The sequence below is a fragment of the Mus musculus genome, chromosome 12 (assembly GCF_000001635.26).
Source record: "Mus musculus strain C57BL/6J chromosome 12, GRCm38.p6 C57BL/6J".
NCBI classification, from domain to species: domain Eukaryota; kingdom Metazoa; phylum Chordata; class Mammalia; order Rodentia; family Muridae; genus Mus; species Mus musculus.
Genome location: NC_000078.6, coordinates 44,839,257 through 45,127,614, shown reverse-complemented (window position 1 = coordinate 45,127,614; position 288,358 = coordinate 44,839,257). Strand labels below are relative to the sequence as shown.

General features: G+C 40.1%; 1 protein-coding gene, 2 long non-coding RNA genes, 1 other non-coding gene and 1 pseudogene across 8 annotated transcripts; 2 read left to right on the top strand and 3 right to left on the bottom strand.

Moving 5' to 3' along the window:
- Window positions 1-18,477: 18,477 nt before the first annotated feature.
- Gm24731 lies at window positions 18,478-18,608 on the bottom strand. The gene has a single exon (XR_003950365.1). It is a non-coding gene; the product is annotated as a small nucleolar RNA SNORA17 (small nucleolar RNA).
- A 33,888-nt stretch (window positions 18,609-52,496) lies between these two features.
- Stxbp6 (syntaxin binding protein 6 (amisyn)) lies at window positions 52,497-275,131 on the top strand. Of its 3 annotated transcripts, none has more exons than NM_144552.3 (6): window positions 53,132-53,420; window positions 107,960-108,148; window positions 224,625-224,755; window positions 225,576-225,741; window positions 266,233-266,390; window positions 271,738-275,129. In NM_144552.3, exons 2-6 carry the CDS (start codon window positions 107,995-107,997, stop codon window positions 271,759-271,761), a joined length of 633 nt encoding a protein of 210 aa, NP_653135.2. In that variant the 5' UTR covers window positions 53,132-53,420; window positions 107,960-107,994; the 3' UTR covers window positions 271,762-275,129. The 3 variants fall into 3 exon arrangements, with proteins under 3 accessions (XP_030102505.1, NP_653135.2, XP_006515730.1); XM_006515667.4 differs by lacking the exon at window positions 53,132-53,420 and adding an exon at window positions 53,491-53,677 and having other exon boundaries at window positions 271,738-275,131; XM_030246645.1 differs by lacking the exon at window positions 107,960-108,148 and having other exon boundaries at window positions 52,497-53,420; window positions 271,738-275,131.
- On the top strand, window positions 108,155-116,789 carry Gm38487. The gene is made up of 2 exons (XR_381564.3): window positions 108,155-113,951; window positions 114,632-116,789. It is a non-coding gene; the product is annotated as a predicted gene, 38487 (long non-coding RNA).
- Gm33548 lies at window positions 194,689-201,053 on the bottom strand. Of its 3 annotated transcripts, none has more exons than XR_381565.4 (3): window positions 198,716-201,053; window positions 195,127-195,222; window positions 194,689-195,009 (listed from the first exon to the last, which is right to left on the bottom strand). It is a non-coding gene; the product is annotated as a predicted gene, 33548 (long non-coding RNA). The 3 variants fall into 3 exon arrangements; XR_872730.2 differs by lacking the exon at window positions 198,716-201,053 and adding an exon at window positions 197,023-197,094; XR_381566.3 differs by lacking the exon at window positions 198,716-201,053 and adding an exon at window positions 195,527-195,567.
- Window positions 203,272-204,418, bottom strand: Gm15901 (predicted gene 15901; annotated as a pseudogene).
- Window positions 275,132-288,358: the final 13,227 nt, after the last annotated feature.

Sequence of the window (288,358 nt, the reverse complement as noted above, 5' to 3'; positions counted from 1 at the left end):
AGAGATTGTACCTTTATTCCCTCTAAGATCTTTTTTCCTTAGCGTCAGAAATCTTTTATTGTCTCCAACTGTCCCTTTGAGCCAAGCCCTAAAATAGAGCCTGGGAGGAAGAAAATAGAATCTTGGAGAAGGAAAAAAATAACTCAGAAGAAAATCACATATATAACAGACTGTTACTATTTAAGGAAAGAAAGAAAATTCCCTCTAGGTTTTATAAATGAATTAATCTGGGTAGCTAAAGGTTTAATCAACATCAGTTCACTAATGGCATTCAATACTCAACGAAGTAAAATAACTTGTTCTTGAGAATCATGTGTAAGACAATGGACAGAGAGAAGATTCAGATAGACCTAGAAATGGACCCCAGAAACATTTTCAATGTCTAAATTATACCACACATCACTGTGACTACAAGGAGACCACACATAGTCCCTGCTTCTGAAGAACACAGGATAATTAAATTGTACAAAACAAAATGGTAGGATGAAAATGTCCCGTGAAACCACAGAAACAGCCCTATCCACGTGAAGAAATGAGAAAAGCATTCGAGAGGAAGCCAACTTTCATCTTGAAGAGGAAGGATAAGCAACACTTGCCCAAGGAAGGTTAATCATCACCTGCGACATTTGTTGGCTGTGAAGGAAAACAATGTTCAGAGGACAAACAAAATGATCTAAATTCCAAAGCAGTGAACTTCAGGAAAGTTTGAGACTCCCTGAGACGACAGCTCAAAAGCAGTTATACCCTGCATAATATGATAGAAGAAGAAGAAGAAGAAGAAGAAGAAGAAGAAGAAGAAGAAGAAGAAGAAGAAGAAGAAGAAGAAGAAGAAGAAGAAGAAGAAGAAGAAGAAGAAGAAGTTAACAGAAACAGACTGATACAGTCCTTCAGCACTTCAAGAGAGTGGAGCTAGAAGAAAACATGTTCACTCTTTACCAGTTGATAAACTTCTTTACATAAAAGTTCAATTTGGGATCAGGATCCCGACTCCATACGGAGAAGCACATACTGTCCAGGCAGAGGTTCTCAGCTCCTGGGGCAGGTCCCTCACAACTGCATGTAACTCCGGCTATGGAGATCTGCAGCCTTCTCCCCTCCATGGGCATGTGCCCACCTGTGTACACTCATGGACATGCACAAGTACATTTAATTAAAAGTAAAGGAAATCTTTTCTTTAAAGCTCAGGATGAGCTTACTTCGAATTCTTGCCCAAGAGATCTTTCATTTTTGAATTCTGGTGCAAAACTCAATTTTATTGACAATCATAAATGAAATACAAAGTAAAACAGGATAAAGATACTCTGAAGCCAAGTTTTAACACTGTAAGAACAAAAGACTTCAGCACCAGTCTTCCTCATGTGCAATTAACCAGCAGCCAACAGATCACACACATATAAGAATATTTATCCTAGTTTATGAATACTAGGAAGAAACAAACATTATTTAACCGGATTATTTTGACATCCCTTGAGAGAGCGTGCATAGAAAATGACTCTGTAACACTTGATAAGCACTTGGCCACTCTTTCCATGTTAGCAAAGGCAGGAAGCTTTGTTTGGGGTCTGGGTCATTTTGCAGTGAAAGCAGCCTCTTACCTTATAACAGGCTGCACTAGCACGGGACAGTTCTTGGCATGATCTCTTCTACCCACTCCAAGTTCCCAGCAACACCCACTCCTGGAGCATAAACTTGAACCTCAACACTTTAGCCTCCAGCTATCATTAAACATGGTATGATGCAGGTACTAGCAGCTTAGCTATATTTTGTTTAATAAATGAAGCCCAGAAGATATCACAATAAATGAGCCTGAGCCAATAATAACTAGCAACACTATCAGCCCACATGATTGGAATACATATGTGGAAGTCCCCAGCAGGCATGAATTTCAGAAGGAATTTCTTATAGGTATTCTCTATTTTTTTTTTAAAGCGTGTGTCTCAAAAGTTCCAACCCAGAATTTTGAAAAATAACCTGGATGGTCAATTTGGTTTATAATAACCCCTGATGCTACAGTTAAACTTACTGAACAAAAAGATCCCTCTTTGTGTCCTGAAGCTTCTATTTTGAGTTTCTTGGCACTATCTTAGCATGCATTAAAACTGGAATTTTTTTTTTAAAGCTTGGATGAGATGTGGAATAATTTTCCATTATGCATGCCTGGGAGGCAGAAAATATTTCAGAGAAAGAAGACTATAGGGAGGATTTGAAATAAGACTGATAGAGAATTAATTTTAGTGTTATTAATCTATAGAACAAAATTCCAAACTGCTGCTCCCGGACCTCATCGTGTTATTGGTAAACATACACAGCATGTGTGATCTCTGCATATTTTGGTTGCACCTAAAGAATTCTCCCCTATATTCATGCATAGTTATAAAATATAAGTCTAGAGCATTTGATAGTGATACTATTTTGTCCCCTCTCAGATACCAACAAAATCAAGGAAGAATTCTTTTTGAATGCACTCTGATAAGTACTATATACAAAATGGCCATAATTATTTTTCTGGATAATTTCTTTATTCATTCATGACCAGAAAATACAGGGCCTCCACTAAAAACATAAAAAAAATAAAAATAAAAACAAACAAAAACAAAACAACAGGGAAGGGAAAAACACTTCCTCATTTGAAGATGCTATTCCCTTGAGCTTCTGGTCAGCCTTTCTCCAGCTGAATCTGCCTCTCAGCAAAATATGCCAAGATAGTCTCAGAGCAGAGAACATTACACTAAAAATATTGCATATATATATATATATATATATATATATATATATATATATATTGTATATATATATTGGCATTGGCATGATGCATTGTTTGGGGAAAATATCCTCTTATCCAGGAAGCCTACAGAAACTGTTCAGTGAAAAATGATGAGGTAAACCCAGCATGGCAAACAAAGGTGTTGATGGGAAAAGTGTGGTTTACAGAGGTCAGGGAGCAAATCTGACGTTTCGTTTCGTTTTGAAAACATTTGGCTCCTGTGGAGAATCAATTCTTTAAGGAGTAAGAGTAGTCTTGTCCTTCACAGGAAAATTGGAGCAGTAAAAAAAATATGGGATGCTCCATTTTTAAGCGAATTGTGAAAGCAGGGCCATAATTTAAAAGGAAACCTCATCTGACAGCGATCTGGCTATCCATGGAATTTAGATACTTCTTGTTCTTTCTTTTTAACCCCTTTGTGCAACTCAATAAGGGGGATCTTTGCCCCATTCTCCTCTTGTTTAAGCATTTGCTTTGTTCTATACAAGACCTCCTTTGCTGCTTTGATTGTTAGCTCCAAGAATCTCTTAAAACTTCCCACATAAAACCATATACATCAGCATGGGATGGTGCCACACATCTTTAAATCTAATGCTTCGGAGACAGAGTAGAAGCAGGTGGAGTTCCTTGAGTTCAAGGTCAGCTAGATCTACGTACAAAATCAAGAAAGCCTGGAACTATACAGTGAGATTCCCATCTCAGAAAAATAAAAGAAAAATAAAATCATACACACGTAAGTGGGTTTTGTTTTTTCAAAATTCCAATATCCTTCCTGGCTTCTATTGGACAAAATAATTTAATCACTAGGTTGGTTTAATCACTAGATCTCAAACCTATCAGCTTCTTAGCTCGGCCTTCTGCCTCATGTCTATTTAGACAGCAGTCCCACTAGATGCTTCCATTGTAATTTCTTGAAATGTCCGTTTTTGTTATGGATTTTCTAATAAGCATATATCAATTACTTGGATGGACACAGACTGCATCTCTAAAACACAGATAATAGCACACACTACACATTTTTCTATATGTCCCTATATTGTATATTGTGTCTGTACCTTTCTTATCTCAGTGATAATCGTTGTCTTTACCTTACTTACCTACTTTGTGAGGAGTGTGGATCTTTCCAATTTCCACTTCCATTATTAAAAACTTCAAAATTTCTCAGATTCCCCAGACATTCTTCCCTTAATTTTTTTTCTGCCTTGATTGAGAATTCATCTTTCTATCTGTCTTGGATTTTCATCATAAATCAATTATATTCTCTCTCTCTCTCTCTCTCTCTCTCTCTCTCTCTCTCTCACTCACACACACACACACATCGCTACTGTGTTTGTGTGTGTGTGTGTGTGTGTGTGTGTGTGTGTGTGTGTTTTCTAACTCTAGAAAAGGGCACTGGATGAACTACATCACACCCACAGCATTCTTGAAATCCATTTGAGAATAAAGGCTCTTTCAGTCCTCATGTTGTGCAAGGCCAAGGTCCCCACCCCATACGCCTTCCCATCTTCCCAATGACATCACAGAAATCTGTACCATTTTCAGTCTTGAACACTTTTATCACATATACGTGTGTGTGTGTGTGTGTGTATAATGTGATATATATACATATGCATGTATACACACATAAACACACACACATTTTTATCACATAACAGAGTGATTTCCCATATGAACACTAGTTGGCGTAGGTGAATGCTCTAGGTAGAAAGCAAGTCACCTTTCCGAGTTCAGTGAGTTGTATGGGTGTTGTCTCTAGCAGTGAGGCCTTACCATCAGTTTGTAGAGAACACCAATAGCCCTGATAATAGCCTCGGTTGTTTGGGGTTTTTTGTGAGACCCCTTTGGCTAAAAACTAGTTTAGATGTCACCCATTTCTGGCACTAGAGGTTTCATTTAGTGGCAAGAGATGTCTGTCTAGCTAAGGCTTTGTCTCTCTCCTTATTTGCTGTTACCAGTTTAAATTTCTTTCATATATATATGTATTTTAAGAAGCTTCAACTATATTAGGTTTCCATACAATCCCTCAGAGGGCCCTTAATTTTGACCATCCTCTCCACACTTCCTCTTTTACCCCTTTTCCCTCACCCTACCCATTTCATCCTGCCATTCCAGCCACACCAACTCCCACCATTCATCCATAACTATCTATTCAGCAATCTTGAGGGTCATCAGGCAACTGATTTGCAAACCCAGAGGCTGGCTTTCAAGTCTTAGTCCTTTCAGCATCTCTGTTATTTGCTGCTTCCAAGAGCCCCCAGAATTGTAAGATTTCCTTCCTACTTTGCTCTTGAGATTCTAATCTCCAAGACCTCATCCTGTTTTCTAGATAACTAAAAGTTTCAGGCTTAGGAATGTTTTTGCCTTTATCCCTTAAATGTGAATCCCCATTAAATCTAATTATTAGCCATTCCCTTCTCTCCGCATACCTGCCTTCTGGTTGCTTTCATTTCTTTACATCTGCTTGGCTAGAAGCACATGTATCTTGTCTTTCTCTCAGATATTCAGGTCATAATACTAACCAATTACAAAGAGCTCCTGTTGGTGTTTTGCCAGAACCTCAGACTCATATTTAGAGCACAATGTATCACCTTCTCCTTAAACTCCTTTCCTTGCCTGTGTTTTCTATTTTATCAATTTCATAAACTGTCGCCAAACATTTCAACTGTCATTTCACACATATTTAATACAATCTTCGTTAGTGTACAAGCTCTTTCTTTGCTTCCAGCCATGCGAATGATACATAATTTTTTCAGGCTTGAGGGCAAAGTCCACATCTGCCCAGGACAGAATTATTTCCTTCCCTTTTCTGCCGCCTACATCACTGACCTGAGCACCTCAGGTTCACTCAGTGCTAGAAAGCTATACTCATGCTAGGTTACTAGGTAAAAGAGCTCTACCACTCAGCTATAGCGCAAGATTATTCTAGTGATTAGTAGATTAGTATTAACAATTTTACTTCTGTTTCATTTGTAGTTGCATTAGATTTTCATTTATCTTCTTATATGTTTGTAATTACTTTACTCAACTACAAGCTTATGAAATCTCAGAGGCTACATTTCTTCAGTCTATCTAATTCATTCATATACTGAGAACATATCTATACTATCTTAGATTTATTCTTTTAAAGGTGCCATAACAAAATATTATATACTTTGTAACTTTAACAAAACTTTTATTTCTCATTTATTTAGATGCTTCAAAGTCCAAGGTCAAAATACTGGTAGATATCCAGCAAAATGGCTCAGTAGATAAAAGTGACGAATCCCAAGCCTGGTGACCTGAGTTTATTCTCTGGGCTCACATAATAGGAGAGAACCATCCTGTGCATGTACCCACACCCTCCATACACAGACAGTAAATAAATACATGAATGATAAATAAATGTTTCCAGTTGGTGTGGTATCTGATGAGAGCCACTGTACAGTTCAGTGATGAGTACTTTTGAATGTATCTTTTCCTGGCAGAAAATATACAGGAGCTCAGGAGTCTTTTATAAAAGGATGCTAAATCTTATTCAGGAGGGTTTAAGGAATCTACTAACCACTTCACAAAAGCCTCACCTCCTAAACTATCACCTCTTTCAATTATGATTTCAACATATGAATCTGGCAGAGAGGTGCTACAAACCCATAATGATATAGTCATGCATGGCTTAGCAGTGGACACATGTTCTGAGACACCTTTGTGCATGTGCCATGGGATAATGTCACAAAATATTCTTAACACAAAGCAAGGTAGCCACTATATCACTAGACTAGTAATTTTATGAGGACACCATACCATGACACATGGCCCATCATCATCTAGAGTGTCAGGCATGACAATATGTAGGGCATGACAATACTTACATGCCCAATAACAAAAGATAATAGGGAACGAAGCAAATGATATGTCCCTGGATATAATCAGAAATGGTGTAACAATAGAAACAAGTGTTATGTTAGATTGATTTATGGCATGCTTTGGGTCAAAAGTTCTACAAAAAGATGTCACTTCAAATGTTCCTTAAAGAGATAGTCAAAGTTGAAAGTCAAACAATGGCAGGGGGCATTTCAGACAGAGAAAATGTGAATAGTCCAGAAAATACAGTTAGTTTGCAGAAGACAAGTAGCTATGCCTGGGTCGATTAGATAGTAACTGGAATAGGAAAAGACAAGAAACACAAACTTTAATGAGTTTTCATAAAGCAAATACACCCATGTAACCAACGCTTGGAGAAACTTTCTCTGCAGAAATCCACAACTAGAAAATGTGCAGAGAATGAGAAACTTTGGAGCACTCAGTCCTACATGAGAGGTTTCCATCAAACCCTACCCTGCAGAGCTCAGGGATCTATGTAGCAGAGGAGGCAGAAAGAGCATGAGAGCCAGAGGAGGTTTTCAACTTCAAGGAAATAATGTCTTCCAGATACAACAAGACTTACATAGTTATGAACTCACAGATGTGGTGGCTACACACACAGGGCCTGCACAAATTCAAGCTACATGGGGTCCCAGCACTGAAGGGGGAAAATGGGTACAGGCTCCTGTTTCTAACCAACAATCTATCTGTCACTGATACTTATCAGCAAAAGAAAAACTAGTTTTGTCCAACCGAGTCTCACTGTTTATTTTAACGACACTTCAGGGTAGACCCTATGCCCAAGAGTAGTTGGGCAACATGAGAGAAATTCAACAGTATTTGTATACCCGTTTTGCTTGGTTAGAGCATTATTCATCTGATTAGCCTTTCATTTATATATTTTGGCTTCTGATTTGGGGGTTTATGATGGTTTTTTGTTTTGTTTTGTTGGGTTTTGTTTTTAGCATATGCTTCTTTTTTGTCTGCTTTTCAAGGAGAGAAAAAATATAAAGTATCGAAAAGCATCTGTAAGAAAGAGTCAGGGGGAGAAAAAAAAGACATGATGAATTTTTTTCAATTACAGGAATAAAAGGAGACAAGAAGCAAAGCCAGGGCAGAGCAGTGGTGGCACATGCCTGTAATCCCAACACTTGGGAGGCAGAGGCAGGCAGATTTCTGAGTTCGAGGCCAGCCTGGTCTACAGAGTGAGTTCCAGGACAGCCAGGGCTACACAGAGAAACCCTGTCTTGAAAAACAAAACAACAACAAAACAAAACAAAACAAAAAAAGAAAGAGAGAGAGAGAGAAAGAGAGACAGAAAGAAAGAAAGAAAGAAAGAAAGAAAGAAAGAAAGAAAGAAAGAAAGAAAGAAAGAAAGAAAGAAAGAAGCAAAGCTAGTGGAAAGGACAGGCAAATGTGCAGAGATGTTAACAAAAGTGCCCGTGAGTTTGTATAAAGCAGTGGATTAGGGAATAATTAAGAAAGCAGTGTGCTTTAATTAATGAGCAAGTCTGCCTTGAGATAGAGAGAACTATTTATATGCACCCAGCTGGACTTCCAAAATTACTGCAGCTTAGGTCTTGCTCTTTGTGTTTGAGCATTCTTCTACCTTCTAAATGGGTGTACTATTGCAATACTCTCATAGGAGCAATGAGTATAGACAACGTAGTATGCTTAATTCACAAGTCTTTGGAACAGGATTTGTGTGCAAGATACTTAACATGTCTGGCTGAAGTGATATAATTTATTTTGAACTAGAACTAGATTTTAATATGGGAGAATGAACACATTTTTGCACATAGAAAGGCTACAATGTAATGCAGCCATAGGGCAAGCTGAGAGAACTGGGAGTTTGTGTATGAAACTCTGGTTCCTCTCACCGAGTGGTGGATTCTGTTACTTCAGTTTTTTAATCCAGGCTTTACTTTAACATAGTGTATCAAGCATATTGCCAACAGTGAAGCATGAGTTTTGGAAGTCAGCTTCTAGAGGCAAATTTCCATTCTTGCTTTCTTGGAGTGTCACCAGATAAGAAAGCAACACTGTTTACTATAAGATAGAACATGTGGTGAAGAAGAAAGGCTCATAAATATTTTAGACAGGCCTTTGTGGTTTGGGTAATTGTCCATCATATGTCCTTGTGTTAAAGGCCTGCTTCTCAGTCTTTGGATCTTCTGGGAGGTGATAGAAACTTTCATGTGAAGTCTTGAGGCCATTGGTAGGAGTGGGGGTGTGTACAATAGATTGAAATAGTATAACCTTGACTTCTTTCTTTCTTTCTTTCTTTCTTTCTTTCTTTCTTTCTTTCTTTCTCTTTCTTTCTTTCTTTCTTTCTTTCCTTCTTTCCTTCTTTCTTCCCTCCTTTCTATCACTCTTTCTTGCGCAGTAGTTTCTTCTGAATTGAAACATTCACTCCTGGAGGAAAGAGGGGTCACATAAAACTTAGGAAGTAACTAAAACTTACAAGACTCAGAAAGGGAAATGGCTTCACAGCCAGCTCCACTGCCACTTCAGCAGCAGATATTTGACTCTGACAGTTCTGTGTGGTGCAACTATTCAAATGTAACTTCCTTACTGCTACCTACCTAGCAACACCAGCATCCAATACAGGGCCAGTTTGCTCAGGTCACTTACATCTGGCTCAAGTCTTTTATGGGTATGTTTGATTTGGAAGAATGTGGGTCACTTGCAGGAATATCAGCTGCAAGGGCTACTGAGGAATTGGATTTCTGTCTTCAGGATGTCTATATTAGGAAAGTGAGGATTTTAATTGGAAAATTTCCCAAATATATAAAGTATTTAAACTATGACAGTCATTTCTACTCATAATGTTCATAGCTTCACTCATTTTGTGATCCAGCAAAGAATTAATTTGAATTACTATTTTTTTAATGCATACAAAGGAGGGAGTCAGAAATGCAAAATGGGAAGTCTTTATCTTTAAGCACACAGAAGCAAAGGTCCCTTTAAAAACTGTGCTATCCTTTTGCAGTAGTTTGAATGAAAGTGGCCACTCAGGCTCATTAATTTGGATTTTTGGTCATTACTTGGTAGAGCTGTTTGAAAAGAATTAGATAAGGGGCCTTTCTGGAGGAGATGTGTCACTTGGTACAGACTTTGAGGTTATAAAATCCCATGCCATTCTCAGTTCTCTCTCCCTCTCTCCCTCTCCCTCTCCCTCTCCCTCTCCCTCTCCCTCTCCCTCTCCCTCTCCCTCTCCCTCTCCCTCTCCCTCTCCCTCTCCCTCTCCCTCTCCCTCTCCCTCTCTCTCCCCATGCCCCTTTAACTAACACATGTCATTGTCTTCAAACAACAGTTAGGTCCATATTATACAAAGTGTTTTTTTTTTTTTCTCCAAACTGACCAACTTGGATAATGACTTCTCCAGTTAATGGACATTATGTATTTATTTTGAATTGGAAAATCATCTGCCCTTGCCCCTTCATCCCTTCATACAAAATAGCTTAGGAGTGCTGTGCATCATTTTGTCAGCTCTCACTGTGGGTTCCTGTATAAAATTAACTCAAATGCTTTCTTGTCTAATCTAGTGTTTCTGAGAAGATAGAAATGTGTCCTATTGTGCCTGGCAAGAAGCCCCTGATGACATGGACTGCAGGGCCCTTGAAATGTGGCTGATGGCCACCAAGAGAATAAGTTATTTTGTTTATTTTAATTGCAGTAATATAAATGTATATGGCAACATACATATTATGGCTAGTCAATTAGACAGTGTAAGTATAGTACCTTAGTATTGAAGAAATGACTCTAGACCTTTAAATCCCAAACATTCTTTTATACATCTCTCATCATTTAAAATATTATTGCAACAGAAAACTCAAGGAACCACACGTCACTCAGGCCAGAAGACCAGAGAGAAAACAGAAACGAAGGGAAAAATAACTATCTAACAAAGACAAACTCAGAAATCTGCACCCAAACCTATGATCACCACAAACCCAGATGCGCAGAGACCATAACAAGGACACAATCAACAATAGCCTAGGAAAACCAAAAGAAGGAAAATGCACATAGACACACACATACACCACCAGCACCACTACCACCACCATCAACAACACAATAACATGGGCTCAACTTCCACGCCCCCCCCCCAAAAAGACACAGATTAACAGAATGGATGCGAAAACCATGATCCACCTTTCTATTGCAGATGAGAGGCACAGCTCAATATCAAAGATAAACATTACCTCAGAACAGACGGTTCAAAAAAGATTTTCCAAGCAAGTGGACCTGGGAAACAATCTGGTGCAGCCAGAAAGAGGTGGGGAACATACTGGGAAGAGTAAAAGGAGGAGAAACTGTGGTAGGATGTAAAGTATGAGAGAAGAATAAAAGTTTTCTTTTTTTATTTTGAGGAGAAAGGGGGATATACAACCATTCAAACACACAGAGACAGACAATTCTGATGACAATTGTATTTAAAGCTCAGTTACAGGGAAATAAAATGGCCACAGTATTGTTTTTACAAATTTGAGGTTAAGCAGATTAGTTTAAATGAAATGAATGAATGATGTTGCTAATCACAGTCCATATCCTTTATTTTATATTATATATTTGGTGTGTGTGTGTGTGTGTGTGTGTGTGTGTGTGTGTGTGTGTGTGGTGTGTTTAGGTCAGAAGCCAGAAGCCAACTTGGGAGGGCTGGTTCTTTCCTTCCATCATATAGGTCCTGGGGATTAAACTCCAGTATTGGGCTTGGTGGCAGGTGACTTTATAGCCAAACCAACTCATGGACCCAGTTTACATATTTTGAAGATAATAGTGATAAATCAAAGCAAATCAAACCTTACAGTGATATACAAAGCAACTGTTGTTCACACCTGTACTCCATAGGAACCTAATACTTTGCCAGTCTGTAACATGCAGACAATAGATTGAATTTTAGGCTGTAAGCATAAAATTCAAGACCTCATCTGAGAGGACAGTTAAACTGTATACAGATTTACTATCCACAGAAGTTGAGCATCACTCATTGGAAAAACATAGGAAGAACACTCTTTGCCTTAGATAGATCCACATATCAAACAGAGCACTGGCAGGCTTTGAGAATGCCTGCCTTAATGAAGAACTTAATTAATTTTGACTCTGATTTTGAGTTCTTCACAGAATCAAACAGATAAACATAAGACAGACAGAAGAAATTTAATGGGGTTGAACATGAAAGAGAAGTTGTGTCTGCAGTTAACTAGGCCTTCTCATTCTTTCCACATATAATTTTGTATATCATGAAATGCATTTTATTGCTACAAAAAGGGGGGGGGGATTGATGAAAGTGTATATGTCAGAGTATCATCAAACATATCAGAAAGCCACAGAGAACACACTTCAGTCTTACTCTGATCTGGGACACCATTTGTGGAAGTCAAGTCTTCCAGATAGAAAGCCACAGAGGTATTCACCCATTCAACAATAAGCACCGGCCTCTTGCTTGGCAGCCTCATGCAAAGCATATGGATTTAGACAAGAGCACTCTTTTTATCTCCTGTTGATTACAAACCAGTCAATGACACAGTTCTGAGCCTGAAGTATCAGCATCAAGTTCATTTCAGCATTAGGTGACACCCTTAGTTTTTAGGGTGACCATGACATCAGAGTGGTCCAGTTCAGATTCACTTAACATTTTTCTATTATTACTATACTAAAAGTCATGAAATAACCAAGAAGGCATTTATCCATAGTAACAGAAGTTATGAGAATAAACTAGATAAAAATGTTCCCATTATAAACACAAGTAAAGGTAAACTCTAAACATCTAGAAAGTTCTAAATTCATGTAGAGATTCTTTAAGATTGATTTGTTTTTAAAGTTTGATGTAAAAATTCAATGAATCAAGACTTTGTCCACAGCCAGAGATGTAAAAACTCTAGGAAACCAGAATACTGATCTAATTTTAAATTTTTTATAGTGAAAAAGGCAATGTCCTAGATGAAACATTAATAAAAGATTTCCTCAATCCTCCCGAATCTTGCTTCCTCCTCACAGTTCAATAATATGGATGGTTTGCAAGAATTTTTATCAAGTACTTCCTTCCAACACCTGGAGGCAAAAGATAGCAAATACACAAATTATGTTAATATATCACTTTATCCTTGCGAAAATCTTTAGAACTTGTTTTTTTTTTTTTAACCCATTGGTGATAGATGCCACAATATAAAATTCTGATCAGCCAGAAGGATACTTTTCATATTCGTATACATTCTAACCTCTAGCTTTGGAAGCTGACTGATCAGTCTTTTAAGCTCCTCTTTCATACACATGCTCACACCTTGGCAGGGATCTCCAGTACAATGGGCACATGTTTCTAGAGCCATTACTGCATTGGAATCCGATAGTAAAATAGTACAACCACATTCAGTTGTATTAAAAATAATAGGTTAATGCTATCATATTTTCAAAATGCAGATTCTTACTTTGTCAACATGTTAGATGGTCATACATGTGTAAGCACAGGAGGTCTCCAAAGAGAAACGGAGCAGTCCCATGACATCAAAGCACTGGTACTCCTGACTTGATCTTTTCTTCTAGCATGTTGCAGTAACGCTTGTTGAAATACATGGATAACTATACTGGATTATTATTTTTACCTTCATCGGTAAATTAAAGACAACAAGTCTTGTTCTTAAATGGCAGTCAGTAAGTCAAGTGGGTTTGGCCAAATACTACAAGATTTCTGTTACAGTTTCATTTCTGCTGCTGTGGTAAGATAGCCTAACAGCAAGACACTTATTGGAGAAATGGTTTATTTCAGGCTGCAACTCCATTTTAACCTCCCCTTACTATGATGTAGGGAGTTAAGACAGACAGGAAGTTCAAACAGCTAGTCACATTCTTTCCACAGTTAAGAGCAGAAAGAAAGGAATGCATGTATGTTTGCTTCCTTACTTGCTCAGCACTTTCATACATATTTCAGTAGCCCTGCCTAGGGAATGATGCCTCCCTGCAGTGATATTGGACTTCTAACATCAATAAACTTTATTAAGACAATCCTTCACAGACATGCCCAAAGGCCAACCCAGTGTAGACGATCCTTCATGGAGCCTCTCTTGGACTGTGATTCTAGGTTGTGTCAAGTTGATAATTGAAGCTAACTACCACAACTTGTAGCATAACGTCTTACTTAACTTCTCTTTATTTTAGTTATCTCACTCGTAAAATGAAAATTAAACAACTTCAATAAACTTGTGAAATTAAATTAGTTGATATTTACAAGATGCTTCACACAGTACTTGACAAACAGTATGCACCTCTGGTAAATATATATTACCCTAATGACTAGATATCATTCCTAAAAATAATTTGTACTGAGCAAATGTTCAATGGCTGTTTAATGGCAAAGTATTTTGAACTCCTCTTGAAATGATATAAATAGTCTTCACATATGAATTCTACAAAATAAAATTATATAAAAAGAAACTGCACTTTATATTTTTGCCTTAATCGAAAATGTTAACATTTTATGTACATGCTGTTAGTCTAAAAGGAGTATGTCTATAACTTATTTTAGCATTACCAAAAGAAATAAGTAAAGGCTCTATGATAAAAAAGTATTCTTTGTGTTTTTAATGATTTTTTTCTTACATTTTTAATGACCCTATTTTCATGTACAGAAATAGGAAATAGTCGTTAGTGAGTTTGTCCTTTGCTTATCTTAAATGATCTTTTTAATTGTCATGTTACCTTTAAGAGACAGAAATTCATATTATGCATAGGTCACTGATTAGCAAACCTAAGTTAAACTAGTTAAAATATTTCACCATAGATATTAGTGACCAAATGAGAGCACAGTCCTGCTGGTCTCCAAAGGCACCATTCTGCCCATGCTGGGTTACCATTTCCATGTCAAATGAAATACATGGGAGACAAATATTTTTACTTATATAGAGTAGTTTCTCAAGGATTTTATAAATACAAAGTGATTTTATATTTTTCTTGTAATATCTTCTAATTTTCATGGACTTTTAGAGTTGATGGCATGAGTTCTTTAAAATGCGTATTTTGAGCTAGACAGTGGTGGCACACACCTGTAGCTCCAGCCAACGGGAGACAAAGGCAGGCAGATCTCTGAGTCTGAGGCCACCCTGTTCTACTACAGAGTGAGTTCCAAGACAGCCAGAGCTATGTAGAGAAACCCTGACTTGAAAATGGAGAAACAAAAACAAACAACAACAATGTATTTATAGCACTCAGGAGAACAAGTACTGCACCTCAATTGGACAGCAGAGTAGAGCTAGCTTGAGAGGGTTGTGGGTAAGCTGACCATGAGGGCATGATCACACAGGAGAGCTGCCCCTGCCAGTTGTCTGCTGTGAGGTGGCATTGGCTAAGGAGAAATGCTCTCGCCTGCCCTCACCACCCTTATCACCTATAGCAGTAAGGAGAGCTGGCCCTGGAGCCATGAGAGCAGGAGAGCTGGACCTACTCCTCACAGGCTGCAGCATTTAAGAGAGTGGGCCCTGCACTTTGCCTGGGCAGGAGACTAGAGCTGGCTCTGTTTGCAAGGGGTGGCAGATAAGCCGGGCCCAAGGACATAAGATTGGGAGAGCTGGCTTGACTACCTTGCCTTCTGCAGCATTCTAGAGAGTGGGCCCAGCACCTTGCCTGTCAGGGTCCTGTCAGCAAAATCTTTCTGGCTTATGCAATAGTGTCTGGGTTTGGAAGGAGTTACAGAGATAAAGTTCGGAGCTTAGGTGGAAGGAAGAACCATTCAGAAAGCTGGCAATTGATTAACTCAGATACCATCCAGGCCCCTTCCAGGGCTTAGTGTTGGCCCACCCCAACATCTAGCCCATCTGTAAACTGTGAGAGCACATGTAAGGGCTGGTCCTATGGATACAAGCTGCAGGCTCTCCATGCCACGAGGCAACAACAGGACCTCCAAGAGGATCGAGTATTAATAGTGTAGTAGAAGCCAATGACTCACTGCAAGGAATATTTGTAAGTAAAGAAATGTGGACAGATGGCATACTATGGGACACACTGTGACACACTACAGCTTCCACAATGATATTTTTTTTCTTTTGGGGGAAAGATTTCAAGAACAGAGCGTAGGTACAAAGGGATAGGGCAGTGAGTGGGATTAGGAGCATGATGTAATATTAACAAGGAATCCAAAGTTTTTAAAAAGAAAGAATTTATAAAGAAAATCATATTTATTAAAAATGTTTAATTTACTTTCAAAGTATATAGATTTTCTTGGTAGAAGGATATTATTGATGTTATTTTAATAACAGTGGGTTAAGGCTGGTTCTTAAGCCAAGGGAACATACAAAAGAAGTCATAGAAAGAGAAAGTGACTGAGAATTAGATTTAGAAAAAAGAGAAGAGAGGATAACTTAATAAACAATAATATTTTATGTTGGTAAAACCAAAGCATTGCCGGGAGTGGTGGTCCATGCCTTTAATCCCAGCACTTGGGAGGCAGAGGCAGGTGGATTTCTGAGTTCAAGGCCAGCCTGGTCTAGAAAGTGAGTTCCAGGACAGCCAGGGCTATAAAGAGAAACCCTGTCACAAAAAACCAAAAAAAAAAAAAAAAAAAAAAAAGCATTGGTTTCAGTAAAACTGTATGATGTGATGAGTAGAAGAGACATGACAGGTACTGTAGTTCTGCTATTGGCTATTGCCTCTATATATTGTCATCTTATTTCATGTGTTTGTGTGATGTAGTGTCCCCGTGCATATCCCGGTATCAACAGATGTGCGGTTCTAGGACAGTTAAGTTGATGGCTACAGAGACAAGTGGGGAGTAGGTACTGAGTCACAATGCCAGGTGTCTCTGATGCTAGAATAGCATTAAGGTGGCTTTAAGAGCAGGTGTGACCAACATCAAATTATGAAGGGTTTTAAATTCAGGAAACACCTAACATGCAGCATTGTTATTTCAGAAGTAAATTCCATGTGCAGTGTCCACTGAGAGAACAATTTGATAAACCATTCTTTAAAATCACCCAGTCTTCCCTAGCCCCAAAGAAGAACATTTAGAAACATCTTTCAGAATCAGGTCACTCCCTTCATCTTTAAGAGAAACATACTTGATTTTATTTTCTATGTCTCATCCCCAGATTGCTGGATTTTAAATTCTATTAGCCACACCTGTTTTTTTTTTTTCAACTTTTTACTCATTCTTTGTGACTTTCATGTTATGCACCCCAATCCCACTAATCTTTCCCTCTCCTCATACCTGTCCTTAACCCTTGCAACCTATCCTCCAATATAAAAAAGAAATCTTATTGTGGAAGCTGTAGTGTGTCACAGTGTGCCCCATAGTATATTCTTTTTTGTCCACATTTCTTTGCTTGCAAATGTTCATTGCAATGAGTTGCTACTCTGGTACAAAGCCTCAGGCTTGCACTATTCTATCAATACTGGAAGCTCACTGGGACTCCTCTCAAATATCCCATTGTTACCCTGTGTCATGAAGATCCTATAGTATTGGATTTGTAGAACTGGCTCCTATATGCATTCCAACAGTTCATTGATGGGATAGATGTTGGGGTTGGCTAATTCAAAGCCCTGGATCTAGGTCTGAGAGGGATCTGAGCTCATCAGCCCATTGGCTCTCCTACTCTCCTGCTTTCGGGACTGACTCACAGGCAACACCTATAACTAGGGCTAACTCTACTTGGCTGCCTAGGCAAGGCACAGGCATCTGTTCTCCCAAGGGTTTCAGCTGTGAGTGACAAGGCCAGTTCTCCCACTCTCATGACCCCAGGGCTAGCTTACCTTCCCGACATAGGTAGCAAGGAAAAGAGTTGGGGAACACACATCTCCCACATCCTTGACATGACACTGCAGACAAGAGGGATGGCTGGCTCTCCTGTGCTTATACCCTCAGACCTAGCTCACCTGCAACACCCACATCCAGGGACAGCTGAACTATGGCTACCCACATGAGGCACAGGGACTGCTCTCCTGAGTGCTGCAGCATGTGGGGGGTTAGGGGCAGCTTTCCTGCCTGCCACGGGAGGCAAGGGACACTGAGTGGGATATCTCTCCCTTTCCCATGTCAATAAATCGCAGACATGTGGCCAGCTCTACCATCCTTAAGCCCTCAGGGCCAGCTCACTGGCACCCCTGCCACCAGGATCAGTTCTACTGTGTTCCCAGAAGAGGGGCAGGGCCAGTTGTTCTGCTTTCATGACCTCAGAGCCAGGTCTCCCACCTTCTGCAGGTGCTAGGGGGAGGGGAAAGGAGGGGATCTCTCTCTCATCTATGCCACCTCATAGGAGATGAGTGGCAGGGCCTGCTCTCCCATGCTCATACCCTCATACCCTCAGGCAGGTTCATCTGCAACTCTTGCAATGTGTGGGCCCACTTCCCAAACCCCACTACCCCAACAAGGTGGCAGCCCAAACCACAGACATCCATATAGACTTTGGTGGTAACAGACCCCTGCTGTAGGGTCATAGACCCAGACATGAACACCCAATGGCACCACAGGGCAGGACCCCACCATGTTCCTTTGTGACATCTCTGGCTACTCACAGCAGACTGTTCCTCACTATCCTCGAGTCTCCAGTTCTTCCTTTCTTCATTGTGCCCACATTGTTCTGCTTCTCTTTCTCTTCCATTTCTCCACCACTTTCTCGCTCCTCTTAGTGGTGCCTGAGGTCTCTGCGTATCTGGTTTTATCTCATAGTGCAATGCTCCATCTCTGCATTATGGCACCAGGCAGGGGTCATCTCAGGCATGGTCTGCCCTGTTCCCAGGTCTGCACAGCACAGAACTGGTGGCCATATCAGGTTAGCTTCCTGTCTGGGGCCACATAGTGCCAGTCTGATGGTCATCTCAGTCTCACTCTTCACTTGGCCCATCTGCTGGACTGGTAGTTGTCCCAGGCTCGCTTTTTTTCAGAGAGTATTGGGCTACTAACCATTCTGTGTACACAAGTCAGAACACTAAGCATAAACATGGCATCTCTTGTCTCTGCCACCTACTAATGCACAGGCAACACAGCAGGCAAATCCCCAAAGCCTCTAAGGGCAGGGGATTCACATCTTTTTTTTAGAAAACAAAACACATTTAAATGTATTTAATTTCCTTGTTCTAGCTAACCTTAATATAGGGCATAGATTATCTCCTTCTGCCTCTAAATTTAAACAACTTTTAACATTCTTCCTTCAGCTCTATATCTTCCTAATAATGTTACTTGGGATATCACCCAATACAATTTGAATGATCACCACTACTGCATAACTTCCTAATGGACATCTATCTGTGTCTCCTATTTATAACTTGTAACCTCTAAAATGCAAAGACCTTTCATCTAAACCAGGTAATAAGCTAGCTTCCTAAGTCCAGCAGGTCATATCTTCTCAGTGATTTTCCTACACAGTCTCTTTATCCATGTATACTGTGATCTCAGCTATTGGGAGCTAATGATTATTTCAATCCTGGGCTACACACAAATATAATGTGTCTTTTTCTGGATTTTCTGAGATTGGAGTTCAAGGAATCTTTTCACTCAACTACCTTTTTGTAAAGTGTGTGTGTGTGTGTGTGTGTGTGTTTGTGTGTGTGTGTGTGTGTGTTGCTATTATTGTGGTAATCAAACCTAGGACTTTATATATGTTATGCATGCACTCTACTACTGAGCTAGATTCCCCGATCATCTGCAAGCATTTTCTGAGAATACTACATCCTATTTTAAAATGGTTTGACCTATCTATTTGCTAAGTACTAAGAGAAACAAGTTTCCATTCTTTTTGCTATACCATTTTCTCCACCCTATGTCAATAGCCTAAACATAAAATGAGCAGTTTAGTGTGTCCTTGGTGTTTGAAACCTAATTTACTGGTTAGTACCTATGATACACACACACACGTGATTAGTACACACAATTCTACCATGATGCCTAGCTCCTGGTGCACACATATCTTCTCCCACTAGTAGGAAGGTGGAGTCAGGCGTGGTGGAGTATAATCATATCCCTAGCACTGGCTGGGAGTGCACTCTGGGCTCAGTGAGAGACCATATCTCAAAAATGAAAGTAGAGAGGGATAAAGACACTTGTGATGTTTATCTCAGCTCTCCACACATAATGCGTGCACACACACACACACACACACACACACACACACACACTCACACTATATGCACATACTCACATACATAAAACACAAACACACACATACAACTAATAGTGTTATCTGGTAGTTGAAAGGAAAGTCAGAGATTCAAAACATTAAAAATATGCAGCCTGCTAACAATTGCTTTGAAGATAGAAAAGGCAATACGGCCAGGAATGCCAGGACTGTAAGGTAGTCTGTAGAGGTGAGAGCAGTTTCTAACCAATAGGAAACAAGGAAACTGGGACCTCAGATTTAGAGCTATAGAGATTCCAGCTCCCAGAGGAGATCCTGAAGCCTGACAATCCTGTTAAGAATGAGACTCAGAGCTTATGTTCCTTGCACTCTCTGGTTAGGAACTACTCGTCCCTACACCATAGTTTCAACCATGTGATACCCTGAGAACTGGCCATGACACACTTGACTTCTGACCTACAGAACTATGAGCTAATAAATGGGTGCTGTTTTAGACTCTAATTGAGTAGGACTTGATGGGACTGGAGTGAAAGATTAACACAGCCGTGCGTGGTGGCACATGCCTTTAATCCCAACACTCAGGAGGCAGAGGCAGGCAGATTTCTGAGTTTGAGGCCAGCCTGGTCTACAGAGTGAGTTCCAGGACAGCCAGGGCTACACAGAGAAACCCTGTGTCGACAAACAAAAACAAAAAACAAAAAAAAATAAAAGAAAGAAAGAAAGAGAGAGAGAGAGAGAGAGAGAGAGGGAGGGAGAGAGAGAGAGAGAGGAGAGGAGAGGAGAGGAGAGGAGAGGAGAGGAGAGGAGAGGAGAGGAGAGGAGAGGAGAGGAGAGGAGAGGAGAGGAGAGGAGAGGAGAGGAGAGGAAAGGAAAGGAAAGAAAAGGAAATGAGGAAACCAACGTACAGATGTAATGTGCATAAGTTCATGGCTGTCCTGGCTTTACTGTATGCCAATTTTGAAATATTAACGCAAAACCTGAGGTTATAGTTACTACTCTAGTTTTAGTAATGTATTCAAAAATATGTTTCACGATAAAATGCATAAACAAGATAATAAAATGCTGAATAATGAAAACAAAATGTGACAGAGTGAAGTCACAATCAGTTTAATGACCATTCCCAAAGAGGAATGGCAAGTGAATAATTCAGTGTGCCTGCAAGGAAACATATAGTAGTTTGCCTAAAATTTTTATTACCTATAACTTTCTCTGAAACAATCTATCAATGCTTTGAACACTGATATCTGATACATAGTTACCAAATTAATGGATTGCAATGAATTGGTAAAGCAGTGTGTATAACAGATGACAGGATTAAGATTCTCATAATAGATGTCAATAAGTCAAGTGTAGCACAATGAAAATTTGGATTTTGGATTTGGTTTCATTTTTGAAACAGAGTCGCACTATTTATTCACCTGATTAAGGCCTGGAACTCATAAGCCCTCTGCTTCTGCTTTCCAAGTGCTAGTGTTAAAGATGTGGCTCACATGTTTTAGTGATAGACTTAGACATTCAGCAATGGAGTCAGACTGAATTTGGACGAAGAGATTTAACATTAATTCTTACAGCAACAAAAAAGCAGAAGGCGAGTTGACCTTAAGCTTAACATTTGTCAACTATAATTATTGGAACCTTGAATAAAACTTCTGGTTATATCTGAAGCAGAATGATTGAAAGCTAGTTAGTCTAAACCTAGAGGAACACATTTAATGCTGGTTGGTATATTGAACTAGAGTTGCAAAGGTTAACCATGCCAGGCTAGAAGATGTCCTTTCCAAGAGACTCAGTTGCTCTAAATTCTTTCTGGCAGCTCAGTTGGTTTTACTTTTCCGAACAGCTGCTCTGGTCTTTTTGCAGCTTCTCTTGTTGACTCTTGGGAAGAAGGGGCCCTACAGAGTCTACTCAATTTCAGGGACTTCCTAAAGCTAATTTGAATTATTTACTTTCTGTCTAAAGAAGCTTCCCTGCAGGATAGAAGGTATCAAGGTTGGAGGAAATGGATACAAGACAAACAAAAGAAGTTTCTTTAATCTCAGATGACCTTAGTTTCTGTCAAGTTGAAAAAAATTAAATCCAGCACAATAGTCATAAATACAAACCAGGAATGAGCTCCCAACTGTACTTTGGAATAATTTTTGTTTTGTTTTGTTTTTAACTCTGTGCCTGTGTGCATGCGTGCAGGCAGAGGCTGATATTGAAAGTCTTCCTCGGAGTCACTTCTTCACTTTATTTTTTGAAACAGGATCTCTCATTAATCCTAAAACTCACCGTTTGACTAGACTAGCTGGCCAGCAAGTCCCTTGGATGCACCTGCCTGTACCTATTAGGGCTGAAGCTGCACACATGCACTGTGACATCTGACTTCTTTCTATCTGTGGTCTGGGGATGCTCACTCAGGTTGCTGTGCCTATACAGCAAACACTTGACCCACTAAGCCATCTATCTCCCCAGCCCCAGAAAATATTTCAAATTCTACTTTTCTTCCAACTATGTATGGTGACTAGATGATGAAATGATATCATAGTAATTATTCTTGAAGCAATATTAGATGTTCTGTACCTTTCCCATTTTCATAGTATTTTTATAAGTAATTTTTAGTGGATATTTTATTTATTTACATTTCAAATGTTATCCCCTTTCTGATTTCCCCTCTGGAAAACCCCCATCCCATTTCTCTCCTCTGATTCTCTGAGGGTGCTCCTCCACCCACTTGCCCACTCCCGACTCACTGCTCTAGCATTCCTCTACACTGGGGCAACAAGCCTTCATAGGACCAAGGACTTTTCTTCCCATTGATGCTAGATAAGGCCACCCTCTGCTACATATGCAACTGGAGCCCTGGGTCCCTCCATGTGTACTCTCTGGTTGGTGGTTTAGCCCCTGGGATCTCTGGGGGTCTGGTTGGTTGATATTGTTGTTCTTCCTATGGGGTTACAAACCCCTTCAGCTCCTGCAGTCTTTCCCCTGACTCCTCCACTGGGGTCTCTGTGCTGAGTCCAGTGGGTGGATGAAAACATCTGCATCTGTATTGGCCAGGCTCGGACAGAGCCTCTCAGTAGACAGCTAGAGCAGACTTCCGTCAATATTAAAATATCATTTCTGATTTCACTATCCTAAAATAAAGCCATTCAATTAAGGGTGGCTTCTACTTTACCTTTTTTAAAGATTTATAGAGATTCAAGAAGGCAAAGGAATCCCCTGACTGCTTACCTTGTGCCCCAACTTGAGTTCTGGAACTGTTTTATAATCCCATCCATCAGCAGTTGAAAATGCCTCAATTTGGCTCATACAGTATTCCTTTATTAACATTTATTTCCTTTCCTCCATGGTATCTTTGGTGCCTTTATGACCTTGTTTCTCAATCCTCTTACTAAAAGATCTACTGCTTTGTGCCTTAGTTTCTCTACTTACAAAATTAGTCCTGTGGTTCATGCCACTTACGAAATTGTGTATTTTTGCTGTTCCAAGCTAAGTACTTGACCAAGGGGAGTTTTCTAAAGTATAATGTTGTGCAAATGAGAATTTAAGTTAATTAAATTCAGTGACATTAAACTAACCATAAAACTCCCAATGTGTACAAAATGACTCATTTCCAGCAAGCCCTACTTAATAACACTAAATTGTAAGGGGTTATGATTTAGTTAGCTTCTGTGCCAAACAACCTTAAGACTACAGTTTAAAGGAAATCTTTAGAAAGAAAACTGCATTGCAAAAGTGATTATTTTTGATTATTATTCCCAGAAAATAACTCTTAAAGTATTGGATCTTGCTCCTGTATTACAGGAAAACAGAATGAAAGAATTTATCAAATTGGTGTAGAGTTTGAGGTGAAGAAGAACAGGTATTGATATTAAGATAGGGAACCGGTCACGAGATAGATGCCTTGCTGCACAAGATGTAACTTGATCTTACCTGTTATGGATACATCAAGGTTTCAAACATGCAAACACATTTTTCATAGCAAGCTCACTTGTAGAATTAATATTAAGGAAATTATTGATAAGGGGCTGACAAGATGGTTCAGCGGTTAAGATCACTGCCTGCTTGCAGAGGTCTTGAGTTCAATTCTCAACTACCACATGGTGGCTCACAACCATCTGTAATGAGATCCAATGCCTTCTTCTGGTGTGTCTGAAGACAGCTACAGTACATATATACATACATACATACATATGTGTGTGTCTAAGTAATAAATTAATAAATCTCTTTTAAAAAGGAAATAATAAAGTATCAAAATATATAAACAATATGGTTCATTTTCTGCTGTTTTTCTTATTAAGACAAAGTGACCCGGATTCCCGATTCTCCTGCTATATGAGCCAAAGTTAATCAATAAGCCCCCACCTGTCTAAGGCAAGGTAACCTCCTGAAATACTGAGAGTTGTGGTTCTTAGAAAATAACAGAGCCACATGGGAAATATGATGACCAAATGGTTTTGTCCTTAAAAACCTCTACAATACTTGTAGAATCCAAAATAAATTCAAGACCACCCAGCCCCTTCCCCTCTGAAGGGACTTTCAGGAACATAGTGGTCAAAATGATTAAGTCTACAGCTACCAAAACAAAATGAGCTGTTCTCAGAAAAATAACCATAACAAGATTAGCAGTTCCCAGAGAAATTCCCCTACCCCGTCCCACACTGAATTCTGAGAAAAACCACAAACTGCCCTGACATTGTTAGAATTCCCTGTGACTTTAATAGCTGTGATGTTAATAGATGACCCATAAGTTCACAATGTACTGCTGCTTTGCTGATAACCGACCATAAGGGCAGGCAAAGTGAATCACTAGGCCAAAGGTAATGACCCTATGCAAACCAACCAATGCCTGAAAAGGTTACTTGCTACACCAATGAGAATAAGCCAGCTAGCCCTGTTGCCTAAATATGCCCCTTACAAGGTATAAAAAGTGTATTCTTTGTTTGTTCTGGGTCTCTCCTCTTGCCTGTGTGCTGAGGAGGGTCCCCAATGCATTGGATCAATAAAAATCCTCTTGCCGTCTGCAGCAATGGCAGTCTCTGTGGTCTTTGTGGTCTTTGTGAGTGAGGGTCTTTTGGCAGACTCCAACATACTTATCTCTGTAAATGTAACATTTCTTTCATCAGACTAAGTAATGAGATAAGAGCTTGTCTTAGTCAAGGTTTCTATTCCTGCACAAACATCATGACCAAGAAACAAGTTGGGGAGGAAAGGGTTTATTCAGCTTACACTTCCATACTGCTGTTCATCACCAAAGGATGTCAGGACTGGAACTCAAGCAGGTTAGGCAGCAGGAGCTGATGCAAAGGCCATGGAGGGATGTTACTTATTTGCCTGCTTTCCCTGGCTTGCTCAGCTTGCTTTCTTATAGAACCCAAGACTACCAGCACAGAGATGGTACCACCCACAAGGGGCCTTCCCCCCTTGATCATTAATTGAGAAAATGCCCCACAGCTGGATCTCATGGAGGCACTTTCCTAACTGAAGCTCCTTTCTCTATGATAACTGCAGCCTGTGTCAAGTTGACATACAAAACCAGCCAGTACAGAGCTATACCCAAGTTTTACAAAAACATGGCTGCAGCTGAGCCCAGAGTATTTCTATCTCTGTATCAACTATCTCTAGGCCTAATTCTAGAAGCTTCTAGCTTCTGTATAATCTAGTCTTTGGTAAGCGTGATCCTTGAAGGTTTCAGCTTTCAGTATCTGCTAACCTAGGCCTAGAATGTTAATAAACTCACCCATCTAGCTCTTTTCTGAACTCTCAGTGACTGGTCAAACTCAGCTCTTCTGGCCCAAATTTCTCTCCAAGCTGACTGAACTGATAAAACTTCTCTGGTAAAAACTTCTTCCTTTCTGCACTGCTCTTAAGCAGTCTCTCCTGTCCTCATGACAGTTGGACGTCTCCTATCTCTGACTCCTTCTGTCAAATCTTTCTCTGATTTGGCACTTTGTCTACCCCTCAACTAGACATCACTTCCCAACATAGCTGCTTCCTTCTACAAAACCACTTTACCTTCAATAGTTTGGATTAAAGTTGTATATTAAGGGCATGACTGTTCCAGAGAGAGGAATTAAAAGTGTGTCTGAATTCCAGCTAGATCACACAGACCTAGAAGGTCTTTGGATGTGATCCCTTGCTGGAGTAGACATGTTGCTAGATTACAATTCCTCTACATGTCTCAGTACCTCTCAGAGAGCCTGACCATGGTCCATCCTGGTCAGTACCTAATTAAAAGTTGCTTCAAATTTGGCTCAAAATTGTGAAACTGTTTTTTCTCTTGCTAATCTCAAAATTAACATTTGGAAACCTACAGTGAGATTAAAAAACAAAAACAAAACAAAACAAAACAAAACAAAAACAAAAAATAAACCACAATGTCCTCACCCCCACACCCAGCTAGATTCTGGAGCTAGCTAGGCTCTTTACTCCAGGACTGGTAGGCTGCTCCATGGGAATGCACTTTGGAATATTAATCCAAAGCGCTGAGACATGACTTCAGATCTGCCCCTACAGTGAACAGTCATGTGGTAGAAACTTTTTTTAAAGCTTCCTGTGCCATTTTCTGCCTGGTTTCTGGATTATAGATACAGAGTACCCAGATCTGGGGATGGGGGAGGATCTGATAAGGTCTATAAACCCTGTTCAGGCCGAAGAAAGATAACCTATTTTGATACTGCACGAGCACACAATTGAGAGATTTTTGAACTTTTTTTTTTTACAGAAATTTTAAATTTAAAAAGTGGATATGTTTAAGAAATAGCTTTTAAAAATATTTGTTCATAAGTCTATGGGACATTTTAAAGTTTATAAGATATCTTATTATATTGCCTTTATTAATATATGATTTTGATAAATAGATAGATAAATGCTAACAAATAGGGCCACAGCTATGAGCACCAAACATTAAACTCCAGAGATTGGGGCATTCCTATTTTTGATACAAGACAATGACTTAAGCATTCTGGCAAAGGGTTTATAGCAGTGGTTCTCAACTGATGGGTGGTGACCTTTTGGAAGTCAAAAGACCCTTTCATGAGGGTAGCCCAGAGTCACCTACATGTCAACTGTTTGCATTACAATTTATTTATTTATTTATTTATTTATTTATTTATTTATTTTGGGTTTTTGAGACAGGGTTTCTCTGTATAGCCCTGGCTGTCCTGGAATTCACTATGTAGACCAGGCTGGCCTATAACTCAGAAATTCACCTGCCTCTGCCTCCCAGGTGCTGGGATTAAAGGCATGCACCACCACTGCCAGGCTGTAGACTGTTTTTATGAGTTAAAAGTCTTATCATAATTCCAAAAGACCTTCAATTAAGAAATTTATTATTTTTTAAGACTAAACTTAATAGGGATAAAGCTAGAATATCCTAATTTTATAAAAGCTATTAACTTATTGTAAACTGTTAGAGATAATTAAAACATTCAAGTAAATAGTCACCTCATAAAAGATTAAATTCTTTAATATGTTCAGAACTGTACTTGTAGTCATGCTAAGTACTAATGAATTAATTACATGAAACGGCTTTTGTTAGCCTCCCTTATACTATTTCAAGGTATAGCCTAAAGCAAGTTAAAACAAGCAAGTGTTGTTTAGTGTAGATATACTTAATAGATAATGCTCCTCAAACAAGTCAGAGATATGGTAAATATAGCATTTAAGATATTTAAGCTTGCTGTTACAGAGATGCCTGCTCCCAGCAGTGACCCTGCAAGATCTCCAAGAAGATTTCAGTGCCAGTAGTTCCACCTGGATTGTGGTAATGCTAATCACTGCACATGATTGCCCCAATGCCTTGCCTGCCACTAGGACACCTCCCCGACATGGCTCAAATTGCAGACAAGCAAGACATTGAAGAGTTGATTGCCCCACTTTGTCTAGACAAATGTTCCTCTCCCAACCACCCCCCTACCCCCCACCCCCGCACACCACACCATGTTCCTCCTCCACTGGAAAGCCTTTTATCTTCTAGGCCTGGCAACCCAGGACTGGTGCTGTCTAATGAGCCTTAATTGCCAGGGACCCCCTGCCCCCTGCCCCCTCCAGTGAACAATGCTAATCCGGTGATTGGTGGAAAAGCAAGAAGAATTTATTGTTCCAGCATGCTAGGGTCATCCCAGACCCGAAGGAGAGGTGCTGACTCCAGGCAGCTTGTTCAGTGAGTTTTTATACAGTTTTCAGGAGTAGATTAGAGCAACAGCCACTAGGCACAATGTGATTGGCATAACAGTTTGACTTTTAAACTGATTGGTCCTTAGGGAATGAGGTAGCAAAGGGTTTCCATATCCCATAACAGTTGGCTGCCCTGAGGAATGTGTGTATGTGCTCTGGGCTTCCCTCATCTGCAGGGGGCCAACTGTTGGTCTCCCCTGTGGTCTGAGGAATGTAATTAGCCTCTCGCTTCTGGAGGGGAGAGGTGTCTATGTGCTCTATGACCTTTCTCTTCTAGGAGGGGAGGAGTCTGGTGGAATTTCCCAAAGTTCCTGAGCTGTCCTCTTCATTGATACTGCTGCTCCCAACACCATGGAGATGACAGGAGCCAGAGATGACCATCTAGGTAATGTACTAGTTTCTGTCATTTTAGTTGATACATAGGCCATTTGCATTATATTTCCTGATAATAATTTATCCTTCTCAGATCTCTGATGGCATTGACGACTAGGCTAACTGTAGATTTACCACCTTGCCAACAGCAGGCTATCAGCTTCTTCTTCCAAGGCTGTAACCACCTTGTTATTTTATCTAAAGCCACTAGGTCCCTTGTTAAGAAAATGCAGATAGGTTTGTCTTGTTAACAGGCTTCATATTAAAGGATAAACAGGGCTGAGGTGTAACTGTTCACTAAAGAAACCTGCCTTGCAATGACTGTTCTCAATAATAACTACTCATGTCTCTCAGAAATGAATAGATGGAAAGAAAAAGTTAAAGTCTGTGCAAGTTATAAAGCATTAAAAATAATTTAAGGTATATGAATAATGGAAAATGCTTCAGATTCCTCTTCCCCTTTTATGCTATTGTTACACTAACATTTCAAAGGTTTAGAATTTTAACACTGATCAATGGAATACTGATATGTTGGTTGAGCACTGACTACTTACTATTCAGTCACAAGCTACTTACTATTCAATCACAAGATTTTAAATTTCCTTTGGTTGTCTTCTAAATATAGACTTAAAGATATTTCTCATTGAACTAAAAAACATATATCTGGTTCCCTGGACAGAGAAAAAAAATGTTCATGCTTTTTAACCCAAAGCTATATTTTTTACTAGGATTCAAAGGAATCTACTCCAGCTATTTTTCAGTGTGGATTTAAAGACAGATTAGTGCTACTGTATCTAGAACTCTTTTCTCCTTTTGTTAACTAAAAATTCACAAAAGCTTTAGAGTCAAAGAAGTCATAAGACTTCGATCCACCTCTCATGGGTCAAACCAACTCCAGATTAGTACAGTTCAAGTTTCCTCACCTGTCTATTGCTGAGAATATGATCTCTTTCCCTGGTTTTGGAACCCCACCCCTTCCCCAACTACTAGGACTATGGGCCTGAAAGTTCCATTTTAACTTCTTTCCCTAGTCTATATTTGTCCCAGTAGATTTTCCCTTGGCTGACAAACACCATCCAGGAATCACCTGTGGACTGCAAACTGCAGTACTCTGGTCTTACTGAAAGCTGATGTAAACCAATCCAGCCTGTGTGATTACTTCCTGTCTCTTCTTCAGCTGGGTCAGCTAACTAGATGCTTCTGATGAGTGCAAAGTTCATTGTCCAGCCTTGGAGGAGCCTTTCAGCTTTCCTGGGTCCTGACAATGACACTCTAGTTTAAGTTGGAAGTAGTTACAAAAGAGAACAGGTCCCTTGACCCTTAACAAGCTGAAATGCTAAGTCAAAAGATAATGCCTTGGCATAGGGGACAAAGTAGTTACCTGCAATGCTAATTGGCAAACTAGAAAAATAGAACTAGATTTATCAATGAGTAGATTTGTTAATTGAAATTGTTCTATAATATGATAGGGTGCTTGGCCTGCTTTATGAAGAAAAAAAGAGGTGTTATATGGGTTTAAGAGAAAAATTATTACTTCTATATGAACCATTAGAGATTATAATCATACTGTACTAAAAAATACTACAAAAGGAAGACCTAATGCAGTATCTGGCATGGCCTTGGTGAGGAAAGAATGACATGGTTTCTGACCCTGGAACAGGGCCAGCAACATAGGCCACCATGAGTATCAATTACTACTGTGGGCATGAGGCTTCTTTGTGTAATGTACATATTATTATATTCCTCCAAGGAATGTCTTCCCTACTAACTCCATGGTAATCAGAGACAACATGAGTCCTGGAGACAAAGGTGTGGCAAATATCTTAACAAAACAGTAAACACTGAGACCTTCAGGACAGCCCTTAAGGAAAAGACCTCTAAAAATATGGGTTCAAAATATATAATTTCTCAAAAGATTGGGGATGGAATATTAATTATAGGGGGGATTTCTCAAATCTAAAGGACTAGAGGCAGCTACATTATGAGCCAACTGGTCAGAAAGATGCTAAGGAAGGAGATAAGGAGATTTAGGGAGTGGTGATCATATGAGATCATGCCCAGCTGAGTTTTTTTGTTGTTGTTGTTTATGCTTACAAATGCAGACAAATTCCTGAGTTCAGGGTTGGCCTGGGACAAAGCTAATTCAGCTCCAGGTGTGGTAGAAATGATAATTTCAGGTTGGGATCCCGCCCACCTAGCTCACTGTCTGTGTTTAACAGAGGCAAACAGATCTCTGAATTCTTGTGCAATGTTAAAAGAAAATGTGTGCCTGCTATCTCCTAAGAATTAAGGGGCTGGGATCATGGGATGCCGATTCATAAACAAATCAAAAGGAAACCTGAAGTAAAGGACTAGACGGATACGTAAAATAAAAGACTGAGTTTATGATCTCCAGAGAATTTTGTAGAATATTAAGGGAGAACTGCTACGAGAACAATCTCTAGCAGAAGCTGTCTGGAGCAGAGCATAGGCTACCAGCTTCCATCCCAAGATTTTACTTCAAGTCCTTTGTTTTTCGTTCCCAGACACTACTTTCTCAGAACTCCTCTCCAAGCTGAGGCTGGTCCTTGGCAGGAGTTGAAATAAATGACCACTGTCCCACCCATTTCCAGGCTCCTTAGAAGAGTAACTCTGATGTCAGCCATCATAAGGCCCTTCTGCTTCTGGTAATTATTACTATTGGCTTCCACATCATTTATGTCTCAACTAGATGATAATTCCCATCTGGGTACCATTCAGCTGACCATTATTAGATCCCAAAATAAATAGGTACCCATCATGGAATCAAGGATTTAACTTAGGATACAACTCAAGTGGAGAATGTACTAAAAGATCCTGACAGAGAGTAAAAAATTATTTAGGCCCCTAGACCTGTGTCCAAAATAGCCTCATTGTTCCAGGATGTCAGGTGTTGGCAGTTTTTGCCTTTCTATAAGCCCAATGCCAGGTGTTTGTGGTTTGTGGGTCTATATAAACCCCTTACCCCTTGAGCTCATTGTCTACTCCTCTACCCCTGCGTGGGATACGAGTCGTCCCCAGTGCACTGGTCTTCCCCAATAAACCTCTTGCGATTTGCATCAAGACCATTTCTCATGAGTGATTTGGGATGTCACCTATCCTGAGTCAGAACGTGGGGGAGTCCGCATGTTGTGGGTCTTTCAGAACGAGTCAAAGTTAATATGTAAGCTCTACCTGCCCAAGGACAAGGTAACTTACTCCAATGCTGGGAGTTGTAGTTCTTGGAAAATAATAAAGCCATATGGAAAATAGGGTGGCCATATGGTTTTGTCCTTTAAAAGTACCCACAACACATGTCTCACTTGCTAGGAATTCCAGAGTATAAACCTGACCAGATTCTAGCCTGATCAGTATTTAGTTAAAGCATCGTTCAAATTTGGCTCAAAATTGTGGAACTTGTTTTTCTATTGTGAATCTCAGGATTAACTCTGCCCCAGTGCTACCAACAGTATTCATCGGAGTAGTTACCCATAATAGGAAAGAAATAAAACTAGAAATAGACTGAATGTTCTCATAAAGGGGATAAAATCTGAGAAAGGTTGAAGATGATGATACAACTTCAAATAACCACTACTGAGACAGGTTGAGACATAATGCTAAGTAATGAAAGCCATTTACAGAACAATATGTTGTGCCAATTTTTACACAGTGCTACACATTAACTTGATGATGAAAAGCTTTGCACACAGAAATAATGAAATTCTAGTATATTACAGCTAATACATTTATAGGGGATTTTTTTCATTGGATGATCTGCAGTCTCTGAATTTTTGCAAAGTTCAAGGATTATTTTTTATGTAACTTGACTGTGAAATTTTCAGTTTGTTCATAATTCTAAATTCTTGTGAGAATTACATAAAAACCTAAACATTTTCTAAGTGGTTATAATCATTGAAAAAATAATAAATAAATGGGCAGATATTATGGAGAACTGTTTCAATAATAGAGTGTCAACGCTCTGCTAGTTATACATATTCCTTTAAGAACATTTACACTAGAAACTCTAACTAAAATATTTGAAAATGAAATTATCCAACTGATTTCAAAAGATGGCTTATTTTTAATAAATATAATTTTATAAGTTCATTTCATAAGAATTAACATATAGTAACCCCCTTTTAGTTTGTTTTGACTATATGTCTATTAAGATTATTACTGTGTCTGTTAAGGTTATCATGTGATTTTTGTTCTTATACGGATTTGCCACAATATATTTTTAAATTTACATATGCTTAATCAACTTTGTATCCATGGGATGAAATTTTGTTACTATATGTAACAAAATTGTGTGCTACTGTCTGTTTGTTATAACAGTTGTACACCTGGGTCTTCAGTTGGGACTCCTTACTGGGGAGCAGGATTGTCTCTGACTGTATTGTCTGCCTTTGGATCGCCTTCTCCTCACGGGCCTGCCTTGTCTAGCCCCAGTAGAAGAAGATGCAGTTGAGCCTAGCCTTACTGCAATTTGATAGCCAAGGCTGGTTGATATCCATGGGAGGTCACTCCTTTTCTGAGAAGGGGAAAGAGGGGTGGAAGAGGTGAGGGGAGGTGAAAGGGAGAGACTGAGACGAGAGCCTGTCAGTCTTTCAAAGAACCAACTCTTTGATCAATTCTTTGTATTGTTGTTTTGATCTTCTTTCATTACTTTTGACCCTAATCTTTATTATTTCTTGGAACTTACTACAATTGGATTTGGTTTTCTCTGTCTCTGTTTCTTTCTCTGTCTGTCTCTCTCTGTGTGTCTCTGTGTCTATGTCTCTCTCTCTCTCTCTCTCTCTCTCTCTCTCTCCATAAGTCTTAAGCATTTAAGCTGTTAAGTTTCTTCTTAGAATTGCCTTAGCTGCACCCTAGATATTTTAGGTTGAAATACAGGTCAATAGTAGTGTCTGGGGGAGGGAGTCAGGCAATGACTAGAGTCTTAGAAGGGTAGTTGACATGGTGACAATTATCTATCTCAATTTGATCCCCAAGCAGAACAGGAGACTTGACAGAGAGCAATGTCAATGAATCACAATTGAGAGGTGTCCATTTTCATTCAACAGGCACCTCCTAAGGTGAAAGAAACTGTCTGATACACTGTAGCCAGTGTGACATTTATAGCAAGTGTGTAGCAGTGTGACTGCTCCAGAAGAGAGTGATAGAAACAAAGATACAGAGAAACTCCAGTAAGTCAAGGAGAGAGAAGAGACTAAGCAGACAGCTCAGAGGTAGCACTTACCAGAATAGAGATGGAGAGAACAGGGTTTAAAGCAGGCAGAAGAGAAGCAGCCAGAGAGGTGGACTCCGAAATTTGGAGTTGAATATGATGGGTGACAGAAGCCAGAATTAACAAATGATCCATACCTTAGGGCCGAATCAGCAGCTTAGTTAGTTCTGTTAGGAGCAGCCTGGCCTCTTGGGAACAAGGACTTATTGTTTCCCTCCTGGGTTTTTGGCACCAGATGTAAGCAAGAGCACAATAAAGAAATGGATGCTCCCTGGTTGGGGGAGGGTGGTTGAAGAGAGAGAGAGAGAACAACTAGAGGCATCTAGAACAGCCCAGAGCAGAGAAAAAAACAACAAACAAAAGAAGCAGCCTGGACAATATCAGGACTATCTGTGAGAGAAGCCAGAATAGCAGAGCTGGTGGGGATGGGGTAAAACCTGATGTAAAAGAATAAATCTGAGAGAGGGTAGCCTGTGAACTGCAATAGCCTGGGAGCTAGCATAGTGGAGAAGAAATGGGGAAGGGGAGACGGGCCAGAAGAATAGTCTGGGCTTTGAACACAATGTTGAGTAGGGTCTGAAGGAGCGTAGAAGCCAACAAAGGCTTTGATATGCAACCATAGGTATACCCAACAGAAATATATCCCAGGGAAGGGGCTCTTTTGGTAGGCAAGGGACCTGCCTTTTTAGGTTCCTGAGAAATGCCAACCATAGGATTTTAACTATATTCGAGAAATCTTTCTAAAGTCCAGCTTGAACTGAGCCTAGACTGCCACTTGTGGACATGGGCACTACCCTTTGGATTTAGGGAGCTGGAGTTTCCTTTGGAACTGAGAGGTGTGTTATCAGTTTTGTTTAACCATATGAAAATTTTAGATTCCTAAATTGTCCTTCTTGATTTATTCAGTGATGAACTGTTCATTCAAAAACATATTGCTCATTATTCAAACATTTGTGTAGTTCCCATTGTTGGCAATTTTTGTTTTTATTTCACTATGTTAAGTGTTATGTACTATGTTAAGTTCTATGTTTTAAGACATAGATGTACTTTGATTCTTTTGTATTTGTTAAAGCACATTTAGTGGTCTACAGTGTGATCTTTTATGTTCTGTGGACTGCTGCTAAGAAAGTTTTATATTCCCTTTCTGTTTGGTGCAATATTCTATAGCTAGCAAATAATTGATCCTCTTTACTATAGCTTATGTCTGAGGTATAGTTGATTTTTAACTATAGTATGTTTCTAACAATAAGAGAGCTAGCACATATTCTTGAGATTATTAAATTGTGCTCAATGATAAAGAGAAGACATAAAGAAAAAATACTAGTGAATGACGAGAAGATACTCTATCTTATGACATCATCATGGCAGAAACGTTGGGAGGGTTTTGGTAAACATTACAGAGTTAGAAATTGTTACAGGAGACAATCCGCATGAATCTAAATTCTTGCCGATTTTTTTTTGTTTGTTTAAGAAGAGAGCACCAGATAAGAATATAATTAAAGCCTGATGAACATATAAGGGGAAGTCAGTGAACCCCTAACAATTCTGTTGAGACCAGTCCTTTTAAAGGCTCCTTCCTCTTTCCTGTTTTCAATTCATGACCAGTTTAGGGTGGTGGTAGTATGAGTCATGAAAAAAAGCATATAGCTCAGATATTTAAGCAGAGGACAGAAATAAGGAGTTAGCAGGTTTACCCCATCACACCCTTCCCAAAACTATTAAGAAAAGACAGTTTCTGTTCAAACCATCCTCCACCAATCCTATCCCACTTTCTTTCCTTGGTTTTTCAATATCAGAACATTAAATATATATCTGTTTCTGATACTTTCAGTCATCTTTCCCTCATGCACATTTATCAAACAGAGAGAATTCCTCTGAGTAGGGTAGGTTATGGTTAGAAAGAGCCACCTTGGGCAACATTTTATGAATAAAGGAATAAATGAACAATGTAACAAATATTATTCAAATTCTCTTTTAATTAGCAAACTGCCTTCTATGGGGTCTCTATTTCATCCAAAGCAGGATTCTGTGTATTTAAAAGCAATGTTCTTAGGCTAGATAACTTGCCAGGTTTAAAACTGTGGCCACTTCATCGTAAGCTGGAGAGAATTATATTTAATATATATGACGAGTAAACAGAGAGATGCAAGAAGTGATTGGCACAAGGAGTTATATGAAGTTTATGGAAGACATTATTGTAGAATTAGACCTCGCTCATGACCCCAAAAGGTCAAGCCCTATGTCATCATCAGTCATTGAAAGTTTCAGGTCTCCAAACTGAAGCTGAGATGTTTATCTGTCATTATGTTCTTTATCTTTATAAGAGTTAAATTAGCAGAGAAACCAAAGCCAAATCCACAAGTAGGCCAATCACAATAAGGAAGTCTACTCTGCTTTCACTCTCTGAGGGAAAGTAAACTGAAGCCACCAGATACCAACCAATTTGAAATTTGTATTGTACTGTGTCCTTGTCCCTGTGCCAACCACTTCTCGAAGTATTCTGCCACGAAAAGTGGGATGTGTTTTCCACATCTGGAGATGAGACCCTGCCCAGTTAGGAAGCTTTCCATTAGGTGAAATTGATGGGGTGTTGAGGTAACCAATTCGTCTCTATTCAAATCGACCTGCATTCTCTCTTCTGTAGCTCTCATGCCTCGCAGCCCCAAATCATCAAAGGTATAGATTGATTCAAATTAGCAGCCTCCTTTCTCTTTAGGCCTGTTCCATTTTGACACCTTGCACAGAAGATTTTTAATACCATAAGCACCAAACTTATAACCGCCGGCATTTTGATAATTAAAACAATTCAAAGCAATTAAAGCAATCTAAACAATTATTATTATCCATTCAAACAGTGCTTCTTCACTATCCCCTGCCTTGTCCTGACACAAGATCAAGGCCTAACTTTTGACTATCTCTCTGAGATAAGGCTTTCCTCTCTAACACCTGCACTGACCTTTATGAGATCAGAGGCCTCAATTTATTTATTCATCTATGTACACTTAAAAATCTCCTTTTTGTGGAGATTGATATCTACCATCTATCTATCTATCTATCTATCTATCTATCTATCTATCTATCTATCTGTGTGTGTGTGTATATATATATATATATATATATGTATATATATATATATATATATATATATATATATATATTACCTTTATCTTCATAAGAGTTAAATTGATACCCTTTCTTTTTTCAATTTCAATTAAATTCCCTTCTGCTTACAATATACGCATATTTCCAGGCTATTAATTTGTCACACCAGGCTAAGCAATTCAATAATTCCCATGAAGCCCATGTTCAAGGAACCCAGTTGCCTGCAATGCATAGACTTTTTGAACTTCCTTTAAACCATTTACATTATGTCTCTTCTCTATCCTTAAAAATAATAAAATCAATTTTCATTAATTCTCCCTTCTATGGATATTAGCATCTCTGTGGTTACATATATTATGTCACCTTTCTCTTTATATAACTTGAATTAACATCCTTTCCTATGTATTTAACTTCAATTAAATTCTCTTCTATATTTCTGTATGAGCCTACTCTCAGACTTATCCTTCTATCCTTAAAACAATTAAAGTTTCCTTTATTCCTATCTTATTCAGGCCACATCGCTTCAGCTTGCCTTATCCCAGCAGGAGCTCTCAGCATCCATGGTTTAAGCTCTTCACAGCAGCCCAGAACAGGAAAGTGTCCAGCTGAATTCTTAGCTGCATATCCCTGGGTCAGCCTAGGTGTGTACTAGCCTTAGCCACAAACCCTGAGTTATACGTGCCCATTCAGCATGCCCTTTGTCCTAGTCCCAAACCCACGTGGTCTGGGTAAAAACTGCGCAGCTCTGCTAAGAAACAAATTCTCCTCACCTCTTTTTATTTTTTTAATTTATTTTTTTTATTACGTATTTTTCTCAATTACATTTCCAATGCTATCCCTAAAGTCCCCCCCCCCCATTCCCCTACCCACCCATTCCCATTTTTTGGCCCTGGCGAAACGATGACACCATTGCATACACTAGCAAGCCTTTGTTGCAAGGACCTTGATATAGCTGTCCCTTGTGAGACTAGGCCGGGGCCTAGCAAACACAGAAGTGGATGCTCACAGTCAACTATTGGATGGATCACAAGGCCCCCAATGGAGGAGCTAGAGAAAGTATCCAAGGAGCTAAAGAAATCTGCAACCCTATCGGTGGAACAACATTATGAACTAACCAGTACCCCAGAGCTCTTGACTCTAGCTGCATATGTATCAAAAGATGGCCTAGTCGGTCATCACTGGAAAGAGGCCCATTGGTCAGGCAAACTTTATCTCCTCACCTCTTAATCTGACATCACAGCACATGTTTTCCATTTGGGAAATGAGTGAGTTTGAGCCTAACACAGTGGGTGCTACTTCTTTCCTTGCAATTGCCTTGCTCTACCTTTCTTCCTCTCTCTCGCAGTCCCTTGCCCAGGAATCCTGAAAGTCCTGCCTCCATCTCCCTGCCCATTGGCCACTGGAAACTTTGTTTACCAATCAAAATGAACTTGAGGCAGGAACCCTCAGTGTCTTAGACTGGGGACCCAAATTAACATAATACAAGTGTTAGACCAAATCCACAACAGTGAGGGGGGGTGTAATTTTTAAATGTCTGATAACATCCTACCTGTAAGTAATGTACTGTGATCACATTCACACACACGCACACACACACACACACACACACACACACACACACACACACACATCACACCACCACCACCATTCCCATTTCTCCCACGGACCTTTTTCTCCCAGCTAGCCATATCCTACCCTCATGTCCCTTTGGTCTTTTCTTCTATTTATTCTTGACTTTTTCTTTCTTTCTTTTATTTTATTTTTTTGTCCATTTTGCAGGGTTATAGCCTTATACGTATGGTCACTGCTTCTGTGTGTTCATAATTGTAAAGGTAATGCAATGTCCAGGTGACAGCACTCCACAACAGTGCTCCTCATCCTTTGGTTTCTGAAGTCCCTAGGAGGTAGACCTAATTGTAAAAGTATCTTTTATTCTCCTGTAGTAATTGTTGTCTCTGAGGCTTACTGCCTCAGTCTGCTGACCTAGGTCTAGTCCTACAAACTCTGGGCCTCCATACAGTCTAATCTAGGCCTAGAATGTTTTCAGCCTCTGAGACATGCTGCTGAATACACTCACCGTTTCTAGTTCTTTCTGATCTATGGCTGGGTGGTCAACTCAACTGTTCTGGCTCAAACTCTTTTTCAAGCTGACTGATTCAATCTGGCTCCTTTCTTTCTCAGCCTCTCCTGAGTTTCTCTGCTTGGTTTCAAACTAACTCTGGCAATCTGTTCTAGTCTTCTGGCTCCTTTTCATTCTCTGACTCGATCTATCTTCACCCATGTCTAACCTGTTTTCTCTTTAACCTGTCTCTGTAAAACTCTCCCTGTAAAACTGCCTCCTTTCTCTTTTTCCTGTCTGCACTGCTCTTAAGTAGCTTCCCTTTCCTCTCTCTGCTCATGAGAGTTGGGCATATCCTATTCTGTCAAATCTCTCTGATTCATCACTTTTTCTTCCACTCAATTAGACATCACTTTTAAGCATGGGTGCCTTCTTCTACAAACTAACTTTACCTTCATTGTTTGGGATTAAAGGTGTCTAGTTAGGGCATGTCTGTATTCCAGCCAGAGGGATTAAAAGTGTGTGCTAAGCACTGAGCCACACTATCTCTGGTTTTCACAGTGTGATCAAATATCATGTAACGTGTAGTAGTCTCATTTGGGGCCAGACACTCAGCAGTTATTCTGAATGCTTTGGCCAATTATGGTTCCCTCTTTGAATGTCACCTACTGCCATAAGAGGTTTCTCTGACCAAATCTGGGAGCTGCACTACTCTATGATGATAAATACAAATATTTAGAAAGCAGATTAACTATGTGTTCCTTTGGCATAAAAATAAATTGCCCTTTAGGGTCCATGACATCCTTAGCTGTAGACTTTGAACCAGAGTAACAGTGTTAGACATGTGTTCATCATGCAGAGTTGACCTCAAATCTGACCTGAAAACTGTTGTTTACCTCGGAACATTCCTACCACTACTGCAGCAGTGGGTATTTTACTAGGGTCTGGATTACCTAGGGTCTATAGCTGGGTGAGATGTTTGATAACCTTTTGAATCCCAAATATCCTGGGTAGAACCTTCTAGCACTATGAATGTTAGTCTGCAGGAAGAAAGCTTTCAGCTCAACAGCACCTTGGCTTCTCTGTGTGCAGTCTTCAGGAGGAGACACTTGCTGCCTACTTATGCTGAGCACCAAGGGCAATGACAATAGCTATATTATTTTGAGAGCTTCTACAGACTCCCTGGCAACAACCCATGAGGAAGTATCTTTTACTTGGCACGGGCACTTTGATTTTGTTTTGAAACCTATAACTTCTGGCGTTTACCACCCATTAAGTGTATTTCCAATAATACTCATTTAAAAGAAAACCGCCATTGTTTCAGTTAGTTATGAAATGGTAGATTTCTAATTTTTTTTTATACATCCTCAGAGTTAGTTGATTCTCTACACACACTCCCATTTTTCTCCTCTCCTACCCCCATCAGCTTAAAACCTTTTCTTACCCAGAATCCATTTCTACTTTCTTACTATACTGTCTTCCACTAACCATTTCACTCAGACTTCTGATTAAGAAAAGGGATCACAGGTATTATCTTGCTGTAATTAAACAATCAAAAATTATCACATACTAGGGGTCTTAAAACAAACAAACAAAATATAGACTCACTCTGTAGTTCAGATTGGCCTGGAAATCACTGTGTAGCACAGACTGGCCTTGAACTTAGAGTGATACTTCTGTCTCAGTCTCCTGACTTCTGTCATTACAAGTGTGAGCTAGAATGTCTGGCTAAATTTTCATTGTTAAATAGAACTTAAACATTATACAACTATTTCTAAAGATATCATTCTAATGTGGAGGGGGGAAAAGTCTACTTTTTTTTTTTTTTTTTTTACCATGGGAGAATATCACCTCTTATATACATCACCTTCTTTTCTGTAATTCTAGTGACTTTTTTTTGTTTATTTGTTTGTCTTGTTGTGTTCTAGAACACTTAATCCTTTTATTACACAGAAATTATCTTTGAATGCTGCTCCTTCTCAACAAGTCCACTTAAAGCTATAATACCTTGGGGATGAAAAAATGGGCCCTTTTCTTAATCATTCTATAGTCATTACTCTACTGTTGATATCATTTCTTTTTTTTTTTTTTTTTTTTGGTTTTTTGAGACAGGGTTTCTCTCTGTATAGCCCTGGCTATGCTGGAACTCACTTTGTAGACCAGGCTGGCCTCGAACTCAGAAATCTGCCTGCCTCTGCCTCCTGAGTGCTGGGATTAAAGGCATGCGCCACCACTCCCGGCTGATACCATTTCTAAAGGAATCTACTTCTCAGTCCTGTACTTGGACATTAAACAGTCTGTTTCACTTTTCCATTTGGTTCTCTGATATCTCAACTGCATGATCAAAGTGTGTTTTTCAATAACTTTCTGAACTAAATTTCTAAGCTTACTAAAGTGGAGGATCATCTATCTAGAGATTTAAAGAAGAGAGGGCATCTATTAGTAAATTTTACCTGTCTTACCCCCTGGATATATCTCAGATTTCTTTCTTCCTTTATCAGATTTCAAACCATGTCTAAACCAGTTACACCAGCCTCACCTGGACTACAGTGTTCTTCAAATGTGGTTCCTTCTTTGCCCTTCTCTTATTTAATCCATTTAACCACATATCCTAAGAGTGACCTTCAATATAGACAGGTCCTCAGCAATCTTTTGCTGATAAAATTTCTGTGGCTTCTTAGGCCAATAGAAAACTACCTCCTGAAAACCCAGGATCTGTACCCCTTCCCCTTGGCACAGAGCTTCATCATACTCTTCACTGTGCTTCAATCTCTCTGTTCCTTCTCTTGCTTTGTGATAGTTAAAAACCCTCTGTGATGGTTTGTATATTCTTGGGCCTGGGAGTTGCACCATTTGGAGGTGTGGCCTTGTTGGAATAGGTGTGACCTGGTTGGAGTAGGTGTGTCACTGTGGGTATGGGCTTAAGATCCTCACCCTAATTTCCTGAATGTCAGTCTTCCACTAGCAGCATGTGGATGAAGACCTACATAGAACTCTCAGCTTTGCCTGCTCCATGCCTGCCTGGATACTGCCATGCTCCCACCTTGATGATAATGGACTGAACCTCTGAACCTGTAAGCCAGCCCCAAGTAAATGTTTTTTTATAAGACTTGCCTTGGTCATGGTGTCTGTTCACAGCAGTAAAACCCTGACCAAGATACCCTCTCTCTCCTCTGTGTTTCTGTTCCTGCTGTCCCCACCTGGAAGACTCCTTTCCCAGTCTTCCCTCAACTGATTCTTTCTTTACTTCTTGAAAAGGGTTTAAATGACAAACACTCAGGGGCTGGAGAGATGGCTCAGTGGTTAAGAGTGCCTGACTGCTCTTCTAGAGGTCCTGAGTTCAAATCCCAGCACCCACATGGTGGCTCACAACCATCTGTAATGAGATCTGACACCTTTTTTTCTGGTATATCTGAAGACAGCTATAGTGTACTTACATATAATAATAAATAAATGTTTTTTTTTAAAATTACAAACACTCCCTCCCCCACCAGCTAAGGTTTTTCCACTACATATTAATGTTCATATTGTACAATGTGAGACACAGTCTGTAGCTATGTACTTGCTTTCTTACTGTCTTCTCTTTCATGAGACCATGCAGCTCATATATGATGACTTACACTTGTTAAGGTTCATAGGGCAAGAATTACACTCATTGATGTTCCTATATCAGGACTATATTCACACATGAGGTCTTGGGTTTCACTGCAATATTCCCATTATTTAGCACAGTCCCTACACTAGAGTAAAGCTTCTACTATCCGATATATGATTAGTTGCAATCATGCCTTCATAGGGCTTCAAGTTCTGAATATTCTCAGGCTGGCTTTGAACCAGCCTGAAAAATTAGTTACTTCGTTTACTTTTTAATAGTGTATGTTGTTGGGAGCAACCCTGATTGAATGTTAACTGCCTTGTCAGCCATAAGTGCTTACTTACAAAGTCTTGGCCTTAGTGGAAAAGTACTAGCTTAGTTGAGATTTCTGTGGGAGAAAGTTGAGGCCTCTATGGGAAAGTACTACCCCCAGTTAAGAACAAATAGCTATAGATCTTGTGGACAGGTACCTAGCAGCCCATTCTGTTCTGTTTCTCCTGCTGAACTTTTTACCTAGCCAATATCCTGCTTTTGGGAACAGGTGTTTTCTTCCAGAAACAAAGCGATTTTGCATCATCCCCCTCCCCATTCCCTGCTTCTGTGGGCATAATACCAGCCTGGGAATGATAAAAATTGGACAGCTTGATCAATCAGCCTTGGTGTCAGTCCTTGTGTTTCTCGCCTCTCCTTCTCTCCACAGGAGGTTCCTCAGACCCTGTTCGACTGTCCCGAGGGCTGGGACAGTATGTATATAATACTGCATTAAACTAGTGGTACAAAATACTAATTATGTGCCCATTTTCTGAAAAATGTCACCTGTTTTTTGCTATTATAATTAACGTTCCCATAACACAACTTTCTCATTGAAGGGAGCGCACAGAGGTAGGAATGATGGGATGGTGGCTGTACTCTCCCATGGGAGCACCTTGCTTTCTTGAAAAATATAGCAGCATAGTAACTGCACAATAACTAATCTTAGATAAATTAGTCAGACCTTTTCATTATTTATTGTATTTCTTTACTTTTGAGCTAAAGTCTCCCTCTGTTTCCAAAGCTAGATTCAAGTGATCCCCTTGCCTCCGCCTCCAATACAAAGACATAAAGACACAGGACACAGACACTGGCTGGGCCATACTTCTTAAATGCCTAGGAAAGAAAATATATCTACTCTCGTGAAGCCAAGTTTCCATCCTGAAGTTCATCTCTGGCCTCATAGACTCTTTTTATGATTTGCAATAGTGTTGACTCTATTGAAGTCTAATTTTTCATTTACACTTTCCACATTATTTTATATGCATTGAGATTACAGTGACCCCAAGATGTCAGTTAAAAGATGTTTATTGTAAGTATGACGTCTTAAATCTGATCTAGGGTCAAAATTTTTAATTGACTCATTTATCAATGAAAGTAATAAAGTGAAGAGTTTTTTTTCAACTTATGAGTGACAGCCAGAAACTCACTTTCTTTACGAAAAGATGCATTACCAGTAAGTGGATTACGAATTTCAAGGAGTTTTTTTTTTTTAAATAACTTTATGAAAATGCCAGACTCTGAAAAGAGGATTGCTTTTAAAGTATATTCTTGTTTAGAAAAATAAGTAACTCTCAGTGGGGAATAGACATTAACAAAGAGGCAATCATTTTAGAGCCTACAGCATGCTCAAATCAGGGTCAAGGCCTTAGCAAACAGACTTAATTCAGTTTCTAGAAAGAAGTTAGCTTTGAGCAAGATCTTGTTCTGTGGGTGTGATAGGGTGATTTGAATTGTCAGTTTCAGGTAGCCTCCGGAAAGCTGAAGTGGCCCCTGCCCTCAAGTGTGCCAGGGCTCTTCTGGAACCAACATGACGTGGTGCTTCAGGGCCTATATCCAGCAGGCTCCAGTCTGCTGTAGGACTAAACTTTCCAGAGTTATTTTCTCATCTGTGAAGTTCTTCCTCTTCTCTCTTTCTTCTTTCTGATGAATAATTCTTTCTTCCAGTCTGCCTCTGCCCACTGCTAACCACTGCTGAGAACACTGGAAGGTTCCTGGAAGGTCTCAGCAATCTTTGCTCTAAGCATACATGGATAATATTAGCCAAAGAAGAGACAGATACAGGTGTGGGAGTGAACAGGGACTCTGGCTGATGTAATCAGTACAGATTCTCACAGCGGAGACATTGCAGACAGCTCAAAGGAAGACAGGGTAGGATTTAGATATACATAGTTGGGGCCTGGAGATTAGAGTCAGACAGGACATCAAGAGCAAAGAAAATTGATTTCACCTTTAAAGTGCTTTTTGTTTTTCTCCAGCCCTCCTCTACTAGATTTTACAGGGCAGTGCTTTTTAAACTTTCATGTGTAAATGAATTACCTGGAGAGCTTGTTGAAGCACAGGTTCTGGTCTAGCAGATCTGCAGTGGGCAGAAAAGTACATTCCTAACAAGCCCCCAGACTATGCTGAAGTTACCAGTCCCAGAAGAGAATTGCATACTTGTGTACAATGGAGTGTGATTGCATCCACCCCTTCTTTCTGCTTCTCCTCAGCCCACCCACCCACCACCCACCCCCAAACATCCAATTCCTCTTTTCTAAGAAGTATGTTAACACCCTCTTCAAAAACCGCAAAACCAAAAAACCTATGTCCTAGGCCCTACATTTCCAAGACTTGGCAAGAGCACTGTGAGGTGGGGGTTCAGGGTGTCTGCTTGCAGTCCCTGTGAGGTGGGGGTTCAGGGTGTCTGCTTGCAGTCCCTGTGAGGTGGGGGTTCAGGGTGTCTGCTTGCAGTCCCTGTGAGGTGGGGGTTCAGGGTGTCTGCTTGCAGTCCCTGCCAGCCTGAGAAGCATCTGTGCTGGCAGCATGGGTTCCGTTCACTGTCAGTCCCTTGCCAGGCTCAAGGATCATAATGAAGAAGAAGTTGCTGCACTGAGCAGCATGAAGACCTCTTCCTCCATCTCTGAGCATGGATTGCCTTGTTCTGTCATTCCTAAACCTATAGCATCGAAATGCTGAGGGAGACAGTAGCTTTGTGTGGCTAGTGACTCTGGGTTTCCTGGCAGAATAGGAGAGTCTTTGTTAGCTCGTAGTCTACTAGCTTTTCTGCACCATGATGGAGACAGGACAGATTTATACTAAAAAAAAAAAAGGAATCAGTAACTAGCATGGTTTGTTTACCCAACTGAAGTTTCTTTACAAGCCATGCCCATGCTAAGGTGGCTAGTTCATGTAATTTTTATGTATTTTATTTTTTTCTGCTATATATTACTTCCTAAGTCTTCCTGTCCAAATAATAATAATAATAATAATAATAATAATAATAATAAAATTAGGTGAGAGATAGATAACTCAGTGACTGAGCATTTGCTCAACATGTGTGAAGCCCTGATGTTAGTGGAGACATGCTTTTGGAGAGAGCCACATTTAGCTATTTGTTTTTAAAATGTCAAAGATGCCACTCTTTCAGGCCACCTTATTTCTTCTAAATCTTAATTAAGTCAAAGCCTAATAAGTACACTGAAACCACTCTAACCAGAATCTATATGTTTTGGTCTTGTCTTTGTCACTATGGCAACTGGAAGAGACTCTGGGACATCTGGACAGGAAAAGGTGGAGTATGTAAAGAACACTTTCTGTTCTGTGTATGTAAACTTCTTCTTGTTACGTCACAATTGCATCTGGCTGATACAACAGATTGCAAGTGGCCAAGCCAGTGCTTCCTAAAAACATCTTGGCTGAGAGAGTCAGAATACATCACTGATTTCCTCCTGTCTTTTCTCATCAAAAAATGGTTAGGAAATTGAGGTCACAATAGTCATGTAGAATTTTGTGTGTGAAAACTACTATGCTAAGTACACTGTATATATTCTCCCCCTTAACCATTAAGGCTACATGTGGATAATAATATGCATATTTTAGAGGTAAGGAAGCCCAAGGAGAATAAAATTTGCCCAAGATTCTAAATTACAGACCTGAGCCAAGTCTCAAACCCAAATCTGTCTGATATAAAATCTATGCCTTTTTCCATGAGGGCAGGCCCTGGACATCTCTTATAAAGTGAAGGAAGGACAGTGGGCTTGCATATGGCAGCTGCTCCTAAGCCAACTCCAGGAAGAAAGCACTTTTTCTTGGCCCACGGTACGAAGGACTCACCCACTGTGGCAGGGAAGCCATGGTGACAAGAATGGGAACGGGCCAATCACATTGCACCTGTGGCCAGGAGGCAGCAAGGGATGGATGTTAGTGTCCAGTTTACTTTCACTATTTTTTTTTTGTTTTTATGGAAATCAATTCCTTTCTCTTATGATATACCCAACCACGGTTCCTCCCCCCTTCACTTCTCCCAGGTTTATTTTACCCAGTCTGGGACTACTGCCCGCATTCAGCCTGGGTCTTTCAACCTCCATTACAGTAATCTCGAAACTCCCCTGCAGACGGACATTCCCAGGATTTGACAACCGAGGTTAATCATCACGGGTAGTAATATAAACAAAGACCTTGAAGCTCTTACCCAACCTTTCCATATACTTTCTGTTTTAAGAGTCCTGTTGCCATGGTGAAACACAGAAAGCTACTTGGGGAAGAAAGGGTTTGTTTGGCTTATGTTCCCACAGCCCTGGTCATCATCAAAGCAAATCAGGAGAGAAGCTCAAGCAAGGCCTTGGAGCTGGGAGCTGGGAGCTGATGGGGAGGCCATAAAAGCCATGCTTACTGGCTTGCTCCTCATGGCTTGCTCAGCCTGCTTTCTTAAAGAACACAGGGCCATATTATATGAGAAAAGAACCCAGGAATGGCACCACCTATAATGGGCTGGATCCTCCTCCATCAATCATTAGTTGAGAAAACCTCCAAGCTTGCCTGCAGCCTCATCTAATGGAGGCTTTTTTTTTTTCTTTCCAGTTAAGGCTCCCTCCTCTATGATGACTGTAGCTTGTGTAAAGACATAAAACTCGTCAGTACACCTTCCCAGGAAGTGCACGCTACTTTCTATGCCTGAGATTCTTTCTTTGCTATTTTTTGGATCCGCTCCACTATACTCTCAACTTTTTCTCTTTTGCTTACCATTCCTACTCTAGACATAACCCAGAGTACTTTTTGATTGCAAGGCTTACTGCAGATAATTTTACATTTACATATGAATTTAAATACCAGATTGCTTATCTCTGGAATTAACTGCCTCTGGCTTTTGATGACTCACCCGAAAGCTGTCATTTGTTGACGGTTTTCTGGCCTAGGCTGTGGGTGGGGACAACCTAAGACTACAAAGGCTTGTTCCCAGCACTTGAGGAACTTCAAGTCTATTTGCAAAGACATAGCTAAAATACTTACAATTATAGAAAAACCAAGCTCAAAGTGCAAATGAGTATTTTTACAAGATAAAATTTTGCTTTGCTTTCATCTTCTCCCAAAGGACCTGTTTCTCCCTTTAGTTAACTTTGGTCTTAACTGTACACTGGCTTATGAACTCTTTGATGCAGATTAGAACATAAAGTAATATAGTCAGAGAAGTAGGAAGAAGTTTGAAGAATAGTGGAAGACCTACTACGGTGTGAGAGAACAAACTGCAGAGCTGAAATACACCAGGTCTTTCAGAAATTGTCCCGCATGGTGAACTGAAGTTCATAAAATTTGATGTTAGGAACCAATATTGTCCCCTGAAATTCTTGAATGCGCAGAAGAACATAAAACCATACAGTTAGTACATTAGAATCAATTGTATCATGGAAATTAAGTCAAAAAGATGGTGGGGAACAAATTATAAGCCAACTAGAATACGCATGGTTAGATAAAACTACAAGCTAAGATTAAGTACTCTGTGGACAGAGCAAACTCTGAAGTTCTATCTGAACTCTGAACTTTTCCCAGACTCAAGCAAATAGATGTCACTAGATGTGGCAGTTTCTCCCTCCCCCGCCTCCCAATTTACTGGTAAAATGTACCTACAACAGCCACCACCAGCCTGTAACAAGCATGAGAGGCTCCTGCAACTTCTGAGACAGCCATTGTGAAGATAAAATAGTACCTAAAACTTTAGGAGAAGACACAGTTTTGGGAAAAAAAAATAGAAAAGAATTATAAAGTGCAAAATGACAGGCAAAATTTTCTTTCCTTAATGTGTTCTATCTTCATCTTACAGAATTCTCTCTTATCATGTGTGTGTATATATGTATGTGTGTATGTGTATGTATGTATGTGTATGTATGTATGTATGTGTGTGGATGTGTGTATGTATGTGTAGGTGTGTGTGTAAAGTGTGTATATGTGTGTGTATGTATGTATGTGTAGGTGTGTGTGTATGTGTGTATGTGTGTATTATGTATGTGCAGGTGTGTGTGTATGTGTGTGTGTATGTATGTGTAGATGTATGTGTGTATGTGTATGTATGTATGTGTGTGTATTTCCTATTTTATGCATCAGAGGCGCAATGTTAGGGCTTTGTGCATGCTAAACAATCATTCTTCCATTGGCCTTCAAGCTACAGTTTCTTCTCACTTTCCATCCTCCGAGTACTTGTTATGGGAGTGTTTCTTTGAAATAATAAGTTGGCCTTTCACCCTTAGATCACTTCAGAAAGTGGTCAGTTGTCCACACATAAACATAAGTTCTTTAACAAAGTTATTCTATTCAGTTCTCACCTGGAGTACACTAAAGACTCATGGATTATTAGAGAGAAGGAAAAACAAACAAACTGAGTGAGATGGGAAAAACTAAGGCCTGATGAGGAAGATGGGTCATTCCCAGGGGAATGGTAGGGGCATGTCTTAGTCAGGGTTTCTATTCTTGCACAAATATCATGACCAAGAAGCAGTTGGGGAGGAAAGGGTTTATTCAGCTTACACTTCCATACTGCTGTTCATCACCAAGGAAGTCAGGACTGGAACTCAAGTAGGTCAGGAAGCAGGAGCTGATGCAGAGGCCATGGAGGGATGTTCCTTACTAGCTTGCTTCCCCTGGCTTGCTCAGTCTGCTCTCTTATAGAACCCAAGACTACCAGCCCAGAGATGATCCCACCCACAAGGGGCCTTTCCCCCTTGATCACTAATTGAGAAAATGCCTTACAGTTGGATCTCGTGGAGGCATTTCCTCAATTGAAGCTCCTTTTTCTGTGATAACTCCAGCTGTGTCAAGTTGACACAAAACTAGCCAGTACAGGACGCAAAGTGCAGAAGAAGCAGAACAGGACAGCATTCTTCTCACCTACTGAAGGACCAACTGAGGTCCTGCTGCTGCTCTCACTGGTGGGGGAAGAGGGGTGTTTTCCTCCTCGGTGTTGCCCTCACGTACACCTGCTATCACTATAAAGCTCAGACATTTAATAGATCTCTTGGGACTAGGTTATTGACATTTCTTTTATATGAAAAAGGAGCCTTATTCTAAGAAGCTTGGAAGCTTAAAAAATAGACTCTTCTAGCTTTAAAAACAATAACTAATTTGGAGGGTTATAAACAAGATTGAAATGTGAGATTTCAAATATTCAAGAGTTTATGTTAACAAAAGTGCTATTTGATATTTTCCACTAAAAAGTTGGTAAATTGATAAATTCCTAAATTGTTGTTGCTTAATATAAATTCACATCCTCGGAATGAAAATGTGAGGAGGTACTAGCTATGCTATATAGCTGGTCTGAGGCCCCCAGCACATATATAGCAGAAGATTGCCTAGTCTATCCTCAGTGGGAGAGGACATGCCTAATCCTAGAAAAACTTGAGGCCCCAGGGAGGCAGGAGGCATGGTAAGGGGAACATCCTCTTGGAGAAAGGGGGAAGGAGGAATGGGATGAGGAACTGAGGTAGTGGGGACCAAGAAGTTGCTGGGAGGAGAGGCAACAGCTGGATTGTAATAAATAAAATAATAATAATAAAGAAAAAATAATATCAACATTAAAAATGTAGAGGTGAATCTAGTCCCATATGCATAGATGGCACTATTATATCTTAAGGGAATCTATTAAAATGCTGTCCTATGACATCAGTGCCCTGCAACAAACCATATCACTTAATCAGGTTGGTTTATTTATTGGCTTTTGAGATATGGTCTTGTTATATAACCCTTGAACTCATGGCAATTCCCCTGTCTCTGCTTTTCTAGTGCTGGTATTGAAGATATAAGCCACAAGGCTCAAATTCATTTGTTATTTAGATAGCATTTCCTCCCATTTGGCTTAGACAACCTAAGGCATCTAAATCCACAAGAGTTTTAGGTTGAGGTTTCACAGTGAGTTAGGACACTATTGTTTTTATATAATTTAATACCCACAAAGGTCGTGTCCTTGTAACCATGAGATTACTTATGCCACAAAGGAAGAAGGAAATATCACTTTTATGTTTTTCTTCTTTCTCAAAATAATAAGTTAAAAGTACTTAACTTGGCAGCTGGATGAAATACTGTGTCTTTTTCGTTTCTATCATTACAAGATTAAACTTCAAAGACAGACCATTTCTGTAACTATATGCAAGAAACAGACAATGCTAGCTTTTTACGGGGTGGGAACAGGCTTCACTCTGTAAGAAGCTCTTTTGCACTATGTTCTTTAAAAAAAAAATCACTATTTGTTGTTTACTCATATAAACTTTAAATGTGATTATTTTAATATCGAAACAGAGAGACAAAAGGCAAGAGGTCGTCGAATCCCTAATGTGCAGGAACACACACATACACAATATGAAACACTAGCAAAATATTTTTCTTGTAAGCCCCTCCCTATATAAATGTTTATTTCCTGTTCTTGATGACATCATCATCATTATTTTTTTTTTAAAACAACAATTCTTAGGAACTAGGGGAGGTACAATACAGGCCTGGGAGATTTTGATGATTGAAATTTTTATTTATTTTGCAAATATTTGTAACTACCTGTTATGTGATAGGCCCTGCTCTAGGTACTTCCTCCTCATCAAAACTTCTGGAAACCTTCTGTGTAAACACTCAAGCATTTTTTTTCCCTCCTTGAGAGTTCTGCGGGCTTAAAATACTTCCAATAGATAAAGGGTAGTTTGTTCTGAAGCAGACACTAGCAAACTGTTCGTTAAAGGGCACTTTGTACAGAGGGCAGCCATCTTGTCTAGACCTTCAGTACTGAGGGGGGATAGGGGAAAGATAAACATTAAGGTGGTGAGGAAGAAGAGTGAAGGTGACAATAGAAACTAATACCAGAGGATCTTATTAACTGATTTGTTGAAATAGTCAAAAATTTATTCCAATGTTTTATTAGCAATATCCCAAAATTAAAAAAGCTGCTCTAATGGATGAAGTTTGCTACCTTGGATAACCTTTGTAATGTATGTCAAGTCTAATTTGATAGGTGATGATCAAGGATAGTGCGTTCTTATTGCCTAAACTCTCACTATTAAAAAAACCCACAACCACACACCACTTCTAAACCTCTCATAAATAATGAGAACTGTCTTCTAATTCAAAGCTGAGGAAAATACAGCTGTGGAGAGAAGCCATTTGCTCTCCTTAACTGATGGAGGAATGGCTGAGAGTGACAGAAAACCCGATTATTATTTTTCGGTAAAAAAGATAACCCAACCACACGTCTTTCCAGAGATAAGCAGAACGCAGACAGCCTTATCAGTGAAATGCTTCGGATTTTCATAAAACAGCGATCATATCACGAGCAACCCTTTCTTCTCCTCCGAACTACTTTCCTAACTACTGCTCAACATGTCTTCCCTGAAGAGGTATCTTTGGATGATACTGATTTTCTTTTTTTCCTCTCCCGCGTCTCAGCTGGTTCCAACACATTCTACCAAATAAAAAGCAGGCATCACAGACTAGCAATCAGGAGCTCGGGGTCCCACCTTGCTCTCTTCATGTACCAAATCTTGCAGCTTTCTCTTCCGCCAGGGAGGATCAGGCCAGAATGAGGTGGGACACAAAGTGGAAAGGTTGGCCAAAGAACTCGGTGATCAAATTAAAGTTTTAATGCAGTATGAAACGGAAAGAAATCAATACAAAAATTAAGGATAAAAATATCAAAATTTTAAATAAAGGCAGGGCCGGTACTACGGGGGCGGGGGGGGGGGGCTTCCTTTTGTTTCAGAATGTAATATGCCTTTCAGGGACTCTTGAGCAGCTAGGCTGAGTCTAGTTTACCTTGCAGTGAGCCCAGGTGCTTAGACTTCGGAAGCGTCCTCAAAGTTTGTTCTCAAAGCCACTTTCCGCATTAGTTAACTCCGAATGATCCAGCGTTTATCACTAGCTCGCTTCTGTCAGGAAAACCTATTTCCCCTTGCACTTTGAAGGCAGTCTGAATCATCCTGGATCCTTGCCAGCGCCTTGCTAAGCCACCGTGGGCAGGCGCTCAGCACCTCTCCTCTCCACAAAACTCCTTGGTTCAGATTGGCTGAGCAGCCACTGGACCCAGCAATGGGTTTTTGGTCTAAACTCTAGTTTCTTTTTTTCTTTCTTCTTTTGTTTTTCCTCTGGCAAGACTCAATTACCGGAATATTCTGAACGAACAAAACCCTATATGTTAACCACTTATTTATTTATAAAATAAAATCCAGCAAAACCAGGTCTGATTTCCTTCACGATAGCCTTGGGCGCTTAGAGCACAGCAGTTGCTCTGCCTGCGGAGCTCCCTCAAGCTGGCTTCCTCCTTCCCGCTTCACTCATTTACTGGGCTTGCCAGGCCCCATTAGCTCTTGGATTTTGTCACCCCAAGTAAGCTTGCGACTGAATAAAACCCCACCTGCTGGGCCCACATTCCTGTAGCATGTTGTTTTTTAAATACTTGCTTGCAAAGGCTCCCAGAAGCAGCCCATCTTTCCAGCCCACAAACTTCCCACAACCCATGGGACTCTCACCGCTTTGCACTTGCTAACCCGCGCCCCAAGGGCTCGCCCCCACTTGTCCCCCGGGCTCTGGGCCTGTGGCGGGGCCCCGGAGCCCTGGGCTACCGATCTTTGCCCCAGGCCAGGTCGTTGTGGCTCGCCCACAGCAGCACTGGGCATGCTCACAGGCAGCGGCGGGGGCAGGTTGGTTTTGCTAGCTCGCACTCGGCGGCAGCGGGCCGGCGCGAGGCTGCAGCTGGAGCTCTGGCGCCCGGAGTTGGAGTTGCCAGGAGTTTCCCCGACCCCTCCCTCCTCGCGCACAGCGGCAGGAGCCCGCGCGGGAGCGGCGAGCCGCGATCAGCCAGAAGCCGAGCCGGCCCAGCTTAGTCTGCAGCCCCGATCTCCGCGCGGGGCAGCCGCGGGGGAGCCCTGTCTTCGGTTGGGACGCGTGCCGCGCACTAGGCACCGCCCGAGCACGAGCCAGGCTGCACGGTAGGTTCCTGGCGTGGGGAGGCCAGGCTACCCGGCGTACAGTTGCAGCTATCGCGGCTGCGGGCTGGGATGCGCGGCGCGGGGCAGGCGGAGAGGGTAGGCGCGCGGAGAGCCGCGCGGGCAAGTTGGAGGGCGGCAGGAGAAGGGGCTGGACACAGGGCTCAGCTGCTTTGTGCGCGCGGAACGGGGTCGGGGTAGCTGATTCTCCCTCCAACCCCGGACCAGGAGTGGGAGCTACATTGGCCAGAACCTAGCAGGTCAGATTCCCGTGAGAAAGTTGGTGGTGGAGCCCTTAGGTCCGCACTGCCTGCTCGGCAGAACGATCCCCCTGGGCTGCCTCCTGGAGAACTCAGTGGGTCGCAGCGCCCCTAGCCAGAGCTCTCTCCGCTGAAATTAGCGAAATCACCCCATCTATGAATGCTGGCATCTTCCAGGAAGATCATCGATGCCAAAACTGAGGCTGGTACTTCTTACGGGGTTAGCTTCCGGGCCCCTTAGCTTTTGCCCCTTCCCCCAACCTAAGAAGTGGTCAGGGGCTCAGCCAAGGCCTCCCTCGGGGCTCCGAATTCTCTTTCAGAGCGCGCCAGAATCCGGCTCACCCATATGGCGGGTCAGAGAAGCTGGAGTAGATGGATGGCTTGTTTTTTCTTTCTGACTTTCCCCAGGTTTACATTATCACAGACCCCAGGACCCAAAGGTCAGTTAGAGAGTTTAGAATGGCACACCGTTCTTTAGGAGGAGTGCATGCGAGCTTGTTTGCTTTGGACTTCGTTAACAACCATCTCCTGTTTCTATCATTCTTCAACCCGGACTTTGTGGGAAGGAGCAGGGACCGAGGAATGCCTTCTTCATTTCATAGTCTCCTAAGGTCTTCTGGGAGACTCCGAGGCCCTGAAAACGGCAGTATGCATATTGCACGGATGTTCAGGATGGCCACGGTCCTTCTGGGTCCACCCCCCCCCCCCCGCTTGTTGTTTTGAGTTTTAGAATTGTGCCTGCACATCAGTCAGAGCAGTGCTGTCCTAACAGGGTGTGGTGGAGGGGAAAAGGGTTGAGGTGTGTGGAGGAGTTCAGCCCAGGCTGTGAATAGCTGTTTGCCTTGATGAGGAGGCTGCATTGGGAAGAAATACAGAATAATTATGCAGGCACCTCACTCTTTTAAATCCCCCCTTCTCCTTTTCTTTCATCTCTTGGCTGAACACCTTGGTTGTTGGTTATGTGTGTTAAGTTTTTAAAGGAGAACTCACTCTGACAAAGTGGCAGGGTTTTGGGAGTTAACCATTTTGGTGTACGTTTTTCTCTTGGGGATTGTAACATCTTGGGGAAGGTTTTCAGATGTGGGGGTCCCATGGTGTGGCTACACAACACAGGTTCTCGAGTCACACAGACCTGAGGGCAAGTTTTCCCTGATGGACAAGTTATTTACCACTTTGAACTTCAGCTCTTGTTTGTGTTGTTTGTTTTGTTTCTGACAAAGTGGGAGATAACGGTGACCCTATCTCTTTCTGTTGTGAGACCTGAGTGAATGACGTAAAGGGAGATGAAGATTGCTAAGAAAACACAAAGATGGTATCTAGGCCTTAGGTTTTGTTTCTGTGCACTGTGCCCAGCTTTAAAAACTCTGCTTATTCTTGATTATAACAATCAAGTCTCCCCGGACTGTGCAGTCTTCACTACAAGGTTTAGTTGCTGAGGTCTGTGGAAGAAGCCATTGACACACACCTGCACGGCTTCTCTTGATTTTTATGGGTGGGAAATCCCACTTTCCTGTCTGAGGGAGGCAGTGTGGTATAATGGAGGAGACCATGGGACCTGCCCTAGCACCATTCACAGTCCTGGCCCCCGCAGAACTGTCTGTGTCAGCAGGGCTTCTTTTGTGATCCTAGGATGATGAAGAAATCAGCAAGTCCTGGGATGGAGCTCTGACTTGGCTTTTCATAGTGACCTTGAATTAAGGACTCAAGTCTCCTTGCTGAAATCAGTCTGTGAGATTAAAAACCAACTTAAGTGGCAAGGACAGGAGAGATTGCATGCCACCCAGTTAACAAGGATTTAATGAGGCTCCCGAGCTTCCCCAGAAGTATACCCTGAGCCTAGCTAGAGCAGAGATTCCCAAATATGAGTGTTAGTTCTTGATAACTCATGAATTGCTGGCTTTCACTTCCAGTCTCTTGACTCTCTAGGTTTAGAGCAGAGGTATGGCAGTTTGTATTGCTAACTAGCTTCCGATGACACTAAGGCTGCTCCCCAGCCATGCCTACATAGAATCACTAATTTCTATAGGGGGAGAAAGAGAGGGGGCTGCTCCAAATTAGTTCTCTGTAGTGGAGACAGGGTTTCTTCCAGGAGCTTTTGGAAGTTGCTTTAAGCACTTTGAACTTCAAGACATGTGTCAGCTTCTATTGCCTCATTTTAATGATTCTAGTTGCTTTTCTAATGAGTAATTTTACAAAAAGATAAGATTGCTCTTTCTTACTGTGTAGTACTTCTTCTCCAGTCTGTAGAGATTTGGTGATCCTTAGACGTGTGTGGGCTGGTTGCCAACCTGAGAAGAAGGACCCTTAACTAAGGAGTTACTTCTGTTGTCCTATAGGCAAGTCTGTGGGACATTCTCTTGCTTATGATTGATGTGGGAGGGCTCAGCCCTCTGTGGGTGGTGGCACCCTGAGTAGGTGGTCCTGGCTTCTTTAAGCAAGTTAAGCAAGCCCTGGTGAGCAAGCCAGTAAGCAGTGTCCCTCCATGTATCCTGTTTGAGTTCCTGCCTAGATTTCTCTCAGTGATGCACTGTGATTGGAACATGTAAGCCAAAGAAATCCTTTCTTTTCCAAGTTGCCTTTGGTCATGATGTTTATCGCAGCAACATAACACATGCCAATACAACTAAAAGAAACCATACAAAGTTCAACAAGTATTCTAGCTCCTTTTTTGAGGCTCTTGGATATTTGTGGAAAGTTTGCACCCAGACTTGACGGCTGAAAATGTGTGGTTATGGGACAGCACATCTTGAAAGCACATTTAAGAAGGATTTTTAAAGAAATGTTTTCTTTGAATAGACAGGTTGCTCTGGCCTTTTGGAAGTGTGAAGTGCATCCCATGCCAGTTGACCCATGGTGATGAGACTTAGCCAAAGCCATTCATGCATTCTGGAAGGTGGTAGCCTTGACAGTGACCTATAGCTTCCAGGGTGCAGCTATATGCACTACCAGCAGGGTGCCAGGATGAATTAGCTTTTTAGCATTGTTTAGATTCAACTACTCTTTCCCTTGCTGCCCACACCACTGAGGGACCTGTGCAAAGAGATCTTACTATAACTTGCTATGAGCTGGATGGTGGTCTTGCGTTTTAACTACTTTGCATGAGAGAAGCACTAGGAGTCTGCCTGAGACGTGGGAGTTTATAATGTTTATATAATGAGCACCCCAAATCTGGATATATGAGGTCAGTCAGCACTTTCACTACTTCTTATGTTGCTATGCCAAATGGCATCCTGGCTCACCCATGGGCTTTATCTTAGCCTTCCATTTGTGCTTTGTTTAAGCATTAAAGTGATTAACAGTGGGGGAAACTTAGCAGTAAATCAGAAGCCTATTCAAAACTCAAGTATACCACTTAATGTGGCCCAAGCCTGCCTTCCTGACTGCAATCAACGCTCGGGGAAGGGACGGTTGTCATTCTTCAGATCCAGTAGCTCCTTTGGATGGTTCCTCCCACTTAGCACAAGCAGGAACTCGGCTGCCTTAAAGCTCCTCCCCATAACCTGGTGTGTACACTGTGGGTGTTTCCCTTACTTTCTGCTGCTGTGTCGTGGCCCCCCGCCCCTTTCATGTGTGAGGTTTTCTTGTCACTGTTGTTGACTTTTCTCAGCGGCAACTCCCTGGTGTCTTTGCTCCTTTACGGAGTCTATTGTAAGACAATCATTATCGTATTTCATGTCTCTGTGGTTGGCACTGTTGGTGTTGAGTTACAGAGAGTCAAAGTCCAGAAGTGCCATTCTCAGCCTTCCTGAGAGTGCTCTTAAACAAAAACTCCGGGTTACACCGCAGTAGCTCAATTTAAAAAATACATTTGTTTGTTTTTCATTTCAACATTTTCCAGTTTGAGAAAACCAGGCAGCTTAAAAGTATTATGAGCCCGTGCGTACTTTTTTCCTTTTCTTTTTTTCTTTTCTTATTTATTTATTTATTTATTTATTTATTTATTTATTTATTTATTGTTGCCTGCTGCTAGTGGATGGCATTAGAAAACAAAGCAAACGTACCTTGTTACCCCATACAATCTGGTTTCTTCTCATTGCTCGCTAGCTGATAGAATTGAGTAGCAGTTGGATTGGCTCAGAATTTCTGAATGTGTTGGGAAAATGCTGTTGGGGTGGATGCCAATAGGTTTGCTCTTCTAAAGGACAAGTCAGTTTGGGGAGCAGCACCCGTTACTTTCCTCTCACACAGAGACTCTAAACATGTGCACCACCTTATCAAAGGAACCGAGATGTATTCCACTGAATACTGTCGACAAGTACTCATTCATAATTATCCAAGTCAGAATTTCCCAGAACACACCATTGTTGAGGTTTGTGTATCTTTGGGGATGAATTACTAAATTAGGATGTGCCAACCATTCTAATATGATCTCTAATACTATTTTGGATGAAATGGTTTGTTAGGGGCATCTTCTGGGTATTGATTGAATAATGAACTCTGTAAGGGATGACTGGTTGGTTTGCAAAGGAAGAACTTTAAGCTGTGGCTAGGAAAGTCTCCACGGAGGGACTGAGATACGTTCTTGTGAATAATGGAGCCCTACTCTCCTGCAGACGCAGAACATTTCATGTTGATGGTATGATACCGAAGGACTGTGGGCACTAGCACTTGTTTCTTTGTAGATGATTTTCGAGGCACACAAGACAAAAGGGGTGCCTTGAACAGAGTGAGCCGAAGAGATTCTATGGTGGTGGTTCAAAAACCAGTGGCACGCTTTCTCAAGTCTTAAGATTACAAGTAGGTTCTGACAATGGCAGGAAAGATATTTGTGGGTAGGAGGAGGTACAGCACTCAGAGGGATTTCCAAGGGGAGGACTGTTTCAGTGAGGGATAGCTGAGAGTAGACCAAAGTCATCCTTGCACAGCGAAGCTCCCGTAAGAGCTCCATCGAAGAATGCTGGGTAATGAGAAGGACTTTCCAGGAAGAAGGTTCCTCAGTAGAGTTTCAAAAATAGCCAGGAAGAAGAACTCTTGCAATAAGATGACAATAAAGAGGCTAATAACCCAATTTAAAAGTAGAAAGAGGATTTGCATAGCTATTTCTTTGAAAAAGAATGTGAAAATTTGCTCAGTGCCATTAGTCAGCAAGGAAATGTAAATTCAAACCATACGGAGATGCTTCCCATCCATGGGGGGTGGGGGGAGGGCTGTGATGGAAGAGACATGTGTGGAGAAATTGGTCCTGTTTGTGGAGTATCGGTAGAAGGTTAATAGCAGGCAGTCTGGAAAACAGCTAGATGGTCCCTCACATATTAAATACTGGTCGCATAGAGAAGAGTCCCTCCCCAAGGGATTCCCAAAGGAAGTGCAAGCATGTTGGAATAAACACTTGAGAGTGAATATTCATAGCAGCGTTAGTCATAGAGCTGAAAGATGGAAAGGAGCCCTCCTCCATCAACTCATGGATATATGAGACATAGTGGATCCACATGATGCGAAACAGTTTTAGCCAGAAAGGGGAGTTGCATGCTACAATATGGATGAGCCTTGAGCCTACTGTGTGAAGAAAAGCAGGGCACAAAAGTCACATGTTGCATGATTCCTTAATGAAACACCCAGAAAAGCCAGGGTGTTGGAAATGAGACCGAGAACCAGCAAGTGACTTGGGGTTTCCTTTGGGGGTGATGTAATGTTTTGGAATTAAATGGTGGTTACATAACTCTTGAAAAATATTGCATTGCATACTTTAAATGGGTAATTTTAAAAAAATAGTATATGAGCTACAGTGCAATAAAAATTAAAAGTGTATGGTGGGCTGAGAATTTTCAAAGTCGCCTAAACAGTCACTAATAGTCTCAGGTCAGCTTCTGCTACTAAAACCACATCTGGTTTATTCATTTCTCCTTGTCTGTGGGCTCTAAGGTTCTCTGTCATTTTTTATTACACCCCCTTTCCCTCCCTCCTGAATTGAAAGGATTTTGCCCCTTCACCCCTGGGTGGCCAGGGCCTTGTGGTCTTCAGATGCCAATGTTTTTATTAGATTCCCCTTCTGAAATAAATTCTGTAATTGGGCTTCCTGATCCCGAGCCAGCAGAAGGTCTGATGACCTGGCAGCTTGTGCTAAGCTTCTCCTGTTGGATTTGACTGTGGTAGACATTTAGTGTCATTTACTGCTTCCTGGAATTCTCTCAAGATTGCCCTCTTTGTGGTAAACCTAACTGTATTCAGACCTCCATGTGCTGATTGTTATTGTGTGAGCATCAGTGTGTCTGGGCCGAATCCTGACGCTAAATATGTATAACCCTACTGGGGCTGAGGCAGTTGCCCTGTGGGTAGAAGGAACATTTTCCTCCCTTTCCTGGTGTGTCGTAGCAGTGCTCAGCCACATACTGGATGTGCCAGGGGATCTTGCTTGAATGCTGTCTCCCTCTCAGCCAGCTGCTATGGCACTTGAGATTCTGCAGTTCTCACTAACCCGGGCTTGATGCAGATGCTGTTATCCCACGTGTCACACATAAAGTGAAGCTGATACACTCACGGCGGAGAAGGCAGCGTCGGGATGGGGCGGAGCTGGGTGGGAAATGTGGCTCCACCATGTGTTTGCTGTGGGACCTTGGCAAGTTAATTACCACATGGGCCAGTTTTCTTTCCACATCAGGTTAAGACTGAGCTCACAAAACCCTGCTTAGCATAATGTCTCAGAATAGCAATGCTGTTTGCCTTTCCCACTCCCCAAGCGCCCAGAATTCCATGGTGAAAGCAAAGTCCAAACAAAACAAACTATGTATATGAAAGAGGGTTCTAACTTGTGTGCGCGGGTTGCTATGGAGAGAATGATGTATGAGATCAAATCAGAGTCCTCTGGGAAGAATTTTCTGTTAATATTACCATTGTTTTGGTGAGGTTTCTATGTTACACTCAAGTGAGTCTGGGTCACTTTAAGTCACAGGGATGAGTCCTGTCTACTTTTTGTGTGTAGTCTTTCTCTGATCAGAAGACCTTCATCCCAGAGCTGTCAGTTGGTGCCACAGTTCCTTGGAAAGGTAGAGTCTTCCCATCCTTGTCTAGCTTCTTACTGACATTCATCTCTGATGCAAGTAAGACAAACTAAAGGGAAGAAAATGCACAGAGCAGTGCAACCCCGGGAGCAATCTCTGGGGGGTTAAGATTGCAAATATTTGCTTCCTGGTGGCCTTGAGAAAAATCTGGCCATTTTGCTGCCTTCTCTGAGTCTGTCAGCGGTGGGTAGGCTAATAGGGGTGGATTAGGCTAATAGGGAGCACCTGAAGAGGAAGGGGGAACTAAAGCCCAGCAGGGACCATGGTTGTCCTACCAGGAGTCTGTGCTGGGTGCTGTCTCCGCTTCCGTATGGTTAATTGATTAGAAATAATCCCTCCTGGCTGCTCACATGGGTTAACCCAACAACTACCAGGTGAGCTGATGACTGTTGATTTTCTGTCACCTTTATTATGGGCAACAGAAGAGAATAGGAAATTATGTTTATGTTTCGATTCACAGAGCCTTCTTATTTTCTTTTGGGAAATAAGACATATATGATATATATATATTATATGTCTTACACAAACATAAGACATATAAGACAAAGAAATCGAGTCACTCATCGATAATTCTAACCAGTTTCCAGTTGTCACAGCCTGAGAGTCACTGCTTTAGTGAGGGTGATAAATGGATCTCATGGCACACTGTCACACACTCTCGTTGAAAGTGGGAAGTATCTGATTTCTAGGGCAGGTGATGTGTGTGCTCAAGTCCCTTCCCATAACTATTGATATCTGTGGCTGGTATGGCAGGGTACAACTCTTCGAGGCTTTATTTTTAGACTGCTTAGAAGAGGTGCCTCACATAATCTAAGGTGAATGCTCACAGTACCTAGTGATTGTGAAGTCAATATTATTCTTGAAGAATTTAGTCTACCCTATCATTAAATAGCAGTGAGGAAGCTGTCCTGCTGCTGAGGGGTGTTTCTGAAGTCGGTCCTTTTAAAATTAAATCTGTAGCCATCTATAACAGTAATTAAAAAAAAAAAACCAACCTCTACTTTGATGCTAGGATGTTGTGCTTACATAAGGAGCTCAGTGCCATTTCCTCTCATTTTTTTTTTTTTTTCTGGGAAGTGACAATATCGATTTCTGATATTGCCAGTCACACAATGGTCTATCTTGTACTTATTTATTTTTCTTTTTTAAAAGAAAGAACCAAGAATTCTGATCCCTTTTCACGAACAGTCCTTGCTCTCAGACTCCACTGAGCTGAACTCCTTCAGAAGCTGGGAACATGAATCTTCATGTGTACTTTGTATCCCTGTAGATTCTGTGCACACCTGCTAGATAGAAAAGAATCAATAGTTGTGTTGAGCCAGACAGCTTCTTCCTCTGGGATTCCTATTCACTGTCTAGTCTATTAATGTTTCTGTCAGTGTTGCTTTTATTATGTAACACTTGCCTACAGATTATATACTTCGTGGTTTTGAGTACTTTACAATTGATTCCCCTTACAATACACAGCAAGCAACTAGAAGTTTGTAGAAACACATCATGCTTGAATATCCTATGCCTTTTGTTTTGTGTTTATTTTCATAAACGAGTAAAATCATAGGTATCTACTGTATATACTGTGTTTTGATATGAGTGTGCTTTGTAGAATGACTAAGTCTAGCTCATGATGCATTCATTGCTTCACATCTACTTGTGTGAGAACAACCGAAAATTCTCAAGCAGTTTTTAAGTATACAACACACTAGTATGGATGGCTGTCATCTTGTTGTTCAATGAATCTCTTCTGTTTTTGTCTCCTAGCTGAAAATTGGTATCCTTTGTCCAACATTCTCCATATCTCTTCACCCTATCCCTTTGTAACCATGATTACGCACTGCACTTCTAGGAGTTTGAAAACTCTGACTTAACTCTTGGGTTTGTTTGTGGGATTTATCTATGCTGTATGTGTTACAGTACTTTATTCCTTTTCATTGGTAGGTATATTCCTTTGCATAACTATACAGTAACTGTGTATGATACACATTTGAATGGTTTTCAGCACTGGTAAGAACAATGCTGCTACGATATTCATCTTGGTGATCATGGTTTGCATTTCTGATTGTGCACATGCACACTGCTGAGTCCTAAGACATTGTGCGAGCTAGTTTTCTGCTAATTTGATGTAAACTGTAGTTATCTGAAAAGAGGGAACCTCAATTGAGAAAATGCCTTCATATGCTCTAGATGTAGGGCATTGTCTTAATTAGTGATTGATGGGGGTGGGCCTAGCCCACTGTGGGTGGTGCCATTCTTGGGCAGGTGGTCCTGGTTTCTATAAGAAAGCAGGCTGAGCAAGCCATGGGGAACAGGACAGTAAGAAGTAATCCTTCATGGCCTCTGCATCAGCCTCTGCCGCCAGATTCCTGCCCTATTTTGAGTTCCTACTCTGACTTCCTTCAGTGATGGTGTAGAAGCATACGTCACCCCTCCCCAACTTGCTTTTGGTCATGGCGTTTGATCATAGCAATAGAAACACTAACCAAGCCAAGTTCGGACCAGGATAGTTGGGTATTTCTGTGACAGACTTACTGTTTGGGGGAAGATAATGGAAGGACTATGGCATTTTGAGCTACAAAAACCATTGAGTGTTGAGAGTTCAGTGAGCTGTTCTGGAGAACTTGGAAGATAATGTTGAGTAGTTCAGATAATGAAGGCCAAGCTTGTAAAGTTTTGGGGGAAAGAAACAAAGGCTCTACTTGGGTTTTTGTGGTGTCTGGTCAGCTGGAGCTGAACAATTGGCTGTGACTAACAAGAGACCAGAACCACTAAAGTAAAACCTTTGCTTTGCTGGGACAGTAGATGCTGGTCAGCTGGGGCTGAAAGATAGGCTGTGATTAAGAGGAGTCTAGCATCATTAAGATGAAAATTTCTGGGGAGTGTTTTCTCAGAGTCAGCACATATAAGTTGTGTTCCAGAAGTGGCCAGCCTTGTTTCTTGTGCTGGCAGCTGAACTTGGTAGAGAGTGTCACCCATGTGGTATTAGTTTTGAAGGTGTGAAGGGGTCATGAAAAGCAGCTGAGGCCTGCTGTGTGGCAGGGCCGGAGTCCCTGAAGAAAGCCAAGGAGCTATTGGTGAAAGTGAAGCCCAGCTACAGCAGAGACGATAGCAGTTTGGGGGATGCCAGTACTGTGAGATGCACACCAAGAACAGCAGCAGTGATGGAGCGCAGCCAGCTGGAGCCTAGAAGACAAGCTGTGTACTCTGCAGAGGGTGGAGCCGCAGAAGTGACGCAAGACATTTGGAGGAGCCCAGGAGATTCTGAGTGAATCCCAGATAATTGTAAATTGAGTTATTTACACTTTTCAGCATTTGGTTTTACTTTGTTCCTATTGTGATTGGGCCCTGCTTCATCTCTCTTGAAGTAAGACATTATTTAATTTATTTTTGATTTCATAGGAGCCCAGAGTTGAGAGACATTGGATTTTAAAATCTTTGGACATTTAAGTGAGACTGACTACTTTAAAAAGACTGAGTTTTTAAGGGTTTGAATTTAAGACTGTGGAACTTTTAAACCTTGGAATGTGTTTATTGTTGATATTAATATGTGATCTTGAGAAAGAGCAAGAAAGAAAAGGTTACAGCTTTCCATGGTTGTGTGTCAAGTTGACAACGGGTCAATTGGGATGGTTAGTTTCATCTCAACTTGATGCAAACTGGAGTTATCTAAAAGTAAGGAACTTCAATTGAGAAAATGCCTGGATAAGATCTGGCTGTAGGCCATTTTTTTGATTAGTGATTGCAGCAGAGGGCCCAGCCCATTGTGGATGGTGCTATTCCTGGGTGGTGGTCCTGGGTGCTATAGGAAAGCAGTCTGAGTAAACCATGAGGAGCAAGCCACTAGGCAGCATCCCTTCATGTTTTGTTTTGTTTTGTTTTGTTTTGTTTTGATTGAGTTTCTATCCTGATTGAGTTTCTATCCTGACTCCTTCAGTGATGGACTTCAATGTGGAAGTGTAAGCCCAATAAACCCCTTCTTCCTCACTTGCTTTTGGCCGTGGTGTTTGAACACAGCACTAAGACTCTAACTAAGAAAGACATGAACAGTTTTCTGTTGTAATGATACTTTATTAGACTTGAGTTTAAGCTCCATAATCTTACCGACACATAGTTTGATAAGTTATTTTGACTTAGTCATTCTGATGTCTGTACAGGGCTTTATCATTATGGTATTTTTTTAAAAAAGACTTATTTATTTATTATATATAAGTACACTGTAGCTGTCTTCAGACACTCCAGAAGAGGGAGTCAGATTACAGTACGGATGGTTGTGAGCCACCATGTGGTTGCTGAGATTTGAACTCAGGATCTTCAGAAGAGCAGTCAGTGCTCTTAACTCTGAGTCATCTCTCCAGCCCCATCATTATGGTATTAAATTACATTTAAATTTATATGTGTGTATTAGCAATTGGATATCTCCCGTGGAATACCTGCCAGAGCTTCTTGAAGCTCTGTGCTTACTTTTCAGTCTGGACTCCTCAAATCCCCAACAAATTAATGAGAACAACCTCAACATGAGAATTCAATGTCTATACCCCAGGAGAGTAACACAGAGCTTTTAATGCATGAACCTTTTTTGGAACACTTAAAATGTTTTTTCCTTTGTTATTGTTACTGTTCTTTTGTTTTGGAGATAGAGTTTTGCTGTGTATTTCAAGACATGTATAAACTACCAACCCTTCTGCTTCAGCTTCCCAAGTCTGGGGATTACTGATGTCTGCCACCATGCTTGGCCCATTGAGGAACACTTAAAATCCAGGGCATAATACTGGTCCTCTTATGACAAATGATAATGAAATTACCAAAACCTTCTATAGCTATGGTGAAATCTGTCCTTGCCCGTCCTATAGGACCACAGGATTAGGGTGGGACTGTGTGGTGAGAAGCATCCTACTGGCACTCTGGCTTCAGGACAAACTGATGGTTGCCAGATCGGATTCCTCAGGCCCCGTTGTTTGTATACGTCCTTCAAGGCCTTTCCATGTACTGTCAGACCTGATTGGCTGGTCTGGAAGTGTCTTATCTATATCTGTTCAAAACTGGCAAATACTACTCAGAAAATACTTCGATCATGTTGGTGAACAATTTCACTGTTGAAAACTAAGCTCCTTGTAGAAAATAGTATTTTTCTACATGGATATTTATATAAAAGCTAACCACAGAGTCAGGTTTTAATTCTTTGATGTTTATTTAATACTGAACTTGGAAGCAAATCACCCATTTCTCTATCCCCAGGACAGGGTGGGTTAATGTTTTTGCTGTGGAGTAAAGACTTGCAGAAATTAGGACTGTAAAGAATGCTTTGGGTCACTTGCGTTCTTATTGACAGTCAGCTGCCTTTAGATAAGAAGGGTCGGAGATGAGAGAAGGCACGTGACTATTGCCGAGGGTGGCTCTCACCATTCCTGTGCTCCAGAGAGCAAGGTCTAGCTGGAACACTGCAGGTAGTGAGGGAAGTCTCCTGCTTCCAGCTGCTTCGTGGGAGCTCAGGAGCCTGCAGAGTCCTTTGGAGGCTCCTCAGCAGCAAGGCAGAAGCCTGGATGTTCTTTTCCTTGCCACAGCTTTAATCTCAGTAGCCCTTGTTTCTCAGAGGTGACTTGACTAACCAGGTACTCACACTTTCTGTAACGATTAGGACTTTATTCCATTCATTTCCCGTGAATAGAGCAAGGGACATGAAAAACAAAAGGGGAAGACGTTTTTATGAAAACTTATCCCAGAAGTACTCTGGCTGTCCTGGAACTGCCTCTGCAGACCAGGCTACCCTCAAACTCAGAGGTTCTCCTGTCTCGAAAGTGATGGATGAAAGGATCTTCCACTATCACCTGGCTAAGAGATTTGTTTTCATCACAAATCCCATGGCGGGTTCTGGAGGTGCAGCGTGGTAGGTGTGACTAACACATAGCTGTCTTGTTCCCTGTGGCTGTGAATACCTGGCATTGGTATCTAAAGCACTTCCTTCACGATTACATTATCTTATACGTATGTAGATATGTACACAGCAGAACTGGAAAGGCTGGCAGCTGGCTTAAATGATTACTTACCTCCTGCCAGAAGAAAAATGTGCAAGTAGCATTTTGTATTTTGAATGTTGCAGTGCACCAAGGAAACACAGCATATATATTGCGGTAGGTATAGTAAGGCTCTCCCACATCCTTATTCTCTGAGAGAGGGATGTAGATCCGGTCCTACTGATGGTCTTGGATGAGTACAGTACAATCTGTTTCTCTATAGATTGACTGTGTTAACCTCACCATGCAGTTCTCTGACAACGGTTGAAGCCCGTGGTTTAAGAATGAGCACCTCACTTCAGTCAGTCCAATATTGCAGATAAGTGCTAAGGACATTTTATGAATTCCTTGAATTCTCTTATTTATATACTTTACAGAATTGGAAAACAAGACAAAAGCGTTTGTCCTTTTGTTCTTGGTTCATGAAGCTATTAGGGTGACTGCTGAATCGCTTGACCTCTGTAATGAGCAGTCGTAGTGAGCAACCGCAGAGTGACCTGTGTTACTCTTGCCCCACACAGCTCGTCCTCAGGCATGGCTATATGCTTACATGTCCAGACTGAAAGCTTGGGAATGAGACAATAACCTGTACATTTCGGTCTTCAGCACTCCTGTCATACCTTCGGTATGTAGAGGGGGTTGGGTGAGTATAGTATACGGAAGGGACAAAGAGAATACATTTTTAGCGTAGACAAGGGAGTTGTTTTTGCCTCATGCTTCCTGAAAAAGATGTACAGCGAAGTATAGAATTGTGTGTTTTGGGGAATGAGCATGCGACATGGCATTCTTTTTCAGAGTAGAAACTAAACGGTTGACAAGTGGTGACATCATAGTTACTTGGCATCTTTTCTGAAGCGGCAAATTTCTTACGTGTAAAATAGGATGATAGCCTTATGAGACAGGTTATGATTAATGTGAGGATTAACTGAGCTTTCCAAGGTAATAATCTCCCCGCCTTGCATTCGATGATGTCTCTCTGGAGTAAATCATAGATCGCTATTAATGCTATTGGCCTCTAGTGGGTGATAGAATCAGATGACTCCTGCTGTAAAGACCCAAGACAACGTTTGCCTCATCTCAGAAATAAAAGTCCTTACGTTCTCTTGGTAACCATGGAGTGGGTGCCCAGGTGTTAGGATTTATCCCAAACAAAGTCACGCATCCTCTTCCCCCTTCTTCTTAATACAGCAGGGTCGTTACTGGGAAGAAAAGTACCTGCTGCTTTCCTGGGCAAGCTCCACTCTTGTCAGCACCTGGCTCTACAAGAAATTTGTCACATGAGCTATTACACAGGAGTCCTTCTGGTAGTTCCAGAGAACATCGGCTGACATAAGCTCTACTTGTATGTTTCTGGTTTTGTTTTGATATGGAGACAAGTCCAGTTGGTCTGGGACATTTTACTTTTTTGGCTTAAGGATGCTCTTGTTTGTATGCATGTATTTCTTTGCTCATTTAATTGGAGATATATTTTAGAAGCAGTGATAAGAGTCAGTTCTTAACAGTATTTGCATATGCATGTGTGTGTGTATTCAGCCAGTCACTCATTCATTTCTGGGCTGTGTGTCACGGTTTTCCTCTCCTGGTCCTTTAGTGAGGAATCTTAGCATTCCCTTAATTTTTCTAGTGTTCAATGAAGTTAATGAAATTGCCAGTGGTAATGAGAGTCTGTATATAGCTCTGAATCTTGTCTTTACAGAGTACTTTTGACTCATCTTTTAACTAAGACTTATAACCTGTCTATTGCTATTTGAGTGTATGCTGTTTTTATTTGTATCTAAATACAGGCCTATTCTGTCACAACAAATTTTGAGCAAAGGGGAGAAGGGATGTGAAAAACTATGTACATGAAAAAAAAAAATAGAGACTCACCATTCTGTTCCTGATTTCCAAATCCAAAAGGTGCTAAAGGTCTTTATAACCCATGGCCTGGTCAAGTCTGATTGACTGACAGAGAGCTCTTTCTTTATCTCATTTAGTGGGATCATGTGCAGGCTATTGTGTGTGATCCTACGATGCTGACCATGACGCTTCTGAGAACATAAGGGTTGCAGACGACATTACTTTCCTAAAATGCCAAAAGTTATGAATTCCAAACACAACTAGACATGTGGGATTGGAGAAGGGATGTTTACCAACCATATTTTAACTAGGACCATTAAGTCTTTTCTTTATTTGACAGCCTTCCCCCCATTACTTGGTACTATGCAAATATAGATCACCCTATATTGTCATTCAGGGAATATATATTGAACTGCCATACTTTGGACCCTGGACTAAATATGGCAACGACTAAGACTAAGCCTTTGTCTTTCATTGCATTGCAGAAGTTCAGAGTCAGAGGATAACGAGGAAGATGCTTTAAAAGCAGCCTGTGGAGTCCTGAGTTTGAAAGGGCAATCACAGCCTGAAGCCCTATCAAGAATTCAGAAGCTAATTGAGGAAGAGAGTATGATTGGGGAGCAACTGTATATTTGTTGTGGTTGAAAAGCAAACCTGGAGATAGGATACAGAGGAGCCAGATTCTGCAGGCTCACCCTCTAGCAATAAGGTGTCTATAAGCCTGTGAATGGAATGGTTAGATTCACATTTTAAGAGAGTTCTCTGACTTCACCAAAAGAGACTCTCAGAGGAAGCCATTGCAGCATTCAGGGAAGTATCTCTAGAGACACCTTAAATTGTGTTCAGCTTTGGGGTTTCAAAATAATCTTCTCTTCCTGTAATTTCCTTTGTAGTAGCCACGAGGGGTGGGTAGGCAATAAATGAGGATGTAGCTTCTGAGACCTCACTTGCCTTAGGTCACATCGGCAAACTCAGTGTAATGGGTCTTATATTGAACAATCTTGGGTTGATGTCAAAACATTTAATGAAGATGCTAAGAATGCTTGAAGGCATTCGACCACCTGTCTGTCTTTTATGCTCTTACCTTTGATGAGATACTAACGCCCACAACCCCACTTAACTTTCATAAACCTTTGATAAATGCCAGATGTACAGGAGGCATCACCAGAACCTCGCTAGCCCGTTTCTTATTCAGCATCATCGCAGGCCTAGGAAAAGGAGAAATTTCCCAAAAAAAGTTCTCTTATCATCATTGGTATGTTTCTCACACGTTCCTGTTGTACAACTTCTGTGTTCAGAATACTGCTCAAGGAATGGTGGACAGTCTAAATGGAAACAAATTTATTTAAAAGGAATTTTGTCGTGAATCAAGGCTGTCGTATTCAGATCTGATGCAATATGTTTCATGGCTTTTGCAAGAGTTCTCTCCCCGCCTCCCCCCCCCCCCCCCTTTAATGAGTGTTGGGTGATAAAATCAAAGGCCCCTTGCTCAGGATGATGAGGTGGATTGAGCCTGCACATTTGCCTTGCATTATTTTGTGCAGTAACTAGGTGTAAATTGGTCCCTTTCCAAATGGGTATTTTTAAAATAAACAAAACAAAACAAAACAAAACAAAACAAAACAAAAAAGGCATTAAAGGATCCTGTGTATTTATTACAGAAGAAACTTCAGTTTGATTAGAGGCCCAACAATGACTCTTTATAAGTAACAGTTGCTTTGGGGATTGCATTAAAAATAGTCAGATGTGAGTTTTGTGTTAACCTGTCCCTACTGAGTTAGCAGTGAGGATAGTAATGTAGTGGCTGTCTGCCACACCGGCCAGAACGGTCATGGCTGAACACTTATGGCGGCAGTATTCCTGGTCTGCCTAGGAGAAAAAGGTAAAAGTTTTCATTTCTTGTACTTTTTAAAAACTTGATTTATATCTTTTTATTTTATGTACACTGATATTTTGCCGGCAGGTACATCTGAGGGTTTCGGGTCCCTGGAATTGAAGTTACAGACAGTTCTGAGCTGCCATGTGGGTGCTGGAAATTGAACCCATTCTTGAGTCATATTGGCCCTAATCCAAGGCGTACAAAAATCTGTGAAATAGTGACGTATTTATAGTAGACATAATTTCCACTTGATATTATACTTAGTAAGGTACAATCTTTCCAAGTTGAAACATTAGTTATTAATTATAAAAGGATCTTTTCATGGTCCTGACTTATAATTTACATGGTCTTATTGAGGTGCTTTGGGGAGACTTGTGGTACCAGTATTCAGTTTAGCACCGAATGATAACTCCCTATGTAAAACCACTTTTTCCAGAGGTAATTTAATGCTCCAGTAACAAGTTGTCCCTTTGTATTTCTTTTTCATCTCGTGGGAAGAGCTTGAAGGAAGGCCACTTTTAGGTAGGTGATGAGGTGGGATGGTCAGAAGGTCATGAATTTTATTTTGGATAATGTTGAGAGGAGTTTGAGGCATCCAAGTAAAGATGTTGAGTAGGCGTTGAGTTTGTGAGTCAGAAATAAAATAAAAATGTGGCATTTCGGTGCAGAGATGGTAGATAAAGGCTCAGTATTGGGTGAGATCACCTAGGAAACAGGGAACATTATAGAGGAGGTTGACAAGCCTCCTTCATCCAGCAAACCTGTTTAATTTTGAGCATGGAATGTTTTAAAAATATTTGAATGAGTTTCTGCAGTGCATGTTTATAGTTTTTGTGGCTGCCCAGAATATATTTTCTTTGTTGTTTGCAGCAAATGCTCTTTTGAGACAGTCTTTGTCATTTGGTTTCAGGATTTGGGCTTTAGACAAAGTTCTGGCTTTGGTTCTAAATAAAGTAGGTGACCCAGGGTGGATGACAGGGACAGTGATAGGATCTGTAATAAAATAGAGCCAGCACTCTTGTTTAGTGTTACTTGATATAAGGCCAAATTTCCAGCTTCTGTTAATATGTGAAAAACCACAAGCTTGGAATGCTGGCATTGCATTAATTAAAATTCTGTCTAATGCAAGTAAACGAACTCAAATTTGGTTCAAAGTGGGTTACACCCAAAGGAGAATTTACTGGCTTGTTTAACTAAAAGGCTGAGCACTTCGGCATATCATTGGGTTTATTCGGAGTTATCAGCCCTAGCTTCCTATCTGGAGTCCACTTCTTTGTTGTCTCCTTGCTTAAGTAAGCTCTGTCTACCCGATAGTATCAAAGTATTTACTTGCTGGTCTATGTTCTGCCAGAGTCAGGCAAAATATAAGTCTCTTTATAGAGCGTCCACAGCCTCAACATTCTCTCTATTTGGGCTAACTTAGATTACACACCTACTTTTCAAATGGCCTTTGTGCCAGAGCAGGTTGAGTCAGATTGCTTTAGAGCAGGATTTGGTATGTGTATTAGGGTTCTTTTATAAGGGAATAAAACTGATAGAATTAATATATGTATATTTTGTACGTGTGTCTGTGTGTGATTATTTGTGGCCTATTAAAAGGGAATTTATTAGAGTGGTCTGACTTGGCTTTCCCTCAGTGGAAAGGCCAAGATGCAGGTAGTTGTTTAGTGTACAAGCCTGGATGTCTCAGTAGTCTCATTCTGGTGCTGGAGTCCCAGAGGATTCCTAGAGAGCTGCTGGTGTTTAGTCTATGTTGGAGTCCCAGAAAGGTAGTTTCTAATGCCAGGGAAGCAATGCCTCAGTAGCAGGAGAGATGAACTTGCTGTGAAGAGTGAGAACACCCGGACAGAAAGCGAAAGCTTCCTTCTTCCATGTCCTAGGCCACACCAGAAAGTGGGGCCCAGCTTTGGGGTGGGCCTTCTTACCTCAAATGATCAAATCCAGAAAGTCTTTCAGAGGTGTATGCAGCTGCTTGGGGTTTAGTTGATTCTAGATATAGTCAAGTTGACACCCGAGAGTCGCCACCATGGTACTTTAAAATACTGACTGGAGGGGTATGGCTGACAACTTAAATAAAAAGAAGAACAAGAAGATATTTGATAGTAATATGAAGTGGACTCTCAAGCCCACATGGAGTTGTTGTTGGCCTTTGATGAGAAAACGGAGCAGAATGCAACCGAAGGGCAGGCACTGTCGATTGTGTCTAGTGGCTCAGCTATATCTAATGGGAACAACGAAAGTCATAAAGCCAGAAAATCTGCTTGACAAAGATCCAGAAAGGCTGAGCCCAGTGATAGAATCGCTGTCATGCCATCTTCCTCTTTTTGTTATGATCTCCATGTGTTGTATGCTTGGGGGGGGGCTTTTAATATTTGTACAACTTGGGATATTGGATTGATGGACATTTTCTTATGAACCATTTACACCTTCTTCCAGGATTACTGCTTCCCCAGGAAAGTCCTGAGCATACTACCCTTCCTGCTTTTATCTGGCCTACTTAAAGGTCTTCTTTATGCCTTGGAGTTCGTGGCTCAAATAAAGACTCTAGAGACTTCCTTATGAGGCTCTGACTCCAAGATATTCCTGGAACATCTGCCCCTGTACTCAGGAACAAGATAATCAGAACAAAAGTTTACTCTGGTAAACTTACGGTAAACAAAATTCAGAGGGCTAGAGGAGTTGGCAGCAGATCAGATTAAAAGCCTCCTCTTACTATAGACTCTGAGCATTCAGAGTTAATAATGTACTGCATGGGATATGACTGCCTAGGTTGGCTTGGAGATTTCTTTCTCTCTAATGCTCTTGAAACCACAAGATTCTTAAATATTGGGTTATGGGGTTGATGAAGGAAAGAGATTATAAAAGATAACTCTGTTCTGTCATTATCAATGAGGACTAAACTTATGACCAAGAATACATGTCCAGGGACAAAGGTGATATGATCTATGTTTTGGAACAACATGAATCTTTCCCTGCCTACTGAGTTCTGAATAAATAAAAAAGCATTCTGACTGTTAGTTAGTCAGGCTGCAAGATCCCCCTGAACTCTGCTGACTACTTAATCTCCACTGTGGGACTGGGTCTTCCAGGGTCTGGCCTTCCGACAGTACTAGATGTACCTTCGCCTACTAACAGTGGGAAGCTTGGAAAGATGGGTTTCTTTCTAGGTGGCTGTCCTAGGAGCAGATCAGTTTATCTGTCAAAGAGAGAGGTTTGACAGCAGTGGGATTTTCTAACACTACTGCTGTTCCTCATGCATGTTGAGTGATTGTCATACTGTGTGTGTCTTCCTCTAGTGCCCAGACATAGAGCTATTGCAGACATCATCTGATGCTAGAGTTGGACAGAAAGTGAGCGAAGTAAGTTTAGGACATTTGCTGCTAGTGTTATGGGGAATGTGCTGTCAGAGAGATGGCCTTTGGAGAGTAAGCTGGTAAGAGTGGACATGAAATTAAACTTCCAGTGAGAGAGAAATTGTCAATCACAGGGAGAGAGGGCTTTGCATAAGGAAACAGAAGCTGAGGGTGTTACGGTTGGGACTGAGGCTATTTAGGTTGTAGTGGTCTGCGACTTGGAAGACAGGGTTGTTGACTGGGAGGCAGTAAGAGAATAGAGAGCAATGTCAGTGGACTTGCATGTTGAAACTGTGAGTTCTGATGTCAAGATTAGGAAAAAAAAAGATTCTGGCTAGGATTCAAATGAGGCAATTGGATGGCTGATCGCTAAGTACTTCCTTTCCATTTCCTCTAAACATCCTGAGTCTTGTTGTTAATGAAGAGTCACTTGGAGGAGCACATATAAGTGATTTTGTGTCTACCTGTTTGTCTGTTTTTGATGGCTATAGTAGGAGCAATGTTTTCGAATGTGCCTTTAATCATTTTATGTTTTGCCACGAAACGCTGTATTGTTATCTTGAGCTTAGTTAACTGGGTCAGTTTGCTCCTTGATTTTGCCTTATGTGGTCACGCTGCTGCAGAAGGTGACAGAACATCAGAACCTCCAGCAACAGGCCGATTTTAGCTGAGTCTCCCAGTGGCTCTCACTTGATAACACTTTGAAGGGAAAGTAAGTAGGAAGACATGCTGGAGACATCTGTTGTCATGTGTAAAGTGTATCAGGCTTGCCAGTAGCTGATGCCAAGTAAGCCCACCACTCTGTAATTTCACTGAGCTCAAAATACTCCTCTGATTGACAAAGCACCCCCGCCAGCACTGCTTATACTTGAAAGGAGTTTGAAAAGAAAAGAGGAAATTAAAAAAAAAAAAAAAAGAACTTGGATGTTGAGCTTGATAATATGATTCTAAGTCTGATCGTCTGAAATCATCTACCGGGTGTGATGTTACTCCTCAAAAAGTGGTTAGGATGCCAGAGCCTACCATGGGAAAAATTGATAGAAGAATTTGCAGATGCAGTCTTTTAGATACTGTTCAACATTCATTACTGAGTCTGGAAGGATTCATGAGTAACAAAGCACAGACAGACGTGTCCACTTGTTCAGGTTGGGGTTGCTAAAGAAGATGCAGGGGTGATGGTGGTGGTGCTGGTGATGGTGATGGTGATGGTGGTGGTGCTGGTGGTGTACTACTTAGTACTCAAGGTGTCTGTTAGAGAATATAGTGTCTTGATGCCTTAGTCAAGCTGTGCTGCCAGCAGGCAGTTCAGTTTAACCTGCTCTTGCTAAAGCTCTTTTTACTCTTCCTCGAGAGTCTTACATGTCCACACTTGGTTTGCTCTTGTTCATCTCTGTCCTCGTACATCTTTTTGTTCCCTCCATGTCTCATTATCTCATCCCTTAAAAAAAGACTCAACCAAGAAAAGCACAGACCCACAAACACAAGACAAATGGAATCCCAAAGAAGTCTGGATGGTGTTGGATCTTTCCTTTCTCAGATTTTCTTGCATTTGTAGTTTATGGGATTCACTGTTGTATTTTTAGTTAGAGCCATAGCTTGTTAGGGTTGTGAGAAACTATACTTTTCTCTTTTCCACACACTAAGATGTGAGTCACTTCTCTAAACAACTCAGGACTTAATATACTTTTTAAAAAAGATTTTTAAAATTATATTTAATTTTGTTCATTTGTATGTGTTTCAGTATGGGCATGTGCACATGAGTTTAGGTGCTTGCATAGGCTGGGAAATCTGGATTTCCCTAGAGTCATAGGCTGTTGTGAGCTGCCTGATATAGGTGCTGAGTACCAAACTTGGGTTCCCTGCATGAGTGTGTTTCTACCCACTGTGTTACCACCTAGAAAGCAATCCTACCTTTTAAAGATCTCTTAGAAAGTCTTAGTTAAGATTAAGATTGAGGAGATTGGCATAGTGTCAAACACCTTTAATTTTGGCACTTGTAAGGCAGAGGTAGGGAGACCTCTGTGAGTTCAAGGCCAGTCCGGACTTACATAGTGAGTTTCAGGACAACTAGAGCTACACAATGAGACTCTCTCTTAATTTATGGTAGCAATTCTTATGAGGACTATTTGGCTGACCAGAAATGGAAATTTAATATTTATTTTATTTATAACATTATGTTTAAGGGTAGAAAAATTCTCTGTTATGTCTCATGAAAAGATACTGGGACCTGGAGAGATTTGTGATTATACTCCAAACCAAGCCAATCCATTTACACTGGCAGATTATAAGCAGGACTCAACTTTCTGTAATCTTGCGAGAGGATTTTCCTACCACATCACAGCATAGAAGTAGAAGTCTTTGCTACTGTAGGGCTGTGGAAAGATAGAAGCAAAGAGCCCGAAGGTGACTGTACTGGCTAGTTTTGTGTCAACTTGACACAGCTGGATTTACCACAGAGAAAGGAGCTTCAGTTGAGGAAATGCCTCCATGAGATACAACTGTAAGGCATTTTCTCAATTAGTGATCAAGGGGGGAGGCCCCTTGTGGGTTGTGCCATCTCTGGGCTGTTAGTCTTGGGTTCTATAAGAGAGCAGGCTGAGCAAGCCAGGGGAGGCAAGCCAATAAAGAACATCTCTCCATGGCCTCTGCATCAGCTCCTGCTTCCTGACCTGCTTGAGTTTCAGTCCTGACTTCTTTGGTGATGAACAGCAGCATGGAAGTGTAAGCCAAATAAACCCTTTCCTCCCCAACTTGCTTCTTGGTCGTGATGTTTGTGCAGGAATAGAAAACCTGACTAAGACAGTGACTGTGTCAGGAGAGATGCAGCTCTGGTTGGTGATGCCAATGAAGAGCCTTCTGGTTGGTGATACCAATGAAGAGCCTCAAATCTGTGGTCAGGTAACCTAGTATTTTGTCACATTACTCTCTGGTGGTTGCCTTCTATACCTGGCACTTCTTAGGAAACTTTGTGTCAGTAACTTGGAGAGTTTGAAGAACTCCCAAGGCTTGGAGAGGATCTACCCTGTCACTCTCTGCAAGATGCTCATACACGAAGATACTTTTCAAATAAATTGATGGGAACATTGGATAGATTGGTTAAAGCAAAACAGAGCACATTCCTGTCATAGTCCTAGTGTGTCTACTAGTATTCTTAGCTTATTGATTAGTTGGAAAAGCTAGTGGTAGACTATACATTCCACTTGGTTTACCCTAAGGGCCACAAAGCTATTAGTTCAGTTACAGAGGAAGGCAATAAACTCTGTATAGGGATAAAGGTAGCCCAAGATAACTTAGTTATAGACTTGTAACATCCCAAATTGTGTACAACTCTGAAGCTCTCACCAGTTAACCAGGCTTGCAGAAGATTCAGTGGAAGTGACAATTCTTCCTGTGAATATTCAGTCACACAGAGACTGGCCAAAATGTGTTTTCTGGATATGCTGAGTTGGAGGCAGTATATAATTATATTGTTGTTATAGAAAAGTCCACTGCAGTTCTTTACCCAGAGAGATCTAGAGTGATGTATGACCACAAACATTTGGACAGAGAAAAAAAAATCAGGGTGGATGTAGAAGCAGTAAGAAAAGGTGTTGAATTTGAACAAATGGGTCGCTAGCTTGGAATCAGTCCTTGATGGGTTTGATTCATGTTCGAGCACTCAGTCCCCTGCTACCAGTCTGCCCTGTGCAACTGCCTGCTGAGACCCATGGCCTGGGAAACACAGCCAGTCCACGGAGTAGTTACTGTTCTACAGCTGCTGCTGTTCTCGGAGTCAGAAGTTCCTTCCTTGGACGTGCTGTTCTTTGGCGTCCCAGGAGATCTCTAATAGGGAAGGACATCAGAGGAAGAACTTCTAGCCAGCGAGCATGTATTGCTGCTTCACACAGAAGCTCTAATCTTTGAATAGAGTGCTTACATGATGACCCAGCCTTCCATCCCCGCGACCATCCACTTCTTCTGACACCCCCACCATTTCTGGTCCCAACCCCCTCCCCACTAACTCACTAAGCCTAATCTTATTAAACACTAATTTTTAAAATGTCTTTTCTCCCTAAAGAATAAGAGAGGGGATTTAATCTAATAAGAAAAGATAGTCTCCAAAGGATTTTGGAGGTTAGGTCCCTAATTGTTAGGATTTCCTAGGAGAGCAGAAAAGGGATGTTATTCTAGATTCAGAAAGTTGGGAAACAATAGCCGTTCATGGTGAGGAGAAAGCACACTAAAATCTAACATTGTTTTTATTTTCTTCTAGAGAAGAAATAATTTTACAGTGAAGGAAATGAAGTATTGACATTTAGACAGCATTCACTGATAAAGCTAAACAATTAGACTGTTGTAACATTTTATCCCTTAAACGAAAAAGAGAAAAAGGAAACAAGAGGGGCTTCATAGCATAGAAGAGCAAAATATGAAGTGGACTTTACTGATGATGCTGGACTAGGCACCTTCAAACCCCGTTACCACAACAACCACATTATACCTCTGTATCTTTTGTGGTGTAGGCAAGGAACACATGAAGGCCTTCAGTTTCCCAAGGTCACATACATTTAATAAATGGCCAATCAGCAACTCCGGCCTTGACAGTCTAGCCCAAAGCTCACACTGTAACAAAGTCAAACTGCCACATAGTAAGTCATTTTGACTTTGCTCTTCATTGTGGGCAGCCTCCGCTGTGTATCTCAGTCACAGGAAGAATGGCAGTTTCAGATTTTCTTCTTTTTCTTGTTTCTTCATTTAGTTGCAGAATTTAAAAAATAAAGAACATGAAGAAAGGAAGAAAGAAAAGAAGGAAAAGCACTGTGTGGTTTAAATCAATTTTAATTAGAACTAATATGGGAAACATAATAGTTGCCCATGCTAAATTTCTAACATTCTTTTTCATGCTTATTATTAATGAAGAGGATAGTATGTTCCTAAGTAGAATAATCGGGGCATGTATATTACTTAAAGCTAATAAGTAGGTCTTTATCAACACTTACCTAGAAGGAACATTTCCTCTAAAACATGGCAAGCCCATTTCTATAAGTGTGGTGCATCTTCCTTAGGAATATATAGTGTTTTCAGGTGTTCAATCTTGGCAAGAAACTAAAGCTCTCTTTCCTTCTGGAGCTGATGGAAGAAGCAGCCTGGGGGAGGTAAGTAGAGAAAGCCTGTTCATAGATGCAGGTGTGCAGGGCCCTGAAGCTCCCCCTTCATTATCCACCCCCTCAGCTTCCTGTCTGACTGACACACTGGGGGGCCCAGAAGAACCCAGAAAATCAACTGAGTCTTTAAATCTAGTTTATTTGTTAAACAGATCTTAGTTTTGTACAGTATGAGATAATGGCTATCATCTACTTCCACCAAACAAAACAAAGCTTTTAAAAATCTTTTTATAATTCAGTTTTCAAGTGTATGAGGATAAATTTTTTTTTTCCTTTTCTGTTTGTTCTTTTGTTCTTTTTTGAACAAAATAGCCTGTAGCCTGGGCTGTTTCCATACTTACAGTCCCCCTGCCTGAGCAGTGTGTGACCACACTTGCCTTATATTTTTTTTTCTCCCTTAGGGAATTTGAAGTTAGATGTTTTTGAACTGCTCCCCCCCGCCCCCCCCCCCCCCTTATAAACTAGGATCACCATTATCCCAAAGTTTATGATAAATCATGGCTGAGATGCTTTCAACACTGCTCGCTTGGCTACACGGGAACCTTTTGCAGGGTCCACCGAATCAAGTGAGACCTTCCTTTTCTTAAATAGCGTGCCACTTAAAGGAGGAGAACAAACCCCGGAGGAGGGGCACACGCTGAAGCTTCCTGGGATGAGAGAAAACAGTTCCCAATAATCGGTTTTCCTAATCACGGCAGGAAATCAAACCCGGTAGCAGAAGCTCATTTGTGCTCCTGTCTGAAGATTTCAGCCCTCCAAGGGAAAGCCTGCATCGGCCTTGGGATGTGGGGTAATGGATTTTCCACTTCCGCACCCAGGATCCCACTGACTGCTCAACTGTGGAGCTTATAACTACTTTATTTTTAAGTTTTACAGTTAATTGATCAAAACCCTGTAAGAAAAAAAACAACCCGAGATTCTAAATGCCTGCCCCCACTCAAGTCCCCCAGAGCGATTTAAACTTTGGCTTGTCATTTCCCCAGCACCCTATGTCTCTAACATGTGAATACTAAAAGCTCCTAGATTTTGCAGTTCCTGGAGCCTCAGGAATCTTTGTCTTACTCTGTTCCACCAAGTTCAGTAGCCTGTTGTTTCACTACCCTTCGAATTAACAGTAGCTTATCTTGGCTAGTGGACATTAATTTCTGTTTTCCAGGGTCATGGGACAGTTTTCATGGTCAGCACAGAAATCGCACTTCCATAACAGCTGGCGGGGCTCTGTGAAGCCATACATGTCCAGGAGAGGTGTGGTCTCACACAGCATCCTTAGTACTTTTCCACCTCAATGAAACAGGAAGTGGATGCATGCACACAGATACTCATATTCATACTAAGCTTGTTGAACATGCCATAACCATTTGGAGAACATGCGGTATGTAATGACTGGTGTCTTTATAGAGTCATAACGTTAGCTGGGGAATGCCAGGAATTTGGGGCACTGGTATTGCCAAGTAAAGTGACTCACCTTTGTACAGTTTGGTATCCTGCTGAGAAAGTTCTTCCAGAGAGCCTAAAAGTTCTGAAAGGAAAGGAAGTGTGTGTGTGTGTGTGTGTGTGTGTGTGTGTGTGTATGTGTGTGTGTGTATATGTGTGTGTATATGTGTGTGTGTGTTTTGTCCCCATGAAGTGAAGTCCCTACATATTAGGCTATACTAAAAGTAGTTAAATCCTTTATTTAAAAAGAAAAATAAGCGCAGGCAGTGGTTGGTGCATGCCTTTAGTCCATAATCCCAGCCCAGGGTATACACAGGCGGGTCTCTGTGAGGTTTAGGCTATGTAGTGAGTGCCAGGACACTCACACAGACAAGGCTATATGGAGAGAGAGAGACGCTTTCTCCATAAACCCCTTCCATTTCCCCAAAAGATTATAAATATATGTGAAGCATTTTTTTTCTTTAGCATTCAGTGTGTAGTACTCCTAAGCAATTTGAATTAAGATTTAAAATTTGCTTTTCTCCTGAGAAGAGAGAATATAATCGGGACTAATTTTAATGATAAGTTTCCTGGAGTTTAATGGAAACAATGAAGGCCATTGTCTGTTTATTTTGGGGGCAGTTGTTTTGTTTTGTTTCTGTTTTTGTCGTCGTTGTTGTTGTTCTTGCCTGTTAGAGTCAGTTTGGAGTAGCTCAGAAATCTGTTTTGAAGTGGGAGAGCCCATCATAAAGGGAGCCATAATTAACAGCTTTCGTTCCCATTCCCGCCTTGGTTGAGATTCCTTAAGGTGTGGAAGCCGCTATGGCAGTGATTCCCACTGGCCTGAGGCATGTGTGTCCACGTGTGTTTCTGGAACAGGAAAGGGCTCTTTCTCAGCCTTTCTCCTGAGTGTCTTTAGGCATCTCGACGTTATCCAATAGCCCGCATCCACTCTTCTGTGGAACTTGTACTAGGTGAGAAAATGCAAATGAAAGGCAGAAAGTGTTGTAAAAATGACTTGCAGTGACAAGTTGTAAGAGTCTCCAAACACACTGAAGTTTGGTTTGTACATTTGATCTTATTTGAAGACAGGGTTGAGCTTTGTCATCCATGCTGGCTTCAAATGCACAGGGACGCTCCTGCCCTGCCTTCACAGCACTGGAAGGAAGGACTGTGGGACAGCTTACCCAGGGGCTGGTACTCTTTCAGAGGGTGAACAGCACTTCTCTCTGGAGAGCATCACTCTTTCTACAGAGTATGGGAAGGGGAGGGAGTCTGTGTTCCTTCCTCAGAGTCTAGGAGAATGTCCCACACAGCATGCCCATGTGTGTCATGGTGATATTATAACTTGGTTCTAAACAGACATTTGTGTAAGGTCTCATTGGGAATGAAGAGAGTGTGTTTGGGATCCATACCAGGAACCAGTGGAGGCAAACCTGCGCCTCTTAGGAGAGGGTCAGTATTGTGATAGAGTGTCTCTCGCTGTAGCACGGGCTGTGGGGTATTTCCTATGTATTCCAAGTTATCCTCAGATTCCACAAAATTCTCCTGCCTCAGTCTCCTCAGAACTGGAATTACAGATGGGTACCTCCACACGTGGATTTAGAATTTGTTCTTTTCTTTTTTTAAATTTTAAATACTTTATTTAATATTCCTACAGACAAATAATGTGTTTTGAAAAAAAACCCGTCCTTTCAGATTCTGAGAGCTCAGGAGTGGGGCTTTCAGGCCATTCCTGTAGGATAGCATTCAACAACATAAACAAATGAGATTTAGAGAGAAAGTCACTCTGAAATGGAATGAAACCAGAAGCAGTGTGTTTAAATTTTAGGATAGAAACACTGAGGTGGCAAGGATTCTCCATTTTAGCCAGCTGGGATGGTGCACGCCTTTGATCCCAGCACTTGGGTGGCAGAGGCAGGAGAATCTCTGTGAGTTCCAGGCCAGACTAGTCTACAGAGTGAGTTCTAGGACAGCCAGGGCTACACAGAGAAGCCCTGTATAGAAAAAAAATATTTTCTACTTCAAAATTTCATTTGCTGACTTGCCTAACTTCATGTCTTGTATATACTTGTTAAGCCGTGAGCTACTTCTGAAGTCAGTCACCACAAACCACCTAGAAATGATGCTACCTATCACCTGTGCTGGTTTTTAAATTTTTCCTGTTGAGTCCATTAACTCCTGATAGATGCTGTATATTAGTCTTGGTGTTTTCTATACTATCTGTGGGTTTAGGACATAAGATGTACAGGCTGGCAAGTGGACTATGCTGGGAGCAAAACTTTTGATCAGAGCGTATTGAAGCCTTAAAAACAGAAAAGTAAGAAAGAAGATGTTAGAATAGCATTTTTATTTGGCAGTTAAAAACCATTCTGTGACTTACCAGACAATATTTACTATCCTAAGGACTAATGGAAGTTTAAAGTGTTCTGCATATGTGAAAACCTTTGACATGTACAAAGTGTTTTGTGTAATGTATTTTAAAGCTGTAGTCTTTAATTACTATTTTGGGAGAATTATTTAAACCATATTTGAGAGAGAACAGAAGAGTAAGTAAATAGGATCATTGTTGGCAAAAGATACTCTTCTTCATATGCCAAAAATCTAACAAAGAGACAGCTCTACAAACAACAGCTTGTTGAATAATAACATTCCATGATTCTGAAACACTCCAGAGTAATTTATCTTATCAAGTTCACGGTCAATTTTGGACAGCTGAACTTTTTACTGAGACTACATTTTTTTTCTTCTTTAAATAAATTCTGATTATTTACTATGTGTAGGGTTAGGCCTAATGTCTGAAATACCTGTTTATCTGCGACTCAGATTTGTTCCTAATGTAAAGTAATTTTCCATCTTTCTATGGCTTCACATGGTGGGTGCTGGAATGGGCTCGGGGAAGTCTACAGAGGCCCTAGGGAGGACTCCTGGGGCAGATTCCTGGAGATGACACCTTGGGAGGGCTTACTGAAGTGAGCCACACCTCCTGTGCTTGTTGGTTCTTGTTTAGTGAAAAGCTACAAAATAAAAAATAATAATAAAAAAAAAAAGAGCATCCTCTCCTGAGATTCTGTCTATTCTTGATTTCTGTGAGGGCATTAAGACAATAAGCTGGGTTTCTGCAAACCCTGTTTGAGGTACAAAATGCAACTTTATTCTTCTGAGATGCTCAAGGGAGTGAAGTGAAAGATGCTGGGATGTTGTGATGCACCGTGCACTGTTTTCAGTATTGTATGCTTGAGGTGGGAGGGGATGGACCTTCAGTCTTGCACTGATTATGGTTTCTAATTAGACCGACAGGCATGAGGTAACAAAGCCCTTCCATCACACGCTGAGGCTGTTTATGCTCTTAGAGTGTCTGCCCCTGTTGTCAACAGCACAGCTAGCATTTACTCCACACCTACAATTATAAAAGTTGTCTACACAATGACTCATGTAGCTAAATGTCTATCTTCAAGACTGACAGCTTTCTCATGGATACATGGAAAGGACTTACTAAGAATAAAATAATCAAGTGGCAGTATTTATTCAGCATATGGTTAATAAATGATAATAGATACCAAAGGCATTATGAGGAAGAGCAAAGTAAGTCTCATGTCAAAGGATCATGGAGGCTAGTATATTTCATAGAACAGACCATTCAGCACGGGTAGTTTAACATCTGAGAGATAGTAAGAGTCTATGACCTGTGTTGATTCCTCATTTTGCAAAGGATGAGTTTACGTTGGTTATGTTTGGAGATTCATGTGGGTAGGTAATGAATCTAGGAGTGCTTAGCCAGTTGCCTAGGTGTCTACATTTTAATTGTGTGTTTTTTTCCTCATTGTTCAATATGTAAAATACCTTTGCAGAGAAATATTCTTTTTTGTGAATTATAACTCCGAGGAAAACTACTTTCTACTGCTGAAGTGCCAAGCCTAAAATATGAGAGATTTAACTAAGATGAAAAGTGCTGAGCCTAAGATCTTGGGCAGAAACAGAATCGCGTAAAGCCTCCAGGCAAAACTTAGCACTTTGTTGTCCTTTAGAAGAGAGCTGTTACAGCTTACTAACACTTGAGCTGGGATGTGAGCATGCTGTATACGTGGGCCTGTTAATGACCTCAAGGATGCTCATGCTGCAAGCAGAGTTTCTTGCATAGCTCTTTTGTATGGCTCCTAATTCCAGATTTTTCAATTTCCTTCAGAAGCAGGGTATCAACTGTATTGGTATCAAAGTCTCAGGCATTTATTATACAGTTGTGATCCAAGTTTTCTCTACAGAAGCATAACTATGCACACATGAACACATGCACACACATGCATGGCAAGGAGAAGCTTCTATGTGGAAGGAAAAGCTGTGAAGTATGAGCTATCTGGAGGAGGGGAGGAGGGGCGGGAGAAAGCCTGTGTCCGGCCAAAGCTCCTGTGCTCTGGGCAGGCAGATGCGGGAGGGTTGCCAGACATTTTCCACTCAGTCCCAGTGGGCATCTAAGCCACTGACCCCACTCGATGGGGGGTGGACAAGGGGCATTGCCCCCCCCCCCCATACCAGAGGCTGAGGGGCTACATCCTCGGCCGTGGAGTTACAGGAGAGAGGGCAGAGGGAGAGAGGTTCCCACGCAGGCGAGAGTCTTTAGTCTGGGCCTTGACTGGAGCACAGGAAGTCTTCCATCGGGAGATTAGAAATAGCTCATTAGAAGAAAGCCTATCCCATTGTCCAAGCACAGCGGGCCTTGATGAACAGAGACAGTCTATGGTTTTAGAGCTTTATTGTAGAATGGCAAGGCAAAGAGAGAAGGTAAAAGAGAGAGGGAGACTGGCCCTGGCCAAGAGGAGAGAAAGGGGAAAAGGAGAAAGAGAAAGGAGAGAGAGTAAGAGAGAAAAAGGAGAGCATGAGGAGAGAGTGAGGTTGGGCTAAGCAGCCCCTCTTATGGTGGGCTGTTATCTTGTTGTTGCTAGGTAACTGGGAGGAGTCTAGCCTGAAGGTCAGAAGCTTGGGACATTGTGTAAGTGACTATTAGCCACAGCTTCTCTTGTGAAGGATGTAGGGGTGGTAACTTCGACAGGAGCCAGGGTTCTAGGAGACATGAGGGAATGCCTACTGTCCCATGTAGGTGAATTATCACCACCAGGTTCTATCGGGGTTCAGACCTCAGCTTGACTGGTGACTAGGCCGTCTGTGTATAGCCCATTGCCCCACAGTGAAGTACAGTGACAGAGGCTGTGAGCTTCTCACTAAAATCCAGGTTTTCCTGAAGCCTTTGCAGTCATGTATAGCAATATGGCTGAGCAAATTATTATGGTGCACGCTATAAGCCTGAAGCTGTGGCTCCATGAGAGGAAGAGGCAGGTCTCCTTCATCCTATTCATGAATTTTTTTTATTAATCATTTTATTCCTTTACATTTCAAATGATGTCCCTCCTTCTCTGTTTCTCTTCCCTTCCCCTGTCCCCTTTGCCTCTATGAGGGTGCTCCTCCACCTACTCCTTCCTCAGCACTCTAGCATCCTCCTATGCTGGGGCATCAAACCTCCACAGGAGCAAGGGCCTCCCCTGCCATTGTTGCCAGATGAGGCTATTCTCTGCTACATATGCAGCTGGCATCATGGATCCCCCCATGTATACTCTTTGGTTGGGGGTTTAGTCCCTGGGAGCTCTGAGTGGTTCTGATAGTTGATATTGTTCTTCCTATGGGTTTGCAATCCCCTTCAGCCCCTCCAGTCTTTCCCCTAGCTCTTCTGTTGGGGTCCCTGGGCTCAGTCTGATGGGTGTCTGTGAGTATCTGCATCCATAGGAGCCTGGTATGGCTGTGCCCTGAGAGGTTCTGCCAGCATCCCACCCATGTTTTAAGAGTGATAGTAGACATTTCTGGGTTTATTTTGGCAGTGATTTCTTTTTCCCAATACCATGATGATGGGATGTCAGTGAGAGAAGCAAAAATGGCATTTCAGTAACGGAGCCTCATGCCGGATTACTAAAGGTAGTGGTTTCAGTGTGAACGACATAGTGCCTTGCAAGACAGAGATGGTTGTAGGCTCAGGCTGTGCAAGCATGTGAATGAAACTCAACATTGACCACCTCTCTGCTTCTTGCTGTGCTTACCGCCTTACCCACAGGCCCAGGGTAGATCCCAAGGGACAGAATCTGATGATTGATTATCCCTCCTTTCACTCAGTTGTTCTACTGTTAACCTTGCACTGGGTGCTACCAGGGGCCTAGAAATGACAGCAATGTGGCTTCTCCTCTTAAAGAGCTAACTACACTATGAGCAAGTGAGACCCTTAGCTTGGGGTAATGAATACTCAATTCAAATTACTTAAACGATACATGGTTTATTAGGGGCTAAGTGATACCTTAGCTTCAGGTGGTTACTTCTTGAGTCCTAATCTAATCAGGCTTGTTCCTTACTGACTTTAAAATGTCCAACCACAAAGTTCAATAAACAGCTCCACTCAGCATTGCCTTTCCCTTCCCCTGTGGTCATGTTGCAGGTGTGGCAGTCTCTGGAGCCAGGTGATTAAGAGCCCATTTCTCCTTGGATTCCATTGAGCTGGGCCTAAGATGAATCAGTTGTGACTTTGCTGAGTCTATGAAGAGTGAGAAGAGAGGGAGGAGGGCACTAGCATATCTGGTCTAAGGAAGTCCTAGCCAGTTGTGGTAGCAGTGGACATTCGTCTCCTTTGATTTGACACATCACGAGATTGCCAGTGATAATTCAGAGATCAGCCGCTTTCTTCTCGTTTAGCTTACTATCAGTTGGCACTTACGGCCGCACTGATGTATTACTGCTAAGTTGCTTACCTTTCCCCTGAGGTCCTGAGACGGCACATTCATTCTTTATCTCTCTCCCAGTACTGTGCTTTATGTGTGGCTCAGCAAGCATTTGCTACATCAACTGATTACTTACATTTCTTATACTGGTGGAGCTTCTTGCACCAGTTTCATGCTTGGTGAATTGTTCTTTCTATGTTGAAAATTATGTCCTTTGTCATTTGCTTTTATAACACTGACCTGGCCTTGGTCACTAACAGGACTCACACAAAAATGATGTTGAAGAAAGGAAATTGATGGCACTGTGGTAAATATCTTCTCTTTTTATAGATTTATTTTCTTTGGGTCTGAGTGTATGTCTATATACCACATGTGATTCTGGTACCCTCTGAGGTCAGAAAAATGCCTCAGGTCTCCTAGAACTGCAATTCTAGGTGGTTGTGAGCTACCATTTTGGGTGTTAGGAACTGAACCTGGGTCTCCTGCAAGAGCACTAATTGCTTTTAACCATTGAGCCCTGTCTCCATTTCCTGGTAGATGTGTCTCAATCTTGTCTAACCCATGATGCTAGCTGGATGCATGTTTTGGACGACTCTTGACTGCAGCGCTTTGCTTTTCTTGGCAGAGAATGATCTCATGTTATATGTACCATGTTATCCATCATCCAACTTAATAAAACAAACAACTGGTGTTTTCCTGCCTGGTAGTAAGGTTTGTTTGTATCTTAGATCCAATGTCTTGAGTGTGCTGGTGGTTCTTGAGGTGGTTCTGTGCAAAAGAACTCATGCACATCCGTAATTAGGCCTTTTTCCCTAATAAAATTACAAAAGAAATCCTTCCCTTGGGGGCTTGTTAGGCTTCCTCTGAAAGGCACATTTTAATTGTGATAATAGAAACGAGTACTAACTTAATAGGACTTAAGACAGTAAGGGGAGGGGAGGGGGTGTCTTCCAGGAAGAGCTGCCCCTTTCCTTTATAATTAACAGTCAGTCTCCCCAGCACTCCTGTTCCTCTGGGCGACAGTGGAGCTATCATCCACACGCTTAGCAGTTGACCTTCCTTTCCACTCCAAATGAGAGATGACATTAAAGAAACTAGCCAGACCTTTTCGTGTGATCCTGTTCTTGTTTCTTTTCTTTCTTTCTTTCTTTTTTTTTTTTTTTTTTTAAGTTTAAGGATCTGTCCCCAGATGACAATGAAGCAGAAGATTATGTTCACTTCTCTGATTTCTCAAACTTGACATTTAGGAATCTGCAAGCTGAGTATCTCCGTGCTGACTTGTTTAACTCGGATTAGCTTTGTGAAGACAGGGTATGATCTTTTCTTTAACAGGACATCCAAAGCCAGGGCTCAGTGGCATGGCATCCTCTAACATAAGTTAACTTCAGAATAGCTAAACATTTTTTGTTAATAGCAGGGAGATTGTTGTCCTGTCTTATCAGAATCTGTATGGTCACCTGTGGTGGAATTAAACACTCTCTCTATCTCACTGTATTAGTGATGTGACAGCAGGCTGGATCACCTACTTACAGGAAACAGTTTGAAAGAATAACCTCTTACAGTATCAGTATGCTGGGTTAAAAGAAAAGTGAACTTGAAATATACATAGATTATTAGTGCTATCTTTTAACCATAACAGATGGTATGAATTCATCTTTCATAATAGTTTAAATTATACCACAGATGGCCAAGTGAGAAGCTAACCTACTATCCCACCTGAACCCACCTGATCTTGTCTTCTCTTGGAAGCTAAGCAAGGTCAGGCATTGTTAATACTTGGATGGGAGAAGCTGGTCTACTGATTGCATAAGTATATTTTACACCACAAACCTAGTAGGAAATACATATGTGGACAGAATAATCATGTTTAAGTTGAAGAATATACTTCATGGTAGAGGATAATGTCACTTTTTGTCTTCATTGAAATTATTGTGAGGAAAAAATAGTAAGCATAGATAAATTCAGGAGTATGTTTAATTATAAAAAGTAGTGCTATGCCAGGCATGGTGGTACACACCTTTAATCCCAGCACTTGGGAGGCAGAGGCAGGCGATTTCTGAGTTCGAGGCCAGCCTCGTCTACAAAGTGAGTTCCAGGACAGCCAGGGCTATACAGAGAAACCCTGTCTTGAAAAACAAAACAAAACAAAACAAAACAAAACAAAACAAAACAAAAATAGTGCTACCCTCTGTCTTAATTATGAAGAAAATAACTTGTCACACTAGTAGTATAGTTAGTTACTTTACTTCCTATTACCATGTATCACATTCAAGGAAAAAAATGTAAGCTATGCCAAAAGTTAAGAAAAAACACTCACAGGAAGGACAAATAATAGCATAAAACCAGACTGTGTCCTGATGTAGATGTTGGGATTACCAATAAAGAATTTAAAAGACGGTGATCTATTAAAGGCTCTAATGCACACTGGAGACAACAAGCAGGGGCAAATGGGTAATGTACGCAAGGAGATGAAATTGGAAGAGAAGTTGGAAGGAAAGTGCTAGAAATAAAAAAATGTGCTAACAGAAATAAGGAATCCTTGAGAATGGAAGTGAAAGTCCTGTCCCTCTAAACATGCCCTGGTCATTCTGTTCACAACCCTGTCCTGAAACCATCCAGGGCCTTGGGAAGAGTCACATATTAGTTAGTATAAACTTGGGCATGGTTGCAAGGATTTAGACCCATTAAGTTCAAAGTTTATGCTATAGACAACCGGGGAGGAATGTGAAGGCACAGGCTCTTCTTCTGCCACAGCATTTGAATATGTATCTCTGGGCCTTTGCCTTCAATGACTGGTATGTTCTCCAGAAGCTAATGTGCAGGGCAGACTACCAAGAAACCTAAGATCTCCACCCCCTGACACACAAGGCAAGCAACAATCCTTCATTACAGGGCATTTTGGCTCTGTATCAATTATAAAAATAACCAACCTTCTTCCAACTAATAATTAACTAAAAGGGGGTTTATGTTCACTACTGTGAGAGCAAGGAACATTTATAGCCAAAGCTAAAAGGCTGCATATTCTCCACAGACAACTCTGTCTTTGTCCATTTGACAAATGTCTTAAGTTGAGCTTTTTAACCTGTTAAATATTACAGGCAACATTGCTGTTTTGAAGACAATTCTTTGAAGCATTTCTATATGGCAAGAGTAATTCCATCTCCAAATAACTTTCTGTTTTACACAGAAAAAAAAAATGGAGCAACTGCTCAAGGTCAGGGGCAGGACCGGGGAGCAACGTTTATGTCTTCGGTGTCTGCCAAGCCTGCAGTAGCTGTCTGGTAAATTCAGGCTGATTTGTAGGAATGTGTGAGTCTTAACAAATAGGCTAAAGTAGCTTAGCTCAGCCTTGTTCATTTTCAGAGTTCTGTGTTAGAGATCAGTCTGTGCCTACTCACCAGTCCTCCTATAATGACAGAGAGCTCACTTAACACACGCTTTGGTTTTTCTTTAGATTAAGTAGAATTAGGGTTTCTATAGCAACCAATGAGCAATTTCTCTTTTATTTCTAAAGTTTGTATGATTTTTAACCCAGTAACTAAACAAAAAGACTTTGCTCTCATTTTTTATCTCTAACTTATACATAAGAATAGATGACTTGAACATTATTGAACGGTGTTTTTTGTATCACCTTATAACTTAAGAAATGAAAATTTTAATATTAGTTTATCTTTCACTTACTAGGTTAGTAAAAAATAGAAAGATTAAAATATATTGAACTGGAAAAGAACAATTGGAAACACCAGGGGTGGACGTTAATTAAAATTTGCATTATATCAGGCAGTAGTGGCACATGCCTTTAATCCCAGTACTCAGGAGGCAAAGGCAGGTGGATCTCTTTCAATTCTAGGCCAGCCTGGTCTACAGAGCTAGTTCCAGGATAGCTAAGGCTATGCAGAGAAACCCTACCTCAAAACAAAAAAACCCAAACAAACAAAAAAAATCAAAACCCAAAAACCAGCGCCCCAATTGTAGAGACACTCAAAAAGTATGTATCATCTTTTCCATAAATGCATAGAAGTTGTCTTGTATTTTTATCATCAAAAAGCTAATTAGTATATATATATATATATACACACTAATAGAAAGACATATTTGTATAAAGAAATAACTTAAAAATGTGATAAATTCTTTCTTCTCCATTTGCAAATAAAAGTTTATATCTATTGTACATACACCTGCATAAACATGTTATATATACACATTTAATGGTAAAGCTAGTTGTGGTTCTTCCTATATATCATGGAAACTGTATATTTCTCGGTATGTGAATTATATATTTATAGAGAGCGGTTTAGAAGATTGTACAGTGTGCTGGCTAACAATTATCTATGAAGGGTGGTTCTTAATTTGGCCTCTTGTTTCTCATTATCCATTTTATATTGCTTTTACAGTGTAAAGAGTTCTACATATTTAGAAATATATGTGCTTTGTTTCTAAGGTACTCAGGTTGGGTGATAGAGGTGATGGATGCATAAGCTTGGTGACCTGAGTTGGATCCGTATCCTCGGAACTCTACATGGACACCGTTGTACACATCCTCACACAAACATCATGCATGTACACACACACACACACACACACACACACACACACACACACACACACATTTGATAACAAAGAAACATTTGGACTTGATGCAGAAGTAAAGGAGTTTATCATTTAGTCTATGAACTCAAGAAAATGAAGATGAGCAGAGCTAACAGTGGGCACAAGGCAGAATCCAGGAGCTTTAAGAATTTGGTTGGTTGAGGGGGAGGGGGTTTGAAATAGAAGAGAATAATAAAGCAGCTATAGAAGGAATCTCAATATGTGCTATTTATATATTTTAGGTAAACTTTTATATAATAATATAATATATTTTATATAATAAATATAAATATAACAATGATAAATATAATAATGTTTATAATAATGTACATAACTACTTTTCCTCTCTGGGCCTTAGTGCCCTAACCTGTGAAAGGCTGGACTGCAGAAGTCACTTCCTGATTCTTTGTTTTCTCCCCTTTCTCTGTAGTATGTCTTGCAAAGGGGAGTTTACTTAAAATTGGGAGGAGGCAAAAATAAAGATGGCATTGTTGCACTCAGTGCCTTGTAGCTGACAGAGGTGTCCCCATCTGTGTTCTGCTGTGGCCCTTTGGCATCTCCAGGGATCCAGGAGTATACCAATATGCAGCTTGTTCACCAAGGGTTTCCTACTTCATGTTGCTACTATGTGTGTGTGTTGGGGGATGATATATATATATATATATATGTATATATATATATATATATATATATATATATATATATATGATCTTTCTAACTTTCTTATTTTTGCTTGTTCATTGGGATTTTTTTTTTATTATTTTTTGTGTTCTTTGTTTGCTTATTTGAGAGGGAACATGAATTTGAATATTTATGGAGGTGGGAAGAGCTAGGCAGAACCAGGTGAGAAAAAGGAATATGATAAAAATATATTATATGAAAAAATTAAAAATACTTTGTTATTGTATGTATTTATTCAGTGTCTGTCCTCATGCATGTCTGTACATCATATATGTCTCATGTTTGGAGGCCAGAAGAGGGCTTAGATCCACCAAAACTGGATTTACAGGTAGTTGTAAGCTCTCATGTGGGTTCTGGGAATTGAACCCTATTCTCTGAAAGAGCAGCCATCCTCTTTACTGCAGAGCCATCCTGCCAGCCCATTTTCATTGGAAAAACATACTTACTGTGGTTTGGGTTTGTGAGAATTGCATCCTTGAATTGGTTGGTTTTCTCTAACAAAAAGTACCAAGTCGTCTCGCATTAATACCTCTTTCGACTAGATTTATCTTGCCTTTGGGGATGATGAAAGCAAGGCGAGCTGAGCATCTGACAGACAGTGAAAGCTCTGAGCTGGCTGTCAGTATGTTATATTTACCCCTTAAATATAATATTCATATTAACCTGTGTTCTCACAGTGACTTGGAGGAGCTAACTTGGGCAGCTTGTAGGCCTCTCCTCTGTAAACACAGAGAGTGAGACACACACTTGCAAATTTTATCTTGTGTACCCTTCAGTGTTCATGTCTTATACATACATTCAGTTACATGTAAGCAACAGTTCTGTCCCCCCCACTTAATGCCCCCTCTGTATATCTGCCACACTGTTTTCAATGTGTAGGTGAGCTGTGTCTGTAACTTTGCGTGTGTGTAATTAATCTCCTCCCAGTCTTTCCCTGCACTGTAATCCCCAGCACATCTTCAGCTCCTACCCCTGATGTGTGGTGGGTGACACTAATGTGATGTGTTTTTAGCCTGTGGGTGGGATTAGTTATGTTTTCTTGCAGTGTGATTTCAGCATATGACTGGCCTGACTTATTTTTTTCAAGTGATGTCATATTGTAGACAGAGTGACTCTTCTTGGTTCAAGGACTTATTTGTCTGCTATTCAGTTTAGACCTGAGAGTTGTACCCATGTGCTTCATCAAACAGGTCAGCAGGTTCTGCAGAACCACAGAGTGAGAGCTGAGGTCTCCTGAAGCATCACATTTCTCTACCTATGGCATAACTTATTTCCTATATACAGTTCCCTAAATCTTCTCTAATATACTCTGTCCCCATAGTAACCCCACATGCTTACTGCTCTTTATAAGAAGCAGCCATTGGTGGTGCAGGCCAGTAAATGCAGCTATTAACATTTGGGTGGCTGAGACGGGGGACCATAAGGTCCTATAAAGTGAATCAAGGCTTGCCTGAGCTAAACAATAACTTCAAGGCCAGCTTGGGCAACTTAGTGAGACCCTGTCTCAACTGCCACTGTCCTTCCCGCTGCCACTGTCTCCACCACCTCCTCTTTTTCTAGACACTAGAGATTGAACATAGCCCACAGAATAATGACACATGTGTCTGTCGTTCCTGCCTCATGTGCTGTAGTGAAGGCTCTTAATGCTTATTTAACAAACATGAGGAAACGTCACCTCTCAATCCGGCTATGTGAAAGGTGTGCTATACATTGATTACTGGCTTAGCTTATGCTGTGTGTAGAAAGGCAGCCAGTGCCTGGCAATGAGCAGCCTTTTTCGGGGATTCTGAGGTCAAATGCTTGGAAGCAGTTGGCTCTCCTGGAAGAGGCCGAGCTTCTAGTCCCCTGCTCATTGCCTGCCTCTTCCATGAGGTGAGTTTGCTGCTATGTTAAGAGCCCCTTCTGAGTTACTCTTTTAGTAACTGTATTATGGTTGTTTACACATCTGGAACTTTGGGAACACTTTGGTATTTTTTCCTTTCTTCTTATGCTTTTTCATTAGTTTCTTCTTTTGTGTCTTTTCCTTGCCAAAATCTGGTTATGGAGTTGTTTTGTGTTTGTAGTGTTTTCCAGATGAATTTCTTAGTAATTTAAAAGCATGACATAGAGTAAGATGGAATCTCAGTAGTTGTGGTGTATCAAACCAGATCCCATCCCCACCCATCTCATTAAGGAATTAGAGCATCTCCATTTTGTCTTGGACAGAATAAGTATCTATCGGACTTCGATTTTGTGATTGCGCTTATTTATTTCTGAGCTGTTTTATCTTGGCTAATTTCCAGGTGGTTTCTAAGTTAATTGCTCAGAAAAAGGATGAAACATTTCACTGTCCGCATGGCATTGCCACTATTTCACAGTTAATCACTTGCTTTCTCTAGTTCTCCAAGTGCAGCAAGAGGTTTGTATGTTTACATACCATTGAGGAGATTAGGATAGAAGGTCAGAATTGGAATAGTAGAAAGTAGCATCACCATTTCTCAAACAACTGAGTATCAACTCAATGTGAAGCCAGGAAGCATCCAGGCCGGGAGCAAATACCATATGACTTCACATTAATTAAGTCATCGATCCTTTGCAGAGATGTGGCAGGGAGGGGATTTATCAACCTTAATTGGTTCTAAGTTGTTTATCTTAATTTGGTGAATAAAAATACCTGATTTGCAACCCTGGGCTCCTGCTCCTCATAGCTTCTCAGCTCTGCCAGGTTAGTTAGCCTCACCCTGTGGAACCCTTCCCAAACCATGGAGATGTTTCTATTTTATGGAAAGACACATAGAAAACAATCAGACTTTGTACCAATGTGTAATTGAAAGTAGTTTACACGGGGAATTAAGCACACGGTGGTTGTCTTAACTGATCCTTTGGCATCGTTTAATTCATCTTCCTACAGATATTTTGCAGATAACCACCGAAGTCCAGGGCATTTGCTTCCCAGGACTTTCAAAGAATGGCTAGGCACAAATAAAAAATATCAAGAGTTAAGAGAATGCCACTCGCCTGTAACTGAGCCACGGGCTTTAAGCCAGTGGTCCCTGTGATGGAAGTGGCTGTGTAGAACCACCCCGTAGGCTCAGTGCTCCATCACCACAGTATCCTGATGTGTGGTACTACTGAGCCTTTCCACGTGCTACTGAGGAAATGGGGCTCTGCTTTTAGGCTTCTTAGCTTCATTAATAAAATTTTAAAAAAATTGAGAAGGAACTTAAGCAGAAGCTCAAGGATAATTTTATTAGACTTTAAAAGAAACAGCTCAGGGCAGGCAAGCTATGAGAGAAGGGTGATAGAGAAGAGAAGGGGCAGGGGGAAGCCATGACGTTTTAGATTGTCAACATGACAGAAATGGGGCGGTTTAGAGGAGCGAAGCCCTAAGTGGTAGGGAAAGTCTGTGTGGAGAAGGGATAGAAAGAAGAAAAAAAGGAAAAGCTGCCCTTTTTGGAATAATCCAGAAAAGCACCCATTATATATGCCATAGCATAACTGAGTTATGTAAGCAATGGGTCCAAGGGCAGGAATTCTGGGAATAGACTATCTCATTAAAGTGATACTTACTCAGCATGCCTTAAGGTGAACCTGTCTTCCGAGGGAGTGAGCACTTAGCCAAGGCACTGAGAACCCCAGCTGGAATGTTAAGTGTCCACCCAGGCCAGCGGTTTCAGTGTCCAGCCAGAAGGAGACAGTTTTACCTTAATGGGCCTTTGCTGCCACGGTGACACATGCAGTGGCTGTCCTATTTATTTCTGAGATTCCTAGCACAGACTTGGCACATAGTAGATCCACAATGACACACTTGACTGGAAGCAAGAAAGCATAACCAAGTCATATTTGCCATGAAGTTCCGTGGAATGTCAGCATTTATTTGAGACTTCAACTAGGATATCAGAGGAAGACAACCACCAGGCAGGTATTTCTTTTTTTCTTTTTAAAAAATTTTTATTTTATTTATTTTTTTTTTTACTTATTCACTTTATATCATACTCACTTCCCCTCTCCTTCTCAACCCCTTACACAATCTCCCCCCTTCTCTTCTGAGTAGGCCCCCCTCCCCCATAGCTATCCCCCAACCCTGGCACTTCAAGTCTCTGCAAGGCTCGGCATCTCCTACTGAGGCCAGACAAAGCAGCCCAGCTATTAGAACATATCCCACGGACAGGCAAGAGATTTTGGGATAGCTGTTCCCAGTTGTTTGCTACCCACGTGAAGGCCAAGCTACACATCTGAGTGGGGAGGCCTACGTCAAGCCCATGTATGTTTTTTGGTTGTTGCTTCAACTTGACTCTGTTGGTCTTCCTGTGGAGTTCCTAGCCCCTTCAGAATCCGCCATCCTTCCTCAAATTCTTCAGTAAGAGTTCCCAATTTCTATTCACCATTTGGCTGTGGGTGTCTCAATCTGTCTGTGTCAGCTGCTGGGTTGCACCCCTCAGAGGAAAACTCAGGCAGTTATTTCTAATGCCCATGAAGTAGAGACACATTCTAGAGTATGCATCTTTTTCTACTCATTCGGTGATCTACTCAGGAAAAAATCTTTTTGAGCAGGCTTGCTGTTGTGCTGTGTGTGCCAATTTCAAAAGTTTTTCTTGTCTTATAAATAGAACTGAAATGTCCTCCACAAGTTTATTCCAGTTGGCCACACATGTGTCTGCTAATACCCACATTCCTCTCGCCTCCATGACATAGTTCATGGTGTTCATGTTTGTTTCTCATGTTTGTCTTCTGCATGTTACTAGTACAACAGACATGTTGGAAGAGGGCAAGCCACAGTATTGAAGATGTTTATGTTATAAAAATAGTTGATCTTTTTGATACCTATTCTTTGCTGGTGAAATGAACCAATTCAAGCCAAGTTAAAGTATATATAAAGGTAGTTTTATTGATGAATTCACTGGTCCCAAGGAACTAGGCCAGAAAAGTCACCATAGGGAAGGAAACAGAGGAGGCTGGGGAGAGAAAAAACATGAGTGCAAACATAGGGAGAGAGAAACAGGCAGAGAGGGGAATAGAGAAGAGAGACCAAAATGTTTGGATAATACAAGGAAGAATGCCTTGGTTAGGGGAAGCCCAGCCCCTGGGCTGGAAAGTGTAGCATTGAGGGCAGGTATACCATCCATGCCTTGTAACATGTAGGGACTGAGGCATGCTGGGGGAACCTGGAGACCAGGTTTGCTTTGGTATGTAAAATAATGCACTTCAGCCCTTTGATCCAGGTCAAAATCTCAGTTTATTTGTTTTGATGTTCTTGGTCCCTCCTATCCACCTGGAGGTAATGGTTTCTTATCTCAGCTTCTATCTGTCATTAATCAGTATTTTAGATTCTGTTTGTTTGTTTAGATTCAGTCCTAATCTACTTTTCTGAAACTGTATGTTTTAGCTGTTCTGCCTACTGTTTACTTTGGTGAGTATACCAGGCTCCACATCCTCAGTGACTAATGAGTTGGCCAGTTATTAAAGGACTAGCAGGATTCAAACACGGATGGAAGACAAGGATGTTCACATCACTGGGAACCAGGAGACTGGAAGTAGTGGTGACTTATCCATTTAAGACTGTAGGGATGGTGAAAGATCCAAGTCTCGGGCTGCCAAATTCTCTTAAAGTGCAAGAGAAATGGAAAAATGTGTTTTACTTAAAAAATATTTATTTTACCATGTGCACAAACCAATACACTTTATTCATTCGGTCGGCCCTGTGCCTCTTCAGTGAACTTAGTCATAAGTGGAGATGAGTTATTTATTGGTTTGCTTGGTACTGGAAAATAAACCTAGTAACTCATACTGTTAATATAATGGTTTTTAAACATATTTTTTCACCAACCCCCTCAAATGATCTTTAGTACCAACCAGACATTTAAGAATGACTGACACCATGTTTGTCTGACACTTCACTTTTCCCCATGATGCTTCTTTTCTCTTGTGCTTTCTGTGGAGTCTGTTCCAAAACATACCTATAGAGTAGTCCCTGCGTTCTCCCTGAGGATGGGATCTGCCTCTCAGAGCAGATTTATTGCACCAACTGTGCAAACAGATCACAGGTAGAGGCACTGACAGGAAATGACCTACTAGGTCTCTCCCACAGAGCCAACAGCTTCCCAAGGCTGGCTTTCAACAGAAGTGGAGCTGCCTGCACAATCCTTGTAAATGTACCTGATTAACATCTTTAATTACATTTCAAGGATCTACTTAATAGAGTAAGTATCTCCTGACCACAGGTCTCTGAAGGATTAAGCTGTACCTGCCTCCTTTCCCAGAAAACAACACATTCTCTTTGTTAATTTAATCTTGTTGCTTGTCTCTTTTTTTCCTGGTCTTTCTCCTTGAATATGTCTAGTTTGTCTATGATCTCTAAACTTTACAAAGAATCCAGACTATAGTAATTCCTCAGAAAATGTTGAGTAAAGATGGATATATAGATAGTTATCTTGTATCCCAGCTTAAAAAGGAGTCCTATATTCTAGGAACAAAAATATTCAATAAGGCTTAGTAGATACCTTGCTAGAAGATCTAGGCTCCCCATTATTTGATTTTACAACCTGATGGTTAGTGGCAAAGGGCAATAACTCTGTTTTTTATTTCTTTGCCCAGCTAGCTTCTTTTCAGCTACTGTGTTAATTTATGGGCTTGTTAGTTATTCCTATGAAAGTCAAGTTCTGAGAAGATGCGCTGTCTGCAGAGATTGCTTGATTAAAATCTCAGTAGTGTGGAGAGGCTAGCTACCTTATTTTGGACTAGCTTTAGTTCCAGCCTTTCCTTGCTCACCTCTGTGTCAGAAATAACATTCTATGACCAATAGATAAAAACCATTGGAATCTATTGACTTTGCAGACACACTGGCTTTCACCAACCCAAAGCTACGAATGTTGTCAGATAGCATAATGAGCCTATAGAAAAGCTTTTCCCATCTTGCTGTAACTGTCTCTCTGAAGTACCCAAAAAAAGTATTTTAAACTTGCCTTGCTTTAGGGCTTGGTTTTGTCAAACTATAAAATGTAAATTGCTTCCACATTGGAACATGAAGTTAGAGGTAACTTAAATCTGTGTTCCTGGGCTCTGGTCATTCAGAATACTCCAAAATAAACTATTTATTACCTTTAGGATGAGAGCCATGTGTTTAGTCTTGACATTCTTCATAGCCACGAGAATGCAAGCTCTCTGGAGGAGAAAAGACTTTGTTGCTTATTCTCTTCAGAATCTTGAGTTTCTAGGAAGGGCTACCATATTGAATTTTGATCTGTGTGTGTATTTTCTCTCCCCCCCTCCTCTTCTTCTATCGCTTCCTCCTCTTCCTCTTCCTCTTCCTCTTCCTCTTTCTCTTCTTCCTCCTCCTCCTCTTCTAAATACCCCAACCATTCTGTGTCTTCCCAGGTCACAATGTTATTCACAGTGCAGTAGACTTCAGCTTCATCTTGTCTTTATTTTCTCTTTAGTTTGGCAATTTATATGCCCAGTCAAGGGGTGGTAGCCAAAGAGGGAGGGCAGGATTGCTGAGGCAGGACCTGTTGTTTCCAATTTTCTATCTGGGAGAGATGAGGACATGTCTTCTTTTTCATCATAGATTTGGAAGATGAAGCAGGGTGCCATTTGGCAACAGCTTTTATCAGATACATTGTGTGGGACATGTGTTGCCAAATGCTATAAGATATTCTGATATTCTTAGCTTTGTCAGTCAAGGGCAAGGCACCTCAAGTGGTAGCTGATTTCCATGCAGTGCTTTAGGGAGACTTGTGACGTGGGTACAGTGTCCTCTTTCAAAGATGCAGACACAGGTTTAGATCAGTGACCTTGACTAGCTTAGATCAATGATGACAAATGTAGACTTCTGTTCACCCTCCATCAACTCTCAAATTGGGGTAGGAGAAAAGTAACCATTATGCCTTGACCCCAGCTTCTTGATCACATAGACTCGAATGTCCCTCTAATTTGTCAATGTGAGCCATTATTAAATTTCTACTAGTGTTGAGTTCATTTTAGATAGTATTCCATTGACAGATTTCCCAGCCCCCCTCATCTCTATCAAATTGTTATGGCTAGTTAGGTCAGAAGTTAGTTATTTTCTGGACCATGTTGATTGAAAGGGATTGACATTGAATGACAGAATGGCTGATTGTATAGGGCAGAGTCTGCATTTGCATGTGAGTCTTGAGTCTGACCTGGATTTATAGGTTATTCTGTAACAATCTGAGACATAAACTATGGATCTCTACCCACCTATGTATGACAACTACATAGAAATTTCACAGTCTTTTGACACTGGATCCTAACCTCAGTATTCCAGCTCATTGCTTCTGGGGAGTCTTTAGTGAACCTGTAAAAGATTCTGCAGTTACCCAGCAGGACCTCGTGCAGCTGCCTGCAGAAATCAGGGTAATCCTGCCTTTTCTGAAAGCATTTTAATAGAGCACTGATTACAGATTGCAGGCACCTGGTGCTGTTTTTGTATTGTGGCTGAAGGGTACCGTTTCAAAGACAAGCATTGGGCTTGACGGATTCCTATTTCCTGTCTTATTGCTTGCCAGGAATAGGTACTAAGGAGCCCATACAACAGCTGATCTTGTTCTGAGTGTGGAGACTACTAATTCCAAAGTGGTAATTTGCACAATGATAATGTCCATGTGAATTGCCCTGGATGTATTCACCTGATGGGGCTCAGAGCTCCAAGGTTGTAGAAGGGCTTCTGCAAACTGGAGTCAGCACAGAGATCTATGGGTTGGGACTAGGCCAAAGTTATTCTGTGCTTCTTGGACTCCCCAGCCTGTTCCACTTGGACCTGTTCCACTTTTGGCCTCAACCAATGGAAAAAAAAAAAAAAAACAACACAAACTGTGAAAATTCAAGAGGAGAAGTGTTGGCCTGATATCAAGGTTTAGAAATCTATGGGTTTGGGGTGATGGGGGCTAGGACTTAATTTTGTGCCAGTGCTCGGGTTTGGGGTGATGGGGGCTAGGACTTAATTTTGTGCCAGTGCTCAAGAAAAGGACTGAGTCTGAGAAGCACCCCTACTGTGAGGAATTGTGCTTTCTTTTTGTCTTTACTCTGCCAGTATATGCCTGCTCTCTTCATCTATAATCATGGGACTAGTGTAATATTTTATATCCTCATATCATGATTCTCTAAGTTTGGTTGGAAAGAACATTGCAGTGAAGCAGAGACCAGTGTTGAGTCTAATGTTTGACTTGCTTTCTCTTTGGATGTATGACTTTGGACCTCAGCTTCTGAATTAGAACTGAATGAGATAGGCAGTCACCAGGATGATTCTGCTGGTGAATGTGAAGTATACAAATGCTCAAAGAGTGGCTGAGAATCTACATCTTAGTTGTTGCTGGGCAGGAACCAGAAAAATAAACCAAGTGGTTGTGTATGGTGAAAGTCTTTCTGAGAGCCGTCTCAGTAAAGCAGAATGTATGGAATACCCCTGTGGAGTCGCTTTTGAAGCTTGGGGCATTGCTACTGGCAAGCTACAGTTGCTTGAAGCACCAGAGAAGAAAATAGACGTTATAGAATATGTGAGGGATGACAACCAACAGGGTCAAAGTTGTGCCTTTGAAATGGTAGAGTTGGGCAGTACCACAAAGGAGTGGAAAGCAGAGTGCCTCTTGAGAGCCAGAAGAGACCTTTGAAAGAAGTGTCTTTCAACTGCCTCAAGGCAACCATCCAAGCTCTTCTCAGGAACTGACTCCTGGTTGGAGTCAAAAGGAGGGTGGCAGATAGCTTTGCTATGAGGCTCCCTAGGCATTGGCTTCTGTTGCCACTCTCGCCGGTAGCAAGAACCTGGGAGAGCAGGACCTAAAAATGAGAGGGCCAACTTTATTCAGAGCTTCAGACAATTTATGCTTGGAGGGTTAAGAAGAGTCACCTGAGAAAAGTATATAATCATAAGGACAAGCCACACAAACGGCAAAAATGTTTTTCCATAGAGACAAATGAAAATAACAACAGCTGAAGTAAACGCACTCCTGTCCACTACACCTGGGAGGAGCTAAGGAATAGGCTGTGGTTTGAAGAAACAGGTCACAAGACTCTTGCCTTGTTTGCTTGGAGTTTTTTCACAAGTATTCAGAATTCCCACCCATCTCCAGTCTTGGGCTGCTCTTCCAGTCTTGTTTCTGCAGATGGACATCTATTGCCGTCTTGCTCGATGTACCAAATCCGCAGTTTAACTTGTGGAAAGAAAATAGGTTATGTTAATGACACAATGTGATGGTCTTTGCCAATAAAGCTGCAAAGCCGTGTGCTGTACACACACAGGACTAATTGATAGCATCCAGGGATGACGGTAGCACAATTTGTTATTTTTCTTGTTGCTGGGCAAGAGAAACAATAGGATCTTTTCCATCAGAGAGCAAACCGATCAAAGGGAAATGAAGAACTACTGAAGTTTGATTTTGTTTACTTAGGACACATTTTTGCCTCCCCTTTCCCTTTCCTTTCTTCAATATAAGATGGCACCAAGGAGCAGATAGTCTTCTGGAGTTGTATTTCCTAGGTTCAGAACCCTGTTTGCTATTGAGAAGCTTTGGGACCTACAATAGTTTACTTAACCTTTTCTCATCTGTAACACAGTTTCTTTTTCCCATGTGTAAACATATCTATAAGGCTTTTTGAATACGAAATTCTCATTTGTGCCTCTCATGTTAAACTTTGAGGCAGTGTCCTGGGGAACTGCTTGTGGGAGCTGGAACATTTCTCTTGGCATTCTCATTGAACTACATGGGCAAAACCATGAAGCTGACCTCTGGAGTTAATTCCAATTGAGTCTGGAATTAAATACTTGGTCAGAGGATGAGATCAAAAGTGTTAAGGGACCTAACTTTAAGTTTCAATTATGAAACGGTACAGGTATTGAAAGCTGTAGAACATGGCCTTTCAAACCACCATGTTAGGTGTGCATAAAATGGGCCCATGAAGTATCATTGTTTATGTGTTGCCCTCTGCCACGGAAGATTTCAGGGCAGAAGGTACCATTGATGTCATAGCAACTACATCAAGCATACTGCAGGTCTTGACCAAACGTAATTTGGGGGCATTCTCCAAATCAGATATTCACATAGGGAGTACTGATTTAAAACTGATAGTGGAATTAAAGACTATTTAGAAGACCTTTTATAGTAATTTAAAAGTAGTTGAGAACATACTGGTTTCATCTATATTTTAAGTATTTAGAGATCTCATATACTTAAAAACTGAAAGTTCAATCTACAGGTTTAGCTTTTTAGTGTTATAACTCAGCTGTTTTAAAATTGAATTTGCTTAGTTGAGAAAACTTAAAATTTATCTAAGATTCAAGTCAGTATGGCTTGCTATAGATCCTTTTCTCTTTGAGAGAGTGTCTGTGTTTAATGTATACTTCTAGCACTTTTTCCTCTTCAACTTGAGTAAAGAGCAGTAATTCAACTAGAATGCTGAATATAGCAAATAATTAAGATTTTTGTGCGTAAAATCCACCTTGTGTGGTTTTGTCTGTACTTGAACACGATAGGAATAGGCTTGGGCCACTTCCATGGCTTCCTCCTGTAGGTGATGGTTTCAAACCAAAGGCATTGTTGTTATTGTTGTTGTTGTTATTGTTATTATTATTATTATATTTTGGATTTACATATTGGTTTGCCATTCTGTTTGTTAATGTTGAGATGTGGTGAATTACAAATACAAGGACAATGTAAGTAAACTTGTAAACCAGGTCTGTGGCAGCGCAGAATTTGTTTTTGAATATCAAACCTATACAAAGGATAGCCTTAGCAAACAAACAGGGAAAGAGGAGATGAAAGGAGTGTACTTCTGTAGCTGAAGTAGAATGGGCCACAGGCACAAAGAATCCCGTGTACATAATACCTCCTACACAGGAGAGTCTATGAGTCCTTTTTCATTTTCTTCCCATTTCATGTGTATGTGGTATGCAGGTGTACTATGTAGCATGTGTAGTATGTGTGGATGCATGTGAACATGGGTGGGTTTGCATATAGGGATTTATCTTGCACCTTATTTAATGAGTCAGGAACTCTCAGCTCGTTGATATGGCTAGCCTCATAAGCCAGCTTGCTCTGGGAATCCCCCGTCTCAGCATTCTGAGGCTGGAATTCTAAGGGGGGCTGACACCCTTACTTTTAACAGTTCCAAGGATCTGAATTCCTGTCCTATATGCATGGCCCTGATTTTTAAAATTATGTAATATTCCATGGACTAGATGGGCTCTAGCTCTTCTGTATTTTAGCAATGAAAATTTATGATTGTTATGGTATTCATGTGTTGCTTTTGAAATGAACCTCGGGTAAGCATGCATCTTATCTGTATTACATTACATACATTTCTCTAGTAGTCAAGCTTCTAGTTCAAAGGGTTTTTCCACTTAAATACTATGTCCATGAGAGGAAATTTTAACACTTTCCCATAATCTATAGCCCAAAAGGAATTGGATAAAATGGGAATAATTTGCTGTTATAAAAAGACATTATCTAATGATTCTTATTTGCAGCCTTGAGAGGATTCATTCAGCTGCTATCCTGACCTTCATTTGGGATTGAATGTAGAAAGTGCTTTGTAAATTCATGAAGGGCTATAGACACTTAGGAATTCCTTACTAGTGCTGTGCAGAGCACCAGCCATGGGCTTCTGCTCATGAAATAATTTTACTAATTTGCTTAACAAGTGAGCCATTAAATACAGAGGCCATCATATACACTAAAAACAATGATTCCAAACCCCCTTTGTGTAGCAGAATAAGCTGAAGATAGGCACAGGTGAACAAGTCTCAGACCTTGACCCTTGGGCCCCTCGATCCCTGTGATCAAGGCCCAGAGATGGCAGATATAAAGTCTGGCTGGAACCTCCCCTCCATGTCCTATCAAATACTTTTCCTGACAGGCGAGAGAAAGCTTTTTTTAAAATCTTTTTATTTATTATTATTTTTTTAATTCTTATATCTTTATTTGTTTTTCTCCTTATAGAAGTGCGTGGCTCCTTTAAGAGTGCTGCTCAAATACTTGATATATCTGATTAACTCAGTCTTACGTTTGTAAACCTCATGAGGCCTCAAGTGTGGATTCTTGATATTCAGTGCCGGTGCCACGCCCCTACCCCCCACCCCCCACCCCAAGCCAAGATTCTTCTAGGCTTGTTGGTACCATTGAGCTTGTAGTGGCTGTACTTTAAAACCTGGAATGTTATCGCATTCATCTGTCTTAACTGGTTTCTTTCAGTTCCTACCAACGAGAAATACTAGTTGAAAGTATTCGTTGAGTTACGAGGAAGAATTTGCTAACAGATGTAATGTGTTCATGCAACCTGTTCTTTACCCACGTGCATATGTTCCCTCTCCCAAAATGATCTGTTTTCTAACACTTGCTAACTTTCTGATCAGGGTTTCAGTGTTGGATAAGGCAATGGCTTTTAAACCTGGTGGCCAGACAATTGCATGGCAACCCGAGAATAAGTTAGAGAGTTGTTTAAACTACTGTCTAGAAGATTCTGAATTAGTGAATTCAGATGTGCAACTGGATTTAAGACAGCAACGCAGTACCCCATTTACGCCCTGAAGTTCTCCATTGTACATTAACATTCCCAGTATGACACTGAAAACATACACCTTCAAGTACATTAGAAAGTGCTGGAAAGAAAAAAAAAAGAATAAAGGGGAAAAAAAAATGACACTTGACCCTAGAATGAAAACGATCCTCTCTCCCAGTTGTGATTTTCAAGGAAGAATAACTCCTGATGCCTCAATCTTGTGCCTGTATCTTTATAGATGAGACTGCGTATTTGTGTGTATCTATACATGAAAATAAGTGAGACTTCGCTAAGTAAAGCTGAATATTATTCTTCCAAATATCTTCTGCTCTGCCTGCGTACATTTATTCAATTTTTACAGTTCAAAGACTATCTCATTATTCATATCATCATAGGAGTTAATAAGAATCTGCCACGTTTAAGATTAGTGAAGCCTATTGAGGCATTGGAATGCATGATCTGAACATATTAACCTATTTAACAATCAGAACTGATTGTGCTCACTGAACCACCTCACTGGCCTGTCGGTGAAACATGTGATGTGGTCTGTAATCAACCCTTGCAGGACTGAGACCGTGTCTTAATTACCAAACACAAGGTAGCACATAGTGGGGACTTCTCTATCAGCCGGTCAGTTTCAGGGCACTCTGACGAAGCCTTTGAGCTACTGAGATGGCATATACCGTGCTGCCAGGCTGTATGCAGGACCTCAGAGTACTCTAAACAACCTGTGAGAGAAGGACAGCGGCATTCCCTGCACCTTCAGTTCTGGCTGGGACATGTGATGTTCATATGTGTATAGGTATGCATGCATGCACGTATGTGTGTGAAAGTGTGGAGGCCAAAGGTCAACCTTGGATGCCTTTTCTCAGTCATTGTACTCCTGTTTTATTTTTCAGCTCCATTGATTGGCCTGGCACTCACTGAGTAGAACAGGAGAATAGGCTGGCAGGCCAGGGAACTTGAGTTACCCCCCTGCCTCATCCTCAGAGCACCGGGTTGACAAATGCATGCCACCACAGCTAGCCTCCTCTTCTGGCAATGGAACTGGGGTTCTTGTGCTTTCGTGAGCTTTCTCCTTGAGCCTAATTGTGAATTTTTCAGTTGCCTGAATGAATATTGGTTAGCTGTGAATCACAGGTTATGTGTGACTTCAGTGGTGGACTGTAGTAGATTTGCCTAATATTCTTGAGCTGGACTCACTTTTAGATTGATCTTGAACACACACACACACACACACAAAAACCAAAAACAAAAAAAAAAAAACCCAAAAAAACAAAAAACAGAAACAGAACTTAGATCATCCTGGAAATATATCTTTGGGAAACCAAATACCTAGTCAGAGCTGTGACTGCGTTAGTACGTGTATTGTGGTGGAAACTGACTGCTTCATTTCTTTCATCCTTGGTCACCTGCTACCTGTTAACCACGGTGCCACCAAGTCAGAACTGCTGGGTGGCACTTCCAAAAACTTGGCACTAGTCAGACATGGATTTAAAATTCCATGTCCCCCAGGAGCTGAAGGAAACTGGGGAAGATTGGGCAAGTGTCCAGATGGTGACAAGTCTGTGCATTGGAACACCGGACAATAGTGCACCACAGGAGACCAATAACCAAGAGCTCTTTAGCTGATGAATGGAGGTGAGCAGTGTTAAAATGAATGGTCTTCCTTTTCTTGAATGGCTATTATGTAGAAGATGACATACTCATTTCCACCATGAATGCAGTTAGGAAAGTGTATTTACGTTTAAGGAGATTTGGTAGAGGCACAGAGAACTCAATTTAAGGGTTGTTAGACAGTGGAAAGACTTCTCCACTGCAAGTGTGAATTGTTTCTGGCAAAGGAGGAAGGGGACGGATACTGTTGTCAGGTACGGGAAGGCACAGCTGTGGTAGACACTAGCAACCCCTCTAGAGCCTCTTGCTTGCTGTTCATGTGACCTTGTGTTGGACATTTCGGGGAGTAGAAACCCACTCCCTTTTTCTTTGCATCTCTGTAGACAGTGCAACATGAAGAGCTGGCTATGAACGATTCTGGAACTCAGAGGTTAACCTGCAAACTGAACTGTAAACACTGGCTGCTCATTCCCGTAAGATCTACCATATCGTCAGTTCCAACTTTCCTTTTCTTTTTCTTCAGAAAATTCCCTGCGTGCCCTCCTGGGTGGCTCTACAATGAGTGCCAAGTCTGCCATCAGCAAGGAAATTTTTGCACCTCTTGATGAAAGAATGCTGGGAGCCATCCAAGTCAAGAGAAGGACAAAGAAAAAGATTCCTTTCTTGGCAACTGGGGGTCAAGGCGAATACTTAACTTATATCTGCCTGTCAGGTAATGAAATTTGTTTTAAGATGGCTAATTCTAAGGCATCCGGAGGGTCGCGTTTGTTTGGTACTGTCTCCCCTTCCACTCTTTTCCCGTCTTTGTTCTCACCCCCCATTCTCCTTTACCTGTGCCTTCTCCTCTGTTGATGAGATGCTAAGTTCAGTCTTCCGGCCCCTGAAGAGTTTCTGCAGAGCCTGGCAGGCCTCTCCTTATTTGTTCTTTCCTTCAGAGGGAGTGTCTGTCCGTCGGGAGTTTTGTTCTAGAACTCTGCTTGGTATTTGGATAATTGCTCACTACTAGCAGACTGGGCTTCACTTTTTAAAAATGTTATTTTTATTTTTCATTTTTTTGCTAGACTGTTGCCAACAGTTAGGAATAGTTTTTCTTGAGACTAGTATTGGTGCTTTCTGGATTAGGACAAAGAAGATTCCATTCACAAATCATTGCTTTGCCTGACATCCACACCGCCTTGTGAAGAATAACCATCTGTTTTTCAACACTTGAAATTTTGTTGGATTGTTATTATTTTTTCTTTCTGTTTGTGGTTAGAGAGATCTGTGGGATTTACTGTGGATACAAACCAAGGTTTTTTTTTTTTGAGATAAAATCCAGATAAATTTTTCATGAGCTTCTGGGTGATACTAAGCTGAGCACTAAGGGCATTTGTAATATTTTTCATGTGATATTTCTCATAATAGGAATGGATAAACCAAGCGTACCACAGTTCATCTGTTACAGAATCTTTCTGAGTTGTGGTTTGGGAATAAAACTTTAATTTTAAAACCTGTTTTTAGCTTTTCAACAAAATTAAGGATTAGTCAGAATTAATTTCAAGCTATCAGTGACTTCATCGGAGAGATTTGAATTTACAGGACTCTCATAGGTTGGAATGAAATGAGAGCATAGTACTTCGGTAGGTGTGCCTTAGTAATAGTTAGAAGTGAACTTTATATGCCCCAGTACAGGGGAACGCCAGGGCCAAAAAGGGGGAGTGGGTAGGTAGGGGAGTGGGGGGGGTGGGTATAGGGGACTTTTGGGATAGCATTGGAAATGTAAATGAGGAAAATACCTAATAAAAAATTGAAAAAAAAAAAAGAAGTGAACTTTTATTAGAGGGTGAGGGAGTCAACCTGGAAAACTATTCTTTGCTTCCTAAATATGGATTAGGTTGACCAATTTTGGGTATGCTTAGAAGACGCTTGTGTCTCTTTAGCTAAGCACTGACCAAAGAAGAACTAAATCAAAAACCAGTGACTACATTTCTCTCTCTCTCTCTCTCTCTCTCTCTCTCTCTCTTTCTCCTTCTCTCTCTCTCTCTCTTTCTCTCGATACTTGCTCTTTTTATTTTATGTTTGTGGGAGTTTTCCTACATGTATGTCTATATGACATGTATGTGTAATGGTGGTGCTGAGGAGGGTGAAGCAGACCTGTTGGAACTTGTGTTATTGACATCTCTGAGCCACCAAGTGTGTACTGGAGGCGAATACAGGCCTTGTAAAAGAATAGACAGCGCCCTTAATCACAGACCCAAGTTCTTCAGCTCAAAGAAGCCTTTCTCGGTACTAGCCCAGGATTTTGTTGATAAAATCCATGTCTTAATTTTCATGTTTTAAAATTTGGACCCCAGATGTTTTTGTTTTGTTTTGTTGCCAACAATGTACAAAGTATGTGCCAATAATCTTGTTTTGTGTTTTCCTGAGCACAGGCATATGATATGCTAATCTTTTTTAAAGCTTGATTCACTTCACTGCTCTGAGATTTCCTACAGAAACATAACTGAATGAAAAGTGTGTGGTTCAGAAAGCAGTTGAATTTTGCCTGGTCTCTACCTGTAAGCGAAGGACAACAATTTTTTTTTGGCCTTTCAATGGATATTATTATCTGCCTGTTTCTGATCATAAAGTATCTGAGGTGGTAATGGGAATTCTAGCAGGCTCCTCAAAAGGAGCCATAACCTTCTTCCTTAGAGTTAAAGATAATGACCTGGGACTTTGGGCTGCTGCATTCCTGTTAATTACCAAGACCGTTGGGTTGGAAATGACAAGAGTTTCTTTGTTTGGTTTTGTTTTTTGTTTTTATTTTATTTTGGCATTCTAATGCAGGAAAATCTGTTATTCTGGAAGTTTTCATCCTCATCATTTTGTTTTTTTCATTGTGAGAGGGTATGTGAAGTAGATTTGACAGATTAATAGACAATAGAATGAAAACCAGGGCAGAAAGAACCAGGTAGCTCTGACACACACACACACACACACACACACACATTTGTTGCATTCTGCTCTTTTACCTATAGACTTATAGGCTTCCTCTATTTTTTTCTTTATGTACAGCTTGGAGGCTTATCAGTCCTGATAAACTAATGTTTTAACTAGCAAGTTAATCAATATTTCTTATCTTTGGCCAAATGTCCTAGGTGCTGAGTGTATACTTATAAGAAAACAAATATACAAGTTAGGTGGGTTACTGTGGACATTAATTGCTTTAAAAGAACATCCACATAATTATAAACTATGAAGAAAGCAAAAGAAAAATACAAATATGTAGGTCTGGAAGAATTAGTCCTGTTTGGAAGAAAGGGCTTCCATGTCTTGAAGTGGGTTGTGGGAAGACCATTCAGGGAGAGGAAGGGTAGTCTTATTAGCGATGCAATCGGCCTCTGGGTTTTCCATTTCCTCTAGACTATTAGGGACCACTTCTTTGTAGCTGACTACAAGGGGGAGGATTTGAAGGGAAAGCAAGGATCACAGGCCTCTTCCTGCGCTTAGTGTAAATCGCCTGTGCTTTCTGGGAGCTTCGTAGATGAAAATCAACTCTTCATTTCTAGCAGGCAACTTTTGTATTCATTAAGGCAAGGTCTGCAATATTTTTTAACCATCCTTTAAACACTATGAAGCATTAAGATGAAGGAAAAAAAGAAGCTTGCAAAATATGCATGTAGGCGTTGGTATATTTATATAGTATCTTAACTAGTCTAGTATTTATGTGATTTTTTTCCCTCAGTGTCATACATAATTTATGATGTGAGACCCAGAGGTCTGTGACTATAAAACCTACTATTTTCAGAGAAGTTATATATTGTAAGGAAATATTTTCAATATATACCAAAGTAGAGGAAATAAGAGGATCTATAGTGGGTTTTTTTGCTATTATTTTGGAAGAAAAAAGGTAGTCATTCCAATTTATGCACAAGGAGATTGAACTTGCCAGTTTCTCACTGGACACTCAAGTCAACTTCTTTTTTTGGGGGGGTGGGGGTTGATAAAGGTGTGAGTATAATCTGGGTGTGGTGACACAGACTTTTGATTCCAGCACTTCAGAGGCAGAGGCAGATGGATCTCTGGATTCAAGGCCAGCCTGGTCAACTGAGTGATTTCCGGGTCAGCCAGGATACATAGAGAAAACTTTGCCTTATAAAATGAAAGAATGCAAGCAAATGAGCAAAAACTGTTCATATGAAAGTCTTACCAAATGAGCCAATCACAGAACCGTATATATAACCATGTACTTAGTAAATATGTCACACTTAGGAAATTCCTCCCATATGACAGGTTGTAAATTCCTAACAACAAAAACCAAAGATAATTTACGTCTCCAACTATGTTGAGTGAATGAACAAAGTATTTTATATCTATGCGGTAGAATTTATCCAGTAGTGAAAAGAAATGAACTACCAGTGCATGTGGCCACATGGACAGACATGTGTGGAAAACATCATTAGGATGTTCAAAGCTAGAACTGGTATGTTCTTCTAAGTTCTTCACAGTACCTCCCATATTTCTAGGTGAAGTTATATGTTAAGTACTTATTAGAGGCTGCTATTTGGATTTAGGACTGGCTTGTTATTTGGCTGATTCGGGTATAGACTTGGAACTATTAATACATTCAAAGGATAAAGATCCAGCTTATATCCCCATGATAATTTGGGTTTGTAAATTAAACTGACCCATGCTAAATTAAAATTGCTTTGTTCTTACAGTTCACTTTTCTGCTGAAATCCTGTAATTTCCATCCTTACAACCTGTTTACCTGATTCTATTTTAATTTGGTATGTATAATATTTGATATTAGCTTTCATATTCATAAATGGATCCACTCTCTCGCTGGCTGCTGCTATGTGCCCACAGAAGGAGCACATGGAAACCAATTTTTGTGATTAGCACATTCTTTTACATATCTTGATAGAACAGAAAAACCTTAGTTCTTCTCAAATTATTACAGATTTGTAGAACGAACAAAATTGTGTTTAAAAAAAAGTTCTGAATACACTCTGATGAAGTAATTATGCAGATGTGTTCCACAGAAGGCAGTAGATTAGGAGGACGGAAGCTGGTGCTTCGGCCCTGCATCTTAGCAGCTGTTAACCTTAGTGTTCAAAGGAGTAACCCTGGAACCTTTTGAGGAACACTAACGCTGGCCTCTTCCAGGACGCACTAACTTCACCAGGAAGCTTGTGGAAAACCACCTGCATTATGCAGGTATTAAATGCATTTTACCAATTGAGGGACTTAGACTATGGACTGTGCACTGGAATATGTGACATAATGCCTTATTTGGGGTATTGGATTTTATTTACAAGAGTACTTTTTAGTTCCCTTCTACAGTTCTACAGTTTTATGTGCTTCCATTAAAAAGTAAATCTAGGCTGTTGCTAACGTACCCCCATGCCTCTGACTTAGCTCAGGTGGTATCCAAAAGAGTGGATTCTTCTCTGTTTACAGGTGATAGAGAAGTGTTCCTTTTTCATATGCCGTTTCTTCCTATTCATGTCAAAGGCATTCATTAATAGACATTTATACAGGTGTAGGACTTGTCAGGGTATGCCTCTATTACAAAGATTTGGTATGTAAATTCAGCCATAAGGTGAAGGTGAAGTAACTTTGGAAAGCAATGAAATCCAAAACAAAGTTACCCTTGTTATCTTATTTCTGTTAGTTTTCTTGTAGTCTTTTTAGTTTTATAAAACTGCAATGTTCTCTGTAATGTTTATTGATAATCTTTCTCTTTGTAATAATGAAACCATTGGTTAAAATAGTCATAACCGTTGGCTCCATTTCTTTCCCTATGGTCATCCATTCTACCCTTACAATACTGCTGTGATGTAGTTCTTTTCATTTTTTTGGTGAGGAACTGAAGACAGACATGAATTAGCTTGCTTAAGAATGTTGTCATGAGTAGCAGTACCTGGTTTTGAACCTGGGTAGCTTGACCCTAGTTTGTGTTCCCTTAATGACTGTGCTCTGCTTTCTACTGGTATAAGAGTTGCGTGAGAATTCCAAAATCAGGTGTCCTTCTTCACTATCTCAAGCAGCTGATGAGCATTCCTTGGCCTTGCCTTGTTTCCTACAGGTTATGCTTTCGGTTTTGCTGGATGGTAAGATTTGTAAGCCAAGCTGTAAATCTCATACACATTTAAAGGTGCTACTAGTAGATATATTTGAGTCTTAGAAACCGACTCCCCAGAGCAATTCAGTGTCTCCTCATAGTGACCTGGCTATGCACAAACTTGGTTTGTTTGTTCATTTGTAGAATAGAAGTGTTCTTAGGTGTTCTTACGATTCTAGGCAATTTCTTGTGAAAATTAATAGTAATATCATTATCTTTTTCTGAAGCCCCTTTGAACAGATGAGCCCAACAGTAGACAACCAGGAAGTTACTATGTACCATCTCAGTTAATCAACATGCTAGCTTCTGTTATTTCTGCTCTCCAGATGACCCAGCCAGAGCTAAGAGGATAAGTGCCCTGCATGAAGTGGAACAGCGAGAGAACACAGGGCTGAGACCACACGCAAGAAAGACTCTCTGCTCCAAAGTATACACACTTTCAAATATTTTTCTCCAACACAGGGCTAGGTCTGAAGAACAGAGCTCTCCCATTCCCTTAACACAACATGAAGACATTCCTTGAGCAGAATGCTCTGGTCTCTGGGGAACTAGAGGAAGTCCTGGCAGGCACTTTAGCTTTTCTAGTGGTTTAGCACGCAGGCGGAGTTTGCTTTTCCCATTCTCTCCTGTGTGTGTTCCAGGACCCAAACCAGATGGAAACAAGGGAAAGCTCTTGACAGAGGCTGATGCCAAAACATTTCATTTAAAAAGGAAACGCCATCTGTGCACTCTCCCACCACCCAGCCCCCTGTTTCCAGGAGCAGTTTCACAGCTGACTCACTCACTTGTGTTGGATAGGATTAGTTTTCAGTAATTGCAAAGGTAGAACAAGTGGCTAGGGAGCCCCGGAGACAGAGTTCCCTCTGGATTGTGGCTAGCAAGGCAAGGGGCTGTAGGTATCCAACAGCAGCTAACCAAGGGGGGACTGTGGTCAATCACACACGTGGTTCTTTGGTTTGGGGCTTTTCTCAGCTTGTGCTTTTAGAGGATAGTGCACTTTGTCGTGATGCTGAGACATCATCATCTGGGATTGATCAGTACATTGTGGGCAGAGGTGTGAATTCTACGAGTCTCTCTTATCTTCGCATTTCTATCCCTATATTGTAGAGCACCAACTTAGACATCCAGTTAGTGTCTGCTAAGGCATTGATTGATACCCTACTTTGCCCAAGCTTTGAGGCTCAATGTTCTGATCTCCAAAGTGGGAGTGTCTGCTACCAGTACTCGAGGATCGTTTAAAAGGTAACTGGGCTCTGGATGTATCTATGTAGTGCCTGAAACAGATGCCATTCAACCTGAGCAGTGTCAGGTTTATGTTAGGCAATGCTAATTCATCGGCGGGGTTTTAAAATGTATGGCTGTGACAGACATGGATACTTGCATCATGTGAAGCACTGTCACACAGCAGATCAGATTTGGTTTCCTTTGGGCTCCCCTGGGGCTCCCTGCCCCGGCTTCACTGGCACTCCTTCCTGTGGTCCACCCAACAACAATCGCAGTCATTCTGATCCTTGCTTTCTAAGTCAGCTTCTCTTAAATCTCTTTACTCCAAAATTATTTCCAACCTCCCTCCGCAAGGTCCACTATTAGCTGGCATCGTATGTATTGCTGTTCTGTCTCAGGGATTTGGGATGGAAACTTAAGGATCTGACCTCATGGGCGTTTATGGATTGCCCTGAATGTTGGGAGTAAGAACACGCTTAATCAAAGAACCCGCTCAGTCCGTCAGGTTCCCGTCTCTGGAACATGAGAGGCTATTTTTTTTCTACACCTATCTTCAGTACTTCAAAAGAAGAAACAAAATGGAACAAAACATTCTCTGGGGTCAGTCAAGTGCACTGCTAACCAAACAACAGAATTGGGAGAGGCTGACACAGATGCCTCGGGCCCAACTTTTAAAAGCCAGCTCAGGTTTTTATTTGTTTCTGCAATTCTTTCCTGTTACTGTGGTGTGTGTGTGTGTATGTGTATGTGTGTATGTGTGTGTGTATGGGGAGAGAGAGAGAGAGAGAGAGAGAGAGACTATGATTGATTAATATTTTACCCTAATTAGTTATGCTAAACCATATGCAGAATTTTCCAGAAGAAACAGCAACTGACCAGAAGCCCAGTGCACTTGGCAGGTTCTCCAGGACTGTAAAGCTCAGCCTGCCAATTGCCTACTGTTCTCTGAGCACAAGTGTGCTCGCAACCACATCCACACTGCCACTCGGCACTGCGCTGCTGGGGTTCCTCCGTTCTGTTCTGATCACCAGATGTGAGCCTCTAATACGGGTGGGCTTTAGCAGCAGGGACCTCACGCACGCCTGCTGAGGTTCTCTGGTTTCCATACTGCAAAGCCTGAGCTCAGGGCTAACTCTGGGGTTTAAGATGGATCAGAGTAGCCGAGGCTTCCTTTGACTCTGCAGAAGTTGCTCTTACTCACAATGAGATGCTGCTGGTGTCTTTCTCTCAGTTCCCTTTAAATTCATTAAATTGCTGAGCAGAAGATTTTATTCCACCCAATGGTCCAGTTACCAAGGAGAAAATAGGGAAGTGTCTTTTGTCTTCAGACTTTGAGAGTCATCTAAAATGAGCGATTTATAAATGCTTCCACTGTGACCCGTAGTAGAAAGCTGCTGCCTTCGAATCTTCAGGTACCTGAGTGTTTTCCCTGCAGGCAGAGCCTGTATATGAAGAATAAATGATCATTTAATGGGTGCTTACTACATCAGATCTTTTCTCACAGGGATAATTTTCAGTCTATGTTTCCTTCAGGAGGGCTATTGAGATCAAAATGGGGACTGCATTTTGTGTTTTAGTTGTAACCTCTATGATGATGTAATTTCTGTCACTTCCACCCACCTTCTGAACACAAGTTATTTTTTATCTACCATATGTGGACCCCATGTGGTTGAGGCTGTGGAGCTCATGTTAGGCTGCATGCAAACCATGCATCTGCTTAACAAACCACATTACTCTGTGAAGCCCATGAGTGCTTGGAAGTGGATTTGCCATGCCAGGCTTATACCTGTCTGTTATTCCTTAAGATCCAAGTTTCTATTTTCATAAAGGAAACATTGGAAGCTGAGAGTGGCCCTCCTAAGCAGCATCCGCTCAGTTCTGACCAGAATTCTTTCTATAGTCTATGGATTTATGAAGGTTAGAGCATTTCTCTGCACACTCGTGGATACCTATACTCATGTATATGTAATATATGAAACATACATACCCATATGCACGTGTGCGTATTTGAAACAAGTAATATATTACTCTACAAAAAAAAGGGAAGGGGAGGAAAAATCCAAATGTGAAATATGTACAAATCCTGACATTGGCTTTTTTAATTTTCATACTTTTAAATATTTCTTCACTATGATATCCTAGATATAATTTTGGCCTCTTATTTAACATGATAAGAAGAATTTTATTTTGCATATTTTTAAAGAAGATAACTTTAATGGTTTCTTGTCTACCACAGATCCATTTGTTTCTGGGCTGGCTGGAATTTTTTTTCAATTTTTTATCATGAGAAATAATGATTTTGACATTAGATATTTTGGACTTTGAGTTGCATTATTTAGCTCATGCTGAACTCAAATTTAAAATCTATTTGCTTTATTCCCCAAGTACAATCATGAACCACCAGGCCTGGTTTGCATGCATTGTTTATAAATGAATAAACTGGGAACTGTGTGGATGACTAATAGGAAATGCCTACAGTACTAGAGGGTAGTAGGGTATGACTGGAACTTTAGTCCTCTGTTCCCTATGAATGTTTGCCCTGGATGAAAATTAATTGATTTCCAAACCTTTTTCTGGGGTCTGAAGAGATGCTCAGAAGTAAAAGCACTAGCTAGCTGCTCTTGTAGAGGTTCTCAATACCCACTTGGTGGATCACAAATTGAGTTCTAGGGCTATCTGGTGCTCTCTTCTGGCCACCGAAGACATTGCTTGCACATAGTGTGCATATATGCGTGGACAAAACACTCATACATGTAACTGTTTTAAAATTAAGTCATCCAGAATCCCTTTAAAGTATCATATTCTATTCATTTTTGTGTATTTAACAAAGAGTGAACAATACTTAGGCTATTTAATATTCTCTCCCTTCAAGTCCTCTTTGATATAATAAGATCCTTGAAACTTTAAGGCTTATGCTGTAATTTGATTTCAACACACATAGGATGTATGTATGTATGTATGTATGTATGTATGTATGTATGTATAAGTATACTGCCATATGTGACTGAGGCTGTTTGCAGAAAAAGGGAAGAAGGTATTTAAAATACTTAAGAGTGCAGCCTGACCAGGTTGCAGAAGAGGAGCTTTGATGTCTGGCTAGCTTGACTGCAAAATCATTAGTCGTTTTCTATTGGCTTTGTTAGATGAGGTATTAGAGAAATAATAAATGTCAACCAAAATGCTTAGGCTTTTCATTTTAGGTCAGTGCACTTAATTAATAATTTACTTTGACATTTTATCAGATACAACACCTGAACCTACAAAGCAATGGAGTTAATAGGTAATAACTTCTTAGGGTTTTCCCCTGCACAATACTAGATATTCATGTCTACAAAGAAACCATAGTCATTCCCAAAGTTAATTCCAAGAACAAGAACCAGAACCAGAACCAAAACCAGAACCAGAACCAGAAGAGGCTCACAGAGATTGAATGGCTGACCTAGCATCATAGAACTACTGCTGTTAGGCGGAAGAAAGAAAGAAAGAAAGAAAGAAAGAAAGAAAGAAAGAAAGAAAGAAAGAAAAGAAAGAAAGAAGAAAGAGAGAAAGAAAGAGAGAGCCTAATATTTTACCTCTTTTTTTTTTCTTTTTCTTCAAGACAGGGTTTCTCTGTATAGCCCTGGCTGTCCTGGAACTCACTTTGCAAACCAGGCTGGCCTCGAACTCAGAAATCCACCTGCCTCTGCCTCCCGAGTGCTGGGATTAATATTTTACCTCTTGCCGACCTGATTTTTCCCTCTGGCTATAGCAGATGAGGAAGGAATGAGTTTCAGGTGAGGTTAACTTGGGTGTCTGAAGTGAACATCAAGCTGCATCTCCACAGTTCCTGCTCACACCATGACAAAGAGTGAACTGTAACACACAGTGAGCTGTGGGTCAGGGAGGCATCTGTCCCTTTTGAGCTTTAATGATTGTAAGGATATGAGTTCGTCCATAAAAGGCAGCTGTGCAGTTCTGTCCTTTTTCTCTGCCAGGTCCTTCTAGACATGGAGACCCGGAAAGTGCATAGGGGAAGTACTTTGAAAGGAAAAGCCTGGTGTTGTTTTACTTTTGTCTTTAATTTAATATCTCATCAACTCCCAATGTGTGCTGTACACACACTTCTAGTTGTACACTAGAATGCCTTCTAGGTCATTCACTGCAGTGTGGGGCAACCCACCAAGAGCTACATTCTATACATTGGACTCTTCCTCTCTGAGAAATCATCAGTGATTCATAGCTCCTTAGCTATTGGTAGGAAGCCATGAAGCACCAACCTCATGCTAAAATGTTGACTAGTTTGATCTTGGGCAGATAATCATGGCTGCTGTGTACCTTCCAGTACCATAAATGCTAGTCAATAAGGAAGATGTTTCTAGGTGGGTACCAGCTCTACTTCTCCATGTTCAAGTACATAAGTAAGTGTTGTCTTCAACAATAGAGCCCTACTGTCTGGTTATAGAGGTTAACCACTAGCCTTCACAGTATCCTGTGGTATTTACAAGGTTAGGAATATATCATTCATATATATATATGATACATGCGATATATGTGATATATGTGTGATATATTACAGATGTATGTAATATATTAGGAAGCCTCTATGATAGTAGGTGTTTATATGGCTTTTCAAAGGGCCTTTCATGTTAGTTGTCCCTCCCCACATTCCTTCCTTTACACTGTACTCCAATCCTCCATACTTAATCATTGTGTTCTAGTTTGCCATTTATCTCTTTATAACACTATACTCTATCTCCTTTTCTTTGGTAGATCCCCCAATTCTACCCTGGTACTTCTAGCTTACCGTCTGTGGTTATTCAATCAATATAAAGATATTCAAAATGTAAAAGCAAACATGCATATATATCTAAAGCATCCACAAATAGAAAATATGCATTTGTTTTTCCTAGGCCTGGGTTACCTCACTCAGGTTTCATTTCTCTTAACAGCTGGTTAATATTGTATTGTGTAAATGTACTAAAAAACTGAACATCAAGAAAACAAATGACCCTATTTAAAAATTGACTATAGAACTCAGCAGAGAGTTCTCAAAAGGTGTAACAAAATTGGATGGGCTAAGAAGCACTTAAGAAAATGTTCAATATCCTTAGCCATAAAGGAAATACAAATAAAAACTATTTTGAAATTTCTTCTACTGGAGTCAGAATGGCCAAGATTAATAAAACAAATGACAGTGCATAGCAGTTAGGATGCAGGGAAGGGGTGGGGGCAGGGCGGTGGGGAGATTTGTAAACTAGGGCTAGGAGAAGTGTAAGCTTGTACAACACTATGGAAATCAGTGTGGCACTTCCTCAGGAAGCTGGCAATAGATCTACGCCAGGATATACTCAAAGGACTCTCTATCCTACCACACAGATACCTGCGCATCCAGTTTCTTCTCTTCTCTATTCATAACAGTCAGAAATTGGAGACAGCCTAGACAGCCACTAACTGATGAATATGTCTGAAGTTTTTGAATGATTTATAGATAAATCCTGATGAGAGTTCTAAGAGGTCGTAATCTTGCTTACTGTACTAATAATTCCTAGCCAGTGGACTCTAATCCACTTGTAAAGTCTCTGACTTAAGAAATAGTGCCTTCATGTGGTGAGCATCCAAACACAAGGGGTGCCTGTCCCAGTGGTTAGCACCTAGTGGCGTCACTAGCACCAAAGGCACAGCAAATGGCGCCAACCTACCTCAAGTTGTCTGTTCTACCGAAACCTGGCGGATACAGTTATTTGTTTCCGTTCTAATGTTTGTTTTGAATTCCTCCGCATGTGACCATCTGCAGCTTTGCTTCTGGTACATTATCATCAGGACCAGCTGAGATTTATTTAGTTCTGAAGCTTCTTGGCCACTTGTACAGTTCTTAAAAAAAGGAAACCTGCATTTCCTTTCTGGACTTGCTTCTTATCGATTCATGCAAGGGAGTCTCCTTCTTTGCTGATACAGCAATGTCCTTGGTTGCTGGATGGGCAGTTAGTTCTTGGGACTAATGCCTTTCCTTTTTTTTGTACACGATTCTATGTTTCTGTTGGTTGTTATATTGCGTATGTATAGATTGTTTGTTTTAGGGTTGCCATGACAACCTTCTTTAGGAAAGACATTTATGAACTTAAGTTCCAACACAGTGGCCCCACACCCACAGGCTACATTCCATTGCCTCTTGCTTATGCCTGAAACTGTGTGTAGTGATAAGTCCTATGGGTGTATGCTGCTCTGTCTAGTGTCCCTATGATTCAAGTTAACTTAGAAATTAATACAGAGAGAAATAAGCAAAATAATAATAAGCAATTATTAACAGTGTACTGTAAGAAGGTACTGAAAACCTGAGCTTATTTCTGGAATTTTCTATTTAATACATTTCATTGCTGTTGACCACTGGCAACTGAAACCAGTGGAAGCTAAAGTAGATGAAGGGAGACTGCTGTATTCTTTCTGAGATCCAATGTGCCACATCTCCCAAGAGAAAAGTAAGTCATAAACCTCTCTTTCACTGGAGTTTGGAGCTGTACAAATACCATTTTTTTCCCTCTCTCCTCCAGCAACATAAGAGTTAGCCCTGAGGTTGAATTCCACTTCCTTTTCTTTTAAGCACTGGGCATCAAACCAGAGCCTTGCGTGTGTTACAAAGACACCCAGCCACTGAGCTGTGTCTTCAACTCTGTACTTAATTCTTTGAGTTTTAGACACCTAGGGCGGGGTAACCCTGCTCTGCCTGTTTCCCCAGCTATCGAATGCTACACGGGTGCCCTTGGCTGGCCAGTGCCTCTGCATCCTATCATGCCATCTGCTGCTTTTTATTCTGAAATCTCTCTTTCTCTCCCCTCACTGGCACTCTCAAAAAATCCAGCTACTCAGAGGGCCTAATCTAAAATATTAGTCAAGAAGTATTATAGTTCATAACTCCTTTGCAAACTGCAGTGTCGTTGCAAATGGACACATTGTCCTGGGGTTTGTACCTACAGAAGGTGACTTTGCAAAGCAGTGTTGCTATGGCTCCAATTTTTTGCATTTATTGAGCAATTATTATCCATGCTGTGCTTTCCTAACATTTACATTTGGGCTTGGTACAAACAATATGACAAATGCCTGAGATTTACCGGGATTTTAGAAGGTAGCCTATTTCATGAACTTTGTATTTCTTTTAACATTTGTGTGTGTGTGTGTGTGTGTGTGTGTGTGTGTGTGTGTGTGTGTGTACAGAGAATAGTACTGAAAAAACAAACCTTGATGCCAAGGAGCTTTGAGTTATACATTTTCATAGATTGGCTCATTAGCACCAGGAATACAGTAAATGACTCCTTTGGTTTCAGAAGCAATGCTTGTGTGTTTTTCTTAAAATCCCTATTTAACCAGCCTTTCAAATAAATATTTTTTGCTTACCACTGTGATGATTGGAGTCTTATTGCCAAGACATAATGTTTCAAAATTGCTTCCTTCCCAAGTCTCATAGCTCTGTGGCCACGGAGGTCAGGAGCAGAAAAGAACGGTTTTCTCTAGTTAATGTGTTCTTTGGGTCTTTGCTGGAAATAGCAGGTCATGAGCATGGGGAGAGTATTTCAGAAATGACTTGAGATTTCCTCATGGCCACTTTTAACTTTTGACCAGATGAAGGAAGAGACCAGTGGTAGTTAGAAATCTTGAGAGGCTATGGCAATTGGTTTACACAAATCATCCAGTGTTCTACAGTATAGTTAACTAGTTAGCATCACAACCTATTCTGTAGTAAAAGTAAAATTTGACCTGAAATCATTATATAGATTTAATTTACTATTTAGATAAGTATACAGAATCCAAGTGTTACTTCTGATTCTTGTGTTGTGACTGACATTTTGTGGAGGATCATTTTCCTAAGTTTCGTGTGAGTCACAAAGACAGAGTTGTTTGTGTATGTTAGCAAATTAGGAGTGATAAGCCACTGCTGAAGTGAATCTCTTCCACCATTCCTATAGTACCAGACTGGAGAAACGTGTGGCCCAGTATGGCTCAAGTGAGAGTTCTGTGTGCATAGTCTGTGATTCTTCCATTTATGTGTCGGTAGTAAGTCCAGGAAGTACAAAGGGATTTTGTAAAGGCAAAAAGTGTTGGGGGAGAGAGAAACATGAACTTTCTAGCTATAAAATATACAAAGTCACTTGCCCACTTAAAGCTGTAATTTTCACATACATAAAGGTTGATTGTGAAACTGGTGTGTGGTCATAGACACCTATAATCTTAATACACAGAGGGTACAGCATAGTTCAAGGTCAGCCGGAGCTACATAGTGAGACCTGTCAAAAAAAACGCCAAATCAAAATACTTATTTTAAAAAATGGAGTGCTATCAGGAGACATGCAGTGGCAAGCTGGTGGAGGTTTAACCTAAACAAGGCTGGATATGTGTGGAGGCTAAGTATGCTGGACGGTTCGGGTGCTGTCCAGAGTGTCAGTCATACCCAAGTCTGTTTCCATCTTGTCCATGTCTTTCTACCTCTGATCACAGAATGTGCTCGACCTGTGTGTACTTCTTTACTTTCTTGATAGTAAAGATTACTTGTGCCTTATGAGTTTGGTATGTAAGTTGTAGATCACCAGCTTCTGACCTGGTACATCATAGACCTTGGTCAGAGCTAGTTGACAATCCTGAATACACTGTATTTGGTGAAGAGTTTAGAATCCTGCTGACTGTGGCTCTCGTCTCAGGAATTGGAAGGGCCACAAGAGTATGTATGCTTAACGCTTAAAACGCAATATGTGTAAGTGCAGAATGCAGTGGGACACACCACTCGTCTGTGGTCTGTGTCTCTCTTACCTGCTGACATCCACAGTGCCTTGATCTTACCATCAGGAGAGTGAGGGCTGAGTTTTTGGTTTTGAAGGCAATGTCACTGTGTTGCAAAGCAATACAACCACACAAATACCTGCCTTGTTGTTTTGTGTGAGGTTTTGTTCTCCTAGACTTTGAGGACAGATAAACACCTACTGTGGTGGTTTGAATAAAAATCGCCCCCATAGGGAGTGCCACTATTAGTAGGTGTGGCTTTGTTGAAGTAGGTGTGGTCTTGTTGGAGGAAGTGTGTCACTGGGGGTGGACTATGAGGTTTCAGAAGCACAAGCCAGGCATGATGGCTCACTTAACCTTCCTGCTGCCTAAGGATCCAGATGTAGAACTCTACACAATTTCTCCAGCGCCATGTCTTCCTTCCTGCTTCCACAATGATAATGGACTAAACCTCTGAACTGTAAGCTAGCCCCAATTAAATATTTTTTTCATAAGAGTTGCTGTAGTCATGGTGTTTATTTATAGCACTGAAACTGTAACTAAGACACCTACCTTACTATTTTGTTTGAGTTTTTTTTTTTTAACTTTATTTTTAAGCTATGTGCTGTCAATTCTTAGTTTCTTCTTCAAATGTCTTTGTGCTATGGAGAGTCTAAAGCCCTAGTAAGTTGCTATGAGCTGCTGCATAACCAGTCCCTAAGGATCTTGAATTTCTTGCAACTTGATAACATTCATTCAGGATATAAAAGAAACTTCCAAAAAACAATTTCTCGTTTAACATTTTAGTTTTTCCATGTTCATTTTTATGCTAATGCAATTTGTTTGGATTTTTTTTTTTCACCTTCAATTAAGGACTTGCTTTGCACTGTCTCAGTCCCTGGCTATATCTTGCATGTCTCCACATGCAGATAGATGCAAAGCCCTTAGCAGCAGTTTCAGGAGCCTCTAGGTCACAAGGCTGAACTCCCCATTGAAGTCCTGTTCTTTTTCTGTGCAACATCAGTCAAAGGTGCAGTGAGTTTGGCCCCTTAATTCTGACCCTTGTAACCAGATCATTAAGAGGCAATGTTTTCTTCAAGTTACTTTACCCTGTTGTCTGTCAGCTGAACCCCTAAATTTCTTTTGTGCTTTTATTATATGTGAGGGACTCATTAGCCAACAGTTTACATGCTATAGTAAAACTTGGGCTTTTGAATCAAACACCCATAGGCAGATTTTTAGACACTACCTGCGTGAATGTGCACAGATACCGCTGAGTCAGGCTACTTCCCTTGTGTGTTGTTTCCTGAGCTCTGTGGCTGATTGTTTGGAGTGATTGTAAAGATGAAAGGTAACATGTGTGCTGCATTTTGCTTTTCTTCTGGCATCTAGTGGTTACTATTAAATGGAAGCTGCTGCTATGAGAGTTTACTGCTCAGTTAGTCCACTATGGTGGCACTGGTCTCAGGGAACCGGCTATAGAAAGTAGAATCCTATCCACAGGTCACCTCTCCGATATTCTGTGCTCCCTACTTCCTCTGTATTGCTGCTCTGGACCACTGCTCATTACTGGACTATGCCCAGATATAAGGATCATACTAAGAGCATAGGCAAGTAGGACAGTTTGAATGTCCCTAAACATTGCTGGTAATAAAAGCTCTTGTCACCAATTTCTCTCACAGACATTCTGTTTTAACTGTCAACCTGACACTGGCAATACACCTGGAAAAAGCACCTTAATGAGGAATCACCTAGGTCAGGTTGGCCAGAGGGCATGTCTGTGAGGGACTGTTTTGATTGTTAAATGATGTAGGAAGATGGGAGAAGAAAGCTAGCTGAGAGCAAACCCATAAAGATCCATGTGCTCTTGATGATGGGTGTGAGGTTTTTACTTCCTGCTTTAACTTGCTGCGGTAATGAATTGTAAACTGAATAATGAGCCAGATAAGCCCTTTCTCCTTCATGTTTCCTTTGGTCACAGTATTCTATTACAGTAACAGAAATGAAGTTAGGACTCATGCCTAGAGGGCTGTGTGTAGTGGACAGGGTATTTATACACTATGATATCTGTTCTTATCAACAAGGACAACAGCCAGATGCTTGGGAAGCAGAAGAAACAAGCAAGCAAGCAAACAAAAAGGTGATGAGTTTTTCCTTTATGCATCATGGGGAAGACCCAGAGGCTTCAGCGGGATAAAAGCAGAGGGGTTGCATGAGTGGCTTGTGGATATTTTGTCATAAGACTCCCTGGTCAAGAGAGATAGATAGCAGCTAACATGTTCAAGTGTGCATCTCATGAGCCCTTTTCCTACATGTGATGAGGGAACCCTATTAGCCATCCTCCTTAAGAAAGTTATTCTCTCTTCCTGCCATACTTAACATGATTCCTATGGACCAAGGGTTGAGCAGTAAGGAACTTTCAGATGAGAACAATCAAAAGTAGCTATAGTAATTGAACATCTGTTAAATGCCAGTCAATGGACGGCAACAGCTTATGTGTACGATTTCGTTTAGTGCTTATTCTAGTCCTCCCAGGCAGGGTCTCAGGACCTGCCCAAGTGCTGGATTTGCAGTCATGGGCTTCCATGCCGAGCTTCCTTCCTTTCTTTTCTAGACTTGTTGCCAATATTGGTTTTCACCTCCTGGGACGACACAGTCTTCCTACCTCAGTGTCCAAGCAGCTGGTACGACAGCATGTGCCACTGCTCGGCAGGGCCTTTCTTTTGTTAATAGTATGTAGCTCTGCTTAGTAAAAACTTCCTTTCCTTTTCGGTCATCTGCCCGTCTCTGTTATGCAGAGCAGTTCCATGGCTGCTCCCCATTTCTGGCTATTAAACTGATTTTACTGCAAGGAACACTGGAAGTAAAGCAGCCCCAGGATTCTCACTTTATTTAGAAAAGAGTTAAGGTTGGAAATGACTTTAGTTCCCTTTTTGTTACCTTAGTTAAAGGACTCCTCTTTTTCTCCCCCTCTCTTTGTGTGTGTGTGTGTGTGTGTGTGTGTGTGTGTGTGTGTGTATGTGTGTGTCAGGAGGGTGCATATGAGCAAAGGCCCACTATAAGGTGTCCTATATCATTTTCTGTCTCATTCCTTTGATCTAACTGTACCTGGAACTCACTGGTTTTTTGGCTAGGTAAATCTCAGCACCTCCTAAATCTGTCAATGCTGCTATTTCAAGCACATATGGCCTACTTTTGTGTGGCTACTGGAGATGAGAACATGAGTCCCCGTTCATGCAGCAGATCCCCAAGTAGCTTCTTGCACGTATTCCTGAGATGATAGATGGGCTTATCTTCCTGGAAAAAAGTGCTGGTCACTTTCATCCCTAAGCTACCAGCTCCTTAGCTGCCTCCTCCTTGCAGGAGTAGGACAGTTCCTGCAATTATATTCAGTGATCATGGGAGTATGGTGGTTCCACACTGAAGGAACGACTGTAGCCCTCAGAGTGGCTACAATCTACAGTCACTACTTGCTAACTAATGGCAAGTCCAATTTGAGTTTTGCACTTCTGTGTCCCTTTTGTCTATCCCTATCAAAGGACCTTTCTTTCTCTTATAGAACAGTACAGGAAACATGGTATGGAAAAATAATGAAAAATTGTCCATCTTAATCAGATCTTACCAGAGGTTACAAAGGAGGGAGCTACTGACACAGAGTAGCACGTAAAACTGCCTGTATCCACATGCTCCTTTCAAGGCCTGTAGAGAGTTGTTTTCAAGATTGTTTTCAGTCTTGTGGCTTGTTCAGCAAATGATTATTACAAAATACACATGCATCCACGCATGCACAAGTGCGCGTACACACACAGACACATACACATACGATTTTGGGGTCAGGGGCATGGAAGAATACATAGTTTAAGATAGAAAAACTATATTTAGCTTAGATTATAAACACTGATTACGTGGGAAGTTCAAGGCATAGTAAGGTTGGTTATATATTGTTTCCTTAAAGGCAAATTAATCTTAAATGGGCTGAGTATACACACACTAGGGAAACAGATTTGGTCCATAGTTTTAAATGGTCTCAAGGCATGTTATTAACTTGTTTGGAAGTACAGGAAAATGTTCAACTTCTGCAGGTCAAAATTACTTTCTGAAGAAGTTATTTCCACAGAAGGGTATACTGTCTTCTTACTTCCTCTTCACCATCTCCTCCATCTAACCCCAAATTATCAAGCAACATTCTATTTGCTCTGTATGCCTCTTACCTTGGTCAGGTCTATGTCCTTTTTTAAGATGTTGGCCCCTGTGATAGTATCAGTCATTTAAAGCCTCATTACCACCATTTAGCCTGAGTGACCATATACCATGCTGGCTTTGTTATTACGGCTCTCTAGAATAACTTGAAATCAGGTATGCTGATACCTCCTACAGGATTATTTTTGCTCAGGATTGCTTTGTATGTCTTGAGTTTTTTGTGTTTCTATGTGAATTTTAAAGAAGATTTCCACCTCCATTTCTGTGAAGAATGTCATGTGAAATTTCATGGGTATTATATTAAAACTATAGATTTCTATTTAGCTATATAGATTTCTATAAAGCTATTTTCACAATATTCTTCTAATCTATGAGAATGGAAGGTCTTTCCATCCTGTAATGTCTTCTTTGATTTCTTTCTAAAATGTTTTAAAGTTTTCACTGTAAAGCTATGTTGCTTCCATAGTTAGGTTGACTCTAAGACTTTTGTTTTGAGGCAACTGTAAATGGGAGTTTAGTTGATTTCTTCAGCTTGTTTTTTATTGATAAATATGAAAGCTACTATTTTGGTATGTTAATTTTCTGAAAGTGCTTATCCTAAGAGTTTTCTGTTATGGTCTTTTTGTTTAAGATTGTTTTATTCTTTGTATGTATGTATGTGTGTGTGTCAATCAACACACAAGTGTCTGCAGAGTCTAGAATAGGTTGTTGGATCCTCTGATGCTAGAGTTATAAAGGAGTTATGTGGCTCCTAACATGGGCACTAAGAAGTGAATGCCAGTCCAGTAATGACCAACAAATGCTCTCAAGAGCTGAACCATCTCTCCAGCACTTTGTAAAGTCTTTATGATCTCTTGTGTATGTAATAATATCATCTGCAAATGAAAGTATCTATTTCTTTATTTCTTTCTCTTATAGTACTATTGTAGCTAATATTTCAAGCATTGTATAGAATAAGATTTTAGAAATTTATACCTCTGCCTTGTTCCTTACTTTTCTGCAAATATTTTGGATTTTCCCCCCATTTAATACAGAGTTAACATTATGTTTGTTATATATAGGTTTTACTGTATTATGGCAAGTTCCAGTGGTCCTTAATCACTTTTGAAGCTTATCATTGAAGATGGGGTTTTGTAAAACCTTTCTGCATCTATTGAGATATGTCTTTGTCAGTGTTCTATTGATGTGAAGAGACAGCTTAAAGAAAGCACTTAATTGGGACTTACTTACAGTTTCAGAAATTTAGTCCATTATATTATGGTGGGAAGCATGGTGGCATGCAGGCAGACATGATACTGGAGAAGTAGCTGAGATTCTCACATCTAGAAATTAGAAATGTAGGCATCAGGAAGAGAGAGACTTGGAATAGGCTTTTTGAAACCTCAAAGCCCACCCCCAGTGATGTGCTTACCCCAACACGGCTGTATCTCCTAATTTTTTCAAATACTGCCACTTCCTGGTGACCAACTATTCAATTCTATGAGCTTATGGGAACCATTCTCATTCAGAACAATCACATTCCACTCCCTGGCCCCATAGCTTTGTAGTCATATCAAAATTCAAAATGGACTTAGTCCAACTTAAAACATCACCATAGTCTAGCACCGTCTCAACACCGTTTAAAGGTCCAAAAGTTCAAAGTTGAATGTTTCTGTTAAGACTCAAGGCAGTCTCTTAATCATAACCATAGGAAAATTAAAAAACAAAAATAAAAAAGCAGATCACATACATCCAACACATAGAATATAGAATGGTACAGAATTTCTACTCCAAAAGGGAGGAAAGAGAGCATAGTGTGCAAATCCTAGTTCAAAATAAGACCTGAAATCACCAGGGCAAAGTCCAAACTCTGCATCTCCATGTCTGATGTGAAGGTGCTCTTTAAATCTCCAGCTCCTTTGAGCTTTGTTAACTATAACACACTTCGCTCTCATGGGCTGGTTCTACACCCTCTCAGCAGCTCTCCATGGCAGGCATCCCACCATTCTGGTGTCTTCAATATTTAAAGATTATCAACAAAATCCAGGGTTTACCTTCACTGCTTCACATAAAAGTCTCTCTGGGCATTCATGCAGGGACACTCCTGGTCTCAGCACAGCTCCTTAGATTCAGAGAGATTATTTCCCAAGCCGTTTCTTGGAACTTTGACTCTAAAGTCAGAAATACAAGGGCCAAACTGCCTAGTTCTCCAGCTTTCTGAGACTGGAAGTTGGTCCTCTGCTTCAATTACATACGCTTCAGCATTTGGTTCTTGATGTTTTCCTTCACAGCTTAAGCTTTTCTTTAATTTCTTTCCGCAAGTTGGAAGCTTAGCAGGGTTGGGTTTTGTCATGAGGTCACCACTTCCTCCCATTTAGCATCACACTTTCCTTTAAACTTTTTTATCTGATGGAACACTGGACTTCACTTTATTATGCTTCCTGGTGCTCCTTTTCTTCTTATAACTGTATAGTTTGTATTTTTCCTTGCTCAGCTTTCTCCTTTCTGTTATAGGTCTGCTTAGGAGTGACCGCTAATAACCCCATGGCAGCATCAACACTAGACTGTCTTAAAATCTCTGCCGATACCACTAATCCAAACCTCTTCAATTTAGCATCAGGAAGATTCTTTTGAACAAGGACAGAAAACAGCCACACTCTTTGCCAAAATAACACACACAAAAACAATGGTCCCTAAGCCACTTACTAGTATTTTTCCTTTCTGAAACTTATTGAGCTGGGTCTCTGTATTCCAAATTGCCCCCATCACCGTTTGCACACATCTACTAGGATAGCCCATTAAGCACTGCATAAAGCATTCAACTGCTTTTCTAATCTAAAGTTACAAAGTCTACATTTGTCAACAAACAGCACAGTCAGGCCGATCGATCACAGCAACATCCTACTCCCTGGTACCAACTTCTGCTTTGGTCAGTGTTGTCTTGTTGTAAAGAGACAGCATGACCATAGTAACTCTTATAAAAGAAAGCATTTAATTGGGGCTTGCTTATAATTTCAGAAGTAATCAGTACCATCATGGTGGGAAGCATGCCACCACACAGGCAGATATGGTGCTGTTGATATCGTTTATCTTTTTAAAGAATGAACTTTTTATAGAATTGAGCCTTTGCTTTTTATTGCAGTTGTAATAATTTCTTCCCTGCACATAATTATTTCTTTCTATCTGTGATTTTGGAATTGGGGTTGTTCTTTTTTGTCCAAAAACTTAATGTATATCACTAAATTATTTATTTGAAATCTTCCTGACTTAACAAATATAATGTTGAATTTGAGTAAGGAGATTATCCTGGATTACCACCCCAGTGGGCCATGAAATCCATCAAATGAGTCTTCATAAGGGAAATATGGTATCAAATGAGTCACCTACACAGAGGAGACAGTAGTATAGATGGAGTTCAGTGTACTGCCTCTACAAGTCATGGACTTCCCTGCAGAGAGGAGATGGAGGTGTAGATGGAGGTCAATGTACTGCTCCACAGGTCGTGGAACTTAGTCACCTGTCAGCAGCTGGAAAGGGCAAAGGACTGGTTCACCCCTAAAGGCAGAGAAAGCCTGGCTTGCTGATCCTTCTATTTTCGACTTCTAGCCTCCAAATCTGTTGGAAAATAGGCACATAGTTTGTTTGTTTTTTTAAACAATTTTTAAGTAGATATTTTCTTCATTTACTTTTCAAATGCTACCCCGAAAGTCCCCTATACTCTTCCCCTCCCTGCTCCCCTACCCACCCACTCTCATTTCTTGGCCCTGGTGTTCCCCTGTACTTAGGCATATAAAGTTTGCAACACCAAGGGGCCTCTCTTTCCAATGATGGCCGACTAGGCTCTTTTCTGCTACATATGCTGCTAGAGACACGAGCTATGGGGGTACTGGTTAGTTCATGTTGTTGTTCCATCTATAGGGCTGCAGATCCCTTCAGCTCCTTGGGTACTTTCTCTAGCTCCTCCATTGGGGGCCCTGCAGCACATAGTTTTAACTAGTTCATTGCTACCACAAATTATCATAAATTAAAGATTGTTCCCCCTTTAAGACATATTAATGCCTTTCTTTAGACATGGAATCATTTATGAAAAATATCGAAGATATCTGAACACTCAAGCTAACCAACAGCTCTTTAGCAGAAATTTAAGGAAATACATATGTATTAATAAGCATTTGCATGTGCTTACAAACAGGCAAAGAAATATAATATGTTTTGGGTGATTCTTTTATTTTATAAGCTTCCTGGTTTGGTGTCTTCCTCTGGACCCACTTGCTTTTGAGTCACATCTTTGTGGACTTTGCTTATTTGAAAAATCTATTTGCAGTGTTAAGCAAAACTGTTGTACTTAGTTACATGAGTTGCTTATTTGATATTCTCTCTCTCATGTGTGTGTTTGATGAATACCAATAGTTTAACATTTTCTCAACCTAGAACCTTTGTTCTAATGACAATGGGTTCTAATTATGGGATTGAGAGGAATATTTCATGTTGGAAAGCATTAAATGATGCTTGCAGAACATATGAAGTCTAATTCTGTCACTTCAGAATGTGGTTTCATGTACAGCACCGATAAAAGAAAAATATGAAATTATACAGTGGTTTTAGTAGGACTTTTCCATATCATTTAATTTGAAATAAGCTTATGTGTGTTGATGGTATTTTCTAAGGATAATGTTTTTTAAATCTTTTAATGAAAATTGTAAATGTACAGGAGTGGAGAGACTAGTTTAACCAAACCCTATATACTTGCTATCTAGTTAATATGCTATCCTCCTGGCCTGTTATCTTGCATCTGTTTCTTATCCACTTTCCATTGAATTACTTTTGTAAAAATAATATCTTATTTATTCATATTTCAATTACTCTCTATTTAAATATATTTAAAACCATTTTTAAATGTAATCAAAATAGCAACATTGCAACAATAGATTCAACTTTGGTGACTTGACGGCCTCAGGTGCATTTATGTATAATACATGACAATTTAATGAAACTAGATGGTTTCCTAAGTAAAAGTACAGTACCTCAAAAAAAAAAAAAAAAAAGAAATGACCTTTATAATAGCAAGATAATTAAAATGTAGAAAAAACTTATGCCTCTTCAGTTTAGCAATTATATAAAAAATAAGTAAAAACAAACAAAAATATAAAATTACATTTGTATTAAATGTATACGACTTTTCTCCTTGTCATTATTTTCCAAATAATGCATATTTGCAACTATTTGCATAGCATTTGTATTGAACTAGATTATTAGTCTTCTAGAAATACTGTAGAGTATGTTGGAGGATTTGTAGATTATAAGCAATCACCATACCGTTTTATCTATGTGATGTGAGCATTCCTTGATCTTGGTATTTCTAGGGTTGCTGGTCCCTATACACAAGGATATCTAGGGACTATACGGTTGTATTGACAAACGGCACCATTATTTTGTTGTTGTTGTTTCTAATACTGTCATTTAGATTTGCATGTTTATGACTTTTGCATTAATATATACTATCGAGGGCTTGGCTTCATGCTCTCAGTGTTGTTCATGAGATTCATTCCTTCTTGCTGCATGTAGCTGTAGTTCTCACTGTCATTGCTAAAGAGGATTTGATCATAAAGAGCACCACTATGTTTCATGCTATTGATTGACTTTTAGAGGTGTTCCAAGTTAGGCATTGTAGGTGGTGTTGCTCTACGATGTTTCAGACATATATGTGCTTGATGTTTAGACTGACATATTCTTTTAGGTCTATATTAGGGATAAAGTTCTCAGGTTGAGTCATACATGCCTCTTTAGTTTTGGTAGATAGAGAATTCCCATTGGTGGAATTACACTCTTCCCAGGCGTATACTGAGCACAGTAATTTCACAGGTGTTCATTTTTTGTTTCAAAGTATTTGGTAAGCAGGAAGGTTACTGAATGAATTTGAAATTTGGCAGGTAGGTTGCTATTTTTGTTAACTTAAAATGCTAAAGGAAATTGATTTTTGGTCAGATTAAAGGCTTTTTTGTATGTATATTCTATACTGTGGAATATTTTCGTCTGTGGATTATCTCAGTCGGTTAGTAACTGCCTGAATTTGTTCTGTCTGTCCCTGTAAAGGCATTTGAGAAGGGTTTGCCTTGATTCCTCTGGGAAACAAATGCATTGTTTGCATAAATGTCTATTTAGGGTATCTGATGAGTGAATTATGTTCTTGATCCATTCCTAGCTTCTCTTTCTGTGCTTGACAGTGGCCCTTGATGGTAATAGATTTTGTGTGTGTGTGTGTCATTCCTGGGAATATGTGGGCTGGGCCTCTTGGCATCCCACTGAAAAGATCCTCCATGTCCTCATTTAGTTCTCCATCGCTGCTCGCTGCTCTTGCACCACACTGTGCTTCTTGGTCCCTGTTTCCACAGAAAGCCATCTGTGTTCCCTTCTGTAGTTGTTGCATCATGGCTGTCAGCACTATGAGAGCATCAGCCGCAGCTTATAATTCAACCACAGAGGCTGAAATCTGTGAGTTATCTTGCTTTCTTAATACATGTGGAGCTCTGTATTAAAAGCACATTCCTCCTTTGCTTTTTTTCCAGAAAACTTGTCCCACTTCGTTCATCAAGGTTAGATCACTCGAGGGAGATTTCTACTAAGACATGGGCCACTTTAGTTCACTGGTTTCTAAGAACTTGACTCACAGGAGTCCACCTTGGACTCTGCCTTTTTGTTCTTGGGTAAGCTCTTCTGAGCAGTTTTGTAGGGATTCATATTACATTTTCCCCTTAAGTTTTCAAGCTCTGGTGATTCGTTCTAGCTGCTCAACATGATAGCCTATGTCATTTTGGTCTTCTAGCTCCTTTCAAAGGGCAGTCCCTCAGTATTTAACAGCCTCATACTTTGTCGTGCTCCTCCGGCTATCATGTATCCAACACTCTGTAAAACTGTTCTTGCCAGTAAACTGACAGCACTCCTGTGTGCTCATAGAAGAAGTTACCCATGGATTACAGACTGCCTGCCTTCCGTCATCCTCCTTAGCATCATGTGGGCCACTTCTCCTCTTCTACCCTCTTGCTTACTTTTGTTTTTGTTTCTGTTGTAAATCTCTAGCACCATTAACTCTTAAATGTGGAGACTCCTGGGTCTCTGTTCTAAGTGATCCTCTTTCACATTCTCTCTGATTTTCTACTTTGTTAGTAGGAAAAATTAATAAATGCTAGGGGGTACTAGTATGTTTATATTTTAAATTATAGGAAAGTGATAATAGTACAATGAAAATTAGCATAAACTGTCCAGAATACAGAAAAATAAAGCAGAAACTGTAATATTTTATGTTATTTTCTAATTTTTGTCATAATTTCTTTTAAGGTAAGGTCAAATTTTTAGCGATAGAATGTTTGAACTTACCCTTCTTTGATTTCAAATTTCATCATAATTTTAATTCACTATAATTGCTACATGGTCTGTCTAAAAAGCCATATATTCAGTCTGTCAGATTGATATAAATATTTTAAGATAATTTGACCCATCTTACCATTGTTGTACTCTCTTTACTGAAAGTATTTTGATCATCTTTAAGTCCAGTGTGCATGTGTCTGAAAGCCATTTAGTGACTAATTCGAGAGAAAACTTGTTAGATTATGTTTCTAAGTAAGTGACTTTGGTGATGGACTCATGAGTTAGCAATCCCTTAGGACAGTGCCTAGCATAGGCAATGCTCAATGTCAATGGTTGCTATTATTTTTGCTCTTATCTTGTAATGTAAGAAATTTCTTTTTAAAAACGATTTCATTAATTTATGCATATTGATGATATTAAATGCATCTGTGTATGGGTTTGTGCTCATGGATATAGTGTCTACAGAGGGCAGAACAGAAAATCAATCCCATACAGCTGGATTTACAAGCCATAGTGAGCTGCCCTCTGTGGGTTCAGGGAACTGAACTCTCATCCTCTGAAAGTGCAGCGAGAAAGTACTCGTGACCACTGGGCCAAACCACCATTTATAGGAAATAAGTGCAGATGCTCTTGAAATCAAAATCGCCTGGTTTATTCCTATATAAGAGAGAGTTGGAGGGCTATTTTTAATAATAAATTATGAGTCCTTGAAGGCATATCTTTTAAGATACCATGTCAGTCACTGGTGAGCGGTGCAGAGACATAACTACACAGGGTCACCTTCAGCAGCCTTAGCAGTTTGCCCTGACCTCAGTATAGGCTAAAAAGGGATTTGTGGCTTTGATGTGGAAATGGATTTCAAGCCTGGCCAGTTTGGAGCAGACTTGGTGCTTTTTATTAAATACAATTTAATGTAGACTTTATCTCTAGGGTTGGATGAAATGGACAGCCGGAAAGAAATACCCAAGTGTACTTTCTGCAAGACTGTCACAATTAAGTAACATAGCACTAGCCACACATGTCATTTTTGTAGCTCTCAAGTTAAGTTTTTAAAGGATTGATAAGAAACCTTCCTTCCTCCATTTTCATTTCTCTTTGATAAGACGGATGGTTATAGGGATGCTATGGATGGAATTAGGATCTCATTAGAGAAAATGGAATCTAGAAGAGTTGCACAAGGGACTTCGTACATGTCCTTTCTATCTATCTTTTAAACTAAGGGTTTACATCTGGAAAGGGAAAAGTCCTTAAGTGATTACTAGTTGTGCTGGAAATCATGCTTTGCTGCTGGCAGAGAATCTTCAACTAGGTTCCTGGGTGAGGGACTCCCTTGTTTCTCATGTTTCTATATCTTCTCTGTCTTTCTGTTCTGCCTCAGTCACGTACAAAGTTGTTCACTGAATTAAAGACCTTATATAGTCCTTTGTCCCCACATTGCTAATAGGAAACAAGCCCAGGAAGCATCCTGTTTCCAGTCGTATCGTTTAATAGTAGTAGAGACATAACAGGCCTGTAAAGTAGCTCAGGTGACATCTGGGCACACCTGCCATAAAGCAGTGTATGGAGAAGATGCTGAAGTATTAAGCAAGGAACCAAAAAGCAACTCAAGGGGAAGGTGATTGAGATATGTGAAGATCGTGAGATTTAAGACTGGAAAGAGTAGCAAAATAAGAAAGAAAGATATTTATAAAAGTAAGATGCACAGACAGGAAGGACTAGGGTAAGAACATGGTAGCCATGTGTCTCTTCTGTGTGAGTGTTCATGGTCTAGAGTAGCAATGGAAAAGGTGGCATGGGGGACCTTGGCTTAAAACTCTTAACTACTTAACTAGGTAGACTTGGAGTACTGAAAAGCCCCTCAAGTTTAAGCTTTTAATCTTTGAACTCAGTGTGACGAAGGCAGAGTGCACTGCGCTCTGTTCGAAACGTTGACATTTTCAATGGAATGGAATGCAACACAGGGGCGTCCGAGAAAGCCCTCCTACGATTTGTCATGTGCACCCAACAAAGTGCTGCCTGTGTGCACATTCAGCTGATGGGTGAGGACTGAGCGACCCTGATGCGGTTAAAAATAACTTTAATTAGAACTTTATCCCTGGAGCTTTGAAATCCAGAAAAACTGATGTCTGTGGTTCTGTTTCTGCCAGTAATCTGAGCCTGCCCTGCCCCAGCTGGGACTTCTAGTTTGCTCCTTTGGTGGAGGGGTAGCATGCCACCTCACCTCAGAGTTCAGCAGAGTTCCTCATCTTTGTGTATGGTAAGCAGGCTGCTGTTGCTCCCAGGCAACAAGCTGCATCTGACTGCTAAAGAAATGGTGGAGAAATGTTAAGGGCAGAAAACAAAGAGCAAATTCACCAAGACCTGACTGAAAACTAAACCAGAACAAACGCCAAAACTGTGATTTCTGTTTCAAATCTGTTTGGAGGGAAAGCAAGTCATTTACATGTTCAAGATTCTTAATGCCAAAAAGCCAAAGATGAATTCCAGTTACAGCATTAGGATGCAGCTAATTAGCTGCCACCAAATTAGCCTTTTTAAATAAGAGAATGTGTATTCAGTTGAGTTCTCTGATGCTTTAGAGTCAAAACTAGAGCTTGTACTGTTGGAGGTTTTTAATGAATTGTCGGAAGGCTATTCTAATGATCGAAACCATGTTTTAGTTCTTTCTGTGAGTTATAACCCCAAAATAGGGCCGTGCATTTTATGGAATATTCTTTCTTTCTTTATTATTATTATTATTTTTTTTGTGCTGTAAAAAGGCCAGTTTTCATTATAGGTAGCAATTACATTTTCAAATGCCCTCTTGTTCAGAACAAAATCTGGCAGCTTTCATCCAGTTTACCTTTGAAATGAAAAATTCAGAATTAAGTTACTAACTGACATAAAGACCGTAAGACTGCTGAAAGATATGCAAATTTTAAGGTTTCAACACCCAGGGAACATTTAGAGTGACTCACTGACCAGTTAGGACTCTGTCCTGCTAACCTTATCCACAAATGGCAGCTTATATAACTCACAAGCTTATGGTTCCGCCTCGGACTCCAGTGGTTGTCTTGGCTCCTCTGCTCTGCACCTCTGTCTACGTCACCTGATTCTCCAGACCTGCCTTCACTGGACCCTCTCAGATGACAGGGTGTCTTCAGTGGCCACAACTCAGTGGTCACAGGTTTACCCTACAAAGGAGTGAGATGAGGATGAAGCAAATGATCTGCCTGTTTTTCACGTGGTCACCCAAATGAAGGTGCTGTTGAAGAGGCAAGGATAAGATGTTCCTCAGTAACACTCTCAGCCTCTGGTTCCTGAAGGTCTCCCCTCAGAAGCTCCAGACGTTTCTGGTCTTTGGTCCTTTTTTTCTAGTAACTCTGGGGAGGTTCTGTTTGCTCCAATGGTTTGGAACTGGCCCATCTGTTCCTGCAGCCACAAAGCTATCTGTGGGTGCTTCTTGATCATTTGCAATTAAAAAATAACCCCAGGTAAATGGTGTAAGTCGAGACCTATCCGACTGTGAAGATTTAGTGTAAAATTAAAGATGTAGAAAAATGTAATATCCTTTCTGTTTGCTGCATGCTACATTAAATACATTGTGTCAATGTTACCTGTTTCTTTACAGCTGTTATTGTATATCTGTTAGAAAAGTGAGTGTTAAGTCCAACATGGTGATACACACCTTTAATTCCAGCCTTCACGTTGCTATGGCAGTGATATTGCTCTATGGTTCAAGGCCACCCTTGGTTACACAGGAAAACCAGGCCAGTCACAACTATATACATGGCTCATGGAGAGAAGGAAGAGAAAAAGGAAAGAGAGAGAGAGAGGATTTGTTTTTCTTTTCTGTTGTAAAACAATGGTCTAGAATTTGTGTGTCAATATGTGGAGATGCTTAGTACTCATGAATTGCACATAAGACTTCAGTAAACATTTGTTGATAACTTAGACTAAGAGAGAATGACCATTGTCATCAGTTGAACAGCAAAAATTCTTGATCTTTACCTCTCAGATTTGGCCATTTCATGCTATAACGACAAAACAAAGAGTAACACATTGAAATATGCCTGGAGACATCCTTTGTAGTCCCTTGTAATTGAATCTGTGGCCAAAGTTGTTTCATTTAGCTCTGTTGTTTATAAAGGAACCTACCACTTTTTCGACTGCCAAACTGAGCAAAAATGATCAGAATCAAGACCGCCCAATCCAGAATAGAAGGCAGGAAGATCCCCAGATATGCAAAGCTGCATTTTTCCATATGGTTTGTTAGGCATTATGTGTGTCTTGTCCACCAGTGTACCACAGGGATGAGAGTGTTCAGTAAGGGCAGACAACCTCTTGGTACCTGGCTTCATCAAACCAACTGTACCTCCTGAAATGAGGCCCATGAACACTGCAAGGTTGGTTTCCATTAACAGAATCTTAAGGTAGAGCTAGAATTTATTTTTCGATTTCCACTCTCTTGCTCTCAGGCAGCCTTTTCTTTCTGTGTATATGGCTCCTTTTTGAGTGTTTGCAATTGGTCACATACACATTCTTTTTGCCCCTCACTGGACACCAGCCCTCTCCCTTTGAAATTCTGCCAAGAAGCCTATTTGAACATGGTAAATGTGTGTTCAGGATTCCAAGCCAGCAAAGTGGATTTTTAAATAACAGTGTCCAGGAGGACAGAAGAGGACTGGATGTTGAGTAGTACGTTGGAGCCTTGTGAATGCTTTGAGAAATGAGTCACCAGCAAGACACTTTCTATTCTACTGCCAAAATGGCCAGGCCTGGTATACCTCCAGCATAGTAAGCAAATAGTCTTTAAAAACTGAAACACTAACATAAGTTAACTTTTTGTTTTTTCCTTATTAAAATGTCAAAGAACAATTTTCCCTAAACAGTCTGGAAAGAGATCTGGTGTAACTGGTGCTTGCCTTAGAAGACTGCAGAGGTAGCTTCTGCTATGCAGCAAAGAAGGCCCTCCAGGAGGAGAGTTACCTTCTTGCTGGAACTTGAAGGTGATGCAAAGGACAAAACTATTTGGAAGAAGTGGAATCGCATAAAAACTAACTATTTGCAAGACTAAGATTTTGAGATAAAAGATGGTTTGCTTATGTGGGATATCATTTGGTAAGACAGTTCCAGCAGCTTATCTATAGCACACTATGGTTAATGTTGCCCTTGTACTTAAAACAAAAGGTTTTGATGGGATTTCTGTGGTCACAGATCTGGGTAGCCAAATTCTACATTTTCAGGTTATTAGCCAAATACCAGGATCTGGTTATCCCTCTAGAGTTTTATGCAGCAACATTGTCTTGTACAATGTGTCTAGTGTAGATAAATAAGCAGAATTGTTTTTGTCCCTACATAAAGGTGGTAAGAACCTTTTTTTGTATAAATTTGCATTAATTAACATCCTGTTTTATCTTTCAAAGTAGCAAAGAATAAAGTGATATTTTTTATTGGCAGTTCTAAAATGCCTCCTATATATAAAACCCAGAACACTGAGAGCCTGCATAAACCAGCTAATTTTCTTTGATTTCAGCTAAATGTTTGCATGGATTCATACACAGACAGCAAAGCTTACTGTCAGAAACAGTAGTAGTTAAAGATAACACATCCAAGAAAATATTTGCTTAACATTTTTTCTCCATGTTTCTGAGCATACACATATTTAAATGTCAATCAGCTATGATTTTTATAAAGGTGATGTCAGTTACTGAATTCCATGCATTTCTTAGTCTCCTTTTTTTCTTCCTCCCCTCCCTCCCTCCCTCCCTCTCTCCCTCCCTCCCTCCCTCCCTCTCTCCCTCCCTCCCTCCCTTCCTCCCTGTCCCATTCCCCCTCCCCTTCTGTCTTTCTTTTTTTTTTCTGTTTTTATTTTTTTTATTTTTTTAAATAGTTGTTTTCTTCATTTACATTTCAAATGCTATCCCAAAAGTCCCCCAGACCCTCCCCCCTCCCCTCCCCACCCACTCCCACTTCTTGGCCCTGGCATTCCCCCATACTGAGGCATATAAAGTTTGCAAGACCAAGAGGCCTCTCTTTCCAACGATGGCCAACTAGGCCATCTTCTGACACATATGCAGCTAGAGGCATGAGCTCTGGGGGTACTGGTTAGTTCATATTGTTGTTACACCTATAGGGTTGCAGACCCCTTTAGCTCCTTGGGTACTTTCTCTAGCTCCTCCATTGGGGTCCCTGTGTTCCATCCAATAGCTGACTGTGAGCATCCACTTCTGTGTTTGCCAGGCCCCGGCATAGCCTCACAAGAGACAGCTATATCTGGGTCCTTTCAGCAAAATCTTGCTGGTGTATGCAATGGTGTCAGCGTTTGGAGGTTGATAATGGGATGGATCCCCGGATATGGCAGTCTCTAGATGGTCCCTCCTTTTGTCTCAGCTCCAAACTTTGTCTCTGTAACTCCCTCAATGGGTGTTTTGTTCCCAATTCTAAGAAGGGGCAAAGTGTTCACACTTTGGTCTTCGTTCTTCTTGAGTTTCATATGTTTCACAAATTGTATCTTGTTTCTTGGGTCTTCTAAGTTTCTGGGCTAATATCCACTTATCAGTGAGTACATATTGTGCGAGTTCCTTTGTGATTGGGTTACCTCACTCAGGATGATGCCCTCCAGGTCCATCCATCTGCCTAGGAATTTCCTAAATTAATTATTTTTAATAGCTGAGTAGTACTCCATTGTGTAAATGTACCACATTTTTTTGTATCCATTCCTCTGTTGAGGGGCATCTGGGTTCTTTCCAGCTTCTGGCTATTATAAATAAGGCTGCTATGAACATAGTGGAGCATGTGTCCTTCTTACAAGTTGGAACATCTTCTGGATATATGCCCAGCAAAGGTATTGCAGGATCCTCTGGTAGTACTGAACTCTCCTCCATTGTTGGTGGGTTTGCAAGCTTGTACAACCATTCTGGAAATCAGTCTGGCGGTTCCCCTTCTGTCTTTCTGTCTTTCTTTTTCTCAGTTTTTACTACCTCTGAAATTGAGGTGTAGCATAGGACCGGTGATGTCTTTAAATAATTATCAACCAGGTGCTATTCTCATCATGGTTACTGTTGATAGCTTTGGTCAGCTTGGCTGCTGCCATCACCTGAGTAAATTAACTCTCTCCCATAGAGGTCCTTTGGTATATCAACCATGCTCCTAGGGTAGGCCTCATGCCCAGCAGTAGCCAGCCAGCACTAAAGAGACTACCTGGTTTTAGTGGCCTTTTCTCCTAGTTTTGTTTTAAGAGAGAAGGACATGAAGATGGGTGGAGGAGAAAGAAGAACATTTGAGAGGAGTTGGGGGCAGGAAAGAATAAGATTAAACTACAGAGTGTGAAATTCTCAAAAAGTAAATTAAAAAATGAAAAAGAAGTTGAATATTTAAGACCCTTTAGATGTCTTCAAAAAAGACAATGATTCATAGGGAATATTAAATGCCATGTGAACAAAGTGGTGTTTTATTATGTAAGTTTAAATCCAGAAGAGCCCTCAGTAAGTATAAAGAGTGGTAATCCGAATCTTGTTGCAGTCTAATTGGTAGTCTACTGATTTAGTGTGGTATAAGATACCACGTCTAACAATCAGTGATTATCACATATATTACATATTATATATTAAAATTACATATATTGCATATTACATATATTCAGTTTATAAAATCAGGATGTTTGAAACTGAATGGATTTTTTTCATAATATTGTTCCTGTGGATATATCTACCACTTCTTCATTTCCTATGAACTACAGTATGGAATTGGCACTGTGACTTTCTTCCTAAAGCATGCCACCCTGGCTTTGTGCAGCTAGCACATTCCCTTAGTGCCCAGGTGACAGTTACCATATTCTTTTTCTGTGATCTATATTTGGTTTCTGAGGAGGGATGAACAACAGTATTGATGCTATGGAAAGATTAGCCTACTAGAGAGATGCAGTTCTACCATGGGAACATGAGCTAATTACATATATTAAAAGTAAGTCATGTTTTGAATTCTTTTAAGAGGGATATCTTCTTATTAACTAAGGTTTCTAAATGAAATTCCTTGTTGTTCTTAATATTCATCATGTTTGCTGTGATGTTTAATCCTTTTTTCATGTTAAAATTTGCAAATACCAATAATATAAACTCTCATCACAGCATCATTATATGTATATATGTAGATGATGTACTGTGATCCTATTCATTCCCTGATTGTGTTAGTTCATCATAATTGTAAACTTGATTATATTGACAGATGCTTGAGAGATTAATGAATCACACCATTCTAGGGATAGTTCAATCATGAGGTCTTAGATCTCATCAGTGCTATAATCTATAGATGACTATTTAGAGGTTGTAGAGCTGTAGAGAGTGGGGTCTTTGAATGTCCTTTGAAGAACATGTATTGGTACTGCCTCTTCCTATTTTCTCACCATGAGTTAAGGAGGCTTTCTCTGCCATGATATTCTGCCTTAATATAGAACCAGCCAACTTTGGACCAAAGCTGAAATAAATCCTTTCTTAACTGTTTGTTTATGGTATTTAAAAACAGCAACACAAAGTGTAACATCCTTGTCTGAGAAGTTTTATTCTGGAGAATGATCTTATGGATCTTATTATAAACAAGAATATTTACCAGTATTGCACTCCTATTATTGCTGGCTTTATTAGTTGTGTTATTTTAACTTTGTCAGTGATTAGAGTTGGTATGTTTTATTTTTACAACAGTTTTCAATACCTTAGGACCTTTGGTCCTGTGTATCAGTAAATTTGATGTCAATTCTCAATCCCTTTACCATAGCCTCTTGGTTTCAGAGTTTTCTTTTTGTTCCATCTAGATAGGCCACATCTTTGGTGATTTTGTTAAGAATTCTTAAGCTTGCTCCTAGAGCCTTGTGTTCCTTTTGTGTTGGCTACTGTGTTCTGTTGACACACGAACTTTCTTCCCATCATAGATGTGTGGTTCCCCATTGCCTTCATCTACACTGCATGCTGCAATGAGAGGCTAAGATGCACTGTCATTCCTGTTTTGCTCACTTTAATATCAGAAAAGTATTTCTTCGCATTGTAGATTCAACAGTTTATCCTCCATCTTTATCCTGTGATGTCATTATGTCCATTTTTCTTAGTGATTCCTCCTACTATGTGTCTTAATATTCTGTGCTGTTTTGGGGATCCTGTTTAGATTCCATTAATGTCTTTTTCTAGTCTCAGCTTTGATATTTCTACAATTACATTCACTGTCATTTTATTGTTACTACATTAACCACATGTTCAGAACCTATTAGTTTTTGGTAATGTAAATTGCTCTGTTACCTTGGAAAATGTACTTAAACCCATGAATATATATTTTGGTGTAGAAATAAGGTTAATCTTTTATTTGGATTTTTTATAACTATTACATTAAATACTACATCATTCTTGGCTTTTTAGAATTACTACATTAAGTATTACAACCATTTTGATGAAATATGAAATACAATTGAAATTTTCTAAATAAATTTATCTTTAAAATTTTCATAAGGTCATTCATTCTGTAAAATGCCATGAAATTGAGTATTCTGTAGAGTGGACACAATGCAATGAAACCAGATGAGCTGTGTTCTTAGATTTAAAAACTAAACCAAATTGCAGGCTTAAGTCTAGATAGGCTAGGAAAGTAGATATCCTAACTCTACTAAGAAGTTTTGTGGAAGCTCAAAGAAATGAGTAGCACAACAGGAAGTAACATTTAACACTTTCATTTTTGGTAGGGCTATACAGTAGCTTGTGGAAGACTCAAAATATATGTAACAAGAAGGTTCTAATTTTTAGCCATTGCTTTTTTTATGAAACAAAGTTTCTATTCCTACACACATCTTGACCCTGTGGTGGTGTTGGATTCTGTTTCAGTTTTACTAACCTACACTGTGTATCATAGAATAATATCCCCTTTATTTAGTGTTGTCAGTCCTTTGTCATGAGATAACCCCTAAGTAAGTCCAGACAATGAAATGATTTAGTGTACTTAAAAGAAGTATATAACATTTTCCACTGTACTAGTCCTAATTTCATTTTAGTATACTATGTGCAGGCAATAATTTGCCTACAAAATGTCACAATGAGCATAATATCACAGCCAGAAAAATATAAAGTGGAGACTTTGGATAAAAGGTATTATCTGTTATTTTCCCTAATGAATATGACTTCTCTTCAAAAAATAAAAGTTCAGTGGAATAATTTAATTGTTTATAGTACTATGTACATTTTTATCAAAGTGCTGGCACAGTGACATCTCCATATTGTCCCCATGTGGTTTATTGTGAATCTGCTTTACCAGTTTGTAAGATCAACAATCGGAGGATATGTCATAGCTTCAAGTGGATTTCGCTTCCAGAAGTAGGCTCATTTCTCTCCAACAGAAGCACCGAAAGTACCGAGGGAATCTAATAAAACTAGCTTTTCTGTGCTTGTGGCTTGGGGAATATTTTTTATTTAAGGTGACTAGAAAAATCTCTACCTTGCAACTTGGAAACATGGCCTTGTTTATCCTTACATATAATGAAGTACTACTTTGTAAGTCATAGGTATATTATCTTGATTCTCTTAAGCCACTTTGTTGGCCCTTCTCTTAGCAGATAGCGCAGTAGTGTATGTGTGTGTGTGTGTGTGTGTGCGCACACACACACAATTCACACATGTAAGTTTGTATACAAGTATTGTAGTTTTTATTATGTTCATTCTTTCTAATCCCTACACCAGGCCTTCTCTCTCTCCCTCCTAACTAACATGAGGTTTTCTTCATCCTTTTTTTTAATAACCTATTGAGGCAAAGGGGTGATACTTATATGCACACAGGTATAGACCCATCCTCTGGCGCATGTATAGCCTACAAGAGGCCACATCTGTAAGTAAAACTCACTCTTCCTTTCCCAGAAGCCATCAACTGCCACAATTTCTCAGCTAGGAATGACTCCTTAGGAACCCCTACTGTACCCATGCTGACATGCTCACTGCCTTGACTTCATGTGGCTCTTTTAGGTAACTAAAGCCTCTGTGAGTTCAAGAAGGTGCCAGCTCTGTTGGGTCTAGAGGGAGTCCTCCCCACATACTGGCTCATAACAGTATTTCTGTCTCTCATTTGTCATGCTCCCAAAGCCTTGGTGGGGAAGGATATGGTATAGATGTCCCAGTTGGGCCTGAACTCTGCAGTCACTTATTTGGCCAGTTGTAAATCTCTGTATTAACTACTATCCATTACAAAAAGAAGAGAGGGAGCTGTACCAGTATATTAAGGGTGAGTATGTACATGCCTATTGATACTATATCCATTTGCAAAATAATAATAGCTTTTCCCTTGTAGCCTTCAGGTTCTTGTCCAGTTTTTATAGGACCAGGCATGAGTTTTGTCCTATGGAGTATATCTTAAATCTAATTAGAAAGCTGTGGGCTCCCTCCATAACCTTCACATCACTGTTACACCAACGGACATATCTTTCCAGGCCAGTTAGAATAATTCATAGGGTTGACAGTTGACTAAGATGATTGATGCTTTTTCTCTCATAGAAGTCTCCATAGCACCTTCTGGTTCTCTGAAAAACTAGCCATCATGGAGGAAAATTCCAGTTCAGTACCAGGTTGATTTGCTCTTGTCCTCTGGTCAATGTGTATGGTATGTTCAGTAGTAGGTCTTACTACCAGGTTCTGCTGAGCAATCAAGACTACTAGTATTATTTTGAAGGTCTCAGAGGGCCCTGCTCCTACCCAACAACTTGAAGGAGGCATCTCATACCTTGAGACTGAGTTAGTATCAGACAACCTGTGGATTTTGTGAGAGGCATTAACCCCTCTATAAGTAATGCTTTTTTAAGAAATATGGTTTGGAGGCTTATGTAGCAGTAGTTCCTTAAAGGCCTACAGTCAGAGGAGAAATAGAGAAGAAATTAGAGGAAAGCAATTGTTCCAGTTCACAGAACAATGTCGAGGGTGGAATAAAGGTCACCTGCTGATTCTCTGCAGAGCTTTGTGTCTGTACTTAGGGTTTCAAATGCTGTAAAATTTTGCTGATGATGTAAATTTCTAGTTTGAAGAAATTCTTCTTGTGCTGTATATTTTTTTGGTACTGAAAAAAAATCTAAATGGGAATTTAGACAAATGTTTGTTAGTTTCTTTGGAAGTTCTACAATAAAACTTTCTGAAACTGCCAATGTAGGCACAGTCCTTTTTAGAACTTCAAACTACTACTTTCGATCTCTGCAGTCTCTAGTGAAAGACAAATTTATTTTCTGTAAGATGGGGAACAGTTCGAACGACACATGGCCCTAAGCATATGCTTGTAGACTTTCAAAAGTCTGGCCTTCTGCTGAAGTGCAGCTCGCCTTGAAGCCACTGAAGAGACAAAGCAGCCGTTGTGCTTGGTCTGTGAGAGAGGGAACAGAGGTGTCTGTCCTGTGGGGTTAAGTGTCTGCAGACATGGAAGCTTGAAAGCTTTCTGAGGATGCTTTAACTTCTGAACAACTTTGTCTGTAAGACCCATGGCTTTCCAAAGAGAGTAACACTTCACAAAAAGCTGCAGGTTTTATACAGGTACCCTGCCTGTACCAGGGAATAGTTAGGAGCAGAATTCTCAAGAGTGGCCTTTTTATCTTGCTGTTCCTGGCATGCTGTGCATTGTCATGAGGTGTTTTGCCCTCAGTTGTTGCATTGAGCTTCTCTCTGATGTCTGTCATCAGTCTTGGCCTTGTGGAATGACCTACTGTCATTTTTCTTATTCTGACACATGTTGAGTTTTAATGGAATTTCCAACCTAACAATGGCTTGGATTAATATTCAGAGTTAGTTTTTTTTTTTCCCATTTTTTCTTTCGCCTCAGTGAATTTTAGAATTAAAAGCTCTTTTCTTATTAATACCAATGAGCTAGATTGCTAGAAATATTGAAATTCTGGGAAGCCATGATTGTCTTGAGATACCTTTGGAATGAATAAATTGGAATAAACAATGATTAGCTGTGACAGCTGCAAGTGCGGTGGAGTCTGTGAGCTACTGCCTGCGTGCTTCTGCTTTAATCACTAAGATGCTAAATTATTTCAGCTATGCGTTCCTTGCTTCTATATTTAGGCTTGTCAGGATCTGAAGCGATTGCTAAAGAGCTGGAAAGTGGTGTCAAAAACTGGGTAGGTTATCCAATTCTAATTTGTTTTCTCAGTGTGAAGTTGTTAATAGACTAATAAGCTGGTGGAAGCAGAAATAATGTGTTTATGATCTAGAGACACTATTAAAATTGCAAATGAACAGCTTAGCATATGGCTGTGATGAGAGTAAAAACAAAACTGAGAAGAAAAAACAACAACACAAAAGGAAATATTGACGAGGTGTAAGGGTAAGGAAAGGTGAACCTCACTTTTTCTATCTTCTGGAACATTCTCTCTGTTTTCTAGATCTTTCCATAATACTATAGAAATCTAGATTCTCTTGTTCCCCTATATTCTTCTACATTTTTTATACTTCTTTTTGTAATTTATCCTTTTGAATGAGGTGCACTAGTATAGATTAGGTGTGGTTCAGGAAAAGGAGAAGGGTATCTGGTAGATGCATCTATTATTAGATTATTATTCTAATTTCTGGTGGACTATTCTACAGGCAGGTAAGGTATCTGAAGGCACCTCTCTGTTTCAGTTCTCTGCTTTCTCTTCACGACTCCCTCCACTCAGTTGTCTGCGTGTGCAGAGGTGTAATAGTACCGAATAGTAATTTAAAATCTATCTGTGAGGTAAACTAAGATAAATGAGAACTTGATCCCTAGATGATTGTATGTCTCACAGAAGTAGAAGGGAAAAACTTGCTAATGAAAGTTGCACACATAAAGGTTTAGAAATTCTTCACTTTAAATGTTAACATATCTTGCTGAGGGATGAGAGGACCTAATAAAGAAAAATAAACTCTAAGCATATCTGGTTGACATTTCTGCTAATTTCACCCAAAGGGACGCTGCTGCAATCCATTCTTGGATGAAAGCCATAGACACTAGAGTCTATTGCAGCAAAATAAAATCAGTGAGGACAGCATTGGAAGTGACTGAAAATAAACCAACGTTTCTTGAGGATGTCTTTAGAGAATAGGTTATTTCAAAGTATGACAGTTACAAAAACTTTTTCAGTAAACCAAAATTTGGATGATGTGACTCTGAGGGTTGTTAAAGGATTTGGAGCATAAATATGCTCTGCCGTTGGCAAATATAGATAAAATTAAGATATACGTTTGCTAGTTCCACTTGGTTGTATTTTTAGAAATACATCAACACAGCTCTGGAGCCAAGGAGAAGAGAACTACAACCATTGAGAACTCAAGTTAACGTTTAAGGTTATCTATGGATATGAAAGGGTCTCCTACAGGGGTCAGGCAGAGCGTAGGGCCAGTGTAGAAGTGGGGATTCCTTGGAGTAGCCACATTTACTCATAACATAATAGTGCTGCATTAATGAGCACTCTTCTTTGTAAATACATATCTTTTTATTTTTGACAATTTCATGTATATATAGAATGTATTATTATTATATTGACCCCTTTGCTCTCTCTCATTCCCTCTCCCTCTTCTGCTGATGTCTGTCTCCATCTCACCTCATCCGTCCTCCTGATTTTTATTTACATGTCTTTTTGTTTTCAGTGATACCCCCCTCCCCAAGTGTAACTGGAGTTGTTTATATGAGGGTATGTAGGCTGTCATTGATTGGAGCATAGGCAACTAATCAGTAAATGTAGCACACATCAACTTTCAAAAGCTTCTCAGGCAAGGGCGGAGCTGCAAGAACCCCTCTGTGATCTGTGATGGAATACTGAAGATCTGAGTCCTGTGCAGGTAGCCATAGCTGCTCTTTATTAGTGATTGTAAGGTGCCACGTCATCTCCAGAAACACTCTTCCCCAACCTTCAGGTCATGTAGTCTTTGCTCCACGTCTTCTGTGATGCTCTGCGATCCTTAGTAGGAATGATACAGATATCCCGCTTAAGACTGAGAGTCAATACTTATTCTTAGCACTTTGACTAATCATAAGTTTCTATATTAACTTTTATATGCTGCATAAAGGTGATTCTGTGACATGGTTGAAAGCAGAACGAGTCTTAAGTGTATAAACAGAGACATTTAGAAACAGTTTGACTATATGTCCATTTAGCAAGACATCAGAAGTAGATTTAGTGTCAATAATCTCACTGGGTGTAGACTTTTGATCTAGTTTGCAGTACCAAGCATGTAACTGTTGGTTTTATTGTTGCAATAGGGGTATGACTGTGCTGGGGGAAACCAACAGTTTTATGACTGGGATCTGAGGCCCTTTTCACAGGATAAAATACACTTAGGCTAGTTCTGCTGGAACTGAGCTGGAAGCTTCCTTTCTACCAGTTAGTATCCATAGTGCCACAACATGCTGTGTAGGCAGTGAGGGTGGGAGCATCAATAGTCTTAGCTTGTTTGGAAGATCGGTGTTGTAATATGTAGGTCCACCACAGCTAGCTTCCAGCTCAGCTCCAGCTTGATCTCTCTGTGCCCTATAATTCTTCAACAGTAAGGCTTTCCCATCTAATTCTGGTATTCAGCTAAGCAATGGCAATAGCTTGTGTTCCATAAACATTCTTAAAGAATGAATGCCAGATACCATCTATATAAGAACATCTGTATATAATACAACATGAAAATAACACTAGAAACACATATACTATGCAACCTTCACATCTCAATATTTTTTTAAATTTTATTTTATCTTTAATTTATTTTTTACACTCCATATTCCATTCCCCACCCCCCATTCACCCTCTGTCTACTCCACATCTCACACCTTCACCCCACCCCACCCCGTCTCCATGTGGGTGCCCCCATCCCCCATCCTACTTGGCCTCTAAACTCCCTGGGGCCTCCAGTCTCTTAAGGGTTAGGTGCATCATCTCTGAATGAACACAGACCCAGAAATCATCTACTTATGTACAGGTGTTGGAGACCTCATATTAGCTGGTATACGCTGCCTGTTTGGTGGGCCAGCGTTTGAGAGATCTCAGGGTTTCAGATTGAGACTTCTGGACCTCCTACAGGATTGCCCTTCTCCTCCCATTCTTTCAGCTTTCCCTAACTCAACAACAGGGGGTCAGCTGCTTCTGTTTATTGTTTGGGTGCAAATATCTGCATCTGACTCTTTCAGCTGCTTGTTGGGTCTTTCAGAGGGCAGTCATAATAGGGCCCTTTTTGAGAGTGCTCAGAAGAACGGATACAGAAAATAATACTACTCAACTCTCTCTCTCTCTCTCTCTCTCTCTCTCTCTCTCTCTCTCTCTCTCTGTCTCTCTCTCTCTGTCTCTCTCTCTCTCTCTGTCTCTCTCTCTCTCTCTCTCTCTCACACACACACACACACAAACACACATGCACAAATATGATTAGTGTTACCATTCGTTTATAGATGATCAGCCCAGCCAATAAAGGGCCAGTCACCTGCCCACATGCACAGAGACTGGTAGCTGTACTGGTCCATACTTGCATATGGACATGATCAGAACTATTTCTTGCCACTACTGGGAAATGGTTAGCTTTTACATTGAGAATATCTTAAAATCATAATTCATATTTACTTATTATAAATTTGCTCTCATGCTATAGTTACATATTTTCTTAAGTACAAAACAGTAACAATCAAATAGGTTTCAGCTTGTCATCCTATATGCTTTTCTCCATAATGCAAGGAATAAAGTATGTTATTTGATATGCTTATCATAAAGTACTGCCTGCCCTAAAACAAAGTGTCTAATACTGACTCCATGTCGTATCTATATGGTAAATACAGGTATCTGGATTTCTTCTAGAAATCCAGAGAAACTGTTTTACAAAGTGTTTACACCTTCTCTGACAGTCCCCTACTTCTTGTCATTGACACAACCTAGTAATATGGTCCCCTTAGAAAGAATTCTTCTTTTTAATAGTATTTCAGGAGAACTTTCTAGACTGGTTGTACATCAAATAAATGCTTATTTGTTCATGCAAAGAAGAAAAGTTACAAGAAAAAAAAACAAATATAATTCTATCACCAAAAGTTAAGTAAAACTAAGCAGTCAGCAGGTAAAGACGTGTCAACATCTACACTGCATTATGTTTCCATTTTAATGATCCTGTCCACTCTCTGCTTTTATGTCCCAGCCATCAGAAACACTGGCCCCTCTCCAAGTTTCTTCCTTGGTGAGATATTTCAGGGACTTTTGGCAGAAGAAACATATAATGTTTCTATTTTTATTAAAGCTGGAAGATAAACTCCAAGCAAGTTAGAAGTTGTGTTATAGTTGAATTTTTCTCTCCTACTCCCACTTCAATGTCGGGAAGGAATGGAGCATTAGGACATTTGCGGATTGTAAAATATTTTTAAGGCCTGTTACATGAGCTTGCTTAGGGTTTCTCAAAGACAATGAGTTAAGTGATTGATTATCCAGTATCTGTACTGTTTTTAATCCTAAACAGCTGAATTGCTGCTTTATGAGAACCAGTTTTGGTAACTTACGGAGCTGAAGGTCATTTGACAGGGAAAATCCTATACCCATTCTTGAACTTCTTCAGGAAGGGTAGCTTGCTAGAAGGAACAAGACACAAGTTTCCCTTTACCCCAAGACTGCCGTCTGCAGCAGGATTTCATAGTATGTTTTCTGGCCAGTGGTACTTTGGTTGTTTTGCACAAATAATGGTTTATGCTTTCCATGGAGCTAGGGTCTTTCTGTTTCACTAGTATATGGGAGGAAAGTTTCTGGCCCACAGTATATAGAATCTGAATTGAACCATTTGGTAATGTGTGCTGTGTAAACCTGAAAACAGAGCCCAGGCTCTGCTCATGTTGATTTTCCTTGGAGTACACAATAGGACTTCCTAGGCTACTGAACCACTGCTTTTGAATAGGAAAATAGAAATTCCTTATGAAGACTTCAGCCTTTAGTATGGCTTTGGCATGAACTCACCCATATGGTGAAGTTCTGTGTTTCCATATTGGTCCTTCTGTAGATTGCAGTGTTCTATTGCTGTGAAGAGATATGATGACCAGGGCAACTCTTCCAAGAGGAAGCATTTAATTGGGGTTTGCTTACAGTTTCAGAGGTTCAGCCCATTATGATCATGGCAGCCAGCATGGTGGTTTGTAGACAGGCTCTGGAAGAGTAGCTGTGAGATACATCTTAATCCATAGGCAAAGAAAAAGTAGACAGGGCCTGAAACCTCAAAGTCTGACTCACTTGACACACTTCCTCCAAAAATGCTGTACCTCCACATCCTTCTAATCTTCTCAAAGAGTTCCACTCCCTGGTGACTAAGCATTCAACTATATCGGGGTCTATGGGAACTGTTTTTATTTCCATCACCTCAGTAGCTCTACATTAAAATATTTGAAGATATGACTTTGCTGCTTACAAAATTGAACATGTTAGCCCTAGAACAGTAGTATCTTACTTATGTTATTATTTCTTAGCTCCAGGAAAACAGAGAAGACAAAAGAGTTCAGCAGGTATTGTGTTCCCACGATCATCCCCCAACTCTCCTCACAGACTTGCTCTACCCTAGAAAGGGTTCCCAGGGGAAACTGGCCTATCACTTGTCATATTCTGTCATTTTGAATTCAGCCATGTCCTTATGAGTATGTCCCTCACTTTATGTCCTCCAGCCCTACAGACTGTGGGCAAGTCATCTGGATCTTGTCCCCTAGAGCCAGCACAACAGTAGACAGAGACGGTAATAGATGGGAAATGTACTCTTGTCTCATTGGATTCTTTGTAGACTTAGACAGGCACAGATGCTTGTAAGAGGGTAGACATACCAACGAGACACAGAATAGTTTTGTTTTGCTTCTGCTTTGAGATAGATGCAACTGACCTCAAACTTACTGTGTAGCCCAGGGTGCCTTTGAGTTCTTGATCCTCCTGCCTCAGCCTCCTACATGCTGCCTTTACAGACATGTGTGCCACCACTGCTGTCATCACTCTTCATGCTTAAGAATTACAAACGGGTCATGACCTCTGCTCTCCTTAGGTTTATTTTTCCCTTACTATTGCCTTAAATGTAATAGATTCTGTTTTGATGAGTGCTTAGATACTTTTAGTGATTTTTTTTTTTTTTTTTTTTTGTAAATTTATGTGAGTAGTGATTCCATTGCTGGAGTAGAAAAGAGTCACTTAGTTTGTGTTGCGTGAGCCAGGTAACCACTCCGCTTTCTCCTGTCTTCAATTCAGTCTAACTTCTGTCTATCCTACAATAGGAAGAGGTTTTCCAGGCCACTTGTCCCAAAATACAAACTAATGGATCACGTGGGGACAAATAGATGGTATGTGTACATGTGGATGTATGATACTTGCCAGGCGACACTGCAGGTGGTCAGGGATGGACGGAATATTCAGCCACTTCTATATATTAAATATCTAAAGGTAAAAATGTAGAGCCCCAAAGCTTAGGGCAGGAAACATGTGCGAGTCTGTTCTTATTTTCAGCCAGGTTAAAGAAAGATTTCTTAAACAACTGCATAAAGGACAAATGTAAGGAAAAGTTTAATAATTTGACTGGAGTAACATGAAAGTCCTCTGTTCACAAGAAATCCTGCAGGTGGAGAAACTTAAACTTGCCACTTACAAAGAAACAGAATATGGGGATCTTTATAGAACATCAGGAACAAAGCAGCAGAAAATGGGTAAAAGCTGCTAACAGGACACTCAAAAAGGAGGAAAGGACAGTGACCCATAAGCAAATCAGAGACCCATTTTCACCAGTAATCAAGAAAGTTGAAGTGAGAAGACATCTCTGTTAGTTTGGAGGAAGGTGTGGAAGCTTGGCAGCTAAGCATTGGTAAAGCAGTGGAGGGAAAGAAACTCTTAACACCAGTGAATGGGAAGGCAACAACTGTCGTTGTGGATGGCCTTCGTAACTGTCGGGACTGTAAATAGAATAGAGTCCTTGGATTTCAGAAGGAAGAAGGCTGATCTGATTCTTTCTATTTGGCTGCTTGGTATGTGGTTGGAGAGCCAACAGCTTCTGAAGGTACATGACGCTCTTCTAGGGCCCAGCTACTAGTTGTACTCTGGAGAACCCGACTTGTGATATTGAAATCATTCACTGAGCTACTTGAAAATAGAAAATAAATGAAAATATGGTGGCCATTTAGTAAAATGTAGGAAGATATCTTTCCTATGCTGCCATCTCTAGAAAGTTTATCCGCATAAAATATTTTGTATTGTAAAATACGGTTGTATATCTATGAATATATAACTGTGATTACCCATTTTGGAGTAATTTTGTGTGGGCATTATCAATAACTCATTCAGATGTTTGGCCAGCTTTGCTGAGGACAGGGTCACACATTCTAAGTATGAGAGCGCTAATGACTTTCTATGGGATTTTCTTATATTTGTCAGTAAATACTTGGATTTTTGCTGATTTTCTCTATATATCATTTTGTGGGTCAGATGTGTTTTGCTGTAAAATGTAAAATATAGGCAAAAGGCAAAAATACTTCTTTAATGACAGAATAATACCAATAAAGATTAGACCTTTGAATCCGAAGAAATTGGAGTGTAAGGCATTCTTTTACTGAAATCTTTTCATGACCTAGAACCACGCTTCTCCATCATAATGTCTCATGTGTGTGTGTGTGTGTGTGTGTGTGTGTGTGTATGTGTGTGTGTGTGTGTGTAATTTACATAATGTCTTAAGTATATAAGCTTCCAAGGTTCCCCTAATATGTTCATAGAGCGACAGAGCTTAAGGTGGAATAAACACAAGTATTTCCCAGGCAGATATAAAATACAGGGCATGTCAAGGTCAACAAATGGAAGGATTCCTTTATACAGCATCTGAGTTTCTCCTGGGAAGTGCAGTGTTTCCAAGTGTGTATATGAATTGGAAAATTGCAGCGATGCATTCTTAGAAGAGTTTTGAAATAAGCAAAGCACAGCTGCCATGATTTAGCAAGAGGAAATGAGATTATGTTTACAGCAATGCTAGCCTGGCCAGGGCAAGAAGAGATATGCCTTTGACTGTGCACTTTAAAGATATCTACCCCGAAGGTTTGATTGGTTCCTTGGAAAATAGTGGTTATTGCTATCTCCATGGAGATCTCTTGTATGGCATTGCATCAATTAAAAGTATCATGAAGATTTTCTTAAATCCTTAACCCATCCCCCCAGATGAAGAAATAATTTCCATTTTACAGATAAGAAAAATGAGGTTTAAAAAGATTATTTATTATTCTTATGAAGTTGCAATTACTAAAAGTCAGTTTTATTTATAAATGTAGGCCTTAGAAAGTCAATTACACTTCAGGAAATGGCCCCACACTCGTAAGTATGTGCACAGCTTAAATTGGGCTTATGGGTCATAAAAAAGCAAAGAAAATACATTTGGGAGGGAGTAGGGGTAGATCTGGGAAGAGTAAGAAACAGAAATATGGAGGTGAATATGATTAAAATTACATTAGATTCATACATTAGATGCATGTATGAACTTCTCCAAGAATTAGTATATATTTTTTAAAAGTTGAAGCTATTTGAAATCCAGTTTCCCTGGCTCCCACAGCCCATTTATTAAATACAGAGTCCTTGTCTTTGATATCTCTGTCTTTTACACTGTCAACAATGCACTACTTGGATCAGACTTAATGGTTTCTGGTTTGCATCATGTTGGGTGGTCATAGCCTTTAGTAAGACCCCAGTAACTGAACCTACTTTCCTATTTCCTAAAAGCAAGTGATAGAGACAACAATCTTCAAGGAAATATAGTCTCCACTTGTCAACAGGAGCTTCTTGTGTTGTGCGGAAGAGACTTCAGAGCAACTGGTATGAAAGGCAAGTGACTGTGCAGTGGTTTATGTACATAAATGCTGTGACACAGGTAGGAATGACATTGGAGATGAAGTGAGGTCACAGTGTCAGAAACCAAACTTGCCTTTGTGAGCCACCAACTCCCTTGGGACCTACAACCTGCTGGGTAATGGAAAATTTCCAATTCATGTCAACTGTAGTGTGTTTTAATAAGGAGAACAGCCAGAAGTGTGCATTTACTCAAGAGCCATGAGCTTTGCTCTCATCAAACTGGGAAAGAACCATTTGAACCATCATTGAGAAAAAAAAATAGCATAATGGAGATGAAACTATTGAGTAATATCTCTCAAACAGTGGGCGGTTTTCATGAACAAATACTTTTAACTTGTCAGAGAAGAGCCACTGAAGTGTGAATGTTAGTGCCATGGCAAATGGCGGCACTGAAGGATCTTTGAGAGGGCAGCATGACATGCTAGAGGGGTACCTTCTCCCAATGTGTCCTGAGATCCTCTTACCCAGCTTTCCTGATGACACAAGCAAGCCCACTACTGAGCTTCTGGGTCCGTTTTGAAACAAAGAAAGAGGTAGCGGGCTACATAGAGTCTTGGAGAGTGTAGACGTGGTGGAAGTTTAGTTTGTGGAAAATTTTGACATCTAGATGTTTTATGTTCTACCCATTTACACTGAAAAGACAAAATTTACCTGTGAGAGTCAGAATGACTCGATATGAAAAAGTCTAAAAAGCCACACTGTCCCCCCTAGGTTTCCCTCTTCACACACTGGTAGAGTGTGAGTGAAGCTTCTGTAGTTTCAGTCTCTTAGCCTGTCCACCTAGATCCTTTCAACTGTGTGACTCCTCCTCTGCAAGCATATTGCTAAAACTTAACATTAGCAGCCGATGTTTTATGAGAAATCAACTTTACAGTCACTATCCTAAGTAAGTACCTTTCCTGGTTAGGATTTGTCAACTCAACACAACCTAGAGTTATCAGGGAAAAGTCAAGTGAAAATATCCCTCCATCAGATTGCTAGAGGCAAATCCATATGACATTGTCTTAACTAATGATTGATGTAGGTGGGCCCATCTCAATGTGGGCAGTGTCTTGTCCTGGTATGTGGTCTTGGGTTCTATGAGAAAGCAGGCTGAGAAAACTATGAGGAGCAATTCCGTAAGCAGTATTCCTTTATTGTTTGTGCTTCAGTTCCTGCCTTGCCCTACTTTCATAATGGACTGTACATTATACAGTGAAGTTAACTCTTTCCTTCCCAAGTTGATTTTGGTCATGGTGATTTATCATAGCAACAGAAACCATAGAAACCATACGAAGACACCTATGCACGTATATTAGATTCATGTGTGCCTGTCCTCATTCATTGCTGCGTCTCTTAGCAAATATTCATTTATCAAATTAAGAAAAATTTCCTTTTCACCAACCCTCAAAAATAGTGTACAAAGCAGAGGTGTCTGGGCTATTCAGACTCTGGGTCCTGGCCGCCCAAAGAGTACCCGGCATGGGCTCCCTCTCCTGGGGTAGGTCTCAATTTGGATTAGTCATTGTCTGACCAATCCCACAAGATTTGCACCACATTTATCCCTGCACACGTTGCAGGCAAGACGAATCATAGGTGTTAAATTTTGTGGCTGGGTTGGTATCACAGTCCCTTTACTGAAAGCCTTGCCTAGTTACAGGAGCTGGCCAGTTCAGGCTCCATATCCCCCATTACAAGAAGTCTAAGCAATGGTCACCCTCTGTCTTAGTTAGGGTTTTACTGCTGTAAACAGACATCATAACCAAAGCAACTCTTATAAGGACAACATTTAATTGGGGCTGGCTTACATGTTCAGAGGTTCAGTCCATTATCACCAAGGTGCGAACATGGCAGCATCCAGGCACCCATGGCACAGAAGAAGCTGAGAGTTCTACATCTTCATCTGAAGGCTGCTATCAGAATACTTGCTTCCAAGCAGCTAGGACTAGGTTATTAAAGCCTCCATCTGCAGTGACACACCTACTCCAACAAGGCCACACTTCCTAATAGTGCCACATCTTAGACCAAGCATGTACACACCATCACACCCTCGTAGATTCAAGGATGTTTCCATTGCACTAGATTTTTCTCCAAGTATCCCCAATTCAAGTCATCTCTCCCAGCACTCTCTTTCCATCGCTCCTTCTCCATTTGACCCTTCCTCTTCTCATCCCCACCTGCTCCCTCTCCACCAACAAAATCTATTCTCTTTCTCCTTTCCCAGGGAGATCAGTTGTCCTCCCTTGATCCCTCCTTGTTCCTTAGCCTCTCTGGGTCTGTGGATTGTAGTTTGGTTATCATTTATATAATGGCTAATGTCCACTTATAAGTTAATACACACCATGTTTGTCTTTCTGGGTCTGGGTTACCTCACTCAGGATGATTTTTTTCCTAATTTCATCTATTTGCCTGCAGAATTCATTATGTTATTTTTTAACAGCTGAGTAATACTCCATTATGTAAATATACCACATTTTCTTAATCCATTATTTGGAAAACCCAGATATTAAGTGAACAGAATTCAATGTGAGCCACAAAACCACCAAAGGACTTAAAGGCATCGAAAATAAATCCACCACATTTATTTTTGTCAAGAAAAAAATGTCTAAAGTATCTGATGAACCATAAAGGTAATTTAAACATTTATTTATGTACAGTTCTGTTTTTTTATATCTATCAGTTGTCAAAGCATTTAAAATATCTTTTTGTTTCCATTTTTTATTAGGTATTTAGCTCATTTACATTTCCAATGTTATACCAAAAGTCCCCCATACCCACCCACCCCCACTCCCCTACCCACCCACTCCCCCTTTTTGGCCCTGGCGTTCCCCTGTACTGGGGCATATATAGTTTGCGTGTCCAATGGGCCTCTCTTTCCATTGATGACCGACTAGGCCATCTTTTGATACATATGCAGCTAGAGTCAAGAGCTCCGGGGTACTGGTTAGTTCATAATGTTATTCCACCTATAGGGTTGCAGATCCCTTTAGTAAAATATCTTTAAAGAGACTTATCCAATAAAACCTTCGACCTTTCCACTAGTGTATTTTTTCTGTCTTTAATCCTGGGGATCAAACCTAGAGCTTTACAGATGTCACAGGAATACTCTGGATTCCTGCCAATGTGTTTTGCCAAGAGAAATTTTTCCTTTCCTAGGAACTTTTCTTCTCTCCATTTGAGTTGTTTAACTACTGTATCATGTTACCTACACCAGAATGAGGTCTGAGAATGAGATTATTTTAAGCATCCTGGGCAGAAAATTACCCTGAAAGTCTTTCATATCTTAGTAGGCTGCACTGCACATTGAGCCAGTTGCTTAAGTAAAAGGTAGACAGCCTAGGCAGTGGAAGCATGTGTCTTCCTGCATGCTGACTTAGGTACCACCGAAAGAGGAAGTCAGATCAAGGTGCGCCTGTGTCCTTGCGCATCTTTAAAACTACAGTGTTTTAATCATAACAGTCTCAGACTTATAATACCTCTCTGCTTTGCCAGTGGAAAAGCATCTACCACCAATCTTGAAGTCAGAAATGCACTTACTATCTTGTCGTTCCCTTTGTGGAAAAGTGCTAAGAATAATAACAATAGCAATAACAACAACAGCAAAAACAAACAAGGAAACAAAGCAAAACCAAGTCCATTATATAGAATGAATTTTATATAGAATTGAAACATCATTTTTAGACCCACTCTTTGCCAAGTAGTAGTCGGCAATAAGATAATATTGATGTTGATCTTTCCACTTCTGTTTTAGAATAAGTATCAGCCATGACTGGAGCACCATAACAGGGCAAAGGATTATACAGAATGACCTTCTCTGCTATGCTAGAGCAGTTTTATGAAATAGTTAAGCCTTTAGTCTTGACCCCATTGGTCCAGAATGTTTCATTAAATTAACCACATTTTCTTTCTTCTATTTTAAGTTTACCACTCTAGCCCCCCCGCACCAAGAAATGTTTTCTAATTTTACATCTGTGTTTACAGTTAGTATTGATAGATATGTTATAATAGCTTCTTACTTGTGTTTAAGAAATAATTGCTTCTTTTAAATGTATATGTTTTCATGTGTGTTCATAAGGAATACACCATAATCCAAAGTCCCTTGACAATGACTTTAAGTTTGTATTTAATATATTTAATAAAAATACTATATTTAAATATAATTACTGTGAAGCATCCATGTGTCCTAATCCACTATTTCACTTTTTATGGATATATTGACATATTTTTGTGCCATAATACATTATAGTTCAATGTTAATATGTTCACAGACTTGTACAGATTTCTCAGTATCGTTTTAAGTAAACACCCTCTCATTTACATAAAAATGCATACACATTATTAGATGATAGAACTCAGCCCTGGACAGATGCTAATATACTTTCTATATCTGGTTAGATTATTCACCTATTGACCTACTTAACATTGTATATAATTGGGAGTTATAAAGCTGTTGATTGGCTTCTTTCACTTAGTATAATGCTCTTTAAGGTCATGCTGTGCTATTAAACAGGACTTCATTCTTGTTAATTGAAGAATACTATTACATCGATTACATGAATAAACTAAACTTTATTTATTCATCAGTCCACAGACATTTCAGTTTGCTATAAGCAGAGAAATATTTCTTCAAAGTTTTGATATCCTCACCTAAGACCTGTGAAAATGGCAGTATATATATATTTTTTAAGGTCTTTGCATATGTCTTTCAGATACCAGAGTTGGAGATTCGGAATTTAATCCTGGGTCATCTGGTAGACCTCATCTACTCACAGAAATCTTTCAGTGTGTAGAACTTTTCAAGTCTGTAGTCAAAAGAAGGAGTATCTATGAAAGAAAATTAAAACCATGAGTCGTTGCTGAATTTAAAGGTAGAGAAAGAGGGCCAAGAAATGTGGGTAGCTCATAGAAGCTAGCAGAAGTAGGGTGTGAAGTCAAGTTAATTAGCACATAAATTTACACTATTTTAAGCCCTTATATTTATGGTTATTAAAGCAATGCAAAACTAATTAGGGCTTTCCCACCAGTGTCTGGCCTTTATGTATAAAACTTCACAGTTTTATGAAAGTCTTTGCATCAATGCACCTTCTCATTTTTCTTGGTTATTTACTAAGAGTACCTTGCTGGTTGTATGATAAGCTGCATGGATACATCCTTACCATCACTTGTATCTGTCCTTTTGGTCTTAGACATCTTGGTGTTTTATTAAGAATGTTGTCTCATTCTTAGTGGCAGCAAGGTCTGAATCAGTCTGCTTCAAGGCTGGGGGAGGCTACATTTGTGTAAACCAGGCACAGACATGATGCACATGCATGCATGATAGCACAACACTCATACATTAAAATAAAGTAAAATAAATCTAAAACTATTTTATAATATTCTATAGATTGTCTTTGTTTCTATTTTTTATGAAATTCTGACCACCCTTTATTTTTTCTCTTGTGATTTCAGTTTCATATCTAAGAAACTAGTTACTAATCAAGACTCATGAAAGTTCATGTCTATATCTTTCTCTATGATTCTTAAAGTTTTTTCTCTTACATTTAGGCCTAAAGCACACAGTAACTTTTGGTGTATTGTGGGTTAAGTCCCTTATACATGTTTTATATGTAAAAGAGTGTTAATTCAGCACTGTGACACAGTTAATTTCTAATTGAAAATGTGGAGTTCCAAGACATAATCCTTGAGTATCTGTAGTGGCTTTGGTGCCTTAGAAAGACTGTGTCATGCTTCATGTTTATGATCTGCCATTCAGGGCATAGCTTTCTCTCACATTCCTCTGCACTTAAGAATCTGCAAATGTATCAAAAGATGGCCTAGTCGGCCATCACTGGAAAGAGAGGCCCATTGGACACGCAAACTTTATATGCCCCAGTACAGGGGAATGGCAGGGCCAAAAAGTGGGAATGGGTGGGTAGGGGAGTGAGGGGGAGGGCATGGGGGACTTTTGGGCTAGCATTAGAAATGTAATTGAGGAAAATATGTTAAAAAAAAAAGTCATAAGAGCAGGCCTTCTAGAAGCAGCCCTGACAGAGGTCAGGCTGTCCCTGGTCCCTTGCAGGAGGTAATGACGAAAATGTTGTCAATAATGTTGATCATTCATTTTCTCATTTTTAATCACACTATACCAAGCCAGTTTTAAAAAAATCTGCTTTAAAAAAAAAAAAATACATGAGGATGCTTCTGTCCCCATGCGAGTTGTCAGTACCTTGTCAAATAATGTACAAAGAATAGGAACTAAATACACATTTACCTTTCTCATTTTGTCATCATGTCTTCTAGTTTTTGTTTTGTAGAAGACTTATCTACAAAATCTCTATATATATTGATGTGATTAAGAATAATTGCTGGTCCTGGTTGCACATACCTTTAATCCCAGTCCTGTAGAGGCAGAGGCAAGTAGATCTCTGTGAGTTCAAGAGCAGCCTGATCTATATAGCATCTTTCATACTCGACAAGGCTACATAATGAGACAATGTGGCAAACAAATAAACAAAAATAACAATTGAACAAGAAGTTTAGTATTAATTTTGTCTCTGTAGTGTGGAATTGTTTGATTCCTTAACTTTCTAGAAATGATAGAGTTTATCAGGTGCATTGTTGAATTTTCTTTCTGCTCTTAGTTTCTTTATCCTGTGCTTCCCACAGAACAGGAACTCTTCTCTTCTCTTCTCTTCTCTTCTCTTCTCTTCTCTTCTCTTCTCTTCTCTTCTCTTCTCTTCTCTTCTCTTCTCTTCTCTTCTCTTCTCTTCTCTTCTCTTCTCTTCTCTTCTCTCTCTTTCTCTCTCTCTCTTTGTTTTTTGTTTGTTTGTTTGTTTGTTTGTTTGTTTGAGACAGGGTTTCTCTGTGTACCTCTGGCTGTCCTGGAACTCACTCTGTAGACCAGGCTGGCCTTGAACTCAGAAATCCGCCTGCCTCTGCCTCCCAAGTGCAGGGATTAAATGCTTGTGCCACCACCGCCCGGCTTTCTCATCTCTTCTTAAACAGAGCATGACTCTGTGATCTCAAATTTCCTACAACATGATGTCCTGGCAGTATTGTGTAGAAAAGGTCATGTTTTCCAGATAGTTAAGCACCTATTCTTTAGGTCTTCATTGTGAAAAAGTCTGGTGTCCTAAATCAGCAAACCACCACTTTTCAGGCTTAAATGTCTGCATGTCGGTGAGGAATTTTATTACAGTGCAGATTCTAATTCATTATGTGGATAGAGCCTGGGATTCTACACTTATAACAAGATCCCTTGGGATACTAATGCATTTGACCCTACTGCCTCACACTTAAGAGTTCCTGTTCTAGGATTATATATCTAGGAGCTATTAATCTTTGGAATTGTATTAAACCAGAACCTGTTATCTTAGCTTTTCTTCAAACAAACAAAGGATTTTCAAAAATATAACAAAATGCTTTCTCTTTTACCCCAATAGAACAAGCAAAAGTATTTCTTATGCATTCTATCACAATCAGGCTGGGTTAGATTTGCTAAAGACATCTAAATGTCTCTTTAGAAAAATCTGCAGACATCTTACTGTCAGCTAAACTTTTGGAATGGCTGTTTTTTATACCTAGATGGCTAGAGTGCTTCCTCTGATCTTCTGATGGTTTCCGTGAAGTGCCTCGCTCAGAGTGATATCGCATCCTCTGTACTTAGATAAGCACAGTGTCTACATTCTACTGGCTGGTTACAGAATGAAATGCAGTAAGAGTTGGCCTTGCTTTACCTGTTTCGTATTACTTTTCTCTAAGCTTTCATAACTGACTGTCAACTTTGTGTGCTATATTTCTTGGTACCAAATTTATCCTAAGTTATACACTGAAAACTGTTCAGTCTCAGAATGCATACCTAACTATGGAGTTCTTCTGATGAAAGAAAGTTCAGGTAGTCACTTCAGAATCACAATGGATGATGACATTTGAACACCATCTTTAAAGGAAGATGCATTCCTGTCTGTTGAATCCTGCCAATAAACCAGTCCTGAAATTCTATTGAAGTTCAAAGTACAATCCATATTTCTTTTGGTTCTTATGATCACTTCAGTTTTATTTATTTATTTTTGTTTAACTAGTTGGTTGGTTTATTTATCATCTGTTGTGTAAACTTCAGTCTAGGGAAGGAGATTGATTGATCAATAGTGCATTTATTAATTATACCTTCACTGGATAAAAACTTTTCCTTGAAATTCAGTTGGAACCTCCATCATAGATTTTGTGCACAGTGACAGGGCTGGCATTAGAACAAGAAAAGCATACTACACTTTGATGTAAACAAACCGGGACCTCATATTGTATTCTAATTTCTGTGTCTGAAAATGCAAACCTTTATAGCTAAGCTTTCTCCACTAGGAGAAGTATGAAATAGTCCTTTAGTGGAATGTGTTTTTAAATCCAGATGACTACTGTATAGTTCTTGGTAAGAACGAACCAGTGCCTTACAGTGGCTCTCTGGAGATGAAATAGAATGGATAGCAATAGTGTTTGTGACAGCCATACTACTGTGGATTACCAGTGAGAGATGCAAGCTGCATAGCTTGTACATAAACTTCTTGGAACTTAGCAGACCAGTTGTTCCCGACCACTCTTGAAACTTTACTTCTGTTATCAGAAGGAATTATATTAGAGTGTAGATATTAACCACCATTGGAGGAGTCGGGCGTAAGCTCCCTCACGTGTGTTCTTAATTCAGTTTAGTAAAATTTCTTCCATCTCTACATTGAGGTTGTTTCAGGAATGTTGGGAGCTCTGACTGACCTCCACAGCCTGTGATGCTGTGCAGTGCAATTGGGTGCTTTTGTTTTGCACAGGGAAGCATGCCTATCCTCACCCGTAACCCCGCCTCCTCCTAAAAATGAGTGTTGACCTAAATTTCATGATGAAGAACTTTTGATAGTAATGTTGAAAGCTGAGGGAGACGAGTGCGTTTCCCCACAACAATGCTGCTGTCTTCTACTTAGATCTTTGAGGCAAGCAAAACAAAGAAAAAAAAGTTTATAGAAGATGCAGAAATCAGCTAAGACCTTCGTCCTTTGGAAATATGACTGAAATACCAAAATGCTATCAAGCAGGTTCTTAACTCTTAAACCATCATGCCGAATTGCTATAATTATGGGCACATCATCTTTTTTTAATTTAAACTTAAAGGCAAATGTTGACAGCAAGAAGCATCTGTAAAACTAGAGAAGAGAAAGTCATCGTCAGACAGCTGCTAGGCCCCAATATCCTGGCGTGTAGGCTAAGTTGCTGATAGTCTTTTAAATAAGACAAGAAAGGGATGGAGTCTTTTCTCTAGGAAGGAAGAAGAAAATGTACCCAGAATTGCTCTCAAGATTTGCTATTATCATAGGGTTATATAGTTATTTTTTTTCTTTTACTTATTAAGGACAAGGGATCATTTCATTAGCTATATTCTGAAGTTCAGTTAAAAAACAAAAACAAAAAGATCTGGGAGATGACTCCAGCATCGACATAAAAATTTCAGGCGTTGTTGCTTAGCATTCTAAACCCTTGCACGTTGGCAAGAGAAGGGAAGTGGATCCCTGGAGCACCTCGGCAGCCAATCAAGTCACTTCACTCTGTAAGTTCTGGGTTCACCAAGAGACCCTATTTTAAACTTAAGTTGAGGAGCTCTAGAGCAAGACACCAGCAGTCTTCCTCTGGCCTCTATGTGCACATGCATGCACATAAAATACATACACACCCAAACATGTAAACCAAATGCTACGCTTTTAAGGTGGGAATGCATATCTGGTACCATGCATATTAATAATGGAGTGATACTCACCTGCCATAGTAACAAATCAAAACAAACAAACAGAAAACCAAGAAAACTAAAACACATCTGACCACAACTTTACGGCACTCTTAGGATACCATGATTAGTTGGAAATGGCATAGCCTCAGCCAACAATGAAGATACCTGTAAGATATCTTGTAATCTTAACTTGATTTCTTGTGTCACAGTGACCTGTTTCTAATGCCAGCTTTAGTATCTGTGACCAAATGTCATAAACGATGATATGTAATTTGTTTTAAGGCTCAATGGGCCTTAGGTGCTGAAGAATAATATAAGACATTTAAGTTAGGTACAGTAGACCACATCTACGTCAGTGTTTCTTAAATACTTTCCAGCCTCCTCTAATCGTCCCTTTCAAAGAAACAAATCTGTTTCCATGTCCAAGTGACCTCTTTATCCCATTTCTACCTTTTTGGTCATGACCTTTTGAAACCAGTCAGATGTTAGCCAAGGTAGTGACAAGGTTTTCCCAGAGACGATAAAGATTTTACTCACTCTGTTTCTAACTGATGCCATTATGACACTGTATCTAACATGGAAATTAGAGTGAAGCAGTTTACTTTTCAAAATTATTTTAAAATTTCCAGTGAAGTATAATTAATTGCCTTATAGATACTTTTAATTGTTGTTATTGATTTTTACCTTTTCCATCCCAGCATATCCAAACCGAGCTTTAAATGGGTACAAATACTTTCTTCTCAGCCTTAGACACTCTGGAGATTGGCCCATTCATTGGATGTTTCTGGCTCTCCTTTTCAGGACTTGGACACCCCACCCCCACCTCCAAATAGGAGGGAAGGGTTGAGTGATTGCCTATTTTGTTTTTGTTTGTTTTGGGGAGTGCCCTCAGTGAAAGCTCTCCTCTTCAGTATATTTTAATAGAGAATGACATCTATAACACTTAATGATTCTATAACTCCCATCTTCTGGCTGCAAAGGTTACAGTTTGTAGCATTAGAACTAGGCATACAACAAAAGACTACTGATAAGAAATTATATAAATGAAAAAACAGAACACAATTCCGAATTCATCAGGTGCTATTCCTGAAAATGCCTGTGGCACTAGGCTTGTTTTGAAGTTTTCTATCTGTCCAGACCAGTGCCTAAGTAAAACTAGAGTAAAATGAATTGCTGGAAATATGAAATGTGTGAAGACAAGTCCAGGTTCTTAAAGTACTGGTGGATGAAAGAACTGTCCTATATTTTTGTTGACATGCTATGAAGGTCTCTCAGTATGTCTGCTCTTTGTGTTTCTGTTGCAGCACACTACTAGACAGCATGCTGTGAAGACGAGTCTTTGAACAATATTCATCTCTTGTACTCACTCTTATTCAGTTGTAGGTGAGGCGGGTCCAAGTCTTTTTACTTTTTAAATAAATTGTCATTTAAACCCCGAGTCTGTTTCAGTTATAGCTAAATCCTTTCTACTATCAGTCCATCTATTTACTTCTTTCTTCCCCAGATGTGGCCTCTCTGCTCTGAGATTCCTTTGTTGTGAGAAATTTTACCTGTACCTTCTGACATTTTCCCAGCCCTCAAAGCTCTGTTTGGTACTTCAGCATCTGATCTTAGGAATTGAAACAAGAGTAGAATGTTTGAGGATTTTGATAAGATTTAAGTTGTTATCTGTGCTGTACTCTAGTAACTAATTATCATATATATGTGTTTTCTAATCCTCAGATCTTCTAGATTATATAAAGTTATGAGTTACAACATTTATTAAAGGCACATATTTTAATGTGAGAAATGCTGTGTATAACTTTTCTTCTGGAAGACAGACCAAGGTAGGATTAGAAGATTATGATCAAATAATATCACAAGTATTTATACAAGGAGCTTATCCAGTGCTTTTATTCATTTCTTAGTTGGCGGTCAAAGGGTGTGCTCTGTGCCAGTGAGCCCTGCGGCTTTAGAGATACTAAGGAAAGTAAAGACCCTTACATTTTTGAAGGTTATATTGTATGTGTGAGCAAGCAAATGGACAAGTACATCAAACACTAAAGATACATGTAACGTCATAGCTGAGAAAGCGAAGGATTGAAGATGTGGTCCTTGTTATGTCTTGGACAGTCAGCAAAGCCATCTAATATGGGAGCATGTGAGTGATGGCCTGAAGGGAATGGGGACTAAGGACAGATTTCAAGGGACAAATGTGTTAGGGGTCAATGGATTCATAGGACTTGCAGTGCATGGATCTTTACCCTGTTTCTTATTCCAGTTCTGTGGTCTAGCTAGTGGAGATGTCATTATAACTGTTTTTATACACGAGGAAGTTAAGGCAAAATAGTGTGACTCTCTCTGTATTATACTTGATAGTTGGTAATGGAGCCAGAAGTAACCCGCCTTCTGGACTGTAGAACATTCTAGTTTAGAGGTGCTACAATTTTTATCATTTAATATGCTAGGTTTTACAGTATGACCATCTGGGATGGCCTTTATAACCAGTTCTTTGGTTGGATAGAGTAGTCTTTGAACATCAGTTTCTACAACTATAAGGTGGGATATAGAGCAGACTGGATTTTGAGAACAACAGGGCAGTGTGGGTCAGGCCCAATGAACTGTAACTTACTCGCACATATGATGCCCTCCCAGAAGATACTGTTTCTGTGGCAAGGTGTCTGATTGGTCATGTAAAAATTATAAATTGAGACTATTCAAGGCTGTCTTAGTTAGGGTTCTACTGCTGTGAGCAGACATCATGACCAAGGCCACTCTTATAAGGACAACATTTAATTGGGGCTGGCCTACAGATTCAGAGGTTCAGTCCACAATCACCAAGGTGGGAGCATACCAGCATCCTGGCAAGCATGGTGTAGGCAGACCTGAGAGTTCTACATCTTCGTCTGAAGGCTGCTAACAGAATCCTGACTTCCAGGCAGTGAGGATGAGTGTTTTAAACCCACATCCACAGTGACATACTCCAACAAGGCCACACCTCCTAAGAGTGCTACTCCCTGGGCCAAGAATGTAGAAGCCATCACAAAGTCTGAGAGGTTTAGTCCATTGTCATCCTGGCAGCAAGCATGGTGGTCCATAGGCAGACATGATGCTGGAGAGGTAACCCAGAGTTATACACTGGTAGGCAAGCAGAAGAAAGAGAGAATCACACTCAGCTTGGCTTGAGCTTCTGAAACTTCAAAGCTAATCCCCAGTGACACACTTTCTCCAAAAAGACCATGCCTACTCTACCAAGCATACATCCTAAAAGCACCGATCCCTGTGAGCCTATCGGGACTATTTTTTTCCCCCATTTCTTTTTTCTTTGGTAACTTTTTCTTTTTTTCTGATTTTCTAGTCATGTACCCAAGGCTCACTTATCTCCCTATCCATTCATATCCTGTCTCCACCCTTGCAACTTCCCCTCCAAAGTAAACAAAAAATAAAACCAAACAAAAGCCAAAATAAAACATCTCAGCATGGAATCTGTAGTGTGCCTCGGTGTGTTCCACAGTATACCCTTTTGCTTGCAGAGCTTTACTTGCAAATGTTCATTGCAGTGAATCATTCTTTGGTCTGGTTTGAGGCCTCTGGTTTCTACTACACTATCAATACTGGATCCTCATTGGGACTCCTCCTGGACATCCTGTTGTTGCTGTGATGGAGATCTTGCAGGTTTGGATCAACAGGACTGGTCCCTTCATGTGCTCCAGCAGTTCATAGATGGGGTGGATGTTGGCTTGGGCCGCCTCAGAGGCCTGGATCTGGTCCTGGGTAGAAGTTGAATTGGTCAAATCTCTATGCCTTTGACACCAAAGTCAGCTTGCCAGGTGAGGGTGGGGCTACCTTTCCTCCTCTCAAGCCCTCAGGCCAGAGGAAGGGCAGGGTCAACTTCCGGAGTGCTGCAGTTGGTGAGGGGAGGAGCTAGCTCTCTGGAGAGCATTTTTATTCAAAGGACTATGTGATGTGACTACCTCTCAGGGATTGGAATCAAAAGCTGGAGACTAAGCTTTCAACACATGGGCCTTTTATAGGGGATACCAGCACCATAAATGTTTCCACTCTGCAAAAGATCAGATCAAAAAAGAAAAAAAAAGTATTAAGAAAGAAAGCAACCAAAATATTAACATTATAGTATGTTTTTAAAATTTTTTTCTTGTACCTCTGTGGAATTATTTAGGCAATTTAGGTGATAAGATATGGATATTACCAACTGTATATATCTTTCATTGTAGTCTAATTTTAATGGGAGTGGTTTGTCATATTGCAAACTTTTCAGCAAATGTTAATGCTTGAAAAAATATTTGTAAACTTAGTTTTTAAATGTTTCTAAATCTTTATCTGTAGTATTTTTGAGTAGTTCCTACATTGTTTTGTCTTTACTCTCAGAAGACAGTGAGGTAGACATTTCATGTCCTCAATCAGATATTCCACAATCACATCAGTTTGTACACCACAAAGAAAAAGCTTGCCAGTTTGCCAGCTTAGACACCGGGCTTATAGATTGCCCACAGTAAGGCAGCCTCTTGATTTCAAAACCATACCATCCTGCACTGCGTCTTCTTTTACTTTAAATGAAACTAGATCATGAGTGCTCCATTTTCCAGTTAAGATTTCATATAAAAAATAATCTCTTAGAATATCTAAATCAAATGACTTTTAAATAAGATGACTACTAAATCATATCAACAAAATATATATTGAGATTCTCTGGGCACAGGAAGCTAAATTTGTTTACACAAAAGATCATTATCAAAGTCAGTTGAGACAATAACTACTTTGGGCTTGTTCTTTGAATTGTATTACATAAATCTTTTAAATGGTCTCATATAAAAAGCTCAGTAAAAAGTAAATGACATGCCAAAAAAATAACAGATTTGAAGTTTTTGTACTTTAGAGTATTATTATATCTTTAGTTATACATATTTTAGCTTAAGGTGTTAATATTTTAGGTGGAAAGTAATCCGATATCCCTTTACTGATATAAGGTATAGATTGAGAAAAGATCATCCCGAGGCCCTTCAACTTAAAAAAGGAATACAATTGTCATTCATATGACCTTAAAAATAGTCTGAGTCTTTAGATAAATAGAAATATATCTTTAATGAAGATGAACTCATTGTCAAGGAAAATCCCATTACTGTAAATGCTAAAAATTAGAAATAGTTGATTGCTTTATATCTCTGCACACAGGTCTTTTACTCGGCTCAAAGTTTCATCTTCTTTCTATAACAGTTTATTCTTATGGTGGATAACTTCCTCTCTAGCCAGTTCAGCTCAGATCCTACTTTGGTGTCCACAAGATGTTTGTGGAAAGTCTCAGGTGAGGAAAGAAGATCCAGGAACTTCAAGTATTGCGGACCCTTTCTTGATTTCACACTGTGTACCACCTGAAATGTGTGTTTAGGAACTGGCTCACTAAAGAATCGTACATATTCTCTTATCAAAATCAAAGAAGACAGCTACAATGGTGACTGCCACTTCAAAAGGATGACGTGGAGTATAAAATTGGCCAGAGACCCACTATGTTCCTCTTCTCCCTATGTCATGGAACTCATCCACCTACTGTTTGCAGATCAGAACAGCAGCCTTCTGTAGAGGCCTAAGGATTCCAAACCAGACAGGTGGGAGCAAAGAGCAAAAGATTAGAGTCTTAGGGTGGGAACATAGAGAAAGACCCGTATTTACCAAGCATGTTTCATATCTGCTTTATCCTAGACAATACAGTCACCACCCATCAAATGTCCCTCATGTAATACTGGTTTAAATAGATAGCACTTGTTCTGGTGAACAAGCTAAAGCTAATATTGCTCATACCCTCACTGACCTAAGGTGCTGTGTGTAAGGAAGTTCTGAAATTTGGACTGCCATCCCCTGGCATAAACACAAAGGGGACATTGGAACAAAACAGAATGATGAAAAAGAAAACAATGTTTTGGAATAATACAAAGGAGGAAAATTTGCGTCAGTCCCATCTGAGATAAATAACACTGGCCTATACATTACTGTAGTAAAAATATTCCTATAATTACAGCAGATTCAGATATGTTCCTGCTTATTATTTAGAAAAGATACCAATACAAATAAGGAATTAAGAAGAATATATGTGTAACGAGTTTTCTATCATCTCATTGGAACTAGTTGCAAAGCCAACAGTATCCTTTTAGGCTGGGATATTCTCCATCTTAGCAGATGTGAATAGTGTAAATAACAGACACCCATACACAAGAGTAATAGTTTTTAATCTTCTAATGTCATTTCTATAAGCCAGCAAAGTAACAGTAACTCATAAGATTGCATCAAATATTTCACTGACAATTAGAAGAAAGGAGCCTGAAAGGTTCAAATCTAAGGAGATAAAAATGATAACTACTTAAGATCTGTACATTGGCTGGGCTGTGGTGGTACACACCGTTAATCCCAGCACTCAGGAGGCAGAGGCAGGTGGATTTCTGAGTTTGAGTCCAGCCTGGTCTACAAAGTGAGTTCCAGGACAGCCAGGGATACACAGAGAAACCCTGTCTCGAAAAACCAAAAAAAAAAAAAACCAAAAAAAAACTGTACATAGGTATATGTGTATATTGAAAATATCACAGTAGAAACGGGAGAGCTGGCTTAAAGTTGGGAGCATCTGCTGCATTTGCAGAGGACCTGAGTATGATTCTTAGTTCCTAAATGGTGGCACACAGCTCCAGGTGATCTGACATCCTCTTCTGGCCTGTGGGCACCAGGCATGATGAAGGTGGTACACAGACATACATTCAGGCAAAATATCATGCAAATAAAAACAACCCTGCATGGATTGTACACATTAGTGATTAATTCCAAATGATAAGTAATGTATCAGTGTCGCATTCTGGAAAGAAAGAATAGTACTTCCTCTTTATCCAAGAGTGAGTCTCAATTTGAATCTCTACTTCATGCTTCCTGTGTCTTCGATCTACCTCTGTCATTTGCTTGAGTCTGTGTCTCTGCCTGCCCACAGGCGTGTCCTCTGTATGCATCCTATGACTGTCCCTAACAAAGGGTTTTGTTCTCTTTTTATTGTATAATACAGAGAGCATCACTTGGAGAAGGAATGAGAGATACATTACAGGGGTCTTTGGCAGAGTTTTACAAGGGATTAAGTCAATGGCTCCAAATGATCACAGCCGACCCAGACAGCAAATATCATTGTTTATAAGTCAGTATCCATATTTTTTTTAGAAAGTTGCTTTCAATTTCTGTATTGGCTGATTTCAGAAAATGACACACGTTATCTGGGTCAAGAACACAGAAGAGTACCTAATTTAAGACTACAGCTATGCTTAGGTTGTAAAAGTTGACCACACAGGGATTCCACAGCAAGTAAGGTTGACTGTTAATATTGTTTTCTTAAAGGCAGTTTCAACAGTAGAGTGCACAGTAGGAGAGCAGTCGTAAGTAACTTCAAGGTGTATTATTAACTCCGGCTGTGAGTTCCAGTGAAAGTTCGCAGTGTCTTAAAATGTAAGAGATATTTTCAGAATATTGCATTGCCTCAGCACCCTGATATTTACAATTATATGCTGAACAAACCTTAGTTTTTAAAAGAAGGAAAAGCCTGCCCAATGACCAGGGCTTTAGTGGGAGCCTTTTTTCCCGTGCTGACTGTAGTCAAGTAGAGTTGCTTTTAGGTGCTCTTTATTGATCTTTTAGGGCTTTAAAAGTACTATAAAAACCACAGAAATTACTTTTCTTACAATTCTGGAGAGTAGAGATCCAAGTGCAAGGTAGTCATGGAGAATATTTGGCAAGTGTCTCTTCTTGGCTACTAGCCTGTAGTCATTTTGATGTGTCCTTGTGCAGCCTCTCCTCTGGACTCCTATGCTGGTGTCTCTTCCTCTTCTTCTTAAGACTTCAGTCATTTTCCTCAATTACATTTCCAATGCTATCCCAAAAGTCCCCCACACCCCCCCACTACCCCCCTACCCACCCATTCCCATTTTTTGGCCCTGGCGTTCCCCTGTACTGGGGCATATAAAGTTTGCCTGTCCAATAGGCCTCTCTTTCCAGTGATGGCCGACTAGGCCATCTTTTGATACATATGCAGCTAGAGACAAGAGCTCCGGGGTACTGGTTAGTTCATAATGTTGTTCTACCTATAGGGTTGCAGATCTCTTTAGCTCCTTGGATACTTTCTCTAGCTCCTCCATTGGGGGCCCTGTGATCCATCCAATAGCTGACTGTGAGCATCCACTTCTGTATTTGCTAGGCCCCGGCCTAGTCTCACAAGAGACAGCTATATCACAGTACTTGCATCAAAAGCTTGCTAGTGTATGCAATGGGGTCATCGTTTGGAGGCTAATTATGGGATGTAATTGAGGAAAATACGTAATAAAAAATAATAAAAAAATATTTAAAAAAAGACTTCAGTCATACTGGATTAAGGCTCTATCTTTATGATCTCATTTAACATTATTTTCTTCCTTGAACATCCTGATTCTAAATACAATTGTTTTCCAATTGGAAAACAGAGATGCGACACTATTCAGTCCATAACAGATATATAAATCTGCTTAGGCAAATACTTGGTCTAACCATTTAGGTGTGAAGTTCCCGCCGGATGCAGTCATCCAGTTACTCACTTTAAACCTGAGTTTTGTTTTGTTTTGTTTCAATCTGAGACAACTTTGACTCAGTGTTTTGATTGAAGATGTGAGACTTGGAAGAGATAGTCCCTTCTAGTTCATTATGCTCCCAGATCTCACAATAGCAAGTGGGAAGGTCACCCGCATGGATGATGTTCTCAATGCCAAGTCACTGACACCCTTTGCCCATTCCCAGAAGTCAGACCTTGAGCTGTATGACGCAATGTTATTCTTTTCACTGTAGAGTGATTATAGCAAGAGCTATCTATGTTTTTCCAGCCAAGTTATTGTAGTGCAACAGAGAACAGAGATATAGTCAGTTTTGGAAGGAAGAGCAAGAGAAAGTAAGAAGTGGTGTATACACATGCAGGCCTGGCTTAAATACATGCTTTCGCCCTGGCCAAAGGGCTGTGGCCTACCATCAACATCTGAAACATCAGTAATTTTGTGTGGTTTATAGTTTTTAAAAGAACCATGAAGTTGTGCTTTCCGTTTAGGACTTTGTTCTTGCATACACATCCTTTGTACTCACCAGTTTTAAGTCTCTATACCAAAATATAGTTTTTCTATTTGGGAGATTATTTTTTGATAGTAAAGAGGTCTTACATTATGTAGTCTGAGTATCTTTTTGTAAAACGTTCAGGGTTCTTAAAGTTTAATTGTAAACCATCCCACAAAATTTATAAAGAAGATCTTTTCCTATGATAATCTGAAGCAAGAGGTATAGAAAAATCAGAGTGTATATTCTGACCTTAACTAGGTTTCATTATAGATGAGAGAAAGTTCAACGTTTAGTATGTATAATGGAAATATTAGTGACAAGGCCATCAGAGAGACAGTTGTCATGAACTCTTCCAGTTTTCATAAGGTCTGAGGGATAGAAAGAGAGATGGCTCAGTTAACAGTGTTTACTGCTCTTCCAGAGAACCCAGGTCAGTCCCTGGCAGCTCACAAACACCAGCTCACTATGTCCTGTTACTCGGGTTAGGGTTAGAAAAATCCAATGCCCGCTTCTTACTTCCTAGGGTACTGTACACACATACTTATAAGGAGGCAGGCAAACACACACACACACACACACACACACACACACACGCACGCACGCACGCACGCACGCACACGCACACACACACACGTGTGTGTGTGTGTATAAATATATAGATATATATACAAATCACATATAGGATAAAATTTTATATAATGTATATGATATATATGTGATAAAAGTAAAAATATTTTTGTAAAAGATCTGAAATACTTAAGCATGACTGTGTTACCTCAGATATCAGGGAGAGTCACTGAATCTATGCTGAAGCATGCTACAAGACAACAGAGAATAGTAAAACCCAACTGCAGTTATAAAGAATGGCAGCTATAACCAATCAGGGAATTGTACTGGCTATGAATCGCTTGTTGTGAGCTACATTTTAATGCGATTATTAGTCGGAGTTCAAAGGAAATATGAAATTGTCATCAAAGATAAATGTATTTCAAAAGACTTTGCATAATTCATCGTGGTCTTTGGTGAAAGTGTATTTGTAGATTCAGGAATTTAATTCAAGACCCGCCACTATGCTGATATTTACAGAATGAGCGATGGAAATTCCTGCAAACAAAAGTTCACTAACTGAAGCATCAGCACTCACTAGAAACTCTTCTGTGCCCTTGTCATTAACCTCTCACTTGAGGAGATATTATGAAATCTTATTTCTTGATTAACTTCCTTCTCTTCTCTCATATTGAGAAGTGAGCACAACTGAACTCAACTGAAATTCCTGCAATAACCAGTGGGAGAGATGGGAAAATAGTCTTTGTAACTTAGTACATACTTAATACATACAGTTTCCATATGGGTGTCTTCTCCCTGGACATCAGTTGTGTCTCTAGAGACCTATGAGGGGTTAGTGGAGTAGCTCTTGTTCTTGGGGTGTCTCATCAGCCATCTGTTGTAGAGAGAATACTTTTCTAATCTTCACTATAGGTACACTAGGAAGTAGGGCTTCAAATCACAAGTTTTATACACACACACAAACACACACACACATACACACTCTGTATTTTTGCTTAATGTTTCCCTTCTGCATCTCTGCAGAACACTACTGCATTTTAATTTAATTCAAGTCTAGATTTTTAGCATAAATATACTCACAGTCACTTTTTTAGATTTGTATATTTAAATGTTTTTTTTTCTAATTTTGCATATAAAAACAATTTGGTAAAGAACATTCTTTCAGCTTAATCATTACACTCATCTCTTCGGTGTCAAAACCCAGATGTCTTAGTCAAAGTTCTGTTGTTGTGAAGAGATACCACGACATTTAACTGAGGCTTGCTTACAGTTTCAGAGGTTGACTTCATCATCAGCATGGCAGGTAGCATAGCAACATGCAAGCAGACATTTTGCTGGAGAAACAGCTAAGAATTCTACAGTCTGATCTTCAGGCAAAGGGTAGGGAGAGAGCTCCTAGGTCTGCCTTGGGCTTCTGAAACCCCAAAACCTACCCCTAGTAACGTGCTTCCTCCAACAAGACCATACCTTCTAATCTCTCTCAAGTAGAGTCACTCCCAAGCACTAAGATGTATGAGAGCCTATTTGTGTATGTGTGTGCGGGGGTGGGTGGGGGGGCATTCCTATTCAGATCACCACACCAGGTAGTCTAAATATTCCTTATGGGGATTTCAATTCTTTTTAACTGCATAGGTATTAAATTATTAAATGTGAAAATTTAATTGTATGAGGAAACTGGATGTTTTTTATTGTCAATCTGTTCTTTTCTTTACTGGCTTATAAGGAATCTGTAAAAGGAAGCAACCTTAAATATATAGTTTGTTGATGCTTTGCATGTGTGGACCCATATTTAAACACCAGCCAGTATAAGACATCCAATATTTCCATCATCCCAAGGTCTTTCCTTGTTCCACTTTCCAGCCAGTAGTGTCAATCATTAAAGATGAGCCCCTTCCTGATTTTTATCAACTGACATAAACTGCCTTTCCTGATCATCATATAAAGGAACCACACAGCACCTATTAGTCCTTTCAAATATTGATGTCTTCCATTCTATATGCTTTTGGAGATTCATCCATGTTGTATCGATAATATAGGTGGATCTTTTTGTGGGGTGGTGGTGTTTTATTGCTGATAAATACCTGTCATAATTTGTCATCCAAGTTTGTGGTAGGTTGTTTGCAGTTTGGAGCAACTAGGAAGTTTCTCCACACATTCTGATGTAGCCTTTCTAGGCATACACACTCATTTAGCTTGGTTCATAGATCAAAGTATAATTTCTGAGTCTTAAGAATTTTGTCCTTAATTTTTATCAGAAACAACAGGCTAAATTCCAGGTGCTTGCGCCATCTGACACTGCACTTGCTCTGTGCAAGCAGACCACTTGTTCAGACTTCAGACTTCTCTAGGCATAGCTTGATACAGCCAATGCTTGCTTTTGTTTGGTTTGGTTTGGTTGTTTGGCGTTCGTATTTTGTTTGTCTTTGATCCCCTGGTAGACATGTTTTTCTATTCCACTCCCCTCACCACCTCTCCTTTCACAATTTCAAAAAAGCTTGTATTTCTAAACTGGACATATATGTGAGAAGTTGGATTTTGCATATGAAAAAAATGTTTATAGAATTCCTGCATATAATCCTGCTTTTAAATAAGTTCAACAATAGCAACATAGCTAGTGTGCACAATTGAAGTAAGTCATTTATATTTCTTCTTTTTATCTAAAATGAGACTGGTAATTTGACTCTGTTTGAGATTAGGTTTTTAAATTTAAGCAATAATTTTCACTATTAGTCTATCCTGGAGTAATACATTTTATGTAATTCTAAGCAGAATCCTTCCTTCTCCATTTTGCATACATCCCTAGTTTTAATTTATTCATAACTGCTTTAGATTTGGTTGGTCAACATTTATTTCTGATGCTTAACCAGAAACAGACTACTGGGGGTCTGGGTTTTTTTGTTTGTTTGTTTGTTTTTGTTTTTTGTTTTTGTTTCTTTTCTAGGGAGGACAGACATTGTACTTTCCCTATCAGGTACATAATGCTTCAGTGTCAGGCAAAGAGGTAATTTGTCTTCATGATTTTTATGGCAAGCCCATTGGGCCCTGTCATTGTCACAGCCTGCTATGAACCTCATTTTCTTGTCTTCCAATCACAGGAAGATAGCCCAGAAACCTCTAAATAGCATACTGAAGAAAGAAAAAAAAAAATTAGGTATGACCGAATCACAGAAGCTCAGGGAAATAGTTTTGTGGGAATTTCTCTTGTTATTTATCCCAGTTGCTATTTGGTATAGAGTACAATCAACATTTCTCTCTCAACAGAGATCTGCCTTTTTGAGTCTATGTGAGACGCCCTGAGAAAGCCTGGAGTTTACTTTGGACTCCATGTTGAATTAGAAAGTAAGCATCCACAGAACCCACATGCTTGTTTTGGCGAGTGGGTGCTTTGGGTTTCTGCCTTGTTCCCCTGTCGTTCAGTGCTCTGTTGGCGTGTTATGTAGGAGGGAGTTAACTGAACGGGGCAGGCAGATGATTTGGCTTTTACCCCAGTGGGAACAAGCTCTTTAATGATACTCAAAGGAAAGAGCTTGAGATTTGATAGTCCTTGGGTTTCAGAGGCTAAGACTCAGAAGTGTGGATTTCCCTTACACAAACCCTAAGAAGATGGAAAAAGTTGAATACTCTAAAAAACACCAGCAGACATGTTCAGATTGTTTGAATGTGTTCCAGTCTTGCTTCGAGTTTGGGAACTGTGGTCTACTGTTGCCACTGTTTATCTATTGGATTTTTTCTTTTTTTTCTTTTTTTTTTGTTTGTTTGTTTTTCCGAGACAGGGTTTCTCTGTATAGCCCTGGCTGTCCTGGAACTCACTTTGTAAACCAGGCTGGCCTCAAACTCAGAAATCCACCTGCCTCTGCCTCCCAAGTGCTGGGATTAAAGGCGTGTGCCAGTACTGCCCGGCTTCATCTGCTTTTGAATAGATTATTTTTTATTTTATTTGTCTTTGGCAGATTGTTGAGAGAAGTAGCTGCTTATGCTTTTTATTTTCAGTACCATAAGTTATGATGAAATAAATATCATTTCTTTAAGGTTGCCTTTCAAAGATAGAATTACAAGGCTAAGAAATGTGGATATTTTCTTACCTTCATGTTAATTTGTTAGAAAATGTGTTATGTTTGTAACCTTCGAGGTAGAAACGAAGATACTTTAAAGAGATTCATGCTAGCCTGGTCAACATGAGAGCCTGGCTTAAAACACAGAAACAGATACCTGTCCAGAGATGTTTTGAGCCCTTTCCTAGGGAATACCTTGATTGTGAAGGCATAATTGAACAATTGGAAAACATGAAATGCAATACCAGATACCATGTGGGAGAGAGTGTCTAAAATCCTGCATGAGGGAACAATAAGAGCTTGGATGCTAACATAAGCAATAGGTCTGCCTGGAAACGCACTTGGTACTGCTCCAGTACCCTGGCTAGTTGTAGAATCAAAGGAATAAATATATATGCCAAGTGTAAATAAAAATAAAAATGGGCCCAAAAGCTACTAGCATCCATCTACTATTTCTGGGGAATAAATAAATACTTATAGTACTCTGAATTTCTCTTTATAGACTGTTTCTATGTATTTCAGAGGAATGCATCGAAACATTTTCCCTTTGAAATTGCTGATCTTTTACAACCTGGTTTTTAGTGCAGCTTGTTGGGAAACCCCAAAGAATCCTAATTCCTAAGCTTCTCTTTATGACGTATTCCCCTCCATTTAGAAAGCTTTTAAGATTCCTCTATTCAGAGTGCCCTATAGCTTTAAGGTAATATGTTTTTAGATCCTCTTTTCATCTATTGTACTGTGGACTAAAAGGCCTTTTATCACTCTTCTATTTCTATCAAATTTTCATTAATCAATTTCAATCCATGAACCCTCTCTACCCAACAGTCTCCCCCGTTTCTTCCCTCCCCATCCTTCTGCCTTTCCTCTTCCCTCATCTCTTCCTTCCTTTCCCCCTTCTTTCCTCCCTCCCTCCCTCCCTCCTCCTCCAGGTTCCTTCTATATAATCTATGTAGGGTTTTTCTATGAGTATATTAGTTTTTCTAACATTTCATTATTTGGGAGTGGATGATCTTTTGATGACATTCATGCACAGTGTTGTCTTTTAGTTTCCCCTTGGGTACCACTGAGTCTGGAAGCTGTTTTTCAGCTTATGTTCTGGGCATTATTTAGATTCATCTCTATGGGGACTTGACCATTATGAAGAATCCCAGTGGAAGCCATTCCCTGGAAGAGCACTATGAGGCCTCACAATATAGAGCCACTCACTGGCTCTGTGAGAAGTAACAAGCTGCATGCCCTCTGCTTTGGTCAGTGCAGTCTAGCTTTATGGCCAGCAATAAGAGCTCAGGCACACTTGGCTTCCAGAGTCAGTAGAGATAGCAGTGATTTCTGCTTCAGGAGAGTCAGCCTCTTGATAGATCTGATAGGGAATAGTGCAGTGGTATATCTTGGGGTGTTCTACCATGCTTGTTTGGCCCTTGTGGAGATTGTCACTTAATATTAAAATATTTTTTTACTAAAACTATGGATTATTTTCACTGCAAAGGACCTGATTTGTGCAACCTGCTGGGTTCATTACTCTAATTTCTTCTTTCTTTCTCTGTGTCCTAACTCTATCTGAGGGAGAAGAATCATTCATTTATAACTCGATAGTTTAGTAAACTGTGTTTTCAAAATTTGTAATTATGGATACATATGAATTTTGTGTCAACTATATATATGAGGATACCTTGCCTTACACATATTATTGATTTATGGAGGGTCCATCTTCCTTTTTCTCTTTCTGACAGTATTAATGATCATTTTAAACTGTTTAGTCCTGCCTTCTGGTCCCTGTTTTCAGTAGATGCAGTTAACATGCTTGGTTCTGTGACTTTATCCAGGAAATATGATTCAGTGACCCTTGGCTGTGTGGAGTCTTAAAATCTGAAGAGGAATCCTAAGCATGCTCTTTTGTGGCATGGCCCACCAGCTCTCCTGTGAGGTGGTCCACCTAGGCTTTCTAATGGGGGCATAGATATTGATATCTTTATGACTCTCTTCTGCTCCAGGTTAGATTCACCAGAGGAGTGCTTTCTAATGTTCTCCCTTTAAAAGGTAGGTTATCGTGCCAGAGGCTTAGGAAGAACAGGAAGGAACAGTAGGAAGAACAGGAAGTCTAAGCACAAGTGTGAGAATAGTGTTCCACTTGCATTGAACTGCCTCCAATTCAAGAGAGTCATAGAAAGGACAGGGAAACCCAGGCATCTAAATCTATCTTAAACAGATGTCCGGTGATTTCTTCTATCTTTACTCATCTCTCCCCCTTTCCATAAGTACCTCCTGCCTAAAACGCTTAGCTTTGGGAAGTCCACTGATGTTATATTAGCTTGCTTTTTATTTTGTTTTGGATTTTCTGTGTTGTCAGCTTTCTCAGTTTCAGCTGGGGTCACTAATCACTTGTCCATGTGCTTTTTAGGTTGAAAAGTTTTGCTAGGATTGTGTTTTTCGTTGTTAGGGTTTCTAGTACCACAATGAAATGCCGTGATCTAAAAACAAGTTGGGGAGGAAAGGGTTTAATTTGCTGACACATTATAGTCACTAATTGAAGGGAGTCAGGACAGAGGCTCATACAGGACAGTAACCTGGAGACATGAGCTGATACAAAAACCATGGAGGGTGCTGCTTACTGACTGCCTCACCATGGGTGCTCAGCCTGCTTTCTTACAGAGCCCAGGACCACCAGCCCAGGACTAGTACCATCCACAACGGGCTTGTCCCACCCCCCAATGATTAATTAAGAAAATGCCCCACAGGCTTGCCCTTCAGCTGGCTCTTATGGAGGTATGCTTTAAATTGATGTTTCCTCCTTTTAAATGACTGTAGCTTGTGTCACATTGACAGAAATCTGGCCAGGACAGTATTCCTTTTATGTATGCCTTGAAAACTGTCTTCCTGTTGTCATTGTCATCATGCTTAAGAGAAACTTTAAAAAAGTGTATATGTGTGTGTGAACATTTCAGTCTTGACACAGATTGGTTAATTTTCTGTGAATTATGAGGCTTAGAAAGTTACTATACTGGGTTTGATTTTTAACATCTTTACCTGGTTAGATATCCAACTTGACTATATAGTGTATGATATCTTTAAACTATATGTTATTAAACTTAGCTACACGTGTGTATCTATGCTTAGAATAGGGAATAGCTAAAAAGAAAAAAAGACATTTGGAGTGTCCTAAAATACACACTCATGTATTCTGGTCTGCTAGTAGGGTTGCTGTAAGCTGTCCTAGCACAAAGACTCATCCCTTACACTGACTGGAAAGCATTTGAAGGGAAGTCTGTGCAGGGGAAGGCTGGGCTCCTGTTTTCCTGAACCATGTTCTGCGTGTTAAGAGTCTGTATTTGCCATCCAAGCAGCATGCATCATGGTCGTTCCTGTTGTGGAATTATGGCAAATCAGAAATGATTTGCTTGAGTTCTGCGAAACCTTTCACATCAGCACATTCTCAGTACTCTTCATCCCCCCAGTGCCTCCAGCAAAGATTTAATAAGCCCTGTTTGCAAAACAGAAAGAAAAAAAGCTAATGGCTCCGTGGAAAGCCCCATTAATGTTTCAGACCACTGGCTGCTGAATCCAAATATAGGTTTTAGGAAAGAGCAATGAACAAAGTAAATTTTCTCTAAAATAAACTTGGAAAAAAATGTTTTCTTCGTTTCGCTGTACACAGAGTTGGGTAGTGACCACAAGGAAATAATTAACGGTATCAGTATTAACCAAAATATGATTGGCCTTCCGTTGAAATTATTTAATTTCCAGTGACTTCAAATTAGCAGATTTAGGATTTTGGTGATACTGAGGGGGAAAACAGGGATCCTTTCAACAAAAGATCCATTTAATAAGGGTTGCATTAAGTACCAAAGAGTGTGTGTGGCATGAGAATGCTGAGATGTTAACTGTAGAGAGCTCATGGTTGTGTAGAAATAAAATACTTTTCCTGCCAAAGTCTGTGCTCATCCATGCTCTGAGCATGATGTCACTTAGGGAGGGGCAGACGTTAGACTGCAGTCTCTGGTTCCATGTTAGTTCCATGTCTAGAAACAGAGATGAAGAGGTTTCATGTTTCCAGCAAAGTGTTTGCTGCCTCTGTGAGAGTGTCTAGGAGGAGACAGCATGGCTTTGCACAGCTGGCCCATCTGTGACGTGTCGCCTCACCTGTGGATTCAGCAATCTCAGACGGAAATCTGCAAACCGTGTATATTGAATCTGTACTTAATGTGTATGGGCTTTCTTCTGACTTCGTAAAGAAGCCAGTGTGAGAACTGCTTATGCAGCCTATGTGTGGTATAAAGAGTTAAGAGCAATGTAGAGATTATCTGAGCTCTATGGGAGGATATGCTTAAGCTGTGTACACATACATTGTCACTTCATGCAAAACACTTATCTGTTGATTCTAGATTTAGGTGTTCCTGTAAACTGTCTCCCTCAGATGCTAGAGAGAGATAATTAAATACTTAAGAACATGGGCTTCTCTTCAGAGGACCTCGGTTTAGTTCCCAGTACCCATACAGTATCTAAGAACTCTCTCACTCCATTTGAAGGGTTTTCAATGCCCTCATATGGCCGCTGAGGGTCCTGCATGCATAGGAAGGACAGACATACATTGCAGGCAGAATACACACACAATAAAGTAAAAATAAATAAATAAGTTTTAAAAACAAACAAAAAATAAAGGTTGACTGTTAGCAGCCTTTGGTTATAATCTACATTTTTTGTCTTACTAGAGCACGCTGTGGGATGGAGCAGGGTCTGTGCAGATGGATATGGAGGCCAGAGCACAACCTCAGATCTCATTCCTGAGGCACTATCAACTTTATCCTTTGAGATTTTTTGTTTGTTGTTTTTGTTTTTGTTTTGTTTTGTTTTTGATGGCCTGTAGTCTAGGTTCGCTGCCTCCCAGTGCTTTGATCCTGACTACCTATTACCATACCTGGCTTCTGTTTTATACATGAACAGTGAACTTTAATACTCATGTTAGTTTGACAAGCAACTTACCCCTCCTATTAAGTATTTTAAAAGTTGAATTATGCATATTTTTAAATCCTAAGTAGCTTAAAGTCATGTGAGAAAAGATTAAATTGTTAGGAAATGGTAATATTCTTGAAAATTCTGTGTAAGTTCAGGCTCTCTGAAATGTGGGATAAGAGCTAAATCTTTAAAGCTAGTGTGAAATGTCAGCTTATGAAGGTGAATAAAATCATTGGCATTCTGAAATAGGATGCTTTAGCCAACAAATTCCAGAATAAAATATAATATCTAATATGAATTATTGATGGGCTCTAGATATCCAAAGCTTTCCAAAGATGATTTTTATTAAAATAAGCTGCATTTATTGAACATTTATTGTATAGTAGGCCCTCTACTAACAATCACAGTATACATCATTGCTGATCTTTGAAATAATGAGCTATTACATATATACATATATATGTAATATTTGTATGTATGAATGGTGAGCTCTAAATGTCTCAACTAGAATCATATAGACAAAACTTGGAAAACTGGTCACATCTGCATCTGCCCACTCCAAATCAAAGTTTTAAATACACTGAATTGCAGAGCTAGCATTCACTGAGGGTAATTTCAGAGTGTACTATAATAGATACATCACAATTTCTTCCTCTTTTCTCCTTTCCTTCTCCCTCCCCTTCTCCCCTTCTCATGTTTCATCTTTGAAGACAGACTCTTCTCTCTCTGTAGCTCAGGCTGGCCTTGAACTTGCCTTCGTCCCTTTTCAATTTCTCAAATGCTGGGATTTCAGGCTTGTGCAACTAGTTTCCTTTATACCATTTATTAATTATGAAGCATGCAGAGAAGTAAATAACTCATCAAATCATCATCATCATTATTATTTTTATTATTACTCATCAGACAGTTGTGCTCTGAGGAAAAAGCTACCCTAACTAAAGCATATGGGAAGACATGCAACATGTAAACTATAGAGAAAACTAAAACATATTAATAATGGTAAACAGCAAATTTATAAGGAGTAAGTTAAAATATCTTACCATTCCCAGTGAATCCAAACCACTTAATTTCTCACATTTTTGCACATAGTGGTAGCTGGCAGAAAAAGAAGTTTCTCTACTTTTGTGATGTCACTTTCCACATAAAGGCAGAACCCACTTCAAGGCACAGTCATAGCTTTCAGATTCAGAAATTTGAATGTATCTTCAAGAAGCAACACTGGGAAAGTAGTGGGTTGTACACAGTATTAGCATCAGATACTGCACATCTACATGTCTCAGTGATACATACATGGCTTTGGTCAGCTGCTACGTGAAGTCGTTTGAGGCCTCAGCAATCACCAAGTCCTAAAAGAAAGCCACAGGGTTATCTCTGGCTCTTGGCTTATTTGGAGATAGTTCTCAATTTTTTATTGTTGTTGATCTTGGTGTAACAACTATTTGAGATTTATTGTCCATAGGTAAATAGTCAAAATAGAAATCCTTTGACGTGCACTTTAAAATGCCATTGGGATTGAAAATGGCAATCTCTATTCAGAAATGGAGATACCTACCGGCATTTTTGCTATGAATGAAACGTGGGAATCAAACACTGTTTGTAGCTGTTCTTCAGGTGATTTTATCCAAACTTTGTTAATATTATGACTGTAGATATGAGTGTGATAAGGCATAAAGGCATTATTCCAAAGGGTTCCCCCCCCCCAGCTTTTACAGATTATGTGGGTCCGAAACTTGCCCCACTCTACAGAAAGTAAGTGGCTGATAGATATGAATCCATCAACTCTTCCTGGCTTATTTCAGCTCTCTTGTTCTGAAAAAAGGCGTGCCCATTTTACAAAGATAACTGGACAGTTACACCCTGAAGCATGATTCTGTGGTTTCTTATGAAAAGCAACGGGAAGCAGCCTTTGGGGACAGAAGCTTTGGGGGGGGGGTGTTCTCAACACAGCATCACACCCTTTTGTTTGCCTGTTACTTAAGAGCGTGCTGTATGCAGGAAAAGTTCTGACTCAAAACATTTTTATAAAGTGTTCTCTTTGGAGAAGGGTCATCTGATATTTCCATTAGCTGTGGAAGAATTCAGGGGTTAGGCAGTACAGAAGCACAAATAGCTGGTCACTAAGCCAGCTCAGACACCGCTCTCAGCAGCACGAGATGCTTCCTGGCCACCAATTCTGTGCCAATGAGTGGAGCAGATCGTTTTTCTGCAATAAGCTGAATCTTTGGTCAGTTTTTCACTTCTAATAGTAGCCTTTAAAACCATTCTACCCGAGCATCATAGGAAACAGGGGTTACTGATCGAGACAGCTCACTTAGGGCAGACCTCTCCGTAGCTGCAACCGCTCACAGACACTGTTCTATCAGTGGTGTAGTTTTATGCTTTATCTCATGACAATTTCTTAGCAGTATATTTTCTATTGTTAAAGTATCAGTGTCCTTGATGGGATCCTACTAGAGCAAAGACATGCTAACTAAGGAAACCGAAACACAATGTGCACTTTATAGCAAGACATCAGTACAGATACATTTTTTATAAGTCTCAACATATTCTATGTTAGAGGAGAGGTTTTTGTTTTGTTTTTGTTTGTTTTAAAATGTGTGTTCATAGAAACTTCAAGAAGTTTAGAGAAGTAATATGCAGAGGAAAACATTTGGAGTATATTCATACACAGGAAAGTGCTTGCCTTTTATAGTATAAGGAGATTCATACACAGCACCTTCAGCCCCTGACCATCTTTCCATGCCGCTGTATTTTATAGCATTGTATTTGGTTCTATATGAAAATATTGCAGAGCATTTAACCAATTCCTTCTTTTTGGCAGTAATTACTCGCATTGCATTATCCTACAAAGTTCCATGATGCAGTTTAGTTTTTAAGCTTCATTAATATTCATCTATCATGAATATTAAAAAGGAAAGAACATTTACTGATTCTATGAACAAATGAATGTATGATGTTCTGGAAATCTAGAGCTACTCGGGCTCTGTTTATTCTCTGTTTGAAGTTTTGTGAAGCATTCGTAGGGGCAGTGTCAGGAAGCAGAGAAAGTTACTGAGTCAAACCCTTGAGGCACGAGAGAAAGAGCAGAGTGCGTGCCGCCCTGTGCAGGCTTGGCACAGAGCAGAGCTCTGCAGACAGGCAGGCCATGCTTGTCCTTTTGCTGGGTGTGAGAAGGTTACAGAACAGTTTTGCCCTCGAGGCTCAGGCATCTTGACTAATTAACGCAGAGCTAGGTTTCTAAGTATGGGAACCCTACTCATAACCCACTACTCAGAAGGGGGCTAGGTGTTATGGGCCACTTTACATCGGAGCCTGCCTTGACAGGTTAAGAAAAAAATCCCTCCAAGAAAGACAAGACATTGCCACAGTGCAGGATGGAGGAAACATTTTACAAGTGTCTGCTTGCCATCTCCAGCAAGCTGGGATGAATCTTCTTATGAAGATACTCACATGTCTTTCCTATACATCACCATCCAGTTGGCCCTGAATCCTCCTTTCTTTCCCCTCATGTTCAGAGTTGCACAGAATTGTGTCTTGTCCCATCATTTTAGTTATGTTGCCCTACACAGACCAGCCGTGCAAGTGACACACCATGCCGGTCATGGTAACCCATACCTGTAATCCCTATACTCTACTCAGGGACCTAATGTAAAATCATGAGTTGGAGGCCAGCCTGAGCTACTAATCAAGTTCAGCATCTGCCCAGCCAATATAAGAAGTCCTTATCTGAAAAGCAATCAAACAGCAGTCACAACAGCAAACCTCACTTCCCTGTTCTTACTGAGAACTGTGCTCAGTGACATCCTAGTCTGTGCTCCCGCTTCCATGGCGTTATAGTAAATTCTTCTATCGCCAGCCATTCCCACTCATTAGTGGCTGTACACGGACATCACTGGCCAGTCCTGTTTGCTTCAGACATTCTGATTGTGTGGATAGCATCTGTGTTGTTTCACATTTGTCATCCTTAACATTTGTTTTAGTTCAAATGTTCTCTTCCTGTAACGCTAACATCTCATTAACTTGTGTTGTTTTCTAAAGTCCATTCTCTGGACAGTGTTTTCTTTTCTCCTGTAATGAAAAGACTATTCTGTTATAAACTGCATCTGCTGGATAGAACTCTGGCCACCCACCACAGCCTGGGGAAGATGGAAATATTCAGAAAGCCAATATACCAAGAAAGGTATTCAGAATGGTGCTTTTTGAGTCTCACCCTTGAACTAGCAGCCTTCAAATACTGAACATAGCACAATCTGCTCTTGTCGCTCCCAGCACTGCATTCTGTTAGATTTACAGACAAAACCCAGAAGGCTTTACATCATCACCTGCAAAGTATAGTCTCTAGAAGAAAACGCGGATGGCAGTAAAAAGACAGCAGGGACAATGTCTGAAATGATACGGTCACATCTGGACATGACCCTTGCAGTATAGATTTTGAGGCAGTGACAAAGAATACTCTCAGGAAAGAAATGCAGAAAAGCCCTATTGATATTTTTTTTATAAAATGACAGTGGCATGATGCGGTGGGAGGGGGTGCCTTGGTGGGTCTATGCTGAGAGACATATCCCTCCCCACCTCCCAGGTATCAGCCATAGGACAGGGCTGGTAAAAAATAAAGCTTATTTGGGACATAGGAAGAGGGTCTGGGGAAGGGAGTAGAGGCAGAGAAAGAAAGGAGACAGAGAAGGATAGAAGGAGAGAGAAATAAGGGAAGAGGCCGGTCAGGAACACATTGGGAGGCAATAAGAAAATGAAGAGATGGAGTGGACAGATGGGGAGGAAGGGGGAGGAGAGGAAAAAAGAAGGGTGTGGTGCAGGGCAGCCAACAGTCCTTTTATATATACTTAGCCAGGTTCCCACCTGGCTGTTACTAGGTAACTCTTGGGCAGAGCCTAGAGGACATGCAAACACCTATGAAATGGGACTCTTCTAACCTTTCAGAAATTGGAGTTGTCTCACACTGTCACCAACTCAACCAGTTTCTCTGCCCTCTAGTTATCCCTTCTCCCCCTTCTTTTCTTCCTAGAACTGTGACAAGAGAGAATAAATGTACCATAAACATTGGCTCATCATACAAGTCCACTGTTTTTCATCTGATGATTTTCAATAAGCATCTCTCCTGTAGATATGAACTGAGCTAATTCCAGTATTTTGCTACTATATTCCCTTTTATTTTATTTTAATTTTATTGCTTTTTATTTTACATTCTTATGCCAAGTCTCTAGCACCACATGGTGGGGAGCAGTGGCTCACACCCATAGATCCATTTTTACCACTTCCAACACATTTCTCATATGCACAGCGGACTTTTTCCTCTCTGGAGCCTTTGATACACTAAGCCTCAGTCATGCCTGTGGCAATGGGTGTAGTATGGGATGAATCCTATGGATGTGAACTCAACACCTGTGGACCTCCAAGAGATGGCACTTTATTTTATGTTTTCTGAGAAAGTCTAGGATTCTTTGTTCCTGGCCTATCTTGGCACTGAAAAGAGGAAGAAGAGGAGGAAGTGGGAGGAGGAGGAAGAGGAAGTGGATGGAGATGGAGACGAACAAGTTAGGTTGTGAGAAGCAGTGATTACCAGTCCCTCACACAGTCTCTTAGCTTTTTGCTCACAGCTGTTTCCAGTCTCTACTCCGAGTACATAGCTCTCAAGTCTGCTGGTACAGGTGGCTCACCATTCAATAGATGAAGACAGAGAATATGCACCAAGCAAACTGAAAGAAGGAGAAATACATCACCCAAGGTTTGCTCCCATATCAGTAGCTGGTGTAGAACAGGTGGCAGCCCACACCTAACTGAGTGCTCTGTGAGCCTGGGGACCCCACAGGAGATGCCCTGCTGCTCCTGCTGTGGGATCATTCTGTCCACCTGAGTGTTCATTGTTCACAGAGTGCAGCTCTGCCAGCCAGGATCAAATGAGATGATAGGGTCGGAATGAGAAACATCAATCCAGAGCAGAAAGCCTAGGGCATAACATGCACAAAAGTCTTGATTCTATTCTGGAATTAATAATATCTTGATACTAAGTATTTATTCCAGTACCAAGCAGATTAGAGGAGAAGCATTAGGGTATAGAATTCCTTGTGCTTCTCTATTCTCTTGTCCTTTGTATAAAGAAGAGCCACATAGTATTTCTTTATATATACAATAAACACATATATAGAGAGCTATGGGAATAAATGATCATTGTTTTCTAAATATTATTAGTTATTAATTATTTAATAGGGGTGAGGAACTGAGCGGATGGAAATTTATTTCTCCTTAAAATGAATGAAGGTGCTTCCCTATTTCAGTGGCATCACTTATGTGGTTAAAATTGTTATTGAGATCTGCAACCCTATTGGTGGAACAACATTATGAACTAACCAGTACCCCAGAGCTCTTGACTCTAGCTGCATATGTATCAAAAGATGGCCTAGTCGGCCATCACTGAAAAGAGAGGCCCATTGGTCAGGCAAACGTTATATGCCCCAGTACAGGGGAACGCCAGGGCCAAAAAATGGGAATGGGTGGGTAGGGGAGTGGGGGGGGGAGGGTGTGGGGGACTTTTGGGATAGCATAGGAAATGTAATTGAAGAAAATACGTAATAAAAAAAGAAAAAAAAGAAATTTGAATATATTATCTGGCATTTTAGTTGCAAAAACATCATCCTTCATTGAGATATTTTCATTTACATTTACAGTATTATCCTCTCTGCTTGCCCTCTTCCTCTCCTCCTGGTCCCCTTCTTTTCCTATGAGTCCCCCTTCTTTCCTGTCTCCCTGCACTGCTACGTTGTACATGTGAGAGGAAACATGCCTTTCTGGGTCTTTTTTCCACTTTACATGATGACCTAAGTTCCACTCCTTTTCCTGCAGATGACATAGTTTCATTCTTTTAGCCAAAGAAATCTCCATGATTTCATCGGCTAAATTTTTCATCGTCCCTTCACAGATTTTGGGTAACCAGAGGGCTCTGTAACTTGGCTGTTGTCTACAGTGTCAGAATAAAAGTGTGTGTGTTTTTACCTTTGCTGACTTTGAAATGACTCTTATCATATCATAGTCATAATATTAGTCGTTTGGGGGGATGGGCAATTTATATTCCTGCCATCAGGAATGACCTACATGCCATCCTTGGAGGCATTTGTTGTTGTTTCATTTCTTGATTATTGGCTCCTTGTTTGTCCTGTTTTTTTTTTTTTTTTTTATCTTTATTCTTCCTTTCCTTTCCTTTCCTTTCCTTTCCTTTCCTTTCCTTTCCTTTCCTTTCCTTTCCTTCCTTCCTTCTTTCTTTAGTTTTTATTCTTTCTTTTTTGGTTTGTACATTTTATTGTTTCGTAAAATTCCTAGTCTCATTAAATCTGAGGCACATGGCTGTTCATGCCAAGCACTGTACAACAAGGATGTTAAGCATCTGTGTTTTCATAAAAATTATCCTTTCTTGCTCACCGTTTTACAGTGAGAATGAGCATAGGTAGAAGTTTCTTTAGACCCTTCCTAGTTGTATCATTTACATAAATTGTCCACATATCTCTAAGGAAAAAAGCAATTTTTGAACTGAAATAGGTAAGTGACCAGTGATCAAAATGAAGTGTTTCTTATGGATGAACATCCTGGCAGGTTTGTGGAGAAGTCAGTTTCAGAAGAGGTCACTGTGTACTTGAGTTTGGGTTTTCTGTCCACCTGAGATCAGTTATTAGGTAAGATTGAAGCCTACATGTAGAATTTGCATTCTTTTTTCGTTTTTTTTTTCTTTTTTTATATTTTCTTTATTTACATTTCAAATGTTATCCCCTTTCCTGGTCCGCCCTTGTCGCCAGAAAACCCCCTATCCCCTCCACCCTCCCCCTGTTCACCAACCCACCCACTCCTGCTTTCTGACCCTAGCATTTCCCTACACTGGAGTATAGAGCCTTCACAGGACCAAGGGTCTCTCCTCTCACTAATGACTGACTAGGCCAATCTCTGCTAGATATGAAGCTGGAGCCATGAATCCCAAAATGTGCACTCTTTGGTTGGTGGTTTAGTCCCTGGGAGCTTTGGGGGTACTGGTTAGTTCATATTGTTGTTCCTCCTATGGGGCTGCAAACCCCTTCAGCTCTTTGGGTCCTTTCTCTAGCTCCTTCATTGGGGACCCCATGCTCAGTCCAGTGCGTGGCTGTGAGCATCCACTTCTGTATTAGAATTTATATTCAATATACATGAAAGGAAAGACTGGTGTGTGCTAGAGGCAGTATCTCAAGTCTGTGAGGAAAATGTTCAAGTGTTAGTAAACAATATAGAAGCATTTGCCATCTGGACATTTTTAATTAGATTCATGCTTTATATCATATTTTTTAATTTATTAAAATACAATTGTATCACTTCCCCCTTCCCTTTCCTCCTTCCAGCCCCTCGAAAATTTCTCTCCAATTCCTTCCATACTCAAACTGGTAGCTGCTTCTTGCTTGATTATTATTACATATGAATGAATATATTTTTCTATGTAAGTGCATATGTTCGTGTATGTATACACAAATGATAAAACCTGCAAAGTCCATTTTTATTTCTTTGCATATATGTTGTTCTGAAGACTCTCTGTTTTAGATGACAAATTAGGAGGCTCATCCCTGGGAGAGGGATCCCTGCATTCATCATTTACCTATAATTTCGAATTCTCAATAGATGCAGTAGATAAACATAAAAAATTAATTGCATCACAAAAATACTTAGAAAGGGGTTAGGATAAGGACAGACTTCCTGGCTGGCTGATAATATTGAAACCATAAAATACAACCCTAACCCTAACCCTAACCCTAACCCTGGGAGCCATCCATCCTTAGATGAATAGATGAAAAAAAATTAAACGGAAGTATTGCTTAGCTGTAAAGAAAGACATTTATTTCATTTTTTTTTTAAAGGAAGATGTATGCCTCAGATCCTGTGGTAGGTGAAATAAGCCAGGCTCAGACAACTACAGCCTTTTCTCTCATGTGGAGACTAAGGCAGATAAAAGATGATGAGAAGTTGAAGGTGAAGATCTGGGTGAGTGCATGAGTGGACAAAGGGGGTTGGAGGAAGCAAGAGGAGAAATGAGTGAGGGGAGTAAGGATGAATATGAGGGAAACATGTTATGTGCAAGCATGAAAGGCTACTGTGAAAGCAACTATAATGTACAGTTAATATGTGGCAATAAGAGGAACTTGAGAATTTCTACCTCTGTGAATCTAAAAAAAGGGTTCGAAGATTCAGTATTGTTTATAGCAAGTAAAACCTTTATCCTTGGGTGTAAAGGGGAAATGAGAATGCTTGTTCATGTGTGTCACTTCCACATGAAGAAACTGTAGTACAAGAAGGGAAACGGCTAAGACTGACTGACTGTTGTTTGCCAGCCCGCGGCCTACCTGAACCGGGTACCCCTGGGAGGCAGGCTGGGGCTGAAAGAGACTTAGACTGCGAGAGAAGATAATGGAGACCAAGACATGTTTCTGTTCAAGGCCTGAGAGTTTGTGCTTATAAGGGGGAAGGCGACCCCCCCGTCCCCTGTCCCCTGTCCCCCAGTCCACTCTTGGTGCCTGGAGCCATTCTGTCAGCACTTTGTTGGTCTCCAGGCTGGTTGCTTATTCGGGAATCTCTCAGGAAGACAGGTTCAGCCTCTCCAGGTAGCAGAAGAGCAGGGCAGTTGTCACTTCAAAGAGGAGCCAGCCAAGTCCGAAAAAGCTGCACCACAGGTGGCCCCACCTCAGTGGCCACAAGGTTTGTACCAGCCTGCTTCAGGCTGGGGGAGGCTACAATGGACACAGATGCAGGAGTCATGTCTTAGCATCTTATTTTTGAATCATGTAAATGTGCCGTCCATCTAAAATAAGATTAACAAAAGCCTAATGAGTCCCTGGGTATCGACTGCATTTGTAAGTGCTTTTGAGGGATTTGGGAATTGGCCATCATGAGGAACCATCCCTTTCAATTAACAGACCTCAAGCTGTCTGCCAGATGCCAGAGTGCACAGGTGCTCACAGGTGCTCATTGCTGCTTCTCTGCGGTATTAAAGAAGGTCGTGCTTGCCATTCCCCTGTAGAAAAAAAATGAGTATTCTTTATTGAACAATTGAGCATTAAATGGAGCACTTTTCTGAAGTGCCAAGGGGGGGGGATGTAAAATGTTCCGATGACCACTGACAAGGAAGGCAATTTAAGAACGCTCAGTATCCGTACACCTCTCGGCCACCATGGGTGTTAAGCTAGTGCCAGAATCCATCGGCTTTCCATCTGCATCCCAGGCATCACCTCTCTAATTTTCCCTGTTCTTAAACATTACCTGTTGAAGCTGTTAAATCTAGCAAGTACTTTCACCTCCCCAATTAAATGCCCAATTACCAATCTGACGCTTTTGACTCCTGTTTTAAAATGAAATAAACCTGCCCCGCAGCTGTGTTGTTGATGGGAGCAGATCTTGGGGGTGAGCGCTGCTAACTGTTCTTGCTCAGAAGTGCTCTTCTCGCAGTTTAAACAGAGGTCTGATGCTGCCAGCCCCTGAGCTGCGCACATCAGTGTCAGCTGGAATCCACTATGTTCTCTCAAGGGAAGGAAGAGGACGGGGGCAAACAGGAATTGTCAGAGTCCGGTTAGGGATGCTGCAATAATTTCCCTTTTGAGAAAATAATAGTGCTTTTGTGTTAAGGCCAGGAAATGAGACCAGGAAGTCTAGAGTTCTACTTTAGAATATAAATATATATTTAAGAAGATTACTTCCTAAGCATTTAGTTTGGACATAGACAGTACAGTGGCTTCATGGTCAGGATGAGCATCAGCTTCAGATTCTCCCTATCTCAGGGCAATCTGAAAGGAGAAGCTCCTCTCGGACTGAATGCATCGGTGTATGCTGGACCAGTCCTCCCCCATTAGTGAAGTTCATCTGTTTCCTTGTGAAATGAGAAAAGTGTTTGGGGAAAGAGGCTCTGCTTCGTGCTTTGCTTCCCTTGAACTTTCTCTTGGGGACAACAGACCGGAAGGATACGTCTTCCATAAAGAAGATGAACTCAGCTTATTACCTCTCCACATCACCATTGAATTCAGTTTGTTCTTCACACCCCTGATACCCAATCCTATGACAATGCGGTATTAAGAATTGTGTACTGTGGCATTTCTGATGGTCTGCCTAGATTCTAGCAGTCAAGGACTTGGCCTTTTCTTCCGAGGTGCATCTTCCTGAGGAGTCCAGCTGTGCTGTGTCACCTTGTCTACTTCCCGTATTGTGTCCCCAACTGCATCACTGTCACCTTCCTTTCACTATGTACACAATAAACATTTTCCCAATGAATGTTAATTGTGCCTTTAGATTTTCTAGATGAAAAAAATTCATGCTACTTTGTGATCCATATTTTGGCTATTTTACTTCCTCTTAAGTGAGGGAAAATTTACATGCATATCTCATATGCAGCTCTGATTCACTCCAAGAGAATTCAGGAAATTTATGAGCATAGGGTTTTGCCATTCCCAGCAGAAAACTTTCTCATAGTATGAAACTCCTTTTCTGCCAAGAGACCTCCTGAACCCTACTCTCAGTCATGTCTCCTTAGCCATGTAGAGGAAGCTGCAAGTCTGGACCTCCCTTTATGCATCTTATGTAAGTCTTTGCAGAATGGTTGTATATAAGGAGTTAAAGACAGCCTGAATGTTGGACATTGAAAATATCTATTTCACATGTTCTTCTTTGATTAGCACATGTATATATCTTTCTGTGATACTTCAGAAGTCCTTTGACGTGTTTGTGTCTTAGTTAGGGTTTTACTGGTATGAACAGATGCCTTGGCCAAGGCAACTCTAATGAGGACAACATTTAATTGGGACTGGCTTATAGTTCATTCCATTACCAGCAAGGCAGGATCATGGCTGTGTCCAGGCAGGCATGGTACAGACAGAGCTGAGAGTTCTACATCTTAAAGCTTCTAGAAGATTGGCTTCCAGGCCACTAGGAAGAGGGTCTTAAAGCCCATTCCCACTATGACACACCTACTCAACAAGGCTATACCTCATAATAGTACCACTCCCTGAGCTAAGCAGATAGAAACCATCAAAGTTTGTTTCTCACCTTATTAGGAAGGCATTTGGACCTGAGAAAATGGGCGCCACAGTGTCAGTATGTATTTCTTTTGGGATCACAGAAAGACTTGAGTCAGGCATGTTGGCACACACCTTTTAATTCCAGCACTCAATAGGTAGAGTGGATCTCTGTGAGATCAAGGACAGCCTGGTCTATAAAGTAAGTTCCATGACAGCCAATGCTATAGAGAGAAACTGTGTCTCAAAAAAACAGAAACAAAAAAAGGTTAAGACTAGAGGGAGTTCATCGTGTCTTTCTGACCAAAGTTCAATGTTAAAGTTGATAAATAGACTCAAACGGGAAATGCTCCATGTTCATAGACAGAGAGGCAGCAATTACCCAAATTCTCCCGATTCCCAGTCCTCTCTGCTCTCTGATGTCACCTTCAGGTTATTGTGGCTGTTCTTAGTTACACCCAGTGTTGGTGCACAAGATGCTTCTCTACATGGACAGACATCCCAGGGGAGGGGACATATATATTTTAGATCAAATCTTATGGCATTGATGTAGTTTTGTCCCCTGATGAACAAGACGAAATCCAGGATGATTGGACAACAGAAACATTGACCTCCACTGAAAAGTCAGGTTAGTAAGAAGCTTGTCTTCCTGGCAGAAAGTCAGCAGAAAATGGCAGTCTTCTCTTGGAGGCAACAGGGTTATTTGTAATTCTTTGAACAGTGTAGACCTGGAACCCCAGGAAAACATACTTTTTTGAGCCCCCATCAGGAAACCTTTTTTTGTTTGTTTGTTTTTTCATTTCTACATAAAACCTTTACTTATTCTCTCAGCAAATAACCTTTTTCTCATAGGGAAAAACAAAAGCCACTAATTAGCTTTGTCTTTCTAATAGAGATGACCTTCTCCCTGTCATAATGCATGAACTATATAGTGGCCTGCTTAGCTTTGACGGTAATAAGCAAGACAGCATGGATGGGAGTTGACCTGCAATGTAAGAGAGGTCTGTTTCTGTGGGTAGAACTGGGACAGAAGTCTCCGTGACAATCTTTTCTTGTTTAGAAGCAATGCTTTTAGGTGACTTACCAAGAATGAATTTGATATGACATTACCTGCTCATATACCGCTTCCCCATTGGCACTTCTCTTTAGAACAAACCTGTACAATCATCTCTGGTAGCGTTGACTTCAAATGGACACCACTGGTCTGAGGAGCCCATGTTGACACAAATCTGGACTTCCGATCTCAGTGGCTGTACCGTTCAGCTTCTCTCGATCGTAACTTGAGGAAACCTACAAGTCTTCTTGCCATGGACCCTCATTCACCATTCAGAGCACCACACAAAACCCTCCCGTGCACTTCCCCTAAGGCAAAAGTGAGCAATCTACCAAGAACAAAGAAACCAATAGGGTATTGCCTTCAAAACTCATATTGCTTCAGACTTGAAAGCTCCCAATTGGAGTGTTCAATATGGACTAATTTTAGATTGTAGTCGGGAATTCCATTACCTCATCCCTAGGAGAGAAAATTGTCAGTCGAGGATGTCTGCGCCTGTACGTCAGCAAGATTAGGCTCCTTGCCTATTGAAGGCAGGTGCGACAGTGTATGGATTGTCAGATGTGTCCTAGGAAGGACTGTAGTGGAGTTTGGGCAGATAGAGTCAGTGTCTGTTATGTTTGGACACTGTTCCAGTGTTCTTCCTCCACATCCTCATTGTTCTTAGGCAAGGAAGAAGCATCCAGAGAGTGGACTTCCAGCTGCAAAATAAATCACCTTACAAAGAGCCCTCAGGACATGGGGGAAGTTAATGGAAGAGAAAAACAAACAAACCAACCCCACATGCAGAAGGGCACTGACCTTTCCTGACCTTTCCTCTGCCTGGCTGTCATGGTAGCCCCAGCCCGGAGACAAAGTCACTGTGATCCTGTCCCTTTTGTTACTGATCCCCAGAGATTTCCATCTTTACTTTCTCTCTCCCGAGAATGGGATTTACTATTCACTTCTACATACTACAGTATTTATCCCACCTCCTGAGAGACTTCCTTTCCTTTCCTGCTTCAAGCCCACTTTTGAATTTGGCTCCCTTTAATGATTGCCTTAGCTTGTTAAACCTCTGCCTGAACAGAAATATAACTACCATTTTTTGCTTTCGTGTGTGTGTGTGTGTGTATGTGTGTGTGTTAGAGAGAGAGAGAGAAAGAGAAAGAGAGAGAGAGAGAGAGAGAGAGAGAGAGAATGTGTGTTAGATAAGTGCTGTACCACTAAGCTCCATCGCTAGCTCTTGCTTGTTCTTTTCTAACCTGCAGACCCTGGAGAGTAAAGGACCATTTCCATTTTTGCATGGATGATTAGTATTCAGATTGCACTACAGCATTATCAGGGAACGTTCTCATTTGAGGGACCTTCATGTATTCTAAATTTAAATTTTTCAGTTATTACAAGTTTTGATGAAGCCTCCCTGTCCCTACCTAGGGGTTCTAAATCAGCTGTATCACACAAATAAACTATATATAACAAAATATTTAACCCACGAAATTAGAATTTAAAAAAAGAAAAGAAAAGAGAAAAATCCTGACAGTATAAGACCAACCATTTGCTTAAAAAAGAATCTCTTTTGCGCTTCTGCACAAACTAAGCAAAGTACTAAAGCAAGTCTTAAGAAAAATACCTGGAGAAATGACGTGACAGTGAGCAGGATTAGCCAGGAGGGTCTTGTAGTGGAGCAGGAATGTGGAGTTGGTGTGTGAGCACCTCATGTTTTCAGAAGGTATCCAGGAAGATATCCTAGGCTGAAATTTAGTGTGAGCAATAACAGCACACAGGTTGGAAGAGCTTTGCTTGTGTATGGCTTGAATCCAGACATGGGAATGTGGACTAAAAAGATAGGCTGGGTAAGTGGGAGCTATGATGTTTGGTTGTAATGTCAGTGTACTACTAAGTAGAGAGTGAAGCCTCACCTGAAGAAATGACTGGATTGCTCCCATGGATGTGGAAAGAACCACCCTAGTTGTGTGTGTTATCTTCTGATAGCAGTCCAATTAAACTGGGTGTTGCAGGAGATCATTTCCTCTTTTGCTCTTTAGTCTTCTCTCTTGCTGCTGAGTTGATTAGCTGTGCTAGTCAAGGTGATGGTGATGGTGATGGTGATGATGGTGAAGATGGTGATGAAACCTTTGCAGATATTAAAACCAGGCTTTCACTGTGGACTAGAAACCAATGGTTGCCCATTAATGTTTGGGCTGTTGAGGGGCTCCCCCAATTGCTGAGGCACCCAGCCTCAAGTACTGAGTAGCTATTATGTTCTCAGCTCTCAGGCATGATACTGGTATTGTTGCTATTTTAAAGCTAACCTAATAAATTAGTTAATATAATATCCATATCTGTATCTATCTACCAATCCCATTGGTTTTATTTCTCCAGAGAACCCTCATTAATATAGGAATGAACTGGGCATCTTGTACTCACTTATGATGATCCACTTTGCTTAAAGAATTTACCTTTATTCTCTAAAGATCCTTTCTCAATAGTTCAGATTTTACTGATGGGCACTTCTGAATAGGCAAGCATGGTCTACCTGTGACAAAAGGGTTGTTGACAGCAGTGGTATGGACTCACATCAAGGCTGTTTGTAGACAGGATCTAGAAAGGCGGGCTTGGTGTCAAGAGGTCATCATTTCAATGTTTGAGACCGACAGTGTCATCTCAACCTGGTATTCTCAATTACATTACTGGCTTCCTAAATGAAGGGTCCACACAGGAAACATTAATTTTATCCTTATAATAATATGAGTGGTCCTTATAATCCCCATGTTAGTCATTTTGTCTAAGTCTGCTCAGAGTCGACAGTTTTGGTAGTGCTTGGGTTCTTTGATGGTGGTGGGTTGTGTGTATGTTTGTTTATGCGCACACGTGCGTGCACACACACACACGTGCACGTGTCATACAGGGTAACATGTTACAAATGCCTTTGAATACTAAAATGTGTGTTCCCAGGATCATACAGAATCATCACCTTCAGGTTCACAGTGGCTGAGAAAATATGTAATATTTAATATAAAATCCTCATGATACCTGATAGCTTTCTTTCATTGTATTAACTTGCTAAAATAGTTTTGTATTACCAGGTACACAAAAAGTCTTTCATCTTTTTTTTTCTAGGTGAGTTCTTTACTCATGAGTGAGTATCTTCCGAAATCTCTGTGGACTTCATGTTTATGCTAGAGAATGTCTAGGAGGCATCTGCCAAGCAGATGGTCTAAAATTGAACAAGCGAGTCTTTGAGGAAATCTTGGCAGCTTAGTTTCTCTGTGACCTTGTTGACTGTTGCTAGTCTCTGGAGGGTTTTCCCTCTTTACAGATCTTCCTGAGGGCCACCAAAGGCTAATTAAGATACTGCTTTGTTAGGCCTTATGATGGCCAGTGGTATACTGAACTCTATTATGATGCAAATCGGAAATCAAAGCTAAGTCCTAGACCTTTGGCCACAGTGCTTTCTCACTATTTGGAATGGAGAAAAATCTGTCTGAAGATAGAAGAAAAATTGGTTCAAATTTACACTTATATAAGAAATCTTATTAAGGATGTTTGAAGACTTGTGGTGCTGATAGGTTTTAATTTTAATGGAACAGGTTTTAAGGCGCTAGTGATGGGGAAAAACTTTAGGGAGACACAGTAGCTTGGTTGCCTCCTCTGGCCCAGAGAAGTGTTTTCTAATAAAGTTGCTGCTTCTGACAAATGAGGGGTGTGTCTTTTTTTCTTTTAAGATAAAGTTAGTGGGTTTTTTGTTTGTTTGTTTGTTTGTTTTTTACATACAATAGTCAAACTGGCATTGGCTTATCATGGTATAGTCACATATAAGCATCTTTCTATAGATATTAATTAACATAGAGGTACTCATGGTGAGTCTCCAAAGAAATGGAGGCGATGAACAAAATATACTTAACAGGTTACATCTCCTAATTGCCAAGGCAGAAGTTCTCCTCCAACCAAAGAGCTAGTTTTATTCTGGTCAGATGCAATCTTACTATTTAAATGCTAGACTTGAACTTACTGTATATCTGTGCTAGCCTCAAACTTGTGATCCTTCTACTGCATCCTCCAGAGTGGCCACCATATTTGAAGGAATCATTACTTTTTACACCTTTAGATCACATCCCAAACGTACTAGACCTGTAGCTAGTGCCCTCATGCCTATTTCTGTAGCAGGAAAAGTCATTCAGACCTCCTTGTTTCAGATTCCAGTTAAACCTCACCCCTGAAATGGACACACCATGTACAGCAAGACCCATGTTTCTAAGAAAAGACAAACTGGGGTTGGTAAGGGTGTATGAGTATGTGGGGGAGGAGGGGGTATCTTAGTTAGGGTTTTACTGCTGTGAACAGACTCCATGACCAAGGCAAGTCTTATAAAAAAAAAAAAAACCAACATTTAATTGGGGCTGGCTTACAGGTGCAGAGGTTCAGTCCATTATCATCAAGGTGGGAGCAACAGGCAGGCATGGTCCAGGAGGAGCTGAGAGTTCTATGTCTTCATCCAAAGGCTGCCAGTGGAAGACTGGCTTCCAGGCAACTAGGGTGAGGATATTATACCCACACCCACAGTGACACACCCATTCCAACCAGGTCACACCTATTTCAACAAGGCCACACCTTCAGATGGTGCCACTCCCTGGTCCAAGGATATACAAACCATCACAGAGGTAATTCATTATCTCTAAAGCCCTTGATTTAATATCCAGCACAACACTAAAGAAGACAATTACACAGCTAAGACAAATACAGCAATACAGGGTTACAAATAGAGCTCAGTTGAGTGGGTGCCCCCCATGTTCAAGGTCTAAGGTCCTATCTGGCACCAAAGTGCTGCTGCTGCTGTTGCTGCTGCTGCTGCTGCTAGTACAACAACAACAACAACAACAACAACAACTACTACTACTACTACTACTACTACTACTACTACTACTACTACTACGCAATATGAAAATCTTTCGGAGAAGGAAGTAATCCAGCCACTACCCTAACTTTAGGTTGAGCTAACATCCTCACACTTCACCTGGCAAATTCATAGTAGGAATTCCAAAGTTTATGGGGTGCTAAAATGTGCATACTTGGCCTCCAAATTTGCCTCCAAATCACTGGCAGAGAAGTTCTGCTGGAACTGCATGTAAGCCTGTAGACTCTGCCCCACAGTTATAGAAAGGAACAGTCCATGCCCAACTGTTTCAGATTTGAATACACCAGGCATGAGTGTTTTGTTCCAGATCTGCTTGCTGCAAGTTGGTTGCTCCAGGGTAGATTGGTCCAAGTCTGATTATATCTAGGCGAGCTGTTTCAAGTATGGCTGCCCCACACTGGAAGATTTCCAGATGTGTTCAACTGGTTGCCCTGGGGATAGCTGGAAGGGAGGCTAGTATTCTCTACAGATGCTAAGCCCTTCTGGTCACATTGTTGCTAATCTTCAGCCATTGATTTTTCTGCCATCGCTTATATTTCATTCTCTGGTTTTGGAACCAGGTTTTTTTTTTTTTTCATTTTTTATTAGGTATTTAGCTCATTTACATTTCCAATGCTATACCAAAAGTTCCCCATACCCACCCACCCCCACTCCACTACCCACCCACTCCCCCTTTTTGGCCCTGGTGTTCCCCTGTACTGGGGCATATAAAGTTTGCAAGTCCAATGGGCCTCTCTTTGCAGTGATGGCCGACTAGGCCATCTTTTGATACATATGCAGCTAGAGTCAAGAGCTCCGGGGTACTGGTTAGTTCATAATGTTGTTCCACCTATAGGGTTGCAGTGGAACCAGGTTTTAACCTGCTTCTAGCTATGCTTTAGAGTGGCAGAGACAGTTCTTGCATCTGCCAGAGGCTGAGATACCTCTGCCCCTGAAACCTGTCCTTAAGTACACGCAGCTTTGGCCTGAGAGAACACAGTCCACATACTCTGTTTCTTGGTGTGGACTTTGTTCTCTCCCATCTTCTCAGTGCTCTCTTCACACTCAGAACTAGGAAGCTTTAGTTCAGAACTGGTAGAAGAATCGGGGCTGTCCTGAAGACATAGGTCCAAAAACAAAGGAAAAGGAGAGGAAGTCTCTATGAGGAGCATCTGAACAGCAGACACATGAACAAAAATAAATTTCCTGAGGACCATGAATTCAGGCATTGGTGAGGACCCACAGAATTCAATGCTTGCTCAGGACAAGGCACACTGTGGAAAAATCCACAGTCATGTTAAGTCATGTTAGTTAGAAGGTAGGAGAAAAATCAGTGACTTTTGTTTTGTTTTGGTTTTTTGTTTGTTTGTTTTTGTGTTTTAATTTTTGACAACAAAAATGTTAAGATATTAAAACTCAGCATGTAAGGGGAAATGTCATAGAAATAAAAAAAAAAAAAAAGATATCCAGATGGAAAATTGCCAAGAATCCAAAATAAAGTGAGCCTCAGTCTTCCCAATAAAAGAGCAAGACACCAACTCTGTTGGTCCTGTCTTAATCCATGGTCTACAGCAATGCTCTCTGAGTGAAGTATGACTTCAATTAAATATAATCATCAAAGTTTTTGAGTTAGTGGCCATTTGCAAAATTTGATCCAACTTTAAACCATTTACTTGTTTGGTTTATGCAGTTGTGGTTTTATGGTCTGCTTCCAGGACATTGTATAGAGATTAAAGGACAGTTTATAGGACTTGGTTCTCTGTTTCTATCATGTGGTCCTAATGATCAAACTTGGGCTAGCTTGCTGGCCATCACCTTTACTCCTGAGTCATATTACCAGTCCAGGTCTGATCCTTTATTACCACAGGTCCTCAAATTCCAATCAGCGGTTGGCTTTCTCTGAAAAGTAGTGGCAGCATGCAGACAGGCTCCACTGGGTAGGAGATAGTTGATCCTTTGCTTCTGTAGGTAGTAAATGTTCAGCTGGTTGCTGATTGTGACAGTTCTTTTGATCTTTAGACCCACTGATAACATCGTCAGACACATTCCCGGAAGACAGCTTGACAGAGCAAGTTCCACAGCTCCTGTTTATCTTCACCATAGACATTCCCCAAACAATCACAAACACTTACATAGACAGGGTTTGTGAAAGGCCTCTCTCTGTCCTTCTCTTGGTACCTTGGAGTCATCCCTACATTTTGCACAGCTTATCCTCGTAATCTGTACCATTCCTTCAGTGTTTAGGCACTACTGGTGCCATCTGCCAGATACACTACTTGCTCAATTGGGCTTTCCTGCCCTGTGAAAATCATAAAGAATGAAACAAGACATGAAATGCTGGTGTGGCTTATAGAAAAAAAAAAGCTTCTAAAGCCAATTAATTTTCTCTAATTTCTTTGAGACTGTTGCCAAAAACGAGATTGTAAACAATCACTGTAGATAACAAGATAACCATAGATGTATTGCATCATAATTAAAACAAAACAAAACAAAACAAAACAAAACAAAACAAAACAAAACAAAACAAAACTGATGTACCCAAATAGGAGTTGAGATCAGTTGGTGCTGAGCATATACTTAGGCTACATTTGATACTTTGTTTATGTATTTTTATATGGCTTACATTTTCCTCCATGTCTGAAAATGGAAGATAGGGACCTCAGCAAGGGACAGTGGAGGACCAGAAGAGCAGTAGGTGATGTGTTATGGGTGAGAAGTATGATCCCCATATTGTAGACTATATAAGGAAGGTTTTAGCAGAAGTATTAAAAACAATACTGGGGCAATTTAAATGACAACTCTCTGGGCTGGAAATGCAAATGGTGATAATTATATTCCATAAAGAGTTTCTTGTCAACAAAATTTTTAACTGCTGGCATAAGTTATAAATTATTTTGATGAGAATAAGAGGAGTTGATGGAACATTTATATAATGTGTCTTAAAAAAAGAAATGTAGCCAAGGGAAAGGCATGAATAGAGAATAAAGCTCTTGAGATATCTTCCTTGATAGACAGAAGTGCAAAGCATACACATAAAATATGTAAAGTGAGCTCTATGTAGATTGGTCTGATGAACTGAATAAAACTTTGCTTTGTACATTGGAAAAGTGGAAAACATCACTTCTGAAAAAGAGCTACATTTTTAGCATCTTATGGATCGAAGGACTTTTATATCATATTGGTCTCTAAGTTTTTAGCTTTAAATCTAGTATAGGGTATTTGATAATAGAGAGGTGCTAATTTCTGCTACAAAGTTAGTTGAAATAAAGTGAAATTTGTACCAAGCCAATATCATGCAAAACATTGGAGAATTCTGTAATAAACATCATGCTTTAATAAATTTGTTCTCAGTCAGACATAAACCACACCTATCCATTATTTTATTTCTACTATTCAATTTTTAATTTGATACCCTGAACTTCCTGTAGAAGATTTGAAGTGACAGTCACTCACTAAAAGCTCATTTGCTAGTGTAGGCCCTGAAAGGTTAAAAAGCCTTTTGTATGTATCTTAGAGCCCAGGAGAATCAAGGTCGATGATTCACATAAGTATTTACAAAAGCGATAAAATTTACAAAAACTGTTTCCCTTTCTGTCAGAGTAATGACTCCTTATAATGACTGGTCTCTGCTTCAGCTTGCCTTTATCAAGGGTGGTAGTTGGGTTGAGAATTGCTACTATTGGTTCATACATTTGAACACTTGGCACAAAGTTGTCAGAACTGTTTGGGAAGGATTTAGAGGTGTGGTCTTCTTAGGGAAGATGGGTCACTGGGCATAGGCTTTGAGGTTTCAAAAGCCCACACCATTCCCAATTAACCCGACTGTGTGTGTGTGTGTGTGTGTGTCTATATGGCATACTTGCTGCTCAGTTCTCAGCTACTGCTCCAGTGCCATGCCTGCCTGCCTGCCTGGCACCATACTCATGGTTGTGATAGTCATAGACTCACGTTAAACATGTAAACTCTCATAAACTCTTTATTCTATAAGTTGCCTTGTTCATGGTGTTTCATTCCAGCAACAGAGCAGTAATTAAGATATCAGGAGTGTCACTCTTCCAGGTTGTATAGTGAAAGGAGGCGAAGAAAGGAGGGGCCAAGTCAATGGAGGACTGCATGCACCATGGCCATCTGAGTTAGGAAATGTGGATGTATTGATAATTGTACCTCACTTCCTTAAGACAGTTTATCCATCCTCCATGTGTGTTCTGATTTATGTGGGAATTTGATATAAAACTGAGCACACTGACAGTCATTCAGTATTCTAAATCTTCATCAAGATAGTATTTAGGAAAGACCCTAGGGATTTTTCTTAGGAAGAAATCATTTAATACATATGGCATTGTTTATTTCAGAAATGATTCCTGGGCTGTTACAAAATACTAATGATGTGCACAATAATGTGTTCCACCTTGGAATTCACAGCAGAAGTCACAGACATGCAGAGATGTAGCTCTTTACCATGTGGAATGATCTGATTGTCAGTTGTGACTGTTTATTCTCTTTGCCATATCTACCTTCAATGAGCCCAAGGTTTAAAAAAAAAAAAAACAAAACAAAAAACAAATGAGCAAAAAAAAAGGAGAAGCATGGCCATGGGATATGGAGGGTGGGGCATTTCTAACCACAGTGATCCGTACATCTATTTTTAATGGTGTGGGGATGATGTAACATTCTGCATGTTAGAGCCATGACACTGTCTACACTCCCAATTACTTTGAAAGGGAGTAGTCTCAGAGTGTTTATACTATGGTAGTGAGACAACACATGTGCATAAACAATAATACAATGCAGGATTCATAAACAGTAGCCTTCTATCCGCTAGGCCTCTGGCTATGGAAATGGTAGCTCTTTGGTAACTAGCCTTGAGGATTGGTTTGTTTGTTTATTTGTTTGTTCTAATTTTTTAGTATCATAATTTGGATCTTGAGGTTTTCTATCTGGAGGGTCAACAGTTACACACAGTTGAACAGACTATTCACTGTTATCTCTGTTTCTACTTCTGTTATCTGGTCTAAATGGCTTTTGCCATTTCTTTCCAGGACTGCAGGGGCACATGTTCCAAGGATTTCCTTGCCATGACTTATGCACCACAACAGCTAATTTAAAAGAAAAGTCAATCTAATTACATGCTTGATTCATGTTTACCTAGCCACTAGGCTCAATGACTTTCCTCCTCTCTCTCTCTCTCTCTCTCTCTCTCTCTCTCTCTCTCTCTCTCTCTCTCTCTCTCTCTCTCCCCCTCCTTCCCTCTCTCCCTCCCTCCCTCTCTCCCTCCACAAAAAGTTTCACCACCCTAGACCAAGAAGCCTGTCTTCTCTGAGGTGGTTTTGTCCTCAGTCCAAAAGCTTGAAAATATGGGAAATGATACTGTAAATTTAAGTCCAGGGTCAGGAAAAGAGGAAATGCGACATTCTACCTCAAGCAGTAAGACAAGAAAACTAGAAGGAAATTCGCTCTTCTTATGCCTTTTCCTTGCAGTCCTCAATCTCAAAGGATTACATGATGCCCACCTACATTGAGGATGGTCCTCTTTACTGAGTCTATTGATTCATATGCTAATTTTACATATAAAGCAACCTCACAGACATACCCAGAAATAATATTTAATATGGTTTAGGCCCTAAACAGTTGACATGTAAAATTAATCATTATAATGTATGTTGGTGTAGGGAGCCACGCAGTGAAACAGAAATAATGATAACTCAGGGGGAGAGCATTAGGTTTAATAGTGAGGTGGCACTTTTAACTTATATGGAGCTCCTAATTTAAAAGTGTTAGAAAGCCGGGAAGCAAATTGTAGACTACCATATCCTATAGACGAAAGTAGAGGGTTAAATGATTGACCTTGAAAATGCAAAAAATACATATACATAATATAATTACATATCATAATATAGTTAATATGATATAATTTTATGATCAATATAATGCTATATAATTAATATAATAATACAATTGCACATAATATATATTAAATACAAGAAATTGAGCTCAATTGTACAGCCTGTTTAATCAGTCCAGGAAATTCATTCTCATTCTTTTGAATGTTCTGAAGGCCTCTGATTTCTTTATAACTTCTATTTGGCAGAGTAGAAAGGAAGTGCACATCTGATCATGTATACCCTGAGCCCCTGGCATTGAGATGTTGCCTTGAGATACACAGTCCTGACTCATAATTGTGGTCTCCAGGCTAAAATTCCAGTATTCTAGAACATCTTAATAGGCAATGTATAGTTTCTTCCACCACACCTACTCTTACATTTTTTTACATACAGTATACTTTAATAGTATACTTCCGCCTTCTCAGCTCCTCCTTCCATGATCCTTCCTACCTCTCTATCCACCCAACATAATGTTCTTTCTCTGTCTGTCTCTCCTCCATCTTAAAGGAACAAAACAGCAACAAAATTAAGTTTGTTCTCTTGCATATCAGAAGAAGTCTGAGGAGGGAGAAATAGAAGCTGCAACTAAGAGAAAACATAACTTTAATTTGAAACAAATAATTGAAGTAGAGACAAGCATTGTAGGGGCTCTAATCCAAGGCCCCCTCATGCAGTCTGGCCAAGCTCTCCACTGAACCCCTGGCTTCCACATCTTTCAGGATGTGTCTCCGAATGCAGTGCTTTTTTTTTTTTTTTTTAAATTGGCTTGTTTTCTCTCTATTGAGAGTTGATACAGTTTAAATCTAAAATGTCACTCCCATGCCTATGTTCCAAATTCAGAGTCTCTCTCTCTCTCTCTCTCCCTCTCTCTCTCTCTCTCCCTCCCTCCCTTTCTTCCTTCCATATTTTCTTTCTTTTTTAAAAATTATTATTATTCTTTAATCTTTTTTACAGTCCAATAGTCATCTCCCTCCCGGTTCACCCTCTGACTGTTCCTCATTCTATTCCTCCTCTCCCATCTCCAAGAGGATGTCCTCACCCCCACCCTGCCAGACTTCCCCATTCCAAGGGCAGCCATACGAGGTTCCTGTCTATAAGCACCCATAGCATCAGTAATATTGTCAGGCCTTGGATCCTTCCCTTGACCTGGATTCCAATTTGGGCCAGTCACTGAACCTCCTTTCCATCACTCTCTTCTCCATTTTTGTCCCTGAAGTTCTTTTAGATAGGAACAATTCTGAGTCAGTGTTTTTGACTCTGGGATGGCAACCCCATCCCTCCACTTGATTTCTACTAGAGATGAGTTCTACATGTTCCCTCTCCCCACTGTTAGACCTTTCCCAATATTCATCTGAGTCCCTTTCTATTTGGGGAGGTTCTGGAAACTGGATGTAGGACAGAGCTAGGTCTCTGGAGATGGGCCCTTGGAAAATGTGATCCCTAGCTGCATGCTGTCTCACTCTACCTCCTGCTTGCTGTGATATGAACATAACACAGATTACTGGCCCTGAGCCGTTATGCCCACGTACATGAACAACATAGAACACTCAGAAACCACAAGCCAAAATAAATCTTTACATTTCCATGTTCTCTGTATGTTCCTTCAGATAAAGTATGACAAATATCATCTTCTATTTGAGAGACCATCTCTTTTAAAAAGCAAGCTTGATAATTTTTTTGTTGTATTTGTTCTGAAATCCTACATTTGTTCTTTCATGAGCTTTACACTGTAGCTGCCATGCTTGTGTAGGCCAGTATCCCAACTATTTTGTCCTGTGTATGCCCTTATAAATTTATGTTCATTGATGTTGACAGTGCTTGAGACTTCCATCATTCAGACTTATTTTGTGGTTTGGTTACATCCAGTTGTTTTAGTTTTGATTGTCTAGAATGTTTCTCTGCAGTGGATGCTCAGAGATATCCATTAGAGAGAGCACAGGGTCCCCAATGAAGGAGCTAGAGAAAGTACCCAAGGAGCTTGAGGGGTTTGGAGCCCCATAGGAGGAACAACAACATGAACTAACCAGTATCCCCCAAAGCTCCCTGGGACTAAACCACCAATCAAAGAAAACACATGGTGGGACTCATGGCTCCAACTGCATATGTAGCAGAGGATGGGCTAGTCAGTCATCAATGGGAGGAGAGGCCCTGTGAAGGTTCTAAGCCCCAGTATAGGGAACTGCCAGGACCAGGAAGTGGGAGTGGATGGGTTGGTGAGCAGGGTTAGTTGGGAGGGGATGGGATTTTCGGAGGGGAAACTAGGAAACGAGATAACATTTGAAATGTCAAAAAAGAAAATATCTAATAAAAATAAAAAAGAAAGAAAAAAAAGAATGTTTCTCTGATAACCACGTTACTTTATGTTTATGTCAAAACCCACTTGTACATGTATGTGCAGAGATCTTTGCCCTGGTCTCTCTGTTTTCTTCCCTGGGTTATATGTAGTGCACTGACTGGGTTTAGTTTTATATAAAGTTTTGTAATTGTATCACGTTGATCCTCCAGCTCTCACACAATGTCCGCTCTTCAAGCCTTGCATTTCTGGATGAATTTCATATTCAATTCCTACCAAAATGCCTAGTGACATTTTTAATGAGTTCTCAATAAATCTTCAAGTCAATTGGGGACAATTGACCTATTAATCATACTGAGTTTTCTAGCCGGTTGCCACTGTGACTCTTTATATTAATTTGGAGATTGTTGCATCTTAACATTGCTGATTCATTCAGCTACTTGAACAGGGGGTATTTTTATATTTGTTTAATTATTTAAAGTTTTTAGTATTCAGTGTACAAGTCTTTTATTTATTTGACTAACTATATCACTAAGAATTGTATTCTTTTTAACACTTGAAAATTGAAAATTTTGGTTGACTTATTAATGTTTTAGTATATTAATTTTTTCTTAGAGAAACTAAGCTAATGGTTTTACATCCAGATAATATGACTGCTATGCTCCAACTGACAGTTCTGTTAGATTATGATGATGCAAAATTATATTCATAATTCCATTCTGCTTTTCACATTTAAGTAGTCAAAGATTTACATTTGATATTTGAAACTTTTTTATTAAAATATAATTTGTCTTAGATAAATTTGCTCAACCATTATTTAATATAAATGTTCTGATCACATTTAAGATAGGCCAGACTGAGATATGATATTCTATAAGTTAGTTGGGCACATTAAGAATATTGGATATATGATACTTTTCATTTTGAGGGCAAAATATCATTATAAATCAGAGCATACACACACACACACACACACAAACACACACACACACACACACACACACACACACACATTCATCTTGGTTGGATATAGCCACAAGGTTGAAATTGATGGGTCATACGGTACACCAATGTTTATCTTTGGTAGATATGGTGTTAACCAAGATAAATTCAGCTAGATTTAATCCCAGATGGTTTTTATTAATGTGGTGGAATTTTTGTTTGCATCAGAACATTTTGATTGATTTTACATTCCAGTGTAGAACAGTAAAGAATTAAAAGTATCAAGTTCTGAATGACATCATTCAGTTTTTTTGGACTACCGGTGAAGCATGCCTTCATTTAAAATATATAATTAGAAGTGTATCCTGTAAGTGGTGGTGAAGAAGAGAACAGCTATCTGTGTCTTTGCTTGACTGATAGTTATAATTATATTTGACAGCTTGTGTTTGCTAAGTAATAAAAGCTTTGCTTTTTTCCAAAATCCTAGTGATATTAAATGTTTACCAATATCCCATTAGGAAATTGTATTTTTTTAAAGATTTATTATTATACATAAGTTCACTGTAGCTGACTTCAGACACACCAGAAGAGGGCATCAGATCTCATTACAGGTGGTTGTGAGCCACCATGTGGTTGCTGGGATTTGAACTCAGGACCTTCCGTAGAGCAGTCAGTGCTCTTACCTGCTGAGCCATCTCTCCAGCTCCCAGGAAATTGTATTAATTCTAACTCTTCAAGTTTTAGGCACCTTCTCTTCTTCCTTTCCCCTCCTTCCTTTCCTAACTTCCTCCCTCTGATGGTATTGTCACATAAGAAGATCCATTCTCGTGTGACATCTTTTCATGGTTCATTTATACTTGATATGTTTTGTGAAATACTATCCTCAGTAGAGGAGCATGGTTGAAGGAATAAAATGGGGAAACTGAGTCCTAGGCCTGCATCATACAGTAGTGAACATCTGTCTTTTTTTTTTTCTTTCTTTCTTTTTGTGAAACTGATAGGGAATAAGATACTTCCACCTCTGCTGCTGTGAAATTTTTTTTCAGCTTTATTCAGCTAAACATACTTTTCTCAGCTCATCAAGGTATTATAGATATTGGATTCTTATCAAATACTGTATTTTCCCGAGGACAGTGACTGTCTGATCTCTATTTTCTAATGTGTAATGTTGATGCTGAAGGAAAGCGTAACACTAAAGCACACTGTCTCATCTTCAGCTTCTTGCAGAGAAATTTGATTCTTGAGTTGGGTAACTGCTGCTTTCAGGCTCCTGTGCCTTGCTCCACTGGAAGTCTCTTCTAAGAATAAATCGAAAACAATGTTTACATCATCTTTTTCAGAGCTGAGGAAGTAAGAATGAAACAGGCTCTTTGCCTGTTGTTAATTAAGCCTCTCTGTTTCCTTGTTGTATATTATAGTCCTTAATGTCACCTGAGTTGAAGCTCCTTCAAACTCCATCGAAGTTGTTTGTCTGAGCATTTACTTCCCTGGCTTGGCTGTTTGATTCATAGTTCGTTCCATGAAGCAGGGATCTCATATACTTCTCAGATAAAATGCAAAGTTGCAACAGCTAATACGTAGTTTTGTATTTTTTTATGTTCCATCTCACCTTCACCCCAAGTACATGTAAATTGATTTGTTCTCTGAGTCTGTAATGAATTGTGAAGGAAGTTATATGTCACGTACAGTGGGACTAGGCCAAATCCCAAGGATAAGATCATGGTTTTTGGGTTTTGAGAACAAAAGAATTACTTGCTAAAGAAGCTTCCAGAATAAGGTTGTAATAAAAATTAATATACATGATGTTAATGCTCAAACTCCTCTCCTTCTATTCTATGTCTATTCCATTCTATTTCTCATGATATTTCTATAATTTCTTGATGATTACCCTTTCATTTTACTCAAAGTCCTGGGATATTCCTCTTTTCCAGTAAGATGTTCAAATTTCTTAACACCGGCTTGATTTTTGAACCCTAGGAGTTCAATCTGAAAGAAGTTTTTTGTTTGGTCCTGGTTTACAGTAGGCATAAAGCTATTCTTCCTTATCTAGGGGAGCCATTCAACTAATCACTGATTTCTAGTTCATGCATGCACCAATTTGTACTGTGTATCACTTTTTGTTTTTGGAGACATCAGATCTTAGTCATTGGTCTGATGCTGTAAAAAGAAACCACAGCTAAGATAACTTTTAGAAAATAAAGATTTAATTGGGGCTTATCTACAGACTCCGAGGTTTATTCTATTTTCATCATGGCATGGAACACAGTGGGTCACATGACCTTGGAGCAATAGCTGAGAGCTACATTCTGATGCACTGGCCAAGAGAGACACCAGGCTTGGCTTGAGCTTTTGAAGCCTTAATGCCTACACCCCGTGACACAATTTCTCCAAGAAAGCTATGCCTACTATAACTTGGCCACAACCTCTGAATCTTCCAATCTTTCTCAAATACTACTACTTCCTGATGAGTAAGCATTCAAATATATGAGCCTGTGGGTGCCATACTTACTTAAAGCACCAAGGTCATAGTTTGGGCTTAGCAGAGGGAATTCCTGCCTTTAGGGTTTATACTTCCTCATTTCAGACTTAAAATGTAATGTTTCAAGACAACGTATGCTGTGCATGAACCAACAGTCTACTTCAAATAGATATGTTATCTATCCTTGTAGTGATGAACTATACGTGAACTTATGAGCATGCTAAATAAGTGAGTAGATTTTCAAAGTACCTGTGACATTGGAGTTGTACATTCTAACAGGAATACTTCTTCCCCTTCAGTAATTTTAAAACATTAAAACAAGGTGGTGCCTCCAAAGTTCTGGAAAGTAGGTGCTTGCTCTCTCAATGCTCTGGACTGCCTTAGAGAAGGTTGGATGTAAGATATCTTATCATAATTGTTTATAAGAGACAACAGTTTTTATATAAATTGTTCCTGTTTTCATATTCTTTTGGAGAAACTTTCTGGTTTTCCCACCACCGCCATCACTACGTCTACCACTACCACCATGTCATCCTCCTTGTTGCCAAGCCCATTTTTCTCTTCTAGCTTGAAGATGAGAATGTGACGCAAGCACTGCACCACGAAGTAGTATTACCAAATAAGGGATCTTTTGTGTACAAAGCATGCTCCTCTATGATTATCCCTGATGGAGTTAATCGTCTCCAAAACCATGTATTCTGAGTTTCCACCTTCTTCCCTTGGAGCTAAAGGACAGGAATGGCTTAGTGGTGTTCTCCCCATCCCCACAGTTCCTTATTAAAACCCGTAAATGTAAGGATACTGTTGGACTCACTAGGTTCTTTATAGAGAGCCTGAGTTTCTAAGGTGGGAAGAAGAGAAGCCTGAACTCCAAAGACAAATCTAGCAATTTGAGAAAATGGTCTGCTTTTAGAACCCAGCCAGGGTCCCAACCTTCTGGACTCCAAACATACATAGGTCCTAAAGTAAACACACCTTGAAATGTAGGGGGAAAACCTGTATGCAAAGCCACGGGCCCAATTTTCCCACTAGCTATAACAGGACTGAGGGTTCCCTACTCTGAAAATATTTGTGGTAATGATCCAGAAGTTTCTGGTTTTCAGCTTTAAAAACATTCAATTGCAACCTCACCTGAAAAAAAGTGCCGGTGAAGCCACAGACCTGAAATGTATTTCTCATGCATATTATAAAGTCTAGCAACCATAAATTAACAGAGCCAGAAGGAAACCAGATCCAAATATCCATTTCTTTATTCTGCTCTCTTGCAATGTTGGTACTCAGAAGCCATCCTGAAATTTGCTTTGATTTCCTGAATCCATGTCGCAGATTTATTTTTGTTGTTGCTGCTATATATATTTTTTCTTTGTCAGATGCTTCTGACGCAGCTAAAGAGGAACAGTGGTAAGATTCCATGTAAACACTTTTTAAAAAAAAACCACATGAATTATATATTTCTTATCAAACATCTTAAAATCAAAATGTCTGGCCATTAGCTGAGTAAGAATATGGGTCCTACCATTAACACTGAGTTGCTGAAGATTATGATAAGACTAATTCTGATAATATTTATGGTACCTAAAGTATGTATGTAGGCATGGTGAATTCTCTTATCACTTGCCTAGCCCTGGACTCATGCTCTAATGTGGACATGGATTGGGTTTTTGGTTGTTAATTTGCAGAAACAGTAACATAAATTTATAAAAAAAATTAAGTGTTTGTGTAATAGAATTTTCATGCACACATTAATAAAAATATAGTATGAGATAAAAGATGCCCAAAAGTAGCATAAAGTCAACTTGTTTATATGGCAATTGCTTGTTACATGTTTAGAGTTCAAGGCCAGCTTAGTCTACAGAGCTAGTTCTGGGATACCCAAAGCTACACAAAGAAATCCTATCTCAAAAAACAAAACAAAACAAACAAGCAAAAAAGATAAGTTGTATGTATGTCAGGCAGGCAAAATGCAGGTGTTTTGTCTTGTTTTGTCTTGGGAGTTATGCAGAAATGATCCTGTGAATCATGAGACTAGAGAAAGTTATGCAGATGTTTGAGAAAAGTTGTCATTTTCAACCAATATTTCTTGAAATTGAAGGTTTGTGCCACCATCATTGGTAGCCTTTTATCTTGCATAATATTCAAGACATGTCCATTTATGTCTGTCCTTTTCTCCTTAGTCTGTTTGCTTCCTTCCAAGAGAACTTTCCTCCAAGACCAGGTTTGATATGATTAACCAGGGCTTTTTGATGGATTGATAGTAGCAGTATTGGCTCCTCCTCTTCCTCTTCCTCTTCCTCTTCCTCTTCCTCTTCTTTCCTTCTCAAGACATGGCTTTACTATGTAGGTCATGATGGCCAAGAACTCACTATGTAGCCTAAGCTGGCCTTGAACTTAGTGATTCTCCTGCCTCCATCTTCCAAATGCTAGACATAGAAGTGTGTGTTTCCTAGTCCAGCTTGCACATTGGTTTTTTTTATTAGATATTTTCTTTATTTACATTTCAAATGCTATCCCCAAAGTTCCCTGTATCCCCCCCAACCCCCCGCACTGTTCCCCTACCCACCCACTCCCACTTCTTGGCCCTGGCGTTCCCCTGTACTGGGGCATATAAAGTTTGCAAGACCAGGGGGCCTCTCTTCCCAATGATGGCCGACCAGGCCATCTTCTGATACATGTGCAGTTAGAGACACAAGCTCTGGGGGTACTGGTTAGTTCATATTGTTGTTCCACCTATAGGGTTGCAGACCCCTTCAGCTCCTTGGGTACTTTCTCTAGCTCCTCCATTAGGGCCCTGTGTTCCATTCAATAGATGACTGTGAGCATCCACTTCTGTATTTGCCAGGCACTGGCATAGCCTCAACATGAGACCGCTATATCAGGGTCCTTTCAGCAAAATCTTGCAGGCATATGCAATAGTGTCTGGGTTTGGAGGCTGATTATGGGATGGATCCCCGGGTGGGGTAGAATACCCAAGATACAATTTGTAAAACACAAGAAAATCAAGAAGAGAGAAGACCAACGTGTGGATACTTCATTCCTCCTTAGAATAGGGAACAAACTACCTATGGAAGGAGTTGCCCGTTGGTTTTTAATTAAGTAGGATGCTTTCTAGTTGGGCTTACTAAAAGCTGGGGATCTCCATCCCATAATTCCAGTCTGGTTTTATTTTTATAGAATGTTTCATGGAGAGATCAACTACTAAAACACATTTTGGAGTTCATGAGATAAAGATAAAATACAACGTGTGTGTGTGTGTGTGTGTGTGTGTGTGTGTGTGTGTGTGTGTGTGTGTTTGTGTAACAATGGTAATGATAATCAGGCCACAACATTTGATATCATTGCTTCTTAGCTGTAGTTAAGCTACTCTTGAGGATCTAGTATCAACTCTATATTAAGAATAAAGAAAAACATGAAGCCATTCTTTTTCATCAGAGCTAATAGCAAAATTATCTGGGATTGATCTTCTACAGACTTTGGTCTTTCTTTGATGGAAACATAGGAACATGTCTCTCTCAAGAATGGAAGAAAGTGATCAGGAAGCATTAGTCCTGGATAACCCCAAAACATAAGGAATGAGCCTCAGTATGTGCAGTACTATAGACCCGAGAGGAACCATTTATTGATGTTATATTCTATCTAGGAATGAATTCTCATTTTGATGGTCTTTAACACCTGCTTTAATTTCTAATCATCAAGTCACCAAAGTCTGGGCCTCAGATGCCAGGCCCTCTCTAGTTTGAAATTAATAGTACATATATTTTTAATTATATTTACCATATTCCTTTCTACTTAATGAAAACAAAGCTGTGCATCTATTTATGTATTTGTATTTTGTCCATTATTAATTTTTTAAGTAAAATGTATGGTTATTTAAATGGAAAATTAAGAAAATAATTCAGGAAACAATAAAAACCATAGCAGGGATTATTGGAAAGTAAGGCTTCAATTAATTCAATATTCAATGTTTGCTTCTCTGAGATGTTTGTGAAGAACCAAATCAGACAGTTCACACATGCTGAGTCCCTAAACATATGTGATATGGATAAATTTCCACATGAATCTAAGCTACTACCTACCAGTTTGCGACTGGTGGGACATTTGATATTTCAGGAAAAACAAAATTGCAGTTGAAAAAAACAGAGGCTCAAAGTTTATCACATAAGTTGTAGATTTTCCAATTTTTAAGTGTAACTTTGGCAATGTAGCTCTTTCTGTGTCTCAGTTTACTTATCTATGAAAAAATTGAGGCATGGTTTCTCCCTTAGTCACAGAAATATCCAACTGCACTAAATAGATGTCCAATATTGCATACTATTTTTAAAAATGTGTAGGAGCCTTTCTCACAAACTGGTAAGTAGTAGCTTAGATTCATGTGGAAATTTATCCACATCACATATGTTTAGGGACTCAGCATGTGTGAACTGTCTGACTTGGTTCTTCACAAACATCTCAGAGAAGCAAACACTGAATATTGAATCCAGACTTTTAAAAATATACGCAAACATCATTCAATGCAGAAATGTGCTGGGACAAGTCTTTCTGTGAACTTAAGTCATAGTCTGAAATATGAGCAGTGAGCAAGAGACAACCCTGAGGAAACAAAGGAAGTGGTGTTTCTACCAAGGGGACTTCACTGGCAGGAAGTCCGGAGGACAGACATTGCCAGGAGCAAATGACAGCCAAAGCTTAGTGGACAGAAAGGGAAGTGAAATGTTATGTCCTTAGTACCCAAGAGCTGTACCCCAGGTCATCTAATGCTTTATAGGTCACGGTCAAGGGCTTGCATTGTATTAAATGCTTTGAAATACCACTTCATTTTAAAAGTATAATTCAGTCCTCTATATTCAGAGGCCAGTTGGAGAAAATCATGAAAATCCACATTAGGGATAATAGTATACTGCCAGAGATGCTGCCCCTTTGAAACAACCCTTTGGCTTTCCCCAGTGAGTGCCTTATTTCTTAAAGCTTCTCACCTATTACCTCAGACAGCTTACACATTTGGAATCACCCCTCCTCCTCCGTGTGCTTAGTGCTCCACTGCAGAATTTTTATCCCTCATGATGCTACCTTGATTCTTGAGAGGTTTTTGATTAGAATCCCATCTTATTACTTTTTTTTTTCTTTTACTAAAATATTTTAATATTACAAAGCAATCAGAAGAGTAGCTCATGGTACATGTCTTCAAGAAAATGAAATAACTGGTAAAGACTGCGTAATCTGAGTTCACATTCTAGTTCCCAATAAAAGAATCAAAATTATCACATGACAACTAAGTAAATAAGACTTCATGTAAAAGGTTTTGAATGTGTTTGTTAGTAGCGTGCAGTAGTCTTATTATATTAGCAAATATTGTATGTGTCCAGTTTAACACCATTTAATTCTTCAAATATATTCACTATCTATTATTTTCAAATTCGTGATTTTTGCAGGTTTCTATTTTAGAATATTGCTCATTTTATAAGGTACAGCAAACATATACCAGTTGTTTAATTTTCTACAAAAAGTGTAGCTTTCTAATATCTCAATCTTATCCATGTGTCACTAGGGGTAGTTGAGGAATCTTATTAAGTCCTGGAGTTACTCACAAAATATAAGTGCTTCTTAAATATTTGTTAAATTGATAGATATATGTCTAGTGGTTCTTGGCAGTCAATCAGCTTGGGAATTAATCAGGTAGATTTAAAATGTGTATGTTGGGGCCGTGTTCTCAAGGGCTCCCATTCACACAGTTCATTGTATTTGCAGTTGTTCCTGATGCTCAGTTAGTGCTAAGAACCAAGGAAGATGACTGACACTGCAGTATCTCCTGGGACTGTCATACCCACCTGCTAGTACAAATGCCTCTATCTATCTGTCTTTCATAGTTATTGACTGCACAATGTAACTTACAGTCGTTACTTGGTCTTTAAAATTATTAAAAAAATAATTAAATGAGGAATATACTTTACATTGGTCGTGAAGAATACAGAATTCTGATATTATTTTTAATATATTATTTATTCTTTGAGAATATCATACATGTATGCAATGTATTTTGATCACACATACACACACACACACACACAAACACACACACTCTTCCATTCCAGCTCCCACTGACTACAATTAGTGCTTCTAATATGGACATGGGTTTAAGGTCAACTGCTGATGTGTGAGCATCTTATCAGGGGCCACATCTTTGATGAAAGCCGACTCTTTCTCCCCAACCCTCTCCCAACCCAGAGCCAATCAAATGCTTCTGTTAGGGGTAGAGCTCAGCTCCATCATCTATGCTGAACATTGATTGGCTCGATCTGAATGCTGTTTCTTATCCAGGAAATTAGTTTGCATTTGAAGAGTTGCTTTTAACTAACTTCCTGGTAGACTACTGTCTTCACTGGACACATGCAATTTGAGGGCTTTAATTTTAAAAATCAGCCCGAAACTCCCAAAACAAGGAAGAAATTGGCTTCCATTTTCTTCATGTTTTGTATTCTGGAGTGGTACAGCGTTGAAGTATTTTGATTTTTGTGAAAGGAAAATCTCATTTAATTCTATAATAATGTGTATATAATAACATGATTTTAAGGCACCTGATTCAGACTCAAAACTAGGATGTTGGAGATAATAACAATAAACAAAAATCAAAGCAAACTGGGCTTGGTGCCCAGGAAAGCTAGCCAGATGCCAAGAACTGGGCAAGCAATAAACTAATAGTGGAAATGAGGCAAGAGAGGATGAGACTGTAACTATATACTTTATAGTATGATTTCTGCTGGGGAATTTTGTGGGGACTTGGGTCACTGTGGGTGGGGTTCCTGACCAGTTCATTTCATTGACAAACATTCCGTGGAACTTACCTTCCTGGCATGTACATCTTAAACATGCAGGAATATAGAGTGCTCCTCCATTGTGTGAGAGCTTTTATAATCCTATAAACTGCTTGGAAACAAACAGACCAGGAGTAAAAATAGGTGTTCATAACAACTGTAACTGAAGTTAGAAGGAAAACCTTCAGTTTCCCAGGATGCTGAAATGCTGTATGATTTACATAAACAAGGGAGGAAATCCTCTGAGGGTTCAGGGATGTGTATCTAATACACATGCCTAACACACATGTTTCCTGTTATTGAAAAGCCGTCTTTAATATTTAAAGGACATTTTAGGGCTTGGATATATACCAGGTATGTTTTCTCTTTAACAAGAAAGTATAAGCAAAGAGGACAGCTATCAGAGAGAGGCCTATTCAAGTCCTTTATTCATATCTCTCCCTCTCCCCTCTCCTCCCCTCTCCCCTCTCCCCCCCCCTCTCCCCCCTCTCTCCTCTTACCCCCTCTCCCCTCTCCTCCCCTCTCCTCCCCTCTCCCCTCTCCTCCCCTCTCCCCTCTCCCCTCTCCCCTCTCCCCCTCTGTGTGTGTGTGTGTGTGTGTGTGTGTGTGTGTGTGTGTGTGTGTGTAGAAAACTGTCATTCTCAATGGTTACAAGAATCTAGAGCACTGGTTCTCAATTTGCCTTGTGCTGCAACCCTTTAACAGTTCCTCATGTGATGACCTAGAATCTTAAAATTATTTTTGTTGCTACCTCATTACAGTAACTTTGCTACTTTATGAATCATAATGTAAATATTTGTGTTTTCTGGTGGGTTTTTTTTTTAGATATTTTCTTTATTTACATTTCAAATGCTATCCCGAAAGTCCCCTATACCCTCCACCCCGCCCTGCTCCCCAACCTACCCACTCCCGCCTCCTGGCCCTGGCATTCCCCTGTACTGGGGCATATGATCTTCACAAGACCAAGGGCCTCTCCTCCCATTGATGACCGACTAGGCCATTCTCTGCTACATATGCAGTTAGAGACACAGTTCTGGGGGGTACTGGTTAGTTCATATTGTTGTTCCTCCTATAGGGTTGCAGACCCCTTTAGCTCCTTGGTTATTTTCTCTAGCTCCTTCATTAGCAGCCCTGTGTTCCATCCAATAGCTGATTGTGAGAATCCACTTCTGTATTTGCCAGGCACTGGCATAGCTTCTCAAGAGATAGCTTTATCAGGGTCCTGTCAGCTAAATCTTGCTGGATCTTGCTGGCATATGGAATAGTGTCTGGGTTTGGTGGTTGTATATGGGATGGATCCCTGGGTGGTTTAGGGAACCCCTGAGAAAGGATCCTTCAACTCCCAACGGGGTCGTGACTCACAGGTTGAGAACCATGAGGCTAGAGAATGCCATGAGAAGCTATTTTTAATCAGAGACTATAACATTTCTTGTAATTGGGGTACTGAGGAAATGATGGCTTTCTAACCACAAAAGTAAATGCAATTGAGATGAAGTGTTCAGAATCTTTTATCCAAATATATCTGAAGCAATAGATAACAAGCTAAATTCAGCATTGGCTAAATTCAGGTTAGGAAAAAAGGACAATTGTTCTAAGGCCATAAAGTCATGCTGCGACTTGGCGACTTTCACCACAGCTAATGGCAGAGTGACCCCTTTGACTTCTTTCTTAGGCTTTTCTACTCCAATAATAAGCTTTAGGATACCTGAACCATAGAGGCCTCTTTGAAAAATGTGTGTGTGTGTGTGTGTGTGTGTGTGTGTGTGTGTGTGTCGGTATATGTGTGTTTCTGTCTGTCTGTCTTTCTGTCTCTCCATTACTAGAGCTAAAGTTGCAGGTATTTGTGAGCCTCCCAATGTGGGTACTAGGGAAACAAGTGCTCCTAACTTTTGAGCCATCTCTGCAGCCCCGTTGAGGCTTCTTCTCACCAACTATTAGAGCAATTTCTTTCTCTCCCTTATGTCTGGAAACTCTTTTTTTGCCACCTGTTAAGTGTCTGCATAGTTATTAGAAACAAGGGGGAAATATTCCCCAGATACACGCTCTCCCTAAAGGCAGTGACTGGGATCAAATGCTTCTCACCAACTATTAGAGCAATTTCTTTCTCTCCCTTATGTCTGGAAACTCTTTTTTTTTGCCACCTGTTAAGTGTCTGCATAGTTATTAGAAACAAGGGGGAAATATTCCCCAGATACACGCTCTCCCTAAAGGCAGTGACTGGGATCAAATGCATCGCAGCCAGTGGTGTTTAGTGTTTTTCCTAGGTATTTATGGTTTTGCTATTTACTCTCACTGACTTCTACACATATGGCTCAGTAGCTCATTGGAAAGACTTCTCAACATATGTAATTACCTCTTCCACCATCCTTGAATCTTAAAGATCTCAAAATAAGAAAAGGTGGAAATGTCTGGGATGCCTGTTTACCAGTATCTGTGCTTGACATCTCCTGAGGGATGATGCTGTCCACCTGCCTGCAGCATAGGCAATTAAGAACTGCTCAAGGTGGAATGATTGTCCTGGTCCCCAGGTTTAGTGAATAAAAGAATTCATGTTGGAACTGTGCCCAGGACGCCAGGCAGATAGTCTTAATCAGATGCAAACTAGATACAAACTGGGTCATGCTATAAAGTCAAGTCTATTACTGAGGCTTCAGTATTTTCAATTAACTATAAAACTGGAAATAAGACTGGTAGCTACCCCAAGGAGTCAGTAACCTTCCCCTCACTTAAAATTCAGCCTTCCTAATGAGCCCTACCTGGTGTCTGATTGCCCTGTACACTTTTTTCCTGAGAGCTGTAATTGTGCACTTGTAGCCTCTATTAAATTACTTGGTGTTATCCAGTTCAGATATCTTCAGTTCAATTGTGTGAAGACAAATGAAACAACAATTATATTAGAAGCTGCATTGAGAGGGGAGGTTATAACTTCTTTTTCTCTTGCATTCACCTCTCCACAAAGACAGCACTCATCTTCTTTCCTTGCACACACATATTTGGTGTCCTTTAAAAATAACACTGAAGGAGGAAATCAGACAATGTACCTCCCCATTAATCTGAGTGTATTTTTTTTTTCTTTTCGGCAGTGACAAACAAAAAACCCACACAGGCATCTATCACGAAGGTCAAACAGTTTGAGGGCTCCACATCATTCGTCCGAAGATCCCAATGGATGCTTGAGCAGCTTCGCCAAGTTAATGGTATTGATCCTAATCGGGTGAGTATATTTTTCCAACGCTGAGCAAAGGAATTCTCTTCACATGATGACTGTGCTTTAGCACGGTGGTGGTGATGGTAGTTAGAGTCATTCTTACAAGGCTATTTCAGTTGTGTGACCAAAACTTCCCCATCTCTGTTACTATCCTATGGGAAATTATAAATCTTTCATGTTTGATAGAGAAATCCAAGAGAATGCATATGGAAAGATGCTGTCTCCAGCAGTATGTATCAATACAGGGCAGAGTTCAAAGAATCATACCCCCGAGTGTCTATATGAAACCCCTGGGCTTGTCAAAATTTCATTTGCCTCCTAATGCCCCCCAAAAAAAAAAAATTAACAGCACTTTAAAATAATGAATTATGATTCCTACAGAAATATGTTATAATGTAAGTGTTTACTCAAAAGACCCATTTCCTTTTGTGCTTACACATCATAATATCCCCAAATATTAATGAAGTGCTGAAGTAACAAGGGGCAGTCCTTTCCAACCCATGTATAAAATATTAACAAATCACAAAGTTGAGAACTTAGAAGAATCTTCTTCTTTCTAGTAGTTGGGTAGATGATATATGGTCAGAATTCTGACACAAGTCTTAACTCCTGCAGGGACATCTCTAAATACAGTACAATTTGGATTTATTAGATTGACATAGACATGCAAACTCTCAATGAATTTAGTTCCTGGTAGAGAAGAAATGTATGGTTCATATCTTGGGGGGGTCTTTGTCTTAGTTTCTATTCATCTTTTGATGAAACAGAGCTCACAGCAGAAGATTGTGTAGGTCGAGATCAGTAGTTATTCCACTGTCTTTTCCAGGATTCTGCAGAGTTTGATTTGTTGTTTGAAAATGCCTTTGACCAGTGGGTTGCTAGCACGGCCTCAGAAAAGTGCACCTTCTTCCAGATCCTCCACCACACCTGCCAGAGGTACCTCACAGACAGGAAGCCAGAGTTTATTAACTGCCAATCCAAAATTATGGGAGGTAAGTGGGCACTTACACTATTTTAGCTATCTTATTTCCCAATACTCATTTTCATATAAGAAGCTGGGTGTTGAGCAACATAATTAAAACCAAACAAAATGCCTCCACATTTAGAGGCAAAGGCATCCTTTCATCTAAAACTGATCTTTTTAGAAAACATTTCTACTTAACTAAAATGGTTTGTATTATGAAAACAAGCCTATCTTTCTTATTTCTATGAAAAGCTTTTCAGTTTGATCTCTTTCTTGCCTTTGCTATAATTCTATTGCAGAGCTCTCTTCTGTATTCCTCCTATTTTTCTTCTCAAGATATTTTTCAAATTCCTCCTCATACTGACCTCACTGTCTTATCTTGTCTTACCTTTTTTTTTTTCTGTAATAGAACACTTGACTGAAACGACTTAAGGAAGAAAGGATTTATGGTGGCTGATAGTTTAGAGGAATGTAGTCCGTTCCTGAGGGGGAAATGCATTGACAGTGTGGCTAGAATAGCTGCATCTGTGAAGCAGAGATAACCTGTCACCTTGTCCATCCACCTAAATATAAGCCCCATGTCCAAAAAGATCTGCACCCTCCAAAGGCAGCGCCACCAACTGGAGACCAGGTGTTCCATCACATGACCCTGTTGAGGGCATTTCCCATTCAGACTGTAACACTGCCTATCAAAAGCCATTCCTGTTTATTCAGGAACAGCACACAAAGGTGAATTGGTATTCTAGGCCAGACTTAAGGTGGCAAGCGTTGGCACTGGAAACAAAGAGAACAATTTAAGGGTGACCACATCTGTCTTTGCAGTGTCAAGGCTTTTAAGAAACCCAAACGACTAAAAATGCAAGCCTTGCAGTCACTCCAAATTGGGGAAGATATTTTATAACCTTGGTATTTGCACTGACCTATTTTCTGATTTAGAAAAATAGTTTTTAACTGTGCCAACTTTGCCATCATCAAATACTAAGAGATAGTCTCCTTACAGATGTTGCATCCTCTCCTTGGCCTCTCCTGTCTTCTATGGGGTGCATTGCTCTGTGAGAACAATCCATATGTTCATGCCTGCTTTGCTCTTTGTCTATGAGATGTTCCATTGAGAATACACTGCTGACTTCATTATCATCCCTGTGGTTATTTACACCTTAGCAACCTCAGAACATCTTTCTTATGCATCAAGGTAGTCTTATACGATAGCTGAGCTTCCCTGTTTAGTTCTCAAACATAAGGGATGATGGTTGGTGTGTATTTTCTTTAAGGAGGCCACTTCATACTGCATGAAACTGAAGACAAGTGTAGAAAGGAAGCATCAAACACTGACCTATTTGGAAACTATAATGAAATATATAGTCCCCTGCTATGCCTTTGCCTCTGGTAAATCATAAATTAATCCTGATTTAAAAGCCCATCCTTAACCAATTTGGTAAATTGGCAAAGTAAATTGTGTTAGGACCACTTGTGGCTGTTTTTAGTGAGTACAATTTATCTACGAAAGGAAGCTTTTACTTGCTGTTCATCAGATGTGTTTTTCTCTTCTGGCCTAATGTCAGATTCACTCCTGTTATGAAACATTCACTGAGGTTGGGTTTCCAGTGGTGTTCATGCTGGAACCCTTGTGACTCTGGGAGAGGACTCTATGTAAGTACTGCACTTCTCTACACTGCGGACAGGGAAGCCAGAAGGAGACCCAATGTTATAGGAGCCCCTCCAACTCTCACACGGTCTTCATTCACCTTAAATATATTTCTCAGAAGTCATACCCAGCTGGGTCTACTGGCCACTGGCCCTATCTTCTATTCCCTTCTATTCCCTTGTGAATCCTAAAGATGCAGCGCTGAGATGGAAACCCTTATTTCGAATGCTAACCAGGTTGTATGGATATTGGATGAAACTAGATTGCTTTTCTGTCATCAGAAAAAGAATAAGACCAGACACCAGAACTAATATTGCCTTCTGTGACTCTAGGTGTTTGTTTTATTTCTTTAGGTTTTAGTTTTTCCAGGTATAACACCTGATAATAGACTAGAGGATTTCGGTTCTATTGTTCTGAGAATCTATAATTCCTCGGGCATAGTTTATTGTCTAATTATTAAGGAACTAAATAATTTATTGGGTTAAATATCGGCTGTTCCTCCATTCCTTAGAAGAACAAAAGTGTTCGTATTGAGCATGTTGTAATTTGCTGGCAGCATGTATGTCCCTAATGAATGCAATCTGTCTTATTCAAACAGTTGTGATTCTTGGATAACAGTTGTGCCAACACAGTTTAATGAATCAGTACTCTTTTTCATCTTCCTTCCTTCACATTACATAATTCTGAAACTTAAAATGGTGTTTCTTGGATCACCCCTTTATTTTGTGAACCCCTTTCATCTTCAGTAGATTACATTCTCCGTAATTTCAAAAAATCTTTTCTTATCACCTCATATGCAGGTCACAAGTTGTAGGTAGGTGCCAATGTTCACTTTACTTTGAAATATGACAGCTTGTGATGTTTTAGAAAACAGATTGCTGTTGGTATTCTGCCCTTCATAAGTCTCTCTACATATGTTATCTTATTGGCAAGAATGCATCCTTTGGAAATACAATTTATTTTCTCTACTGAGTAGGAAACAGAATGAGAGTTGATAACTAGCCAGCCAAGGGTCTTGTCACTGGGCAGGGGTGAAGATAAGAGTCCAGCAACAGCTTTCATAGATCTAAAGGCACCTACCTTCCTTAGAGAGCTAGTGCTCCCTGGTGTTGGGCAGACACTGTTGAAAAATTTTAGTCAGAAACTCCTGTGTTATAAAGGGAGCCTGCATAGGAGGGGTGAACTAGAGATTATGGTGTGTTTTAAATGCCTTTCTTGCTACTTCATGGATATATAAGATAATTTTCTACTTTTTGTCCTAAAAGCCACAGATTCATCAGGAACCTTCAAAGTCAACTTGCTTTATATTGCTTGTATTTGGGGAGGGTCAGAATTCCAGTCAATTAGACAGATGAAAGCATAGAAAAGATGGTACAGTTGTGGTCATGCACACACTGCCTCCCAGAGATGCTGCATCAGCTCCAGGGCCATTCTCAGGAAGACTAAAACTCAGTGGATTTCAATGACTCTACCAAGATCAAAAAAAATATGTCTGTCCCCTGAACAATACTCTTTTTTTTTTAAACACCAGGTCAACATAAGGTTATCACTTAAATATCAAAAACCTCATGACTGCTGTTGTACCCCTATATTTATCAACTGTGCAGGACATGTGTGATTGTGTGTTTCTATTTTTCTTGTGGGGAAGGTCAGTTATATAGAAATGAAATTTTTTGTTCGACATATTCAAAATTCTCTCCTCCAAAATGATGTAGGCCTTCTCATGCTAGTTCATGGTGTGCTAACGATGTGAGTAAAGTGTAGGCTAGTTGAAGGCCCTCACAAAATGGAAAGAGAGCATCATTTCGGAGATATGCGAAGGGGAACATTCTGGCATCTGCTCATGTGTTTTGTGGCTGGTGTCTTCTTATCGCTAGATAGTTGAAGAGCCAGGAGCTAGGATAGCATTTACAATCTCATTCCTAGTCTTTTTACAGAACCCTCTCATGCATTAAGGATCATTTCAAAATTAAACCATCAATTTACTTTTCTGGTTCTTAAAAATACCTAGCAAACCACAGAGATCGATGACAGCAGTGGATGCAAGTTAGTGCTGCTGAAATGTAACATGGCATCATGGTAGGAGTCCCTGAGGCTAACATATTAAGTCCACATGACTTGGATATACTTTTGGCATCCTAGCTTTTGTTTTTCTCTTTATCTATTTTAAACATAAATGATGGTATGACATTATGCCCATGATATCATATGTATGCTTGAATCTTAGGCTCCTGAGGTGAAACTTTGTACTAAGTCGTTATAAAGAAATAGTTCCAAATACGGCATTCATTTCCATAATGAGTGTTTTATTTCATGTTAATTCAAGGTCCCAAGTCTGGCTTTGCTATTTTGCTTACTTCATTATTCTAAGCTAAATGGGAACAGGGTCCAATGGCTCCCATCTTGTGTTTATCACCTTTTATAGTGATTGCTGCTGACCTGGTGTTTTAAGCTTCAGTTCTATATTTCCAAGTATTTGCACAACAAAGTGATATATCTTTGGAGGGAGTATTCAGATCTAAACACAAAATTCATAAATGCTTCATATACACTGCATACACACAGCCAGAAGGTAAATATCTGTAATAGTCTTAATAATTTTGTACACAAAACAAAGTTTATCACAGTTAAAGAGTCTGGGAAAATCTGTCCCTTTAAACACTCTGAGCAAGTGTAAGTTTGCACCTGTTTTTTAATCACATCACAAAATAGGACTAGAATATTTTACATGTAACAAAATTGTCTGTGCTCAGAAAGTTTTAGATTTGGAGGTCATTTTTGATTGCAGATATTCATATAAAGGTTGTGGTATGAACTACAGACAACTCTCTGAGGATTGACAATTTCTGTGTTGGAACCAGAGTCAGGGCATTTTGATACTAGTTTGTTTCTCACTAAGTGATATAAATTATTTATGGAATAAAATGATTTATTCTCAAGGCGAGCGTTCACTGAAGTATATCTTGGAAGTTTTTTTTAATGCCAAATCCAAAAGCCATAACTCATTCAATTACTTCCCAATCTTTAGCTTCTTGGGGTGTCATCCTACACTGGCTCTTCCTCCTATTGTGTGAGGTCCAGGCATGCATCTCTCATTGATTCCATTAGGGATTCCTCAGCAATGGCCATGGATCGGGTGCTGAGCTGTCCGTGGAATTACAACCACAAAGTGGGCACTTCCACCACTTTAATTAACCTTTCTGATAAGGCAGGACATGTAAGAAGGGCATACCAGCAAGGTAATGGCCAGGCTGCATTTTAAAGGATGGCTAGTAGTTGACAAACAGTAGCAGAATGAAAGAAGTTTTCCCTTATTCCAATCATTAATCCAGACAGTTTGATTTCTATGTTAACTATATTCAGAATTTAGAATGTGGCAGATTTTTCTTCTCCATGAAACAGCCTGTTTTGAAGGGCTATATACATTTGATCAGCAGCAAAAGGTATTTCAGACACATCACCCTTCTGCACTCTCTTCTTCAGATGGTGTTATAAAGCCCAGACTTCTGAACACTATTAGGATTCCAGGAACACAGATGCCTCTGATGTCTCCTTCATCCCAGGCTGGCCTTTGTCTGTCCCTACTGATTGGTATGCTAGAAAGGAAGGCCAAATGACTCTACACTGTTCCCCTGGGGTGGGCGGAATGGAAAGATCAGATCACAATGTGACTTTGTATTATACTTTCTTTCTTTCTCAAACAAAACAAGGTCATCCTTTAGTGAAGTGTGGGAATGGAATATGTCACCTTGTAAATGCCACAGGCATAGATAGCATAAAGTAAGACAACAAATTCTTTTCAGAGGATGGAAGAGTTAGAGGTGGCTCATTGGTACGAATGTTTGCATGAGGATAAGGACCAGAGTCAAATGCCCAGCACCCAAATAAAAAGTCGAGTCAAGTGAGGCTACACATTTCTACCTCCATCACTGATAGAAAGAGTAGAAATGAAGAATCACTGAAGCTTACTAGTTGTCAGCTCAGGCTTCAAAGAATAATAGAAAATATATATATGAAAATTATATATATATGTAAATACACACACATACATACACTCCCATATTCTGTAATTTACAACTTATATATGTCATAGATATTTTAGGTAGATATATAGATGATATGATCCCCAATGACTTTTTCAGACAACCTACTGTTATCTTACCCACTCCTTCCTTCGAATATTTTAATCTTCTTGATCCACTATAATTACTCACCTCAGTTTTCCCATTTCCCCTGAAATCACCTCTACCCTGTGATCCCTCCCTGCTGTTTCTTTCTCCCACTCTCGTGGTTCCTTGTCATTTTCCAGGTTTCTGCAGTTACTCCAGAACACAGTCGTGTTCTCATGGGTGGGAAATGGGTGATTGGTATAATCCCAAATTCGATCCTCTTAATTTATTAATAAGGTTCTTTGAACAAATTTGCTATAATCGTTCGATTTCTTCCTTTACTAAATACTTTCTTTTAATATTTAAGGGCTTTATAGGGCAGAAACATCAAGATATTATACATGCTCTGACCTAGATTGAATATTCTGCATTCATTTAGATGAATTGCATATTTCTCAAGAAGATATTCACGTGGAGTATTGTCCCTAATTGGAACTCAGTACACTCGGACATGTACATTCCCTACTCTCTCTCTCTCCATCCCTCCTTCTACCTATCCTCACCCCATCCCACCCCATACTTCATAGATAGAACTTGTAAAACTACCATGTGGTTTCTTATTATCTAGACATAGACTCAGAGCAGGAGAGGACAAACATCACAAGCACTTCACTGTTATGATAGAGCCACAAAATGTCTTTTCCGGTCCTTTAAGTCAAGAGGGCTCTATGTCAGAGCTCCTTTGTTGATTATTTTTGTTGTCCTTGCAGAAATATAAAGCTTTAGTTATCTTTCCCCTTGGTACAGATGAAGAACATGACTTGTGAGAAGCGTATTCCAAGTCCCGCCATTGTTAAGGAACAGAGCTAGCGTTGAGGCTCCCAAGGCCCCCTCAGGAATACAGGTCTTCTTTTCTTTATATTGATTTGGCTCAGTAAAGGAAGTGAGATGAATGTAACAAGTTCTTTCTGAAAGTTAAGTTTAAAATTATGTTTGTACATTTACAAATAGCATTTAATTCTACACAGAGAGACTTATCCTTGCCAGAATTCCATTTTTGTCATGATTAGCCAACATATCTTCTCGCAGACACTTTTTGATTTCCCTTACCTGACAGACCTTGGGGATACAACATGTTCAATGCTCTGTGTTCAATCCCTGATCCTGAAGAAAGAGAATACCATAGAGAACTTTCTGGAGAGACAAATATGAAGAATAAAAACTTTTAGTGCATTTCTAAAAATAATGATAATGAAGTATACAAGTAGAGATTCCTATTTGAGGTAGATCTGTTGTTGTTGTTGTTGTTGTTATTGTTGTCCCACTATGGTAATGACTGCAAAAAAATATGGCACTAGAGAGAAGGCTCAGTGGTTAAGATCACTGAGCTGCTCCTCCAAAGGACCTAGATTCAGTTCCAGCACCCACATAGAGGTTCACCACCACCTGTAACTCCGGTGTCAGGGCAGTCAACGTCTTTTTGCCTCCATGAACACCAGACACGTAACTGATACACATACATACATGAAGACAAAACACCCCTACGTATAAAATTTAAAATACATTTTCATAAAGAAACACAAGTGTGCGTTTCCATTTCTCTTTGATCCATCAACCTAACTCTCTGATGTGGACAGAGTGCAACATGTGACTCTTTAGTATATTTATTTTTTAAATCTAGAATAATAGAAGTGATCATTATAGTCAGTACAGATTTCTGATTCGCCCATGGAGCCTCTCCTTCCCACAAAGTGAATAGTAGTCAGTTATTTTCATTTTAAGTGATAAAACTGAAGTACCTAAGAATTACTTTCTTAGATTTTATCCATTTCTGTGTAAAATAGAAAACTGGGTCACAGATGTAAAGATTTTTCTCTTCCTTGCTGGTTGTCTATAAGCCACACTACAATGCTTACTATGAAATAGGTGGTGTGTATGGCCAGTCACTCTGTTCCAGGATATCATAATTTAAATGCTTTTGAATCAATATCTTGATCCAGACCAAGGCTACATAAGGGTCTCCTGATATATCATTTATTAACTTGCCAAGGATTATAAGGACCTTTTTAAAAATTCCTTTTAAATAATCTCCAATAGATGAGAGTCATTCCTTACATTAAGAAATAATTGGAGGTCATGATATAATGAAGACGGAATTCAGTTTGTACCGGATTCAATTATCCCTGCATTTGAGAGTAACATTCATTAGCACTGTGACTACCTCTAAGTGATTTACATTATATTCATCCTCTCTATTTTACTGTATTATGGGGCAGTAATGTATATCTTGAATGGATGACATAGAAGCTAACTTTAAAATATTCAATCAGATGGGTCTCATTATTGAGATTATTATAATATATATGATTTATTCATATTATCTATATGTATATTTATATACATAATACAGTTACATATTATATATACTCAAAATTTGTTCTCTACATGTCTAAAATGTCTAAATGAGACCCTTATATAACTGATATACATTAACAACAGTCTGGAAATTCAAACGTGCATATTCATATTAGTGCATGTTTTTTCAGAATAGTTATCAAAAACAGTTTCCCCCCTTGCCATACAAATAGCTATGTAGTAATTTCTTTGTTCCAGGTAGGAATGAGCTGAGCTGCAGTGTAGGTATTTCAGATGGCTGGAATGCTGAATTGCTATTCGTGGCATTATAGAATGCTGAAAGTATAGCATTTTGTGTTTGACATTTATGGAGTGCATATGTTACTGCTGATTTACCAAAACCATGATGCTCAAGATACATTGAATGACACTGTGCCCCAGAGTTCATGGCACATAATTTAAATTTTCTAGTAAGGAAAAAAAAAGTCCCAAAGCATGTTTTCTCAACTTTACAAGAGAACGAATATATTACTTAGTACAAAAATAAGTATTTTCATGAGTCTGCTTCTTGATCCTTTGCCAAAAATGAAAAAGAAAACAACAACAACAACAAAAACCATGAATCAGGTGAGGCTGCGGGACACTGTGAGAAGTGAATCAGCCTTTCATCCACAGACACAGACATCCTGCATTATGCACATGCTGTCATTCTTAGAAACAAAGAGCATTTTTAAAGAATTTTGAAAGCTACCCAGCCTTCTCGGAAACAACTTGAGTTTTCCTATGTCCTGTGAACAGTGTCCTCTTTTTAGCAATAGGAACTTACCTTCAAGTTTTGGTGAGTGACTAAGAGCAATAGCCTGTATTCTTTTGGGGGTCTTAGAGATATTCTTCACCTACAAGTCTAGAGGAGGGGTCCCACACCTGGCACTGGGCTTAGAAAGAACATTATTCCATGTGTAGTGCAATTCTTTTTTTTTTTTTTAGTGATAAAGATAACATTTGAGTGATTTATTGATAACATTCACTCAATACAAGAAACAACCATTCTTTTCTGTTTGTCCCACAGATACTGCTAAGTGCTGGAATTACAAGAGTGTGTCATCCTACCAGGACTAATAAATGAATACTTTACCATGATACTAGCAAAAAGAACTGTAGGATTGAAAGTTTGATAAATAGAATCTGGCTTCATCTATGAACTCAAGCATGTTCTGAATCTATCTGGAAGAATCAAGCCAGTTATCAGCCGTGTGTCATGGCCCATAGGCTGGCAGACTTCACAGATGGCCTGTGAAATGTACAGCATGCTTGATGCCAAGTACATGTTATTTTTTTTTCCATTTTTTATTAGGTATTTAACTCATTTACATTTCCAATGCTATACCAAAAGTCCCCCATATCCACCCACCCCCACTCCCCTGCCCACCCACTCCCCCTTTTTGGCCCTGGTATTCCCCTGTACTGGGGCATATAAAGTTTGCAAGTCCAATGGGCCTCTCTTTCCAGTGATGGCCGACTAGGCCATCTTTTGATATATATGCAGCTAGAGTCAAGAGCTCCGGGGTACTGGTTAGCTCATAATGTTGTTCCACCTATAGGGTTGCAGATCCCTTTAGCTCCTTGGCTACTTTCTCTAGCTCCTCCATTGGGAGCCCTATGATCCATCCATTAGCTGACTGTGAGCATCCACTTCTGTGTTTGCTGGGCCCCGGCATAGTCTCACAAGAGACAGCTACATCTGCGTCCTTTCAATAAAATCTTGCTAGTGTATGCAATGGTGTCAGCGTTTGGATGCTGATTATGGGGTGGATCCCTGGTTATGGCAGTCTCTACATGGTCCATCCTTTCATCTCAGCTCCAAACTCCGTCTCTGTAACTCCTTCCATGGGTGTTTTGTTCCCAAATCTAAGGAGGGGCATAGTGTCCACACTTCAGTCTTCATTCTCCTTGAGTTTCATGTGTTTAGCAAATTATATCTTATATCTTGGGTATCCTAGGTTTGGGGCTAATATCCACTTATCAGTGAATACATATTGTGTGAGTTTCTTTGTGAATGTGTTACCTCACTCAGGATGATGCCCTCCAGGTCCATCCATTTGGCTAGGAATTTCATAAATTCATTCTTTTTAATAGCTGAGTAGTACTCCATTGTGTAGATGTACCACATTTTCTGTATCCATTCCTCTGTTGAGGGGCATCTAGGTTCTTTCCAGCTTCTGGCTATTATAAATAAGGCTGCTATGAACATAGTGGAGCATGTGTCCTTCTTACCTGTTGGGGCATCTTCTGGATATATGCCCAGGAGAGGTATTGCTGGATCCTCCGGTAGTACTATGTCCAGTTTTCTGAGGAACCGCCAGACTGATTTCCAGAGTGGTTGTACAAGCCTGCACTCCCACCAACAATGGAGGAGTGTTCCTCTTTCTCCACATCCTCGCCAGCATCTGCTGTCACCTGAATTTTTGATCTTAGCCATTCTGACTGGTGTGAGGTGGAATCTCAGGGTTGTTTTGATTTGCATTTCCCTGATGAATAAGGATGTTGAACATTTTTTCAAGTGCTTCTCTGCCATTCGGTATTCCTCAGGTGAGAATTCTTTGTTCAGTTCTGAGCCCCATTTTTTAATGGGGTTATTTGATTTTCTGAAGTCCACCTTCTTGAGTTCTTTATATATGTTGGATATTAGTCCCCTATCTGATTTAGGATAGGTAAAGATCCTTTCCCAATCTGTTGGTGGTCTTTTTGTCTTATTGACGGTGTCTTTTGCCTTGCAGAAACTTTGGAGTTTCATTAGGTCCCATTTGTCGATTCTCGATCTTACAGCACAAGCCATTGCTGTTCTGTTCAGGAATTTTTCCCCTGTGCCCATATCTTCAAGGCTTTTCCCCACTTTCTCCTCTATAAGTTTCAGTGTCTCTGGTTTTATGTGAAGTTCCTTGATCCACTTAGATTTGACCTTAGTACAAGGAGATAAGTATGGATCGATTCGCATTCTTCTACACGATAACAACCAGTTGTGCCAGCACCAATTGTTGAAAATGCTGTCTTTCTTCCACTGGATGGTTTTAGCTCCCTTGTCGAAGATCAAGTGACCATAGGTGTGTGGGTTCATTTCTGGATCTTCAATTCTATTCCATTGGTCTACTTGTCTGTCTCTATACCAGTACCATGCAGTTTTTATCACAATTGCTCTGTAGTAAAGCTTTAGGTCTGGCATGGTGATTCCGTAGTGCAATTCTATCTGAACTCTTTTACACACACAGATGTGGACACACACACACACACACACACAGAGAGAGAGAGAGAGAGAGAGAGAAGCATACATCACTCCCCACTCACCCGTCCTCCCTTCCCTTTTGTCCCTCTCTCCACCTAATCCTTCATCCTTATTAGTCCCCTTTTTCCTTCTTATTACCCATTTCCCCACTCCATTCACACCACACCACAAATATGCCCATGCAATACACATACGCACAAACACACACGTACTAGTGATCCTTTTCTAATTTCCTGGATTCTATTGGTGCTTCAATTAAACATACAAGTCGAAAGATTCAACATTTGACTGTGGGGTTTGAATTACCTCACACAGGAAGTTGTGGAGAGTTCTCAGGTCAGGAAGATCAACTGTTTTCACCCTGCTGTGAGTCTTATAAACTACAATATTAAACTGCATAGTAAGATACATGGATGTGATGAGAGTAATCAAATGTTTTGTAATTGAATTTAAGGCCCATTCCATGGGCAGAAATGCAAACCTCAGGGGTGAACCTATATTCTGATCAACGGATGTATTATCAACTCGCCCTCTAAACTTGTTTCTCTGTACCAGTAGTTTCTTTCTCAGTCCTTATCAAGGAAGTTATCCTTCTTGTGTAGTGGTTAGTGGTTGACACAGAAACTCACAACTAATTAAAGAATGGAGAATAAGTTTAGTGAAGTGATCAACCACAAATGGAGTATTGCTGCCTCCCCTTGAGAGCCAGGGACAGTTGTACAAAAGGGAAAAGAAAGACTACAAAGGCTGCTCAGGGAGGCCTTGAGCGGTGTTTGATGGATATAACAGGATGGCTACAACCTTGACTGCATGACTGCTTTGGTTACCTGCACAAGCCTTGAAGCCTGGAGCAGGAGAGGCTCTCATAAACGCCAGCTTCTAACAGAGGAGTCACTGAAACCTGATAGCTTCTGGGGGAGGAGGAGTATATTTTTTTAATGGTGTGGCACTTGGTAGATTGTTTCCACTTGTGGACTGCCTCACACCTTTGAGTATATGGGCAACATATATTGAACTCACTGAGTTACTTTTTAAAGGGAAGCATGGAAGTTGCAGAGAGTAAGGAGGTAGGGAGTAGATTAATACGTGGTTGGGCTAGGGGTGGGAAGTTAATCTGATAAAAAAAATTGTATGTAATCCCAAAGAATGAATTAGAGTAGTATGTATTTTTAAAATAGAGTGTTATACACTTTTTATTAAGGGGAAGGTTTTAATCTCTCCTGACTTCCAAGTGCCAATACTACTGTTTCATTCAATGATGACCTGGACTTAAAATACTGCTTGCAGGCTCTCCTTCTGCCTGATATTGGGACACAGCAAAGTGGCCGATAGATAGAATAGATAGAAGTCTTGTACTTTCTCATACCACTGCCCCTGGCAGTCACATTTTTTTTTTTTAAAAATCTAATTAGAAAGAAATTAGTTACCCTCATAATATTCATATCACTATTGCTCTCAGAAGAATAGCGTGCCAACCATCACTGTAGCTCCCCAGGGCCACAGCTGGGTGACGTTGCTGGTTATCCAACAGTCTGCATAGCACCTTCCGGTGTGGTGAAAGCCAGCCAACAGCAGGAAGCTTCCTGATCAGTCCCAACCTGAGTTCTCCAAGTCTCGGGACCAAAACGTGTGGTTAGCTCTTCAGCAAGAGAGTCTTAGCATCAAATCATACTGGGCAACCAAAGGCAATAGACTACAATAGACTGTACTGCTTTGGGTGTCACCAGGGCACGATGACTAACAAATCACACCTGAGTATCCAAGAGCTGGCACTAGGCTTTCATATGGCAACCTATGGCTCCTGGAGGGGCATAATTTGTGCAGGGCAACACCAATTAAACTCTGTTACATGAGAAAAAAATTATGTATATGTATAATCACCTTATAAAATAGTGAATTTCTGTGTGGCTTTTTCAAGCATCTTTAGTGTTAATTACCCTCCTTTTTCCAGAAAGGTGGGCAAACAATTTTTAATAGCAAGTGAAAAAGCCAACAGAAAAATAACTGAGACCTGGAACCACATAAAACAAAATGAAAAGAAAACAAACAAAAACCAGAAATCTATGAATTTAAAGTAAGTCCATTTAAGGTAAATGGCAATAATGATAAAATAATTTGAATTATTGTATGTTCATATTAATTCCAATTTAATTGAATTCAAATTCAAATTGTGTGTTCACTGGCCACATTTTGTTGATATAAAAGAGAGGAAATACTTCATTTGCCACATTTTGCTGATGTAAAAGAGAGGTGAAATTTGTTCTCTACAGAGCTATATGTAGGATTAAATAACATAACATATGTGGAAAATGACGTGTGCTTTCCATGCCATACTCAACAGTAAATAGATATTTTCAGATCCACAAAGACATAAGGCACTGACCAGCCTTCCTCTTCCTCTTCCTCCTCCTCTCCAGAGAGAAGTAATTGAGGGTACAGATTCAGGAGCAAGTATGGTTGTGTTCTAATGGTATCTCTTTCCATATGAGCTATAATCTCAGATAAAATATTTATCTAGTCCTTGGGTTTCCCATTTTCAACATAAACCAACCTCAAACAATTGTTCTGAGGATTGAGTTTTTACAGACCACTTTGGACAATGTTTCATATGAGGTAATGGTAGTAGTGCTGTTATGTTTCAGATATGGAAAGTTGTAACAGATATGGTTGCCATATTTCTAAGGCATTAGGGACTTCTTTTATATATTAAAGATTGGAATTTTTTTCTTTAAAGGACATAGGATAGAATGATTCATTACTCAATTGTCTTTCTAATTTTTTGGTTTGTAAAATATGGAACACTATATATTTAAAATTATCTTTTGCTGATGCCTAAATATTTTGTAAGATATATCAAAATAATGTGCTGTATACACCTTTATGTTGTAACACCAGCCAGCCATGTTGACTTACTACTTAGGACACTAGGGCAGAGAAGTCTGTAAATTTCAGGCCTCTGATCAAACCCAGCCCATTCTTGTAAATAAAGTTTTATTGGAACACGCCACACCCCTTACCTGCATACCACCCAAGGTTCCGTGATATAACAGCAGTTTTAATGGGAACACTATCACTTGAGAAACTCAAAGGATTTACTAGTTGGCCATTTGTAGAATTGATTGTTCTGAAACTTACCTAAAAGATTTTCAGTAAGTCTTTATTCAGAAACAATATTGGATACATTTCAAAAGATAACCATGTATTTTGAAAACATAAACGGCAATAGAATTTTAAAGAATTCACAATGGTGGTGGTGGTGGTGGTGGTGGTGGTGTGTGTGTGTGTGTGTGTGTGTGTGTGTGTGTGTGTGTTTAGCTAAAATGTATTAACTACAAAAAGCGGGTATAGAATTCTGCTTCTTTCTTGGTGTGGGAAATGTCACATTTAGGACTGTTTGCTGCTGATCGTGTTGTTAAGGAATGTTGTCAAGGCCAGTATGTCTAAAATTAGAGCATAGAGCCAGGAGGTCAGAGAGGGACAGACAATGCAACTTTCACTCATAATCAAAGAACTCGGCTCCCTGTGGATTTCCCCAGCCAGGTTCCCAATTGAGAAGGGAGATCTTTGTAATGTTTTCAGTGTTTATTCTCAAGGCCTGTTGACCTTTGAATGATCTGAGATTTTTTTTTTCCTTGTGTATTCTGTTTTAATGGTTTGTATTTTGTTTGGTTTTAAGCATGTTTAACTTTTAAAAAAGAAGAACTACTATATACGTGTTGAGAATTTTTAAGTATATAAAAGAATAAATATCAGGAGATAAACATAGGAAGGCAATGGAGTCATCATGCACATAGGTGCTGATGCTCACACTTCTCCGTCCCTCAGGGCATTTGTAAAAGGTGCATTTCCAGTGTGCTGACTTCACAGGACTATGTTCTTGATAAAAAAAAAAAAATCCACCATTTTAAGAAACGTTTGTATCCTTTAACTTCTCAACCACACCACAACACACACTTTGATGCCCATTTTGCCAGGAACGTTCTGACTTCAGCAATGCGGGATACTTGACTAGAATGTGAAAACATGAAAAAGATTTTTTTGGTTGTCAAGCCGAGAGAGAACATTAGGGTTTGTTGTTGTTGTTGTTTTTGTCTTGGTTTGGTTTGGTTTTCGTGCTGATTTCTATTTCTATCCATTCGCAATTCTACAGGGCATTTCAAACACACTGTCTAGACATGACTCGGTATGGAAGACATGTAGACAAGTCCAAAGGAAAGACTGTTCTTTGTTCTGTCCTATTAGAACCGAGCTGTGTCCCAGACCTCCTAGACTCAGAGCGGGGTTATGTCCACTGTACACTTACTGTGTTTTGAGACATGATACACTGTAGTTAAATGATATTAAGAGCCCAGATTTCACATGTAGCTATGCTTATATTACTAAATGTAAACAAAGAAAACCAGATACCACTAGCTTTCCTTGTCAGTTTGTTTATTTGTTTTATCGCTTGTTGTTGTTGTTGTTGTTGTTGTTGTTTCCAAGACAGGTTTCTCTTTGTAACAGCTCTGAGTGTCCTGGAACTCTCTGTAGACTAGACTGGCCTTGAACTCAGCGACCACTGGCTTCTTAATGATATGAATTTAGATATTGTGGTTAGCAGTCGGTGCGAGGCAGACCTATAAATATGCACCCTGGGGCTACTTTCTAACACTTTCTTTTCATTTTTTTTAACCAATGGGTAATTTTTTTCCTTTCTTTTTATTAGCTATTTTCTTTATTTACATTTAAAATGTTATCCCCTTTCCTGGTTTCCCCTCAGAAAACTCCCTATCTCCTTCCCCCTCCCCCTACTCACCAACCCACCCACTCCTGCTTTCTGGCCCTGGTACTTGCCTATCCTGAGGCATAGAGCCTTCACAGGACCAAGGGCCTCGAGGCCCACTGATGACCAACTAGGCTGTCCTCTGCTACATGTGCAGCCAAAGCCATGAGTCCCACCATGTGTTTTGTTTGTTGGTGGTTTAGTCCCTGGGAGCTCTGGGGTTACTGATTAGTTCATATTGTTGTTCCTCCTATGGGGCTGCAAACCCCTTCAGCTCCTGGGGTACTTTCTCTAGCTCCTTCACTGGGGACCCTGTGCTGCATCCAATGGATAGCTGTGAGCATCCACTTCTGTATTTGTCAGGCTCTGACAGACTTCACAGGAGACAGCTATATCAGGCTCCTGTCAGCAAGCCCTTGTTGGCATCCACAATAGGGTCTGGGTTTGGTGGCTGTATATGGGATAGATCCCAAGGTGGGGCAGTCTATGGATGGTCATTCCTTCAGTCTCTGTGTAACACTTTGTCTTTGTAACTCCTTCCATGGGTATTTTGTTCCCCCTTCTAAGAAGGATCAAAGTGTCCACACTTTGGTCTTCCTTATTCTTGAGTATCATGTGTTTTGCAAATTGTATTTTGGGTATTCTGAGCTCTGGGCTAATATCCACTTATCAGTGAGTGCATATCATGTGTGTTCTTTTGTGACTGGGTTACCTCATTCAAGATGATATCCTCCAGGTAAATCCATTTGCCTAAGAATTTCATAAATTCATTTTTTAATAGCTGTGTTGTAGTCCATTGTGTAAATGTACCACATTTTCTGTTGAGGGATATCTGGGTTCTTTCCAGCTTCTGGCTATCATAAATAAGGCTGATATGGGCATAGTGGAGCATGTGTCCTTATTACATGTTGCAGCATCTTCTGGATATATGCCCAGGAGTGGTATTGCTAGGTCCTTAGGTAATAGTATGTCCAATTTTCTGAGGAACTGCCAAACTGATTTCTAGAGTGGTTGTACCAGCTTGCAATCACACCAGAAATGGAGGAGTGTTCCTCTTTCTCCACATCCTCTCCAGCATCTGCTGTTACCTGAGTTTTTATCTTAGCCATTCTGACTGGTGTAAGGTGGAATCTCAGGGTTGTTTTGATTTGCATTTCTTTGATGACTAAGGATGTTGAACATTTTTTTAGGTGCTTCTCAGCCAATTGCTATTCCTTAGTTGAGAATTCTTTATTTAGCTCTGTATCCCATTTTTAATAGGGTTATTTGATTCTCTGGAGTCTAACTTCTGGAGTTCTTTATATAAAAACATGAAGTTCCTGTGCTTTGTGGAGTTTGTGTTTCTGCCTCCCTTTCATCTTTCCTGCTGTTTTTCCCCTTGTTTTAGAGCATTTGTGTCAAGTTACATGGATTCAAAATAAGCAAAGCATTCAATTACCTAAAAGGAGAATGGGGAAAATTGCAGTGCCATATATACCCTGTAACCTCTAATAATTATGTCTGGATCAGCTAACATACAAATTAAAATATGTGTGTTCTTGATATCTTCCTTATTCACAAAAGGAAATGATTACTACATTTTGTCAAACTAATGTCAATATGATGAGATGTTAGAACATTCTGCCAGCAGCTGCACATTAGCCATATAAGGTAAGGCTTTAATTATAGCTCCATCCTGCAGCAAAATGCCTAATTGGACTCATGTAAAATTTTACTTGAAGCAAGATTTTTTCCCCTGAAGATTTAAAGAATTAAGAAAAGATTGTCTTTTCCCATTCACTGTTTTTTTTTTTTTTTTTTTGCCTTGCTGATCTTTGACCTTTAAATCTACACCCTGCTGTCTCTCCCTATTACAAGAACTAACAAAAAGAAATGTCTGTCTGTCTGTCAGTTGATACCTTTCTGCCTGCCGTTTGGTTTTCATTTCTGCACTGTGAATTCTCAACTGTTAGTTGTCTTTGGTGTTTATTTTAGACCAATTGTTTGGGTGTATCTTATTCCTGCAAAGTCCTTATCTGTACTCAGCTGAGTATGAAATATGTATGAATGTCCATATCACAATCATCCCATCATTCAAATACAAATATGTGTGATTTCCCACACACACACGAGAGAAGTCCTTACTAACACGTGTCTCTGACAACTTTCTGAAGTGACGACATAGCATGACACTGCAGCTGCTGTGGTGTCCAGTCTCCATAGTAGTGAATGGGATCTCACTACATCATCACAAGTGAATGCTATAGTATTTGTTATTTGGTCATTTTGTTCTTTAAGTGTACCCAAAGGTAGATTTTTTAATAAGAAAAGAAGCAGATAATGTTGTTTTCATTCAGACTGCAGAGGAGAGAAAATGCATTATGGGTGTTGTCACCAGGAGCTAATATTCTGTCAGTAGAAGTTGTAGTCACAAGTCAAATGCAGAAATAGGATGTTTATATTAGCGTGTTAATCTGAAGTTTAGGTCTCTTTATTTTAATCCATAAAATTAGGGTTTTTAGCACTTGTTTTCTAAAAGCATCTATCTTTCCTTAAAGACATGGGGAAAAATAACTTTCTATAAAGAAAAACCTTATTTTTAATTACATAACCCATGTTCCTTTATTATTACAAAACAACATTTTAAAGAGTTTCAGGTAGATAATTTCATTCGCTGCATGCTTACAAACTCCACTTATCCATTTTTCCCCTCCCACCCACAAGTGTAGTAAAACAATATTTTCAACTCCATGTGTTTAAGTGAATCAAGCATTTTTCAAGAGCTTTCTAAATCTGGGCACTCTCCTCAGAATATAATGAAACTTTGAGCATCACCCCTTCCAGGGTTCAGAATTCATTTACTACAACAGGATCACATCATGATCCTCATGGCTTCACAAGTGGAACTCTTCTATTCTCCAACAAGACCTGTGACTTTAGGTCTTTCCACGAACAGCTTCTAAGTTGTGAACCAAGGATCCAGTTTGCTTTGTCTTTGTCCTTCCAGAGTAAGTTCCACAGTGTAGAAGAGAACTGGAGGCCCACCGGAGAGCTTCCATTACTCCTGCATGAATGTAGCGCTCATTGCTTCTACTTACAATTCATTGGCCATATTACTACTTTTATCACAAGGGGCTCCTTAAAATACATGCTTAACCATATATGAGAGAGAATGGGAGAGGAATTGAGAAACAGAGACAATTCTGTAGATCCCTGGCATTAGATCTGTCAAACATTCATCTGTATTATGATGCAAAACTCTTAGGAAGCACTGCTTGAAATTCTGCATTTCAGATCCAGATGATAAAGTTGGTCTGATAGTTCGTGAGGTATGAGTCACATGCCTTACAATTACGAGGATCACTCATCCCTCAGTATGTATAGATTCTTCCCACAAGGATTATAAATGCCTAGTAACGCCATTTGCAAAATCCAACCCATAGCATGTAAAGTCTCTTTAAATGGACAAATGTCTTCATTGTAATTCATTTTTTCATCTTAACATTATGATGACTGGGGAAGGAGTGTACTTAAAGGTTGTTTAACCCTTTTCCTTTTCAAGTCAAGTATTTCAAAAGGAAGGTGTGAACAACGGTCTTCATTTTATCTAATGGAATAAACACAAGAAAAAAAAGCAAAATTTGTTTTGGTTTTCACTCTTTTTGTATTTTATCTTTTTTTTTTTCTGTCAGATCTTAACAACTTTGCACACAATAATGTTTCCAGTGAAATTTTTTTCATTTACATCAATATCTTGGACTTGATGTAATTTATATATGATTAGATCTTCAACAGAATAAAGAAACCCCTAACAATTTTGGGGGGAAAGTTAAACCAAATTAATTTTTCCCCATGTCCAGAAGTTGCACTTTCTGTAGTAGCTATGTTATAATCTATGATAAATGACAAATGAGAATTGGATTTGAGCATATATCCTAACCTCATCCTATTTTTATAAATCCATATTTCTTTTATTCATGGTCAATTTCCCATCCATTCAGCCAGTATCAATGAACACCTACGAAAGATACATGTTATGCCTGGAGATGCCAGAAACTCAAATGAACTCTAGAAAGAGGCTCTACATTTGAAAAACAGAATGTAGAGCTCAGTAGACAACAGTTTGGGTACATTATTCTGAACATTCTATTAGAGAAATGCAAATTGTTTTCTAGGAGCATGGGTAGAATTCCTTATTTAGTTTCAAAAGGTCAGACCTAGATTCCCAGAAGAGCTGTGGTTTTGTTTGCTGAGCTGATATACGAGAAAGCAGGTGACAAGGGAAAAGCCACTCTTGGCACTTAGATTCTGCCTCACGATTCTGCCTTTAAGAAAATGTAGAAAATTCCATAGTATAAAAAGGAATGATACTGAAGCCAACCATAGTTAATCAAATCAACATATTATCACTGGCTACTAGTATACTTCTATGTGAGTTTCAGTATTTCACTAGGCTAAGAGATCATGACTACCTATCTTAAACAACAGCCATTAGGATATAATGACTAAAAAGCATTTAACATTATTTTCGCACATGTTGTCCCATAGCAAATTATATTTTCTAATAATGGCATAGATGGAAATGAGTTGCATTTGTGACTCTGGTGATACACATCCAGATCTACAGTTGGTGGGCCATTCCTTTCAATTTGGATCTTGTTAATATGAATTGAAGAAATATTAGTGCTTAAAAATAGAACAGTGTATATTAATTCTTTTATGTTAATTGATCATAATTGGATTCCGTTGATGATAATTGTAGTGGATTTTAATGACAACTTGTCAGTTTTCAGAACATTCTTAGGAAGTAAAAATGTATCACAGGAATTCATTAGTAATCAAACAAAATACCATAGAATAACTGATTAATGAAACATACTAGGATTGCATAATTTCAAAATTGCTAAGTACCAGAGAAATGGTAAAAATGCCCACTACCACTGTCAGCCAGACAGAATTGGAATGATGCCGTTAGCATGGCCTTATTATATGCTTTGTCTTCGACTTGAAGTTCTCAACTTTATATTCATCAAATTAGAATATGAGAACTGATTCTCAAGTTCATGTGAGGGTCAGAATATTCTGAAAGACTAAAACTGTGAGCCAGACCAATCCTCCCGTAAGTTGCCTCTATCAGGTATTTTGTCCCAGCAATAAGAAAAGCAACTATGGACCTGGAGGGCATCATCCTGAGTGAGGTAACACAATCATAAAGGAACTCACACAATATGTACTCACTGATAAGTGGATATTAGCCCAAAACCTAGGATACCCAAGATATAAGAAACAATTTGCTAAACGCATGAAACTCAAGAAGAATGAAGACCAAAGTGTGGACACTGTGCCCCTTCTTAGAATTGGGAACAATACACCCATGGAAGGAATTACAGAGACAAAGTTTGGAGCTGTGACGAAAGGATGGACCATCTAGAGACTGCCATATCCAGGGATCCACCCCATAATCAGCTTCCAAACACTGACACCATTGCATACCCTAGCAAGATTTTATTGAAAGGACCCAGATATAGCTGTCTCATGTGAGACTATGCCGGGTCCTAGCAAACACAGAAGTGGATGCTCACAGTCAGCTAATGGATGGATCACAGGGCTCCCAATGGAGGAGCTAGAGAAAGTACCCAAGGAGCTAAAGGGATCTGTAATCCTATAGGTGGAACAACATTATAAACTAACCAGTACCCCAGAGCTCTGGACTCTAGCTGCATATGTATCAAAAGATGGCCTAGTCGGCCATCACTGGAAAGAGAGGCCCATTGGATACACAAACCTTATATGCCCCAGTACAGGGGAACGCCAGGGCCAAAAAAATGGGAATGGGTAGGTAGGGAAGTGGGGGGGGAGGGTATGGGGGACTTTTGGGATAGCATTGGAAATGTAATTGAGGAAAATACGTATTAAAAAATTAAAAAAAAAGAAAAACAAAAGCAACTAATGGGCTGACTTAATTCTACTTACTACCTTATAGGGATAGGAATCAACTATATAGCAATAATGCCTTCTCCCACTTGCAAAGTAACTACAATAGAGTGTCTTCTTGCTATACTCAGCATAATGCAACTAAAACTTCTCACCAATGTTACCTTTACTCTGTGGCTGTTCATCTACTTCATTGCTATTTCAAATTAAGTGGTTCCTTATGCATTGCTAATTCTAACCACGTTACTGTTGGTTTCTTCACAAAAACTTAGTTATCATAAAGCCATTAATCAGCTATGAAAGATGCTAATGATAGCCTTGTAGTAGCTCCTTTTTTATCCTTTTGGGTTTTATGATTATTAATCAAAAGGTTTACTGAAATTATAAACTCTTGAATGTGTTTATGCTTAGTGGAATGAACTCAGAAAATAACAATTTGACATTCTCCAAAATGGACATCTATATCTATTGGTTTAAGAAAATCAGGTGTTGGAGTCTTATCTTCAATGTTTCTTCTTTTTAAATTCTAGAGCTCATGTAAGCAGAAATCTTAGGGGGGTGGGGGGAAACCACCATGAGTGAGGTAAAATCTTGACTGTACTGAACTCAGGAGCAAACATTGACTTGGGATGCAGTACTGCCATTATCTCTGGCTTCACATTAAGAAAATGCTTCTGCTTACCCTTGCTGGAAGAACTCATCCTTCCATTGCTGTCCAGTCTACACTGGGCCGTCGTTTATTTCACCCGAGGAAGCCATATTAAATTCCCCAATAACCTCAGCATTTTATAACAATAAACTTGAGATACATCTGGAGTTATTTTGAAGTTACTTTCTCTAGAAACTTGTTTGGGTTGCACATATTCTACATGGTTTCTTAAATGTTATGTTTTTGTTTCTTGTAAAGGATATTCACTCTAGATTCCTCACTCTCAGAAACTCAATAATTTTCCTTTTTATTGTCTTTAGTTCCAGACTGTGAAGGCTCCTGCAACAGCTATGGCAAGCAGAGGAACAGTCCAGGGGAGGCAAGAGAAAAATCTGGTTCAGTACAATGTAGCTAACTGAGGCTGGTTCACACTTTTAGAGTCTGACACTGGGCCATTTGGTTTCGACACATTTAAGTTCAGTACAGTTTTGGAAAATATTTTCTGGTGACAATTATCACAAAAAGGGCTTTAAAGCATGGCTACATCAAAACTCTTTTGCAAAGCACATAGACTGCTTCCACAAGAATAGGTTCTATAGCTTAAGGGCCTAGGGAAGAAATCTGGTGTGATCTAGGTCATCAAAGGGGTCACCAAGCTACACAGTACATGTGACATATCTTCTGGGAATTCTACTGACAAAGAAGCAATGCTCACGGTAACAGTGTAGGGGATAAGAATTGGAGATTGAACATAACAGCCTGAGGGATTCGAGTATGGCCTGACCCTGCAAATACCACAGGTCATACAGCTATTTACAGCACCCATGCCCAGCTATCTGGGTGGAAAAACAGGTACCCACATTGCTTTTGTGGAAGAGACAAGCCTGAATGCTTAGCACTCCTGGTTTCTCTAGTGCTTATCTGTAAGCACAAGGACCTTGTGGCCTCTCTATCAGATAACAACGACATCATTCTTATGCCATGATAATAATCAAGCTTTGATGTGTTTCTTCTACTTAGTGAACACTCTTTATATGTCTCTGCATTAAAATTTTCCTCTTTTCAAAGATTTATTTATCACCTAAATCACAAGGTTTATGTGATGAATAGGCCCTAAGTTATAGTTAGGACTGTTTGGCAGCAAGTATGCAAATGAGGATAAGCAATAAGGAAAAAATTTTTAAATTCACAGCCTAATAAAGTAAGCAGACACTTAAACTGATAATTACAATATAATGTGATTGATTGAGTACAGTAATAAAGGCATGGAAACAGTGTCAAGGATGAATAGAAGTGGAAACATAATTTTCTATTTAAATGTTGGTGACACTGAGGCTTATAGCTCAGGCTATAAGTACTTCCCACACAAGCAAGAGGACCTAAGTTCAATCCCTAGTACCCATAAAAACCAGACTGAGTGCGTGCCTATCATCCCAGCTCTAGGGAAACAGAAAGAGGCTGATCCCAAGGGCTTGCTACCTCACCAGGCCAGCCGAAGCTGTCTCAAAATATAAGAGGGACAGCAAGGGGAGAAGACACCCAGTGTTGACCTTCAGCTTCCATACACATGTACATACAGACATGTATACACAAAATTGATGCGGCCTATGTTATCTACTTTTTTTTTTTCTGCCACTTGGGCTTTAGGTATTATGTCTAGGACACCATCACGTTTTTGTGGTCATAAAGACTTACACCTGTGTTTCCTTCTAAGTGTTGGACAGTCTAGCTACTACTTTTAGCTTTAATCTATGTTAAGTACTACATATGAGCAACATAGGGACCAAATTCAATCTTTTATGTGTGGATATTCAGTTTTCACATTACCATTTTATGGGCGGGATGTTTTTCTTCTCTGAATTGTCTTGGCATTCTCGCAGCTGCCGCTTTGATACGTTTTTCCCGACTTACTTCCCATTGACTTGGGTTTCCCTGCTGCCTTCGGTCTATATTACGCATCTTTAGCTTTACCCTTCACTCTAAACTTTACAGTTCTTGAAGGGAATATTTGGGAATCCGCCCCTGTTGTCTAGTGCTGAACCCTGAGTCAGCTTATTCTAGTCTCTTCTGAAAAGTTACGAATGTGGTCTGCATCCTAGACTTCTCTACAAAGCTTCTTAGTGTTCCTGCTTCATAGGCTTCACGTGGAAATCTCAAAAGAAATAAGAAGTGAAATACTAGATTCTTTCCTGCCACCATGAAGGATATTTGCTTTCCTTGTTTCTAGCTTATAAACACTATTCCCATTTCTCAAGCCAGATCCTGTTTTCCTTCTTATCCATATTTCACATCCTGTGCATTAATACAAACCTTAAATCTTCCCATTTATCTTCTTGCCACTGATACCATCCCAGCATTAGGCCACCATTAACCCTCACTTGAAATAATTCTGATACCTTCTGGACTTTTGTTTTCTGCTTCCTCCCTTGCTCCCTTTTCAAGTTAATTTAAATTAAGCATAATGGCTTCAAAAACCTTAGTCCATGTTACTCCTGTTTTAAATACAATACCTTCCAGTTACACATAAAATCTATCCCTAAGTTCTGTACAGTCTGGCTCCTGTTTATCCTCCACCTCTTGTTCATAAGTCATAGTCCCATCAGCAGCTCCATCAGCCTTTTTCAGCTCCTACAATATCCAAGTTTATCCTCTTTCAGATCTTTGCATGTGGATTTTGCCCACTTTGTCTCTTCCACAGCACAGATTAACATATTACCTCTTCAGAAAGTCATTTGCACCTGATCATAAGTCAGCCTCCTTCACCTTTAAAGTTTACTACTACAGCAAATTACTGGTGAATTTTTAAATTATTTGTTAACTGTCTGGCAGTTTTTCAATTTTTCAACTTTTGATTTGCCTGGAAATTTTAAATTGTGTTTTAATAATTTAACTTAAATTATAAATGTATTTTGAAACATATGCATCACCCTCTACACATGTTTTTTACCTATGCACATTTTACTCCATGATTTTAGACTGGAAGTTACATTTCTGGTATAGATAAGGGAGGCTGTGTATGAGAACACAACTGTTCTGTCTATGACCCTGTTTTCAACCAGTGCTATACCTGTTGTTAATAATAGGTGACCCCAAAAATATTTCAGCAAATACACAACAAGCCAAGAGAGAAATTTATAAATCTGAATTCTTCAGCTGGCAGAAGAAAAATCCAGGGTGCCATGGGGCTGAATAACCAGAGTATACAAAGTCTCAAAGCAAGAAAAGAGATGGTATGTGTAAGAATGCTGCCAGCATTCCTTCAAGACTATTAGAACTTTCTGTATCAAAGGGGAAGCTTTTACTTCTGATTTGTTTCATGCTCAAGTCATTAAATATTTCCACTAAATATAACTTGGAAAATAAAGTTATTCTAAGCTTTGAAGCATTGTTTATAAAGCTTACTTAACTGAATAATTTAGACTGCAATCATAATTTAAATGTTTAGCATACTTAAGGTAACTTAAATAGATAAAATATGCAATATTAACAGTTATAGTGCTTGGCATATTATACTTAGTCCTGTTATTTAAATTGAGGACATCAAAAGTTTCTATGTTATTAACTTCACTGATCTTCCAACTTTTATCAAAATGCTTTTTTTTTTCATATTTTTTATGAGCCTAGAGGAATTTAGTTGTCAAACAATTGTTTGAGGAAAGGAACTAGTTCTGCTTCTCTCTCTTAATGTGATAAACCTCTGAATCCTTGTTATGTGACAATTCTATATAAATGTGGTTCCATTGGTAGCAGAATTGAGCTCAACCTATTCACAGGCACCGAGTATTCTCAATCTGGTGGATTTTCTCCCAGAACACTAAATTGTTTTCTTTGCATGGCCAGCATTGCATAATCTTCCACCAGATCACCAATCTGGTGTGTTAACTAAGAGGCACAAACAAATGCCTTTACTGTAATTTGTAAGTCATTAAGATGTTTCTTCCCCCCATAAAATGAGAGCTATTCTAAACAACCAAATTTCTTTTTTTTTTCCATTTTTTATTAGGTATTTAGCTCATTTACATTTCGAATGCTATACCAAAAGTCCCCCATATCCACCCACCCCCACTCCCCTGCCCACCCACTCCCCCTTTTTGGCCCTGGTGTTCTCCTGTACTGGGGCATATAAAGTAACAACCAAATTTCTAAAGAAAAAATATGTCTATGAACCACAACAATGACCAGCGTGGTATAATAACTCTGAGGATGCAATAGTGACCTTGTCAGTAACCAACAGCTCTTCCGTGCCTGGCACTGGAAACCTAGCCAACTAGCTAGTGCTAGTGAAATCATGAGTCTTGGAGAAGAGCCTACAACTACCACTTTATGTAATCCCTAGCTACATCTGGATAACTGTAGTCATCACCCACCATCAAGAAAACTTCTCTTTGCAACAGATGGGAGAGCATTACAGAAAGCTACCACCAATTAGATTGCAGAGTTGTGGGGCCCAGTCTTAATGAAGACATCTACAGAACAACTCCTGCACCTAATATTCAGGGAGCTTGCTAAAGAGGGAGAGTGTAAGAGCCAGAGAATTAGGAAGTTTGCTATAAAACTGAGTCTCCTAGGAATCTCATATGGGTGAAAAAAATCCATAACGTCTCACTAACATAATTGCCCAAACCTAAGCTAAGCAAGGACATCAACAATGGACATGGCTGAACTGGAGGGAGAACCACGAAGCATCAGAACTGCAGGTATCTATGGAATGCTCAGAGAGAGGGGGAAGTTGTATTCCCAAAGGAAGAGCATACACATATGTTATTCAGTACCAAATGATCAATCCTAAAAATACAGATACAAGTAGCCCCTTATAGACTGAGCAGGCTATATTTAGGGATGTAAATGTATTACATATACATATATTCATGTAACATGGAATAAATGAAAAACAGGAGGTGATGAATTCGAAGGAGAGAATAGAGGGGTATGCAAGAGGGTTTGAGAAGAAGAGTGAAAAGAATGAAATGAAATAATCGTAACCTCAAAAAAAAATACAGGAAGAAGTAGTCATGACTTTGAAATATGACACTGTGACTCTTTCTGTTACATTTTGTCATTAATTGGTTGTTAGCCCTTTGCTGTAACAGTTTCTACTCTTCCTGAAACACTGACTTTCTCTGTTTGCTGTATTTTCTATTGCTATCCACATACATTGAGATATATGCACATTGTCTTACTTTGGTTTCTGTTGCCGTGGTAAACACCATGACCGAAAGCAACTGATGGAGGAAAGGCTTTCTTTCACCACACAGCTTGGAGTCCTTCCTTCAGGGAAGCCAGGGCAGGAACCTGGAGGCAGGAACTAAAGTAGAAAGCCAGAGAAGAATACTGCTTACTGACTTACTCACTCTGGTTTCTTAAACAACCCAACTCTGCCTGCCTGGGGTGGTACCACTCACTGTCGCTTAGCCCCTCCAATATCAACCATTAACCTGCAAATGCCCCCACAGACTTGCCTACAGACAATCTGTAGGAGGCATTTTCTGAATTTAGGTTCCTCTCCCCATATAAGTTTAGCTTGTATAAAGGTTAACAACCAACCAGAACACATACTCTTGTATACAAATACTTAAAATAATGAAAAAAAACAAATATTAAATTATTCCTTACTAATTAAAGTCAACCAAATAAATGGGGCATCCATTTTTATTTTGTATTTAAACATCATTGGTATATATTTTATATGAACCTTCTTCTCACTAGCATTTAAAAGTTATGGAAATGTTTATATAAATCTACTATAATTATCTCATTGCTATAAACTTTATTACTATTAGAGTTGTAAATATCACAGCTTGTCTTGTTGAATCCACTTTAAACCAGCTTTTTATTTCAGTGTCACCCCTGCCATTTGAAAGCATCCTTACTGTCTGGCAGCAAGATGTTCCAGGTGTATCTGTATTTCTGGTCCCAACTCATAGAATCTACTTCTTTCAAAGAACTTCTCTTTCTCCTAGCATAAAACTGATAGATAGCAAAATCTGAGTACAACTGCACCTAAGGATAGACTGATACTGCTAAAATCATAAGTGTGGGCTACTACTAAGGTGAGGAACAGAGATGGACACAGTATTCCTGGTTGAGCCTTTTATTCACATTGCTTTTTCTTTTGAGTAGGTTCATTTTTTATATGTGTTTCTGTACTGTAACATGCTATAAAATCATAACTTTGGAAGAAACAGCAAGGCAATAGATGAAGGCCAGAGAGTTGTGAAATGCTTCCAGGAAGAAGACTGGGACTAGATCAGGAGAGGAGGGGCCTAACCAGTTGATTCTGCCACGTCATGAGTAAGCCAGCACTGCCTTGAGGCATGAAAGTTTTATGACCCACATAATTGTCTCTAAGGAAAACAAAGTACTGGAGACCTAAAGAGCAGTGGGAGAAAAATCATGCAGGATGCTGTGGTGGTTCGATGGGACCAAGAGTATTTCAAGTTTCATAGTTACTAGAAATAAGTGGCAAGCTGAGTGCCCTACTGAGGTAGGATGTACCATACTTAGGTAGGATGATACATATTACAATCAAAGATGTTGGAGTGGCAGACAAGGAGGGCACCACGGTGAATTTGGGTTCAATAGTCTGGTTAGAAGAAGAAAGAAAGACCAAATTAATGTCCAGGTATAATTTTCAAGGCACACAGGGCAGGTTATATGTGGAACAAGGTTTCTGTGGCAAGTGAATAGCACAATATGTAGTGAGCATTGTGCTAAGTATATATTGCTTTTAGTTCTCAAAATAGACCCTGAAAAACAGGTACTTTTATCCCCTTTATACTGAATAGAAATTATAGCTTCAGAGTAACTTATCTGAGACCAGAGGGCCAGAATCAAACTCAGACTTTTCTGGCTTTATTTCTCTCACCAGAAAAATAACAGTATTCAAAGTGAATGACAGAAAACAAGCAAGTGTGTTCTAGAAGCTAAATAAAAGAATGACCTTCAAAAGAACTGGTCAATGACCTTGTAGTTTTGTGGCCAGGTCACCAGTGAGTCTGAGAGAAGAATGTCTGTGTGTTGAGGGCAGAAGGTTCTATACATATGTGAGCCCATGCGTGCATTTATGTTCACTGTAGCAACCAAAGGAGGATGTTGGTCTCTTGCTCTATCCCTCTCTGCCTCATTCCTTTCAGACAGGCTCTCTCAGTGAACCTAGAGTCAACCAACTTTTGGCTATGTGGTCTGGCCTCCAAGCCCCAGCGATCTCCCTGTTTCCCCCAACCCCCAATTCTGTTGTTAAAGGTGTATACAGTCACACTTGGGCTTGTATGTGTATGCTATGGTCTAAACCTACTCCTCATGTTCGACTACCAAGTGCTCTTACCCACTGACCGTCTTCACAAGCGTAAGAGAAGAGTTATAACACAGTGGGTGAGGAACATCACGCTGGGTGTTCAAAACAAGGAAGGTTTGAGAGAGCCACAGAAGACTGCTCACGGTGATGGAATATGGAGGCCAAGGTAGAAAGCCTAACTGAAGGATTTTAGTGCCAGTTTGGTTGTTTTGTTTTGTTTTGTTTTGTTTGTTTGTTTATGACTGATGTTGATTGTCTTCTGTGTGTGCCCTTTACACCTTGCACTTGTGCATTGCCTGCGACAGTTCCCACAATCCAATCTCGGGGAGCAGGTACCGTACTGACCCCATGATAAGCAATGAAGCTGAAGCACAGAGGTGAAGGTAATTTGTTCAGTGTTATACAGCAAGGAAGTAGCAGGCCCCACATGTTGAACTGAGTTTTCTCTATAGCACATAGCATTACCTAAAGGGATTCTGTATTATATACTTGAAATTGTAATTCTTAAAATAAAAGCTACTAACTTCCTACTTATTAAGATCATAGACTTGCAAATCATTACTGATATGTTACCATCCATAACTAGGCACAGAAGACAAATCCATTTCTTAAGGTTGGACTGTAAGGGGTATGTTGTTTGACGTGCCATCCTTCTTTGAGCCTGATATTCTCTGAACAGTACCAACAGATTTATTCTGGTATTTGTTTTTCTCATAGGCTATAACTCATAAGAACAAACCCCCTGTAACCAAAGCTAAATTAATAATAAAAAAGGTATTGATGATTTTTTTTCATATCCTAACTTTAAGTGTTGAAAGGGACATGGAAAATATCCTGAATGTTTGACCTTCATCATGGAGCCTATTGGAATTGAGAGGAAAATTATGAACTCATACTTATTTATGATAGGGAGAGAGAACAGGGATTTTTCCTCGGGTTTTTAAGGTTCCACTAAGCTACCTTGACATAGCCAACAGAAGGCATGCATTTGGTAGAAAAGGCCAGTTTTCTTCCTTACTAAGTTCAACAAAAAATTCCAAGTTCTCTTTAAAGTAGGATTTGGAATTTATGGGTTGACAAAATATTCCTGGACGCTGGGTCCATTTGTCTTGGTCATCAGCTCCAGGCAACAAGCAGGCTTCATGGTCCCTGAAATTACCCACCAAATTGAAACAAAAGATAATTCTAGAACTGCCATTCAGCATGCTATATCTGTTTTACAGCCTCTATAAAGCAAGCCCTTTGAATATAATTACACGACTTGTCTACCTATTACTAAATTGATGGAGACAGCCTAGATTTACTTTTTCCCTTTAATTTAGAAGTGAAATATAGTTCTTTGCAGAGCTCTCCAACACAAATTCTACCTTAGTACCCTGTCCAAGAGGACTCCACAAATAAGTCAGTTTGAGAAGTTGCATAATCATACTTTCCCTTCACCCTTGCCTCATTTAAATGCAGGGTTCATATTAGTTTATGAAAGGTTTTCCAAAATTCTGCAAGAAAGATCCTGACTAGATCATATTTTATAAAGTTATTTTGACATACCATTATGCTTTCTTTGCGCCATGTTTCTTAACCCAAAGAATCATTTGGGGACATGCTGACTGAAGTATCTAAGAGGTTTGGAGTCAGTGACAAGGCAGTTGAAGTAGTTGTTCCACCAGCCTTACCATGTACTTCTGTAACTGTAAATTCTGGTGAGAACGCCTTCATTGGAACAGTAGCACCTCCTATAATACCTCTTGCCTTATAAATGTGCAGGAATGAGAGCTTTTCTGTGATTGGCTGAATTCATATTGCATCTGGCCCTAACATAGGTTAATACATTTCTTTTAGAAAGGCTTGATATAGTCATTGTTTTCAAAAAGACTTTATATAAGTGGCCATCAGCACAAAAATACAAGTCAAATTTGCCCTTTAGAAGAACTTTTATCTTTAAAGGGGCGATAGGGACTTCCAACACTGGCATGCACTGGTGTGGTATTATTGGTTAGCCTGTATAATATATAAAGAGCTTGTTATTGTTTTTAGTCTTGTTTGAATCTTATATTATTAATGGAGTCTGTGAACTAGGAACCAAATTATTTTGTTAGGAAGTATCTACGTATTATTACTCATTTCATATAAATAACAATTAGTATCATTGGCATTTAAATTGTATTCAGTTTGAGATATTTAGTGCAGTCACAGGCCTAAGTAGTAGTATCTGCTTTGAAGCACCATGAGTACCATGAGACTGAAGGAGCAGTGGCAGGCACAAGTGGAACGTTCATCACAGGAAAGGAGCAGTGTGTAAGTAGTGTGAGAACATTCAGTAGGCAGCAAGAAGCCAGGTCTTCTTGAAGCTTTATTTTACTAAAGGTAGACTGGAAGTAGAAAAGAAGGAAAGAAGAACGTTTGAGACTAATCCCACATACTAATGTTCACTAAAAGTAATGTGTATATTTACTGAACTAAGCCAAGCTTAATTGTACGTTATACCTTCCTTACCAGTGGCAGTTGTCTTGTTAAGTGAGTTAATAACATAGGTAAAATTTTAATAGAAGCCATTTAATCTACTTGGGGAACAAATTGTTATTGAACATTTTTAGCATATGAGAGTATTGATGGTGTTGGTATAGTAACAGATTTATTATAATAAATCTTTCTGCCAAAGATTTGTAGTCTACTTTGGTAAGTGGGGCTTTATTGCATAGTTATTCCTAAGTTGTTAGATAGATTTTCTAATACAAATAGTTCAAGAAAAGTCAAACTATATTTACAAATCTGTTTGGAGCGAGAGGGATGGCTTGGTTGTTAAGAGTGCTTCTAGCTCTTTCAGAGAACCCTAGGGCAAATCTCAGAACCCCTGTTAGGTAGCTCACAGCTGCTTATAACTCCAGTTCCAGAGGGATCTGATTCCCTCAAATGGCCTCCATTTGAAACTTCAGTCACCCAAGACAGACAGACAGACAGACAGACACACACACACACACACACAAATTTTAAAACCTTTAAAATATTCGTTTAAAAAATCTTTAAAAAATGTTTGTTTACTAGGCTATATGTGCATTTATTTAGCTGCCATTTATGTCTAGATGATTTCCTTCTTTATTTCTTAAACAATATGATGTATATTTAAGTTATATACACATTATATATAAGAAGTAGCTGCTGAAGTCTTTTAAATTACCTTGTTAGTGGATAGAATATTAACATTTTTAACTGCCAACACATTGGCTGAAGTCTACAATTATCAAATTAATTCCCATTGACATCTAAGCTATTAGTATAGTTTATGTATAAAAAAGCTGTTCTTAATTTTCTTCCTTTATTACTTTCTGAATACTTTCCTCTTTCCCCCTCATTCCCTTCCTTGTTTTCTCTTGATTGTGTTCAAATAGCAACCGTATGCAATGAAGAGGCTTTCTAGCAAGTGTCTCTCCCAACAGTTTTCTAAACTGCAGAACATAAAATAAGCTAACACGAGCTTGTATTAAGGCTCCATCAAGCAGAACTGATGTGAAGGCAGCATCAGTGGAGCCAGACTGGTCTGTGCTCCCCAGAGTCTGCGATTCAAAAGGCAGTTGACTTCATTTGCTGCAGTTGACAGCTTCTTCTCTGACTATTTGAATAAATCTGGGTATTAATATGCTTCCTATCTATTTAGAAAGAATTATGATTCTATCTGTCGCAGGAGATTGCATTATTTCCTGACTTAACAGCACAATATTAATTGTGGGTAACTTCTGAGTAAGGTCCCCTGTTTATGAAACCAGATTTCACTTAATGAATATGTGCCAATCTCCCCCTAAGTAAGACAATGGGCTTCAAATAGACAACCAAGAAGCATCTTCTATTAGCTACAAGACATTTATCCCAGGTTAAGATGGAAAAGACAGATAAGTGCAACCGATTGTTCACTTCCCAGAACTTCTCTGGAAAGCCTGTGTGGCCTTCCTAAGAGAGGGTGTGGAGTGATGCACCTTCACCAAGCACAGCTGTTACTTTAGTTACTTTATTTTCATCTCAGTGTCCTCTGTAGTAGACAAATGGGATGGATAGCAGGCCCCACATTTAAGTGCAAAGAAACTGAACACCAGATAAGTAACATAGGCGTGAATACCAAGTATGTCACTACATCAATACCTGGCAAATGGTATGCCTGCTGAGAGGAGTTCTGAGTGTTTACTAAAAGTTTCAAACAACAGTTTTCAGCATCCACTAAAAGCCTCAGTTTCTGCCCTGTGGGCTAGCAACATCCTTTTTAATAACTATAAAAATTGTATTAATGAGAAAAAAAGGAATATGACTGTGTCTCTGTGTGTGGACCATGAGAGTGGTGAACAGTGCAGTGTAGCAAGCTTCAGAGAACGCTTACCTGTGTTATGGTGACAGTAACAGAAAAGTTGGGATTCAACCCCTAGATTTCAATCTGGGGTCAGATGGGGAGATATTGGAGTCATTTATTGGAACAGGAACCCTGCGGTTGAAAAAAACATAGGGTTACATTTAGACAGACTGAATTTTGAGGTGCCTTTGGGGCATTCAGTTGGAGTCCAGTTAAGAACAAACATGGGTCTGAGCTTAAGCTTATGAGAGATAAAGACTTGTGTCCCTGAAACTTATGTGCTAGATAATATTGCCACAGGGAAAGGCCACAGCCCTACAATTACAGCATAATTACGGGTTCCTAAAAGAAGAAAATCAAGTAAACAGATATAAGTCAAAACAGAGAAATGATTATAGGATTAGGGAATAGTAAAAAAAAAAAAAAAAAACAGTGAAAGGGGACACACAGGAAGTCCGGGATTCTGCTGAAAGTCATGGCACTGAATATTGAAAGGGTAAATAGAAGAGGAGTACTACACTATACTTGAAGACATATAGTGCTTATCATTGTGTGAAGGAGTGGGATTGAGCTGGAGCCTGATAAAACCCTGGGGATTAAGGAGTTTCCCTGGCCTTAAAATATGGATAGAATTCCAACTGGGAGAGGCCATTTTAGCTGGAAACAAAAAAACAATTTTTTTTTCAGATTCATTCTAATGCCTGCAAATAGCTGAAGGTGGATGTCCTATTAGCAGTGGTCATCGATGTCATTGTTTTGTTTTGTTTTGTCTTGTCTTGTCTTGTCTTGTTTTGTTTTGTTTTGTTTTGTTTTGTTTTTGAGACAGAGTTTCTCTGTGTAGCCCTGGCTGTCCTGGAACTGACTCTGTAGACCAGGCTGGCCTTGAACTCAGAAATCTGCCTGCCTCTGCCTTCCAAGTGCTGGGATTAAGGTGCACACCACCACTGCCCAGCTCATCCATGTCTTCTTTAAGCAGTAAGCACAGCAGGTGCTTCCATTTTATCCCATACCATGTGTTTCTCCTTCTATAACAACTATAAGAGACTGGTTGTGACATCAACTAACATCATGTCCAAGTTTCGTTTCAAGAACACCATGGCATAGAAGCAGTGTGGCTTACCCCTAGGAGATTCAGTCCACATTCATAGGTGTATATAACTTAGAAAGTCATAGAGGTTAATTATAAAAGATGGTAGTTATATACTCTTAACTTTATTGCAGTTACTTTTAAAGTCTCTTTAATTAACAACACAACTATTCTTAACCAAGATGTGTTAGTTACTTTTCTCAATGCCATGACAAAACCCCTGGCCAGAACAAAATTATGAAAGCATTTTTCTGGCTCCAACTTTGAAGTGCAGTCTGTGCTAAGAGGAAAGAGAAGGTTATGATGGCAGCTCTAGCTATGCAATGCAGTGGGAGACAGATGGTCATATTGCATCTACAGTCAAGAAGACATGGATATTGATGCTCTACTCACTTTTGCCTTCTTACTCAGCACAGGACCCCAGCCCAGACCTGGTGTCACCTATGATCAGATCTTTAACCAGCCTGAGAATATCTGCTAGACTCACTAAATTCTGTTAACAAATTAATGATTAAGATTAACCATCTCAGGTCCACACCTTGTCCACATTTAGTAGCATTCCTTTTTTTTAAATTAGATATCTTCTTTATTTAAATTTCAACTGTTATCCCCTTTCCCTGCTTTCCCCTCTGAGAACTCCCTATCCTATCCCCCTTCCGTATGCTCACCAACCCACCCACTCCTGTTTCCTGATCCTGGCATTCCATTTCACTAGGGCATTGAGCCTTCACAGGATCAAGGACCTCTTCTCCCATTGATGACCTACAAGGCCATTCTCTGCTACATCCTGTCCCAGCCACTCCACTGTTCCTGTGCCCCCACCCTCATGTGCTCCTTGCTGCACTGCTCCAGACATTTATTAGAGAGGAAGTGGCTCTCTCACCTCTGAGCCTGGGAGTGAAAGCACTCCTGGGAGAACAGCTCTCTCTTGGGAGGACCTGTGTACAGAGAGCTGTGGAACAGCCTTAGCTCCCGGGTGCAGAGGCCAACCAGCCCTTGTCCACTTTTAAAGTATGGATCCCCACGGACTAAAGGGCATCTCACAATGCAAAATACATTCATCTGATCTTGAAAAGTCTCCAAAGTCTTATTATAATGTTAACACCTTTTTAAAAAATCCATAGTGAATCTGTATCTCAAACAGCTTACCTGTGAACCTCATACTTCCAATGAGCAATTACACAGAGTAAACATTCCTGTTTTGTAAAGGAGGAACAAGAACATAGCAAGGAAATAACAGACCAAAGCAAGCTCAAAACGTGGCAGGAAAAACACCAAATTCTTGTGGCTGCTGCTTGGCTGGCTTCTGGAGCTCATAGCATCTCATGGGCTCCAACAACCTTTGGTAGCAACATCTAAGTCTGCTGCTGTAACCCACATGGTCTTTCTTGATCTCCTTCCACTCCATACCTGAGAGTTTCTGAGACTGACATTCCACAGTCCTGGCATCTCCTGGGGCCTCCAGTGTAATATGTACTTCAGGCTCACAGCTTCAGGTAAAAGACTCATGCCCTCACAGGGAATTCAAGCCTGCCTCACATTGCCTTCTCTGACTTTCTGTAGCCGTAATCAAGCTACCATGACTTTTACATTTTATACGCTTGTAAAACCTGTACCTCATTGGCAAAATTGTTAAAAATCTATTCCTAGCTCAAGGTTGTAGCTGTGGTTACACCACAGCTGTCGTAGTGCTTATACCTCTGTGCACTTTGTCAGCTGAACCCCAAAAGCACTTCCCTTGGTGCGGGGTGGGGGTGGGGTGGGGGTGGTGTCAATGTCTAGCAGTTTCTTCAAGGGCATTCTCAATCCAGTTGCTCCCCTTTCAAATGAATTTTTATTTCCATATGCTCCAACAGAATAACTACATTAAACTTGGTTATGGCTTTCTAGGGCCTCTCATGTTTTCCCCACAATCCAGTGGTCAAGCTTACCACAGCAATGGCCCCACTTCTTCTGCATTAAAATTTCCTTGTGTGTGTGTGTGTGTACACGTGCGTGAAGACCTTCTGTGGAGGCCAGAAGCTAAACTTGGGTTTCCTCCTTTTTATCGCTGTCTACTTTGTTTTGTTTTTAAATTTATTGTTATTCATGTGTATATGTCCGTTTGTTCGTATACAGATATCCATGTATCCTAGAAGCTTCCCCTAGATCTGGAGTAGCAAACCTTTGTGAGCTGCCTGGTGTGGAACCCTGGGAACCAAATGTGGGTGGTCTGCAAGAGCATGAATGCTCTTAACAACTAAGCCATCTCTCCAGCTCCTCTACTCTGTTGATCTCACCAGAATCTGAAATTCCTGACGTTTCTATACTGGCTGCTCAGAGAATCCCAGTGACCCACTTGTCTCTACCTCCCCAGAACTGTGGCATGCAACCTCACACCTGATGCTTTCATAAGAGTTCTGGGTATGGAACCGAGTTCTGCATGCCTGTGCAGCAGCTACAGTGCCAACAGAACTATCACCACAGCCCTGTGCTACTTTCCTTTATTTCTGTGATCAAATATCCATCAAGAAGCAACTCTCAGGGAAAGGGATATTTTCTTTCCTCACCGTTTGAGAGTAAAGGCCATCATAGCAGGAAAGGCAGGGAAGTCTGTGCGGTGAGAGTGGACAGCTGGCCAGATGTCCTCCCCAGTCAAAGCATAGAGAATGTTGGTATCCCACTTATAGTCTTCTTTATTCAGTCCGAGCCTTACCCCTGTGGGATAGTACCTTCCACTTTCAGGGTGGGTCTCTTTTCTAGTCAAGCCTCTTTGGAAATGCTCTCATAGGCATTCCCAGAGGTATGTCTCCTAGGCAATAGTAAACTCGTCACATTGACAGTCAGCATAAACTCTCACACTGAAGCTTGCAGATTCCTGCCTCATCTTTTCTCACAGCTCCTGTTAAACTGTGGTGTGTATATGACAACATAGATCAGAGAGAGGTCAGCCTCTCGTCTGTCTTCCCAGTCTATCCTGCTGCTCTCTCCCTTCTTTGTATTACTTGGCTTGCCATGTAGCATAAGCTGGAAGTCGTAGGTTACCAAGAAGAACGCTTGGGCAGAAGCAATCTGGAATGACCCTGGAAAATATCCATCTCAAAGCTACACCTATATGCTAGTCTGCCCACCATCGTGTCCCAGTGAGTGCTGCATCTTGTCTGTGAGGAAGGGGGGTGTCATCAACAGACCAAAGTTCAGTGGTAACCCTGTAATTTTCTGGTGTGATGACCACGTACAAGCTTTTCTGCTTCCTTGGATTTTTGGACGGGACATGAAGCAATATTTTTGAATGTTTTTCTGCTTGCTAAGTCCTGTGGTATTAGCTTTGATAATGAAATGCTATCGTACTTACTGGTACAGTAGGAAAACAATGTAAGACTAAGGTTTCTTCTGTAAAATTTGTTCTGAAGTCCCAGAATTTCCTTTGTGCCCAAGCAGATTTCCCTGGGGTGCAATCACCTCGTCTGTACTCACTGTGTGTATGTATATGGATGTCACTGTGTCTATATATATGGATGCATAACTATGTGGTGCTAGCTACGATTAGTTAACCCTTATCACTTTTTTTTTTTTTTTTTTAGAATGTAAATGGAAGGTGCTGCCTCTAGACCAGGCACTCCTCACCTGAGATTCTTTTCCACACACTCCAGAATGTTCCCACAAAGGATAAATTATCCAGCCTTTGTAGCTGAGACTAGTGGAAATTACATTTCTATTAAAAGCTATCTGTGGTTAGATGTATCCATCCCAGGTACAAAATAAAATAATGTAATCAACTTATTGAAAGACATAAAACTTATATAAAATGCCATTCAATGTTAACAAAATACAGCTATAAATTTTCCTGAGGTTGTCACTGGCCACTGTCCTTGTCCTCGGTGGCTAATGTGCCTGCAAGCTCTTTCCCAAATCATGCTGCCACTCTTGGCAAGTGGAGTATCAAGGATGCATGACCTTTGGAGATGTGGTTGGCTTCTACTTTCTTTGGTATCATTCTGGAGTGTGAAAATACTACATTTCCTCAGAAGTAAGTTTCTTTGATGGTATCCTACCTGCTAGCTGCTAGCAGTGCTGTGCCTTCGCTTTTAAAATTCTAGAACTCACACATAGAAGCCCAGGCACCCAACCCAAACCATAGGATCCGAGGTTGGAAGCCATCATATCACCTTTGAATTTCAAAAGCTCATTATTGAATCATAGCTCTCAGCCATGCATTGGGGAGTGTGGCCTAATTGCTAGACAAAGGCGTAAAGTAAAAAGTTAGTAGAACATTCTATCTAGAAAATCCCTACAACCCCAAGTTTCTGGGGATTATTGATCTGAACTAAAGATGGAAACAAACTGGAAAACTAAGCATAAGCCAGTGGTAGAGGATTTGTCTAGCATTTACAAGGCCCTGGGTTCAGTTCCCCAGCCCAAGGGGTTGGGGGGAATCACAGGCTTTATAGAGCATGGAATTCATGCCTGGAATTCCCACTTGCAGGGTAGAGGCCGAAAGATGGAATCCCAGGCTCACCTAGACTTGAGTGAGACACTTGTCATCAAAAATAAATTAGTGTGGTGGCTCCAGGTAAGGTATGTGCCACCAGTTAACTAAGTGGTTAGTGGCTCATGTGATAGAAGGATGGGACCAACTTCCAGATGTTGTCCTCTGACTCTCTCTCTCTCTCTCTCTCTCTCTCTCACACACACACACACACACACACACACACACGCACACACACACACGCACACACACGAGAGAAAAGATAAATAAATGTAATAAAATAATAAAAATGTACATAAGATGCAAATAGATCTTAATGGACTTTCCCAATTTTGTGAACTTGTTCCCATTTACCTATGCAAGTTAGTCTTAAATTCCACTGGGCTCCATCTTTTGGAGCCTCCTCAAGTAGAATAAATGGTGATGGAGTGGAGAGAAGCTGGCAGGATTTGCTCTGGTCTTGTGGCAGATCTTTGGGTGACTTATAAGTGAATGAGTCACCCAAAAGAATGGAAACTTATTTTCAGCTACCATCCACCTTGGGCCTTTCCATCGTGTGGGTATCAATCTATCTGTCTTTGTGGGGATCCAATCTAGCTCCTGACACTCTTGCAATCTTTCCAGGAAACAGCATCCTCCATTCAGCAGCTGATAGTGTGACCAGTGCAGTACAGAAGGCAAGCCAGGCCTTGAACGAGCGTGGGGAACGGTTAGGCCGAGCAGAGGAGAAGACAGAAGACATGAAGAACAGTGCCCAGCAGTTTGCAGAAACCGCACACAAGGTGAGCCAGCAGAGAACAGGGTCTTCATGCTGGATTATCAGAGGTCATAATATCAAGACACTGTTCCCAGGGTGGATAAGAAAATCAAGGAGCATTTTCTTGGTTGTTGTTCCTTTTGGTGCATCATTTTCTAATTACTAGAGCCTTGCAGCTTTTTTCCCTGTATCTGGATTTTGTGCTTACCATCTTCTTTCTAATGGCCTCATCTCTTTTTCAGACCTTCTGACTTTTAGGTATTTAAGATAGCGAAAGAAATCTTTAATTTCTGTCCTAAATATCAAGGTTCAGGCTCAGGTCACAGAAAGGGGGAGAAATAAGATCGGTGTTCACAATATTTCCCTGTCATTGACCACAGTTGTATTGGACTTGAAGCTTCTCAGGCGTCCTTTTCCACTCTCTTTTTCTCATTCTAAGTATCTGTCACTGTATGTCACATGTTGTTATCTCTTCACTGGACATATAAAACAAGCCCTGGTCTCAAGGCTAGTTTCCCCTCTGAACCTGGCTGGATATTGATTCAAAACCTCCACTCTGGATCTCTAATATTGAGCAGATGTGGCAGCAAGATTATCGCCTGTCCCAGAACTCTGAGGAAGGTACTTCTTGTGTGACTGGATACTTAGCATGCATGTTTACATTTGCTGTTAACTGCCTTTCAGAAGAAAAAAGGACTATTTACTGTCAGCATCTATCTAAGGCAATCATAAACCAAAGGAAAGAGGAGGTCCACTGGTCAGCTGGTAAAGATGATTTATTACTGTGCTTATACTTAGAATCAAAGAGTAGTTAGTTTCTAGCTGGTGACTTGAATTTAAGTTTCTTGGAGCCATTTCTACTGGTGACAGGTCGGCCTGATACGCTCATGATCTGGACCTGCAGATAGGTTTTAGTTGATTTTTTAAGGGAGAATAATTCAATTAGCCTGCAGAGAATACTCCACTTCTGCTGAGGAAACAAGAATGGACAACCAAGAAGCAGTAAGAAAAATACGTTCTAGTGGACAGAAGATGTTTCTCTAGGGCTCATAAGAAAGCACTCCAGGAGATTGGCTCCTGACAGATGGCTTCAGTGACTCTATCACAACAGGGTCTTAGTGCACTGCTGCTTCTGAGACCCAGGTAGAGTTCCTTGAAGGAGAACTAACCAAGTCTGTCCAAGACAAGTCTGCCAGCAGACAAGTTGGCATCAGGACGTCGCATTACGAGCTGTGATGAAGTAAACCCAGATGCATGCTCCCCAAGGCTTTGGTACAAGGAAATGATGAGAGATTTCATGCCCTGATGCACTCATACACAAAGCAACTTAAAGTATTTAAATAGGAGAAGGACAGTGGTAATCTGAGTAGTGGTATTGAGTGGGGAAAGAGAAAGCCAAAGGAAGTAACATTACAGCTGTCCTAAAGTTTGCAAAGGTCGAGTGGTCCAGGCAATTGTCTCGTTTGCCTTCCCACTGTGGTGCACTGATAAAGCTCTGCTAAAATAGTTTCGGCTAATGATTAAACCACAAACCAGGTTACCAAGGAAGCTGTGAAATTATTCTTCCTAATGTGGGGTAGACAATACCTGGATGTCATCCACATAGGCGTCCCTCTCACCAGGGGTTGTACAAACATCCAAGTTCTGGGCCATTGCCACTATTTCCCTGACACTGTGGCCAAGTTTGCTCAATGGTTGGGAAATAACATGGTATAGTAGTTAACTTCTTATGTTTGAGCCCGGCTCTGTCATTTTCCATCTGGGTGAGCTAGGACAAATGCTAAATTTCTCAAAATCCCATGTTTTCTTATCAGTTAAACAAAGACAATTGATTAATAACCACACCTATCTCCTCTAGTTCAGAGGGGAACATGCATATAAATCTAAACTGTTTATGATTTATTTCAATAAACATAGCTTTTGCTGAACCTGTCCTCTATTTGGTGACATAATGGGATCAGTAATGAAACTGAGGAATTATTACAGATGACTGAGAATCTTCAAAAACAGCAATTTTAAAAAAGAATGCAGATAAATATTGTGTGATCCAAATTCAAAAGGAAAGCGAGTGGGAAGTTTATAGTATGTGAACAGAGAGACATCTTAGAACAGCCTATGAGACTAGAAATTGATGAGGCCATAAACTGCAAAGGGGTCTCCAGCTTTGGTAAGTGCAGGGCAGGGTGGTCTTAGTAGAGGTCAATTAGGCAAGAGAATTTGGCATTATAATTGGTTTCCCCTCCAGAAGATGTTCCCAGGGGAGAAAAAGTCCCTGGGTGAGTGTGTACAAGGGAGTGTAAGACAGTGTCAGGGCTAGGCTTGCAGTTTTCTAAAACTGGGCTATGTGCTCATGAACCACTAACCTAAGAAATATTTGTAGTGAGCAAGCCAACCACTTTAGATAAGGTGTGGCTGCTTTTTCTAGGGGTTAGAACTGTTGATAAGACCATAGATTTACCATGAAGATGTGATTTCACTGGCCAAGCCCCAGCCAGGCCTGCTAGTGAGAAGATTCAGAGGTGGAACCAGGCCTTCTACCCATTCCCCACACTCCTAGACATGTGTGGCCTGTTGACTCATGAAGAGTGGGCTGTGTTTACAAGAGGAAGACACAGTGCACATGGCAAAGAACAATCTTCCCAGGTGACAGTTCCTCTGAGGACAACCAGGTCCAATGGAAATTGTGGCCTGTCTTTCTAGATTATTGTAAAAAAATACCATTTGTCATTTTTCCCAGGACCCCTGCAGTGACCCAGGTACAAGCGTGAACAGGTCTCTTTTGTTCATCCTCTAGCTGTATGGGTGCCAGTCCCCTCTAGAACAGAGATGGGGGACAATGCTTCTCTCCTGGCCCAGCACACTCCTCACCCCAGTTCTGGTTATCCTGTCATGAGGAAGTATTGTTCCTTCCTGAGCTGTGGGTCTGGCACAGTTCCAGCCATTAGGAAAGAGCAACGCACAGCACAAGCAGCCTCACTCACTTTCCCCTGCCCCCGAAAGCTCAAGGTTGCAGTGTGCTCCAGGCTTTGACAGCCCGCCATGGGTGGTGAGTCAGCAGGCAAGAACATTACCCACACTAGCATCCTCAAATGACATTTCTCACAGCAAAAAGAGTTGATCTGGACTCTTCTGCACCAGGGTAGAAGAGATGACAATAAATTCTCTCTCTTTCTCCCTCTCCCTCTCCCTCTCCCTCTCCCTCTCCCTCTCCCTCTCCCTCTCCCTCTCCCTCTCCCTCTCCCTCTCCCTCCCTTTCTCTCTCTCTCTCTCTCTCTCTCTCTCTCTCTCTCTCTCTCTCTCTCTCCCCCTCCCCCCGTCCTCTCTCTCCCTCCCTCTTGTTAGTTCTGTTGCAGTTGTTCAGTTTGAGCCTTTAGGCTAAAAGGGAAGGGACTCTTCTCTTAAAGCACATCCTAGTGTCTGTAATGATTTTTTTTCATTATCATTATGTAGAATAGACTACAGAGCATTAGTAGGGGATTTCTGTAAACTATTCAGTAAATAAACCAGGGGGAATATTTAAGGGAGGAACTCCAGCACTTGTATTACTCTCCGACAGTTTTACAGGAGTGGGGAACAATGGGGAAGCATTGATGTTGAAGCACCCAAGGCTTTAGTAGCAAAATTGTATAATCTGGTTCCCTAATTTTGTTTAGTGCTCTTTATCCTAAAGTCCTTCATTCCCAGATACTTTTATAAACCAGGGTATTACCACTTTTTGCTAGGTGTTATTAGTCTGTCCAGGCTACTTAAAAGCTACAAACAAATTTTAAAAACCTGGTAATTGATTAAACAATGAATTAATTTCTTACAGAGAAGTCCAAGATCAAGATGCTAGATTCCATGCCCCATGAAGGTCTTTTTCCTGATTCACTTATGGTGACCTTTGAGAGTATCCTATCATAATGAAAAGGGGAAGAGTCTCTCCTTCATTCTGAGGTCTCTGCACCTCCAGATCCAGTCACCTCCCACGCTCACCTCCTAATGTCATCTCATGGCAGTTTGGTTTTGGCACCTGACTTTGAGGAAGACACAAATATTTGTACTACAATAAGATCTATGTAGCTAATCGTCCTATTCAATTGTATTTCTGCAAAGTACAGGTGGCCATAACTCAGGGTCTAGCTTGAGCAGCAGTGCAATCATTCCTGAAGATTAGTGGCTATGTGACCTGGCGCAAGCCTATTTAGTGGAAAGTTAATAGCTCAATGAATACCAAGACAGTAGCTGTGATCAAATATTTATGGTTGGAATTCATTACACACAACACTTAACAGCTCTGTGTTTATTTGATGGACCTCTTTGCTAAATAATATATGAAAACTGGAGGCAGAACAAAAACGGGGGCCAAGAATGTGGCTGAAGACTGGGCTAGGTCTGAGGCAGGGTCCTACCTCTCTTCTCTCACTTCACTATGCCCATAACTAAGTGCTTTTTAATGTCAGGAGTTATTAGGCATCAGCACAGTTCTTGACCCCAAACCCAAAAAAATCTTTATCACTCAGTATAGCAAAATGGATGTACTCAGAACAAACTCTGCATCTGACCATTGACTAACCAGCAGCATTAGCCAGCAGGAGGTCTGAGGGGATCTTTACTGGCTCCACCACACAAAAAGTTATCAAGACTTTAAGCTAAGGTTTTCCTTAGAGACAATACCTAGGATAATAGCCAGCCATCCTCTGTCACATAAAGAAATGTTGATGCTGTTTTCCTAGTGGGAGCTCAGGGTTCTAACCTCTCTCTTGTGGCCACCAATAAGATGACGTTGTGACTGCCCTGGGCTTTGCTGGAATGATAGGTTATTAATATGTTCCAGGATGAGGCAAAGCACTAGTAGTTGGAAGTTAAGGTCTATTGTTTGTCCCTATAAGGGAATACAATTTAATTGCCAAGAACTTTGGATCTGATTAAAAGTCTAGGAGGGATATGGTGTAGATTATTTGAGAGTGTCTCTCTACATGCTCTTGAGTTTTCACACTTCATCAGATGTCATCAAGTATTAAGATCCCAGGAGTGTTGCTTCTTGATATATCTAGAGACCCGGGAATCCCAGCTCTCCCAGGGGCGAGTCGCTTGTTCTCTCTGTGCATTTTGTTTTCATCTATCCTACTGAGGAATGAAAGAAAACACACAGCATCCTCCATCATCAGGCACATGTACCAACAAAGTCAATGTACAGGAAGAGGCAAAGGGCAGTGCCCTGTGACCTATTTGTGTAAGTATTACACATCTATCAGGACCACAGTGGACAGGAGTGGTGGTTGGTACCAGGCATAAGATCTCTAATCCTGAATGCAGGAAGGAAAAGTAGAGAGAGCTGCCTAGTAATACGGTCTCATTTTTTTTTCATCCCTCTCCCTTTCTCTCCTTAGCTTGCCATGAAGCATAAATGTTGAGAAACTGCCTATCCTGGTGAAGCTCTAAAGAAAGTGGAGGAGTTTGTTCAGCAGTTATTACAAGACGTCCAGACGGGGCTGCTTCTTTGGTTTTGCTGTTTTGTTTGTTTGTTTGTTTCTCTTTCTTTCTTTCTTTCCTTCTTTCTTTCTTTCTTTCTTTCTTTCTTTCTTTCTTTCTTTCTTTCTTTCTTTCTTTCTTTCTTTCTTTCCCAATATAAGGACATTGAAGGGTTTGATTCTTCATGGTCAGATGTTAATATGAATGAATGGCAGCATGCTGTGGGCATATATTTCCCTATCTTGCTAAAGAATGCTGCAATAGTGTCAGCTTCATTTTTACTTTTTCCATTGTCTGTGTGTGTGTGTGTGTGTGTATGTGTGTGTGTGTGTGTGTGTGTGTGTGTGTGTGTGTGTGTGTGTGTATGTATATCTGTGTGTGTGCATATGTTCCTTTTGAAGAAAAATTGTTTTTGTAGTTCAAATACGAAATTCAGACCAAATAATAAGCCAGGTATAAATTGGCAAAATGTATTTTTTTGTTTCTCTCTGTAACTAAGCAACAAAATAGTTCAATATGGTGGCATCAGGTGATGGTCCTGGGTACAAATAAAAGCCACATAATGCTTTCGCCTACTCTCCTAGTCCTCTTCATTTGAAGAGAAAAATTAAAATTTATTATCTTGAGACTCAAGTCTGTACTGTGGTAAACACATGGGCATATCAGGGGAATTGGATTTTGTCTTTTCATGTTAATCTTTTTGCATGAACCATCAAGAGCATTCACAAAATACAAATCAGAATCTCAAATAGAAATCTACTCTCTGGGCTGACACATAAACATTTCTGTTCCTTCCTTCCAGTCTGACTAGTTGGAATTATCATATGAAGGACAAAAATTTGAATGTAAAGACCTACCGTAAAATATAATTTAAAACTTCCATAGATTTATGGATATTTCTCTTGTTGTCATTATATCATAGCTAACATGGGGGTGGGGAGGACTTATATTTCTAACAACAAATAGTATATCTAGGGTCAGTGAGGTGGCTCGGTGAATGAAGGTGCTTATGGCATAAACCTGGCCACTAGACCCCACAGATTTGACCTCTGACCTCCACCCACATTTCCCAGCACACATATGTACACCATATAAAGACACATACACAAAACAACATAATAATGCATAAAGTCAAATAAAAAGAAGTAATTTGTCTAGATAAAAGTATATAAATTATAACGTGTCAAGATGCTACTTTGTTTTTTGCTCTTTTGACAAAGCTAAGCCTAATTTTAGAGGCTCTCTCACAAGATCCTTGGGAATGAACCTTTAGTTTCTTGGTATCTGGGTTTTGGAGGTTTCGGTATTGTTGTGTTTTTTAGTTTCTTTCGTGCCGTTTAACATGTACTTCTTGATAGATTGCATACTCGTCAGTTTCAACTTGCCTGGTCTGATACAGGCAGCACAATGACAGGCCTTTACAGTGCTGTCAGATTGAACAGAGTCTCTTCCAGGCCTTTGGGTTATGTGTTGCTCAAGGTAATACTGCACTTAGACTGTGGAAATTTTGTTTTCTCGAGGGTTAAAAGCTAAACATTAAAAATAAAATAAAAAACATGCTTGTTCCTCATAAAGCAATGAGGCAAGCTACACATGCCACATACTGCAGTGCATGGAGTTTTCAGACGCCTGGGTCGCCAGGACCCTCTCCTTCTTTGCTCTCCACCGAGTCACCTGTTTACTTGTGATGTAGTCTCTAATAATGCAGCAACGTAAGATGACGTTAGATTACTAATGCTGATTTAAATAGCTTACGTTTTCCTAATAACACATCCCCTGAGAAAGAGCACATTTTTCCGTGGAATACCATAGGTATAATGTCAGGAAGAGGATGGGATTTGCTGCAAACAAGTGTAATAATCCTTTTAGGCAGATAATCCAGGTGAAGAACATACTATACAATGTACATAGAGGACTATGAATGTTTACTATATCTTACGCTTTTCTTTAGGTGTCTTACAATTTTAAAAAAGCCAGGAACCTGTCATCTGCTGACTATTGGAACTATCTGATTCCTAAAAAATAAGAATAAAAGGCCCCCAAATAATACCCCAAATTGGTTTCATTGGCAGACTTTAGCTCAGAAAACACAAATATTTGTCTTCCAAAACTGGATTCTAGTTTCAGAGGACTGATATAAATAGTTGAGAGAAATAGTCTAACTTTCCCCACACAAGTCAACAATAAAATTGCTTGTTGGCTATCTGACAACTTTGGGCCAACTGTTCCTGAACAGGCAGAAGCACACTGAAAGCTGAGTCTTCCTCCTTAGCATATAGATGTAAATGCCCTGCACCTGCCCTCTTCCTATTCCCTCTCTTGATCAGTTTTGGCCTAAAACTTGTTGGAAATAGTCTGAACTAAAAGGAACCCTCTTCTCACCCCCAAAGCCCTGTTAGCTTCCTCTATGGATCAGTCAGTATCTAGGCCATCACCATGACTTCGGTCTATGATCCTTCCTGCTTGTCTTCCACCAAACACACAGGCTATAAGAGCAATTGCTGCCCCTTCTCAGCTGTCCAGCCTCTTGCAGAGAAATCCCTGATAACACATGTGGAACCCCTGATGACACATGTGAAACCCTTAATAACACATGTGAAATCCATTGCAATCCTTTGGTAAAAGGTACTGAAATGTAAAATGCTAACGCAGTGTAACCAGCATGAATTTGTTAAGAGGACGCCTGGCGTATGGGACCAGGTCATTTGGTTGAGCTTGCTAGAACACTTAAGGTGTTGATTTTGTTTCTGCACTTCACTATGAATTCTGGAAATGCTGTCTTTCTCCAAAGGACTTTGCAAATTATATTGACAATGCATTAAAAAAGGAACTTGCCAGCATTTCCACTTCTTCCTGGAATGTAGCTGTAGTGGTCTTCACTAGAATGATAGATCTCTGTGTTCAGGCTCTATGCAGTTATTCAGGTTGATGTTTCATTTCAAAGAATGTATTTGTAAAATGTAACAGGACCAGTAGCTAACTTTTTTTTAAGGTCTGGTAGAAGTAATAGTATGTGTTAGACTTAAAATTATAGTGAAATCTGTTTTATACTATTGTGACTAGCAGAGATTATGCATTTATGTAGAAACAGTTACAGAGTGCCCTAAATAAGAGATACTAGTTAAGATAGGTTCCATTCCTAATTTCAGAATTGTGATGCTGCTAATGTGTGGTGTTCTTGGTTTTTCAGAAATTCTCTATGATATTGAGTACCATTTTTGTTTCATTCAGAGACAAGTTAACAGCTGTTCTTTTGGTTCACTATTAGAGCAACTCAGATTTTGTCATTAAATATTTTAACTCTCTGGTGAATGTTTGTTTCTCTCCTTTATTTATGAAACCCACCAAACACTAACAAGCAGATGAACACCATGACACTTCTTACATTAGTGTGCCTGCAGAAGACTTCAGGATGGAGGACAGAAGATGAAGAAATTGTGGGAAAACTTGAAGTTTAAAGGAGACAAAGGCACTAAGCACAGTGTGGAGCATGCCCATATTAAGCAATGTCATGCCCTGTTTAATTGTAAGACAGGCTGGATCAGACTGTGTTCACTCCTCTGCATATTTCTGTGGCAAAGCAAATGTCACCCCATTGGCTTTCAAGGGAAGTGACCCGAGTAATGTTAGCAGCAGAATGGCTATCTCTGGAGGTACACACCATGAAGCAGGCAGACTCAGAGGCCAGCAGGTCTCCCCTACTCCATGACAAAACAATAATTAGAGTTTGGTTTGATGAGAACCTAGAGGTAAGGTAATTGTGCACTTCAAAGATACATGCTCTTGTGAACAAAATTACAACTCATCTGGTTGACCCACAAAGATTATTATCCTGTTTAACTGTTATCAGTTATACATTTACCATCTCCAACCTTGAGAAAATTAATATGACAAGTTGATAATTAGGTCACTTCATCTGGAAAGGGTTCTTCCAATCACAGTAATGCTAGAAATGCCTCCAATGGGCCCTTTCCCAGCAAGAAACAAAGACGAAGACTTTTATGGCATGGATAGAAATCTCATGCCTAATTGGGCAGCACTTCTCTCTCTCCTGTGCATAATCTGAACTTATACATGTATACATAGCACTTGGAAGTAGAAGAGGAACTTATGTGTGGGAGGTAGAGGTTATCAGGAGGAGACCACAAGGAAGCAATAGAAAGACAGATAGATACTGCATGCTTTCTGTCGCATAGCATCTGGACTTCTCTCATGTATATATGGTGAGCAACAGGGAAAGAAGGCAATGGACTGAACAGGGGTAGAGTACAATGAAAATATCATGGAGCCCCTAGCTTTATATAACTTCAGCTTTAAAACTGGCATGTACCCACAGGCAAGGCTCAGTTCGATGCTCAGAAAGTGAGTTGACTCCTCAGCAAGGTGGTACTAAGGAAGGGTGTCCTTTGGTTCAGTGCAATCACTGTGCCTCCAGCTCATAATTCTGAAGGATCCCTTGTGTGATCATGCAGACACATTGCTTTTAGGTTCCAATTATGGAACAATACACCACCATGGTACAAAACTGCCTATCTTATGGCCAAAGAGGAAAATAACAGTAAAATACTGGAGTCCCACAAGCAGTCTTAAATTAAGACTGTACCTCTAGTAACCTGAAGCTCCCCTACGAGGCCCACCTCTTAGAAGTTTAGCCCTCAAACGACAGACCAGTCCTTCACCAGGCTGAACTTTGGAGAGCATTAAAAATCCAAACCCTAGCAGCATGTAATTATTTGATGAAGTCAAGCCTTCCTGATGCAAACGCTATCTTCAAACCTTCACCAAAGTCTCCTCTGTCTAAAGCCTTCTTACTGTTCCTTTTTAATCTTTTCTCCAGCTCAGCCTTTCTAAGGGACACATGTCAGAATAGTGTGGACTTAACGAAGGAGTTACAGCCAGACCTTTACCCTGTCTGTTATAGCCAGTTCTAATGTTTACATTTACTTTCAAATTTGCTGTTTTGCTATCCCTGGTTATTTTGCTTTTGTTAATTTAATTTAATTAATTATTTATTTAATTATTTCTGCAGGCCCCAGATGGTGGGGCATCTGGTTTTCCCAGATGCTTACTAGATTTAAACTAGCAAATAAAAGCTGCCAAGAATGTTCAGTATAAAGTATATTTACACAGTATTACTGGGAGGGGCAGTTTTTTGTCTTGATTCTCACTTTCACATTTGAGCCTCATCTAGAGCCTCTGAATTTTCCAAATCCTATTTTCACTGCACACTCCCTCCTTATTCCTTGGAAGACATGAACAAATGTCTGCTCCCTCCAGATAGGGACCTGGGAACAGATCAAAATAAGGATACTATCAAAATTCCAACTTGGTAAACCATGAGTTTTTTGTTCTAACCTATAGGCATATAGGTAAGGGATTACTTACAGGAGCAGAATGGACTCTGAGACAGCTGCATCACCAAAGCCCAAAGCCCACTCCAGCATAGGCAACAGCTCACAAAGCTGGGAATCTGGAATACACTGCACAGCCTGTAATCAGCCGGTCAGATTGGAAAGAATCTTTTCCAGGTGAGCTTGTTCCAGAAAGCTTAACTGTTCTTTTCCTTTTCTAGGTAGGTCTAATTTTCTGAGAGTATTTCTCATCAGTCCTTACTGCTTATATACCTTTGGGAAAGGAGAGATGTAGAATTTTTAGTTAGTTTCAGGGACTTCCTGAAACATTTTGAGTTGTTTCCTTCCTGTTAGCTTCCCTGCAGGATGGAATGATTCACACACCTTCAGAACATCATGTGACTGTCTCCCTCAGGATGGAAGTTTGTAAGTTTACCTCAGAGGAGGTTGTTGTAGAACATGCCTTTTCATCAAGTTTTCTGCCAATATTTCTTCTGTTTGCTGAGTCATGACTAAATTCCGTAAGTCTTCAGGGTGACTATATGAAAGGCTTGGCTTATCCCATGGCTTGGCCCATCCCATAGACCATCACATTGGATGCCATGGAATATAGTATAGAAACTGAACCTATGCATGTCAGACCTACTGGATTATTATTTAGCTGGCCATATATATCACTATTGTTCTTCCTCTATTGGGCATTTTAAATAATACTGGTTCTTTCAGGTGGAGGAAAGGCTTATTTTACAGCACATATATTTCCCTTTCAATCTGCCCTGGGTGGTAAGTTTAAAGGTCATACATCTAGAGTTTGATGGGGGTGGGGTAGGTATGCTCCAGTCCGTTGAGTCTCAGGTATCACTTGCCAACATTAGATATAGATGAAGTTTTCATCCAATGACAGTTGTTATCACAGATGTTCAGCCAACTTGCTTATTTGTTGGGTGACACAGAAACAAGAAAACCCAAGTCCATGAATTTCACAAGCTTTGCCCGGAGGACTAAGGCTGGAGATCACAAATTTTAAAGACCATAACTGTGTAAGTACTGACCATGTGCACCAGATGACCTGTTTCATTATGACTAATCCTTCCTGGCCGAAGCATAAAGTTCTCAAGAACAATTGTCTTTTTCTGGTTTTAGGAAGGCAAGGAGTACACTTTTATTGAAGAATAAACACGTCTTTTATTCACAGCACAATAGTTCCCCACTGGGTATTTTGTTTCAGGCCTGGAGTTAACACCCAATATTTGTGGACATGTTTACATCAGTCTGGAATGTTTCAGTGTAAACGGAGCCATGCCATTTAGGGAGAAAATGTTCAGGGATATAGCAGGGGTTATAGCTCAGCAGTAGGGCTTGTTTACAGTGAGGTCCTAGGTTCCATCCCCACTACTATGATAAAAGGAAGAAATGAAGTCTGGGTGGAACTAGAATGTATAAATTGTAACACACACACACACACACACACACACACACACACACACACCATAAAATTAAACCATTGCCTTTAAGGTGTGGTTAGTTAGGACTTAGGGGAGGGCACCCCCTTGTGGTTATTCACACGAGTGCGCACTTAAGAATACTAAAAGAGGGATTCATGTCCCAAGTATTTCTTCTTTGAAACCCAGCATCAGCTTTGTTAGATATGTAGTTTTGCAGGTGACTATGAATGTAACAATTGAATGATGTAATGAATGTACACCCCTGTGCCTGCCACATCTGCACTCAGTGTATGTCAGCTTGGAGTCTGTCTGTCCTGTGAAGGAGACCAACACAGTGACTTTGGTGGACTTTACTGACTGCTGAAGGTGGTGCTGGCTGGTGGATGGGCACACTCTCCTTCACTCCCTATTAGCTCAGGGCATTTGGAGCAGATGTTATCCAATCTTCTCTGTCCATTTTTATAATCTTTCTACCTCTCAGAAACAGAAGCTCTAGCAAATGAGAGCTAGCTGACCTCAGTGCCCAGTAGGAGCTACTTTCTGAAAGAAGTATCCAAGAAAGCTAAATTAATGAGGTAAATTCAACTCTATATCTAGGTCACCAACCATGGAGATGAAATGAGCAATTGGTCTGGGAGATGTTCTGATGTATCCTTTGACTAGGAAATTCATGCAACTCTTTCAAGAGTAGGTTAAGGATCTTTCAGCAAAATCATCTGCACTGCTCCAAGGAGGCTGAGAAGAGCCTTCTTAGACTACTTCCCTGATGCTATTTAAAAGAACCACCAGATCTACAGATTGAAAATGGTCTAAAGTGAAAAGAGCCTTTAGAGAAAAATAGAAGGCAGGTAGATCTCACTAACATATACATTGGTGATGTCATATCTTTCTAGAAGCATCTGATGTATTCAGCTGAAAAACTATTTCGGAAAATCTATAGTGATAGCATACTATTTCTACACAATTACAGTGTTTTATTTATAAAATGGAATCCTAACATCATTAGGTCATTTATAAAACACAGGCAAGCAAGGTCAGAGCAATTAGAACAATAGGTCCTGCCCCAACCAAACTCCAAAACTTCATCCCTGTAAATAGTATGTAATGTTACTTCTTCCCAAACTATAAGCAATACACACTTTTCTCTTGACAAAGTAGGTTGATGTGAATCCTTAGCAAAGAGTTCCCTAGCTTTGACAATAGTGCTGTCAGACAAATTACACATTTTCTTTATCTACTTCTTCATGTCCTAAAGTAGAATAATGTCCACTGTGTCTTCCTCAAGCCTGGTGGATGAAGTGGCATGTGGTAGAGTTACTGAGAGTGCATGGTGCTATGGAGATGTGTATTTCCAAACTGTAGTTTTCACTGTTCCCATGCATTGTCCAAAGGGTCTATGTATCACCACCTCTCTCCCTGTGGGCTCATCCTAGTAGGGGTGGGTGGTACTAATTTTTTTTTTCCTTCATCAAAAGTAAATTAAAGACCCAAGAAGACTACTTGCCATTGTGGAATGTAAAACAGGCAACAGCAGGCATAGTCCCAAGTTGTTCATGGAAGGAGACAGCTGGACTAAATACCATTCCTAAGGGCAAATGTTATGAGCATCAAGGTCAAGGTATTGTAATGTACAACCCACCTTGGAAGCACCACACTCTAAGACTGCTAGTAAGGCTGGTGAGTCCTGATAGCCTCTCAGAGAAGCTGATGTCTATCCACCAAAAAAAAAACAAAACAAAAACAAAACAAAAAAAAAAAACAAAACTTTTCAGAGAAGTTAGACATTCATGTTTAAGAACTGAACTGAGACCCCTTTGCCTCCTCAGTGAGCAGGTCTGGTGTCCTGACAGTGTCCTAACATTAGCTAACAGAGGAAGCCACAGAAAAGAGCGAAATCTGGGAATTTATTAAGTAAAAGGGAAAGGTACTGTGGTTAATAAGTTCCCTGAGAGTTAGATTCTGATAGAAGATAACACAATGGCATCCAATCAATAGCAGACTCAGGTCCCTTCATCTGAGCCCATGAGTGCAGCACTGTTATCCACATGGAAAGTGATTAGGCTAAAACAGCTCAGTTTCTCCTTGAGGGTCCCAATATGGCCCCACTTTCCCCTTGAAAGCAATAGAAAAAAGGATTGCTCGTGAAATATGTACACCCCCCACCCCTTACGCTTAAGGCTGAGCCAGAAGAAGTCCTGAATGCCTGTTTTCATTTCTGTGGCTCCCCATGATCCTCTATGATGGAGAACTACCCTCCCCTCTCAGGGTCCATTATATGTCTATCACCCCCAGATATTGCAGGAGAGAGTCTGAGGACATTGCAAAAGAGCCTGGCTCATATTCTACCCCCTGGGCTCCATCATGTCTGCTCTGATCCCGTGGAATAAAGCAGGGGAAGAAATGAAAGAGAAGAGAGGAAAGAAAAAAAAGAAGAGGGGAGAGGAGGGGTAGGAAGAAAGGGGAGAGGAGGGAAGGAAAGAGAAGGGAAAGGGCTCAAACATAGTTCCCAGATCTACTTAGACCTGGAGAGTCATATCGCCTAAAGCCAACCAGGAATGTGCACAGTTGCCACATCATTACTCCCTGAATGTAACTGCCTGGTCTCTTTAAACAGGTCAAGCTCTTCTGGACTTGAAAACCTTCACAAATGCTGTGTCTGCTGCCAAGAATACTTCTTTCCCCAGTGTGTCTCATACTGACCATTTCCAAAGTCTACTAGACTGAACTGTCTCTCAGAAAGACCTGCCCTACCACCAAACCCAGACACTTTTGCATATGTCAGCAAGATTTTGCAGACAGGACCCTGATATAGCTGTCTCTTGTGAGGCTAGGCCAGTGCCTGGCAAATACAGAAGTGGAGGCTCACAGTCAGCTATTGGATGACACATAGGGCCTCCAAAGGAGAAGCTAGGGAAAGTACCCAAGGAACTGAAGGGGTCTGCAACCCTATAGGAGGAACAATAATATGAACTAACCAGTACCCCCAGAGCTTGTGTCTCTAGCTGCATATGTAGCAGAAGATGGCCTAGTCAGCCATCATTGGGAAGAGAGGCCCCTAGGTCTTGCAGACTTTATATGCTCCAGTATAGGGGAATGCCAGGGCCAAGAAGTGGGAGTGGGTGGGTAGGGGAGCAGGGCAGGGGGAGAGTATAGGGGACTTTCGGGATAGCATTTGAAATGTAAATGAAGAAAATATCTAATAAAAATAATAATAAAAATAAAAAGAATTTAAGGTAACACCAAAAAAAGAAAGAAAGGAAGAAAGAAAGAAAGAAAGAAAGAAAGAAAGAAAAGAAAAGAAAAGAAAAGAAAAGAAAAGAAAAGAAAAGAAAAGAAAAGAAAAGAAAAGAAAAGAAAAGAAAAGAAAAAAGAAAGAAAAAGGAAGAAAAAGGAGCTGGGCGTGGTGGCGCACGCCTTTGATCCCAGCACTCAGGAGGCAGAGGCAGGCAGATTTCTGAGTTCAAGGCCAGCCTGGTCTACAGAGTGAGTTCCAGGACAGCCAGGGCTACACTGAGAAACCCAGTCTCAAAAACCAACCAACCAAACAACCAACCAAACAAACAAACAAAAAGGAAAAGGAAAAAAATAGAAAGACCTGCCGTGAGCAGCCCCGTGCAGCACCCCTTTTTTTCTTCATGTTTCTATACATGGGGCTCATTTATTTGTTGTCCTGCACACAATGCATTAAACTCTCAGGAGCCAGGAGCCATGCAATCTGGAGCCTAAGTTTTAGTAGAAATTTAGTATAGTTTATTAAAAGAATGTGCCTGCCCTAACAAAGCCTCTAAATAGAAGGATATGCATAGGAACTTACTGGGAAATAATAAAGCCAGTGACTTTCAGGCTATCCAGGGCTGTGTAGACCCTGTCTCAAAAATGCTAAGTAGATAGATAGATGATAGATAGATAGATAGATAGATAGATAGATAGATAGATAGATAGATGATAGACTCCACAAAATTTAAAAAAGATTAATACTATCAACTGGCAGTTAAACTGAGGCCACATCTTAGAAGCCTATATGGCAGCAATAGGATTTAGGCTGCTGGTACTGCCCATCGTCACTCACCTCTGTCCTGGAATTATACCATGAGTTTTCTGCCTCCAAATATGTGGTAGTTTGAATAAGCATAGACCCATAGTTTCAAATATTTGAATGCTTAGCCATCAGGGAGTAGAACTATTTAAAGGACTAGAAAAATTAAGAAATGTGGCCTTGTTAGAGGAAGTGTGTCACTGGGCATGGGCTTCAAAGCCTCTGGTCTCTCAGCCTGCAAATCAGGAGGTTGCTCTCAGCTATTGCTACAGAACCATGTTCCTTGCCATGGTTAAAATGGATTAAACCTCTGAAAGTGTATGCAAGTCCCCAATTAAATGCTTTCTTTTATAAGAGTTGCCTAATATCAATGATAACCACATAAAAAGGGTGATGTGTGTTTATGGATATATGAACAGAATGTGATAGCAAAGGGTTTATAATTTTATCTCCACTTAAGTAAAAATGAACTTTGAGTTCCTGTCTTTTTATACATAACTTCCTTTTACTACCTTTTAAATACTGATTTTTAAAAATCTTTTCCCTTGAACTAACCTCTCCTGAGTAATAAGTAACATGTACATGGCTATGCATATGTGTCACTATATATGTACACACATTAGAGGAACCATTGCTATCTCATTCAGTGTTTAGAGAGTAGTACAAGTAGCACTTATTACAAAGTGAAACTCAGTTCAGAGATTATACTGACGATTAAATGAAATGCTCTATGTTATATACTTAGCAATGTGACAGCATACTGTAAGCATTCACTGCATGTTATCTTTATCACAGTGGTACTTACATGTAAATGTTTGGCTATAAAAATTCTGAAGTCTTCATTCTCACCATGGAATGAATGTGAAAATACTGTTAAAACTACAGACACCTAGGAGCATAAATCTCTAACTTGTCACTTCAAAGAGTGTGGGGGTATAAGGTAGCAGGAACAGAAGGCCATTATATAAGAGCCTGAACAATGGTGACACAGACAACATCAGCATGGGTGTTGAGGGCAGTGGAGTTGATTGTTTTATGCTAAAATAGAGAATCTTAGAAGCATATGTTGCTTCTTGTCAAGAGGAGTGGAAATGGGATGGAAGTGGGACAGAGAGATGGAGAAGTCAGAGTCTTTTATAAAAACATAGGCTTAGGGAAAGAGAACTAGTGATGTATCCTGGCATGCTTAATAGACCTATGATCTACTGAAGGTTTCTACCTACAGTTCCACTACCCCAAAGTACAAAGTTCAAGAGATAGAAATGACCTGAGGAGAATATTCTGAAGCCAAATAGGTCGATGTCCAAGTTATTTTAAAAGAAGTTCTCTTTTCTTTGATTTGGGGGCTTCTATTGCTGTGAAGAGACACCACACCATGACCTAGGCAACTCTTATAAAGAAAACATTTAATTGGGTTTGGCTTACAGAGGTTCAATCCATTATCATGGTAGGAAGTATAGCAGCATTCAGGCAGACATGGTGTTGGAAGAGCTCTCTCAGCTCTTCTACATCTTGATCTGCGTTTAGCCAGGAGACTCTCTTTTTCAGGCAGCTAGGAAGAATTTCTCTTCTTTACTGGGCAGAGTTTGAGCATAGGACCACAAAGCCTACTCCTATAGTGACATTCTTCCTCCAACAAGACCACACTTATTCCAAGAAGGCCACACCTCCTAGTAGTGTCACTCCCTGTGAACCAAGCATTCAGACACATGAATCTATATGGGAAAAGCCTATTTAAACCAAGGGCCCATTGAGAAACCTACACATCATATGTTTTCATTTCTCCTAATTACCTTAAAAAGACAAGGAAACCACCATCAGTCAGTAGCAGGAAAATATTTGCTTTCTACAGATGGGCCAAAAACAGGTTTACAAAAAGCATTGTTAATGGGTGTGGCCTTTAGATAAGTCCTATGACAAACTAAGAGTCTGGTTTGTGGGGATCTTTGCGGAAGGCTGAGTGACACCTGCTTCACAGGTGCTCCTCCTAACTCATGGGACCTATAAGTTCCTATGTGCTGCTTATATGGCCAAAGAGATTTGCACATATGATTAGGGGTCTTGAGACAGGTTTGCATAGGTTATTTCAATTAGACCATTAAACATACAGATCTTTATAAGAGGGAGACAGAACTTTTAGAATCAGGAAAGGCAGAGAATCAGGAGAGGTGCTTTGGTGATGGAGAGCGGGGAGGAGGAAAAGAGAGAAAAGAATAGAAAAAGATAGAGAACTAAAGAGAGAGGGAAAAAAAAGAATGAGGACTAATCCCTAGCTGAAGAATAATGGAATGACTAGTGGACAATAAATGCAGGTGGCCCCTAGGAGTTCAGAATAACATAGCATGAACATAGAACTCTTGTAGAGCTTTCAGAAGAAATGCAGCCTTGCCCGAGCTTTGAATTTGAGAAACAATAACAACAACAATACATTTGTGATGAGGCTTGCAAGAGGGCTCACTGCATAAAGCACTTGCTGTACAAGTGGGAGAACCATAGATCACACCCTCAGCACCCATAAAACCCAGATTGTCATAACAATCCCCTGAAATCCCAGTCCTCAAAGCAGATCAGTAGGGCAAGCTGGATAGATAGCTTAGCTGGAATTGGCAAGCTCCAGGTTCAATGAGAATCCCTGCCTCAATAAATGAAGTAGAAAGCAATGGATGAAGCCATCAGGACAACACATGTACACATACATCTGCATGCGTGCACACACACACACACACAATCATCATCATCTACATACATGTGAAAACATATACACACATGCACTCAGACTACAAACACATGCATGTACACTACCCCAAAATAAATTTGTGTTGGTTTAATCCACTAAATTAGCAAGCTGTTACATTGAAAATAGAAAACTAACAAAGTGATGTATATAAGCTTTCAGGAGGAAGTTCCCACAAGTGAACGTTGTGGGGAGTTGTATCTCTCCAAAACCAGGGAAATATCTTTGTCTAAATGGACATGATGCTCCTTATATTTAGCCTTTACGTGTGATGATGGGCTTGAGGGGGGTGCACAAGTTTGTCCAAGATGGTGCAAGATCATGTCTCTTGCCTCCATATGGGCTCAATGGGGATTTCTTTCATCTTTACAATTGTCTATTTCAGGATGCACATACAGATATTCCGGTGGAGCATTAGACATGAGGCCACTGGGTTCACCCTATACCACGAGAAAAGCTTTGAGCCTGAGTCTCAATGTAGTACCAAGAGTTATCCCCACATTTTTATGACAATGAAATCTCAGGAGAGGCCACACTTAGTTGAATGATTGTAAGAAACCAGACATTTCAATAATAGACACTGTAGTCAGAATCCCTTCCTGGCACAGTTGAAGGGAGGAAACTGGAATTACATTAGCTAGTAAAATATGGTGATTTTAATATATGACAGTTCTTACAGAGGTGGCAGCTTGAAGGAAGGTGTTTTATATTGTTTTGATTTAATTTGATTCATTTTCTTTTTTCAGCTGTGCTTCCAGGCAGGCTGAGGATAGAAGCAAAAAGTTAGGGAAGGGAAGCGGGCAGGAAGCAGCACACAATCATATAAGCAAGCACGAAAGGGACAGGTCTTAATCTCTAGACATCTCACATTCACCAGGTTTCAAGAGCGAATATCACCCTTGACTTTGAGTCTCAAACTGCAATCCTTTCAAAGACACACCCTGTTGCAGAAGGTACAATTGAACAGTGGGATGCTACTGAATCCTGGGTCTGTCCTAGTGGGGTTCTCAAGAGTGTTGAAGGTGAGAGCTGTATGTGGTGCTTCAGATCCACCACATCAAACCAGATGTGGACTGAATATGTCACTCAGGTTGGTCCTAAAGGGATGAAAATGAAACTGCTGACAAAATGAACATATCAAATTATAGGAAGCTATTTAATGTCTTCAAGCTCGCACTTACCTTTAAGGGATTTTAATGAGAGCCTTTCTTCCAGCTGCTTTTTTCCCCCTCTCTCCCTTATCTAATGAGCAATTTATTAACCAGGATTAACACAGCATTTAACACAAGATACATTTTGCAAGCATCTCTTTTCTTTTAAATTTCTCCATGCATCTCCAATTCCCTGAAACATGACAAGCAGACTCCCGAGCCTCCCTCTGCATGAAGCTGCAGTTGGTTTCCATCTGGTCTCCCCTCCCTGAGAGTCCTACCATCATGTCCTCCTTCTTCCTTCCTCCACACCTCAGACTTCCTAGGAAAGTAGTTTCACTTTCAAATTTCTCATTCACTTTATATAAAGTTCTGTGTTTGCAAGTTCATTAAATATTGTGCATCTTTACTAAGCTTGCTAAATTTCTTAAATTTAGCGTTTTCCTTTATTTTTTAATTTGTAATATCATATATGGATTTTGGACTGGATATAGTTTCCTTGATTTAAAATATAGATAATTTAAATGGGAAAAAAAAAGACTGACTTCCCTCCGTAGGTGTTTTTGCAGTATTGTGAGGGAAATAGAGAAAAGGGGAGACACATGGGGAGGAGAGAAAACCTGGGTAGTAGCACATGAGGAGATAGAGAAAGAATAAAAGGAAGGGTGGGAAGAGGGGCAAAAGGAAACCTGAAAAGAGGACTCGTGGCCAGGCATGGGCAAAGCACTTCTGGCTGCTCTCTGATAGGTCTGCTGTGTTAATGGTTCAGACAAGCTGAAAACAGGCCCGTGGAAAGTCGTAACATTCACCAAACCCTTGACAGCCACTATTCTTCACAGAGGCTGTGAACAATTGCCTGCCTGCCAGTGTCTGACTGAAATAATAGCTGTACCTACAGGATCATTTGGAAGACAGATGGTGGAGGAAACCCCATTTATCTGCCAGCAGCCATTTCATAATTCTCACTGTCCTGTCAAGCCAGGGTGGGAAATATGAATGCAGCCTTGCTAATTAGCCATGCTCATTAGGTCTGTGTTGGTTTAAAGGCAGGACCCCACCCACCTCTGTCCTGCTGCTCCATCTGGTTCACTTGCCTGACTACCAATGTCTATTCCAGATGCTTTCAGAAAGTCCTGGGGGGCCGTTAGCAAAAAGCGGGTCTGCAAAGCCTGAAAGCTTCCATGTTGTCTAGGTGGGAGTTTATTTCTCATGTATTCACTGCCTTTCTAGTTCCTCCTTGCAGGTCCATTTAAGAAGCCCCCTGCCTCTGCTGCTGTTTGTTGCTCCCATGCTTCTGGCTCACCCGTACTCATATTTCAAAGGCCACATTTCTTTCTCTCTGCTGTGCTGGGTTGTTCTTCTCTACTTAAAGTGGCAGTCACTTCTCTTACCATTTTTATAGCATGAATCCAGCCAACTACTTCGAGTCCATGCCATGTTTGTGAATTTAGGGAATGCTGAGGAGCTCCACCGTCTTTCAGTACATCTGAGATCCTTGGCTGTCCTTCAAGAGCACTTTCTAAGAATTCCAAATGAGGGTGTAAATGAGAGTAAGGCCAGGAGAAAGAAAGCCCTTAGAGGGAGGTCCAGGTTTATGAGCATTTCTCTGTGCACGTTCACATTCTACCTTACCATTTTGAAGTTCTCCATAATTTTTAAACAACCCCCCAAACTGTCATTTTGTATCGAGTCTGCTATGTCTGGTTCTGCCTCAATTGTTGGATAAAGGGCTTTGCAGTGAGTCAAATTGAGAGGCTAGAAATCCCAAAAGTTTCTAGAAGCTGAAAGAAGCAAATATCTGCCCATTTGATAAGGAAAAATC

What these genes read in the sequence shown, in the direction of transcription:
- Stxbp6 (XM_006515667.4), top strand. Translation starts at nt 107,995, where the DNA reads ATGAGTGCCAAGTCTGCCATCAGCAAGGAAATTTTTGCACCTCTTGAT. An exon ending in ATGGTATTGATCCTAATCGG is followed by an intron (nt 224,756 to 225,575) that starts GTGAGTATATTT and finishes TGTCTTTTCCAG; the next exon opens with GATTCTGCAGAGTTTGATTT. An exon ending in TTGCAGAAACCGCACACAAG is followed by an intron (nt 266,391 to 271,737) that starts GTGAGCCAGCAG and finishes TTCTCTCCTTAG; the next exon opens with CTTGCCATGAAGCATAAATG.